Source organism: Chrysoperla carnea, chromosome 2 (genome assembly GCF_905475395.1).
Source record: "Chrysoperla carnea chromosome 2, inChrCarn1.1, whole genome shotgun sequence".
Lineage (NCBI taxonomy): Eukaryota > Metazoa > Arthropoda > Insecta > Neuroptera > Chrysopidae > Chrysoperla > Chrysoperla carnea.
The window spans coordinates 84745448-85033805 of NC_058338.1; the positions used below are offsets into that span (position 1 = coordinate 84745448).

At 29.5% G+C, this 288358-nt stretch overlaps 1 protein-coding gene across 1 annotated transcript; it reads right to left on the reverse strand.

Moving 5' to 3' along the window:
• Positions 1-1986: 1986 nt before the first annotated feature.
• On the reverse strand, positions 1987-164971 carry LOC123293001 (serine/threonine-protein phosphatase rdgC). Its single transcript, XM_044873716.1, has 15 exons — positions 164751-164971; positions 129278-129405; positions 87409-87502; positions 87255-87284; positions 79036-79217; positions 78789-78956; positions 48983-49149; positions 40922-40958; positions 40692-40841; positions 31385-31465; positions 13966-14151; positions 13650-13899; positions 3345-3499; positions 3176-3275; positions 1987-2249 (listed from the first exon to the last, which is right to left on the reverse strand). The coding sequence occupies exons 1-15, from the start codon at positions 164947-164949 to the stop codon at positions 1987-1989; spliced, it is 2190 nt and encodes a 729-aa protein (XP_044729651.1). The 5' UTR covers positions 164950-164971.
• Positions 164972-288358: the final 123387 nt, after the last annotated feature.

Below are 288358 nucleotides of genomic sequence, written 5' to 3' on the forward strand. Positions count from 1 at the left end.
TAGTTCGTTTGATTCGGAATGATATCTAGAAAAACGTGCCAGAAGCATTTTTCAGCGCATAAAAATTTGTAAAAGTTATAAACAATTAAAGATTAAAAAAAATGGTATTTCATTTTTCGCCAATGTTTCATAAAATATTAATATAGAAATTTAAAAAAAAGATTCTTATAGAGGAGAAAATTTCCAATAAAGAACTCCCACACCTAGAAGTCTATCTCCGTTATTTTAATTTAACGCTAAAACAGGTCTTTTTGCGTCATTTTTAGATTATTGTAAAAATTTTAATACTTTGTTTATATTAATTTTTTGTAAACAAGTTGACCAAAAATGCATGATTTTTAATTTTTTATAAATTTTTGGTTAACTTTAAAACATCATTATAAACAAAGTACATATAAACATCTTTTAAACTCTTTTGAAGTAATCGTGTTAATATAGTAGAATAAAATTACGACTTGTGTATGGATTAATAGTTCGGGCAGCGAAACTTTGGGGTTTTTCTTTTCACATCAAAATAAGTATTTTTTGAAATTTTTTACTTTCCCGGAGTGGTGCAACATGTCTAACCAACAAAATGGGGTCAAAAATGGAATTTATCATTTTTATTTATAATCACAAGAGGAGACCTCAGTGCATATCCAAATTTGGCAGGTTTGTAGTCAATTTTAAGAACTACTCCTCATATTTTGAGGGGGGGGCGATTCGTCCCTTCCCCTCCCAGTTATATATATATACATACATATGGTAAAACAGTTCATTTGACTGTAACTTGAAAAATATTTAATTGATTTTAATGAAACTAATACCAATAGTAGGTTTTATTACTTAAATAGTTCGGCCAAAATTCGGCAAATTTAGTGAATTGTTTAAAATGGCTGCCATTTTTCCTACGGGGTTAAATTGTAGCATTGTTTTATAAGGTGTATGGACTGACAGTTTTTTGCTTTGGCTTCAGAAAATTATTTTTAAAAGAGTTCTATATGGTTTAAAGCCAAATTTTAAAGTTTTAATCCACGCGTTATTAGGGGGAAGCGGATGTATGGAATAAATGTATTTTAAAAGAGTTAAAAATGTTAAAGGAATTCAAAACTTAAAATGTTTCTATTAATATAGCCCTTTTTACAACATCCACTCTTCTCCCACTTTCATATTTTTTGCAAATTCACACTCCCTAAAAATATTACCATTTTTTTGAAAAACCAAAACTCCTTCCAAGAAGATAACAAATTTAACGTTAATTATTTAAACATTTTTGCAATTTTTTATGTGCTGAAAATGCTTCTGGCACATTTCGGTAGACATCATTCCGAATCCAACGAGCCATCACACGTATTTTTACGACCATTATTTCTATGTTTCACCAATTTGAACTTGTTAACTAGACTATTTGTAAGGTTGTTTATAATAGGCCTGAATTTCAAATTGTTGAATGTTTTATTTAAATGGAGATAGTTAACAATTTTAAGATTTGAAAAATTCATTTTCACTAGAAAGTACAAAAAGTGGGACACTTTAAAAAAAATTTATTTAAAGCTTTAATTTAAAAAAATTTTATTAGGTAGAAATTCTGATATTCAAGTCACTTTCATATCGAAGTAATCAGACAGTTAGAAACATTCCGTGTTGAAATACTTAATATATAATTAACTCAGATTAAAAATTTTATTACAACTGAAAAATAAAACATTTGGTATTTCAATTTCAATTTCATTTTTTTTTTTAATCGAAAATTATTCTTGATCAATGAAATTATGTAATTATGTAAAATTGGATCGGTAATTGAGATTGATTTATAGTAATTACCGATTCTTTTAAAAAAGAATCAGTACACATTTTCACATTTTTCCACTTTTTATACTTTTTTTCACATCATACAGAACCAAAATATTTCATGAAATTTAATCGTAAACTTATATTTTTAAACTCATTTATTTCACAATATTTTTTTAATCAAATCAGTTTAATAATTATAATGTCTTAATAAATTTATAATTTTTCATTGGAATTTTGTTGATTTGATGCTGTGGAATTATTACCAGTAGTTTTGGATGGTGATTCACTTTCATAATGATGTACTCGCATATCCACAAGACGAAATGTTTCTAAAAATTCATTTAAATCGACTAAACCATCTTTATTCATATCCATTAATCGACATATATCCAATAATGACTCTTCTGAAATTGGATTTGGCATATGTTCACGTAATAATGCGCATGCTTCTGAAAATTCTTCTAGTGATATGTAACCTACAAAAAAAGAAAACAAAAGACAATTAGGTTTTCCTAAAAGTTTAAACCGTAATCTAATTCGAAATAAATTTGTTTTGAATTTTGGAAACATTATTTCTGGCAATCGTACTTTGTTACTCTCTTTACCTCGTTAAGGTAGTACGAGCGACAAGGCAAGTTTAGACTTTTTGAAATTATTTGTACCTTATTTTCAACTTTGATGAATTTTGTTTTAATTTCATGAATGTAGTCGAAAATCGAAAAAGCTAACAAATTAAACAAAATTTTCAATTTTCAATATTTTGATTATTACTTCAGAAATCGAAAAATTTTATTCTTACTTTTTGTCTTATATTGTTAATTTTTAACATAATTCACCAGCAAAATTGAAAAAAAATATTTTTTTCAATTTGTGTCCCCACTACCGTGCTCATACATCCTTAATTAGTCGGGAACACGGAGTTTTTTGTGTTTTCAATAATTTAGTAAAACTTTAACTTTATTTTAAATAGTTTTTTTTTATTTCCACCGACTAGTTTTGGAGAATTCTATGAAAAATCCATCTTTACCATAAAATCAATGTTAAATATGCCTACTTTTGAAGTCATTTATTTATTTAAGTAATCGGGCAACCCCTCCCAAAAGTTCTCAGAATTGATTTAGATCTAGTCCAACTTCATATAAAAAAAATCAAACCGTTTATTCAAAATTGCCCTGGAGCTCGTACATCCTTAAATTGGGAAATTTTTTTATTTTACTTCAAACCAAAAGTCGAAAATCTGAAGAAATAAGAAGCCAAAAATTTTTCCTGATAATAATTGCGAGGGGATCTACATTGAACTTTTTGAAGTGAGTGAAAAATGTTTTTGCTATTGAATTTACGAATAAATTTATTCCCATTTGGGACAAAAAAGATATTTAAAATTCGAATAGATAATACTTACCAGAGTTGTCTTTATCAATTATTCTAAATATTGCTTCAAGGCTGCTCTTATTTCGATACAGTGTTTCAACTACAGTTGTACTAGCGTTCGATTGTGCTTTCTGCGAAAAAAGAAACAAGTTGAGATTAATTTTAATTATTAATGAATTTACAAAAATTATGAAATTTACATTTGGAATATTTTGGACTTGAAATGTGCTATCGTAAATAACTTTTCCACTTTCTGAATCCATTGATACTAGTTTATCGCGTAACATTCTCCATGGTAATCCTAAAGCTGTAGCATTTTCCATACATTTACACCACTCTCCAACAGTAATTAATCCTGTAAATAAAAAAAAAATTATAAATTATTAAGGATTAAATAACATTAATAATAATAAATATTTAATTATTATTAATTATTAATTATTAATTTTTCATATTTTTAATAATTATTAAATTATTTAGATCGTTGGAATAAAAGAAATAAACATCGAATAAAATGTACAAATATTGGGAAAATCACTGATGCAGTCAATGTGACAGTGATAATGAGGCTTATGGAATAATTAGATCATTAATATATATACATTTTATTAATATTGTTATAAATTACTATGGTTTCTTAATATTCATCTATTTATTAAACGTGTGCTGAGACCCAGTTTAAGCCTGTTGTCGTAGTTCTATTTCAAGGCATGAGTTTTTGCATGGCAAATGTTGTTTCCAATATTGGGGGGATTTGGATATATTTTTAAATTTTAGTAGGAGTAATAACAACTGCACACTTCTAGATGAGACTTACTTTAAAATGCTCTTCCATTCTTGCTTAGTTTACCTGTAGTCATAGTTAATCCGGGGTTGCTTTTAAAGATTTTTTTTTTTGGAAACTCTACTTTCATTATTTCCAATTTTACTAGCCCAATTAATCTTTTTGTATTTATTCAGTACGAGGAATGGAAGACAACTTCAGTATCCCAAACATTATTCACTTTGTACGGACATTCAAGAGTGTTAGTTTTGGAGACAGTTCAGGATTCAAAAACAGAAAATTCTTTCCAATCACGGAATTAAAAACTTTTGAGCTTAAGACTAGTTATTAAATAAGGACCGAAAATGTCAAATTTTTAAGTTTTTCATCATATCGCCCAAAAGATAAAAATAATAATAATAAACTAAAATTTTGGTGTTTCCTAAATAAGTTTTTATCACCAAAATTAAAAATATTTCGTTTTTATAGCATCGAATAGCTATGTCTTTTCGTCTTTATTGAGGTCTTTAAATTAAAGTTTTTCCCTATTTAGACTTATATAATCCGTTCCTGCTTCCTGTCTAGATGATAGTTGGCTGCTTATCCTAGAAGGTACATTCTTAATTTGCCCACTGGCATGTTGGAAAAACAAAAATGTTCGATAAAAATAATTGTTGTTGGAGCTATGTCGTTCAATAAAATAGGTGCATATTTTTAATTGTAAAATATATCTATGTATTTTATATCTATACGCACCGTGCATGAGTTTCATTTCAAGGTTTTCATGGTAATGACACACTACTTTATTAATATAAGCCTATGATTTATATTGAAAATTTAATAATATTTTAAAACAATTACACAACAAACTTTAATTTTATGTTCATTTCCATTTAAAAAATATTATTTATGCCATTTCGCCTTTTATTTTCACAATTTCCTGGGCTAATACAGGTAAGGGGCCTGCCTACTTACTTTACTATTGCCATTTTTGTCAAAAAATTGTTTTCTACAGACAATAAAATATTTTATTTATATAATACCTGACCACGCGTTACTGAGCTCAGTTTTGAAATTGAAACACAGCGCCATCTATTGAATACTTATACAAAATAAAAATGAAAATTTTTGAGGGAAATTGTATAGCCCTCACCTCCAGGAATTGAAAATTTATAGAACTTAGAGATGAATTTAACTCTTTCTCTATAAAATATCTTAAATTCGCAGTAAAATAATTAACGGATACTCGTTTTTGACACTATTACAGCAATCTAAAAATGATGCAATTAGACCTATTTTCTGCGTTAAAATAAAATTGTAAATAAGAGAGAGCTCTTTAAGAATCATTTTTCTTTCTGAATATTAATATTTTTATGAAATAATATTCATCTTTAATTGTTTATAACTTTTGCAATTTTTTTTCTGCTGAAAAACGCTTCTAGAACATTTTTCTAGGCATCATTCCGAATCCAACGAGCTATCACACTTATTTTTACGACCAATATTTCTATATTTCACCAATTTGAACTTGTTATCTAGACAACATATTTTCCAACCTTTATGATTGTTTTTTTTATTCTTTTACAATTTTTCTGTACACTATCGTCCATTGTTTTTAATGGAGAGTTTTCTTTGTATCCACGGGACCCAGAACTGTAGCTCAAAAAGCGCTTATGTGGATTCGCATCTAGCTATACCTGTTACATGTAAACATTGACCTTTACTATACCAATTACATGTAAACAATTGAAAAATAGTCATATTTTAAATGAAACACGTGATTTATTGTAAATTTCATAACAGAGGAACGCTGCGATCGATTCTGTTGTCCTCTCCACTAACTTTAAACACAGCGAATAGTATATTCTGCGACTAATGGATTTTTGTAATTTACAACTAGTTACACAAAAAACAAAAAAAAAAACTTAATGACTTGTATATAAAATGATGTGGACATTTACTTCCTTTTTCGTTCATTTTTTTTGTAGGTTTTTATAACCCAGATTTTTCTGTTTTCAAACGTATATAAATTGGAAAATTATGAAACTGGTGTCTGACTATATTCGTTAATTTATTATATGCCATATAATAAATATATAGAACATACATTGTTCATAGTAGTCTTTTGTTTTTTCCCCCATTTTTTTTTTTTCGTTATGCATGATGGTTTTGAAAAACTAACAAATTGTTAATTTAAAATTTTCATTCAAATTTCATATACAAGGTGGTCTAATTAAATTATTCAGGAAGCATCCATAAACCACCTGGTCCGGTCAAGATGGGGTGGGGATTAGCTCAAAAGCTACGCTGAGATATGCGAGAGGAAGGGTGGCAATGAAGACAAACTATGTAATTTCGGTGATATATTTTTTTGTCGTATGTACTTACGATTTGTAGTCATATATTATACCTAAGCCTCGGTATGTAGGAATTTAACCAAAAAAAAAAAAAATTTTTTTAAGTTTGCTTACACAAAATACAAAATGTCTTCCAGACTTGATAAATAAAAAAAACTACTTTCCATTTAAAGGAGGATCAAAATAAAGCAATGAAAAGAAAGATCCAAAGTTTTTGGAATTGATCCACGTAGTTTATGAAAACTCCTTTTGGAAAAATTCAAACTTTCCTTGTGCCGCAAATGTAAAAAGTTTTTTTTTATATATTTATAGTTTTATTTTGATATTGGGAAAATATCTAATGACGTCAAATAATAAAAGATTGATCTTAAAAAACACCGCAGTGGTCTATGGAAGAATGCCTGGACCACCAGGTTAGGTTAGGTTAAGTTAGGTTATATTGGCTGCCCTCGAAGGGCACACTTAGGCTATAGAGCCTATTGTGATATATGTGTTTTACAACTTACACCTTAACAGCTCCTCAATTTCAGAGCCTGAGTGAACCTCCTTCATGCATATACCATGCACTACACCAGCCCATCACAACTATTAATTAAATTAATTTTTCCCTAAGCATACCGCGGACGGAATTGTTACGCCTTAACCAATTGAGCTAATAGGGCGACCTTAGACCACTAAAAGATAGGAAATTTTTTATTAGACTTTTTTTTATATTAGTTCATTTATGCATTTGAATAATATTGTTGTAAATTACTATGGTTTCTTATAATCCATCTTTTTAATGAACGCCTGCCGAAAAACTGTTTAAGCCTTTTATCGTTCTTCTAGTTGGAGGCATCCACTATACTCCGTTTTAGAAAATTAAGTGGATCATTAGTTGGTAATAATAAAATATGAAAAATTAAGTTTTTTCAGATTATTAATTTTATGAAAAAGTCTAGTTTAGATGCATTTTGTATAGAAAATTTAATTTAACATTTCTCGCGAATTTATCTGAAAAATTTTCGAGATTTTTATCGGAAATATAGGACTAACATAGGACAAAATTGGAATTTATCAAAGAAAACTTGGTTGTAGTTTTTATTAGATAAATTTTAATTATATACATCCACAATAAAAACCAAATATTCGTACTGACAACAATTTATATTAGGCACAATTTACAAGTCCGTCACATACGAAATTTGTTAATTATATCAAAAAGTTGTTTGTAATCTATGAATGTACCAGCCATATATATGAACAAAAATATACCGAGTGTAACAAAAAGACTAAATCACAATTATATGTTCCTAGAATGTTCCAATTATAAGTTCAGACGAAAGATGTTGGAGAATAATAGTGAAAAGTTATATCTATTAATCAATGACTTATACTTTTAAGTTGATAAATAAATGTATTAAATCACAAAACAGTATGTAAAGTGTATAAAGTATGCAAGCTCATTACTTAAGGATGTACTAGCGCCACCACAATTTTGGATAAAGGTTTGATTTTTTTTTATATGAAGTTGGACTAAATCTAAATCAATTGTGAAAATTTAAGAGCGGTTGTTCGATTATTTAAATAAATAAATGACTTCCAAAAATTCATTTAAATGAAAGTTAAATCTTAATAAATTATTGAAAAAAAAAATAGATCTAATTGATACCCTATGAGCACGGTAGTGGGGACAAAAACTAAAAAAAAAATATATTTTTTTCAAAATTGATGATGAATTATGTTATAACTTGACAATATAAAACGAAAAGTAAGAATAAAACTTTTCAATATCTGGAGTAATTTTCAAAATATCGAAAATGGAAAATTTTGTTTAATTATTTAGTTTTCGATATTTCGAAAACCGAGGCAAAAATCGAATAATTTTAATCTTATTTTTCGTCAACATTCATGAAGTTTTAACAAAATTCACCTTCAAAGTTGAAAATATGGTACAAATGATTTCAACCACAAGTCTAAACTTGTCTTGGTGCTCGTACTACCTTAATAATAATTTTGAGTAAAGACCAAAATAAAAAAAATTAAAAATGCGAATTTTGTCATGAAAATCTGATGCCAGGTAAAATATTAGGGATTGGCCCTATTTGTCAATTTGTAGTAGGCGAAGTTTAAAGTATCTCAGTATCTTAAAAAATGTGACCCATCTATGTATGACTATAAAAAATTTTAAATCGATATTCCTATAAAAAACGAAAATATGAAGGTGTCTTCATCTTAAATGCGACACACTGTATCACAAAAACGATTCTTACCATTTCCTTCAAAAACAATGTATTGAAACATTATTTTATGACGAATTTTTTGGTACCAAGAAAACTTTTCTTGCCCCAAGAAAAAAAAAACTTATAAATTTAAATTTGACTATAACAAGTGAGCAATTTTACGCGTGGAGATGTTCTTCTATCTCTTAGTGCTATGCGATTATCGCAAGATTTCCCGTTCGAGCTTTGATCTTTTTGGTACACTCGGTATATAAATGAATGGAAGAAGAGAAGTTTTATCATAAATAACGTAACGCACGTCGACATTTTTAATAAAAAGATTTATTTGTTGTAATACAGTTTGGTAATTGCAGTCAGTTAAGGCTTGAGGCTTATCTGTTGTATTAGTATTATCGGTTATAATTGAACAAGTAGAATTGTGTTGTATATAATAATATACAGAATGTTCGATTTACATCTAGGAATATAAATATCACGAGTATGACAGAATACATGCGTTAAGCAATGCATCAAAGTGAGGGTTATTATATACATGTGTTGAAGCTTTGATATGCGCTGATATAGTTGTAAAACGCTTGGAGAGTGGGAGTTTTTTATTTTAATAGATGAACTACAACAGATAAGCCACGATACAAGTCACTTTTGCAAATTCATATAACACCTATAATACCTCTTACTTAGATGCATTGCTTAACGCATGTACTCTGTCATACTCGTGATATTTATATGCCTAGATGTAAATCGAACATTCTGTATACGAAGTATGTTTATTTGTGTATATATTTTGTAAAAGCAAATACAACAGTGTTCCCTTGCACAATTATTTATATATTGTACATATAGTACAGTAAAAGATGTTACGAAAATCGGCTAAAAAAGGAAAATGAAAGAAACCGCTCGCATTTTGCTGAAACCTCATGGAATGTGTTTCTTAGGTGCCAATTATCATTAGTAATGCGTGAGTTATAAACGGGGAGACCGTGGCAGTAAAACAGCACTTACACGAATATCGTATACGAATCAATGCTATTTAACGATAGGTACAATATGGATTAGGCGTGCCAGGGTTCATCCTGGCAGAAATATTTTTTATATTTTTAATAATTACAAGTATTTTGCACTTTCATGGAAATTAATTATTTTATTGGAAATTTGATATATTTTCAAGAAAACTTGGTGCGGGAGCTCTTATCGTAGCAGAAAGGTCTGTCACACCGATTTTTTTTGTGTTTTACTTCGAAATATCTCGGTGTGACAACTCAAAACTTGATAAAAATATCTGTCACACCAGTAGAAAACAAAAAAATCCTGACAAAACATAATTCTGCCAGGATAAACCCTGGCACACCTAGTCCATATTTTACCTATCCTTAAATAAATTAACACGAGTCACGGGCTCCAGGGTTATTAGTGGTGCAAATGTTTCTATTTGTTAATAAACAATAAATTTTTAATTCAACGAAAAGATCAATGTTAAAGTTCACTTAAAAAGATTAGTAATTAGGCAACTTGTATGACGTAAATGTTAAGTATTTGTCAAATAATCGAAAAATATTATACATATATAACGTATACGTAATTCAAGTTGCCTATTTATTAATTTTGTAACTCAACTCTAACATTGTTGGTTTATTGAATGAACAATTTATTGTTTATTAACAAATAGAAACATTTGCATACTTTCCACGAAGTTTTAGCAAATTGCGAGCGGTTTCTTGCATTTTCCTTAATTTGGAAAATTTTTAACTGTACTAATAGTTGGAAATTTAGTACATATACCAAACCAATGTACGCAATGGGATTTAAAATCGAAATGGTATGATTAATTTAACGTGATACCGTGATATGGCGTTACTGATTGATTGTGTTCGTTCTAAATAATTGCTTTCGTAGGTAATTAAATTGTTATTACATGGTAAAATGGTTTGTTACTATTGAAATGCATAATTATCGAATACGATTATTCGATAATTGAGCCGTTGATTTTTTTGTTGAGTAAAAAGTGGAAAGATTTTGTATAAAGTTTAATTACGAAATCACTACATAGTATAAAACAAAGTCGCTTTCTCTGTCCCTATGTCCCTTTGTATGCTTAAATCTTTGAAACTACGCAACGGATTTTGATGCGGTTTTTTTTTTTTTAATAGATAGAGTGATTCAAGAGGAAGGTTTATATGTATAATAACATCCATTAAATAGTGGAGAAGTACTGCTATTTTTGAGGTTTCTAATGTGATGTGTAAAAATAAAATAAATAGTTAAAAATGTAAAAAGTAAATAAGTAAAAATGTAGTGTATGAATTTAGATATTCCAAAGATAGCAGGAAATCTTCATGGTATAGGGAAAGGGGGATTGTTTTACTCCAAATTTAACGCGTGCGGGCCACGGGCAGTAATGAATAAATCAAAACTACTGGATCGATTTTAATCACATAGGCTATATATTTTATACCCGTGCGAAGCCAGAGCGGGCCGCTATGTTTTTATATACAACGTTCACAGTTTTTCTGTAGTGTATTTAGTATCAGCATTGGACCGGTGCGAAGCCGGGGCGGGTCGCTAGTTAATTATAAAGCTAGCATTTTTGCATAGTAATTTGCAAGTTACATACAGTTTTTAAAGAACTTTTAAAACTACTAGTAACAGAAATGATCGAACAAAAATTTCCGTAAAACATCGTCTGATGTTATAACTTCAATTATTAGCAGTAAGCAGAAGACATTTTTATTGATTTTTACTTTATAATAAAGGTTAAATATTCAGGTTAAATTACATTATTAAAAAGATGGAGTTGCCATTGCTTATGGCTGTTCTATACACATTTTTGATTGGCGTGAAACTTTATAGTTTTTTTAAGGATCCTCTTAAATATTCATTAGTGGGAAACAAAATTTACAAAGCAAAACGGTTTTCCAGATAAAAATTGTTAAAATTGCAATTGAATTTCAAGCACTGCGATTATACTCTGTACTCTATCGATTTTAAATTTGGATATGTTATAGTTATTCATATTCTACCAATCTGGGTACTTATTTTTCGAAAATCTTTATTAATTTTCTCAATTTTCATTGTTTACTTCCAAGTACAGTGGAATGAGCAAAAATGGATGTGAAAAAGCAAATTGGGTAAATTAAGAGGATAAGACGATTCGAAAAATAAAGTACCCTGGATAAAAAAAAATTATAAAGTTTTACAACAATCAAAAATGTGTATAAAACAATCTTATAGGCCTCGCGTTGCTAATGAGGTTCCGAAGATGGACTCTGATATTAATATTGATAACTATTTGCGTAAAAATAAAAAACTTAATAGCGAAAGAAATCATCCCATATTTAAAGATTATTCAATTTAAATATTAAATTTGATTTTCAATGTAACGTTATTTTAAATACGAACGGTTTGATTTATAAGCACAAAAACATTTTCAATTCAATTAGAATTTATAATTACATTTAAAATTGTAAATTTGATATAATTTGTTGTGTATTCAAAAGGTATACCGTTAAAGGTATATGCTGTGTTGAATTGTTTTTGCAAATAAAAGCAATGTAGAGTTATTTATATTTTCCCCTAAATTGACTATTTATTTCAAAAGTTGTTTTAAATTTTAGTTTTCTATTTCCAGAGTCACGCATTAATCTATACGCCACAGTATGTTAACCTGATAAATCCGATTTTGGTAATTTTTGGGCCAAAATAATCAGATAATGCTCACAGGTTATTATTTTCAGGGCGAAAAATTTTTAATTTATGTTCACCAAAAGCTCAAAATCTATAGCAACTAATCTAAGCAAAATTAAGCACAACAGGTTAGTACTTCTAACGGGCGATTACTTGGAACTTTTGATATTAAGCATTGTTTCTATTATGCGGTTTTGGGCTAACTAGAGTTTTTTTTTTTAAATAAATAAGTCACAAGTTTTTTTAAATAAACCATTAGTGTATGACAAATTTGACCCGACTCAAACTTTGTAATCAAGAGGTTATTAAACCCGTAAAAACCAACTTGATCCATAAGGTAACCGGGTGATTATCACGTAAAATAAGCTTTCAATGTACCTTTTCAAGAAATAGTAGATTGCCTGGCCAAATCGGTTGCAAAAGTTAGGTGACATAGTGTGAACCCCCTAACATAGTATGAATAAATTTACGGATTATTACGGTTATTAGCGGTATAATCATCTATTACATGAAAAAAAAGTAAGCAGTAGTAGGTAGGTATGAAAAATGATTATTTTAGTGGCTAGGTAAAATGTTAATATATGTTTACGCAAAAAAGGATCAATTTAATTGAAATTACAGTACGTGTAACAAAAAGATTTCGAATATTCGCCGAATACTCGTTATTGACGAAAATAAAAATTATTTTGTGGTTCCGGTCAAAAATTTCTATTTGAAAGCTATTTGATATTATACTTTGGACAATTTTTACCAAACCTCATCGTTTTCGAAATATAAGCTTTTGAAAAAAAACTACGAGTTTTTGAAGAAAATTCCTGAATGACGAAAATAAAAGATAATTTTATGGTTCTGGTTAAACTGTTGGTTCAAAAATCGTATGATATTATATTTTGGACCACTTTAAATACATTTTCAGTTTTGTCATTTTTTCCCTACCTCACCTTTTGCCGAAAATAAAGAATATTTTGTGGTTTTGGTCAAAAATTTGATTTGAAATCCATATGATATGATATTTTATTAAGCATTTTGCCGTATTTTAAGTACTTATAACTTGTAGCAAAAAAATTAAGGTTAAAGTTAAAACAGACAATATTAAATAAATTATATTCGCCATGGGATTCCCATGATGGGAACTGATTCTAGCGCTGTCTAGTGGTAGAAAATAGAAGCTGTCTATGACAAGTCAAATTTATGCATGGCTATGATTGAATTGTTTATTTATATTTTGATAATGAGTGAAATAAAGAAAAATAAATTATTTAAACTATGTGATGTGATTTATTTCTTATTTCTGTTGAAATTTGACTTGTCATAGACAGCTTCTATTTTCTACCACCAGAGAGCGCTAGAATCACTTCCCAAGGCTAATACACACAAACTGAAGTATAAATGAATAAAATTTATAAAGATTTTATAGAAATTAAAAAATAAAACATTTTCAAAAATAAATTTTTAACATGAACAGTAAAAAAAAATCATTACCTGTATTATCAGGATCAAATTTCGTAAATTCGGTCACTAAAGCTGCTTTATTTGCTAAAATTTGTCCACTAAGTTCACGTATCGCGGATGATTCTACTAAACCAATTCTTTGTCGGAACGTTAAACGTTTTGTTTTCGCTGATGTATATTGAACAAAATGTGTTGCTAGTTGTGGTCCCACTAATTTCAAATATGCACCTTTATTTGAGCCCAATTCATAGTAATTTGACGCTGAAAATATTGTGATTACCTAAAATTTTTTTAAAGAAAATATTGTAAAATTAAAGCTTTTTGGTGTTTCAACATTTAAACTTACGGTTCCATTGTGAATAATTTCATAGCCGTCTGGCTTACATTCATGCGATCGTACAAGGTACATTAATTTATTGTTTTTTAGAAAATTTCTGGATACGTCTGGTCCAAAATATGTTCCAGCTCCACGTAACGCATTTGGAACACATCCTTCGCTAGGTTGTGGATCACTCCATAATATATCGAATACCTGAAATAAAAAATATATAACTTGAAATATCTCACATAGATTTACATCTTTTAATATAAATGATTGAACAAGTCTTGTTTGTATCAATTAGAGCGGACGCTGGATTAATTTGAGAGTGTAAAATATGAGGACCACCAAGTAAAAGCTACGCTAGGTTTTTTGGGTCATTTAACGTCAAAAAGGCCATTTTTACATATTTCCGCGGTTTGAAGGAAGCAATATCCGAATCAAACTTTTCAATGTGATGTCTGTGTGTTTTTGTGTGTATGTATGTGCGTATGTTCGTGTGTTTGAACGGATTATTTCGCCTCGATTATCTCGCGAACCAATCATGACATTAACACGTGGCTGGGTTTATTCGACGCGTAATCGCATATTTAAGAACTGAAAGAGTTTTAGCAGAATTAGTTGAGCCGTTTTGTAATGGTAATAAAAAAACTGGAAAAACTGAATAAACAGAATCTGAAAAGTAGATAAAACACATAATTTATCTATGGAGATAATAATCGTTCCAGCATAAGCTGCATTACATACTCGAAGAATAATCTACGAAGGCACCTATTATGTACTGCCAATTTATTTTTTATTTATATACTATCAAAAACTAGTATTTTAGGATTATAATCGCCAAAATCTGAAAAAAACTAAAATTTCCACAGTTTTTACAATTTTTGACAAAGTTGCGTTCGGCGCTCAAGGTCACAAACTTGTTTTATTTAATGGGCCAACATCATAAACAAGTCTTTGAAAAATCAGAACTACCAGATTTGCGCAGACTTTATAAAGTAGAGACCTTATAAGGTATAAAGTTACTGGATCAAAATGGAAATATTATTAACTGCCTTCCATATTAAGCAGCGAGTGGCTTTTCCTGATAATTTGAAGGTACCCTATTGTATGCCTGTATTTTGAAGCTGAACCTTTTAATTGTAAATCATAAAATATGTGAAATCATGTGAATTTGTTCATTTTTCATTAATCACATGTTTTAGCCATACGTTAGCTATGTTATTTTTTTAAATTTGATAGCAATCAATAAACATTTTTTATTATATTTTGAACAGGGAATAGTAGTCTGTCGATAGTGTGTTTTGTGGGAATATTAGACCAGAAATGAGTATTTTTAGGATCATCTAGAAAATGGACGTGAATATATGCTCTTTAATATCCTCTAGTAGCCTAATGTAATAAGGTTTTGAGAGCTATAAAATTATTAATAGGTAGCGACTAGTTGGAAATGTGAGTTTGGGGTGTAAGTAACATAGTAAATGAATAAACTTTTGCAACCCCTAAAATGAACCCCCCTTTCGTAATTTCCAAGGGTCTTGAGTTTAATTGTTGTTTACTATGTTACTTACATCCCAAACTCATATTTCCACCTTGTCGCTACCTGTTAAAAATTTATTAAATTAGGACGAAAAGAAATTTTAATTACACTACACTATAAGTACTTATGTAGATAAATCTTTGATATTTTGGTAATTGAGTATTTATTTCGATATAATCTTGGGGTTTGAGGAGAGAAACTTCAAGAATCTCTCATTAAGACACTCCTCCCACATAAATTTTGGACATAATCTTTCCGGCTTAGTCCGCTCGCAAACATCGGAAAAATATTCCAGCTAATTATTTCAAAGCTAAAGTAAAATATATTTTTATAATAGAGCGGGCGCTGGATGAGGTTGAGTGTGCAAAATATGAGTACCGCATTTTGTCAATGAATTATTGATCAGAAAAGCTTATAGATTAATATTCTGAATCTTGCCAGAAACCCCAATGGTAAAATTTTTGCCAAAATTTTGCCATTGGTAACATTTGTTTTTGTTTTTGGTTTTGTTTTTTTTTTTTTTAACTTTTGTTTGAAATATTTTTCCATAAACATCACTATTTACCCGCGAGGGTGCAAATTAGGCGTAAATTGTATATAGCATGTATTATATGGGAATATCAGTTATGTATGTGTGACATGTATGTATGTGTAATGTGATAGAGTAACAACACTGTCTATGCATGGTATTTCACCAATTAACTCAGTCAATTGTTTGTTTCACTTGTTTTAAATACATTTGTTTATTATTACATATTCTTAAACTGTGAAACATTCATTTTTATTATTACATTTCCAGGTTCTACGATCAAAAAAGGTGTTTTTCATTAAGGTTTACCTCACTTAAACTTCACGATTTTTGTATAATTTCTCAAATCTTATATCAGTTTTTCAAACCAAAGTTAACTTCTGCTAATCGATTATTGTTTAAAAATTGTAATTCTTTAGTCACAATTTTGGAACAACCTGTATACGTTATTCATTTTGTTATGAAAAACTGATGTAAGCTTTGCGAAATTATACGTTCAAATTATTATTTAAGTGAGGTATCCTTAATAAAAAACACGGAAAGTGAAAGGGGGCTGTTATGACTAATTTTCAATTGTTTAATGTAAATGGTATAGTAAATGTTAAATTAAAATTGATGAAAAATAACAATTAATTAAACTTATGGTACGGGAGCCCAAGAAAGGATTTTTGTAGTAACTCGAGTGCGTCAGATTAAGATATGGGGAGTTCCTTGGACCTTCCTTAGTACCTCCAGCAAATATTAGCCCTAAATAAGGGGGCAGATTAGTAAAAACGAAATTGCGATGTTTGAATTAACCCGAGCGTGTCAGATTAAGATATGGAGGGTTAACTACGTGCCAAAAAATGTAAATTCCCATAATCTGACGATTTAAGCGAGACGCAAAGAAATGGGAGGTTTGCAAAGTTTATTACCCGCAGTAACTCGAGCGTGATCAAAATTTTTTCAGACTATTGAAATTTACATTATTTAGCGTGTAATGAATCCACCATATATTAATATGGCGCTCTCGAGTTAATTCACCTATCGCAATTTTGTTTTTACTAATCTAACCGTCTGTCCTACGCGGGTCCTCCCATATTTAAATCTAATATTTGGTGGAGGGACTAAAGAAGGTCCAAGGAACGTCCTATATCGTAATCTGACGCGCTCGAGTTACTACACAAATCCCCTCGTGGGCTCCCCTACTATATAGCATTGGATAAATTATGAAAATAAGAGGTGAAATTGTATAAATAATATGTTTTAAATGTAAATTTACATAATTATATTCGCCATGGAAACTGATTCTAGCGCTTTCTGGTGGTAGAAAATAGAAGCTGTCTATGACAAGTCAAATTTCAACAGAAATAAGAGCACGAACGTGTCATCAGTTTAAATAATTCATTTTTTTTAAATTTCACTCATTATCAAAATATAAATAAGCAATTCAATCATAGCCATGCATAAATTTGACTTGTCATAGACAGCTTCTAATTTCTACCACTAGACAGCGCTAGAATCAGTTCCCATGGCGAATACCTATTTAAATTTGGAAACATTTTATTGTTGTCTAAAAGATGGTATAAGGTCGAACTTCACCCATCTGATAACCAGATGTACCATGTTTTTTATGAAATTTTATTGATTTTTAGTGTAACACTCCTATTTTAGTTTTTCCATCGAAAAGTGTCTATGACTATTTAAATTAAATTAATTTTAATCAATTTTTTCCATGAAAGGATGTTTTAAGGCTGGGACTTCATTTATGGGACTCGATTGTAAACCTTATGCGACTATATTGTAAATTTACATTATTTTATGTATATGTAGGTACAATGTAATGTATACCTAGTCAGAATCCCAATCAATATAAATTGGCTTGTATTTATACGTATTTTTTTTATCGTTTCAGTTTATTTTATAGCTCGTCTCAGTCAATTGGCAAATAAAGACGGTACAATATGTTGAATACAAAAAAATATTTTATAAGTAGGGACCCGTAGGTAATTTTTACCAATTCATAAAATCTTCACGAAATGTATGTGTAAAACCGCTTTCAAAAGTAGTGAATTACAGATTTTTTAAAATTGGAATTATGGAAAACCGACTGCCATTAAAAAATGAGATAAATACTTATGATGACAGCCAAATGGCCGTCTCTGGATTTTCTGCAACAGTTTATTCGTTCGAGGATATTTTCTATGACTTTTCGCAAGCTTCGGGGGTTGTTTCGGCAAAAACTTGGCGTATGTTAAATTTTAGGTGCATATGGCCGCAACTCTTAAGAAAACTCCACAAAAAAACCGATGGTGTATTCTTGGCTGAAAGCACGCTGCGATGATACAAACGCCTTACCCTATGTCTAAACTATGCTTATAGTTTCCTTGAACTTTTTCACAATCATGTAAATTGTTCGCTCAACAATTAAACTGGCCATAATCTTCCCATAAAAGCCCATAGTTATTTCTAACATAGTTGTTATTTCTGTAGAACGAGTGAATAATTTGAACGTTAGTTCAACTATCAACAAACCATTCATTTCGTAAATTGAAGGTTTCAAACTAACATTTAACCTTTAAAACAAGCGAAAGTATTCACATCCATCTAATTTACAGAGTTGCAAACATAAGAAACTTAAATTGGATCATCCTTTACATAGATTTACAAAAAGGAAAGATTAACTTTGAATCTATCAAAGTGACAATTTTATTGAGAAAAGTTTTTGAAAATGGGAAGTATCTTTAATTATTTTTATCTTAAAATAAATTCTGTCTCACAATACAGTAACCTTGTCATTTGAAAGTACGGGGTAGTCTGAATCAAATTCGGTAGTTTCGATTTTTTGCAGACTTGTTTCTGATGTTGGTCTTATGAATAATCCAAGTTTGTGACCTAGAGCGTCGAACGCACTTTTGTCAAAAATCGAAAAATCCGTGAAAATTTTCGATTTTGGTGATTATAACCCTAAAGGACTAGTTTTTTGATGAAACTTTTTCAGAACAATTTTAAAGTAGACTAAATTTGCTACAATATGAGATGAAAATGGACTCTGTAGATACAATACTTTCCGTGATAAAGCCTTTCAAAATTTATCGACGTAGCAGACTTGTTTATGATGTTGTTCCAATGTATAATCAAAGTTTGTGACCTTGAGCGACGAACGCAACTTTGTCAAAGATCGAAAAAAACCGTGAAAGGTTCAATTTTTTCCAGATTTTAGCGATTATAACTCTAAAGGTGTTGTTTTTGAAGTAACTTTTCAAGGTGTTTTTAAAGTTTTCTCATATTGTAGAATTTGCTACAATATGAGACTTCGAGGAATGTTTGAAATATTGCACAAAATTGCGAAGTTAGAATGGTTGATGAATTTTGAATAATTAAATCTCGGAAACTATTGGGTCTACAGAGATTCTAGTCTCATATTCTAGCAAATTTAGTCTACTTTGAAATCACTTAGAAAAGGTACTTCAAAAACTAAATAATCGCCAAAATCTGGAAAAAACTGAAATTTTTACGGGTTTTTTCGATTTTGAAAGTTGCGTTCGTCCCTTGAGGTGACAAACTTGTTTTATTCATTGGGACAACATCATAAACAAGTCTGCTAAAAACCAGAACTACTTGATTTGACGTCAGCTCTGATGTATAAAGTTGCGTCGATAAATTTTGAAAGGCTTTATCTCGGAAATTCATTTTCGTCTCATATTGTAGCAAATTTAGATTACTTTAAAAACGTTCCGAAATGGTTTCGTCAAAAAACTAGTCCTTTAGGGTTATAATCGCCGAAATCGAAAATTTTCACGGATAATTCGATTTTTGACAAAGTTGCGTTCGGCGCTGGAGGTCACAAACTTGGATTATTTATTGGAATAACATCATAAACAAGTCTGTGAAAAATCAGAACTACCGGATTTGATGCAGACTGTAATGTATAAAGTTACTGTAATATCATGTTTTCCTAAAAAAAAAAAACAATTATTTCATTGCCTAAAACTTTTCAAGCTTGTCAAAACCCATAATGATATTATTCGCTTCGTGTGTGAGTTTCGTTTCCATGACAACGATACACTACTTTAATTATAGAATTGTATGGATGCATATATAATTGTGTGGATTGCATTGAAAACTTACATTTAAAATTTAATATTCTTGTTTCACAAATTTAAATAAATAATTATGATAATTTACATTTGAAAAATAATATTTGTACAATTTGATTTCTTATTTTCACAATTTTTAATGCATTAAGTTTAATTAATTAGTGTTTTTCAATCATTTTAATTTGACAGTTTCTATATCATTAACATGTAAAGAATTGCAAATTAGTCATAACAGCCCCCTTTATCTCAAAAAAGCACTGGCATCTCAAAAAGCATATTTTTTCACTTAAAGCGCTGGCATCGATTTTATTATCCCTACCATGACTACGCACACAACGAATACTGTATACCTCCTCATGCAATGTTTTATATGTGACTGTCAGTATATGTTTAGAAATGGAGTAAATAATGGTGGAAGCGCAATTTAATTATATAATACATGAATTCGTAATATGTACGATGCATTTATTTGCACCATCTTCCACCATTTTTATAAAACTAATTTAGGTATATGATAAAATTCAATCTTAAATTTTTTTTAAACGTTGAAACTGTTTAGGGCTTTGTTTTTATACCATGTATATGTGAAATATATCAAGATATACTAAGTTTATTCTCAAGTTTGTAACGCTTAAAAATATTGATACCACGAACAAAATTTGGAATAGGTGTTCATAAAATCATCTAGTTAGTCCATTTGCCCTTCTGTCTGTCGACACGATAACTGAAAAAACGCAAAAAAATATCAAGCATGGATGGACATATGATTCTATGGATTGAATATTTGTTTTACATTGAAAATTTAATAATATTTTCTAACAAATTTAAATAAGTTTGATTATTCCCACGAAGTAAGCGAGAAATTCTGTTTCAGTACGACCTACCAGATTGGTATGAAAATTGGTTTGAAAAAGGTTTACAGAACCCTTTAAACAAAAAAGCGAAGTTTGTGTGTAGAATAAAAATGCGAATTTATCTAAACAAATTCTTTTATTTACATTTCATTGAGTGAGTTTTCAATTTTTTACGACGCAAACAAATTAACATTTTATATGTTTAGTATGTGGTACGTATGTTGTTACGATGTAACCATTCATTAGTGTGAAGTTGTCTTCATATTCAACCTTCTTGCGGTTAGCACTAGCCTTCATTTTATCTATTGGTCTGTTAAACGTCAAAAATGTTAGGGTTTTTGTTTTTTTTTTTAATAATAAATGTAGTGGGGAGAAAATTCGTTAGATGGTTATAAAAATTAAATACGGCTTCCTCTTATGTGGTGGACCGTGATGGAAGACAGAGCACTGACATTCGATGAGGATAACCAACATGGCTTACCAGATCACAATGTGGTTTAGTGGTTTTTAAAAATTAAAAAGAAATAAAAAGTACGATAATTACGAATATACACGATGTCTCGAAGGTACTGTTAACTTTTGATTTTGCTTTGCTTGCATTTTTATCAATCAATCCACGCTATGTCGAGGTAAATTTTAATAATTTTAAATCGATACATACGTATCAATTGGTCCAAGGATGTTGCGTTATGGTTTTTTTTATATTCACGGCGTGAAAGGCGCTTAGATTATTTATAATAGTTATATAAAACGTTTTCAAGAAAAATCTAACACGTGCCTTCTGAAGATGTTTTGTATGCTTATGTCGCGGTTTTTGCAACGACAAACGTGTTAATCGTTTCATGTCTACACATTCTAGATTTTGTTGATAAATTTTGGTCGGTATATACCGTTTTAAGTAAGTTTTAAAATTAATATATGGTTAAGATTGTTTTGTAAGCTCGTGTTAGTAGCGCGGTTTATTATGGCGTTTTCATTTTAAGTATAGGTAAAAACGTATTAAAGTTTCATTACGGTACGCTCTGTTTTCGTTGGTAAAATTTAAGTCGATACATATATACATGTTTTAGTAGATTACTAGGTTTAATTTTAGGGAAGGTTGCGATTAATCTACAGTAGACGGAACGCGTCATGTCGAACGCACTTGTTAAGTTTTTCTTGATAGTTTCCGTAAATTAGTTTAATATTGTTGTTCATTATAACGTCGTTATTCTTATTTAAGTTGGTGTAAAACGTGTCGAACGTTTCACTATTATTCAAGTCTGATTTTGTGATAAAATTTATTTCGGTATGTATATGTATATGTATGAATATGTACTTTATTGCATTTTTGGTAATTTAAGTTCTTGCTAAAAATTGTCAAATACTGTGTTTTTGATATTGTTAATTAAATAGTTATCTACCTTTAGGTTGTTTGAGTAATTCATTACATTTTTTTTTGGTAATTTAAGTTCTTGTTTGAAAAATTGTAAATGCTATATTTTTGATATTGTTAAATAAATTCTTATCTACCATTAGGCTGTTTGTGTAATTGATTACATTTTTGGTAATTAAGTTCTTGTTAAAAAATTGTAAACACTATATATTTGATATTGTTAAATAAATTGTTATTTGCCAAGATTTGTGGTGTTTTACACTAACTGTTTCAGACACTGGTGATATTAAGGTTGATCTATACTGATGCATATTGGGGTTCCTTGACAAGGAATTAGATCAGCGAATAAATCCTCTGGGAATGGTTTTGAGTTCTATTACTCGATACCCTGCTTTGGGCCCACTTAAACACCTGGTACTCGCTTACAGCGTAGCTCTCACTCCGATTAATTAATTAATTAATGATCATTTTCACCGTCTACGTAACTTCGTCAAATATGTTTGTATATCTTACAATATATCATACGTTAACGCACCCCATCTAAATATTTATTGTTACATTTGGTAGTAAGCGGAAATAATATGCATCAGTGGGTGCAACGTTTTCTCGTGTAGATTTTCCTTAATAATTTGCTATATATATGTATATGTATGTTTTGAGTTTATTTTGATTTTACTTAACGCTTTGTTTATTTTTTTTTTATGAGAAAAAATTGCATGGATCGAGAATAGTACATAAAAAATTCGTTAGAAACAAATTGAATCAAGATGCCGGAATCAGCAAATGTTAGTATTGATGGAGAAACACGGAGATCTGTCACAGCTGCAACATTATTATTGGTTACTCAAAAGTTGGATACTCTAGTGGATTGCGTAAACCAGCTGACAGAAAATGTGTCACAACAAACCAGCAATGTTTCTAAGATGAGTATTAAACATAATTGTTCTTCTAACATTGAAAATTCGTTAATTCGTGACTTATCTACTCGCGTGCCGGTATTAAATATTCTTATTTCTACTTCCATAGTAGATTTCTGTATGGAAGTCGAAGATTTAATGACATTAAATGTTCTTAAACAAGATATGATTATAAAGTTTCTTACCTCAAAAATGTCGCCTGACTCTAGACAACTATGGGCTTCATTTATCATACAAGATTTGTCGTGGGTCGTTATTAAGCAGAGACTTTTGGCGTTGTTGTCATCATCTGAGCTTCACCAATTGGTGGACAAAAATATTCGTAGAAAACAGTATGTAAACGAAAAGTTTTTTACTTTCGCTTCCGATATTCGGAGGTATTCAAGGATTCTCTGTCCTAAGCTTAGTCCTGTTGAAGTTATTGAAATCATATTTTCTCATTTGAATCATTCAACCTTTGATCTCTTAAAGCTGTACCCTCAACCCAATAGCTATGATGAGTTAGAGAAACTCTGCGTTAAGGTTGAAGAAATTCAATCACGCGTCAGAGATTTGTCTCAATATTCTGAGCAGCAAAGTTTAAGTCCGTCCGTCTCTAATCCGTTAGGTCACACCCAGTTTGAATCGAATGGTGTGCCAAAGGTCGAAGCTTTATTACGGTCGACTACAGATTCGTCTGCTTTACATGCCCAACCGGCCACGTGTAGTTCTCATGAATGCACTTTTAATGATTTAAATTCATATTCGTCTCCGAACAGAAATTCGGTTCTCGACGTTAACGCCCCTCAGGCTATGTGTAGTTTTCAATGCTGCACCTTAAAGGGACATAATTGCCCAAATAGGGTTCCGAACATGGTTTCGGCCCATGCTTCAAACGCAAATTCGGTCTGTGGATCTGGCAACGGTTATTCTTGCGTTCAAGGTAGCTCACAATTTTCGACTTCAGATATCAATAAATCCAATTCTTATAGTAATCATAATTCTAATAATTCATATCCAAGTAATCGTCGGGTACTCACTTGTAGCTACTGTAAATTTAGAGGTCATCATATTTCAGAATGCCGTAGAAGAAGGTATAATAATTCGCGTTTTTCAAATTCTAGGGTACCTAACCAAAATTCTTCCGTTGCAAATCAGAATCGTGAATCCTTGAATCGCAATGTTTCTTTTGCCAGCTCCAATACACCGAATCCAAAAAACTAATTACTGAACCTCGACATGTTCAAACAAAACTTCCGTTAGTCTACCTCTCATTTTACAATTACCAAATTCTCACGTTGCTCGATTCAGGTAGCACATTAAATTTAATCACTACAAGATGTCTCCAAAAAATTTTTGATCCCCGTAGAATAAAAATTCAAGTAGCTGAAATCGAAGCGTATTTGCCTGGTGCTTTATCTTTAAAGCTGAACAAATTTTGTCTTTTACATTTTAAATTAGGTTCGTATTCATGGACTGCTAAATTCTTTATTACCGAATTTTTACCATACGACGTAATTATTGGGTCCAATACACTGTCTACATGCGGTATCTTGTTAGATTTTTCAATTTCACGGGTCATATTCTCATTTAATCTTGCTGTATCTATTCCTTTCGAAAAACAAAAGTTTCTTCAAAACTCAATCGCGGTCATTACGGAATTTAAGGCTGAATTAAACGAGTTACAAAAGAAGCGGCTTAACAGTATTATTAGTAGTTATCCTATGGTACTTACCAAAACTCCCGGACGAGCTAGAAATTATGAGTACAAAATTATCCTAAAAGATTTTGAACCCGTCAGGAAAGGCCCGTACTATCTCCCTCCGGACAAGCTGCCTTTATTGGAGGAACATATTAATGAATTAGTAGAATCGGGTATATTATTCCCCTGTCAGAGTCCATACGCCTCACCAGTATTTTTCGTAGCTAAGCAGTCGGGTGGTGTTAGGTTATGCGCTGATTATCGTTTTTTAAATACTAAAATTCAGTTTGATCCGTTTAGTGCATGTAAAATGAACACAATCTTTAATAGTCTAGGATCCGCAAAGTACTTTTCTGTATTTGATCTAAATCAATCGTTTTACCAAATTCCGTTAAGCCAGGACTCGCGCCATATTACAGCAATTATTACGCAGGTGGGTCAGTATGCCTTTTCAGTGTTGCCTTTTGGTTTAGTAAATTCCGCTCAAGGTTTAAATAGATATCTAGTCAGAGAGTTCGCTCAGTTTAGAAAAGAACAATTTTTTCTACAATATTATGATGATTTAATCATTTATAGTTCATCCTTGGACCAACATTTATCTCAAATTAATAGAGTTTTGTCAAAATTCAAAGAATTGAACTTAACAGTGAACCCGGACAAAGTTAAACTATGTATGACTCGTTTAAAACTTTTGGGCCATGTCGTTTCAAATCAAGGTCGAGTTCCCGATCCTGATAAATGTGCAGCTATTATAAATTTATCGTTTCCTAGAAAGCTTAAAGATTTACAAAAATTTGTTGGTATGTGTGCCTTCTATTCAAAATTTATCCCAAATTTTAGTACAATAGTCGCACCCTTGAACGCTCTTAAAAAGAAAAACGCAAAATTCATTATAGAGTCGGTACATTATGAATCGTTTGAAAAGTTAAAAAAGGCATTAATTTCCCCCCCATTATTAAGATTTCCGGACTTTAAAAGAAAGTTTATTTTGACCACGGACGCTAGTTCCAAAGGTATTGCTGGCACATTAAGCCAAGATTTTGACGATGGCAGGCATCCCATAGAATTTTTTTCTAGAAGACTCCAAAACGCTGAGTTTAGATATTGTGCTCATGAACTTGAATTGTTGGCAGTCGTAAAATCTTTAGCTCATTTCAAAGATTATCTTTTGGAGAGAGAATTCGTCCTTGAAACTGACGCAAGGTCATTAATTTGGATTTTCAAGCAACCACAGGCTTTCAATAAACTTTCGCGCTGGATTCTCCAGATGTCACGTTTTAACTTTACCCCGGTTCACGTTCGCGGACAGGACAATTTTGTGAGTGACGCTCTGTCACGCTTGTTTGATGTTAATGATAAAAATGTTAAAGAGGAAAGTATTTCAGAATCTGACCCAGTGGCTTTATTAAATACATTAGTTCATTCTACTCCGCAAGGGTATTTATCAGTACGTGAAGCTCAAAGGCTTTCAGAATATTGTAGTTCCGTTTACGCTGACATAAAGTCAGGCAAAAATGTTAAAAACTTCTTTATTCGTGATGGTTTACTTTGTCGTTTCGTCGGAAAAAATCGTAACAAAAGAATCGTGTTACCGAATACCATGTTGAGTTTTGTTCTGGAATATTTTCACTCTACTATGCACCATGGTACGTTAAAAACCTACCGGGACATCGCTAAAAGATTTTGGTCCCCAGAATTGTTTAAAACTGTAAAAGCTTTTGTGAGTGAGTGTAGGGTATGTGCGTCTTCGAAATCGTCGAACTTAAATAGTGCTCCAAATCTGGCCTTAATACCTCCAAACGAAGTGTGGTCTCATTTATATATAGACTATATTGGTCCCCTAATTACATCTACTGATTCTTCCCGTTTTATTTTAGTGGTTGTTGATGGATTTTCCAAGTATGTCGTAGCGAAAGCTACACGAAGATCAACTGCGGATGTTACTACCGCTGTCTTAAGAGAGATTTTCTTACAATATGGTTTTCCTAAATTACTTACATCGGACAACGGATCGGCTTTTAGAGCACAGAAGCTCGCAGATTTTTTAATGGCTCATGGAGTGAAAGCAATTTTTACATCTGGATATAACCCAAAAAGCAATATGAGTGAACGTAATAACCAAAATATTAAAACGAATTTAACAGCCATTATGATGCAGTATGGTTTACAACATAAGATGTGGAGTAATATGCTTCCATATGTCGTATATAATTACAATAGATCGTTTCATCAAACGATTAAATGTACGCCGGCGGTTGTGTTTTTTGGCAGAGAATTGAACACTTCAATGGATCTCGCACTCAATATTGATTTATGTGACGAAAAGCCAGACTTAAGTTTTGTAAGAAAAAACCTTAAAGAGTATTTTGTTAAAAAATCAAAGCCAACTCTCGATTACGCATCCAAGTTTAAAATAAACCAATTAGTTATGTTGAAGAATCATGCCTTAATATCTACAACTGAACGGGATAAGAAATTCATGGATAAATACAGTGGTCCTTATAAAATCGTTAGATTCACAACACCAGTTTCTGTGGAACTTCAAGAAATCGGCTCGGAAAATGTTAAGAAGTCGCACATCCAATATATCAAGCCCTACGGAAGTGGTAGCTAACTAATTAAGTTATTTTACTAAGTAAGCTCCTTCAGAGACATTATCAGTTAATTTTCTTTACCTAATAAGTTTATATATAAATTTTCGTATTTTGATTCACAATGCAAGCAATAGCATATGCGTAAAGAGAAGTATACATATATGTATACAGAAAAAATTTTTGTTCTCCCAAAAATTTTTTTTCCTTAGGCCGCTTGGGATGTTACGATGTAACCATTCATTAGTGTGAAGTTGTCTTCATATTCAACCTTCTTGCGGTTAGCACTAGCCTTCATTTTATCTATTGGTCTGTTAAACGTCAAAAATGTTAGGGTTTTTGTTTTTTTTTTTAATAATAAATGTAGTGGGGAGAAAATTCGTTAGATGGTTATAAAAATTAAATACGGCTTCCTCTTATGTGGTGGACCGTGATGGAAGACAGAGCACTGACATTCGATGAGGATAACCAACATGGCTTACCAGATCACAATGTGGTTTAGTGGTTTTTAAAAATTAAAAAGAAATAAAAAGTACGATAATTACGAATATACACGATGTCTCGAAGGTACTGTTAACTTTTGATTTTGCTTTGCTTGCATTTTTATCAATCAATCCACGCTATGTCGAGGTAAATTTTAATAATTTTAAATCGATACATACGTATCAATTGGTCCAAGGATGTTGCGTTATGGTTTTTTTTATATTCACGGCGTGAAAGGCGCTTAGATTATTTATAATAGTTATATAAAACGTTTTCAAGAAAAATCTAACACGTGCCTTCTGAAGATGTTTTGTATGCTTATGTCGCGGTTTTTGCAACGACAAACGTGTTAATCGTTTCATGTCTACACATTCTAGATTTTGTTGATAAATTTTGGTCGGTATATACCGTTTTAAGTAAGTTTTAAAATTAATATATGGTTAAGATTGTTTTGTAAGCTCGTGTTAGTAGCGCGGTTTATTATGGCGTTTTCATTTTAAGTATAGGTAAAAACGTATTAAAGTTTCATTACGGTACGCTCTGTTTTCGTTGGTAAAATTTAAGTCGATACATATATACATGTTTTAGTAGATTACTAGGTTTAATTTTAGGGAAGGTTGCGATTAATCTACAGTAGACGGAACGCGTCATGTCGAACGCACTTGTTAAGTTTTTCTTGATAGTTTCCGTAAATTAGTTTAATATTGTTGTTCATTATAACGTCGTTATTCTTATTTAAGTTGGTGTAAAACGTGTCGAACGTTTCACTATTATTCAAGTCTGATTTTGTGATAAAATTTATTTCGGTATGTATATGTATATGTATGAATATGTACTTTATTGCATTTTTGGTAATTTAAGTTCTTGCTAAAAATTGTCAAATACTGTGTTTTTGATATTGTTAATTAAATAGTTATCTACCTTTAGGTTGTTTGAGTAATTCATTACATTTTTTTTTGGTAATTTAAGTTCTTGTTTGAAAAATTGTAAATGCTATATTTTTGATATTGTTAAATAAATTCTTATCTACCATTAGGCTGTTTGTGTAATTGATTACATTTTTGGTAATTAAGTTCTTGTTAAAAAATTGTAAACACTATATATTTGATATTGTTAAATAAATTGTTATTTGCCAAGATTTGTGGTGTTTTACACTAACTGTTTCAGACACTGGTGATATTAAGGTTGATCTATACTGATGCATATTGGGGTTCCTTGACAAGGAATTAGATCAGCGAATAAATCCTCTGGGAATGGTTTTGAGTTCTATTACTCGATACCCTGCTTTGGGCCCACTTAAACACCTGGTACTCGCTTACAGCGTAGCTCTCACTCCGATTAATTAATTAATTAATGATCATTTTCACCGTCTACGTAACTTCGTCAAATATGTTTGTATATCTTACAATATATCATACGTTAACGCACCCCATCTAAATATTTATTGTTACAATGTATGTTTGTTTGTGTCTACCATTCGTAATCATTTTGAGTTTGATATGCTTAACAGACTCGTACATTTTAATCGAATAGAATCGAAATACGAATCTCGTTAAGGACTATCAGTTATTTAATTAAAATTCTATTCAGATAGTATGGCAGTACCTAAATCATACTAGTCAAATCAACAATATTTTTTTTTTTCAATCTGTCTACCTGCCAATATATTTAAAAATGTTATGTTCGTTTGGGTATTGCTTATGGACTCAAAATGTTCCGCATCGATTGAGCTCAAACTTTTGCACCAAATACAACCTGATTCGAACATGGTTTTTAACTATATTTAACCCCCGAGAGAGTTAAAGATTGGAGGGGGGTTGGAAGTGAGGATGAAATTTTATATATATAAAACCCCTGTAAATAATTTTGTAGTCAAATACGGAAATAATTACTACTATTAATTACTATTTGTAACTACTTAATAATTACTATTTGTAAAAATATTTACAAAAAACAATTCTAATTATTATTCTCCCAAGCAGTATGTTAGGAAAATCTCTTTGTTAATCGAAAATGTGAAATCATATTTTATCGTTTGAATAAAATATTTGAAACAATAAAGCTATATGAGTAAAGTTCGAAACGGCAGAAATTAGCAAACTATTGAAGATAGAAAATTGCTTAACAGATTTTTAAAGGAAATGCAGTATAAAAGATTTTCTTACAAAATCCTGGCTTGTCATTCGGTAAGGATTATTGTCAGTCATTTAAAATTTGTAAAGTCTTTCGTCGGGGGTTTATCAATTTTTTCATAAAATTTACAAGATGCTCTTCTCATCTATTTAAATGCAATCCCATGGTGGCGGCGGGGGTACAGATAGTTTATTATAATTTGAGGATATTTCCAGCATGATTACACTTTTCTAAGCATTTTCGATAACGCTGAACAAATGTTTAGTATCACCCTCCGAATTTTGCTGCTTTAAACAAGCGAATAAATGAAAACTGATGTCAGAAAATTACTGACTTTAAAATTTGTCATTTTAGAAACATAATTTAAAATTGCTAGACAGTTTTGTCTTTGCTAACACCCTGTTAAATATTGGACCAAATAATTAATTTTAATATGATTTAGTTTTATAGTTGAACTTTTTTTTTTTAATTTGGCCGACTGAAATTCGAATGCTTAACTAACGCCCATCCAGCGACCAACTTACATTAAACTCCCGAAAACGTATCCCGCTCTCATACTATATGAATAACAATTTATAGTTTTGCTATTGTCACACCACATATTCTCGTATTGATAGGGAACATGTTTAGTCAATTGAGAGTAAAATAGAATTATAATTAAGTGTATTAGGGTCGAGTGTTAATTGGAAAACATGTGTTTCGGTATATTATGCTAATTGTGCTTCTCCCAGAACGAAGAATCGTTTTCAATCTTATGAAAACTGTTATCTTGTAGATAATAAATATTTTTATTTTTATAAGCTTTTATTTAAATTACAATGTTTGATGTTTGTTTGTTAATAGAAAATACAAAATGTCTTTCATTTCGCTCTATTCGCGAGAGGATCATAGGTAAGGCTGTAGTAGGCCATAAGGAGAGTGGAAGGGGTTCCAAATCACCGAACAAATATTTTGGTATGAGTAAAATGTGTCCGAGAACTTATTTTGAAAGTTGGTGTCCAATGGTAGGTCTAAAACTAGCTCTAAAAGTAGTTCTCATTTTCATGTGCTCAATCCAGCTCAATTATGATAATTGACCATTTGTTCTGATACATCCTGTAAGTAAATACATTTACAGGAATGGATTTCGAAATTGTGTTAGACGATAAAACCAATTAGAAAAAGGTATAAAAGAAAAAAGTTAAATTGAAATATAACGGTTTTAAGAGGGTATATTACTACTAAACAATAAAAAGGTCAAGTGATTTGATTGCAACTTACATACCTGTTTCCATTCTACTTTATCAATGACATCCGCCCCAGGTGCTGAACTTTCTGTAATTGGTGGCCTTAACAGTGATACATACTGTAACAAAAATTACTTTTATAAAAAAATTGAACGAAAAATGAATATAATTGTTTATTAGATAAAAGTTTTAAATAAAATAGTTAGTTTTTCTTTTAGTAAACAGTTAGTATTTACTCGCATTGAAGTAAATGAGTTTACTTGGTTAATGATGTTCTTATAACAGGGAAAAATTTCTTGAGTCAACGATCTCAGTACTTCACTCACGAGAATAAGTATTTGACAGCTTAAATATGAAAGTATAATAAGTAAATATTTCCTTGAACCAAGAACATATTTATTTACTACCAGCTTAAAAACACATTTTAAAACTTTTCCTGAAAATAAGCCTAGAAATTATTATTAAAGAGTCGAATCTGAACTAAAGCAAATTGAAGTACATCTTTCTCGCACATGCTGGTAAGGTAACAGCTTCTCTCACCTATACAGATAAAAAACAGAAAAGAATTAACGAAATTGAAACAAAAAAGAAATAACAAGATTTTGTTCGTATCGTTAAGATTTCAAAGCGTTACAAATTTGGGACTAAACTTAAAATACTCTGATATATTTCATTTCTACCATATCGAACTGAAGATCTTTTACTACTAATTAACGTTTGAAGTTAAAGTCTTTAGAAAAACGCGCAAAGTACAAAATTTTGAATTTTTTTAATATAAATTTTTTTGGTAGTTTTTGATAAATTTTTAGCAAAAAAGTACTCCTGTGATTTTTTCTCTAGGCGCTTGGTATTCGAAATAGAAATTCTTGAAAAATTAAAATTGCAATATTCGATTTTATGAAAAATGTGTAATTTTTTCAATCTCTGAGATAATTCGCTTTTCTAAAACAGCTCGTGCGCTAATCATTTTTTTTAAAGATTGATACAAGTTCCACGAATAATAAATCGTTGCCAAGACAAGGAAGCTAGGTCTATGAAATTTTCCCGGGTAAGTTTAAAATAGGCTTACAGAGCACTTGTACCTAACTTTTGTTTCTACCACCAATATTTTTTAGCGTTATAGTAGGTCCACACGATACCAACTTCACACAGACTTCTATAGAATTTTGTCTGCGCAACTAATCAGTGCAGACAAAAGTCGGTATGATGGTAAAGTCTGAGTTAAAAAAATCTGAGCACGGAAGTTGGAAGTATTTCCATATTAATGATAAGTCTCGGTTGTTCCTTAAAATTTGTAGAATTTATAGTTCATTTTTTCAGTCACCAGCCGCGCTGTCGTCGGTAAGTAGTATCTGCGAAGTTAGCTGTTTATGAGTACAAGTAGATGAAGTTAGTACCATTCAAATTTATAAAGTAGTATAGATAAATTTATAAAGTAGAATAGATAATTTATAATTTATTCATTAGGAAATAATAATAATAATAATAATTAATAATAATTTCATTATTTCCTTTTTTTCCTTTGAATGATATTATATACACGTATATTAAACGTTGATAGATCATTTGAAATTAGCGCACAACAGCCCGTTTTTAATGAGACAACTTAGCGATCCCAGGGCCTCACTTATTTTGTCCATATTTTGGGGACAATATTTTCTATAGCGATCGTTCTCCTTCTTTATAACCTCCATGGTCTGCACATACATTTCGTCTTCATATTTACATGGACATTTTACTCAGACTTTCAGTCTGTACATCTGCACAAACAATAGTTTGTATCGTGTGGACCCACCATTAGACTGTAGGTATTTAACAAATTATAAACAGGCTATAAAAACTACAGAAATCAAGATAATGGCGTAAATTCTTTCATCTAAAAAATTTGAACAAAAACAAATCAATGGAAAATTAAGCTAATAACAAGCTTTGATTATACCTCTGTTTTTTGGGGAATTATTTTTCTTAATTTGGATTTTTGTTTGTCATATTATACTAATTTGAAATCGATTGGCTGAATGATTGATACACAATATTATTTAATTTATATCTTAACGCAATACTCTTCAATGAACTTTCATCATACCCACGACATAGATGTTAGATGATAGATGTTAGATGAGTAAGCTATTACTTCATAAATGATATCGAATCTGTTCATAAAGAATAAAAAAGGATAATATAATAATTCCACGTGGTATAGCAGCCCTCATAAAAATAAAAAAAAGAGATAATTTGAAAATATTTTATGGGTTCTGTTTTTATGGCTTATTCCATATTAATCAATCTTTGAATAAAAATTTTATGAATACAATGTATTTAAAAAGTAGCATCTGATTTTTAAGAAAAAATAGTTCGATAATAATTTCTCTTCATGCTATGATTGGAATTAAAAGTTTAAAAAATTTGAAATTGATGAATGTCACACGGACTTTCCCGTTAAATATGCGCATTTGTTTAAATATTTACTAACTGTACCGAGCATTCGTTGCAATGCCACATAAAGTAAAAGAGTGTTGGGTTGTATATTCTGTTTAATGAAGTGCTCTTTGATACAAAAGATTTTTTGTTTTTTCGCCTGGTTCGTATACGAACCACTCAGACGTGTTCCCGACGCGTCAGCAAGTCACATGCAAGGTATACTAAGTTTAGTCCCAAGTTTGTAACGCTTAAAAATATCGATGCTACGAACAAAATTTTGGTATAGGTGTTTATAAAATCACCTAATTAGTCCATTTCCTGTTGTCTGTCCGTCCGTCCGTCCGTCTGTGGACACGATAACTCAAAACGAAAAAAGATATCAAGTTGAAAAGTTTACAGCGTACTCAGGACGTAAAAAGTGAGGTCGAGTTCGTAAATGAGCAACATAAGTCAATTGGGTCTTGACCTATGGGTCCGTAGGACCTATCTTGTAAACCGTTAGAGATAGAACAAAAGTTGAAATGTTCCTTAACAAAAAATAAGTAACTTTTGTTTGAAACATTTTTTTGTAAACATCACTGTTTACCCGTGACGGCGCAAATTAGGCGTAAATTGTATAGTATGTATTATATAAATTGTAAATGTATGTGCAATGGGATGTGATGAGTAATCAACAATATGCATGGTATTTCAACAATTAACTCAGTCAATTGTTTGTTTTCACTTGTTACATTTAATTTTTCAATGGTTATGAGAGTTTGGTAATGTGGAGTGTACTCCCGCTCCAGATTGGTATTTAAATTAATTTTTGAGGGTAGAAAATATTGTGATTTTCGACCTTGCTTGATATCAAACCCTGAAAATAGCAAAATATCTTCAAAATCTCAAGAAAACCGCAGTAACTTCGTATTTTTAACTTTCTCTGATAACTTTTCGAAAAATGGTGGTAAATTTTTGCGCGATACATAATCTCAATTTTGAGAAGAACGAACTTTTCTGAAGAAAAGCAAAGTTTAAGCAAATCATCCGATTTAAGAAAAAAGTTAAAATCCAATTTGCCTGAACTGTACGAGCAATTGAAATTTTTCAGAAAAATTATTTTTCTCAAAATTGAGGTTATGTATTGGGCTAAAATTTTCCATCCTTTTTTATGATCATAATTAACGTATTTTTCAAGAATTGCAACTCAATTCCTTCATTTTTCGAAAAGTTATTAGAGAAAGTTGAAAATATAAAGTTACTGCGAATTTCTTGAGATTTTGAGTTCATTTTGGTTTGGTAGCAAGGAAGGTCGCAGAATTTCTTAACAAACGTCGCCAAAGAAAAAAATATAGAGACAATTAGCCAATTCCCAAAATTCATGTTTATTTTAATAATCAGCCTCAAAGTTCGTTATGCCTTAACATCCCGTAATATGATACATTTACCTTAAATATTCTTTTTTTTTTATATACATATAGCAGTTCAAAAGCGACTTGTCAAATATGGGTTCAGTTACTAAATTTTGATCTGGAAATGACCATAAGTCAGATTTCAACATTATTTAACAAAAAATCATTAAGCTACAATTAATTTAATTTATTTATTAATGGGTGTAAAAATATAAATGAAATTTTACACATGTATCAGGCGAACAAAGTATAACGCTTTATTTTACGGCATCCAGTTTAATTACCGTATTCGTCATTTAGTCGTTTGAATGTAGAAAATAATTTTGAATATTAACTTAAAAGTAAGTGTACAATATATAATATAATAATAGGTAGGGAAAAACTGGGCATTATTCACAATTTTAAGCAGTCGATAAAATAATTGCCAGAATAGATATCACAATCCATTTTGCAGCTCAAAATCGAAAAATATATTTCGAGAACGGGTATCAATAATATACGAAGAAATAGAATTAAGATTGTCAAAAATTTGAAAATTTTAAAAATCGTTAGTATACGCTTTAGTGTTATATTCAAATCCATGTTTAATCAAATGATTTTGTTCGAGAACAGCGATTAATATGCATCTCTTTTTATACCATGCATATATGTAATATGCAAGGTATACTAAGTTTAGTCTCAAGTTTGTAACGCTTAAAAATATTGATGCCACGCACAAAGTTTTGCTATAGGTGTTCACAGAATCACCTTATTAGTCCATTTTCGGTTGTCCGTCCGTCCGTCTGTGGACACGATAACTCAAAAACAAAATAAGATATCGAGCTGAAATTTTTACAGCGTACTCAGGTCGTAAAAAGTGAGGTCGAGTTCGTAAATGAGCATCATAGGTCAATTGGGTCTTGGGTCAGTAGGATCCATTTTGTAAACCGTTAGAGATAGAACAAAAGATTAAATGTAAAAAATGTTCCTTATCAAAAAATAAAAAACTTTTGCTTGCAACATTTTTTTCGTAAACATCACTGTTTACCCGTGAGGGCGCCAATTATGCGGAAATTTTATAGTATGTACCATACTTGAATATCAGTTATGTATGTGTCACATATATGTATGTGTTATGTGATAAAGAAATCAACACTGACTATGCATGGTATTCAACAATTAATTCAGCCAATTGTTTGTTTTCACTTGTTCGTGATGAATATGACGCTAATTGTTTGAATTACTATTTTATACATAAAATGCATAGTGCAACAAAAAACACGTGATTTGAAAGATTAACAGTTACTTTATTTTCGGAGAATTATCGTGGGGACATTTCGATTAATACAGGGAAAAACTATCTTTTAACTATATCTACCCTACAATTTTGAGCTGAATTTCCATGTATGATGTAGCTCCGTTCTATGTGTATGTGTTATTTTGATGAGCTAATTGTATCATATGATGATTTAATCTGTAGAATCTTTTATATACATATAATACAAAACTAGAAAGCGTAATGAATTACAAACATAAAATATTAAACTAATTTCGTTTTACACATATGCCATAGGGGATAGATTAAATATATACGTACAGGCTATGTGTAACGTAAATAGGGCCAATATATGTCTACGTATCAATACAGTTCGTGAACAGTGTACAGTTCGTGAGACAGCTACGAACTCATAAAAATACGGAAAATCCCAAATTAATATCGGCAACTATCCTCAGTGCATGGAAGACTTGGCTCTGTACTGCATAGACGAGTTTCATAAAATGGGGAAATATCGATACACATTATATGAACCTCCAAAGTGTGTTAGGTGTGGTATTAACAAACCTTCTTTCAAAAACCATGATTTAATGGCAATAAACCAAGCCCAAGACAAAGAAATGGACTACGAAAAGGAATCAATATGGCTACTAGCTCGTTGCAGAGTTTGATGGGGGACATCATGTTCCAACATCGAATTGGACCAAGTTCTCCGGGTTACTTTAATAGTCAATTTAGATGCTAAAAGGTAAGAGATAGAATAGCGCTTTAAATTAAAAAATTGATCCTCATAAAAAACTAACATTTTTATTTTATGAAACAAAACACACTAGTCATGAGAAAATGCTTTAGTCAAAAGTCTTCAAGGGCAATATAGTATTTTTAGAGTATTTTTTTTTTCGATTAAATGCAATAATGATATAATTTTAAGTCACATTTCCTCCGAAAGCTAACGATTTTCGAAAAAACTTTCTAATTTAAAGTGTTATTCTATCTCTTACGTTTTAGTATCTAAACTGACTATTAAAGAAACCTAGAGAACTGTGTCCAATCTAGTGTCAGAACATGATGTCCCTATAAAACTTTGCAACTTTTGTTAAAGTTAGTTTTGATAGTTAATTACAGAATGAGCTATTTGCCATAATAGATTAAAATGATCCACCCTGTATACGAACTAGGAAAAAAACAGGAGCCTCACAGAAATGAATTACGTACTAAACCAGAACTATTGCTTCGTGAGGAATGGTAGAGCCAGGATATGAAAGAAATTAGCGTGGATAAGAGAAAAGTTTTAAAGAAAAAGTTGTTTTTTATAGGAAGAGGTCTTTAAAAAGCATTTTACTCTTGAAGTTTTTCATGAAGCTAATGGCTTAATGGTCACTGGTAAGTTAATGTCTAAGTCAAGTCTAGAAACTCAGCGTTTAAACGTTTTACCTAAGCCTGTCAGTATCTCTCCTATAGGCCTCCTCCTATAGTCCTTTTCATTTTAAACTTATGAGTCACTTTTGTTTCGGGTTAAATGTTTGATAAAGAATGTGATAAAATAAATAAAACATATTTTCAATCGTAGTCCAACTTACATCCCTGGTAGTCTAAAAAATAGAACTCTTGAAAAACGTTTAGTGGCCGTTCTTTTATTTTTAGAATGGTACCTCAAGACTTTTAAATACTTATTCGAAAATACACATCCTGTTTTTAATGTTTGTTACATTGTTCTTTGTTATGTTCTCGGTTATACAGTTTTTTTTAATGTGAAGAGAGATGGATATGTATGTAAAGTTTTATACTGACGGTGGGGGATGTTAATGATTGGCTTCATTTCGCATATAGATGTTAGTAATTATACTTTTTCGCGTTTTAATCATTTTTTTTTTAGTTTTGAATATTGCTGGTTACCGGAAAAAATAATAGGGAATATTCATGAAATTTAAATTTGGTTCAAATATTTTTTTTCCGTAACTTTATTGGCTGGACATTTCAACTCAACCATTATTTTAGTAATTAATATCTTTTTAATTACTTGAAATTAATTAATAATAGTGCAAATTCAGTGAGAGTAATTCAAAATTTCTAAAACGGAAATTCAAATTATAAAACGGACATAACGTTATTGTATTAACTTGTCAAATTCGTTGTCATACTGTATGGTATTAATTACTTATATTTTGTATGGTATTACATTGAGTTATATTATTCTACGACTTTTTATTAGAAAACTTAATAATAACGAGTGTAAATTCTGTGTTATAAATTCATTTTTTTAAATTGTAAATTATACATTGAACTGTCACCAATTGACAGGTCACATATTAATACGTCATCAACAGAGTGCGCCAAAAGACTGCGTTTAAACATCTCAAAATTATTCTGTATTTTAAATATTTTTTTACACATAATTAATGCATTTTTAAACAGTATTTATATATTTTTACTATGTTATAACGGTGTAAACAATGAATAAAAAAAATACATGAATATTCCTTATTGTTGTTATTTATTACAGAAGCTTACACAAATTTGCTGTCGGTAACACCAGGATATAATTGTGTACGTTGTTTAAATTATTAAAAAAAAAATTGAACCTATGTAGGTAGGTTACCCAAAATTCCTATTTTGAGTTGATGGGCAGGGTACCTACCGCTTAAAAATTCCTCCGCTTTCCAGAGTTTAATATTTCTAGAGTAAAATAGCCGACAAAATTTTGACCAAATATGCCTTGTAGATTTTATTGAGATGTTTAAAGAAAATAATATAATATAAACGTTTTTTTTCGACCGTCTAAGAATAAACCTTTCCGTTTTCTAGAGTTTAATTTTAGAGATAAAACATAAAAATTATGACATTTTATTGATTTATAAAGAATGCCTGTGATACCTTTATCTATCGTAAAGTGTTCATGGATCTTTTGATTAAATGAATTTGAATCAAATTTTTCAATAAACAGTTTTTTGCAGACAAGCCTGTATTATTTTCGTAATTAATTATCTTTCTTCTGATACCAATTTCGATTATTGCTCTATAGCGATCTGTTAACCAATCGAAATTTGTATCAGAAGAAAGATAACTACGAAAAAATAGGCTTACCTGCAAGAAAATGTTCATGGAAAAATTGATTAGAATTAATTTAATTAAAAATAGCCATCAACATTTTTCGATAAAAAAGCTATTATAGGGGTGTTTGTAAATCAATAACATTTCATAAAAATATATCTCATTTGTTTATCTAATAGGTGAAGTTCGACCTATTACCGTCTCCTGTTCTAAGATTAATATGCTCGAAAAGCACATTTATGCCCAGATATTAAGAAAAAGTATTGTTTAAAGAAAAAAATGTATGCGTCAGTCCAAAACTAACAGCGTCAAAAGTGAAACTTTTTATGTAATTCAAAAACTGTCAATGAGTGTACAAAAAATTGCCTGGAAATTATAATAAAAATGATTTATAATAAAAATCAAGAAAAATCTACAGACTATCCCGAATTAATTACTACGGAAGTTTCACTTGTACGTATATGTATATAGTTTTATGTATATGTAAATAATAGTACGTACGAGTGAAACTTCCGTAGTAATTAATTCGGGATAGTCTGTAGATTTTTCTTGATTTTTATTATAAATCATTTTTATTATAATTTCCAGTCAATTTTTTGTACACTCATTGACAGTTTTTGAATTACATAAAAAGTTTCACTTTTGACGCTGTTAGTTTTGGACTGACGCATACATTTTTTGTATCTTCATTGACAATAACTGAGAATAAAAACAATATTAAAAAATTTTTAATATGAAATAATTTAATAGACATATACATATATATATATATATATATATATATATTACATATACATAAACATTCTACATTAAGAAAAGAACTATATAAGTAAAAAAGATAGTAGATACAAACATTTACAATTTATTGTAAAAACATTTAATAAATAAAGATCGACATATAAGATTTAAATGTAAGTAGGTTTGAACTATCCTTGTTTAATAAATAAATGGTATATGTACAGTACTTTATAATGGTATATGTACTTTAATAACATTTAATAAATAAAGATCGACATATAAGATTTAAATGTAGGTAGGTTTGAACTATCCTTGTTTAATAAATAAATGGTATATGTACAGTTATCAAGTCCCACGGCCTCTCTCACTCTGCTGGAGTAAATGGTAATAAGAAAGAGACAAGGAGTTTAACAATGTTGTTAAACTCTACGAGTTAACTCTCATGACAAAAACGTCCCATAAAAAGTTTCACTTTAATAAAAAACATACCTTTCCACGATCCAAACTTTTAATGAGATCAAGATCCGTGGTATCTGAAATACCACCATGCACCACCAGCACTTTATTGTTGACAATTGTTCCTAAGGGTAACCACCTGTAGACTGTTTCTATTAATTTTAACAAACGTTCTGAATTGTGCTGAAAAATAATATGAGAAATTAGAACCACGCCTAATAATAATAAACTTAAAATTTTTAACTTTACAATAAGAAATATACCTTATATTTCTGTTGAACCTCGCGTATAAAACCATATCTGAAATCAAAGGATACAAATTCTTTAAATAAATCAATTTACAATTAAAGAATAATAAAGAAAATTTATTTTATCAAATTTATTTTACATTAGTATTATCTGTTTAAAATATTGAACGTAATATAAACAACTATTTTTCAATTTTTTTGTAAAAATTATTTATTTACGACAATTGTTTCGATATCATAGTTTCTTCTTCATGGCATAGTTATGAAAACCATTCGTTTTTATTTTACACTAGCTGTACCCTGCCACGCCTCGCTGTGGTATATTATGGTTGTATGGAAATTGATGGGAAGTTTTACATCTCGCAATTTTTGTTTTTAAAGTCGCGATACTAGGTTTTTTTGAAATATCTCGTAAACTATTCAGTTTATGGCAGTTCCTAAAAATTGTGTTAGTTAATTTTTCATAAAAAAGTTTCTATACAAAATAACCGTAGAATCAATTCAAGTCAATTCAAGTCAATTCAAGCATAGTTCTCAAGATATTTGGCTGAACAAATTATTTATAAAAATATTAAAAGAACAAAATATTAATTTTTTTAAATTTATTTGTTTATTATACCTTGCATATATGTTTTATGCAAGGTAAACTAAGATTAGTCCCAAGTTTGAAACGCTTAAAAATAATGATGCTATGAACAAAATTTTGGTATAGGTGTTTATAAAATCACCTAATTAGCCCATTTTCGGTTGTCTGTTCGTCTGTCCGTCTGTCTGTCAACACGATAACTCAAAAACGAAAAAAGATATCAAGCTGAAATTTTTACAGCGTATTCAGGAAGTAAAAAGTGAGGTCGAGTTCGAGAAGGGGTCGAGTTCTAAATGAGCAACATAGGTCAATTGGGTCTTGTTAGAGATAGAACAAAAGTTTAAATGACCAACTTTTGTTTGAAACATTTTTCCGTAAACATCACTGTTTACCCGTGAGAGCGCAAACTATGCAGTATGATGTTATGGCTATATCAGTTATATATGTGTGACATGTATGTATGTGTAATGAGTCAGAGTAATCAACACTGTCTATATATGGTATTTCAACAATTAGCTCAGTCAATTGTTTGTTTTCACTTGTTTTTTATTTATTTTTATTTTAAATATTTAATTTATAAAATAATTTTGATACTTTTCGTGTAGTAGAGTAAGCGACTTAGGTACTTATGTTTTCTCAGTTAAATGTTTCGAAACTATTGCTTCTACAGAAATTTGGAATAGAACCTTTTTTTATGTAAAATTAACTCACAAACAAAACTGAATAGTTTTCGAAATATTTGAAAAAACCCCTTGATCGTGACCTTTGACCTTGAATAGACTTTTCATGGGTCATTCCTTACATCTAAATAAGGATAATTCCGATGAAAAAAGTTCACTTGTATTTGTTAAGCAGAAAAATTTGTGATTATAATGAAAAATGTTAAATGAAAATGATATTGTTTTGAATTCAGCATTATAAATTATATATTTAATGTGTGTACGCTAAGTTTTACAATTTAGATGTAATATCGTCTCTTGTTCTGAAAATGAAATGTCACATTAGAAAGGAGGATCCTGGTTGGTTATCCCTTGGGACTTTTTCAATCTTAAATAATTTATATATTAAACAAATACAACTTTAACAGAATATTTATGGGTATAAATAAGAAGTATCAATATGTAGGCGTACAAGTAAGTTAGTGTAGGTATATCCGCTTTATTGTTAAGAAAGTAGGAGGACTTTCAAATCCTTAAAGCTAGCATTGGCATGATGCCAAATTAAAAACAAGATTTTGCTTCTGGCGCTATACCAAAAGTTAAATAATTTTTAAAAAGGATAGTGATAATTTGTTATAATATAAGATGTCAATATACAAAACACTATATGACGTCATTATACGATATTGTTGTTTTTTATATACAGGATATTCGAAAAGTTCTCGACCCCTGTATTTTAGAAAATAATAACTGTATTTTCAAATGTACATTCACAAATTTTATTCGAATAGTTTAATAGCCAATTTTTTTATCATTAAATGAATCATTAGAATGTACGAGCGAAATCCTACAACTTTATGTCATATGTAGAAATTATACGGTTTTCAAAGTCCAAGTTTCGAAAATGGCAATAAGTACAGTTAGTGAATGTAAAATCGGTTTCGACTAACTAACTCTTTTGATAATGCACCGATTTTGATTTAATACGGCTTATTTTGTTAGTAATTGCATTTAGGAAAAGTCCTTAAATTAGTTTGTGATCCTACCTTATTCTTTTTTTCGGGAATTCGACTTTTATGTTCCCGACGTTTTAGGATCACGTAATCATAGAAAATTATAAATGGCGGCCAAAAAATTCAATTTTGAGTCTAAATCCCTATTTCAATCCCCGATAATATAAAACACAGTTAAAATAAATATATTCAGAAAACGATGCTGTTCGGTAGGTTTTTGAGGTCGCTGAATCTGATTCTTGCCATAAAAATGCGAAAATTCAAAATATACTATGCGCCCAGAGAAAAAATCGGAAGAGTACATTTTTTGCTTAAAACTAATAAAAAAATACAAAAAAAATTTTTCTTGTTAAAAAATGTAAATTTTGTATTAAGTCGTAAACCTGTAAAAAAAACCAGTTCCTTTGCTACCATGTTAAAAACATATTACCTTGCAACATAGTAATTTTTTTCAGTGTAACGATATTGCTAACTTTATTTACGATTACAATATAAGAGATATGTGGATTATCCTTTAATGTCGATTGAGAAAATTTATGGCGACTGTAATGTTGATCCTATTTCACTATACGTATATTCAACTATTATCATATCTTTTTAATTTTATCATCGTTCCAGGCATGATATAAAGTTCCACTTACTTATAAGTAATATAGCTTTATGCATAAACTAGGAAGAAAAATATTTCTTAACAAACAATAAAGAATTTTTAATAAGCACGTTGGTCAGTTATTTTACAACCCACACAACGTGCTGGATGTTGCATTATTAATTTATTATCGATTAGTCTGATATCGCAGATTATAGAAATGAAAAAGGTTGTATTATAGTTAGTTATGTTTTTTACAAATCAACATTTATCGTAGCTTTTTTGTGAAAGGTGTAGGATATAGCACGTAAAAAAATCCATGAACCCTAACTTTCTGCCACGTGGTAAATAAGGTCCTGATTCGATGTGCAGCATTTTTTCTTATAGAACATATATATGGCCGAGCTGCCATTTTCGAGATAGAGGAAAGCGGAGAAACAAAAGTAAAAATTGAAAAAAGTTTATGCTTTTTGCCAAATAAGTTCTTTTACGATCGTACAAATATTACGTAATGCTAGCAGACATATCCCCCCTTAACTTCCCGACTAATATCAATCAAACTATATTAAGCTTTTTCGGTCGTTTGGGAGGAGGGAAAGAAGGGAAATATCTATCAGCAGTATGTAACGTTTGTGCGATCTTTAGGGAGTTTATTTGGTGAGAAATGAAATTGTTCTCAATTTTTACTAAATTTTATTTCCCCTATCTCGAATATGGCCGCTCTGTCATATATATGCCCAATGAAAGAAAATGTTGACCACATTGACTGAGCTTATTTATAAAGCGGCAGAAAGTTTGAGTTTAAAAATAATGACTTGAGCAACCTTTGTAAATTGATATAACCCTAATTTTTGTTAGTTTAACGTATTTTATGTTTATCATATACACATTGACATTATCTTCAGCAATTCTTATACCTTTACTAATTGATTGTCTACCTTTTTCTTATTCTGAAATACATTATAATAAAAAAAAGTAGCTCCATAGATACTTCTATCCAAGATCTCATGGCAGTAACAAATACTTAATAAAACATCAAACAATTAAAAATAAGAAATAATAGTTAACAAAACACATTTTTTGAAAGAATCCAATTTTTTCGATAATAATAAATAAAAAATTTCAAGAAATCATCGACATAAAATCTAGCCTGATCGATTCGTTTGGGGCATCGTAGCTCCTAAACCGATGAGAGTATTTTGATTTTGCTTGTTTGTTTGAAAGTTAATTTGATCGAGATTGTTCTTAGGTATGTTTCAAGAAAATCTACTCAACTGTTTGAAGATCATCACCTCTTTTCTAGTGGTTTTGGGTACAGAACCTTTAACTCGTACTTGAAACATGTACAACTAAGAACACACTCGATCAAATTGCTTTTCAAACAAAAAAAATCAAAATAAATTCATTTGTTTAGGAGTTATGATGCCACAGACAAACACAAATACACAACTACACAAACACGTTAAACTGATAGCACCCCTCTATTTGGTCGGGGATGAAAAAACAAACATTACCATAATTGTAGCTGTTTATGTGTTTTTTTTTTTTTTTTTTTGAAAATTCTGATAAAATAGCAATTGTCAAAAATTCATAGGTCTTTTAAGGATGTACGAGCGCCAGAGCAATAGGGAATGTTCATGTATTTCTTTTATATTTTTTTTAATATTATTTTTAATTCATTGTTTACATCGTTATAACAAAGTAAAAAATATAAATACTGCTTAAAAATGCTGTATTTAAGTGTAAAAGAATATTTAAAATACATTATAATTTTGAGATATTTAAACGCAGTTTTTTGGCGCTCTCTGTTGATGACGTATAAATACGTGATCTGTCAATTGGTGACAGTTCAATGTATAATTTACACTTTAAAAAAATGAATTTACACTCGTTATTATTAAGTTTTCTAATAAAAAGCCGTAGAATAGTATAATTTAATGAAATACCAAATAAAATGTAAGTAATTAATATCATACAGTATGTCAACAAATTTGACAAGCCCATACTATAATCTCTTTTTAAATGCCCTCACTGAATTTCTACTTTTATTAAATAATTTTAAGTAATTAAAATGATATTAATTACTAAAATAATGGTTTAGTTGAAATGACCAGACATTAAAGTTACGGAAGAAAAATATTTGCACCAAATTTAAATTTCATGAATATGCCCTATTTTGGATTTACAGGTTTGATTTTTTGTACATTAAGTTGGACTAAGTCTAGCAATTCTAAAAATTTTAGGGGGAGTTGCCCGATTATTTGAATAAATAAATGACTTCAAAAGTAGGCTTATTTAACATTGATCTTATATGGGAAAACAGTAGAAAGATCATATGGTTTCATAGATTTTTCCAATACTAGTCGGTGGAAATTAATTAAAAAACTACTTAAATTAAAGTTAAAACCTTAAAAAATTATTGAAAACAAAAACAACCGTTGTGCTCGGTTAACTAAGGATGTAAGGGCACGGTTGTGGGGACAAAAATTTAAAAAAAATTTTTTTTGTCAATTTTGATGATGAATTATGTTATAACTTGACAATATAAGACGAAAAGTACGAATAAAATTTTTCGATATCTGGAGTAATTTTCAAAAATTGAAGATTTTGTTAAACTATTTAGATTTCGATTTATCACCGATTGGCGCTCGTTTTATGTGGTATTTGTTACTGCTATGGAGCTTGGACTATTATGTTTACATACATACATCGGTATTCCATTACATTATCCTTTTTATATCCATAGTACATTAACGATAATCATCAATCATATATGTACATATATATTCATTTACATATTATTTTTAAGGCCATCATGATGCCATACACATAAAAATTGATGGTATACTTTTCATTTTTATGAATTAAGTCTAAATAAATAAAAATAAATGCAAAAAGTAAATAGCAAAAGAAATAAAAATGTTTCTATTTGTATGTAGGAGGATAATTTCATCAACAGCCAGCCATACCTCCCATAAGTTTTCGTACACTGGACCATAAGTAGGCAGATATACAAGCTGTCCCATCACTCGATGTGCATAGCTTAAGAATGTATTTTTTGGTTAATTTTAAGTCGAAAGTTAACCCTCTAGCTAAGTTGGTTAAAGCGTTACCAATTCCGTACGCGGAAATCCTAAGGTAGCGGGTTCGATTCCACCCTTCATATCCAAAATTCATGTAATTAATAGTTGAGATAGGCTGGTGTAGTGCATGGTACATAATTTCAGGAGAAAGGAGAAATTTTAATAAAAATGAACAGCAACTCTTAAAACTCAAGATTCAAAGAATATAACAAGTGAAACTTACACTTAAAAACGAATCTAAGAACATTCTCCATTAAATTATCTTTTTCCTTAGAGCCTTCTCCAAACTGCACCGATTTTGGGGATCATCGCTTATTTTTGAGTTGTTCCGGGTACGGAACCCTAACCTCACACTTGAAACATAGCTAAAAACACTCCCCATTAAAAGACCTTTTAAAAGAAACAAAAAAATTGAAATCAGTTCATCCGTTTAGGTGCTACGATGTCACAGACAGACAGACACACATAGCGGTCAAAGTTATTAGAACACCCTTTTTTCGGTTCGAGAGCTGAAAAAGACACAAAGGAAGGGAAATACACCATATCTAGTAATTATAGACAGAATTTTCAGCAATTTTTACAGTAGATTTTCGTTTCTAAGCAATTTGATCAATTTTAAGACTAAAGAAGTTCAAAATATAGCAAGTATGTTAGTAACGATTGATTCTACGAAATAAAGAACTTGAAAAAAATCTTTATTGATAAATTTTTTATTACCGCGAGAAGCTAATTTTGGAAACTTCCTGCGGACGCAAAATTTTTTAATCCGCCTCTACTTGGGAAACTGTTATTATGCAACATTCAAAAACTTATAATCAGTTTTATATTGATTTTATTAAAACTAAATAAAATTTAAAAGTATGGTTTGTGGGGTCAATGTAAGTTTTTGTTTACGTGTCATTGATTGATCATTTAAAGAATTTAGTTTTCTATTTTATAAAGTTATCTGAACAATTGTTATAATTCTAATAAATCGGATTTACTTTTTAAACTATCAAGTTGGATGTGCTTGGTTTGTTGATATGTTGATATATTTATCGTTTTTCCTGTTTTATTAGAACAGGCGCTGGATGGGGTCGAGGCGCTGGATGGTGGGTGCAAAAAATGAGTACCGCATTTTATCAATTGATTCTTGACCAGAAAAGCTTATAGATTAATATTGTGAATCTTGCCAGAAACCCTATTGGTCCAATTTTTGTATACCCCTTCCCCTCCAAAGAAACAGTTAAATGGCATTTTTTTGAATCAAGTAAAAGTTACTCTTGATTCTATGGGTTATTTAACATCAAAAAGGATCATTGTGATTTTTTCGTTTTTCTTGGTTTTCGAGATATTAACAGTTTAATGTGTGGAAAATCTCCAAAAAGGCCATTTTAAAAGCTTTCAAGAGAAAAGAGCTCGAGCTGTCGTAGAACACTATGTTATTTTCGTCATAATTTATGTATTTTTAATTTAAAAAAAATTTAACCGACGAGAATGGGTTCTGCTCTGACAACCTTTCCTTCCCATAGCAGCGGGCACCGTAACCATAAGACCACGACCTCATTGGGAATATTATTAATATTTCAAGATGTTAAACTATAATAATAATAATAATGGGGTTTAACCTCCGTTTTTCTGACATATGACTATAACAGAGGCCACCCACACCATTATTTGTTAATCTTTATTTATTTAACTACATCCGTATATATACACTTACATTTTATGATGTGGGTGGAATTGGTTACTTCGTTCTTATCCAAGCGACGACAATGTGATCAATTCTACCGCCCCCATTAATTATAATTGTTCACTCTGCCGCTGCCCGGATTCGAACCCGCAACCTCCCAGTCAGTAGCAAGACAGTAAAGACTAACGCCTTAGACCGCTCGACCACTAATCTGGTTGATATTAAACTATAAAAAAGCGTCGATCGGACGGTGTTGGGCACTTTTTTCGAGCTCCCATCCGCCGAACGCGCAAAAAGGAGCATTATTCCAATAAAATGGCAAAAGTGGGCTAGAAATTTTAGCCGTTGTAGCAGTTTGACCATCCACCAATAAACAATATTGTCGTATATAGCTTATAAACTGACTTTTATTTTCTCGTAGTTGACTTTTAAATGATTTTCTTGACAAAGTTAAATTTTAAAAATTGTACTCACCTGGTATTCATAATGTGATCTTCATGGTTACCACGATTGAGGAAGACACCCCCAGGGAAGACAAGCATACACGCCAATAATAATAGTAAAACTTCTAAACTTTTTTTACCACGATCCACAAAATCACCATTAAATACATAAGGATTTTCTGCAGATGGAAGACCATTCTAGAAAGGAAAAAAATCACAAAATTAAAATCAATTCCACGTGTGACCATAAATAAAATTAACAAAACGAAACGATTTATTTGATTTAGATGTAAATCCATAGTTTATAAAAATCACTGTTTTTTGAGGTAGTACAAGCGCCAAGGCAAGTTAAGACTTGTGGTTGAAATTATTTTTACCTTATTTTCAACTTTGATGATAATTTTATAACTTCAGGAATGTAGACAAAAAATAAGGATAAAATTTTTCGTTATCTGAATTGGTTTTCGAAATATCAAAAGCTAAATAATTAAAAGAAATTTTTAATTTTCGATATTTTGAAAATTACTCCAGACATCGAAAAATTGATTCCTACTTTTTGTTTTATATTATCAAGTTATAACATAATTCCCCATCAAAATTGAAAATAATATTTTTTTTTAAAATTTGGGTCCCCAGTACCGTGCTGCTACTACCTTAATTAGTCGGGTACAACGGATTTTTTGTCAAAATTAGGCTTGCGTAGTTAATAAATGGCCAAATGCACACAAAAATTCGAACCGAAATCAGACTCAGTTTAGTCAATAGAACAAAAGTAGAACAGCCCATAAATAAATAAAACTAGAAAAATTCCAGAAAATCATTTAAACAAAATTGTGGAACAGTGGTGAATAGCGAGATATTAAATTTGATTCCCTTCGCACACCTAAGATATTACATTTCACGATAAAAATGTCAAATAACAAGAAAGATTTTTCGCTTGAGTGAACATTTATAAGGCATGTAAATGTGTTAAATAGTTGTTTTCATCGAACGTGAAAAATATTCGTTATATACAGGGTATCCAAGTAAGCCAGCACCATACGGAAGATTACTTATTTTATGAAAACAATTTTCTTGATAAAAAGTCCTACATGGCCTAGAACGCAATATGAACTAATCAGATATCAATTTTTTGAATTCGTATACGAAGTTTGGTCGTAAAATGAAAATATTACCCAAGAGTAAAGTGCCTATTTTTTACAATTTCGACAATATTTCGTTATTCGTTCGCCATAACTATTGTGCTAATGTTCCTCAATACAGTTCACAGTATAGCATTCATACCGATATTGACATACAGATATCCACAAAAAATTTCTTACCGTGTACCTAGTTTTTTATCAATAATAACTTTTTTTCATAAAACAAATAATAAAAAAGTTTTTCATATGGTGTCGACTTAAGGATGTATGAGCATGACAACAATGTTTGATTTAAAGGCTCAAAATTTGTTTGTAGGTAGTCTTTTACTCAAAGAATATGTGGTTAAAATTTCAGCTTAGGTATCCGTGCAAATTTTTAAGAAAAAAGTCATTAAAAATCGATATAAAGTACATTGGCTCTTATGGAGGAATCTCAAAAAACGACATATTTTGGAAGTTTTTGATAATTTTCATTTGGAATGAATGAAAACAAATTAAAAAAAAACTTTTTAATAGAAAGTAAACATATTAGCAATGAATTAGAGAAGAAAAAAAGTAGGTGTCACCGACCATATAAGGGATGTAAGAGCAGGGTAGATTAAGGGTTGAAATTATTTTTATCTTATTTTCAACTTTGATGATGAATTTTGTTATAACTTCATGAATGTAGACGAAAAATAAGAATAAAATTTTTCGATATGTGTCTTGGTTTTCGAAATATCGAAAGCTAAATAAGTAAACAAAATTTTCAATTTTCGATATTTTGAAAATTAAGCCAGATATCGAAAAATTTTATTCTTACTTTTCGTCTTATATCGTCAAGTAATTATATAAATTTATCATCAAAATTGAAAATATCTATTTTTAAATTTGTGCCCCCACTACCATGCTCATACATCCTTAATTGAACACACTGTATATTGTGTGCATTTTGTTGTCATTCATCAATATGTTTCATGTAGTTAGCACAAAGGTGAAATTCGTCAAACAGCGTAGTGCACAAAATTGAAATGCGTCAAACTCCGTAGTGTCCGTAAAACATAATTAAAATTTATGAAGTTTTCTAAATATAAAAAACGTTTGACGTAAAACAGGACTTTTCTAAGTTCTCATTTATGTGAAGATCTCTATAATTATTAGATAAAAGATATAAATTTTTAAACAATCGATAATTTTTTTTATTGAGGAGGAACAATCCAGTTTTCAAATAAAAGAAATCGCATTGAAATTAAGGGGACATATCCAGTTAGAATTTTCAAAGAATCGCTTTTTTTACATTTCCTGAATGTAGTAGGGTAGATCGGGGCTAGTTGAGCAGCTTTTTTGCTTTCAGAGTTGTAGCTTCTTAACGAGTAATCATATTTATTTGATTCATATATCAACAGATTGTCCATTAATTCCATTAGAAAACGTCTTTAGAAAATTTTCGATATCTCTTATTATTTTCGAGAAAACTAGCTTTAAGTGATGATAGTCGCAGCTGCGTAGCTTACCCCATTATTGGAGTAAGTTGAGCTAGTGTATGGGGCAAGTTGAGCAGGGTTCGAAATAAATAAATTAACCTTAGAAAAGTCCCCGTTTATAAATCAATCATAAATGTATTCGTATATTTGAATTATTTAACGACGACGAATATTTGGTAAATATCCATAAAATATCCCCGCCATTCGTAGTAGATATAATCATTTAAAAAATTTGTTGTTCACCGTCATTTTTTTAATTCTAAAGCTTTGGGAGCATTTTAAAGCTGTTGAGGAGTGTCAATAGTCCTTGTTGTTTTCGGCTTATATTCTCTCATCCTTAAATGAAATATTATTTTAACAAATAGAAAGTAAAATGGCAAAATAAATTGCTCAATTAGTCCCAGTAGCTAATTCCTCAACTAGCCCCAGTAACTAACCCCACTACAATTTTTTTTTACAAAAATGGAGATCTAAAAAAAAACGTTATTCTTAGAGCAACGTAAGTATTAAAATTAAATAGATAATTAAATTAACTTATCATCGCAATTGGCTTGTCCGGCTTGTCCAACGATTATTTGACATTGTTTTAAAAAACAATTCTAAAACTGCTAGTCATTCTATGATGATGTGATGAACTAAGCACACCACTACCTCTCTTTCGTTTATTTGATCTATTGTCGTACGATTCGTAGTATCGGCGGTATTTCAATTGCACAACTAGCCCCGGTCAACCCTACCTATATTTAAGTATATTCTTAGAAAATTTCAAGTTCATCCGAGAAATATTCATGAATATAAACACGTCAAAAAAAAAAAAAAAAAACTGAATTGAGTGTAAAACTTCTTTTGAAACTTTGAACACGTTTTTCTCGAAACAGCATTTTCAAAGTCAGTAAGATTTCTTCAAAATGGTTCGACCGATCGGTTTCGAATTTTTATACAATCTTCTTAAATGTTTTCCCCAGGTATAAATCGAAAGAATAAGATTTCTGAAAATTATTTCCATACTTTAGACCACTTTGAATTTGAAAATTTTATAAAGAATTTGAAATTTTTTTTTCAATTGATACTTGTATTCATTTTGAATAACCCAAACCAGAGATATGGTGCTCACCACCAGACTTCCTTTTTTGGAGGACCTCCAGGAAATCGCCTTCAAGAGCAGTACATTATCAAATTTTTTAAATCGGCCAGCGGGTTCCTAAAATTTAGAAATGTCCTAAATGTATACGTTTTTATATTTATGTAAGATAAATGGTCTTCCCAAAAAAAAACTTGTTTTTTTTCTCTCGCTGCTGCGCTGCTGATATAACCCCTTAATAAAATATTTTAGAATATACCATCTACGCACAACACAAGCACGTGTTTTTCAAAGTGTGGGTCACGCTCCTCTTTGGGATCGCAAAATAATTTTCATTACTTAGAGAGTCGCGCCATGAAAAAGAAAAACACTGCTCTACATTATCAAAAATCTTGTTATCATAGAAGTCGTTGAGTAACATTTGATAATAAGCAACAGTTTTCTAGCACATTGTCTTGTTAGAAAGATAGAAAAGTAAATGAAAAAATTGACGGATTTCATACTTTGTTGCTATCTATAATCACATTGTCATATGTGCTACATTTGGAAGGTATTTCTTAAGTAGATTTTCCAGCTGAATTGTGCAGTATTGTGTAAGGTATTGAAATTGGCATATTGTATGATACATACAAAAAACATGTTTCAGAAAACTTTTGAGAATTATTTGTAGAATACATTTTCGATTGTTTGTATTGTCTTAGAGTCAATACTTCAATTAATTTTGTTTTAGCTTTTAAGATAGGTATTTTTTTTCTCTATATGAAGTTTGCTCATTTTATTTCATACTTTATTACAGTCAAGAGGAATTTCACATTTATTGCAACTCTATATATATTAATTTTGTTTATGAAAACACAAACTATTTGCGGAGTAGTTTAAATTGGCATGCATTTTATACAAAACTTTAACCAGGTCATAATTCTTTTTATACCATGCATATATGAAATATACATAGTATATTAAGTTTTTATGCCATGTATATATGAAATACATAGTATATTAAGTTTCGTCCCAAGTTTGTAACGCTTAAAAATATTGATGCTACGAACAAAATTTTGGTATAGGTGTTCATAGAATCACCTAATTAATCCATTTCCGGTTGTCCGTCCGTCCGTCTGTCCGTCCGTCTGTGGACACGATAACTCAAAAACGAAAAAAGATATCGAGCTGAAATTTTTACAGCGTACTCAGGACGTAAAAAGTGAGGTCAAGTTCGTAAATGAGCATCATAGGTCAATTGGGTCTTGGGTCCGTAGGACCTATCTTGTAAACCGTTAGAGATAGATCAAAAGTTTAAATGTAAAAAATGTTCCTTATCAAAAATTAAACAACTTTTGTTTGAAACATTTTTTCGTAAACATCACTGTTTACCCGTGAGAGCGTTAATTAGGTGCAAATTTTATAGTATGTATTAATATAGGAATATCAGTTGTGTGTGTGTCTATTTAAAAATGAATATCTTTTGTTATTTACGTGACGTCAAAAAAAACAAACAATTGCGCATCAACACTATGTATTATAGTACCTATGTATTAATATGGGATTATCAGTTATATATGTGTGACATGTAAGTTTGTGTAATGTGACAGAGTAATCAACACTGTCTATACATGGTATTTCAACAATTAACTCAGTCAATTGTTTGTTTTCTCTTGTTTTCTTTGCTGTAGAGTAAGACCAGCTAGGCAAAGACTAGCTTGATAGTCGCCTGCTTCGCTGGGTTTAAAAGTAAAGACTGGTAAAGACCACCGCGTTATAGCCTTCACCTCTCTTGCTGTCCCTTATCCTCCTTCCATAACACTCGAAATAGAGGCAGGGGTTGTTTTACACAAGTAAAATACATGTAATACAGTTTGAATTTTTTTTAAATGTAAAATAGTCATAATTCATTGAGTACATCAAAACAGATGGCTATGAATTGCTTTTTTATATTTTAACGTTTACCATTTTTACAGAAATCTTAAATTTATAGTTCAAAATGATGCTTATAGATGGTGCAGTGAAATAAATTTTTTTTTTTTTATTTAAATATCTTTATAAATTATAGCTTATGTGTTACTCTGATGTATGAGCTATATTACTGTCGAGTTTCAATCAAATCCATTCACTAGTTTTTGCTTGAAAGCGTCACAAATAAACAAACAAACAATGTTACTTTCACATTTACAATGTATAGAAATTCTTATAATTGAATTCAGTTTCTTACGTTTTATTTTAGAGCTTTTACCGGAAATATCCATTTTATGTATCTCTGAATACAAATCAGGTCTCTTACTTACGTCACGGTTCACACTAATGCACGTATGCACTTATCTCTCGCGTAACTCGAAAATTTTTAACCATAGAAAATTAAAAGAAGTGTAGTTTTTAATACAAATTTTCATTTTGATTATCTCTGATTCGAATTCATCTAGCTAAAGCAAGCGTTCAAGAAAGTTCACATCAAATTTTTTATACTCAACAAGCAAAAAACTGTTTGTTTAACATCAATATTTTATATTTTGCCTCGTTGATTGAAGTATTTTTATTGTAGCATTTTCTTTATATTTGTTTCAAGTTTATACAAATTTAGCTTCCTTTTGTATACAGTTGTCCAATCAACTATTACAATTCTAACAAATCCGATTTACTTTTCTAAATTATGAAGAATGAGAGTTGAGTTTTGTTGTTATTTATTTATTCTTTTCTTTGTGAGCTTATCATATTGTTATATTTATGAATATATTTTTATTTATGGAAATTTTTATATTCGATTTATTCAAAGCATATAATTTAGTTATAGACCTTCTTTCTATTACTCTTTTTTTGCTGATATAAGAGTTGCATTTTTGATGAAGAGCATATAAAAATAACAAAATTAATCCACGTGAATATATTTTCAATTTGGGGAACAACGGTCTAAATTGACAAAAAAGCTCTTTTCTGATTTATGCGATTGTTTTGGAAATTCAGTTGATTTTTCGTGTTCAATAATGGGGGTGGTGAGGATTACCCAGTCAGCACTACCGTCAACCGTTCGATAATCTTTAATCCCGTGATGAAAAATTTGCTCAATCTGCACATGCGTCAAATATTTCATGCATTAAATATTCTTTAACATACTGAGTACGAATTTGAATTAGTGAATAATTTTAGAAAGAAAATCAAAATAATCATAATCATATTTATTAATTGTGCTGTTAATATTTTGCTTTTTAAAAATGACGATTTTATATAGATAATAAACATACTTATAGGTTATGCATCAGTAAGAATGCTTTCAATAAAAATTGTAATATTAATAATTCATAAAAATAGTTAGGTATAGGCAACAGCGACATCTGCAGTAATAGCCAACAACTCATCTGCATTTATTACAATTTATCATAAAAATTAATTAATAATTATTAATTATTATCACTAAAATTATTACACAGTTAAATATTATGACATTTCAATATTTTTGACAAATAAACTTCAACAGACCTTCAAGAATAGGCCTGAAAATTTCGATTGTAATATTTTTTTGCTTACGTCAGTCTAATGTTGAGAGAAATTCTCACAATAATTGAAGGCCTGCGCATAATTCAGAAAGATAATATTTATTCATACAAAGTAAAACTTACCGTCAATTTTATTACAATATGAACAACTGTTTTCTCTAACGTACCTATATTCAATATTTATTTCATAGTCATAGATGTAATATAATATATCAAAATATTATGAAAATAAATTATATTTAATAGTCCGTAATTTAATATAAAATAATATAATATTTATTATTATTATTTAAAATATTTATATGTTTAAATAAGTTATATCCATTATTTATGTGACTGCAAATTTTTATTATACACATATTATATTATATATAAAAACTGAAAATAATTCCATGTACCTATGTATAGAATGTGTGCATAATTCAAACTTTATTGGATTATAAAGTTTGAATTTATTGGATTATATTTTTAACAATTTCATTTTCAAAGCTGTAGAATAATTTGGCATCTGCATAATTTTCTTTTGTTTCTGTTTCAGAAGAGGTTGAAAAGAAATATTTTTTGACCCCCGAACCGAAAAAATTCGACTCTCTAACCATACGTTATCATACAGCCTATCTGTTTAGTTTAAGGTTTATAAAGTTCATGTTCCAGATATATGCACTGTTTCGAGGTCCGATTTCGGCATGAAAAATTCACTTGTTGCTAAAATATCATGGTCGAAGAAGTCTAGACGAAGAGATTAAGCCTCGAAAAGCTCTCTACCATAATCCCTTGACCAAGGGGAAAGTTTTAAGGAAAGTTGTTTTCTTTCGAAAAAATTCAATACTTCGAAAAATTTTCTAAATTTTTGGCTAAAAATCAAACTGAACATTTGTGAACCTATCACTCAACTTTAAAATCGAAAAAAAAAGAAAGCAATAAACAAATGTAATAAAAGAAACTTAAAAAAAAAAAACCGACTTCAAAAGAAAAACAACTCTGACAGAACAGTTTGTTACATTAGCTTGGCTGACACCGACTCCAAAAATAACAATAATTTTAACTACATTATATATCTTTATTTTTTTACTTTTTAGTGCATATTTGTTTTGGAAAAGTCGGTTTTCTTTTTGTTAAAAGTTTTTTTTTATTTTGTGATTTTTAGTGAATCTGAAGTACACTAACTAATTTATCACTAAAAAAAGAATCATCGAAATTGGTTGGCGTGATATTGGCTTATTCGTTCTCTTGCCGTGCATACTTAATGCAAGTTTAAGACTTTTATAGTTATCTCATGGATGCCGTGGTCAGAACTGGACCAAAATGAAATGGGACCACACGGGAAGCACCAGCTTTCAAATGGATAAAGAATCAAAATCGATTCACCCAGTCAAAAGTTCTGAGGTAACACACATAAAAAAAAACAGTCGAATTGATAACCTCCTCCTTTTTTGTTTGAATTCGGTTAAAAATGAATATTTTCGCTCTTTTTTCAAGTTTTCTCGAAATCAACGCATCCAAATCGGACTTACCAGACGACATTTATATGGATTTTTTGAGATCTAGAACTTTCTTATTTAATTTTTTTACATTGGACGTTAACTTTTTTGTTTATTGTAAGAAAACCGTTTTTCTGACTTTTGTGAATTTTTTCGGTTAACATAGCCATTGATTAGCCCTAACTTGGCTTGTTTTCTTCTATAAAACGTAGTTTTTGTTTTCTGATCAGCAGTTTTGCCATCTGTTTCGCAGATTAATTGGATTAGTAGGTATAGCATACAAACTAGTATTTTCCCAACCAATCAATATATTTTCAATGAAATATGAGTATAATTTTTATGATTTATATAGAGATACTAGCGGACCCGACAGACGTTGTCCTGTACACACGTCTTTTTTTAATGAGCTGAAACAATCTGGACCGCTTTGATGAAAATTATTATTGAAAAGTTATTACTTTGTTAAATAAATAACAGCATCGTAAATGAAAATTTTAACTCATTTTAATGAAAGGTGAAAAAGCTTGCACTCAAAACATTTTATAACATATATATTTATTTTTTTTTAATTTACAAAAACTAAATTTATCGTAATGCCATTGGATGTACAATATTTTTAGTTGACAATCAAAAACTCCTTACAAATAAAAATTAATTAAAAAAACATCTGAATTCACAAAATTATTTAGCGGCCCAAACAGACGTTGTCCTGTGGAAACGTAACTACAATTCATTAATACCTATACTACGTTTAGCCTGTCTGCTACACTCATCCCGCTAAACCCCAATTTAACTCCCATTTATTGGACCGGCCTGAGCTTCGACCTTTGGCCTGGCCTTCGGCAGTGGAGCTCGCTGCGCTCGCATATGGCTCTAATAAATGCCTATTGACAATAAAAAATACATAGTACACATAGTAAGTTGTAATATAATGTGATATGATTTATATGCGCTCCCACCATTTAATGAGATTTAACTTTTTTGGTGTGGAACCCTTAAAAACAGTTGTAGTGGACCGAATGGTAAATCTAAACCATTCTCCAATCCCCTTGAACTCACACAAAAAATTTCATCGAAATCGGTCCAGTCGTCTAGGAGGAGTTCAGTCACATACACACGCACACAAGAAATATATATATTAAGATAGTCTTGTATATATATATTTCAATTTTATATGTATTCTTAAAATTTAAAATTATTTAAAAAAAATTCAACGTGTTTATTTAACTGTTCTATATCATTTTTATTGAAATAATATTTGATGCGGGTTATATTTTTTTTCCCGTGTATTTCTATGTTGATTTTCTATTTGAAGGCAAAATTATTGCTAAAAAAACACAATTTATTGCACTAAAACGTGGACAATAATTATTGAATATATATACATACATATGTACACTTTTTCATTTTCATTTATCTACTTACTAGCTTGGGCTTAAAAGTAAAAACCACCACTTTAAAGCGTCCACTTCTCTTGATCTCACTTATTTCCCTTCCGAGACACTCGAAGAAATTGTTTTACACAGCTAAAATATTTGCACAATTTTCAATTTTTTAAAGTGTAAAATAGTCATTAAAATAGTCCGGAATCAGACAGTACAGAAATCTCTAATTTATAGTTTAAAATGACGATCGTAGATGGGACAGTAAAATGTCAGAAGAAATTTAATTTAAAAAAAAATATATCTTTATAAATTATAGCCCATTTGTTATTCTGATGTATGAGCTATATTGTTGTATAGTTTCATTCAAATCTATTCGCTAGTTTTTGCGTGAAAGCGTAACAAACAAACAAACAAACAAACATCCTTACTTTTACATTTATTACATCTTATGTATATCAAAGAATTTATTAAATTAGTTTTATTTGCAAAATCATTTTCATGAAAATACCCAATTTATGGATAAAAATCATGCATACAGGATTCGATTAATAATTCGATTTACATTAAGAATTTGATTATTAAAAGAGGGTGATTATATTTTGTAAACATGCGGTATTTATTATATCTGAATGATTATTGATAAATTTATCTGTCACCTGAACATTTTTGTAGGTCGATAATCGTTTTGATTGGAATGTTAAACGTCAAAAGTAATCATTTTCAGTTTCATATAAAAAAATTTTTTTATATATAATCCGATTTAGAATGTTGATTTGGATAAAAAATAATTGAAATGCACATATATAGTAAAATTTCGGTACAGTAGAATTCGAATTAAACGTTTACAAGATTGAGTTACACCTTATTAAAAAGGAATTTATATATAAGGAGACAAAAATCAACATTCATTTTTAGTGGAACTATAATATCTTACTATTTTTATATTTTTCAATATTTTAAAATGTTCAGATTTCAAAAGATACTTTTTTTTTTAATATTAGCTGTTTTATAGAGTGATCCTAGCTCGAAAAATAGGTCGGGACTTTGATCCTGATGCCAGTCACATTTATTGTTAAAATACTTCTAAGAAAGATTAAATTTTAATTCTAAAAATTATGAAACAATTTTACTTTGAAAAAGAACAATTTTACAATTTCTTTTTGCTACGCAAATTGGATCTTGACGTTAATTTCTACTATTTATTCTATATAATTTCTTATATCTCTATATAATTTCATAATTTGTAAATTGAAATTAAAATAATTATTAACTGGAGAATAAAAAACTATTAAAAATAGTAATTTAAAAACAAGTGAAAACAAACAATTGACTGAATTAATTGTTGAAATACCATGCATAGTCAGTTTTGATTACTTTATCACATAACACATACATACATGTGACACATACATAACTGATATTCAAGTATGGTACATACTATAAAATTTCCGCCTAATGGCGCTCTCACGGGTAAATAGTGATGTTTACGAAAAAATGTTTCAAGCAAAAGTTGTTAATTTTTTGATAAGGAACATTTTTTACATTTCAACTTTTGTTCTATCTCTAACGGTTTACAAGATGGATCCTACGGACCCAAGACCCAATTGACCCATACACAGACGGACGGACGGACGGACAGGCGGACTACCTGAAATGGACTAATTAGGTGATTCTATGAACATCTATAGCAAAATTTTGTGCGTGGCATCAATATTTTTAAGCGTTACAAACTTGGGACTAAACTTAGTATACCTTGCATATAACATATATGCATGGTATAAAATTTAAACTGAGTTGGGTTTCGAACGCAAGTTTTTTATAGTCCAGAATCCATATCATTGATCTACCAGTTTGAATGAATATTTGAATATTGAATTTTTAGCGTTTAGTTTCAACGGTTTAGCATGACGATCAAGCGAGTTCAGTGCTTTTGTCTAAACAGTTTTCACTTTTAAAATACAAAACTTACACCTGGGGTCAGGTCAGTTCTTTCAGTTTTTTATTAATATAAATGACGGTCAGATTAAAAAAAATTGTTTAAATCGTTATATTGCGAATGTATGTATTTTGTAAGGATTTTAACAATTGGTGTAAAATTAACAAATATATTTATTGCTGCTTTTTTTTCCCCAGATTTCGGGATTCAAATTTCTCTCTTTGAATTTAGAAATGGAATTGATAATCATTGATCAATAATTTGTAATCATTTAAATCTTTTACATCCATTAATTCCATTACATATAATATTATATATTATACAACGTGTTCTTTTATTAACTGCAGAAACCTAACTTCTCAAAATAAGCTTATTAAGAGCAACAAAAAAACTCTTTTCCAAAGGATCTGATAATAATTATAAGTAAACAACTTATCATTGGACCAAATCAAACAAACCACACCCATTGTCACATAGTTTGTTTGTTTAAGTACAATAATTTAATGTTTTTGCAAAATAATATAATCCAATCAAATCATGTTATAATAATATCTTCTGATTATCATTGGCTACTGGTTATCGAATGATAGTCAGTGATTAATCAAATTTATCAATTTTTGTCATACCTGTAGCTCCCAAATTAAGGCTCAGATCCAAATTTGGAAAAGAGTTTTTTTGTTGCTCTTGATAAGCTTATTTTGAGAAGTTAGGTTTCTGCAGTTAATAACAGAACACGTTGTATTATTAGTACCTACTTATTGCAGTGACAAAAATAGGTGATTTTACAACAGATTTTATCTAGTGTCATAATAAAAATGCCATTTAATGAAGTAAGAATACTTTAATACTTCTGTTATATTACTCTATATATAACAAACATTATGGTTGATATTGAGTTGATAGTATATTATCTATTGACAAATAATATAAAATGCAAACAAAAAGTAGGGTTGTCATTAATATTGATGACGGAAGAGAATGAGAGAAGTGGAGAAGATGAATCTTGATTTTCGGGAATTATTCGAAATACAGACGAACGATGTTCAAGAAATAGACAATAAGTATTTAATGCAATTTCATCTCACCGTTAAGCACATACTAACAGTAAGCAAGAAATACGAAAAAGCAAGAAGCAAAACCAATTTATCAAATGACATAGCAGAGAACCTAAGAGAATCTAACGTAAATTTAGCCATGGTTCTTGAATTCATCAGAGACACCTATCACACAACCAAAATATAAATAATATCTAAATGTGCACTGTATACAGGGTGGGCCATTTTAATCTATAATGGCTAATAGCTCGCTTTGCAGTTAACAAATAAAAAAAATTTAAACAACATGTTCTGACATCAAATTGGACCTACTTCTTCGTGTTTCTTTAATAGCCAATTTAGATCCTTAACGGTAAGAGATAGAATAATACTATAAATTAGAAAGTTGATCCTCATAAAAAAAAAAACTATTTTCCATTTTTTCGTATATCGTCAACTTTTGGAGGAATTGCGACTTAAAAATATGTCATTATTGTAGTTAATTGAAAGAAAACGCGCTTACTACGGAAAAATATTTTAGCCAAAAGTTGCCAAGAGCAATAGAGGATATTCGCCTGTGTCCATGACTTTGATCTTCAATTAGCAATAAACTTTAAGCGTATTTTCCTTCGATAAAATGCAATAAATGGCGAAAAAATTTTTGAAGAAAAATTAGTTAGTTATTTTATGAGGATCAACTTCATCATTTACCCCATCAAACTCTACAATTTTTGTGTAAGTTATTTCTTGATTGGTTAGCTACAAAACGAGCTATTAGCCATTATAGATTAAAATGACCCATCCTGTATATGACATCGCTGTCTGTTGAAAATAAAGTATAATTTATATACTTAAAACAAGTGACTGAGTTAATTGTTGAAATAACATGTATGTGTGTTAAGTGTTGATTACTCCGTCACATTAGACATACATATATGTCACACACATATAACTGATATACCCATATAATAATACAATTTGCGCATAATTTGAGCTCTCACGGTTAAACAGTGATGTTTACGAAAAAATGTTTCAAACAAAAGTTGTTAATAAGGAACATTTTTTACGTTTGAACTTTAGTTCTATCTCTAACGGTTTACAAGATGGGTAATACGGACCCAAGACCCAATTGACCTATGTTGCTCATTTACGAACTCGACCTCATTTTTTATGTCCTCAGCACGCTATAATTATAATTTTCAGTTTGATATCTCTTTTCGTTTTTGAATAATCGTGATGACAGACAGACGACAGACGACAGGTGACAGACAACCGGAAATGGACTAATTAGGTGATTTTATGAACACATATACTAAAGTATCGTTTATAGCATCAATATTTTTAAGCGTTACAAACTTGGGACTAAACTTAATATACCTTGGTATATTTCATATACATGGTATAAAAACAGTGGGTATTAAAAAGAAACAACAAATGAGCTGTTTTGAAAAGAAAAATATCATATTTGAGCGTGTAAACATGACACAGTCTGATATGAATATGGATATTTATAATTAGGTGAAAATTGAGGTGCGACAAACCTACTTTACCATTAGAAATTGAATAAGACTAAATGCATAGGTACATACAGTTTACTAATATAACAGGTTCGTTATTTTGCTTTATTCGACTAGAAATAATTAAGTATCATGATACCCATCCTCAATATACTAATGCGAAAAGTCATCTGTATGTCTGTCTGCTTAGATTTTATGGTTAAACAGGCGGGCCGATTTTGATAAAATTTGGTACGAGCATACTTTGAGCTTTGTGGATGAATGGCTATTTTGTTTATTTTTTTTAATTAACTCCCGAACGTTTGAAACGGGATGAAAGGGAAGAAAAAGTTTGTTCTAAAAATCGTATTATTTAAATGATTCCGCAATATAAGAAAGAAAAATGGCTTTCTGTGAAATTTTTTATAACCCACCCTAAAATGTTCTTTCAATCATTCTAATCAAAAGCTCTCACGATCTCAAAAAATTTTAACGAGTAGTTTTCCAGCTACAGGCGATCAAAGCTACAAATATAATATAGTTTTAGTATTTGACTAGAAAAATGACTTTCTGTGAAACATTTCGAACCGCCCGAACGAATAGTTTTCGAGTTACGGGGGCTAAATAACTATAATTTATGTGTAGCTTTGATCACTCGTAGCTTGATAACTACCCGTTAAAATATTTTGTGGCCATGAGATATTTTAATCAGAAGAACCTGAACAACATTTAGGGTGGGTAGGAAAAAGTTTCACAGAAAGCCATTTTCGTATCTAATATTGTGGGGTCCTTTACTCATTGATATTATGGAATTCTTGAAAATAATAAAATTGAAGGGCTGTATGCTTTTTAATTTTTATATTTTTTGAGTGAACGGGGGTATAAATCTAACTACATTTACTACACAACGACCACTGAAGACCGAACAGGACCAAAGACCTCGATGGGAATTAAAAACAGTTTTTGGTTCCAAATTGTTGATTGAGTAAGCGTAAAAGGACTACGGAGTTTTAAGAATCTATTACATATGAAATCGAAAAATCGAGGGCAGAAATTCCTTATATTAGAGGACGGAGAATCTTTACTTTGAAGAAAGTTGAATTCATTCAGCGTTGCAGGCGAGTGAATTCTAGTGTACTTCATGTATGTTCCATTATTATTATAATTTACTGTTTAAAATAAAAAGTGAGTTCAGACTCTGTTCTAATGGTTTTGTATTCAGACCATTGGTTTGTGTTGCAAAAATTTATACTCTCAATCATTAAATCATTTATAGTTTGATTTAAATTTAATGTTGTGCATCAGTTTTTTGTTTTTTGTATTCATTATCTTCCCATCTATAAACTTTATAAAAACAAGTAATTTTTTTAGCAATACAGGTGAACAATTTTTACTGGATGCTAGATATGAACATTTAAAGTTCCTAATTAAACAAAGAGGAAGATACCCACTAGAGACGTGCTACGTGGGTATCGTCATAGAGATTATATATAAAACTTTGTTTTGCTAAAAGGAGATGGACAACCTTTGAATGAAATCTTTTATTGTTTATAACTTCTTCGTTTTCTAATCAATTTTAATTTCACTTTCAAATTAAGTTTTACATTTTTATGTGTAATATGGCCAATTCGACATCAGGGTTATCCTTAATTGTAATACCTTGCGATGTTTGCATACCTTTTTTCTCTCATTATTTATTGGCATTTATTTTGAAGATTTTTGTAGTGAAACTTACTTACACGCATCAATCAAAAAAGAAATAAGAAGAGTGGATCGGTAAAAATATATGACGTCATTATATTAGAATTTTACGAAACTTGAAACGTCGTTGCTTTTTCTTCTTCTTTTATCTTATAATAACAATATTTCAATTCCTTTTCAATTTCATTTTCTTTTCACTGATAGCGCTCGTGTTTAAAAATTTAGCAATAGTTCTATTTGCCGTTCACAGATAGCGGTCGTACTTTAAAATTAACAATAGTTCTATTTCCCATGCACAGATGACATTTTATTGGTATTTTACATAATCAATATTCATAATTTATAAAAATTTTGTGGCAATATAAAGCGAATGAAATTGCACTTCAGTCTTGGGCTCCCGATCCATTTGTTTTTTTTTTAAGATATAGTTAAAAATTTCAGTTCATTTAGAGTTTTTTTGTAAATGCAGTAATGATATATTTTTAAGTCACATTTCCTCCAAAAGTTAACGATTTGAAAAACTGTTTTAAATCAAAAATGCTAGTCCTTTTATGAAGATCAACTTTCTAATTTCAAGTGCTAATCTATCTCTTGCGATTTAGAATCTAAATTGGGTATTAATAAGCAACCCGGAGAACTTAGTCCAATCTGATGCCAGAACATGATGACCCCATCAAACTTTGCAACTATTTTGCAAGTTGTTTTGATTGGTTATATCTACAATATGACGAGATATTAGTCATATAATAGATTAGTCATACGCTGGGAAAAAACAGCCATGGTCTATAAAATGGCTAGACCATAAGAAAGTGGGATATTTGACTTGGACACTTAATCAAACGTTATTGTTAAAAAATTACTATGGTTTCTTATATATTTATTCTACGGCCGACGAAATCCAGTCTAAGCCGGTTACTTATATCATCTTATACCATTTCCAAAGTTAAACTACAAGATATTTTTGGACAGGTTATTGAATCTGACCACTCCTTAAGATCTATTTTTAGATCACTCTATATATTTTATGTATTTGAAAAATTCATTTAAAATCAAAAGCTTTCAGAGACGTATCTACGGAAAAAACATGGATTTTTAATTTTATAATTTTTTGTGTGAATATAAAGATGAAAAAAAAAAAATTACCGAAGAAACTGTTGAAAGCTTTTAAATTAAATTGAAACGTTTTCTCCACACGAAAAACGGGTATAAACACATATAATATTCAGATGTAGGCGTAAAAAACACATGAATACCTTTATGAATTTTTATGGCACATAACGACGTATGTACATGGAAAAACTTAAAGTAAAGAATTTCTTTTAAAAATTGTATGTATTTTTATACCATGTATATGAAGTATATCAAGGTATACTAAGTTTAGTCCCAAGTTTGTAACGCTTAAAAACATTGATGTGACGAACAAAATTTTGGTATAGATCTTCATAAAATCACCTAATTAGTCTATTTCCGGTTGTCTGTCTGTCTGTCGTCTGTAGTCTGCCCGTCTGTCATCACGATAACTCAAAAACCAAAAAAGGTATCAAGTTGAAATTTTACAGCTCTGGACGTTCAAAATCAGGTCGAGTTCGTAAATGAGCAACATAGGTCAATTGGAACCCATCCGTAGGACCCATCTTGTAAATTGTCAGAGATAGAACAAAAGTTTAAATGTTACAAATGTTCCTTATAAAAAAATAAACAATTTTTGTTTGAAACATTTTTTGGTAAACATCACTATTTAGCCACGAGGTCGCAAATTAGATGCAAATTTTATCGTATGTATTATTATATGGAAATATCAGTTATGAATGTGTGTCTATCTAAAAGTGGATATCTTTCTTTACATACGTGTCATCAAAAAACAAACGATTGCGTCATTAACACTGTCTATACATGGTATTTCAATAATTAACTCAGTCAATTGTTTGTTTTCACTTGTTTTTGCAGAAGTTTTCCACTTTAAGAGATAATTCACAATATGAGTTTTTAAATTATAAATCTCTTTTAAAGAAGTTCAATATTCTAAAGGTGAGTTTAAATTGATGTAAAACAACATATATTGGTACACACAATCATGTATTATTTATATTTTGAATGATGCTATAACTTTTAAAATAAACAATATATCGCAAAATTGATCTTTTAGAAAATTTAATTTGCAGTAACTTTAATCTCGTTACTTTTTTCTTAAGAACTAGTAGGGAACAAGATACGGCGAAAAAGCTGAACGCTCACTAAATTGAAGATTCTCAAGAGCATCGCAACTTTTTGAATTTAAATTCGCCAAAGGTTCCCCACCATCTCTCAAAATATTTTCCCAACACAATTTGTTGGAACTATGTTCCTTGTTGCACGTTATGATTTGTTTGCTGGTTGGGAGGTTAAACTACAAAAACTACGACAGACCTCATAATCCAACATGTAGGATACCTAGGAAATTAAAACTTTTTTCATCGATTCAGCTTGCAAAAACATTTTACAATCTGTTAATTTGTATTTTTTGTCCAATTTATGTTTTTTCATTCCAAAAAAAATGCGTTGTGAGTAATCAAAAGTAAAACATAATAGAAATAATTTAAAGTCAGTACAAGGAAATTGTATGTTATGCCATATTAAATATCCTGGTCAATTAAATTGTGGGTAATATACATACATATTGGGTTTACTACTAAATCAGAAGTATGTCTTTTTTAAACTTATATTACAATGAATTCATAAAGTTTACAGTTAAAGTAGCTATAATATTTAATTTTTTAAACAATAAAACAAGTATTTGACTTAAAAATAATACCTACTTTAAATTTTCAGAATTACCAATGCACAAATATGCAAACAGTATCGTGCAAGAAAAAATGAAAAAAAAAACAAGTTAAACCTAAAATTACCAATGCACAGAAATGCAAAAAGTATAATGCAAAAATAAACTAATTACTTTAAACCTGTAAGGTAGCGTACCACAAAACTAATATTTATAATTAGCTAGCAGATACCCGCCCGATTTGCTGAGCCATTTCAACTTTAAAAACAGAGACTACCGCGTTATAATCCTCACTTATCCTCCCTTTTGATCCCAGTTTTATTGAATTTAATTTTTTGGTGCGAAGTCCTAATTTTTGTAAATAAATTTAAGTCTTAAGATACTCGCTGAAAATTTAACTTTCTATGGGTGAAGTAATTGTTGAAATTGATTTTGTTGTTAATTCATAAATGACGAATATTCATACAAACTGTCATCCCTTTTTCACCACCGAAACGAATGAATGTTTCATACAAATTTTCGTTCCCTATTTGACTCCCTTAAAGAATGAATTTTCATAAAAAAGTGACACAGTAAAATTTTGTCCCAAACTATGAGCTCATATAACAATTTTTACATTTCTAACTTCAAAAATGACAAAGTTATTTTTTCTACCCCTTTTTAATACCGTTAGTCGATGAGTTACAATAAAATACGAGTCACGTCTTCCATCAATTCTGTTGAAGAATGTTTATGCAAAATTAAAAGTAGAAGTTTTTCACTTTTTTCATCCTCTTAGGGGTAGAATTTCGGAAATTTCTTTCAGCAGTTTAGTCTGTGCGTTGATCCGTCAGTCAGTCAGTCATTCAGGACAAAGCATTTTATATGTATAGAAGATTACTAATATAGTTTTTGTACGAAAGGAACATAGTTCCTACCGGCTGTTCCACGAAACCTCTCGTTCTTTTTTAATTCTATATCGCTAATTTGATTGGAGTATGTATGCTAGATGTATGTATAGGTAATTCAAAAGCATATAAGTAAAGGTAGCAAGTACCTTCTATCAATAAGTTTAACTTTTAAAGTTTAATTAATAGCATGTAAACTGTAAAATAAAGCCTTTATACTTACTTACGTGTGCATGCATACAGACTGAGAGTGTAATATATTGTCTTGATATATCAATGAAACTTTTGAGAATATAATAAACTTATATAATTGATTGATTAAATTAATAAACGTTATCAGCAATACCTAGTACGAGTTACTCATATAGTACAAGTTTTTTTATATTATTAACCTGTTATATATGAAAAGTTTTCATTCAAAATCAACATGCAACTAAACTTTCATTTTGTGCTGGGTTTTTTAAATTAGTATACATATATATACTAATAAGTGTGGTTTAGTTAATACTTTGAAGAGGCCAAATGTTTTTCGTGTTATTACTTTTTAGTTTGTTTTGTTGTCTGAACAAGTGAAATTTACAAAATTTAAAAATCCCCCGACAAATGCGATTTATTCCTTGTAAACCAATTTTTGGAAACTTAGCCATAAAATATGCTTTATCAAGTCGGTTCGACCGTTTAGGGGCTACGATGCCACTGAGAAACACACAGACGCACAAATAAACACTTTAATCATATAACACTCCTTCTTAAATCAATAGCAAAGTGATGGTCAAGGACATCAGATGAGATGAAAAGGACGCTTAGAGAGCTATCATTTTTTGGGACAAATTTTTGGAAATGTTTTAATTGAAGTTGACATATTTGAGTTGACTTTGTCATTTTGAATTATTGTTTTGAATTACTTTATTATTTTACTTTTCAGAATGAATGGAGCTAGGTTAATTTGACCATTCATTTCCATAGTGATTATTTATTGGTTTAAATAATATGCCATAGCTTTTTAAAATTGGATCGATTTTGAAGATCATCGTCAATTTTTTAGTTTTTTCGGATTACAAACACTAATCTCGCACTTGAAACATAGCTAATAACACTTTCCCTTAAGTTACCTTTTAAAAGAAACCAAAAAAAATTAAAATCGGTTTATTCGTTTAGGCGCTACGATGCCACTGACAGACAAACACACACACATAGCGGTCAAACTTATAGCACCCCTTTTTTTATTTCGGGATTAAAAATCTAATTAATTTTTCGAATGAATGGCATGGTTCTAAGATGTCAGTTAAAATCGATCCGAGATATCAACGTTCGTGTAGGAATTTGATAGATATCAGATCAATTATGCGACTGTTTTTATTTTTTCAGGTCGAAATTACCATAGAAAATGATTTATATCAAATCGGAAACAAAAATTTTGTTTCGGAATTTAAGGAAACTTGGTAGGTATATAGGGTGACGTTGATTCAAAAAAATAAAAAAATCGGATTTATTGAACGGTTGGATGTGCAGCCACTGGGTTAGAGGGGGTGAACCTTAAAGTTACAAAATACGAAGAAAAACAATTTCAAGGTCCCTGTGTGCTAAAAAAAGAATTGTTGACTGAATTTTTGAGAGTTCATTAAAATTTGAATATAGCAATTTTAATAATTTTGTGAGGAAAATTACATTTATTTACAAATATTTCTTCAGTGTCTATAAAACGTCTTTTAATATTCTTGTATTTCAATTACTTCTATTAATACTTTCACACTAGTTTATGGGTCGCGAACTTATTTTTACGCTGCATTTGGGTATAAAGAGTGAAGCTTCATCTTTCATATTATCAGTCATTAAAAATGGCTGAGCATCGTTTGCCAAACAGAATTTTTGACAAGTCCTAGAAGAAAAGAATATAGAATAAAAAACCGAAAAATGTTAATTTTGAAACCTACTTTCCCATGAACTTACCTGGAAATGTATTTTCATCAAACAATATGAAAATTTAAATGTGAAATTGATTGTCAATGAAATTTTGAATATAGTAGAATATAAATTTTTGAAGCAAGTAAGCGGACAAATCATTTTCGTGAATTTCTAGGGGGGAGCAGCTGCCTCTACTTGCCCCCGTTGGCACTGGCCATAGATTTTGGCGATATCTCGAAAAATGATAACCTAATCGTCAATCGAGCTGAATTTCTATATTTTTTGGGTACTTGCATAATTTGAATTATCAAAAGACACGAAACCTTATTGATTTTTATTGAATGTTTTATTTTGTTGATTGCAAATGTTTATTGTCAATATTCGCGGTTAAAGTTATCTTGTGTTTATATAATAGGCTGATAATCAATGTGATAATGTAATTTATCAGAATTTGATTTTTTGCAATAGCATAAACACAATTCATATTTTCCTTAAGTGTTCGTAATTTCTCCACTCTCCCTTAATCAATTGTGAAAAAGTCTTTTAAAATATTTATCTTCATATGTGTATGCAAGCTTATCCTGAAATGCATTTAGTATTGATTTTATAAATAAATAAATTGAAAATACATATCAGAGTGTAGCTTGGTTAAAATAAACATGAGTCTAATCTGTTTGTATAAAGAATGAGGGATAAGTTTTGTAATATACTAAGTAAAATATGTTCTGTTTGACTATAAGATACAAAATACTTATTCCTTTTATCCTTTATAAGTTTTACAAGTTTTCATCAAAATTAAGTACAGTAGAGTTTCGATAGTCAAAAAACAGTTCGTAATCGGAAACGTCCAATAATCGAAACACTTTTTTTCAGACCACATTGTCCACACCGCTCTCTACCAATCACTTAAAATGGTTTGTTTGTTTATATATTACAGGAAAAGTTGATTTTTAGTAAGAGTGGACTCTTCCTAAACTCTTAATAAAAAAACATCGGCAACAGTTGATTGAAAATGAGTAAACACACTTTTCCTAAGAAGACTAAACTATGCCTGCTGGGGTTTAGTAAAATTTCATACACTGGGAAGCTCAAAGTGACATATATTGTGCTGTGATTGTGCGTTTGTATTGAAAATCCAATTAATCTGCGAAACAGTTGACAAAATTGCTATTAGAAAACAAAAAAATACCTTGTTATAGAAGAAAACAAGCCTAGAAAAATAGTGTTTTATGTTTACGGCTAATCAATGGCTAAGTTAACCCAAAAAATTCAAAAAAATTAAATGGGAAAGTTACAGATCTCTAAAAACTTATCTGACGTCTGATTAGGCCGATTTGGATGCGAAGGTGCCGAGAAAACTTGAAAAATGAGCAAAAATAGTTGTTTTTAAATTTGTTTTAAGCCCTTTTTCTTTTTCGATTTTGAAGTTGATATTTGGTGAAGCTATTAGTAATAAGTTCACAAACTTTCAGTTTTTTTAGGCAAAATATTTTGAAAATTTTTGGAAATATCGCATTTTTTCGGCAAAACAACACCTTTCCCGATTGTTGAGACGACAAGCTTTTAGAAGCTATTAATAAACAGACAGTTCGATGACAAATTGGATTTTTTTTTTACTTTTAAAATCTTTTACTTTTTTTTTATGTTTAAAGTTTTATCTTAGAAAACCAAACAAAATTTTGAATTTTTTTAGATTTATAAAATATACTTTGTACATATAATAGGGGCACTCAAGTACCGCACAATTTTTTTTTGGGTTTTCCACAATCAAAAAAAAAAAAGAAAAAAAAAGTGAGCCGTCACGGGACGCCTGGCAGATGTGAAACATCGACATTATTTTGTAAAAGTAATATGCAGAAAAGAACAGATTGTGATAGGAACTAAATATGTCAAAATGATAAAATAAAATATTCCGATTATTTTTCCAGATAACGATGACTATTTATTGAATAAACATTGATTTTCATTTCAAAAATTTACGAATTTATTTCAAATCGTGACTACTTAATTCGTTTAATCAGTAACTTCGGTCATAATTATATTCGATGTTGCCTCTGAGGACGGTATTACTGTGACAATTGGTCGATGGTAACTGAAGTATGTTACAAAAGTATTGGACATAACATTATCAAGATATCTAATAAATACAGCATCTATTGTACACACTACTGCCTGTCTACACACTACTGCATATAGACTGTATATATATACCATCATATAGCGTCGCGACGCGTCGCCACGCCAGAAATCGGTTTTACGTGCGGCTATAGATGTTTCACATCAAAAATGAGTTAAACAACCCCGTCCTATATCAAATTGTTGACGCAACAGCAGCCTTATAATTTTGAGATTAGTTCTTTTAAGCTAATATGACAAATTCATGTTTTCGGAGCTTATTGTTTCCCTTAAAAATTTGAAAATAGGTTTATCGTTGAGAGTGCGTGATTGACAATAACTTCTCAAATTTCGATTCTTGATAAAATAAGGTGCGTAACTGTACACTGGCCTAGACCTTTTATGGGTTACTCAGTATTCGTTTTCTTACGAACGCCATTGTATGCGAATGGGTAAATGTTAAACTAGGTTCATAGGTGTTGACAAGATAAAATTATTCAGGAGGCATTGATAATAGAAAAATAAATGACACTAGTTAAATAGATTTTGATTTTGAAGGTAATTTGATCCAGAGTGTTATAAGCTATGTTTCAAGAAAACCTACTCACTTTTTTGAAAATATTCACTTCTTTTCTAGTTGTTTTTGGGTACGGAACCCTAAATTTGAACTTGAAACATAGTTAAGAACACTCTCGATCTAATTACCTTTCAAACAAACAAAAATCAAAATCGATTCATCCGTTTAGGAGTTACGATGTCATAGACACAGATACACAGATACGCCTAACTAATAACACCCCTTAAGCCGGAAGTTAAACAAATAAATAACACTGCTTTCGACAATTACCTCAACAGAACGATTATGAGTAGGTCGATTTTAGAGTATCTAATAACTTTTGCTCCACCAACAAATAAAAATCTTCTTCAATTTTTTGAGCCGAGGTGAACATGTCTCTCCGGTGGTGACGCCAATGTCTATACATGTCTAGTTGTAGTAGGTTTGTATGTGGTTTCGTACACGAGAAAATTTAAGAACAGCATTATTAACTTTTCCCCCGAGTAACAGCGGAACTCAGCTGGTATAAATATAACCAGAGTGTTATTTGTTCATACACTTACCAAATAAAATGTCAGAACTGCTTTTAACATTTTTTGGTTACAGAATTGGTTTAATATTTTCCCTCTATTAATATACAAATACACAAATCAAATTGTTCACGGTAGGAGTAGACATATTAAATTTAGTTCATTACACCCTGTATTTATGTAAAAAATCAGGAGTATATTAAATTTAGTACAATCTTTGTAATGCTTAGATATATTGACAGTATAAATAAAAATTTCGTGTAGATGTTCATAAAATTGTTTAAAATTTCCGTTTGCTGTCTGTTTGTTTGTCTATACAGTGTGTTCATTTCAAAAGTATCCACCCTTAATAACTCTTGATCTGATGTGATTATTGTTTTGAGTGAAAACATGCCGATTCAGCTATCCAGGAGGAAGTTAAAAAATGGTACCTAGAGAATTTTTAGATACGATTTTTAAACTTCCTCGTCGACGAATATCGACGTATTTTCACTCAAAACAATAATCACATCAGGTCAAAAGTTCTTAAGGGTGGATACTATTGAAATGAACATACTGTATAACTCCGGACGTAAAAAGTAACTTTAAAGTGATCAACGCTGATCACTATTCCGAAGTCAGAATTTCGATCTAATCCTCCTTGAAATATTCTGTAAATATTCAACAAAATGAAGCAAAAACTATACTGGGGGGTTTTTGGGGTCACTGATCACGATTTCGAATTTAGAACAAGGATATACTCCCCCTATGGGAATGAACAATCGATTATTTTGAAATATACCCAAGTGGAGTATCAAATAAAAGAGCATAACAGTGTACATTACAAAACTTCAATCGCAACGCAGATGCATATGCGGGGAGGGTGTAAAAGTGGGGACCAAAGATCGAATATTTTCAAATATATCCAAGTAGGGTATTAAATAAAAGAGCGTGGCGTGTACATTACAAAACTGTAACCACGACGCAATTTGTTAAGAGGGGAGGTGGTGGAAGTGGGAATGAACGATCAAATATTTTCAATTATACCCAACCAAGTCTTCTATCAAGCAAGAGGGCATAATGTGTACATTAAGAACTGTAAGTTACATGAAAATTAGTTCAGCCGTTTAAAAGATGTTTAAACTCTTTTATCGGGAGTTTATCAAATTTCATAAAATTTACTAGAAACTTCTCATATATTTCTATTGATTCAAGAGTATACTTAACAAAAATCCCCGAGTATACTTTTTGGGCCCATCTTGTTGAATTTTTACAGAATATTGCAGTGCTGGGCCAGCCAAGAGCGACTTACTCCAAGAGGGGGATGTATATCCCCATTCTTACTTCCGAATCGTGATCAGTGATCACAAAAACCCCTGAGTATACTTTTTTGATCCATTTTGTGGAATATTTACAGAATATTGAAATTTTGGACCAGCGAGGTGAATTACTCCAAGAGGGGGGGGGGATTATATCGAAATTCTGATTTCGGATTTGGAGTGATCAAAGACTCCAAAAACCCCCGAGTATAAGTTTCTGGCTCATATTTTCAAGGTTTTAAAATTTAAAAAAATCACTTCAGAAATGGATTCTAATGATTGGCCTATTTGGCCCGTAGCAAATACCCAAACTTTCTTTAAGCGGCAAAAAGTTAGATCAAGATTTTGATACATGGACCTGATCATTAAAAAAAAAAAATGGCCCGATAGGTTGAGGTACAAAAAATTCTCTATGAAATGCTAAAATGAGTCGTGTTATTTTAGCATTTCATAGAGAATTTTTTTGTACCTCAACCTAACAGGCCAGTTTTTTTTTTTTGGACAATATTCAGAAGGTTACAGAGGTCAATTTTCGGGGAAAAACTTTAATGATTAAAATTCGTTTCGAAGATTATAGGTTCCAAAAAACGGTAGAAAAAATTTTCCTTAAATATAAGTACTATAAATGTTTTCATATTTTTGAATACTCAATAAGTGTCTAGCATATACTGGGTATTTAAACAATTGGCTCAATTAGTTGTTATTGTTGAATCAACTATAAACTAAAATAACAAAATAATCCGATAACAAAATGAAATTAATAGCCGTTAAACTAATATTCATATCCTAATATATGATATATAATAAATGTAAGCCACTAATCTTTCTAATCTCTTCTGCCTGATACTAACAACCTAATTCTATGAAATTTATTCTAAATGAATAAATTTGCATAAGTATCACTTCAAACAACCATCCATTCATAGATGGGATTCAAACAAGTGCATAATTAAGTGGTTTTATCACCATGTTAGTCAAACAAAATACAATATCAGTTACCTACTTTTTACCCGACTATCAAGGAGTGGCATGTTTTTCGCGCGTATCTTCTATGTATGTATCCACATTTCTTTGTAAATTTCTTTATTATCTTATATCTTCCAAATGGCTAGACGGATTTCAAAAGTAAAGGTTTCGTTATATTCGTCTTTAAAACCCAAGTGTCCTTAGATAGTTATTGAAAAAATAAGGCAAGATGGCGGATTTTTGTCGTGAAATAGTATTACGTAAATAAAAACAAGTGAAAACAAACAATTGACTGAGTTAATTGTTGAAATACCATGTATAGACAGTGTTGATTCACAATCGTTTGTTTTTTTGACGTCACGTAAATAACAAAAGATATTCACTTTTAAATAGACACACACACAACTGATATTCCTATATTAATACATACTATAAAATTTGCACCTAATTAACGCCCTCGTGGGTAAACAGTGATGTTTACAAAAAAATGTTTCAAACAAAAGTTTTTTATTTTTTTAAAAGGAACATTTTTCACATTTAAACTTTTGTTCTATCTCTAACGGTTTACAAGATGGGTCCTACGGGCCCAAGACCCAATTGACCTATGATGCTCATTTACGAACTTGACCTCACTTTTTACGTCCTGAGTACGCTGTAAAAATTTCAGCTCGATATCTTTTTTCATTTTTGAGTTATCGTGTCCACAGACGGACGGACGGACGGACAACCGGAAATGGATTAATTAGGTGATTCTATGAACACCTATACCAAAATTTTTTTCGTAGCATCAATATTTTTAAGCGTTACAAACTTGGGACGAAACTTAATATACTATGTATATTTCATATATACATGGTATAAAACAAGTGAAAATAAACAACTGACTGAGTGAATTGATGAAATACCATGTATAGACATTGTTGATTACTCGTATCACATTACACATACATACATGTCACACATATACAACGGATATTCCCATATAATACATACTATACAATTTGCGCATAATTTGTGCTCTCACGGGTAAACAGTGATTTTTACAAAAAAATGTTTCATAGTTGTTTATTTCTTATAAGGAACATTTTTTACATTTAAAGTTTTAATCTCTAACGGTTTACAAGATGAGTCCTACGGACCCAAGATGCAATTGACCTATATTGCTCATTTACGAACTCGACCTCAATTTTTACGCCCTCAGCACGCTATAAAAAGCTTGATATGTCTTTTCGTTTTTGACTAATCGTGATGGCAGACGGATAGACGACAGACAGACAGTCAAACAACCGGAAATGGACTATGTAGGTGATTTTATGAACACTTATACCAAAATTTTGTTCATAGTATACTTAGTATATATTTCATATACATGGTATAAAAATAAACCAAACGTATAGAGTAGGGTATCAAAATAAAGGAAATTAAACTGAGATAAAACAAGTGAAAACAAACAATTGACTGAGTTAATTGTTGAAATACCATGTATAGACAGTGTTGATGCACAATCGTTTGTTTTTTTGACGTCACGTAAATAACAAAAGATATTCACTTTTAAATAGACACACACACAATTGATATTTCTATATTAATACATACTATAAAATTTGCACCTAATTAACGCCCTCGTGGGTAAACAGTGATGTTTACAAAAAAATGTTTCAAACAAAAGTTTTTTATTTTTTTATAAAGAACATTTTTTATATTTAAACTTTTGTTCTATCTCTAACGGTTTAAAAGATGGATCCTACGGACCCAAGACCTAATTGACCTATGATGCTCATTTACGAACTTGACCTCACTTTTTACGTCCTGAGTACGCTGTAAAAATTTCAGCTCGATATCTTTTTTCGTTTTTGAGTTATCGTGTCCACAGACGGACGGACAACCGGAAATGGATTAATTAGGTGATTCTATGAACACCTATACGAAAATTTTTTTCGTAGCATCAATATTTTTAAGCGTTACAAACTTGGGACGAAACTTAATATACTATGTATATTTCATATATACATGGTATAAAAATATATATCTAAGTTATATGTTTAAATTGAATTAGAAATAATAAACGGGTTTGAATAGTGCTAATATAGTAGAAGTAAAGGATTTTTTGAGTGTTGGGAAACTAAAGAGTTTAAAAGAATATAAATAATAAAAAAATCAAAAATGTCTGCTGTTAAATAAAATCTAAAAAGAAAGAACAAGTTCAATAGTTAACATGGCGACTTTAACAATCGGGACCTAAAATCTGAACTAGCTAAAATCTTCCCAATAATGGGCCACGACGGTTAAAGTCGCTATGTAAACTACTTAACTAGTTTCTTTCTTTATAGATTTTATTTAACGCAGTTGGATTCTTGAGCTGATGCTCAAGAGTAGAGCAAGTGGAGTAGCCGCTCTAGGCGCCAGGTAGCAAGGGGCGCCAAAATGCAAGATGCGAAAAAAATTTCGCATTTTAATTGTTGATTATGGAAATACAAGTTAATTTTTGGAAAAATAGGCACCGAAATAAGATCTCGCTCTACCTTGATTTGGGGGTAGAGTCGGCGATGAAACAACAACCCGACTTTATTGCAAAGATATCCCTTTTTTGTAACATGGTGTATAAATTAATTATCTCTTACCTTATGAAACACAACAAGCAAATCATCCAATTTCCCATGTAGATCACCACAAATCGTTACTTGTTTTGAAATTGCTGTTGATGCTTGATTTAAATTCGGTAAACGTTTTAATTTTGCAATTGCTTCTTTTAATATTCCAGCAACATAACGCGCATGCAGTCGATGTTGCTATATAACATATAAAACAAATAATAATAATTTATAAATTTAAAAATGGCGTTTCATGTTTTTTTTTCAAAATACGTACTTTTCTCTTTCTGAACGTATCAATAAGTGCATCCAAATCAGCACGTTTTAAGGGGAATGTTAGATGAATACCTTTATAATTACTTTTTACAGGTTGTAATGGATCGCTTGCATTTAATCCATCGCCATAGTCATTTGTATCACTGCACTCTGATTCATCTTCAAAGTTCATATTCAATGTGTCTGCAAATAAAACTTAGATGTTAAAACTTAGGTTTAAGAGGTTTAGGTTGCTAAAGGTATTTGTGATAACTTAAAATTTTGGATATCAAAGGTTTTTTTGTTAGTTTAGTTTTTCTGGGACAATGGATATTTCAACATGATCAGTAGTTGTTATGTAGCTATAAATTGTCTAAATCTATAGGTCTGTAGTTATTTGTAACGATATGACACCAAAAGCTGTTTCGCACGAAATATTTCGAATTCGTAAAATAAAGTGTAGAAGCATTGAAAGTCTCTGGCCCTAGGACAATTTTAGATAACAACGAGCCCCAGGACCATTTTGGCTAAAAGACTTGTTTTTTTTTTTATTATGTTGAGCTAAGTTTAAATCAATTCTGAAAATTTTAGAAGGGGGAGGTTTCCCGATTATTTAAATAAATTAAAGACTTCTAAAGTAAGCAAGCAAATTTAACAATGTCTTATGTGAAAACGATAGATGATATGCTTTTATAGATTTCTCCAAAACTAGCGGGAAATTTAAAAAAAAAATATTGAAATTAAAGTTAAAACCTAAATAAAATATTGGAAACAAAAAATTTCCGTTAAGCTCGACTAGTTAAGGATGTATGAGGACAGTAGTGGGGACCCAAATTAAAAAAAATGTATATTTTCAATTTTGATGTTGAATTATATTATAACTTGATAATATAAGACGAAAAATAAAAATAAAATTATTTGATAGCTGGAGTAATTTTCAAAAATTGAAAAATGAAGATTTTGTTTAATTATTTAGCTTTCGATATTTCGGAAACCAACGCAGATAACGAAAAATGTTATTCTTATTTTTCGTCTACATTTATGAAGTTATAACAAAATTCATTATGAAAGTTGAGAATAAGGTACAAACAATTGCAAGCACAAGTTTAAACTTGCCTTGGCGCTCGTACTACCTAAATTGATTTCATAAAACACTTTGTGTGATTTATAATACGCATGAGTATGATATCCCTAGATGTTTTTTGGTTGATGATGCTGAAAAACTATGCCGCAGTCCTATTATCGAGATAATTCTTTGAATAATCCTAATTCATAATTAGATCAGCATATGTTAGTTGCAATTTTATTATGGTATTTATTAATGTGTGTATAGAACATTTTTAGTATACACACATGATATAAAAATGAAGCTACTTTCCTTTGCGTATTTATGTCGAATCTAAACCATGTTTTTAAAAATTCTTTTCAAAATCAAAGTTTAAATCATAAAGTTCTTAAAGTTTAATAACACTTTTTAAATGATTTTTGGGGGTAATACAATGATTGTATGATGAAAAACTATTAAGCACTAAATTTCTATAATGATTTTACAAAGTTGCTGAATGGTAAATTGAAATAAAAAATTATTCCTTAATGAATTTTTCAGTAAATATCAATTTACTAAACTGATAAAATATGTTTTATATGAAAAATAACTATTTAGTTATAAATAGCCACGCGTTGCCATAATTAACCCACCTACAAATCCAACCTTTTTTTCTAGTTTAAAACCTATTTTGGTGTACATTATTTAACATTGTCTGTGTATATTTTTTGTTATAAACATATTTATTTTTATACCATGTATCTATATGAAATATACCAAGGTATACTAAGTTTAGTCCCAAGTTTGTAACGCTTAAATATATTGATGCTATGAACAAAATTTTGGTATAGGTGTTTATAAAACCACCTAATTAGTCCATTCCCGGTCGTCTGTCTGTCTGCCTGTCTGTCGTCTGTCTGTCCGTCTGTCATCACGATTACTCAAAAACGAAAAGAGATATCAAGCTGAAATTTTTATCGCGTGCTTAGGACGTAAAAAGTGAGGTCGAGTTTGTAAATGAGCAACATCGATCAGAGATAGAACAAAAGTTTAAATGTAAAAATTGTTCCTTATAAAAAAATAAACATCTTTTGTTTGAAACATTGTTTCGTAAACATCACTGTTTACCTTTGAGGGGGCAAATTGTATGTATGTGTAATGTAACAGAGTAATCAACACTGTCTATACATGGTATTTGAACAATTAACTCAGTCAATTGTTTGTTTTTACTAGTTTTTTTTTTTTTTTTTTTTAAATTAATTTCCTTTTTCATCAATTATTTAACCTTTTCGTGACCAATAATAATGGGTACACTATACCTGTATATCATTAATACTCTATAGATTTTCTTTTGCTATAGTTCAATGCATCATTGATCATATAGTACAGTTAAAGATGTTACAAATAAAGGAAAATGGAAGAAACCTTTCGTATTTTGCTAAAATCTCATGGAATGTGTTTCTTGGTTGTTAAATACCACTAAAGCATGAGTTAGCGGCGCAAATGTTTCTATTTGTTTATAAATAATAAATTGTTTATTCAATGAAACGATCAATGTTAAAGTTGACTTACAAAATTAATAAATAGGCAATTTGAATTACGTATACGTTATACATGTATAATAGTTTTTGATTTATTTGACAAACACTTAACATTTACGTCATACAAGTTGCCTAATTACTAATTTTTTAAGTGAACTTTAACATTCATCGTTCGTTTGAATTAAAAATTTATTATTTATTAACAAATAGAAACATTTGCGCCACTAGCTCATATGTTTCCAATTATATTTGACAACTAAGAATCACATTCAATGAGGTTTTAGCAAAATGCGAGCAGTTTCTTTCATTTTATGTTATTAGCCGATTTTTGTAACATCATTTACTGTACTAGTATAATAAGGTAAGTTAGTTGTTGGTAATAGCAAAAACCAAAAGAAATAGGTAGACATTTTTCGATCTATAATAAATATATTGACTTCAAAAACTATGTTAATATTTCTTGAAACTTTTGTCACATTCAGACTACTTGCGAAGAAACTATTAGACTATTTAACAACTCCTGAAGAATCTATAAGGCTTGGTGTGTCGTAGAATCGGTAAGATGAGTTCATCATAATATAAAAAATTTTTGTTTATAAGAGACAACCTCTCAAATTTTCTTGGTAGATATTGACAATTATTTTAGGATGGGATAAGGACATTGGCGTTGAGAGAAATAAAATCTAGGGTTGGCATATTTTTGGTAGTTTACAGTAGAATAGTTGTCATTTCATTCAGATATTTTGTTTTTGATAATGCTGTTATGAGGTCCTGATGTCGATTTCAATGTATTTTTCATTAAAATCAGAAAATTTGCGAGAGTAGATGAAAATATTTCATCCACTTCTACTGAAGCTATTAGGCTGAAATTTGAGACAAACGTTCACGTGACAATGCAATTTTATGGTAAGTTTGAACTGATTTTCTCGTCGGTTCTAACGTATTTGTGTACAAACGTTTTTTAGTTTTAAATTAAAATTTTAAATAAGCAAATGAAAATAAACAATTGACTGAGTTAATTGTTGAAATACCCTGTATACAAAGTGTTTAATATCAATTCTTGCATTATTTTTTTTTTTATAAATTAGAATAGTTGAAAAAACTCTTTTGAAAGTATTTTCTAGAATTTTTTTTTGTTTTTCGAGAATGCTTCACAAAATCAGTAGTTGAAGCTACCTGCAAATTGTCATCTCTCTCTATTTTTTATAGTTTTGGAGAAAATGGACAAGAAAGTTTTGTACTAATTTATACCCTCACGGATAAACAGTGACGTCTACGAAAAAATGTTTCAAACAAAAATTATTTATTTTTTGTAAGGAACATTTTTTATATTTAAACTTTTGTTCTATCTCTAATGGTTTACAAGACACAATTGAGCTATGTTGATCATTCGCGAACTTTTACGTCCTGAGCACGCTATAAAATTTTAGCTTGATATCTGATTTCGTTTTTGTTTTGTCGTGTCCACAGACAGACAGACAGGCGGGCGGACAAGCGGAAATGGACTAATTAGGTGATTTTATGAACATCTATAACAAAAATTGGTTCGTAGCATCAATATTTTTAGGCGTTAAAACTTGGGTCTAAACTTAATATACCTCGTTATATATTACATATGTATATACAGGGTATAAAAATATTTTTTTAAGGACAAGCTCTTGTTGTAGTAAAAAGTATAAAATAATCATTGTTTCTCTAAAACATCCTTGGTATTTTAAATTGATATTTTACAAACAATAATGTATGAGTGACGTAAAAGAGCAATTACTTTTTACTTTTTAGTACAATAAAAAGTTTACCCTTGAAACGTGTTTTTATTTAAATTTTTTTTTTTCTTAAGGATGTATGAGCATGGCAACAATAATTTAATGATTTAAAGGATCAAAATTGTTTAATAGGTAGACTTTTAATCAAAGAATATGTTGTTCTAATTTCAGATTAGGTATCCTTGCAAATTTTTAAGAAAAATACCATTGAAAATCGATATAAAATACATTGCTCTTATGGAGAATTATAAAAAAAACGAGATATTTTGAAAGTTTTTGATAATTCACTTGGAACGAATGAAAACAAATTAAAAAAAAAAAATTATTAATAGAAAATAAACATATAAGCAATGACATAGAAAACAAAAAAACCAAGTGTCTCCTCTCATATAGGGGATGTACGAGCAGGGTAGATTTAGGGTTGATATTTTTTAATCTTATTTTCAACTTTGATGGTGAATTTAAGTATATCTTTATGAATGTCGACAAAAAATAAGCATAAAATTTGTCGGTACCTGCCTTGGTTTACCAAATATCGAAAGCTGAATAATTTAAAAAAAATTTCAATTTTCGATATTTTGAAAATACGCCAGAAAAATTGTATTCTTACTTTTCGTCTTATATTAATTTTTTCAATTTGTGCCCCCACTACCTTGCTCATACATCCTTAATTGAATTAAAGACAGTTATTAGTTCTTTGATTTCAATAAATACCAATACCCTGTTAATATGAATTTGATGATATATAAATGTATATATTTTTGATGTTAATGACTTCGATTCATAACTCACTTATTGTGTTATGTTTCGTATACTAACAACAATAAAAAGCAACAGTGTGTGTAAAAGGGCATTGAAGAAATAAATTATTATTTATTACTTCCTGAATAATTTCCATGAAAATTGTATGTTTGGGTGTATTTTATAAAATACAGTAATCATCAATTATGATATTATCTTAAAAATATTATATTTTTATTGAACAAAACCTGATTTTATTGTTGTTTGTTTGTACTTTTAATAATGCTTGTTAGGTAACTACCCACGTAGAACAAAAGAATTTTATTGTGGTTTTCTTCTTGAGAAATATTTTCTTGGTTAATGATGTAGACGTTTATTGTTGACAAATAATTCAAAATGCTAATTAAAGGGTGATCGAAATTGAGTTTCCTAACTTAAAAAAAAACACACACAAAATGTAATATTAGTTATTATTACTTTTTGTTTTTGTTTACTTTAATCATGTATACGATATTTTATTTACATCATGGTCTCTCGATTATAATTGATGATTTTTAATATGATACATGCAGCGAAAACTAAATATTGTATACATGATTAAAGTAGACAAAAACAAAAAGTAATAATAATCAATAAGTGAATAAACAAAGTAAAAATAAAAATTCAATGAGTTGAAACAATTTCATTCTATGTTTAGAATGCGAATGGCCTATAATTGGTAGGGCGCTTGACATGAATTCAAGAAACCCGGGTTCAAGTTCTGGTTCGAGTGTATTTTTTTTCAATTCTCTTTAATTAATATTAGTTATATTCTTATGAATCGACCATCAAGAATACAAAAATGATGTCAGCAAGATGACCGCCTATGGATCTTTTGTAACATTTTATTATTTCGAGATAATTTTCTATGACTTTCTCGTATGGTTTGGAGGGATGCAGGTTTGTTGATATAGACTCTTAAGAGAACCTCATCCCATGTAAAAAAATCCAATGACGTATTTTCGGCAGAACGCGCGCTGCTATGATGTACACGCCTTACTCTATCTCCAACAGTTTTCTTGTTTTGTTACAGTGGCCTCGGAATTTTACCTTGCGATAGGAATTGTTCGCTCACTAGGACGATTTAATTGGCCATAATCTTCCCGTAAAAGTAGAACACAGATCTTTCAAAATTGTTATTTCTGTAGAACAAGTAAAAAATTTTATCGTTGAGCGTTAGTTAAACCGTAAATTAAAATCGTAAATTGAATGCTGCAAACTAACATTTGGCGTTTGAAACAAGTACAAGTATGCACGTCATTCTAATTTACACAGGAAACTGAAATTGGATCACCCTTTATTATTAAAATTTAAATTACATTTATTTATTATTCACTTCAATGTGTTTCAAACTTGTAGGTGGATAATTTGACCATAATGATGCAAGTAATGGCATATAAAATTGGTTTTTATTTTAATTATTCCTGTTAAGAATAGAGAAGAATTTTAAATATTTTCTTGTAATAATACTTCTTCGCTTCTTAAAAATTAAGTTTTTTTCTTCAACGAAAGCTTTTATTTTTTTACTTCCTAATGCCACTTTTTGGTGCAACTTTAGAACGGGTTCTTCAAAATATGAATTACTTTTTCTTTGTGCAAACAAATTAATTTATGCTTTTTTAGAAAGATTTTTTGTTAACGATTAATATTCACATATAAAAATCTATGTTAAAAATACTACCAATCATTTTCACGAAACAAACTAATTTTTTTATGTTAGTACAACGCGATTGTTAATACTACTACGGACGAAATAAGTTCTTTGAGAATTTTTGTAAAGAGCCATAATGAATCCAAAAGTAAAGCTGAGAATAATTCACAGTTTTTCCCTTTTATTTTTGATCGTTGAGAAGATCGAGCAAAAATCATTCAACTCTCAATTGACAACTGACCACTCATGGCGTCTGGTGGTTAAAATACAACTATAATAAAGATGCATGGGATCCTGTAATACATAGGATTTGTTCTTTAAATATACTAGAAAAACTTAATAATTATTAAATTAAAATGGAAAATGTCCGTCTGACTGCTCAAACAAATTCTACAGCTAGATATATCTGTTCCGTGAGGTAAGTATCCTAAAAATTAAGATATTATTTTTCATAGATACCTGAATTTCTACTATTTCAAAGATACCGGTGACAGTCTTGTGCAAATGGAAAACAAATATTTGACAATTTCGAAAAATTAGAAAATTTAAATCATGGAAAGCGTGGAAAGATTTGCTTTGATATTAAAGGATGTGTTTCCCGGAATGAGACCTTGTTTATTGCACTTTAATGAAAGCGATTATTTATTTTCAAGTAAGTAAATACACTCTTACCACACTACCTCCCCCCCCCCCCTTTCTCAAAAAAAGCAGAGCATCTAACAATTTTAAAGTTTAAAATTTGTATAAAACCAATACAAAAAATTTTATTATCATGAGATATACAATTTTTTGTAATTAAAAATTAATCCTTAAAATTGCTGAACGTCTTTTTTAACTAAAAATTTAAAAACAAACTACTTTTAAGTTAAACTGAAAATGAATGATGAAGTTGAAAACATTTTCTAAACACTATTTTATAGATTAAAGGGTAAGCTATTAATAAAGTGGTAAAGCTGCCACAAAATCAAAACTAAATTAGACACGTTGACAAAGAAAAATTAATCGAAGTATCAAAAAAGTTGTGAGGATTATCATATCTCATATAAAACACATATATTGTTTTTAATTGTGCAACGTAAAGTCTGCCATAATTATTAATCCAAGCCTCTGTGTCAGTTGTCAATTGTCAAAAACTTATTTACAGATAATAATCATTCATATACATTTATCCATATATCTCCGGATATTCTCGACTTGACAATTGGATTTCCGCTAGTTAATTTTGGGCTACAAATCTTGCTATATCTATGACATTTTGGTTTTGTTTTGTATCAGCATTATACACCTTTTTGGCCAATGTAGTTCAGGAGAATAAATTTGTTTTTTTGCCTGTACTGGAAGAAAATATTGGATCCAAAACTATTAAAAACTATTAAATTATCACCTTTCACTCTATTAATTTACAAATGGATGTCATAACTCTCTATTCTAAATAACACACTCAAAACGATAAATTACCTCCATGTTGACGGATGTACAGCAAAGAATCTATATTAAAACAATAACAATTCTTTCTTACTTCGAAAATAAATGAAAATTTTAATATATTTTGACAAGTTTGAATTAAATATAAATAATACATAATAACAAATAAAATTGAATAATTCATTACCTAATGATGAGGATTTTGATGTTACTGTTGAATCATATGTCTTATTCCCAGTATGTGGTATATGAGTTAGTAGAGCATTAAAAAAGTTATATAACTGAAACAAAAGAAAATTATATTATTATAGAGAATATTAAAGGAAACTTTTGTGAATTTTATTGTAATTTATTTTTTATATTTGTAGTGTTTTATAGCGATTCTTCAATGTTCTTACTCAGTAATCATTTGTAGTAAATAACATTGTTCTAATGACGAACAAATTGTATTATTTAAACTGTCCGAAGGATTGTAGCAATAATAACTACTTAATGGTAAAAAGGGGGCCCCAATAGCACCTAAACCTACAGTTTTTTCTCCTGTGTCCTGTTAAATTTAGATGCCCCTCAAAAATAGGTTCTTTATATTATTCACAGGCGGAAATAAATTACAAAATGTTTAATCCTCCAATATATGCATTATAATTGAACATAATATCTTCTGCGTAAGCTTTAATAGTAAGGGAGCCACTATAGAATCTTAAACTATAGTTTTGTCGCCTGAGTTCTGTTTATTTTGGATGCCTCTATTGACAGGTTCTTTATAACCAAGAGATTACAGGAAGAAATGAATTATAAACAAGTTTTATTCTCCAATATTTCGTTGCGTAAATAAATTTGCATACAAAATTGAGAAACACATTCAACGCATCAATCTAAAAAAATCGATGTTCGATTTTTAATAGTGAAAATGATTTAATGTATATTACGAAAACAAAGTTTGAATGTTGTGATTATAAAAAAGTGACAATCATACAATATTCAAAGTTTTGTAAACATTTGTTTGTCACGTAAAACATGAAATTATTTAACTAGATTCGACATTCGAAATAAATATCTATCTTTTGTTCGATGTTTGTCTGTTTCTTTTGCTTTGGAACCATTAAAGAAATTGGATTTTTTAATACATGAGTAAGAAAAATAAGAACTTTCTCAGTATAATTTGCTATAAATGTACCGTATATTTCTTGAGCTTACTTGCAGCATGACAAAATTTGTATGTAGGTATAGTCTTTAGATAGTCTAACAACACTAAGTCTGGGTTTTATTGAGTTGGCTGCTTATTTTACGTTTATAATTGCCCCATCAGTTTAAAATTGATGAATTTATGCTTTTTTCGGATTCTAATAAGCATAAATGTATATATAATCGACTCTTCGACACTTTTAATCTTTGCCCGATACTTACAAAAGCGGCGTGTCTATAATTCAACTCTTGAAATTTTTCAAGTTAAGGAATACATAAATACCTATTTTTCAAGTGTCGGATATTATCGAAGAGTCGATTAGCTTTTTATTGGAATATGAAAAAAGATACATTTTTAATTTACCCCACTAATAAATTTGAAACTTGTAAATTAGTTCAAAAAATTTACCCTTCTTTTACAACTACAAAACTCCACCAAACCTTTCAAGTGAAAATAAACAATTACAATTGACTGATCTAATTGTTGAAATACCCTGTATAGATATTGTCGAATACAAGACCTTGTATTGTTTTATAAATAAGATAATTTAATAAAAAACAAAAACATTTGTGTTAAATAAAATGGTGACATTCTGACCGCGTTTTCGAAATTTCGAAAAAAAATCAATTTGTTCCCTTCACATTATCCAACAGGTTTGGTATGAAAGTTGATAATCGATTGGCTAATTATTTGAAACTCCCTACAAATTGCCAACCATCTATCTTGTATTGTTTTGGAGATAATGGAAACCAATGATCTAGCCTAATAAGCGCCCCCATGAGTAGGTAAACAAAGGTATTTAAAAATAGTTTCAAACAAAAGTTGTTTATTTTTTTATAAGGAATATTTTTTAAATTTAAACTTTTGTTCTATTTCTTAAGTTTACAAGATGGGTCCTGCAGATCCAAGACCCAATTGACCTAAGTTGCTCATTTACAAACTCGAACTTCCTTTTATACCTTTTCGTTTTTGAGTTATCGTGATGACGGATGACAGGCGGGCGATCGGAAATGGACAAATTAATTGATTTAATGAATACCTATGTCAAAATTTGGTTCCAATACTTATATTACGGTATGAAATGCATGGCGTTTACTACAATGCTGGTATAGTATAGAGACAGATACATATAGTATCTTCGTTAGCATAAGTAATATTACAGTATTGAATAGGGCTATCCACCAACATAATTTTTGATACCGCTAACCAGTATTGGCTTGACGCCCATACAGTACACATTACTCGGCCGCATTGACTCGGCCGACATAACCATTGCTAATCTTACTATTCCCTCAATACAGTACAGATTATGGCGTTCACACGCTTGATATCCATAAAAAATTTCTTACCGTGTATATTTTATATACAGAATGTTTGATTTACATCTAGGTATTTAAATATCACGAGCATGACAGAGTACATGCGTTAAGCAATGCATCTAAGTAAGAGGTATTATACGTGTTATATGAAATTGCAAAAGTCACTTGTATCGTGGCTTATCTGTTGTAGTTCATTTATTCAACTAAGAAACTCCCACTCTCCAAGCGTCTTACAACTATCTCAACGCATATCGAAGCTTCAACACATCTATATAATACCTCTCACTTAGATGCATTGCTTAACGCATGTGTCATACTCGTGATATTTATATGCTTAGATGTAAATCAAACATTCTGTATACAAAATTATGTTATCAGAAAGAAAGCCCAATAAAAAGAATATGAATGATAAGTACTTATGAAAATAACAATTCCATTAAAAACACAATTATTGTACAGTTAAGTGTTTCAATTTAAATAAACTTAAATAAGCAATAAACATCAATAATAAAGTTCAATTAAAAACTCGGTTACCAAAATATATACCAATAGGTTTAGAGTGAAATGTTACCATAATATAAAACCGTCATACATACCTCAATTAATCCTACTATATGTAATATAAATATCTATATGAAAATACACAGGAAAAGCTTTCCTCATTAAAGTTGATAGATTTTATTTGATAAGGGTTTTATCAATTTTATTTCAATGTCCATCCAATAAGTATAAAAAAAGCTTGATAAAAATTCGTTCCGAGATTTAAAAAAATATTTAACGTAAATGTTTAAAAAAAAAATAATAAAGGCATGTTTTAAAAATGTTTAAATTATTTTTTAACCGACTTCAAACAAAAACGGAGGAGGTTATCAATTCGACTGTATTTTTTTTTTTTTTTTTTTTTTTTATGTTTGTTACCGCATAACTTTTGACTGGGTGAACCGATTTTGGTGATTCTTTATCTGTTTGAAAGCTGGTGCTTCCCGTTTGGTCCCATTTCATTTTGGTCTAGTTCTGACAACGACATTCATGAGAAAATCATAAAAGTCTGAAATTTGCATTAAGTATGCACGACAAGAGGACGAATAACTCAATATCACTTCGATGATTCTTTTTTTAGTGAAAAATTAGTTAGTGTAGTGTACAAATTAGTTCAGATTCACTAAAAATCATAAAATAAAAAAAACTTTTAACAAAAAGAAAACCGACTTCAAAAGAATAATTTTTCCAAAACAAATTAAAATGCACTAAAAAGTAAACAAATAATGATAATATAATGGAGTTAAAATTATTGTTATTTTTGGAGTCGGTGGCAGCCAAGGAAACAAATCCGACAGAACAGTTTGCTACATTAGCTTGGCTGACACCGACTCCAAAAATAACAATAATTTTAACTCCATTATATTATCATTATTTGTTTACTTTTTAGTGCATTTTAATTTGTTTTGGAAAAATTATTCTTTTGAAGTCGGTTTTCTTTTTGTTAAAAGTTTTCATTTTATCCATTTAACCAGTCCATGAAGAATTGAAAATTGTACAATTCTATATTTTATGAAGGTTTGGTAAAATTTTGAAATATCGACTTGATATAAATTAGGTTTTTTGATTTACATGTTTTGAGGCACGGTTAAAATCTCGAATATCTTTGTAAAAAGTTTATTTAAAAATCAATCGATTATTGTTAAATTCAGTGCTAAATATAAATTTGAAATTGCAATCAAATATTTATTAAACGGTGGGATTTATTCACTTAGAGTTTGACCGCAATTTTCATGAAAGACCGGTATCCCAGGATTATATGTTGGCAAAATTTGGAGAAATGTTATCGTATGCAAAATTCGCTCAGGAATTTGGGAAAAATTGTTTTGCATCGATCAGACATCGGCTTTATTTGTTTATTTAACTGTTTATAAAAAAAACTTTCATCCCAGTTTTCGCTTTTAGCTTCGGTTCTAGAAGTCGTAGACTACCTACTCAATTGAAACTCAGTTCTTCCCAATGAACAATAAGCATAGAATTTTCTACGCTTTTTCTACGAAGATAAATTTAATTGTTAATCACAAAAAACTACAAAAAAAACTATTTGTTGACTCCAAATTTATAAAATGAACTTCATCAATCATATATTACAAGTGAAATTTACAAAATTTAAAAAACCCCTGACAAATGCGATTTACTTTTTGTAAACCGATTTTTGAAAACTTAGCAATAAAATTTGCTCAATCAAGTCGGATCTATAAACTTATAACACTCCTTAATTAAATCAATATCAAAGTGATGGTCATCAGATGAGATGAACAGGATGCTTAGAGAGCTATCATTTTTTGGCACAAATTTTTGGTAATATTTTATTTGAAATTGAAATATTTGAGGTGACTTTGTTCGTTTGAATTATTGTTTTGAATTACCTAATTATTTTAACATTTCACTTTTCAAAATCAATTGAGTCAGGTTTATTTGACCATTCATTTTCATAGTAATTATTTATATGTTAAAATTATATGCCACGCCTTTTCCAAACTGAATCGATTTTGCAGATCATCAGACCAATTTTTTAGTTTTTTCGGGTACAAAACTCTAAGTTCGCACATGAAACTAAGAACACTCTCCGTTAAATTACCTTTCAAATGAAACCAAAAAAATTAAAATCGGTTCATCCGTTTAGGCACTACAATGCCACAGACAGACAAACACACACACATAGCACCCCTTTTTTTTACTTCAGGAGCTAAAAACTACGGGAAATAATAATTCTTTTGGATGCCTAACAAAATGACGCAAAATAATAACTACTATTTGTATAATTTTAATTTTATAAAAAATTAATTCAAACCTTTTCTTTTTTTTTTTTTATTATTTATAGAGATGAAATTTTTTAGGAACATTTGAGTGGTCACAAAAATGCATATATAATTCTAAATTTCGATAATTTAAAAAAAAAACTTGAAGATAATATATTTTTTAACCAGCTTAATCGATAAAAACAGTTTAGAAACTTAAAAAAATGGAAGAAAACTATTTTTCCCGATATTTGAGGAAATTGAGCATTTAATAATTTTTTTTCAGATTTTTCCAACTCTTTCGGGCAAAATTTACCTTCTATACAGGATTCTCAGTATGCGTGATAGTTTTGGCTATTTTGATGTGAAATTCCTTCATGCGGAATCACTCGAAAAAGAAATACAGAGAGTGAATCGGTTAAAGAATGTGTCATCGTTTTTCTTGGTAAACTTAAAAATAATCGAGATAGATTATATAATAATTTTTGATAAATTATTTCACATAAACTTTATAAACTTTTTTATCATGTTTAATACGAACCATTTGATTTTGTTAATACAATGTAAAAAATGATTTATATAAAAACCATACATCAAAATGATTAATTAATCAATCTCTACATTGGAACATGTATCACACTTTATCAACAGTATTTTACATTGCAAATTTTAAGGTAGTACCAGCATGAAATCACTTTTCGACAGATTTGGGCGAATTTTTTTTCTCGGGTTTATAATAGCTTTATTTATGAATTCCTAAAATTTCATAATTTTTGACCGTTTAGATCGCGAGATATTTAAAGACAAAGTTCGCGATTTTGAGGTTCATGTCCCATTTAAAGCATGTAAAATGTCCGGTCTCTCCAACAATTTTTATGATATTATTATATATTGAAGAAAAAGTAGAAAAAAATGTTTATACAATACAATTCTAAAAAAAAAAATTAGAAATTAATTTTCACTTTCGAGATATTAATTTTGACGTAAATTGATCGAAATTGGGACGTTGGCATAATTATTTCCCATTTTAAACGGTCAAAATTTCTGAAACTTTGGGAATTAATAGTAAGCATTATTAAATTCTTAAATTTAATTTTTCGTTAAATTCTGTCGAAAAAAAAATTGTACCATTGCTTTAACATAGAAACTGCAAATACCATGCTGGAACATCCTTAACAGTTTAACAAAATGTTTGTTGTTACTTTTAATTTATTATATTTACAAAATAAAATATCTATATATAATATTTAAACTTTAAAAATGATTTTTATGCCATGTATATGCCATGAAATATATCAAGGTAAATTAAGTTTAGTCTCAAGTTTGTAACGCTTCAAATATTGATGCTACTCCTAATTAGCAAATATTCCGGTTGTCTGTCTGTCTGGCCCTCTGTGATCACGATTACTCAAAAATTAAGATATCAAGCTGAAATTTTTAAGGCGTGCTTGGGACGTTAAAAGTGAGGTCCAGTTCGTAAATGAGCAATTGGGTCTTGTATACCGTTATAGATAGAACAAAAGTTTAAATGTTAAAAACGTTTCTTATTAAAAAATAAACAATTTTTATTTGAAACACTTACACACACTCAACCCACCGGGAATACCACCTCATATTCTTCATCAAAAATTGGTGCACCAATAATATTGTTGCGTGATTTAAATCCCCCAAAATTGTGTAATAATTGTGGCACCAGACTACGAGTAAAAGCCATGCAAAGAAACGTTATCGAAGCAACAATTTTTACAGAAAAGTATGAGGGTGAAAATGTATTCATACCGAGAATTCTTCTGATTCCATCGGACTATCATTTTGAATTTAAGCGTTTGCAGTTTCCAGTGAAATGTTGCTTTGCGATGACTATCAATAAAGCACAAGGTCAGAGTTTAAAATTAGCCGGTGTAGACTTTCGAAGTAACTGTTATTCCATTGTCGATTTTATGTGGCATGTTCAAGACTTAGTTCACCTGAGGATCTCATCGTTTTGTAAATGTAAGTAAAGTATTTTACAGGTTATATATATTTTTATCCATTATTATGAGCTTCATGTACATGAAATGTTATTAAATGCTAAAATTAAGAGAAATAAATTAGTGTGATAAAAATATAATTGATTTCAAACTTTAATTTAATAGACTTAAAAAATGAATATAAAAATTTGTTTGTTAAAAATGAATAATTTATATATAAAAAAATCAAAATTTCTCTTTAGTGTTATGGTGGCAATTTTTATGTGGTGTAGGCTTACTGCGGATCCCGTCACAATAAATAACGGGAACGCATCTCAATACACAGGACATTATGGGTGGTGTGGAAATCTGTGTATTCACTGACTGGCACTATATATTTATACCAGGTATATATGAAATATACATATTATACCATGTATATATTAAATATACATAGTATATTAAGTTTAGTCCCAAGTTTGTAACGCTTAAAAATAATGATGCTAGGAAAAAAATTTTGTCATAGGTGTTCATAAAATCACCTAATTAAACCATTTCCGGTTGTCCGTCCGTCCGTCTGTGGACACGATAACTCAAAAATGAAAAAAGATATCGAGCTGAAATTTTTACAGCGTACTCAGGACGTAAAAAGTGAGGTCAAGTTCGTAAATGAGCATCATAGGTCAATTAGGTCTTGGGTCCGTAGGACCCATCTCGTAAACCGTTAGAGATAGAACAAAAGTTTAAATGTAAAAAATGTTCCTTATCAAAAATTAAACAACTTATGTTTGAAACATTTTTTCGTAAACATCACTGTTTACCCGTGAGGGCGCCTATTAATCGGAAATTTTATAATATGTACTATACTTGATTATCAGTTATGTATGTGTCACATGTTTGTATGTGTAATGTGATAAAGAAATCAACACTGACTATGCATGGTATTTCAAAAATTAACTCAGTCAATTGTTTGTTGTCACTTGTCTTATTTAAAATTTGAAAAATTTACAATAAATATCAAATCGATATTAAACATTTCGTTAATAAAAGAAGTAGAGATTCACATCCTAATGGTTGATATACCCATCGAATCGGGCGGGAATTAGCTAGTATAGTATATATATAAAGGTATTGTATACATTTTTAATTTATACGTCACGTATTATATTATGTATGTGTTTGTTTGTTATAGCACATACTTTATCTACCGAGGAAGTGAGAAGAAAGATACTCTTATTACTTTGCATGTAAGAGTTTCTATCTTTCTTTACTTGCATGACCTAAAAAAACAAACGATTGCGTAATTAAGACTGTCTATACATAGTATTTCAACTATTAACTCAGTCTATTGTTTGTTTTCACATGCTTTCTATTTATTTTAAGAATGTTTTTATCGAAAATTATTAAGTTTATTAAATTTTTAAAGACATAATTGTCTATTTAATTAAATATCTGAAATATGTAAATATTAGGAACCATTTGCATGTATAATTTCAATAAAATTTCTTCAATATGTATTTATGATTTTTCATGATTTTCTAATAAACATAAAAAACTTATTATCATTTGTAATATAAATACCATAATGGGAATTTTTTTCAAGTATGTGGTTATGAATGGTACTATTGGTTATGAATCGCAAACATGCGATTTTCTTTTTTTATACCATGTATATATGTAATATGCAAGGTATACTAAGCTTAGTCCCAAGTTTGTAACGCATAAAAAATATTGATGCTACGAACAAAATTTTGGTATTGGTGTCCATAGATTCACCTAATTAGTCCATTTCCGGTTGTCTGTCCTTCTGTCCGTCTGTCTGCTAACACGATAACTCAAAAACGAAATGAGATATTAAGAGGAAATTTTTATAGCGTACTCAGGACGTAAAAAGTGAGGTCGAGTGAGCAACCTAGGTCAACTGGGTCTTGGGTCTGTAGGACCCATCTTGAAACAGTTAGAGATGGAACAAAAGTGTAAATGTATAAAATGTTCTTTATAAAAAACAAAACAACTTTTGTTTGATACATTTTTTCGTAAACATCACTGTTCACCCGTGAGGGCGCAAATTAGGCGTGAATTTTATAGTAGGTATTATATGGGAATATCAGTTATATTAGTTATGTGTGTGTGACATGTATGTATGTGTAATGTGATAGAGTAATCAACACTGTCTATGCATGGTATTTCAACAATTAACTAAGCCAATTGTTTTTTTCACTTGTTATTATTTATTATTTATCATTGCAAAGAAGTCTTTTAAGAGTTGAGTAGAAGTACAAAAAACTTTCGAATTTTTGGTACCCAGTCAATGACGCACACATGTGGGCAAAATCTATAATCGGGACCCTTTTTTTTTATTTTTCGTTAATGCACTTGGTGCCTTCCTTGTTGTGCCCTTCCATAAAAATTTGACTTTTCCTTTTTTTAGTGTTCCTTAATGCACTTTGCCCTGCCGTGTTTTTTACAAATTCGTCTTTTTTCCTCTTGTTTTTAGTCTTCGTAAATACACTTGGACCTCATTGGCATGCTTTAAAGACGCCATTGTTAAAGGTCTTTGAATATCTTACGGGCCAAAAACTTCGTAAAATATTGAAAAATAACCACTTACTTAATCTTGAAAAAAGCTCAGGTTACTAGGAGCAAAGAGAAAGGTGTGATAAGCCCAGAGAAATGTTGGATATTCAAAAGTTAAATATATGTCGATGAATTGTAGGATACTAAAATTTGCATAAAAACAGGCACAGCAGCAGTATAATAGACAAAAATTGTCCGGCTGACATCCCCTTTCACTTCACAGCCAAAAATGTGATCATTTGAATACGCATTTTTGAGGTATACCTATATAAAACATTGAGCAATGCTGAACGCGATATTGGAGAAATCATGAAAATAAAGAAACGGTACATGAATGAATCAAGATCACAGAAATATTTCAAAAAGGCTAATTAACAAGTGAAAAAAAATTGACTGAGAACTGTTGAAATACCATGTATAGACAGTGTTGATTACTCTATCACATTACACATGTAATTTATACATGTCACACATTCATAACTGATAATGCCATATTAATACATACTATAAAATTTGCATCTAATGTGTGCCCTAGTGAGTAAACAGTGATGTTTACAAAAAAGTGTTTCAAACCAATTGACCCAAGAACCAATTGACGTACGTTGCTCATTTACGAACTCGACCTCACTTTTTACGTCCTGAGTGCGCTGTAAAAATTTCAGCTTGATATTTTTTTTGAGTTATCGTGTTCCCAGACGGACGGACGTTAGGACGGTCAAAAGAAAATTGACTAATTAGATGATTCTATGAACACTGATTCTATACCAAATTTTTTTTCGTAGCGTCAATATTTTTAAGCGTTACAAACTTGGACTAAACTGAATATACTATGCATATTTCATATATACATGGTATAAAAATATACTTAGCATTGGAAAAACCACGAATAACGTTAAGCAGCCAATGTATAGCAGTCATAAGTAGTGATCTTTAGAATGATTAGACCAGTAAAAGATTGGGCTATTTAAAAAAAATGGTTTCTTAATATCCAACTATTCAATCAAACCGTGTTGAAACCCAGTTTGAACTTGTTATTGTGGTTCTATTTAACGGCATTACTGATTAAAGCCAAAATGATTATCTCAATAGACACACAGGGGATATTGAGAATTAGAAAAAATTTCTTTCTTTTCAATATCTGATTTTGAGTCAGATTAGATATAGGAGGACATTGTACATATCACATACATGATAATTATATAACACATTTATTTATGTGTCTCGCAATGCATTTATCATCATTTCCATTATGTCATTTAGTATGAGATATTGATATTATACGTAAACCCACGGAAGCCTGAGTGCCTCACTTGTCAATTTATGTCAAAGTGGCGCAACACTAGCTGATTTTTTAAATATGTACTACCAAAAAGTATAAAACCAACTTTTAAAAAGTCACTAGTTCACTTTCAATAAGTGCACTTGTGACTTGTGGCATTATGGAAACGAACCCTTTTGAAATGATATGTCGGTATTTTGTCATTTGCAGATTTCTAATTAATGGTCATAATAAACACTTAATAATTCTTTTAATGGTTAGAAATTAGCAATGTGCAGATGCAAAAGATAAACATCAACAATTAAAGCATGATATTTTTTAAATAATACAAAATAAAATTTTAAACTAACTACATAAGACAATTTATGAACATTATCATATTAAAATTAAATTCGGACATATAATTATTAATAATTCCAGACAGTTTCGGTAGTGTCTAATTAAAGGATAGTCATCACCGACTGACATCTTCAACAAGGTTCGTTTCCATAATGTCACAAGTCACAAGTGCATTTGTTAAAAGTTAAATAGTGACTTTTTAAAAAGTTGCTTTTATGCTTGGGGGTATTACACATTTAAAAAGTAAGCTAGTGTAGCGCCATTTTCTCATAAATTGACAGTGAACCATTCGGGCTTCCGTATAAACCATCAGTTGAGTACACAAACAGTACAAATATACAGATTATGTGATATTTGTCAATGTTTTATTTTATGTACTCCCTGTACAAAATGTTTCAATGAATTCGGCCCAGAATTTTTGCACAGTCGTTTTATGGCGCAAAATAATATAATTCAGAGTTAAGGATGTACGAGCACTAGGGCAATTTTGGATAAAAGGCTTCATTTTTTTTATATAGAGTTGGACTAATTCTAAATCAATTCTGAAAATTTTAGGGTGGGTTGTCCGATTATTTGAATAAATAAGTTACTTCAAAACTAGGCATATTTAACATTGGTCTTATGAGAAGACCAAAGATGGATGGTTTCATAGATTTCTCCAAAACTAAATAAATTAAAAACCTTAATAAATTATTGAAAACTAAAAAAACCCGTTGTGCCCGATTTATTAAGGATGTATATTTTCAATTTTGATGGTGAATTATGTTATAACTTTACACTAAAATACAAAAAGTAAGAATAACATTTATTGATATCTGGAGTATAAAGTAAGACAGATATCGAAAAATTTTCTTCTAATTTTTTGTCCACATTCAAGAAGTTATAACAAAATTCATCATCAAAGTTTAAAATAAGGTACAAATAATTTCAACCACAAGTCTAAACAGTAATATTTTCAAGATGTTTTTCGAAGTTTTGATCTTTGTTTTTATGAAACCCGCACAATTTATTTTAACGTGAATCATTTTGTATATACTTAAATAACAAAAAGGGTAAAACAAATAAAACAAGAGGCTATATGTATACTTGCTACCTGTATGGGTAGACTGAACTCATAATGGAATCCCTAGTGAGTACTAATTTATACTTGAAATGTTTGAATTTCTTCAATGTTTATACCATTTAGTTTTTTCAAAGATTTTCTTTACGTCTTAAGTGTACACACAATGATAGAGTAATTTAAAATTATCGTACATGTTACGCTGGCATGAAAATTTATTTAGACTCGAACTAATTATCAACAAAGTTTATCGTGTATACTTTATGAATTATATCTTTTTTAAAACCCAACTAAAAAGAGGGTTTGTTGTAAGTTTAAAATGTCTGTCTTTGATTTGTCTTGTTAAGGTAATTTGATCGAGAGTGTTTGTTCTAGCTATGTTTCAAGTGCGAATTTAGAGTTCCATACCTAATAACAACTAGAAAAGCGGATATAATCTTCTAAGGGACGAGGAGATTTTCTTGAAATATAAGTATATTATCGATCAAATTACCTTTGAAAAGTCGCTCAGTTGGTTAGGTTAGGTTTAAGTGGCTGCCCTGAGGTGGGACACACTTAGACCATAGGGTTCGTTGTGATACCGAAAAAGGGTAGGCCCATCCCCGACCACTACTCCATGAGCCATTTGGAACTGTTTAAGAACAGCAGGAGAGCTTTGACGTCGACGGACTCCAGGTCGGGGAGGTCGTCATAGAGAGGCTGGCTCAAGTAAGTCCATTTGCTCATGGCAGGAGCTGGGCAGTGACAGAGAAGATGAGACATTGTATCCTCCTCCTCACCACTACCTCAGTTGGTTAAGGCGTTAACAATTCCGTCCGCGGTATGCCTAGAGTAGCGGGTTCGATTCCCGCCGTCGCAACAAAAAAAAAATTAATTTAATTAATAGTTGTGATGGGCTGGTGTAGTGCATGGCATATGCATGAAGGAGGTGCACAAGGCATTCTGAAATTGAGAAGCTGATAAATGAAATTATCAGCGGAAAGGTGGTAAAACACATACGTATCAGAATGGGCTCTATAGCATGTGTGTCCTTCGTGGGCAGCAAATATAACCCAACCTAACCTACCTTTAAAAAAGGTAAAATTGGATTGATCATCCACTTAGGTGCTAAGTTGCCATAGAATCGATCAGACATAATTTTATGTCGGGGGTTTTCATCAAATGTTTAATCTAATATTATTTATTAACAAAGTTTGTCGAGTATATAATTTATGAATTATATCCTTTTATAATTGGTATTTATCCCAAGCGGCGTTTTGATTGATTTGTGGCTTTGAAAATTTGCGTTAATTTAACGTGAAAATTATTCAAACCATATTGCTTATTATTTTCTTCGAAAACTTCTTAAAAAATATTTTCTTTGTATTTTCTAGTTGAGCTATTGCAGTTTTGGAAACATATTATTTTCTTGGCTTAAAATATGCTCGACTTACTCGCTAAGTCTTTCTTTTTACACGTATTATTTGTTAATAAATCTCTAAAAGGAATCTTTGACACGACAGGGACTATCCGGCTAAACCATGTTGCCATCATTTTCGGAATGCTTTAATGACATACTTTTTAATTTGCTCCTGTTATCTCTTAAATCACGATTTATGAATTCTTCAATAGATCTGCGCAATAGATAATTATATTTTATGAAAAAAGTGAAAATATGAGTGTGAAATGTCGTCACCATTGAGTAAAGGAAAATGTGTTCCATTTCGGATCCTGCCGTTTTTGATTTAAACCAAATTACATCAACTAAGATACTCTTACTGTTTAGGAAAGTAAAATTACGATTGATGGTAAATATAAGAAGACAATCAGAGAACATAAAAAAATGAAACCATAAATAAATTTTCGTTTAAGAACAAACATAAATAAATGCTTTCTCTTTTCAGTGTGTTTTCTTAGGTTTTATATGTATTTTATATAATATTTTTTCATAAAAACAAATAAAAAATTTTAACATGAAAACTTTTTGTAAAATTTTTTCTTATTTAGTGAGTTTTACGAAACTTTATCTTCTAAATTAATTTTATTGTTATAAAAAATTTATTTTACAATCATAAATATTATTATATATAGCAGGCACGCAAATGAAAATCATCTAAATTATCATTATAGACGACACTTTGTAAGGGGAGAAATTTCCTTTTAAATTGCAAACAACCTTGTTGAACAATTGAGTGAATATCCTGTATAAACTGTGGTGATTACGTTTCCCTTTTCGTTTTTAGTTATCGTGTCCACAGACGGATTGAGAGACAGACAAACGGAAATGGACGAATTAAGTGATTTTGTAAACATCTATACCAAAATTTTGTTGGTAGCATCAATATTTAGAATAAAAATATTATACGGACTGGCAGAGAAGGGGAAATAAATATTAAAAACGATTAAAAAAGAATAAAAAAAAAAAGAGAGAAGAAATATTTACAAAGAAAACACAAAAAACCTTACTAACTAACAGGACCACGAAGGGAAGCAAAAAAAATTAATGCTAGTACTTACGCTAGCAAAAGCTAAAAAAAATACACGCTAGCACGCTTAGTACACGCTAACGTGTGAATGGCCACCGCGCGTCTCAATTATTATTAAAAGAGAAGGGCGAGGAACAAGGATTACGCGGAGTGATATGCAAGTGAGCTTAAAAGTTTACAAAAAAAACAAGAACAGGCCTTTTATCAAGCGCGACTTCAATCCGTACACTTGAACTAGAATTACTTAGTTAAAACGTTAAAATTGATAACAAAAATTGTGTTTATGAACGGTTCATCAGCTTGGGACTAACTTAGTTTACTTAGTATACACAAGTGGAATTTGCAAATTAATTATACAATATAATAAAATTTTTGTAAAATTTAATTTTAAAAAGTTTTTATTTTTCCAAAAAAATTCTAAATATGGACTTCCACAAATTAAAGCTCACAACAATTAATTACTTAGTATACCTTGATACATTTCATATATACGTGCTATAAACATTTGTGAACGAAAACTCCCTACTTCATTCTAATCTTAATTTCTAAATTAGAAACCGTAGTATTTTGGTTCTGAAATAAAAGGCAGATAAATCATTTTATTATAGAATCGATTGCTGAAAATATGCTTACTAAAACCAATTAAAATATAAACATTTAACAAAAATTTATACTATAACAACTAAAGTTTGTTCATTTTTAAACTTTCTAACTCTCTACTTTATCTAATTTAAATTTCTTAATTAGAAGTCAGAGTATTTTTAGTTCTGAAATAAAAAGCAGATAAAATCATTTTATTACAGAATCGATTCTGAAAATATGCTTACTCAAAAACCAATTATAATATGAACATTAAAAAAAAAATTCTTATCCCAACTTAAGTTTATTGCTATATTTTTAAAAACAGTTTAATTTAATAAATATTTTATGTTTATTGATCCTTAGGGATATTTTAATAAAATTGCAAGTAAAATATTATATACAGGCTGTCAACTTAATACTCTTTTTCGAGTGGTTTAATTCGGTTTACTAATAAATTAATAAAATTAATTTATAAATTACGTATACATTATTTAAAAACTAGATTGATACCCGCCCGCTTAACTGAGCTTAAAAGTAAAAACCACCGCTTTTCAGCCTTCATCCTCACTTGATATACACAGCTTTGAATTTTGTTAAATGTAAAATAGTCATAATTCATTGAGCATATCAGAATAGTTGCCCATGGTTTGTTTGACATTTACTATTTTAAATTTTTACAGAATAATTTAATTTATGGTTCAAAATGATGATCATAGATCTGCTCCATCTATAATCATCATTTTGAACCATAAATTAAAGATTTCTGTAAAATTTAAAAAATGGTAATTTCAAATTAAATTAAATTTTTTTTATTTTTTAAAAATATATCTTTATAAATTATAGTTCATGTGTTATTCTGATATGTCAGCTATATTGCTGTATAGTTTCAATAAAAAGTTAAAGCGTAACAAACAAACAAACAAACAAACATGCTTATTTTCATATTTATAATATAACATTTATAATATAGGGATAGAGATTTACTTTAAAAATACCAATAATTTTCTTAAATGCTTTTTAATGTATCTTGAGTTCTCTGTTACACTCTGTTACACTCTATATATAATTGTATTTTTTAAATATTTAATTAGGAATGGGAATATAAAAATGTATTCTTATGTGTATTTTAAATTAGCCATACACCATTTTAAATATTTCATAAATTATTTTTGTTTGTATATGGTTTACTGTAAATATTTAATTAATGTTTATTAAAAATTATTTTTGTATATAACATAATTTTTATGTAATCAATATTTAAATGTAATTGAAATAGGTACATAAAAATTCATATAACATAATATTTATTAAATTAATTCATTAACTACCAAATAAATTTCAAGTGCCAATATGGAATATCGATTTTGTATATGAAAATGTATATGAAATATATCAAGGTATATTAAGTTTAGTCCCAAGTTTGTAACACTTAGAAATATTGATGGTATGAACAAAATTTTGGTATAGGTGTTCATGAAATCACCTTATTAGTCCATTTTCGGTTGTCTGCCCATCTGTCTGTCTGTCAACACGATAGCTCAAAAACGAAAAAAGATATCAAGCTGAAATTAGCGTGCTTCGTGTGCTTAGGACATAAAAAGTGAGGTCGATTTAGTAAATGACTTTCATAGGTCAATTGGGTCTCGGGTCTGTAGGACCCATTTTGTAAACCGTTAGAGATAGAAAAAAGTTTAAATATAAAAAATGTTCCTTATAAAAAAATAAATAACTTTTGTATGAAACATTTTTTCGTAAAAATCACTTTTTACCCGTAAGAGCGCAAATTATGCTCAAATTATATAGTAGGTATGTAATTATTATATGGGAATATCAGTTAAGTGTGAATGTATGTATCATTCTTTAATATACTTATATGACGTAAAAAAAAAATAAACGATTACGTAATCAACACTGGCTTTACATGGTATTTCAACTTGCGTCAATTGTTTGTTTTTATTTATTTTTAAACTCATTTATGTAAAAAATGGCATAGATTATTTTTTTAATAATTATAGAAACAACTAAAATAAAAAACCAAAAATTTGTTTGTATCTCTTTCTAACACAACAGAATTTCGTCATGGAGTTCTTAGGACAAACATGGTATGTGACGTCAAATACTTTGTTAGATGTCTCTGCTTAATTATTTCTTGGCCGATTTTAATTTTACTTCTTTTTTTTTCATCTTTTTTACAATATTTTGCAACGAAATACGATAAAAATCGATATTCCCAATTGGCTTGGGATTTTCTCTATTTATAGTTTGACAATTGAATTGCCTAACTATAAATACATTTTAACGGTCCTTTCGGAGACAAAACCAAATTTATCTTTTTTTTTTGCTGTTGTATGTCACTAAGCCTGGTTGGTGCCCTGGTTGGTGGTTTGCGATTGCCAAGTTTGCTGAGGTATCGATTGAAACTGCTGCTTTTTTGTATTTTTTGGTCATAATTACTTTAAAAAATGATTCTTATCCAAACTAGAGGCAAAAATTTGTTATAATTTTTTACCTTTTTGAAAAATCGATAAATTATTTTTATATTCTCTCATTGTACAAGCTATCAGAATGTATTTTAAATTATGGTTAGGGGCTACAAGTGAATTGCCAACTGTTTAAAATACTTTTATTTTTGATTTCTTGGTGGGGCAACTTGCCCTACCTTCTGGATGCGAATTTTACCGAAAAAAAAAGATTCAGAACAAGATATAAATTTCTTGCATCTACTTTAATAATTATTGTATAGAACTTTATTTTGAGTCAAAAAAGTGAAAGTCTTGGCCAAAACGCCTTGACGATAAATACTTTGTCTCCCTTTTTTGTGCCAAAAGTTGCATTTCGGGTAAAAAATTCGTGCCATTTTTTGTAATCCGTGACAGAATTAGTGTAGTCTGACATTGAATTAGTATTCAGCGACCAAAAATACCTGTCAGAAAAATACAATCAGCCAAAAGAAGCATTTCAAAAAAATTTGGCATACATATGCCCCCTGCTGGGACCCTATTCCCACCTATGACTCGATTAAATTGGCTGATTGTATCTTGGGGTCTTATAAACACGTTAACAAAAGTTTCATTAAAATCAGTGCTGTTTCGCCACTTTTCCACTGTCGACACTTTTTTCGGACTTATTCATTGTATTATTTTATTTATCTTCAGAAAGAATTTTCAGCTCGTATGAATAATAAATTTAATAAAATTATTGTATTTGTATTGTACACAAAAGTTGATAATAATTATAATATTATAAGTAGAAAGAAATGTTGGATAAAACTATACAGAAAAGAGAAAATATTTTAAATTATTAAAGTTTTTTTTCAATGTATATGTAACAAAAATATTAAGATATTAACCAGAAGTTCTTTTTACATTTTATATTCTTTAATAAAATAACGTGTTGTTTTCTCTGTAAACCAATAGCTTTTTAGTTGCGTACTGACTTGGAATTTTAAATATGTTTAGTCAATCGTGTGGTATTATTCTTATTAAGTTAAAACTTAGTCCAAGAGTCAGGAGCTTTCGGCACTCATTAAAAAAAATAGAAAAAATATTTAGCCAATTCCCGAACCTATTTTGATCACTCACAAAAACTTAAAGTAGTGTAGCAGTGTCAAAGTTCAAAGTTAACTACAATTTTTTAATAGGTTATTAAGACAGCCGGAAGGGCATTTTATCATACGTAAATGTTTTTAACTTCCCAGAGGAAGCTAATGTAATGGGGCCGCAATATCCGAATCAAAGCTTTTCAATGTGATGTCTGTGTGTGTGTGTACGTATGTGCGTGTGTGCGTATATTCGTTCGGATTCTTTCGCCTCGATTATCTCGCGAACCAGTTATGACATTAGCACCTGATGAGCTTATTCGATGCGTAATCGGGTATTTAAGAACTGAAAGTTTCCAGAAGAATTAGTAAAGCCGTTTTTTAATGGTAATAGAAACACTGGAAAAACTGAATAAACAGAATCTGAATAGTGGATAAAACATATCATTTATCTATGGAGATAATGATCGTTCCAGCTTAAGCTGCAGTACATGTTCGCAGAATAATCTATGAAGGCTAACAAGATCTTTTTTTTAAATGTTTTTTCCCACCTCTAGGAAGTTAGTCGTGTGGACCACAGGGGTCGCACCCAAGCGACTTCAGCACCACACCGACTATGTACTGCCAAATTATTGTTTTTTAAACTTATCTTATAAAAAAAAATACGAGCCCTGATATTCAACAATGTTTATACTGGGTATTTCAACAACTGGCTCAGTTAATTGTTTATTAAAAGTTGCTTTTTAAACAAACTCAAATATAGAAAAATATAATAAAATTAAATTAATATTATTATTTACATAAAGGAATATATCATATTAGTATTTTTGATATAGTAAGCGAAATATTTTAAATAAATATCTTTTACATGCTTTTAATTTAAAAAACAATGAAATAATCTTACAGCATTTAATGTTGAAAGATTTAATGTTGAAACTATGGATTAAGGTAGTTTTGATCAAATTTTTTATGGATTCAAGCCTCAAAAATCCTTCCCGTCCCAGCAACAGTCCTTCAAAGGTTACGCCTACATGATATATTAATTTTTGGTTTCGGTTATAATTTTTTGAAAACTATGAATAAAGGTAATTTTGATCATGCTGATGAAAGCTCGAATAGATTCAACCCTCAAAAACCCTTCGCTTTTGAGCTAGAGTATTTTAAAGATTATGCCTACATGAGATATCGATACAAGTATGTAATCCCACTAAATTAACGTTACTGCAAAATTTAACTATCTTGCTTTCTTCTTTTGGCCAAAGGAGTGGTGTAAGCGACTTACTTACATACAAAATGGAAAGTACAAAAATTTCATTCAAATCGAATAAAAGTTGGCCAAAATATTCAAAAAATTGTTTTTTTTCTTCTCCATGAAGTTATTAAAATCCAGAAAAATTGATTTTGCTGTATCACACCCAAATTTTATCCTATTTTAAAAAACCAAGTATGTAATACCAATAATTTTGAGCCATACTTTTCAAACTTCTAGTCAAATTTAATGTTACTGCAATATTTTTCAAAATTTTACTATTATGGTTTCCTCATTTGGTCCAAGTAGTGGTAAAAGCGACTCACAAACACGAAAAATGGAAAGTACGACTCAAAGTTAGTCTGTTTCAAAGAAAATTTCATTCAAATCGAACAAAATTTGGCCAATATATCCCAAAAATTGATATTTTATACTCTATGACGTCATTAAAAAAAAAAAATGGATTTTGTTCTATCACACCCAAACTTTATCCTATTTTAATAAATCAAGTATGTAATTCCAATAATTTTGGGCTAAATTTAACGTTACTGCAATATTTTTTAAATTATTAATCAAAAATGAATAAAAGCTCATACGACTTTCGAGAAAAATACTTTTCCTGAGTGTTTAAGCTAAAATAATTTATATTTGAACTGCTTGAACAACCGTTTGTTCAAGCAGTCAACATTTTTGTGATGGATCCTATTAAATGAATTTCAAAAACAGTTTTAAACAATCTATAAACAAAATCGTTTTTTCTTTCAATGTTTTTCCTTCATCAGTGTCAGTCAGCTCTATAATTGGTAAAAAATATTTCATTCATTTTATCGATACTTTTAATTCTTACCAAATGGACCAACATTCATTGAATGAATGCTGAAAAAACCGTCATAAATCATTTAAATCTCTTAAGTAAAAACTTTTCTCAGAAAGTGTTAGAAATGATTTGGGTAATTTCATATGGTGTTGACGTTTTTACTCATTATTAACATGAAATAATTGGATACATTTTGTTTATTTTGCAATACAAATAACTAATCTACTATTCCATTTATTTATTTCTATAATAGGAAAGGTAATGTGTAGTGCCACGAATACAAATTTCTTCAAAGAACTCTGTAGTTGTTGGATATATCTATAAAATAGCAACTGAAGACAAATTTTACTTTTAATAGAAAGTAAGTTTTACTTTTACTATCTATTAATTTTTATCAACAAGGGAACATGTTTAAACTACGTGGCTTTAATCTAGCCTCGTTGGTATCTGACCCTCCTTTCAGGTAACTAATCTTCGTCTATGAAGATACTGATATGGCAAAAATTGATACATTTGTTCATTCCTCACTATCATTCGCAGCCAGTAGCCAATGATAATCAGAAAATTTCATTTAACAATGTTCAACTAAGAAAGGGACTATTAAAAAGTATAAAATGATTTAATTGAATTATATTATTTTGAAAAAACATTAGATTATTGTACGTAAACAAACAAACCATGCGACAATGGTGTGGTTTGTTTGTTTATGTCCAATGAGAAAATGTTTACTTATAATTATTATTATTTCTCACGATAATAGAATAAAAATATAAAAAATGGGGCAGTTTGACCATATTCAATTGAAATATTTTACACTTTTTTAAAATCTCTTCCATTATTAAGTGAAACTCAATAATATCTACTGATTATCATTGGCTACTGGTTATCGAATGTTAGTGAATGAACAAATGTATATCAATTTTTGTCATACCCGTATCTCCCAAATTAGGCCTCAGATCCAAATATGGAAAATAGATTTTTTGTTGCTTGCTGATGAGCTTATTTTCGGGAGCTAGATTTCTGCAGAGAATAAAAGAACACATTGAATATTAAAATGGTCCAGTATAGAGATATTAATTTTCTTTGGCTAGAGTGAACTGTGAAAATTTTCTTGTTGAAAAGAGTGCCCTCAGTTGCAATCGGTAAGGATGATTCTAGAAACATTCAGGCCTGTTCCATGATACATTATGGTCATGTACCATAGATTACAAATCAGTCTTGTAGTATTTAAATTCTCAAAAGATATACATATTGTGTAGTAATAATAGTCTTATAAACATAAACCATATGTTGTATCTTAAAAAATGAGTTTAAAAAACTCATCCTAGCACTTCACTTTTTCTATATAATAGAACTTTTTAGATGTGGATATGGCATTTCCTTTACTTACTTGTTTTGATAGACAATACGCATAGCTCAACGAATTACATATAAAGGAATTATTGTTTAATGTGTATTGTTTGTTTTATAATAATTGGAATGGCTTATCATATCTCTTTCTTTTGTAAGAATGTATCCGATTTGTCTTGGAAAAATAAACTTGGTTTTTTTTCCATCACTTTACAGCTAATTACATACATTGTTTATTTGTAAGATTTACAAGGTTTAGGTAAAAGTTATAAATACAAAACAAAAAATTTACAAACAAAAAAATATCCGTAAATTGTCCGAAATTCTAACACAAACGATTTCGTACCATGGTTAAAATATAAAACTTGTTATAAAATATTTTTAGAGAGGTTTCTAAAGCGGAGAGGATACTATCATACATTAAAAATCAATTTAAACTTTACCAATTATGTTAAACGGATTTTGTTTTTTTATAAACTTTTTAAGATATGTATATAAGCCAAAAAACAGAATTTTCGTCATTTTTATAAAAACTCAATATATTATTAAATTATTCATATGACAAAGGGTTTGTCTCTTAAAGACCAATATTATTTTTTTATTCTTTTTTAGTTTTTTTAATAATATATCCCACACAAACCACCAATTGTTAACACAACAATAATTGTAAATATAAACTGAAAATTCAATAGTTTAAATAAAATTGAATTGTTGAAAGAAAACTCCCAACAAAAGAAGAATGTAAACATTGATTTTAAGTGAAGCTGAATGTAAGTTAACAATACACCAAATTGCTTTTTCTTTTATTTTGGTAATATTGTTAGCTTTCTGATGGAAAGTTGTGATTTTCACCAAGAAATTGAAAAAAAAAATTTTTAGTGCCTATGTTATTACGCCTGAAGAGAAATGAAATCTCATAGTACCTACGTTTTACGTCTCCCGATTAAAAAGGAATTGTCACAAGTTAACCGTGTCTGTCTTGTATCTAAGTACCTGTCAGTGGCATAGTAGCTTGCACCAATTTCGATTTTTGTTTGTATGAAAGGTAAATTGGTCTAGAGTGTTCCATACCCGATAAAAACTAGAAAAAATATTATGATTTTCCAAACGTAAAGCAGAGTTTCTTCATAGCAAAGATTCTTCTCGATTAAATTATTTGCATCAGGTTTGATTTTGTGGCATCATAGCTCCTAAACAGATGAACCAAATTCGATTTTTTTTTAAAAGGATCGAGTGTGTTCTTAACTATGTTTTAAGTTCAGGTTTAGGGTTCCGTATTCGAAACAACTAGAATACAGGCGATAATCTTCAAACAGTTGAGTAGATTTTCTTGAAACATAGTTAAAAACACTCTTGACCAAATTATTTATAAAAAGAAAAATATATGTTTTGGATCTATACGATGCTCTATAATAATTTGTGTGTTACTACAATTTATCAATTGATTGATTTAATAGACAAGCTATTCGTCGGACAATGAATAGTCATATTTACTTCAGTCTCAGCTGGTTTTTTTCGAACTATCGTTATTACTTTACAAGTGACTTTTGTATTAAAATACTTTAGTTTTGTTTAGGATCTTAGAAAACAAAGTTAATATTTTCAAAACGAGCTTAAGGATATTTAAACTATCATTTTGATTTTATCAATTCCAAGAAAACAGTACCACTCGAGACAATTGAAAAGACAATAGACAACAGAATTTAATAATAATATTCGTATAGACATCCGTTTATTTCTATATGATAAACTTTAACGCGCAGGTGCTGCGAAAACCAAAGAAATTTCGTCTTAGGAATAGTTAAAAATTAAATTGCTTCTAAGAAATTAAAAAATTAATACAGTCAATCATGTGTGTCGATACAATTCCGGCTTCACTCACGATAATGACACATTTCCATTACTTCACTAAATGATTCATTGATTTATTTAGCATGGTATCTTTAAAACCACTCCATCTCGTGGACAATAAGGCAGGTAGCCGTCGGCCTACGTTAGGGAAAAAATAATCTATATAATCTATGATTTTTACCATAACATTCATGAAATTTTTTGTTGAAAACAAAAAATTGCATTATTCTATCATATATAGAAGAAATACAGTAATTGGAGAAAGCATGAATAGAAAAGGGTAGTTTTAGGGGTGTTTTTCGTATACCCCCTTCAAGTTCTGTTTTCGAGACAAAAAGTACTCAATGTCCTATTTCAAGGTGCCATGTAGCTCTAAACTGGAAATCCTCAAAATTGGTTCAGAGGTTTCGGATTACGGGGGGTAAAAGAGTAGATGCCTACTGGGCCCACGAAGACCAAAAAACGGTCTAATTTATAGATTATGTCCACTGGGCCTTTTTTCTCATATTCGCCACTGGTTAGGATTGATAACATAGATTATTGAATAATTTTTTTTGAAAAATTCCATGCTCGGTACAAGCAGAATAGCTGAATTTCCTTGAAAAGGTTATTCACTAATTCAGAATGAAAAGTAAGTTAGAAGAAAAAACGCTGAAATAAGCAAAATTGTGGAGAGAAAAAATTTAGCATATGCTTTCACAATCATTCAAACTATATATTTTATACAATTTCAAATATCTCTAACATCTTTTCTTTTTGTTGTAAAACGGTCTTCATGTTTGTGTTCTAGACACAATTGCAGACAAACAATATTTTTTCGTGGCAATTGGTAAAATAATAATACTAACTATCATCTATATTATCTGTAACTCAAAACTCCTTTCTGAAAAAAGATGACTCCTAAATATAGGTAGATGAAAATAAGGCTAAATAAATATCCCACACGTTGAAAAAATTTTGTTTCGGAATTTAATGAAACTTTGTATACATAATAATTTTGACGCAAAAAATACACAAATTAGATTATTCATTTAACGACTGCGTTAGTTTTCAAGATATTGAATTAAATCCGGAAGTTTTTATTTCGACGATTAGAGGTATCTCAAACAATACTAGTTATTGAATTAAATGTAAAATGAGCTACATGTTTATGTTTTTGGGTCCTACTTACCTTATATTATCTGTAGACACATAGGTATCGATTATAGAAATGATACATGCGGGGTATAATACCTCCGATACCTATACCATTTTCCTCGAAATTTCAAAAACTATTTCTACATTTTTCCAAAGGACCTGATTTTGTCAAAGGACCTGATAGTCTGCTTAATAAAAAAAATTAAAGCTGATTAATATTAACTATTTAAATACAAAAAATTTTGATTGAATATTGCTTAGCATATCAGAAATAAATAAAAAAAAGGTTTCTAGTTTATGTAAATTTTTTTTATTTTAAATGTTTATTATGAAAAAGATTTCCATATAAGCAGAAAATGAACCCCAAATAATTTTAAAGATTTATGAACAGAGGAAATATGTGTAAAAATATACGAAAAAAGATACAGATAATATATTTATGAGCAAAATGTTAAAGAACAATTAAAATCAAATAAATTACTAATTAAGTCAGAATACCAAGCATTTTAAAGGTTCAGTTCGAAAGTTAACGATGATATCAAGTATAATTTTTTAACCGTCGAACCTAAAAAGGAGTGTTATAAGTTTGACCTCTATGTGTGTGTGTCTGTCTGTGGGATCGTAGTACCTAAACGGACGAACCCATTTTGATTTTTTTGGTTCCGTTTGAAAGGTATTTTAATGGGGGAGTGTTCTCAGCTATGTTTCAAGTTTGAGTTCAGGGTTCCGTACCTGATTAAAAAATTGGCGCTCATTCTCAAAATCGATTCAGTTTGGACATGGCTCTAAGGGAAAAGATAATTTTATAGATAATGTTCTAAGATATGTTTCAAGTGCGTTTTAGGGTTCCATAACCGAAAAATTTGTCGGGATATTTTTAAATTTTGTAAATTTAACTTGTTGCTCAATGTATATCTTTCACCAGATAGGTGATGCAAAGAGACTAATTTCTTATGAGTATTGGGAAAAACATTATTGACGTCAAGCAGTTATATATGACAGTTACAAGCTAACTTAAGAACTAGTGACTAGATCATTAAAAGAGAGTGCCATTCTTAGACAGTTCATATTAACAGTATTGTTTTAATTACTATGGTTTAATAACCTTTTATTTATTATAATCCAGTTGTTACCTGTATTCGTTGTTCTATTTAAAGGTAAAAATTGTCGCATGGAAAACACTTTTTCTAATAGTTCAGGAACAAAATATCGCTTTTTATACCATGTATATGAAATATACTAATTATCCCATGTATATGAAATATACTAAGGTATACTAAGTTTAGTCCCAAGTTTTCAACGCTTAAAAATATTGATACTATGAACCAAATTTGGGTATAGGTGCTTATAAAATCACCTAATTAGTCCATTTTCGGTTGTCAGTCTATCTGTCAAAAATGAAAAGAGATATCAAGCTGAAATTTATAGCGTGCTTAGGACATAAAAAGTGAGGTCGAGTTCGTAAATGAGCAACATAGGTGTATTGGGTCTTGGGTCCGTAGGACCCGTCTTTTAAACCGTTAGAGATAGACCAAAAGTTTAATTATAAAAAATGTTCCTTATCAAAAAATAAACAACTTTTGTTTGAAACATTTTTTCTTAAACATCACTGTTTACCCATGAGAGCGCAAATTATGCGCCAATTGTATAATATGTATTACATGGGAATATCAGTTATATATGTGTGACATGTATGTATGTATAATGTGATAGAGTAATCAACACTGTCTATGCATGGTATTTCAACAATTAACTAAGCCAATTGTTTGTTTTCACTTGTTTTTATTATAACACTCGTAATTATTTTGACACAGTATAAGTTTCAGCTCATTTATATAATTCATATCGCATCAGAATAACCTTACCTTTTACACTAATAGTACAAATTACTATAACAGATTAGAAGTAACAAAGTTTATTAAATATGACTTACGCAAATTTTATACGCATGTTTTTTATTAATAAGAATTGAAAAAATTCGGTGATTGTTTCCTTTGGTACCAAATCAATAATAAATATTAACACGAAATCGAAATATTAAAGGTACGTGACTTTGTTTTTTATAGTTAAGGAAGTGTATATGATATTTTTATGAAAAAAATGTATGTAAAGGAAAAATTCGATAGTATCTACAGTCAATTTATACTTTTAATTGTTTCGTTAAATTAAAAAAGATAGTTCTTCAACTGGACTGTGATTTTTTTGAAGAATAATTGTGATTTTTTAGTTTTTAAATTAATATGAATTATTATTAGATAATATTAATAATTTTAATTTGAAAATTTGAAAATTGAAATTATTAACATACTATCTAAAGCCGACCACGTTTTATGTATCATTGTGAGATATTAGTTATCTCTAAATTCAAAATTTGAAAATTGAGATTATTAACATGCTAGCTAAAACCGACCACATTTTATGTAACATTGTCGGATAATAATTATCAGGGGAGTAAATAAAAATAGTCTAGAAACATATTTGACATTTATATGACTTTCATCTCTTTTTTCTTTATTTTTACTTTATTACTTTATTATATTATAAATATAATAAAGTATTGTGATCGAAAAAAAAATCGATATCGGGGTTTCAGGAAATACACGTTTTGAGGGTCCCTGATTCCAAAAAAGTGGTTTTTTAAAAATGTTGCATCCGTCGGTATGTCGGTATGTCGGTATGTCGGTATGTCGGTATGTCTGTATGTCTGTATGTCTGTATGTCTGTATGTCTGTTACCAAGCTGGAGCCTTCAATTTTCAACCGATTTCTCTCAAACTCGGTACATAGGTTCAGTTTGGTCATAATTCCAGACGATTTTTTTATTTTTTCCCCAAGCCTTTTTTTAAGAGTACTTCCTTCTAGGCCAAAACAGGATTTTTGGAGTTTTCTCAAAAACACCTCTAACAATTTCGATTAAACTGGGCACAAGGCAAGACCTTAAGGTGTTCCTAGGATTGGTATAAGCCACATATCCGGGAAAATTCGAGAAGGCCCACACCCTAGGGAAAACCTTTTTTTTTGAGGTTTTCCCAAAAATGGCTCCAACGATTTCGATTAAACTTGACACAAGGCTAGACCTTAAGGTGTTCCTAGGATTGGTATAGGCTACATATCCAGGAAAATTCGAGAAGGCCCACACCTTTGGGAGGACCTTTTTTGGGCTTTTCTCAAAAGTAGCTCCAACGATTTCAATTAAACTTGGCACAAGGCTAAACCATAAGGTGTTCCTATGATTGTTATAAGCCACATATCCGGGAAAATTAGGGAAGGCCACACCCTGGGGAAAACATTTCAAAATACAGGAAAATTGGATTTTCTAGGGAGAGGCTGAGGGGACCGCAGTGAAACTTCGTAACAGCCAAATTAGTGAAGTTAAGAAACTAAAACGTTTCCTTGTTTTTAAATATTCTTACAATAGGCTGCTTTCAATCAAAATATTACAAGAATAATATATCAATTTAAAATTCAATAAAGTCTTGTCCGATGTTTCGGACCGTTTAATATTCCGTCCCGTGAGAACTTTGGGATACAAAGCGGGATGTATAAGCACTTTTGGGTATAAATAAGAATAATTTCAAGTCAATCCGTCGACCACTTTTCGAGGTTTGCAGTCATTATTCAGCAAACAATGGGTATAAAAAACTATTATAAATAACGAAAAGGCAACATCATACAATGTTCTCCATCTCATGCAATAATGCATAGCAACAACATCTTTTAAGATAATGTGTTTCTTTCTTTTAAGTGGCAAACTTATTTTTGGGCAAAATGTCTTCCATTTACCTACGAGGTAACATCTTTTTGAGCAACCTTGTAACAAAAAAAAATTTTATCGATTGTTTTTAAAAAGATTCTTTGAGCTATAAAAGTTAGCTTTCGAAAAATAGGAACGAAACAGAATTGGCAATTTTAGTCATAGAAAATGCACCTAGAAACTAGAATGTTAAGCAAAGTGCCAAGAATATGAAAGTAGAAATTCCGAAATAAGCTATCAATTTTTTAAGAGCTTGTTCATACAGAACCATAAACAACTTATTTAACCATTTTATAACAGATATAAGCTCCTTAACTAGAACACATATACGTAGGGGTGTAAAACTTCTCCATAGATGTGGCAAATACTTTAAATATCATTTTATAGAATTTGGTGCAATGCAGTTTCATAACATAACTATACTACAAACATTTTAATCGATTTAAGAAATTTAACATTATATATCTTTCTACACGTTTTTTGATATCGTTAATTAAAAAGCATCAACTATTAAATCCCCTCTTTTTTAATTTTGTTGAATAAGTGACAAAATAAAGCGTTGTCTATTTTATTTATCTTCTGATTTTATATACGTTTACATTTTTATTACATAGTTATAAAAGAAATTTTAGCTTTTAAACGTAGTGCCAATTCTACTATCGATTTTCCCATTAATTTCCAAAAAAAAAAAACACAGACGTTCGTATCATCAGTATTTCTAAGCGTTACAAACTTGATACTAAAATTAGTATACCTTGATATGTATTTCATATACAGGGACGATTTTTTTAAGTTTACATATGCTTGAAACTATCAAAAAAAGTTTTGTTAAAAATGCTTCAAGAAAAAAATGTTGGGTCTATAGGCGCACATCTTACGCAGACTTAAAACTTGACCCAGGTTTTCAGACTCAATGAAAAGCTCACTCTATTCCATACGTGGTAATAGATAGATGAACACTTTAAATTTGAAAGTTGTTATCGATTAAAAAGGTAACATTTTTTGTTTGAAACATATGTCCGTAAACCGTACAGTCTATCGATATAGAATCTAGGAACTATGCGAAAAAAAAATTTTCATATAAAAGTGGTTTGTTTTTCTATAGAGACCATTTTTGTTCAAATTGAAGGTATTTTGCTGTCAATTACTGTCTACACTATTCGTTTGACAAAAATATTTCAAGCAAAAAATGTTTGCCTTTTTATAAAGAACAACTTTCTAATGTATGTCAGTTATGAATTGGAGTGAAGTTTTAATTGAACCGGAAAATTTAAATCGAATTCAATACCCGTATAAGATGTGTGCATTTGAAATTAACATTTTTCGTTTGAAGCCTTTTCCTGCATTAAATTTCTTTTTCGACTTACACGCATATGTCAAGTTAAACAAGTGAAAACAAACAATTGACTGAGTTAATTGTTGAAATACCATGCATAGTCAGTGTTGATTTCTTTATCACATTACACATACATACATGTGACAGATACATAACTGTTAATCAAGTATAGTACATATTATAAAATTTCCGCCTAATTGGCGCCCTCACGGGAAAAGAGTGATGTTTACGAAAAAATGTTTCAAACAAAAGTTTAATTTTTGATAAGGAACATATTTTACATTTAAACTTTTGTTCTATCTCTAATGGTTTACAAGATGGGTCCTACGGACCCACACCCATTTGACCTATGATGCTCATTTACAAACTTGACCTCACTTTTTACGTCCTGAGTACGCTGTAAAAATTTCAGCTCGATATCTTTTTTCATTTTTGAGTTATCGTGTCCACAGACGGACGGACGGACGGACAACCGGAAATGGACTAATTAGGTGATTTTATGAACACCTATGACAAAATTTTTTTCGTAGCATCATTATTTTTAAGCGTTACAAACTTGGGACTAAGCTTAATATACTATGTATATTTCATATATACATGGTATAAAAAGACACCCTTGTTACAAAGTATAAAACGATATTGAAACTTTAAAATGAAAGATAAAAACTGGAATCTATTAAATACCTAAAGGCTATGATGTTACACCAGGTTAATCTTTGTACAGATTTTATCTCTTATATTATGGTAGTATTTGAAACAGACAGATTTTGTAAAGCAAATTGATTTTGAAATGAAACAAGATTCTCTACCAAAGTATTTTACAAGTTTGTAAATGTCTAGAACTACAATACAATAGTTAGGTACTATTAATTTCTTGATAGGAAATTATAATTTTCATCCTGAATTTAGCAAATAATTTTTTTTATTTTCCCCATTGAAAAAATCATGCGATCCAATTAAAAATACATACATGTGTGATTCATTCAGGAAACAATTTGAAAAATTCACAGATCATCATTCTTCTTAATCGGTTGGTGTTTGAAACAAAGCATAGAAGAATTTCAGGGATGGCGGTTGTAGAAATTTCTCTTTTAATACCATAATAAAAATATTTTTACTATAGATTTTAACATCAGATAATTTTTCTTTTGAATAATAACTAATTTTTGTCTAATAAGTCTTTTTAGCAACGCCAATAACAATTGTATTCTAAAAGTATTTTGATATAAAGTTTTTATTTTCACACCAAAATCCAAAATAATAAATAGCATAACATCTTTATATTTTGAGATGTCTACATAACTTGTCTCTACTATTACGGGTGAACCAAAGTCATGAAACTCGCGTCACCGTCATCGCGTATGTTTATAATTGAATTACTCCTAAACGGATGGGCGGATTTTGAAGAAATATTTTGTGTATGATAAAGTAGTTGCAAGAGTGGCTTAGATTAACACTACAAAATGTTTTTCGATCCACTACAAAATGTTTTTGAGGGTTCCGCATCAAAAAACTAAAACCCACGACATAAATAAATGGTGGAAACGCATATAAATAGTATATTACATTACATATAATTCATAAGTTACTTAGTTTTCATTTCTATCGGAAGAAAAACTGGCCCGCATGTTTTTATTTATAATTCTTTAAATAAGCTAATTACAAGAATTAATAGAGAATATCGATGATTTTTTGAGATGACTAAAACAAGAATTATGCTCATTTTAAACTACTAATTAGACAGAGAGATCGAACATAGTATTTGAAGTCATATATTATGTTTGACATTAGAACTCCAAACTAAATTCTGTTTTGCCAAAAAGAGATACAAACAAATCTTTGATTGCTCTTATCTTGGTTGTTTTTGAATGAGCTTTTATTAAAGCAAAAAAAAAAAAAAAATCGATATTGTCAATTGAAACTTGGGTCAAAAAATCGTTTTCAATAAATAGAAACCTTGCTGGTCTGATCCCTAAAGTCCATATCTATACGGGTTGTTAACAGACGGGTAGTTTTAATTCACATGTGGTTTATCAATGCCAGAACAATCACTTTGTATTTTAATAATGTGGTACAATTAAGCATTGGTCATTGTATTATAATTAGTGTGTTTGTTCCCTGTAATGAATTATGCAAACGATTACGGTTTTGCATATATGCATTGGGGTATTTCGCCTGTCAAGCACGAGAAAACAATTTAAATTCGATGTGGGTATTCAAAGTTAGTGATTAGATGGCAGATAAAAGTATAGAACGTCTCAAGCAAATCACCAGGGACCAATTTCGTAGGAGAAATGTTTTTGACACATGTTTTACATGAACTGTTAGTGAGAAATGTTTTGAAGCCAAGAATAAATTCCCAAAGGTATGGACACAAATTTGTATATGCTGCAGAAGGATTGCCAAATCAGTTGTTTTACAAAACAAGTAAGTTGCAACAAAACTACTACAAATATGCTTAGGCGTAATGCAAAATGGCTTCTCTGCAGTCACATAATAACCGTAAAATGTAGGGTGGCCATCATAAAATTAATAAAAAAAACTTTGAACAAAAAGAAAACCGACTTCAAAATAAAAAATTTTCCAAAACAAATAAATATGCACTTAAAAGTAAAAAAATAACGATAATATAATGTAGTTAAAATTACTGTTATTTTTGGAGTCGGTGTCAGGCAAGAAAACAACTCTGAGTGAACAGTTTGCTACATCAGCTTGGCTGACACCGACTCCAAAAATACCAATAATTTTAACTACATTAAATTATCGTTATTTTTTTACTTTTTAGTGCATATTAATTTGTTTTGGAAAAGTTTTTATTTTAAAGTCGGTTTTCTTTTTGTTTTTTTTTTTTTTGTTGTTGTTGTGATTTTTAGTGAATCTGAAGTACACTAACGACTTTTTCAATAAAAAAAGAATCAACGAAATCGGTTGGCGTGGTATTGAGTTATTCGTCCTCTTGTCGTGCATACTTAATGCAAATTTAAGACTTTTATGGTTTTCTCATGGATGCCGTTGTCAGAACTGGACAAAAATGAAATTGGACATGGACACACGGGAAACACCAGCTTACAAAAAGGTAAAGTATCATCAAAATCGGTACACCCAGTCGAAAGTTCTGAGGTAACACACACACAAAAAAAAAAATACAGTCGAATTGACAACCTCCTCCTTTTTTGGTTGCAGTCGGTTAAAAAAAGTAAATTTCTGTTTCAAGCAAAAAATTGAGCTTAGGACAATAGAATAGTTATTTACGATAATAGTGGGATGATATTTTTTCATAGATTTCTCCAAAACTAGTAGACGGAAATTTTAATAAAAACTATTTAAAGTTAAAACCTTAATAAATTATTGAAAACATAAAAAACCAATTGTGTCCGACTAATTAAAGATGTACGAGCACGGTAGTGGCGATACAAATTTAAAAAAATATAAACTTTCAATTTTGATGGCGAATTAAGAATAAAGGTTTTCCATATTTGCAGTAATTTTCAAAATATCGAAAATTGAAAATTTTGCTTAATTATTTAGCTTTCGATATTTCGAAAACCAATACAAATGTTGAAAATATCTATTCCTATTTTTCGTCAACATTTATGAAGTCATAACAAAATTGAAAAATTCATCATTATAGTTGAAAATAAGGAACACATAATTTCAACCCTAAATCTAAAATGCCTTGGTGCTCGTACTACCTTAAGTTCAATAATTATGAAAAACCAATAATTGTCAATATTGCTGTTTTACATAACGGAACTGTTTTGATATAAAACTAATGGTTATGTAAAAGAGCTGATTCGGCAATCCATCTGCGACATATAATGATCTTAGCACTTTTTATATTTTGCAATCAATTTACTACCAAGATTAAAATATTAATGTAAAATTTCTATTAATAAATGATTTTAGTTCATTATTTATTTAATGTTTTTGACAAACAGTAACACACCCTTGTATATTAAAACTTGGTGTAATTAATGTAGTACTGATATAAAACTTTTTAAAACTTTTATTTGATTAAAATACATTTAACTTTTTAGTTTTATTATATAATCTATTATATAACAATATAAGTAACAACAGCCAAGTGTTCTCTGTGTGTCAGACGATTTTAATTATAATGAAACAGCTTTTTTTTTTTTTTTTTGTTAAATACCTACTTATTATAATTAAAAATCAATTTTGTATTCTCGCTTCTATATTAAATAACTTTCAGAAAACCCGACCACGATGAAAAATTAGCCATGTAGTCGAAAAATTATTACTTACAAATTATTTTTAAGCAAGTTTAAACCTGTACAGATTAACAAAATTTGCTGCAGTTCTACAAAACAAATTTTAAAAGTGAGATAAAATTATTATTGGTAGAACATAAAAGTGATATAAAACTCTTATTATAATCTATTAAATAAACTTTTCCATTACATTTTTTAGTTTTTTATTTTTAACAAGTGAAAACAAACAATTGACTGAGTTAATTGTTGAAATGCCATGTATAGTCAGTGTTGATTTCTTTATCACATAACACATACAAACATGTGACACATACATAACTGATAATCAAGTATAGTACATATTATAAAATTTCCGCCTAATTAGCGCCCTCAAAGGTAAACAATGATGTTTACGAAAAAATGTTTCAAACGAAAGTTGTTTAATTTTTGATAAGGAACATTTTTTATATTTAAGCTTTTGTTCTATCTCTAACGGTTTACAAGATGGGTCCTACGGACCCCAGACCCAATTGACCTATGATGCTCATTTACGAATTTGACCTCACTTTTTACGTCCTGAGTACGCTGTAAAAATTTCAGCTCGATATCTCTTTTTGTTTTTGGGTTATCGTGTCCACAGACGGACGGACGGAAAACCGGAAATGGACTAATTAGGTGACTTTATGAACACCTATGACAAAATTTTTATCCTAGCATCATTATTTTTAAGCGTTACAAACTTGGGACTAAACTTAATATACTATGTATTTTCATATATACATGGTATAAAAAGTAGAAGAAGTGTGATTATAGGGTTAAGACTTATTTTTCTACTATTTACACTGAGAATTACAAAAAGGACTGTACACAATTAGGGTTACGGTGTTCTTAATTTTTTTTATGAAATACATCAAGGTATATTACGGTGTTCTTAATTTTTGTATACCATGAATATGAAATATATCAAGGTATAGTACGATGTTCTTAATTTTTGTATACCATGAATATGAAATATATCAAGGTATACTAAGTTAGTCCCGAGTTTGTAACGCTTAAAAATATTGATGCTATGAACAAAATTTTGGTATGAGTGTTCATAAAATCACCTAATTAGTCCATTTCCGGTTGTCTGTCTGTCTGTCTGTCATCTGTCATGTATCTGAAATCAAGCTGAAATTTTTATAGCGTGCTGAGGGCGTAAAAAGTGAGGTCGAGTTCGTAAATGAGCAACATAGGTCACTTGGGTCTTGGGTACGTAGAGTCCATCTTGTAAACCTTTGTTTTAAACCTTTTTTCGTAAACATCACTGTTTACCTATGAGAGCGCAAATTATGTGCAAATTGAATAGTAAATATTACATGGGCATATAATTTATATGTGTGTGACATGTATGTATGTGTAATGTGACAGAGTAATCAACACTGTCTATACATGATATTTCAACTATTAACTCATTCAATTGTTTGTTTTCACTTGTTTAAAGGAACTGTACAAAAATTGAATCTAGACCGAAGATCGGAATTTTTTTTGTCAAGGTAAGAGTCGTAGCTGTTATCCAATATTAATTGGACTATCGCCACAGTTAGTATTAACGGTACTAACGGTAGTATTCCATTTCTTGAAATCAGTATAAAAGTTCTTGTATCACATTGTAGTAACCTAGCATACAACATAATAGCTGATATCCGCCATTCGCAATTTTATTGTGGTACAACATATTCTAAGCAAAATGACTTCACAATTTTAATGGCATCATATTTACTAAATTAGTAGAAATATTTGTGCTAAGGATGCTAACTTTGGACAAGTCGGTAAGCTCGTAGCTAAAATAGAGTAACTTTTCTTAGAATATTTCCTTTGAGAGAAGAGTATACAAGAAATTTCATTTGGGAAAAGTTTTCTCCGATTCTTACACACCAAAATATTTGCTAGAGTAAAAATAAGATTTGTTCGTTTGTCGATTAGATGATTCTTCGTGGAAATATCTTACGAATAGCTTCGAAATAAAACGTTTTCGTGCAGGATTTTGGGTGATATCTCAAAAGCTATTCATCCAATGGTTAGACAAACCTGACGTTTGAATTTTTTTGTGACGAAATTGCTCTATTAGCCATGTTTAAACAAATTCGGAACAACAATTTTTTTGTGATTTTTTTTTGGTTTTTTTAAAAAGACCTTCTTAACCTCTTTGATTAAAAATCATTTTCTAGAGTAATAACGGCCGAAATCGTAAAACTCGATTTCATTTGATGATTGAAGGTATAGTCTCTGAGATAGCTCTGTAGTAGTTTCATTCGATACTTTCGAATGAATGAGATTTTCGTGTTCAACAAAAAAAAAAACTGAAAAGTTCGACTATGAAAAGTATAAAATTATATAAATAACTCAAAAAATGATTTTGTAAAGTTCATATTGCCTCATCCAAACAATTTTTCGCACCCCCGTGTGGTTTGGTGTGTAACAAATACAAGCGGTATTTAAAATTTTTGAAACACTCACATTTAATTCACTTATGGATTATTATAATATTCATATCTATATTATATGGCATCTTTAATGACAGATATAAAATACACTTTAGTCTATATATTATATTATATCATCTCAGTAATTCATTTGATATAATACAACTACTCGCTATATCTACTCAACTGTTATCCAATATACATGCATTCATGCCTATTACATTATAACCTCTGTATACAAAGCATCTTCCATATGAATGTATCTTGACCTACAAAACTGTACCATGTCGGAAGAATTGTGCAAATGATCCTCAATATTATTCATGAAGATGATAGATCTATTGGTATATAGTGTGTCCCCGGATAGAGGTAACTATACTTGTAAATTTCCTTATTTTGCATTTTAAGAAAAAAAGTCATTCTTTATAAGAAGTTTTGCTTATTCTGAAAAGTATGTAAGTATATTTAAAACTTCCTAATAATGTACAGGGTAGCCAAATATTTGGAATCACTATTTTTATTTTTGGTAAACTACCCTTTTTTTTTATAAGTTGGCGAAATGTTACTAGGAAAAGTTACTCACAATTAAAAATTATGACTCTATACAAAATATCAAGAAGATCCGTGTACTTTAATTATAGCATCATTTTTTATTTGAACTAAAGCTCTAATTATAAAAAAACGTAAGAAAGAAAATAATAATAAATCAATTAACATGTACTATCCGAGAGTGTAATTTTTTGTGGACTAGTTTAGAAAATTAAAAAGAAAATTTATTTTCTCGGATAAACATTCAATAAGATTGGAATTGTCAAAGTTGGAAAGATCTTCTTGATATTTTGAATAGAGTCATAATTGTTAATTTCGAGTTACATTTTTTAATAATATTTTGTCAACTTTTAAAACAAAGGGTAGATTACCCAAAAAGAAAAAATAAAAAATACATACTTTTCAAAATAAGCAAAACTTCTTATAAAGAATGACTTTTTTTCTTAAAATGCAAAATAAGGAAATTTATAAGTATAGTTACCTCTATCCGGGGACACAGAAATCAAATACATAGCGAACCAGCTTGGGGTATATGCCAACAGCACCGGTGAGACTAAGCCACTATTATACTCATAATTGAGATTCTGAATCAGTATTGAAACCTCGGCAATATCAGTGTTTAAGCAGGAACATACCGGGTAGATCATTTCGATCTATTATGGCTAATAGCTCGCTTGTAGTTAACCAATCAAAAAATAATTGAAACGAAAGTTGCAGAGTTCGATGGGGGACATGATGTTCTGACATCAGATTGGATCTATTTCTCCGGGTTGCTTTAATAATCAATTAAGATCCTAAAAGGCAAGGGATAGAATAAAACTTTAAATTAGAAAGTTGATCCTCATAAAATAACTAACATTTTTTATTTAAAACATTATTTCGAAAATCGTTAGCTTTCGGAGGAAATGACTTAAAAATATCTCATTATTGAATTTAATCGAAAGAAAACACGCTAACTACAGTAAAATGCTTTGCCAAAAGTTGTCCAATCTGATGTGAAAACAAGATGTCTCTCAGCAATTGCTGTTTAAGTAATTTTTTGATTGGTTAACTACAAAATGAGCTATTAGCGATAATAGATTAAAATGATCCACTCCTTATAAAAAGCAGCAAGCATACCAGCGAGTTTTACTACAGCCTTTGAAATGTGGAAAGAAACTGGTTTATGATGACGTGTCAAAGTAGTTTAGTGCTTACAAGATCCAATACAATACGCTTAGATTGCTTGAAAAATTCCCACAACTCAGAAAACATTTTTTTTTCTCACAAAACCAGTGTACATTGAGTAAATTATGCTACAGACGAACAAAAAACAAATTGGAAAATGAAAAGTACTGGCTCGACTAACGATTGAAATAATGAATCAAGATCCCCAAACGAATTTTTGCATTAATCAAAATTCATGTGATTAGAAAGTCTAAATAGTATCTCCAAAATGCGTATTTTGCAATATTATATGAAATATGATAAGAAATCAGTTGGCGCTGTGAAGCCAAAATTGGTTCCTAGGATATCAATACTGATAAAGCTTGAGATGATGAATGAGTATTGACAACTCGATAATTATAACGTGTTAGCTGAGGAACAGTTGTTGACGTAAATCCCTACATCCAGAAAAATTCACAGGCTTGAGGGGCTTGTAACAGAGTTGAAAGTCGCCAGTTTAATCTTCCTTCTAAAACGCGTAAGATCTAAGAATAGGATCTAAAATATCTTTGTGAGCAATGAAAATGCATCAATTTTGTGTTTTTCTAAAATAATTTTGGGAAAAGGAGATGATTGTTTTTTAAATATCTATGAGCAGATAATTCGAGGCTCCCTGTTAGTAATCTGATCAGTAATATAGGATGCTTTATTTTCTTGTCTCACTTTTAACAGTTTTTAGTTAGAAAAAGAAAAGTATGGTTATATAAATTAACAATCTTACAAAACTGAAATTTTCATTCTAACAGCATTATTACCTGTATATGGAAGTAATATGATGTTCGTATACACTATTTGTGATATATTATGCGAGTGTTGAATTTATGCTATAATACACTCATAACAAGTGTTGTTTGTTTACCACATATTATGATCATAGTTAAATATGTATTATAATATGTATAATCATAATTGTACATGACTGTCTAAAAGTTATTGCACAAATAATAATCCACGAAAATTTGATGAAAATCCAGTTCGAAATAGTTTTCAATGCTGTTTATATGCCATATAACGAATATCCTATAATTTTGAGTTTATCACGTCTACTAAAATTTATCATATTAAAAGCAGAAGTTTCGGATTAAAACAACTGGGATAATTTGCTATAAAATAAAAGAAAAGGCTCCGACAATGACAGAAACATTATCCACATGTGCATTAAGGAGGCTCAATTTGAAATATTTTATATTAAGCAACACTAGATGCTTTTAGCTTGAGACTCTTATAAAGGATTATATACGGCTTGGCCAATCCGAATAATTTTTTGATATGCTTGTAATAATACCACGAAGGTTTAGCAACCATAATATAAGAATTGTTAAATTCAAAGTGTGGGATGCTTTGTCTAAATTCATTCCTTAAGTTGACTGATTAGACAGACACCGACCACCCACGCTTTGAATTTTACATTACAACTAGCGGCCCCGACGGACGTTGTCCCGTAAAAACGTAACTCCAATTCATGAATACCTATACTACGTTTAGCCTGTCCGCTAAACCCATCCCGCTAAACCCCAATTTAACTCCTATTTATTGGAGTGGCCTGACCTTCGACCTTTGGCCTGACCTTTGATAGTAGAGCTCGCTGCGCTCGCATATGGCTCTAATAAATGCCTATTGACAATACCTGAATATTATTAAAAATACATAGTACACATAGTATACATAATGTGATATGATTTATATGCGCTCCCACCATTTAATGAAATTTCATTTTTTTGGTACGGAGCCCTCAAAAACAGTTGTACTGGACCGAATGGTAAATCTAAACCATTCTCCAATCCCCTTGAACTCACACAAAAAATTTCATCGAAATCGATCCAGCCGTCTAGGAGGAGTTCAGTCACATACACACGCACACAAGAAATATATATATTAAGATTAAAATTATTATCCACTTTTTAGTGCATTGTAGCTTGTTCGTTTTAGTTTTTAAACTATAATTTTTTTATCTCATATTTTACTCGCTTAGTTCATAATTGTATACTCTTTGGGTAATAAAGTAGAGAATAAAACATATATCGACGTGGAGGAAAGGGGGCTACCACGTGACCACATTTCCTCGTTGAGGTTACTATTAATGTTTCAAGATAATACTATCAAAGTAATAGGGATGAGTTAATTTCCTGGGTAATGCATTCCAATCGAAAAAAAGTAAGATAAAATTGACTTAAAAAGTTTAAAAAATTTTTTTTACAGAAATTATAATTATTGAAAACATATAAATAAAAGTTACAAAAAATGTGTATTGAATTTAAATATCAAAAATAAAAGAAATTTATTTTTACTTCTCTTGATAATTCCTTTAACTTTGGTGAATAATTGGTGACAGCCCTTCTCATGAATTCTTTCAGATGCTAGTTAGTTAACACTGATCGGTGTTTGGATTTCTCGAATTTTAAATTGGCAAAAAACGATTCATATAAGTACGCTGTTCCAAACATTGAAATAATTCGACTAGCAGCCTTTTTTAATTCAAGATACTTCAACTCCGGTACAAATTTCCAAAATTCAGTAATCGGCGTCGGCTTATATTTTAATTGTACCACTTTGTTGCAATATTGCAAGGCATGTTTAAAAGTTCAAAATTTACTTTATCGTGTTTGGGGAATATAAGACAGCCCACTTTCACTTAGTGTATGTAATAGGCTGGTATTACCTTTAATATCTAGGTCAACTGTGATTCGATAAAACTATTTACTTTGTATTAATATTATATTAATTTATTTGGTTAATTATTTCTCAAAGTAGGCCTCAGATCGAAAATCGGTACATAACTTTTCCTTTCGTCTTTATGAGCTTATTCTGTAGGCCAACGATCTGCAGTCAATAACAGAACGCCCTGTATAAATTTTGATCGAAGGTACAATAGTCTCCCATACTAGGAGAATATGTCTGTCTACGTTTTATGTGAAACAATAAATTTAAATAAAATACTTTCTATAATATAAAGGATGGGGATACTACTACATACTATAAACTGTTCAATAATAATAATAATAAATTTGATATTAAATTTATTATCAACAAGCTACTGCTTTAGCAGTACACCACTTACCTTCACTTGATCTTGTTCACCAGCATACTCAATACTTTGGAATATGGTCCATGTATACCTTCGACGTACTTCCATACGTGCTAGATATCGTCGATACCAACGTTGTATCAATATAGCTGCTTTCATTGCTGAAAACAAAGAGGAAAATTATTTTACCATGAGAAAATAAACAATTGGATGAATTAATTGCTGAAATACCCTGTGCAGAAAGTGTTGAATGTCAGTGGTTTCATTATTCTTAATAAATCAGAAAAGTTTCAAAATTCAACACAATTAAACCACCGCAAATTTTTTTTTGGCTTTTCGAGAATCTTACAAAAGACCATTAGTTGCAGCAGCTAGCAGTCTTTATCAACTTTATATCTTTTATGGTTTTGGAGAAAATGGACATCCTACAAGATGGATCCTACGGACGCAAGACTCAATTGACCTTTGTTGCGCATCTAATTTGTCTTGGCCATGCTGTAAAAATTTTAGCTTCATATCTCTTTTCGTTCTTGAGTAATTGTGCTGACAATCGGTCAGACAGACGGGCATACGGACAAACAGAAATTCACTAATTAGGTGCTTTTATGGATCATAAATATTTCTAAGAATTATAAACTTGGGACTTAATTAATATACCTCGATATATATTTCATATAAACTCAGGGTATAAAAATATTATTTGTCGAAAAATTTTTTTACATATTTTTACGAAAGTACAATTTTGATTAAATTACGTTTTAGTACCATTTGTTTCAGTCATAACGCCGAACATTTTTTAAACTACGCCAAACTAGAAATTTCTTTCTCATAAAAAAATGCGAAAATTAGGCTTATTTTGCCATTTAAAGACAAGTTTCTCAAATATAAAAATATTTTAGAAAAAAACTACAAAAATCGGATTCATTTAACAATATTAGGCGTAAATAACGATATCGGAAAAAATCTTCTATATAAAGCATTTATTTCGCAGCTGTTAAAAAAAATATTTTTTGGGTTTTAGTTACCACAAATTATCGTTAGATACAAAAAAGTATTTGATTTTACGATGAAATGGCTAGTTTCTATTATATCCATAAACAGGCCATTATTATGCAGCCACTTTGCCACTACGAAGAGGTCAGAGGTTAAAACAAAGATTTACCCAATAAAAAACTATTTCATATATTTTTTACTATAAATCATAAATAAAAACATTTGTCGCAGTTAAATTGTATAGTTTTTCCCTTAAGAGTGAAATGCATAAAACAAAGTAAACTTTGTCCGCCCAGAGCCCGCCACGGTATTTTAAATATTTTAGTTAAATTTATTACCCTTTCTTCTGAAAAGTATTTTTTTATTTTTGAGGAGAAATAATTTATAATATCATCAAGTAGCCAATAATGTATATATATTCATTACAGATACAATCTCCTTTCTTCTATTAACTAAACACATATTCACTTAGTCATTTCACTTTAGAACAACAAACCCTACATATATACTGTCCCTCTCATTTACTTATAAACATACATTATATATCTCACTCATTACAAAATCATATAAAAAAATAAAATAACATAATATATCTAAACATTATTTTTTTGAGATTTGTATTTTTTAACTATTGAAAGAAATTAATATGTACATTGTACACTTCATTTCACATGTGTAGGTGGAGGTACAAATATCATACAACATTATTTTATAACACACATAAAAATATGCATTGCGCTTTGTATATGCATACAATATTGTGTGTATCCTTTTGTTATAAAATTAAAAGCATTTTTCCCACTTATAATGAAAAGTAAAGAAAAATTTTGAAATTTTCTTTCACCAATTTGATAGGAATTCTTCCATTTAATTAAATATGAATTTTTTCGCATTTAATTATATATGGCTTTTAAAAATGAAAATTGGGGAAATTAATGAAAATTTTGAAAAATCAAGCTACACAAAACAGATAGATTTGAAAGTAGTACAACATATCCAAATTTCAAATTAAAATAATATTTGGTTCAAGAGATTGGTAGGAAAAACGATCGAATGCTTTTATCAAATACAATTTATTTTCCATTATAAATAACCAAATCGCAGACTGCTTGTTTGGTAATATTTAATTGCCCTTGTATTTAATAATAGAAGAGATCTGCATCAACATGAAATGGTTTTTAGTAAAATAATTTCTATACAATTCTTGATTTTATAAGCTTACCTTATTTTAGATATTAATTATAATTTTAAAATTCATGTTAGTATTTATTTCATATAAGTTACATTTTTCTTACCAATGTAAAATTTGTAAATGAGCTCATACTGTCCTAAACTATTAAAAAAGCTTTCTATGATGACTGTTCTATTTTCGTGAAGCGACCCTCATAATTTTTGAATTATAAATGTGGTTTCATAATTTTATAGAAAACTAACCCATAAAAGCAAGTTTTTAATATACGCCTTTGCTTTATCAATTTCTTAGTAAAAGTCAATTTTCCATTTTCACATGTAAGTTAAAAAATACACATTAGACCAATAAACACAATAAAATTAAAAAAAAAATCCATTATGGGTATAACATTTTCCATTTTTTCGAGTTTTCCCAAAATTTTGCATTGATGTTATTTGGAAAAACATTATAAGCAAGAGGTTTAGGAGATGCCCAATTTGTCCGTATTACTCTATAATTTTAGAAACTGAAAAAATTTATTACCTTGAATTGGACTGAACTAAGTGGCTACTACATTTTCAGTCGAGCTAATAAATTATATTATATAAAATTTGTTTTAAAAAATTGATTTAAAAACATACCAAAAGTTTTCAGTGATCGAAACTAAACGTCTATTTATAAAAAAAATATTATTAAATTATGATTAAAATAATTAGGTTATTAGAATGGCAGTATAATGTACATACCTTCTAGATAAAAATCCACGTCAAAATAAAACACTTTAAAATAAATTTACACAAAGCTACAAATACTTCTTTAACTCTTTAACAAACTGAAAATTCTTGTCACTAAAAAATGAAAATATCACTTAAAACTCAGTGGTACTAGGAAAAGATAAAACAAACCATATTCTATATAGACAGGCATACAAGTTTAAACAGACCTAACTAAACGAGGAGAAATTGAATACACATACACACACGTTTTATTGCTTATATTGTAGATAGGAAGGAGAATTGTAAAAATATATAAAATTGAAAGTATTTTTCCTACCAATAATGAAAAGTAAAGGAAAATTTTGAAATTTTTGCAAATGAATACTTTGCAAATGCTATTTGCTATGTTAAGGCTATCTTGAATTTTTTTGAATTTAATTATATATTCGTTTTGAAAATGAAAATTGGGGAAATTAATGAAAATTTTGAAAAATCAAGCTAGACATAACAGGTAGATTTGAAAGTAGTACAACATATCCAAATTTCAAATTGAAATAATATTTGGTTCAACAGATTGGTAGGAAAAACGATTCAAAATTTAATACATTGATAAAAAATATGTACAGAACACCCTTAATCCGGTAGTTTCATTTGATAATTGACTTGAAAATCTAATCTTTCTCAAATGAGAAGAGAAATTAAATTGTCTTTGAAGATGAGAAAAGTTACATTTACGGAAGTGAATAATTAAAATATTAATAAATTTCCTCTTTTAATATCTTCAATATTAAAAAATCGTTTTTAATAAAAATAAAAAGATTAAAATAAAAACAGACAATGCCATTAGTTAGAGAAATTTTTAATGACTTGTATTTTATCAGTAAATTATGATCTATATAATAATTTTTCTATTTAATTATTTTCATTCTTCAAGTTTATGACACATAATAAAAATATATAACCTGTAACTCTTGTTGTAACTTCTTGAAGTAAAAAAAAAGTTACACCATAAAATCCATAAAATGCAAAATATACATACAGTGTACGAAAAGGTCAAATGTCCATCTAACCATTCTAACGTCACATGAATGAACCCACATAAATACCGAAGAAATATGAGTTTAATCATCATTTATATTTTCAAAACAGGAAAAACAGAACAAAAAAATTATATGAATCATATAAAAAATAAATAAATAAATAAGTATTTGAATAACAAACAATTCTTTGAAATTCTTTGAATGGCAAAACCGTAGCAAAATATGTTTTACTGTTTACTAAACTTGCAATCAGATTGATATTTGGTTACTGATTCTTGCTAGTAGTTTTTAGAAGCTGTTGACAATGTCGTGTTCACTTCTGTGAAAATTTAGGAGTTTTGTCAAATTTTTAAATGTGTGGCAAGTTTAAAATTTCTGTATATTCATTGTATGGCAAATACCACGCCTGGCTCTAGACCTATTATTGGTATCATTGAAGGTTTTTTTTGACATAAAGCAGGCATAGGCAAACGTGGTCACTCAGACTTTTGTATCTAAAAGACGAGTAAGACAGTGACAACCTAACCAGTGACAACCAACAATACGAGTAAGACAGAGAGACATTACTATCAGAGAAACTGAGATAGGTAGAAGAGTGGTAAGAACGTTTGATAAAGAAAAAGATTCGTTGGATAAAGAAACACATAATAAAGTTTATGGCACACAATAAAGTTATAGCAATGGTGACTTCGACTTAAAATAACTCGCCCATGCCTGACATAAAGGTAAAAAGTTGTATATAAATTGGATTTAGTTTATAGGAAGAAAAAGATGAATGATTATTTTATACAACTGCGTACGGAAGGGGAGTATTTTTTTTCTATGTATTTTACCTCCATTGTAAAATGCACCTGAATGTCATTTTTTGAAAGAGGAAAGCAGCATTTTTAATATTGATAATAAATCCGGAAGTTATGATTTTTTGTAGACTGCTTTATGATATTATTCACATGAATAATCCAAGTTTGTGACGTAGAGCGCTGAACGAAACTTCATTCAGAACGACAGAATATTGCTAAAAATTGTGAACTTCGAAAAAATGATAAACTTTGAAAGGCTTTATCTCGGAAACTATTGGGTCTACAGTCACAGTTTAAAGTCTCAAATTTAGTCTATTTAAAAAAAAACCTTGAAAGGTATTATCGACAACTAATCTTGAAAAAAGCAGAAGTTTTCATTGAAATTTTTATGTATTTATTGAGCCAACAACATAAACAAGTCTGCGAAAAATCAAAACTGCCGGATTTGACGCAGACTGTAATGCATAAAGTTACTGGACTGTATTATTGAATAACAAGCACAATGAAGGACTAGTAATAAAATTGTATTTAATAATTTTTTTGTCAAGTTATCGTATATCAACTTATAAAAACTTATAAAGACTTGTTGTTAATTAATTATTATTATGAAAATATATATTATAAATAAAATATGTACGTTTGCATTAAAACATGGCTTACATCGAGATAAAAAATTATTTGATGGATACATAGATATCTTTTTAATTTTGCTGGTAAACTACCAAAGATAAGAATAATACTGTTTTGATTACGGTACATTGTTTTTGATTATAAAATTTAATTTTTACATTTTACGTCAAAATCCATCTATGAACTGTAATCAGAAGTTATTTAACAAAGGAGAGACTTGAGTATGGGTTTCTTCTAGCCCTCTAGGAGGTAGGTATCTTTTTTCTAGCCCCCCCCCCCCCCTTATTCACAAAACTTATTGTGTCGTCTATTGCTTTTCGTTGTTTTTAGTATGCTTCTCACAATGTTTATAAGGATATTGGTGAGGCTTTTAGACATTTACAACATTTTTTATTGTTCTAATAATTTTTAAACTTTTAAACTGACTTTAAAAAACCGAGAAATTAAAATGTACACTTTGTGTTGTAATGTAATGTGTTGTATTGTTTACTTCTATTATGACGGTTCTGTCAATTAATATTAGGGAAGAACTATCAAAAATTACCGGCAGGAAAAGTACGCCTGATGCAAGCAAGCTATTCAAAAACCATTTGATACTAATAGAAACTATAAAAGTAGAAAAAAAACTGTTTGAATATTTTTCGTGTTTTATCGAATCTTTTGTAGTGTGGTTAATGATAATATACAGGGTGGCTTTTTTATGTTGACATATGTATGAAAGTCGAAAAACAAATTTAATCGAGTAAAATGCTTCAAACGAATAATGTTCATTTCAAAGGCACACATCTTATACGGGTATTGAATTCAATCTGAAGTTTTCCGGTTCAATTAAAATTTCTCTCTAATTTATAACTGGCAAACATTAGACTTAGAATACTTTAACTTAAGAGTTTTTCTTTATATAAAAGCCAAAATTACAGTACAGTACCTAGGTTAGGTTATATTGGCTGTCTACGAAGGACACACTTAGGCAATAGAGCCCATTGTGATACCATATATGTGATTGACCACCTTTCCGCTGATAATTTCATCTATCAACTCCTCAATTTCAGAGGCTGAGTGCACCTCCTTCATGCATATACTATGCACTAAACCAGCCCATCACAACTATTAATTATATTAATTTTGTTGCGACGGCGGGAATCGAACCCGCTATCCTTAGCATACCGCGGACGGAATTGGTTACGCTTAAATCAACTGTGCTAATAGGGCGACTAGACAGTACCTAATTGATACCAAAAATACCTTATAAGACTCTTCAAGAAACGTTTTTGCCTAAGCTGTACTGTTTGCAGAGAAATGTATCGAACAAGAAATGTTATCTTTTTCATCGATAACAACTTTCTAATTCACAGTGTTAATCTAGCTTTTACCAGGTAGTAAGCTTTTCATTGAGCCTGAAGACCTGTGTCAACATTTCTTGCTTGATACATTTTTATCAATAAAACTTCGAGTATTAAACATATGCCAACTTAAAAAAGGCAGCCTGTATATAAATTTTTCCTTTCCATAAAATTTATTTAATACTTACATTCAAATAAATTCTACACAATATGAAAGACAAAAACCATTGTAAAACTTATGTAGGAAACAGATAAATTGTAATATAATGTATTATACGAGTATCTGTTTTACATTGCAATGTTTAGAAACATTGTATAATGTATATATTGTTCGTACAAAGAGAAATAGTTAAGATACATTTTTAATAGATCCTCAGTTTTTTCAATGATAAAACCACGGTCTCGTAAACAGAATGTACAAGGTATCGTACAATAAACTCTTTTTTACCAGTGTCCGTCGAACAAAATAACATTTCTATTCGGCATTCATCCATTTTTTAACTTCCCATCACCATTCAGTATCTCGTTGGAATAACAAAACGGATATTCATCAATCTTAAGCTTGCCCGAATAAACATAAGTTTAATGAGCATCGTGAAAGAGAAGCTAAGCACAATTAAGCCATACAAGAATTTCTAGCCATATGTACTTATCAATCTGAATAATAACATTACACTGAACAATGAGTAAAAGCTTTAACTACAGTTGATTAGTTTGAATAAATACATTATGTGTTTTAATCTACACGAGCAAGTAGCTATTTTCTATGCGAATTATAGCACAGTCTATACTCTACTATTTTAAACAATGGTTTAACATTTTATTAGCTAACGTCATGGTCTTGATCATGTGTAGCAATTGAATTTGTAAAAGTTGTGCTGTGACTTTACTCGAGTGTTTAGGATATATTTTCTCGATTTCCACTTTATAACATGTTTAAGTGAGGTAGAAAGTTAGTCTTCTTGATGACCTATGAATTTAAAACACTAGCATCTGCGTATACACTGTTAAAATGAGTACTTATGTAAATCACTGAACTTACATAGTGCTTTGTCAATTGACAATAACATTGCTAATCATATTCTTCCTCATCAGAAAAACCTAACGTTATACACGTTTTTTTTTTTAAATTACAACAATATGCAAAAGCAACCGCATTTTTCGTCAAAAGTCACAGTATTTACAAACTGCATTACAATATATTCAATATTGCTAAGCGTTACAAACTTGATTCTTAGTTTACTCGTATGTATTTTATATATAGGATATAAAAATGACGTAACAAGCGCGATATATTACGAGAAATATTAAACTATTTTTCCCTTTTACAAATAGCCTTGAATTTTTGGTTGTCATGGAGATATTTTGTGTCTAAGAGTATATTGGACTAGCCCACGTCAAGCTCACTTCTTTGCCCCTAAAATGAGCCTTAATATAATCCAAAAAAACCATGAATAACAAAGTAACATGCTTTCAGATGTCTTGTGTTTTCTATATAATTTTTAAGAATTACTAAGGAAATGGTCGAAGTGCAAGTGCAATGGCAAGATAAAAATTCTTACTAAGTGTTATTCATTTCATTGCGTGCCCACCATTAATTGGTCTATGTTTCCTGATTTTCTTAAAAGTAGCAATAAATTCAAAGATTTTGAGATAAGCCTGCTTGCAGATTTTCTTAATTTTTTGTAGATTTTTGAGCTTATAAAGAGCGAATTATTCGTGCAATAAAGAGACATTCAGCTTCTTCATTCTTATGTTAGACTAGCAGCGAAACCCGGCATTGGCCGGGCAAAATACATCGCCGTGTATTGATCTAAAATGCAGGTTTGATCTAAAACAATTTAGATCTTTTGGAATCATTTACAAATATTTTTGAAGATATAATTATATTTACCTAGCTTGATACCCAAGCGCTTTGCTAGATTTTAAAGTAAAGACTGGCAAAGACCACTGCGTTATAGCCTTCACCTCTCTTGCTCTCACTTATTATCCTTCCAAAACTTCCATAATAATATGTAGTTTAATAAAATAGTCATAATTCATTGAGTTTATCAGAAAAAATGGCCATGAATTTTTTACATTTATTACTTGTGAATTTCAGATTAAATTAAATTTATTTTTTAAATATATCTTTATAAATTATAGCTCATGAGTTATTCTGATGTATGAGATATATTTTTGTTTAGTTTCATTCAAATCCATTCATTAGTTTTTGCGTGAAAGCGTAACAAACAAAGAAACATCCTTACTTTCACATTTATAATATATAGGGATGAGATTTGCTGCTTCCGGATCATTTTGTCTTTCGAAAGGTAATGCTAAAAAATCAGTGTAAGAAAGAAATTAAAGTGAAGACTAATAAGCATAACTTTTAGATTGATGTCTATGTGTACGCATATGCGAGCGATTGTTTTCGTTAACGATTTCTTTGAATGAAGATAAAGATCGTTGCGCCAATCGTTGCATAATAATATCAAGATGTGCTGAAAGATGACAAAATTGGCACATAGAAATTGGAGGAAAGGCGTTAAGGGGATTTTCGAATAATAAGGAAAGTGGTAGAAAATCGCTTAAGCAATAATTTATCTGATTATTGTTCTATAAAACAAATATTTACAGAAATGGTAATATTAAATTTTAATAATTAGTATCAAATTACTTTTGCAAGAGCTGGATGTTGATAGGACTCGCATACAAAGCACGTACTTAGTTTTTAAGGTGCACATCTTAGTTATAAAAATAGAATTAATATTCATATTGAATATCTGTAAAGTTGACAGTTGCATTGCAAAATAACAACTATATGAGCCCCGTGAAACAGAACCTAAGCACAGTTGAGTCACATAACAATTTCTAGCCATGAAGTTATCAATAACAATAAATGTTGATGAGTTCTTAGTCTATTCGTTGTGTGCGTAGTCATGGTAGGGACAATAAAATCGATGTCAGCGCTTCCAGTGAAAAATTTTGGCGATATAGGAGACTGTTATGACTAATTTGCAGTTCTTTACATGTTAATGATATAGAAAATGTTATTTAGATTAAAATTATTGAAAAATACTATTTAATTAAACTTAATGCATTAAAAATTGTGAAAATAAGATATCAAATTGCACAAATATTAATTTTCAAATGTAAATTATCATAATTATTTATTTAAATTTGTGATACAATAATATTAAATTTTCAATTTAAGTCATAAATGCAATCCATACAATTATATATGCATCCATACTATTCGATAATTAAAGTAGTGTATCGTTACCATGGAAACGCCTCCAATAAAACTCACGCACGGTGCGAATGCGTGTACACACGTAAAAGAATGTAGACGTGTGCGAGAAAAAATGAATATCCCGAATTTCAGCATAAAAATCTATTTTAGTATTTGTTTAACATTTCATAAACTTGAGCCTATAATATAAATGTATCTGAACAACAATTGCATTGAATGAATATGAAATGCAATATTTGTATTATTTAAGTTATTTCATGAGTAAAAGCTTTAACTACGGTTGATTAGTTTGAATTAACAAAGTATATATATCTACATGAACAACTGGCAACTTTCTACGTGATTCATAACACAGTTATACACTAATACCTAAATATACTCGGATATTTTTCAAATATAAATATTAGATGGAATAAAAAAAATTTTTTTCTTAAAATCGAATAATGCATTTTTTATTTTAAATAATTAATGCATAAAAAATTGTGAAAATAAGAAATCAAATTGGACAGATACTATTTTTAAAATGTAAATTATCATAATTATTTATTTAAATTTGTAAGACAATAATATTAAATTTTCAATTTAAGTCATAAATGCAATCCATACAATTATATATGCATCCATACTATTCGATAATTAAAGTAGTGTATCGTTTCCATGGAAACGCCCCCAATAAAACTCACACACGGTGCGAATATGCCTGCAAATATCGTGTATTTTCTATATAATTTGTAAAAATGGTGGAAATGCAAGTAAGTTATGCAATATAACAGTTCTTACTATGTGTTAATCATTTCATTGCGCGCCCACCATTATTATTTAAGAGATGTATGTTGCCTTGTTTTTTTTATTATTTATTTTTTTAAACTTGAAATGTATTTAAATATTTTGAGATAGATAGTAAGACAAAGGATTTTAATATTAGACTAATAATTAATTAATCCTGTAATTTGAAAGTATGATTAATTTATACTAATTGTAAGAAAATGTAACTATTATATAAAATTAACAAACAATTCAATTAATAAATGAATAGATCCTTCTTCGATATAATTATCAAAATAATATATAATTCTCTGCAAACTATTATTATTATATTATTGTACTTTAAATTACTTTTAACAAAAAACAATGAATAACAACAACGCTTTTAATATTCCTGCCATATGTAGTGTAATAATATTTTACGCCAATCAAATTCTACAATTAAAATCGCAAAATTTTCGAATCTTTTTTGTAGTTCACTTCAAAAGCTATTCACTTTTGACAATGGTTGCTACTATTACTTTAAAGTTATATTAAATTCGAAACAATTGAAGCCAACCCACAGCTCCGTATGTCTTATAGTTTTTGAGATATGATGCTGTAAAAATTTTCATTGTGTTCAGAATCGTTAAAATTTTGAGTTTTGATTATGTTAAACCGTTTTGCAAAAACAAAAAAAGTTGTGCTACCTGCGTAATATATGAAAAACTGAAAAATGAGCGAAAAATTTTGCAGTTTCCATGGATTACGCAAGCACCACATCTGTTTTTGCTTGCAAAACGTATTTTCACACTAAGGGGTCCAAAATTTCTTCTAAGGGGTTCAAAATCATACAAAAAAGCAGCTTTACATCGCGTTTTGAGATTTTAGTTGTTTCTTTTTTTGTAAAATTTTACTGGCGTATTTAGAGTTATATAAAATTTGAAAATAATTGTGTTACTTTATAAGTTATGCTACTACAGCTTCTCGCATATTGAATTGAAACTACTGAATTATAATTTTTGATCAAATAAAAAGAATAACGAGAGAGGTTGGGCACGTCCATAATATTTTACAAGCTTTGTATGATGCCTCGAGTTAAATGTTAGCATTGAATTTGTGGCCGACTTGTTATTTTTATGCACTTCCATGAAATGGGCATCAAATGAAAGAATTCGTTGAGAAAAAACGGAGCGTGACCTGATTTTCTCGCCAATTCCATTATATTTGATAAACATAACTTTTTTAGTTTTAAAAATTTAAATAAAAAATACTTTTTAAAGGGTTCCAAAAATTCATCATAACTATTTATTTCTAGTTTTTATTTCAGTTTAAAATGTCAAGGAAGACTATGAGCGCATCTAGCTTTTACAAATGCTAATTTTTGGCCTTGCCCATTAAAAAGTATTTTTATACCCTTTATATAAAATGTATTTCAAGGTATACAAATTTTAGTTCCAAGTTTGTAAGGCTTAGAAATATTGATGGTACGAACAAAATTTTGGAATATCTGCATAGAATCACGCAATAATTTCAATTGTCCGCTCGTCCGACCATCTGACCATATGTTCGCCCGTTTTCACAATAATTCAAAAACGAAAGAATTTAGAATTTTTCCTTGCAACTGTAGGACACAGCCTGTAAACCATTAAAAATAGAACAAAAGTTTATCGCCCATAGCTCATTTACTCTTCGTCAATTACTCTTTCTAAATATCTCGGTTAAAAACCGTATTTGGTACAATACAAATAAACTATTTCATATACACCTGGTGGTGAAAATATTATTTTATTTACAATTATTTCACTTACAACATACAATTAAATGACTTTAGTTTAATTTTATACAACGATAGCCAACATAAATAGGGGCGTTTAAAACAAAAGTACCGTCGCGATCAGAAATTTTGTGTAATGTTTCTCAATTTCAACGAGTAGTGAAAACCCAAGAGATTTAAAAAAAAAGTTTAATGCAAACATTTTCATGAAATTTTTTTTTATTTGATACAATTTCTGCCCAATTTTTATTTTTTAAAACTGGAAATAATGATCAAATATTTGAAAAGTTTACACCATTTTTGATCAAGAGTGTACACTCACTACACTAATAGTAAGAAGAATAATTTAATTTAATTTAATTAAAGAATTTCAATAGAAATTTTCACAGAACAAGTTGGATGTCTAAAACAGAAACACATTATACAAAATTATGTAACCAAATAATTGTTGTTAAGTTTATGTTTAAAGAAATTAAAAAATTATTAAGTTGCGTTGCTGAAACGAAATATTACCACACCCTATGAGGCTCGTATAACTTTTTATTATGCTGGGAAGTTATTCGCACTAGATCCTACCCACGGCTTGTGCAATGCTTAAAATTGTAAATCCCGAGTAAGTCATTAAAGTATAATTAATTAGATAGAGAGTTGATTGATTGATTGGCATTTTAAGTGGAAGTGAGATTTAAGTTAAATTTGGTTAAAAGAAATTTAGTAGTGTATATATTCTGTTTTTTTGGGTTTTCATGTTTGTGAATCTGCATTTAAAAATTTTTTTAATGTGTCTTTGTGATTAAATTATTGAAAAATATCTAATTTGACTATTTCTAACCTCTAATTGTGTGATGGTGCTATTTCTTTTTTTATATGTGTGCTCTTTGTGCTAATAATTAATATTTAATCAATTCAACATAAAATATTTTTCTTACAATATCAAACAATATTCTATATATAATCTACAAAGCTTAAAATTGATTAATATTCTTTTTTTTGCGGTTACCCAAGTAATTAAGGCATTATAATTTTAAAAGAATATTATCTCTAATAATTCTTACTAAAACCAACCATATCGGTAGCGAAGTCAGTTAAGGCGCTGGCTCAGAAACTGTCCATAGTAAAGTGCACCAGTTCAAGTCTAACTCCAGTTCCAGAGCTTGCAATAAAGGTATATTTGAAAGATATTGCCGAGAAAGAGAGTTTGAATTTTTATGCTACATTAAATCATTATATACATGGTGCTAGATATTTGTATGATTGTGATAGGAATGAGAGATATCTGTTTGAAAATTTTCGCATGAATGGTTTCAAATGGTATAGTATGAAAATTGATGGCGTGAGAATATGTGTATTGTGTGATCGAAATGAAAGCATAAAGCATTTGATAGAAGACTGTCCGGGAACCTCTGATGCTGAAAGAGATGCTGTGAACAGCTTGCAGCTTAACAGTGCCCAAGACATCTTAGGTATATCTTATTAGGTTTATTAATACCGCCGGTCGTAAAATATTTAAAATTTATATATGAGCAAAGAAAATTATATTTGAATTAAATCCGCCCATGTTTCCTTAATAGAATACTCTGTTTTTTCTTTTTTCTATAACATATAATTTTGGTTTTAGAATCTATTTATTTATTTTTTTATCTATTCATTTAATTCTGTTTTTGTTATATTGTATCTTAGTATTGCCTTTATTTAAATGTAATATAATTGATTTATGTCAATAAATATTAAATAATAATAATAATGAGGCTCGTATATTCTTTTAGACTCATCATCGTTATCTTTTTAGTCTCATCAAAGTCAAGCTGAAGTTTCACGAGGATCTTAAGAGATGGGTGATTTTTCAGGATGGGAGTCCAGTGTTCTGCCACTTAGCTACTGGGCAGCTGTATATATGTAATATTTTATACACTTGTAGTATGGCATGAATGATGTTATTAGTGTCCGAATGAAGGTAAATTTTTGGCCGAAGCCGATTAATTGGCTATCGCCACAACTTTCGACCGATCTCTTAAAGTTGATCTCTAGAAGTTGATCTAGAGTTTATGATCTCTAGAAGTTGATCTTAAGATTAAAAAAATTACCTTTCAAAAATTTATTTCAAAATAATAAACATTTGGAACACGAAACAGTCACACTAAGCAAAGTAGTTTATGCGCGTACGAACTTATCTTTAGGCATTTGTTCGTAACAGTTCGTTCAATCCCGACGTTTTCTAAGAACCTTCGACTTCGGCCGAAATTCAGGCCGAAGCCGATGGTTTGGCCGAAGGTGGTTTTTTTGGCCGAAGCCGAAGCTTCGGTCGGACACTAGTTGTTATGTTATTGAAATGTAACTCTCTGTCTTTCTATCTTCACTAATTTATATCTCCCTCTCAACTTGATCACACTTTTCGTAACAAGCTTGATCACACATTTTCGTAACATTCCGATCATACATTCTCCAGTTGACTCCCCAAGTCAAGCGTGTTTAAGGCAATTTTTTTGTTTCTGGTAGATGCTGATTCAACAGCTGTAAATACATCTGCACCAAAATATCACTTTTCAAAAATGTAAAAAATTGCACCAAGACTGACTTTTTACGACTTCCAGGTTACATTTCATTGAACCCAAGAACGGTGATCATAATTATACTTTATGTTTAAATTTCAAAAAATTAGCTTTCCGAAGAAACCAATATCATACTGATATTATTTATATGGACTTAATTTCGTTTAAGTTTTTTACTTTGAAAAACGTTGTTATGCTTTTAAAATTCGTCTATAATCAACCTTCGATTATAATATTACAGTAACTTTATACATTACAGTCTGCATCAGATACGGTAGTTCTGATTATTCTCAGACTTGTTTATGATGTTATTCGAATGAATAATCCAAGTTTGTGACCTCGAGCGCCGAACGCGGTAGTTTTTGAAGTACCATTTCATAATTAACCCTAAAAGGCTAGTTTTTTAATGAAACCTTTTCATAACGTTTTTAAAGGAGACTAAATTTGCTACAATATTAGATTAGAATCGTCTCTGTAGACCCAATAGTTTCCGAGATATAACTATTAAAATTTCATCATTTATTCTAACTTCCCAATTTTATGCAATATTTCAGACATCCCTCGAACTACTCTAGCTGGAGCTAGTACCATTTACCTTTAACGGAGTGTGCTAGTGTTGTTCTGGATCAAAATTATTTCAAAACGACATAATATTGTAAAAAATTGCGAAGTTCGAAAAATGATAAACTTTGAAAGGATTTATCTCGGAAACTATTGGGTCTACAGCGAAAAATTTAGTCTACTTCAAAAACTAACTCTTTAGGATTATAATATCCAAAATCTGAAAGTAACTGAAATTTTTCGATTTTTGACAAAGTTGCGTTCGTCGCTCAAGGTCACAAACTTGGATTATACGTTGGGCCTACATCATTAACGAGTCTGCTAAAAATCAGAACAACCGGATTTGACGTTAGAACCAATGTATAAAGTTACGTCGATAAATTTTGAAAGGCTTTATCTCAGAAAGTTTGGGATCTACGGAGACTATTTTAGTCTCATATTGTAGAAAATTTAGTCTATTTTAAAAACCTTCTGAAAAGGTTTCATCAGAATGTAAGCTAATAAATTAAATTCATTAAAAGCACATAAAACTTTTTCGATTAAGTATCTTTGTATATAATTTATTATTTTTAATTTTGGTAACGCACAAGATGGACAATTGTTTCTATAGCTGTATATCCTTAACGTGTTAATAACATAAACCCTAAATTTAATCCCTAAATAGACAAATATATGGGTGTTTGGCATTAAATATTTGATTATAAGTTTTTCGAATTTAATTTATACATATTTTGCATTGAATAATTCTACTTTATACGTTTGTAGGGTTAATTAATTAAAATATTTTATCCTTTTTAAATGTTCTGAAAAAATAAATTATTTTATTTCTATTTACTGCGTTATTACAGTTTAGAGTAACTCGCCCGTTTTAAAATTAACTTTCGAAATTGTTCAGCTCTCGTACCATAATGATTGTGATGAAACATGCTACGTGTTAAGATTTATCCTAAATGGAAATGTTCCATAGTCGTCCTCGCCCGATCGAGCTATTTAGCTGCTTTGGGGAAAAAATAATATTTGATGTCGTTTACAATCATACGATATACATGAGAGTGCTTTTTTACTTGACATATGCTTGATTACTTGACATATGCTTGAAATTTGATAAATAAATGTAATCGAGAAAAATACGTATTTTTGTAAACCGAATAGTTTAGACAGAAATTGATAGCAAAAATCTTGTTTTTTGTGCGTTCAATCAATTTAACTACAAGTGAAATTTACAAAGTTTAAAAAACCGCCGACAAATGCGATTTATTCCTTGTAAATCGACCGTTTAGGGGCTACAATGCCACTGAGAAACAGACAGACGCACAAATAAACACTTTAACACTCCTTCTTATAACACTCCTTATTAAATCAATATCAAAGTGATGGTCAAGGACATCAGATGAGATGAAAAGGATACTTAGAGAGCCATCATTTATTGGGACAAATTTTTGGAAATATTTTAATTGAAATTGAAATACTTGAGTTGACTTTGTTCTTTTGAATTATTGTTTTAAATTACCTAATTATTTTACTATTTCACTTTTCGAAATGAATGAACCAGGTTTATTTGACTATTAATTTCCATAGTAATTATTTATATGTCATGCCTTTCCAAACTTTGCTCGCACTTGAAAACTCTCCGTTAAATTACCTTTCAAATGAAACCAAAATAATTAAAATCGGTTCAGACAAACACACAGACACAGACACATAGCGGCCAAACTTATAACACCCCTTGTTTTTAGTTCGGGGGTTAGAAATGGTTTTTATAGAAAAAAGAACCACTTCTATTGGATTTATTGGAATTTTTTTTCGAAAAGTGCTTAGATTTCGCAGAATCAATTGTACGAAATAACAAATTTGATACAAAAAAGCAATTTTGGGTAAAACTTTTGAGTCCGTTTTTGCCTAAACTGTAGATAACTTTTTACGGAAAAATGTTTCAATTAAAAATTAATCAAAAATAATTTTCTAATTTAAAATGCTCATCAATCGATTGTCAGTTATGGAGTAGAGTGAGCTTGAAAACCTAGGTCTGCGCATTTTTATCGATCTAAGTTATTATTCGAGTTTCAAGCATATGCCAACTTAAAAAAGCACTCTGTTTACATAGATTTCAGTGGTGTTTTTCAGCCTTTTATTTAATTTATAAATTATAATGAAGTTTTCCCCGATTATCAAAATTAATGTATATCATATTTTAAGGATTTGCCGGTCCAAGTGGTTGCCCGGCTCGCACCCTCCCTGAATCGGGGTCTGACAATCGTTATGTTGAGTCCACATTCGAAGTTACAAAAGTATGGTAATGAATACCTAGATACTGTGGTATATCATTGAATTTGGTATGATCCATTCGATGAAATACTCGCATTAGTTTGTTAATAATAGCCTATTCTCTATTTACACGAATCGTATTAATTACTTGTTAGTTTATTTTCGTAAATAAATTAACAATAATTCTCAAATCATTCTATTTATTAACACTACACGTAGAGTTGAATCAGACAGTTTATTCGTAACTTTCTAATAGATTTCTAGTTGTAAATATACGTTAATAAACTTAAGCCAATTATGAATTAGTGTTGATTTAATTAAATTGTGGTACTAATACACTATGTGTACAAAATGTCACAAGAGTTATGCAATAGCCTTTTATCCAAGCCATAAAAATAATCGTTGAAAATTGCAGAAAGTTTTCGGAGGAAAAATAAACTGACTGGGAGCATTTTTTTATACATTATTTTTCGGTGTAATTTTTTCCAAGGATCTGTAGTTCTGATAATGGGGAAAGATTAAAGAACGTAAAGCATATGGTGTTATAACGGCAATGAAATCGACTGTTGACTTTTACATTCATGTTACATCAATTTTTAATAAGTTATCAACTATAGCATTGGATTTTCCAAAAGATATTCTATCTAGCGTTATCTACTCCATCTGTTTAAAATTACATCAATACTTACACATCAGAACTTTTTAGACATTTATGTGATATCATCATTCTATAATAAAAACTTTCAAGGTTTGTTATTTTTTGTTTCCAAGAAATCCAAATTGTATTGTGTTTTTTTTAGTTTTCTAAATGTTTGTCAAAAAGGTCCAAAAATCAAAAAAGGGCACTCTAAACTGTAAATAAAAAAAACTTTTGACTTGATACCGACTCCAAAAATGACAATAATTTTAACTACGTTATATTATTGTTTGTACTTTTTAGTGCATATTAACTTGTTTTGGAAAAGTTTATCTTTTGAAGTCGTTTTTCTTTTTGTTAAAAGTTTTTTTTTATTTTGTGATTTTTGTGAATTTGAACTAATTTGTCACTAAAAAATGAATCATCGAAAACGGTTAGCGTGGTATTGACTTAATCGTCCTCTTGTCGTGCATAAATAATGTAAATTTAAGACTTTAATTATTTTCTCATAGATACCGTTGTCAGAACTGGACCAAAATGAAATGGGGCCACGGAAAGCACCAACTTTCAAATAGATAAAGAATCATCAAAATCGGTCTACCTAGTCGAAAGTACTGAGGTAACAAACATAAAAAAAACAGTCGAATTGAAAACCACCTTCTTTTTTGTTTGAAGTCGGTTAAAAATTTAAAAAAATAATTATTTATCATAAATTAATAAGCAACTTTTGTGATTTTGATTCTATGGTATTAAAATTACATTTTCATTAAAAAAAACCTACTACTTGACCTAAAATCAAATAAATTCATGTAAAAAACAGCTATTTTTTCAAAGCTTGACATTTGTGACATTATGAGATGGTTTTCGAGGTAATTTTATCCAAGTATCTGTAGTACTGATACTGTGGTAAGATTAAAGTATAAAGTTGACTTATCATACACGTTATATCCACGTGTTTGTATTATGTATAGCACACTAGAACATCACTATATAGTATAAAATAAAGTCGCTTCCAGTTGTCTGCCTGTCCCTTTGTGTGTTTAGATCTTTAAAACTAGAAACGGATTTGGATGCGGTTTTTTTTTTTTAAATAAATAGAGTGATTCAAGAGGAACGTTTATTTGTATAATACATGCTTAATATGGTAGAGAAACACTAATAATTTTGGAGATCTCTAATGTGATGTCGTAAATAAACATATTTTTGTATATAAGACATTCTGTTGTAAATTTAGTATCAGCATTGCACCCGTGCGAAGCCGGGGCGGGGCGGGTCGCTAAATCAATATAAACTGGAGTGATTACATACGGAATGATAATATTATGTTTTGGCAAATAGCCGAAAAAATGTTGTTTATGGGCATTCATCAATTTGTAAAGACAACCAATAATTTTTTAAACGTAACTCTTATCAGAGTCTTTTAAATTCCCGTTCTCCTTAAAATGGGTTCCGCATCAAAATTTTCACTTTCATCAAAACTCATCATACAAGTAGTATAATGCAAGTTGTTACATTACAACTCTTACATTACAAAAGAAAACGTGTCATACGTGAAGTTTGTGTCTGAGTTTATCTTAGACCATTAAGTACATGGGCTGAGTGTTAAATGATTTAAAGTGAGCCAATATCTCAGGTAATTGTTTGGGTCATTTTCATCATGGTGTGGAAATGTAAAAACCAAGTGTTATTGTCATCATTGCCATTGTAGATTCGAAAATGTTCAGTGAAATCACGATGTTTTCTGTAAAAAATTTTGTGATATGAAACTTTGACATTCGATGTATGTTTTTTTGATAAATGTCCCTATATTCAATGTATATATGTTTTTGATAAATGTACTTATACTGTATTCTTTTGATAAATGTCCTTGTCGACTCAAGCAATTATCTTAGATGTTGGTACACCTCTCACTGTACGGAAAGATAGGTGATGCTCAGTCTATGTACTTAATGGTCTAAAGAGTTTACATACTCATCTTTCGTAATCTATGAGACCAAATGTAAGCTCAACTTTCGAATCGGCGAGTGTATCTATAATAATAATAATAATGGGCGATAGGCGAGTGTATCTATAATAATAATAATAATGGGGTTTAACCTCCGTTTCTCAGACCACGTCTATAACACAGGCTACCCACACCATTATTTTATTATTTTTAATCGTTATTAATTTCTTAATCTAAATTCGAATATACAATTAATTTTATGATGTGGGTGGAGTCGGTTACTTTGTTCTTATCCAAGCGACGACAGTCCGATTAATTTACCGCCCAATCTTTGTAGTAACTCTGCCGCTGCCTGGATTCGAACCCGCAAACTCCCAGCTAGAAGTCACAGCAAGTTAAGATAACTTACAAGCTCGGCTATTAGAAAAATTGTTATTTGTCGTTGCACAGAAAACCGTATAAATAAAAAAATGAAAACTTACTCTGACTCACACACTACACAATACTATTTGTAATATATTGAGTTAATATTGAATTACATAAAATATATGGATAGCCCACGTAATTGGAAATACTAACTCCAGATGGAATTAACAGAGAACGGCGAACCAAAGTGAACATATACACAAGAAGAGAAATATACACAAGAAAAGTTTGTTTTATTACTATTATAAAAATATAAATAGATATATAACAAGTGAAAACAAACAATTGACTGAGTTAATTGTTGAAATACCATGCATAGACAGTGTTGATGATGCAATCGTTTGTTTTTTGACGTCACGTAAATAGAAAAAGATATCCACTTTTAAATAGCCACACACACAAAACTGATATTCTCATATTAATACATATTATAAAATTCTGTAAAATTTGCATCTAATTAACGCCCTCGTGGGTAAACAGTGATGTTTACAAAAAAATGTTTATTTTTTTATAAGGAACATTTTTACATTTAAACTTTTGTTCTATCTCTAACGGTTTACAAGATGGGTCCTACGGACCCAAGACCCAGTTGACCTATATTGCTCATTTACGAACTTGACCTCACAATATTTTTAAGCGTTACAAACTTGGGGCTAAACTTAATATACTATGTATATTTCATATATACATGGTATAAAAACTATTGTGTACACCTGGAGAGTTATTGTGTAATTTTCTTGCTTGTTTTGTTTTATAACTACCAGACAAAATAAAAAATAAAAACAAAAAAAATATATTTTTCTTCTACAAGTTACTCCATCGTCGTCAAAAATATAATTTATACATACAAAAAAGTGTTACAACATCGGTAAATTAGAGTACCGTTTCACATTTACATTCTTTTTTCATAGGTTCCTATATTGCATTTATATGCTAATCACCGATGTTGAATGGATTTATAATAAAAACAACTTGACGGATTTTGACTAAATTTAATTCAATTTGTTCATCGTTTTTTTAAGCAATACAAACATTTCCAGAAATTGTATTCTATTTCCAGAACCTATTTTCATTTCCAGAACTTGTAACTATTCCGGTACCTGTCAATCTTTTTACAAACCTAATGGAAAACCATAGAAAGCTATAGATAGGATAGAAGGAACATGATACTAAAGGCCAGATGCCTCCCGAGTATCATTCTTAGAGTGATTCGACGTGGAATACAAATGGTACTTAGATGAAGTACATAAACAAAACTTAAGGTAGTACCTACACGAAAGTGATATTCCAAGAATTTCTCAAAACTCAGAATATAAAATATTTAATTCATAATACACTTGCTGTTAAAATTAGAAGATGATTTACCATGTCATACATGAGATATTAGCAATTAAAAGTGACGCAATTTGTACGTGTACATGGGAGAAGTGTATAAAAATACACAAATTTACAAATATTATATTTATTTACCAATGAATGACGTCCACCATCTCTATGAAAAACTAATATAATGTAGAATACTATATTTAGAAAATATATAAATAAAAATAAAAATTATTTACCATATAGTTTCGATAAAAAACTTAAATAAATAACTCGTTTTAGCGATGATTTTTGTGGAAAAGATATGAAGACTAATGTTAAAGGCATATGTCATAGTGTGTGTGCTTATATGTATACTAGAAACAGTAGTGAGGAACTACAGTCTTTTGAAAATAATATATGGTATATGTATAATAGTCATAGCACAGTTAATGCACTGAATGATAGTATTAGTCCAAAACTTTTTGACTGGACGGTCGCGGAGGAACTACCTTAATGATTTTCTTAGTTGAATAGATAAGTGATTCAATTTAAATGAAATTTCAACTATTTATTATCAATTCAGCTGACAAGTCAAATATATGAGGAATAAAAATGTTCATCAATGAAGTATTTAAAAAATAAATATACATAAATCTATTCGTAATACAATTTGCGTCGCCTCATATTAACTGCCTATCTAAGGCTCAAAGCAACACTTCGTCTAAAATATGCGGAAGAATGTTTAATCAATACTTTTTTTACTACAGTCACAAAACTTAATTCACCTCTATTATATAATTTATTTTTTACAACTTATAAATTTATTTTACAGACATATTGTCTGGTTTCGAGGTCTGAAATCAACAAATTTATAACCGAAACAGAGGTACGACATTCATATGTTCCAGATATGAAATCTTGAAACAAGGCATATCCCGCATATATACGATTTCTCCATTCACCTTTAGCTTTACTTATCTATTCAATTCTCTTTATGGATATTTAATACACCCAGAGTGGTCCAGTTGTCCTTGAATACATCCAGACAACAAAACCAGGACCGTTCCGCCATCAATAAGTATTGTTATTAGAAGGGCAAATTTGATTTTACTATACACATTTCAATTTCCTGAGTAGGTAGATGGGATATATTTGAAGTTAAAGAAATTGGATCCGGGAATTCTAGACAATCGGGTGGTGTTATTAGGAAAAAATTTTTGTCCATAATATGCGATATTTCTATATAATTAAGCAAGTGAAGACAAACAATTGATAGAGTTAATTGTTGAAATACCATGTATGGACAGTGAGACACATCCACTCTTAGATAGCCATACACATGTAACTTATATTCCTATATAATACATACTAAAAAACTTGCATCTAATTTGCGCCCTCGGTAAACAGTGACGTTTACGAAAAAATGTTTGAAGCAAATTGTTTTATAAGGAACATTTTTTACATTTAAACTTTTGTTCTATCTCGAACGGTTTACAAAATGAGTCCTGCGGACCCAAAACCTATCTTGTTCATTTTCGAACTCAACCATACTTTTATCGTCCTAAGGACGATAAAATCATATCAAGATATCAAGATAATAAGACATCAAGTTGAAAAATTTCAACTTGATATCTCTTTTCGTTTTTGAGTTATGACAGACAGGCAGACGGACAGATAGACGGACAGATAGACGGACAGACAACCGAAAACGGACTAATTAGGTAATTTTATGAACACCTATACCAAAATTTTGTTGGTGACATGAATATTCAAGCGTTACAAACTTGGGACTAAACTTAATATACCTTGTATATATTTCATATACATGGTATAAAAATTAAAGTATAATTAATGTATAAAACAAGAAATACTTCCGATTAAACATACAATATATTAAATTTTTCGGTACCATCAAGTTAATAAGAAAATATTAAGATATTTTCATTACAAATGAGTAACAATATTTCATTTTATTTTTGGATTTATCATTTTTATATAATTTTTTATAATATATTATGAACTGTTTGCAATTATTGTATCCAGGCTAAAACATTTAGAACATTTATTATATTTAAACATGAAAGCTTCGGATTATATCCATCAAATCAAAATATTGGAAAAGAGAAGAAGGTAAAATTATTACATTACTACCCCTTCCAATTTTTTTTTTTAATTCTTCAAGAGGCTTTACGGAAACTTAATTTACCGATCAACCAAGATAGTTTCCTTTTTACTTTTTCCTGCAAAATGTTTCTTTAATAATCGCTTTCCGAGTTTAAACATACAGATATCTTCCTCCTTAAATTTTCTAACCATAATTATTTGATACGCCTTGGAATTTTCTTATATCCTTATCTATAATATAATAATGAACCGCTGAATGTGCTGCTTGGCGCAAATCTCGAGGGCAGCTGAACCGATTTCGCTAATTATTTTTTATATTCCTTGAAGTACGAGGATAGTTTTTACGAAGAAAAAAATTTTAAAAATTGCCTGAAAAAGTCTAAAAACAACACTTTTCTATATTCCCATACAGAAGATTCGTAATAATAATTTAAAGTCAATTTGAACTTTTAAACCATACCATAAAATTTAAGTGTTAGTAGAGAGGTTCCGGGAAAGCAAAGCAATTGAGTGACGTTATAATCGTATAAAAAAAAGAATTGAATGTTGGGCGGTACGAAGTTCGCCGGGTCAGCTAGTCATTAAATAATATTTAAGCGGCTTTTTGACTTGATTATTGATTATTTATAAAAGCGTATCGTTCGGTCAGTATTGCTCTCAATATTTAACCTTGAGAGTTTGAGACACTTTCAGTTTTCAGCAAAAGTAAGTTTTCATTTTGTTCTGGGCCTGGTAAATTTTAATCGAGCCATCACCTTAAAATTAATGAAAATCAACTTTTTTTCTTATTCTTAAAGGAAGATAACTGACTTGCTGTCAAATTTTCTTCAATACATAATAAAGTGGCGGGTTCATAGCCTGAATTTTCCAAAAAAGTTTTGGGCTAAAGTATTGTTGGCTTGTTGCAAATAATTAGTTAAAACAAGTAAAAAAAAACAATTGACTAAATTAATTGGTGAAAAACCATGTATAGATAGTTTTGATTACTTTATCACATTACACATATACCTATACACGTCACACATACATACATAACTGATAATCCCATATTAATACATACTATAAAATTTGAATCTAATGTGTGTCCATGTGAGGAAACAAAAAATGTGATGTTTACAAAAAATGTTTCAAACAAAAGTTGTTTATTTTTTTATAAGAAACATTTTTTACCTTTAAACTTTTGTTCTATCTCTAACGGTTTACAAGATTGGTCCTACGGACCCAAGACCAAATTGACCTATGTTGCTCAGTTACGAACTCGCTCTCACTTTTTACATCCCAAGCACGTTATACTAATTTCAGCTTGATATCTTTTTTCGTTTTTGAGTTATCGTGTTGACAGACACGAAAATGGACTAATTAGATGATTCTATGAACACCTATACCAAAATTTTTTTCGTAGCATCAATAATTTTAAGCGTTACAATCTTGGGACTAAACTTAATATACTGTGTATATTTCATATACACATGGTATTAAAACTGATAGTTTTATGCAATTCTTTTTAATTGAAAAAAAAATAAATAATTGTTTTTTTAAACAAGGTTTTTAGCTAAACATAATTAATTTAATTTTAATGAGTTTACAATACCTTCATTTATTTACAAAATATAAGCTCATTCAAAATCGTTGATTTTTATTTTGTTTTAAAAATAAATTTTCGATCAATTAACAACTTAATTCAGCTTTTTGTTTACTTTCAATTGAATAGTCAAAGATATTATCATATAGCACAGCAGTGCGAATCGTAGATTAGTTTAAAATGGAAAATCGAAAATTGAAAGTGTAATGTATGATGATGTATATGTGAATGTATATGTGAAATGTGTATGCTTTTGCTGTGACTATATATACAGGACGTCAAATAGCCCTTTTTCACACCCTTATATCTCAGAAACTACTTGAGCTATAATGTTGCGCTTTTCAACTTAAGGAGATATATACCTTGGGACGCCGTAAATCAAAGCTCACGTTCACGGCTCTCATCGTTTCCGAGCAATAACGCGTCAAAAAACGGCCACGCCCCGAAATTTTGTTACTGACTGACATAAATTCACAGCAAAACTGAGAAATGATAGAAAGATGCGGTTTTCATTAAATTAAATTAGAGAAAAATCATACCCCAGAAAAACTTCCAAATATCAAAATTTTTAACGGGAAATGGGAAATTTCGCTAATTTAAGGTGCATTTTTTCCCTATTTAAAAATACATGGGAAAATATGAACCAATCAGAAGGCTAGTTTTTTTTCCTATACAATTTGTATGGTAAAACTTAAATACGCTTAAAAATTTGTTATTTATATAATTTTAATTAAATATTGATTAAATTTGAATAAATATTATATAAATATTCAAAAATTAATTGTGTATTTCAATATTTCCAACTTAAAATATTATAAAAATTAAATAAAATATATCTTATTACTAAGACCCTATGAAATTCAAAGTACCATGTAGAAAACATATTAAAATTATTATGTTACATTAATTAGGAAAATTTTAATTTGCTTTTATAGCGAAAACTGTAAGAGATAGAACAAAAGTTTAAATGCAAAAAATGTTCCTTGCATAAAATTAAACAATTCTGTATGAAAAATTTTGTTGTAAAGGTAATTGTTTTCCCGTGAAAAGCAAATAAAGTAAAAAATTAAATTGCAATTTTCGAAAAAACGGTAAGAGATAGAACAAAAGTTTTAATGTAAAAAATGTTCCTTACATAAAAATAAACAACTTTTGTTTGAAACATTTTTTCGAAAAAACAATCATTTTCCCTCGAGAAAGTAAATAACCACTCCTGTTTTTTTTGTTAATGCAAAATCCAACTATTTTTGTCCTTAAATTTAAAAAAAGTATAAATATAATTTCACAAGAAGTTTTAAACCATTTTGCTTGTATGTCTTGTAGTGTTCACTAGTAATTGTTGCAATGACAACGAATTTTATTTTCTTAAAAACAATGGTATTGTTATGTTCAACAATAAATAATCTTGCAACCCAATTTTGAAGCCGACACCCTCAATCGATTACGTTGAAATTTTGTAAGCACGCTGACTTTGAATTTTTATGGTTGACTTGATCGAATTTTCTCGTTGCTTCCGCCATATTTTGTTAAATAGGGGGGGGGGGGAAATCTTATTACTCAATTTTAAATCTTCAACCGATTGAGTTGAAATTTTGTATACACGTTTAGATTTGATAACAAAACATGGTAAGGTTAGTGGCGTTATTATTTTTCCATCACTTCCACTATAATTGATTTATCTATAAATGATTCAACTATACCGATTCTAAGGGACTTCTAAATTATAGAAAGATGCGATTTTGGACATTCGACAGAGACTTGCTTGAATTGAGGGTCAACCCATGCGCAGTACTATTACATGTAATCCTCGTGTGCGCACTAGCAATTTTTAAGGCCTACATGTGCGCAGTAACAAAATATAAATTTAGCGTATGCGCAGTTGCAAGATTCAGGATAAATGCATTCGCACAACTATAATTATTGATTAATCTGTGGGCACTTCCCGGATATAATACCCAAATATGCGCACTAACAAAATATAAAGTCCCTGTATGCGCAGTTGTAATATTCAGGATCAACCCATGCGCAGTACTATTACATCTAATCCACATGTGCGCACTAGCAATATATAAGGCCTACATATGCGCAGTAGCAAAATATTAACTAAGCTAATGCCAGTTCTAAGATTCAGGTAAAATGCATGCGCAGAACTATCATTTGTGATTAATTTATGCGCATTTTCAATATTTAAGGACCAAATATGCCCATTTACAAAATATAGGGTTCCCGTTTGCGCAGTTGTAATATTTAGAATCAACCCATGCGCAGTACTATTTCATGTAATCCACATGCGTGTACTAGCCATATTTAAGGCCTACATGTGCGCAGTAACAAAATATAAATTCAGCGTATGCGCAGTTGCAAGATTCAGGATAAATGCATGCGCACAACTTAAATTATTGATTAATCTGTGCGTACTTCCCGGATATAATACCCAAATATGCGCACTAACAAAATATAAAGTCCCTGTATACGCAGTTGTAATATTCAGGATCAACCCATGCGCAGTACTATTACATCTAATCCACATGTGCGCACTAGCAATATATAAGGCCTACATATGCGCAGTAGCAAAATATTAACTAAGCTAATGCGCAGTTCTAAGATTCAGGTAAAATGCATGCGCAGAACTATAATTTGAGATTAATTTATGCGCATTTTCAATATTTAAGGACCAAATATGGCCATTTACAAAATATTTGGTCCCTGTTTGCGCAGTTGTAATATTTAGAATCAACCCATGCGCAGTAATATTTCATGTAATCCACATGCGTGCACTAGCAATATATTAGGCCTACATACGCGCAGTAACAAAATATAAATTCAGCGTATGCGTAGTTGTAAGATTTAGGATAAATGCATGGGCCGAACTATAATTTGTGATTAATCTGTACGTACTTCCAATATATAAGACCCAAATATGCACACTTACAAAATTTAAGGTCAATGTGTGCGCAGTTGTTATATTCCAGATTATCCCATGCGCAGAACAATTATATGGGATCAAAGTGTGCGCAATACCAATATATAAGACCCAAATATGCGCACTTACAAAATATAAGGCCCCTGTATGAGCCGTTGTAATATTCAGGATCAATCCATGTGCAGAACTATTATATGAAATCAAGCTGTGCGTATTACCCATAAATAAGGCCTAAATATTTGCAGTTACATAATATCTGTCTGCCCGTCTGCACATCTGTCTGCCAACACGATAACTCAAAAACGAAAAGAGATATTAAGATGAAATTTTTATAGCGTACTCAGGACGTAAAAAGTGAGGTCAAGTTTGTAAATGATCATTATACGTCAATTGATTCCTGGGTCTGTGGAACCCATCTTGTAAACCGTTAGAGACATAACAAAAATTTTAATGTAAAAAATATTCCTTATAAAGAAATAACCAACTTTTGCATAAAACATTTTTTCGAAAACATGACTGTTTACCCATGAGGACGCAAATTAGGCGTAAATTATATAGAATGTATTATATAATAATCAATATCAGTTATATGAAAATGAAATTTTCCTTATAATATTTATAAATAACACAATTTTGATGACATCTTGTTCGGCATATTTCTTGACGTACGAGGCTCAGTATTCAACAGTTATTCAATGTATGCATAATGGTGAGTTAAAATTGTTACAAACACTTTCAACTTAAATACTATTGCCTGGCAAAAAGAAGTGATATCCCACCAAAAACATAAATGTGTAAAAAGGCGTAGATGAATTCCAATAAACTCAATTACGTCAGCCCAAAAAAGTTGTGAAATCCCGTAGAGAAAAAAATTCTTCGAAAAAAAATTATAAAAATGGCACAAATTTATTGCGTAACTTTTCCGTAAAGAAACATTAAAGTATTACATTAGCAACTTTTCGGTGACTTCATACCTACACGCACCTGTATAGGAGAACAAAAGATAATCGTTAACCCCCTACTATCTCCCTCCTCCCCTCTAATGTTATGACGTAATAATTTTTTCACAACTTTTATGAAACATCAAAATTTAAATTTAAACAATCAAAGTATTCTTTAGATTAAAGTCAAGCACCTACTTAACAAAGGCCTAATTTTTTTTACTAAAGTAAGAAAATTATTGGTTTAAATTTCTTGTCAAGTTTCTCCTTAGTACGTATTTATTTAATATTTTACTTCGCAAGTTTTTTATTTTTAGATTCGTTTTTATATTCCGAAAACTTGCGAAGTAAAATATTAAATAAATACGTACTAAGGAGAAACTTGACAAGAAATTTAAACCAATAATTTTCTTACTTTAGTAAAAAAAATTAGGCCTTTGTTAAGTAGGTGCTTGACTTTAATCTAAAGAATACTTTGATTGTTTAAATTTAAATTTTGATGTTTCATAAAAGTTGTGAAAAAATTATTACGTCATAACATTAGAGGGGAGGAGGGAGATAGTAGGGGGTTAACGATTATCTTTTGTTCTCCTATACAGGTGCGTGTAGGTATGAAGTCACCGAAAAGTTGCTAATGTAATACTTTAATGTTTCTTTACGGAAAAGTTACGCAATAAATTTGTGCCATTTTTATAATTTTTTTTCGAAGAATTTTTTTCTCTACGGGATTTCACAACTTTTTTGGGCTGACGTAATTGAGTTTATTGGAATTCATCTACGCCTTTTTACACATTTATGTTTTTGGTGGGATTATATTTACTACATTGTTTTATTGATGTATCAGCAGTATTTACTTTAATATGAATAGATTATGTTTGTTTATTGATTTCAGACAAGATAGCATCACAGTATGATGCCATCAATTTAAATTGTGTAGAAGGCACTTTATGACATCATATTATGATATCATCTTGGATAGCATCAATAAACAAACAGAACTATAGTATATTATGCGGTTATTTTGATTTTATAAAGTTTTAATAATATTAACTTACTATGGTTTCTCAATTTTATAATTATTTCTGTCGAGAAAAGAAAATTATTTCAAGGATATTTGTTATTGAAGTTTATAGGGCAATGTATTTTCTGTAAATAATTAGGTATTATTAGATAAAGGTCTTTTGTTAAAAAATAATAAAAGCGAATAAACTTAAATTTATTAAATATTTAAACGAAAAAACTATGGTTATTTAAATATTGCAGATGCGGTTAACTAGAAAATTGGTTTTAAAAATAAGTATAATGACTAGAGATACTTTGGGAGTGTCATCAACGTTTAAATAAGCTAATGACCTGAAAAATACTAACAAATATTTATCTATGATTTTTTATATAATATTCTATTTTTTGTATGATCTATTATATACAATACATACGTTAAGCAGTTCATCTAAGTGAGAAGTATTATACACACGTGTTGAAGCTTCGATATGCGTTGAGATAGTTGTAAGACGCTTGGAGAGTGGGAGTTTCTTAGTTGAATAGATGAACTACAGCAGAAAAACCACGATACAAGTCACTTTTGCAATTTCATTTAACACCTATAATTTTTCTTACTTAGATGCATTGCTGAACGCATGTACTCTGTCATAATCGTAATATTTATATGCCTAGATATAAATCGAACATTCTGTATATTTCTTGTGTGTAGATGTTAGTCATAGAACTCCTCCTAAACAGATAAATCGATTTTGATAAAATTTTGTGTCTGTTCAAGTGGATCAGATGTTGGTATGGATTCTCAAATCGGTCCACTACAACTATTTTTGATGATTTCGCACCAAAAAAGGATTAAATTTAAACAAATGGTCGGAGCGCATATAAATAATATAGTTCTTTATTATTACAGCTTACAATGTACTATGTGTTTTTAAGTATTGAGGTATTATTTATAATTATTCAGGTATTGTGAATAGGTATTTATTAGAGTTATATTCCGGGCGAGCTCCATTGCTGAAGGCGCCAGCCAAGTCGAAGGGTTTTCTGTCCAATAGACAGGAGTGATATTTGGGTATAAAGGGATGAATTTAGCGGTATGAGAAGAGGTTTAGCAGGCCTGACGGGATGGGCTAGGGGGTGTTATTTTGGGCTTAGCGGGCAGGCTAAGCTTGGTATACGTAATTATGAATTGGAACTACGTTTCAACAAAACAATAAGTATGTGAAAATGTATTTGTAAGAAAATTATGCCATTTTTATAATGATATAGAAATATTAGTTTATTGTACCATATTATAGCGTGCCAAATTCTAATCAAATTCTTACAACTGCGTGTTTGATGTGTGTTTCACTAAAAACTTGTTAGAGGTAAGTAAAATTATTAGTAGTATCAGTTTATTAGTTTGATTTATCAGTGAAAATGAGTTTTTTTTTTTTGTTTTTGTAATTTATTAAATTTGTAATTTGGTTGTTGTGTAATCAGAGATTTATCTTCTTTCTTATCGGCTTTAATTACAGCAGAAGATAAAAATAATTATGTTGGAGTATGGAATGTTTCTAGCTAAGTAGATTTTTGCAACAAGTTTTTTGTTATTACTTTTTGTTTGCATTTGGTGATTTAGCGGAATTTTTCACTTTTGTCACGTTCAGAGGCCTTTTATTTAAACGGAAACAAATTTCGCAAAAATTTAAAAGTTTTAGATATAATTATAGGTTAAGAGAAAGCCTCGGTGATACTGAGTCGTGTAAAAAACCGTACATGCAGCTATAGTGTCCAATTGAGTTCTTCGAATTTTGACGCTTGAATCGAAAAATCACGGAGCCTAGAAAAAAATCCGACACGTAGAGCTTTCTAGCCTAGTATTTAAATGCTAACATAACAATGGGAGAGCCAAGCCAAAAAAAAATTCTCTGAATTTACTAAAGCTGATCATTTGAGGATTGGCTATAGTATTTGTGTACATACACATACTGCGGTCAGTCAAGCGGACGGTAGAAAAAGGGTCAAATATATGCTATCAAAACGGTTAAGATTGCCGTGGTATTTAAATGAATCTTATATATTTAAACGAGCAATTCTTGTATATATATATCAACGATCTTGGAAATGGCTCCAACGATTTTTATGAAAATAAGTATGCAGGGGTTTTTTGGGGCGAAAAGTCGATCTAGCAAGGTTTCATTTTTAAAAAACGTCGTTTTATCCGTCTTTTCATGAAAAACTGAAACCAGCAATGCAAATTATAACTCTTCCTGACATCTATTGGTGTATATCGTAGTTAATGAAATACAATGCAAATTATAATTCTTCCTGACATCTATTGGTGTATATCGTAGTTAATGAAATAAAATACATTACCGGGACATTCAAATTGGTATTTGTGTGGAGAAATTTAAAACGGTCTTCTATTAGTGATAAAATTTGTGTCTTTTTAAGAATACCGAGCAAAGCTCGGTCATCCAGATATTTTACTAAAACTGAAAATTGTTATACAAATTGTATATTTCTTATAAAAAACAGATATGACAGTCAGTCAGTTAAATGTGAGAACTAGAGACATATAAGAATAGACCATGCTAGTACATGCATAGACGTACGTTTTGTCTCTTTTTTGGACGTGACTTACTGGCGCACTTGTCCACTTACAGTAAGCACTTGTCCAAGACTGTTAGTGTGCAAACGCAACTAAAAGAAACAAAACTTCTAGGGCTGGTCTGTCAGCCCTAATGAATGTACAGTAAATAAATAAGGTGGAACTAATTTTAAAAACTTGAAAATTATTAAGAGGTACTTAATTGTACTAACGATATTATGGAACATCTCTCACCAGAATTTTTTTGTTATAACTGAAAACGCAATGAACAATAATTCAAAAAGTTAACTTATATCCACCAATGGTTAAAAATATATTTATGGTTTCTGCAACGAACCACGACTTTGTAGTTCGAAAACATACAAAATATTTCTATAATGAATACTGTTACATTCTATACCAATGTTGAAACTTTTTATTACTCTGAATAGTTTCTAAATAAAAGTTTATAACGAATGAGTTATTACTAACGTCGTGCGTTTAAACAAAAGAATCTGCCCTATAATTTTCTCTTTTTTTTTCTATAAACACAAGCAAACCTCAACACCCAAACGTAATCATTTGTTTAGAATTTGTTTGTGCGCTGTACTGGTTATTTTATAAATGGTTGGAGAAGTGCACTTTAGTTTCGAACGCTTCGAACTAATGTATATATGTCTGCAAGTTGTATTATAAACAACAGTCGTGCTGTTTTGAATTAAAGCTGTTTAGATTTTATTGTGCACATACGTTGTTGGTTTAATGTAATACCGTAAAGGTTCATTTAAACTTTAAAAGTTTTAGTGAGAGAGTAGGTACTGTTTATGACTTACATGCATGCGATTTTAAATTTTGTTTCATATCGAATGAACAAACAATTTATTATATGGAATACATAGTACACTATTATATGGAATACATAGTACACTTAGTATATGAATTGATAATCGAGATAAAATCGTGATCAAACATAGGAGCAAGAACATATATATTAAGGACGTAAAACAAGACTAGAGAGGATAGCAGACTGTCAAAAATAGAGACTGTCTAGGCGAGTCAGTCATTGCGTACTTTGTACTGCGCATCAGGCTGTCTATTATTTTCATTTTTTTAATCAATGGAACTTAGACAGCCTGATGGGCAGTACAAAGAACGCAACGACCGATGACGAGACCCCACGCAGATAGGTGCCTTAAATTCAGCAACGGACCTTATACCTCGGCATAGGACTTTCATGTCCTCAATATATATTCTCGCATTGGAGATTCTACTTACGCTAAAAGAACTTATCCGACTCCACCGAAGAAGCCCGATTCGGTTCAGTCAGTTTCAGCATATACATTGGCAATTGGGAAGTATTGTTTATGTTTTTTATCAGTAGACGATGATTTTTCACGATTCTAATGATTGAAGAAAAAAAAAGTTTTTGTTTTAAAAAGTAGTGATGTGCGGGGCCAAGAACAAGACCAAGATCATGGTTATATCTGGGATCATAATCGTTTGACCGGTAGTCACAAAAAAGCATCCTGTGGTTTCGAAGCATACGATCGTAAAAATCAATTAATGATCAATGATTGTTATGCCAGAAAAAGTGTTTTTTTCCCCAACATTCGATTTGAATGTTGCAACTGTACGATTTTTCGTTACCATGTTTGATTGCCATGCCGGTTTTCCACTAAACGGGCAAACAAAAACAAAACTGAAACTCGAGTCGAAAAAAACAAAACTTCTACTTTTTACAAACTTTTTGGAGACTGACAACGTATTAGCTAATGGCTATTGCAGTTTCAGTTTTGTTTTTGTTTTTGTTCCAGTTTCAGTTTTGTTTTTGTTTGTCCGTTTAGTGGAAAACCGCCATTTGTTTATCTAACTCTTAAGTTTGTGTAACTTGACTTTTGTGAAAAATGAATGTTGCGTTTTTCAAGTAAACTAAACATTTTTTTCGTTTCTTGCATATTTTTGGGGATGGAGATACAAATTGTATAGTTTAGAAGACTTTTAAATTTTTGGCGATTTTTAAATCGGAGGTTAGTAAACACTCATCATGAACTATCATAGTGGTACGTCATTCTAAACATTTTTTTATTTCGAATGGCTCTGACTGCGGTACCTCCAAGTCTCTATTTGTTTTAATTTTAGCAAGCAGAATCCTTAAGGAATCTACCACAGCTCATTAAGTGGGGTGTGTTTTTTATTGTGCAATACAAGCAAAAAAATATTTTACTTACTTAATTCCACTTTAGACATACTTAAATGATCATTCTTGAACCCCTTAAATAAATTTCTTGGTGATATTAATGACAAGAAATTACGATGTTGCTGTTGTCCCGATTGCAGTTTTTTGCCTGTCGAGGGTACAATTTCACCTAATGATGAACGCCCACTTGATGATTCTTCCTCATAACTTAAACTTTTACTACGTTGCATACAACCACAACTTCGAGAGCCCACACATCCCATCATAATGTATTTTTTTTCACTTATTTTTGTATAAGAACACAATTTACACTAAATATATAAACTTAATTTGAAGTTGTATAGATTCGAACTTATTTTTTACATGGCATTCACGTTTAGTTGAAAAGCGATGGCATTGTTTGATAAAATCTGTAACAAAGAAAACATTATAAATTTCAAAAAATTAAATTAATTCTACTACTATTATAATCGTGTAAGTTTGTGAGTATAGATGTTTGAAAAGTTTACACGCAAAAACTACTTGGCAGATTTTGATGAAAGTTCGCAGTACTATAGCTTATACATACGAATTGGTTATAGGATATAATATATCTTGATACGATAACGGTGGTCAAAGTTATAACGATAAAACCATATTCTTTTGCAAAAAGTTATACATATTTTAAAATCATTATACTTATACATTCTACAACAATCATATATATATACTCTTCTATGGCCAGCCGAGATAGAAGCCCGGCGAATTTCGAACGGAGCAGACAATTGTTTCTCTTTCGCACATAGGTTGTCGCGCATCCTTTTCCGGATCTTTTGACAGTTCTCGTGTGTGTTATTTTACCAGCGCATTCATATAAATGTGACTATCTATATACAAACATTTATTTTAATTAACCGCGCGCGCATATGAGGTAATAGCTACCAATTTGCATTTCACTCTTCCCATGAATGTTCCTCTTACGGACTCAAATAGACGGCTAGACATATAGGAGTATAACATGTATGATAACGACTAAAGATAAAAATTAATTGCGAGTTCCGTCGCCGAAGGTCAAAGGCAGACTGAAGCCCGCCTAATTATTCAAACGATTGAAGTAAAATTGGTGTGTAAGGGACAAGCACAGTTTTGGAGGAGAGATAAGTGAGAGAAATGCAGGTAAAGGCTATAATGCGAAATTTTTTTTTTAGAAGGAAAAACTACAGTCATGATAATTGTGTTGTGTTGAATTTTGATTTTGGTATAAGTCTTACAAATCGAGACAAATATGTGAAATAAACAATTACTACTTTTACAAATCTTTTCATAAACTAAATTTCCGAACTTCGTTAGCTAATAGGGTAATGGGTATAGAAGAAGAAACAACTCAACTTTTTTTTTCACAAAACCAAAAACTTTTTCCAAGTATGTAAAATAAATTTTTTATTATGTACTTAAACCTTTTCAAATAACAATAATATTATTTAGATAATTTTAACAACAAAATAAAAAGTTCGTATTTAACATCAGAAAAGTTTATATTTGGTCTTTCATTAAGAATGATACATTTTAAAATTTGAAGAAAAAAATCAAATCGACGTATTAATGACGTTGTCTTGCTATAATACCATTAGTCAAAAAGTTTTAGATAATATGTGCGGTAAGATTATGTAAGTTTGTAAAGAATTAAGGTACAATTTTTATCTATAAAGTACCACTTAACGATTTCTTATACCATGTGTGTTTGTACCATATAGGCATATACATATCTGTAGTATGACAGAATACATCCGTTTAGTAATGCATCTAAGCGAGAGGTATTATATACATGTATTGTAAGACTACAGATACGATACGACAGATCTTCTGTTGTATGCATGCAGAGAGTGGGAGTTTTGATGAACTTACTAGTTATCTGTAACTAAAAAACTCCCATTCTCCAAGCGTCTTCCAACTAATGTTCAATACATGTATATAATACCTATCGCTTAGATGCATTACTAAACGGATGTATTCTGTCATACTACAGATATGTATATGCCTAGATGGTACAAACACACATGGTATAATATACAGTGTACGTACAATGGTTGTTTAAAATTCTGCTAATAAAGTTATATCTCTTCAACCACAATATTCTAACTATAGTTGTTTCTGTTCAACAATAAAATGTTTTAGATTTGTTTAATTATATCTCCGCAATGAAACGATCAATAATTTTGTTTTTGCTTTTATTACCCTTAACAAGTACCTATGTAAATTATACATGTTACATTCAATTTTGCAACGATAAAAAAATAAATACAAAGAAAATCCTTCGAACGTCAAAGTTACAAACTCAATGTTTAAGTTATGGGCAAAGTATCAGTAATAAGTAAATTTTTTGTATACTTTTTGAGAATATTAATGTTAATACTAGCTTGATACCCACCCGTTTCACTGGGATTAAAAGTTAAAAAAACACCGCTTAATAGCATCCACCTCTCTTGATGTGAACAGTTTTCAATTTTGTTAAATGTAAAATAGTCATAATTCATTGAATATATCAGAAAAGTTGGCCATGAATTGATATTTACTATTATAAAGTTTTACAGAATACTTCATCATCATTTTGAACCATAAATTAAAGATTTCTGTAGAAATTTAAAATAGTAAACGTCAGATAAATTTTTTTATATATATTTTTGTAAATTATAGCTCATGTGTTAATCGGAAATATGAGCTATATTGCTGTACAGTTTCATTTAAAACCATTTGCTAGTTTTAGCGTGAAAGCGTAACAAACAAACAAACAAACATGCTTACTTTCGCATTTTTTAATATATATAGATCGAGATAGAGACTAGTGCCATTAAAATTTGAAGTTGACTGACCTAACTCGAGATAAACTTGATTAAAGTCATTAACTTAATTAAAGTCATAAACACGGATTATTAATACTGTCAAAAATTAAAAAAAAAAAAAAAAAAAAAAAAAATAAAAATGTATTGATGTAGGTACCTAAAAAGTTAAAGATCTAAAAATTATAATTCAACTCATAATTCAAGCCATAGATTAAATTCAATTCATATTTAAGCCATAATTAAGGAAAATCTTCGACAGTCAAATTCAGGCCTACCAGAAAACTGTGGTCGATATTTGAACGATATATAGTGTACAAACTGGACGCCGTACAATTGCAAAAGAAGGAAGGAACGCCAGATTAAACGATGGAGGAGGGACCTACCCAGGAGGAATGTGGAAAAGCCTCGCCACTGATCGTAACAAGTACCCTGCAGTGTGCTCAATAGTCAATAGGCTTAATTATTATTATTATTATTATAGTGTACAACATAACTTTAATTTTTTTTTATTCAAATTTATAAACTATCTCTCTTAATGAAAGACATCTCTCACTCCAATATAACTTCAAACTTATTTTGGAGAAACATATGATTATTATTACAAGAATAATTTCTTTCAAGAGTTTTTCAAAAATAATAATAATGACAACTAATGACATCGTTATTTAACTTTTTATTTGTATTTTTTATGGAAATGATTTTGATAAAATTGAATAAATTTTATATAATTGGTTTTAAATCCTAATTAGTATTAGTCCTTTTGTTATCCTAAATAATTGTTTTTTTACCAATTTTAACGCAACGTATGTTTTATAAGGTTGAATAAAGTTTGAAGAATTTATAAAGAATGACCACAGTCCTACCCCCTACCCCAATCCCAACTTTTCCCCTTCCCCAAACGTGAAGGTGTCTCATTTTAATGTAAGAAGTGCATTTTTAGAAACCTCCACCCACACTAAATACTCTTACGTTATACACGCAATGCGATGTCACGGGGTGGGGAGAGGTTCCGTTGAAAATTATTGTTTTGATTTGCAGTTTCCACACTTTCATTACTAATTTTTTTACTTGCGTTTATATATAACTTTGTAAGGGACTATAGAACACAAAATTGGCTTAAGTAACGAGATATAAGCGAAAAACTGTAAGAAGTCCGAAAATTTGTTGTTTTTGCCCCTCCCCCTCAAGTTAGCACAGGTTCCTCGAGGTTGAAAACTTATTATAGACATCCTAGAGAACTCCCAAATAGCCTGTATTAGAATTGATTGATATCTCAATCACTTAAATCGGTGCAACCGTTTTGATTTTATAAATGTTTTAAATTATGCAGACGCCATTTTGGAAAATGTCCGCCATCTTGAATTCCAGTGAATGAAATTTGTGTTTCCTCGGATGAAATCATTCATATTGGTCCCTTGTATCACTGAGTAAAATGGCTTGCTTTCTGCATAAAATGCAGCTTCCGATGAAAATATCACAGTAAGCCCTAAAACTATATTGTGTAAACAATACTTATGTAACTTTTTTTGTATATTAATTGCAATATAATAGCAGTTGTAAAAATGTAATTTCCAGTAATGTTCTGATATTTTCATCCAAAATATTCATATTTTTTCATGTTTCTTTCGGAGTAAACGCACATTTTATACAGTTTCCAGTATTTATTTATGAAAGTATTTTCACAAAATATAATTTTCAAAACATTGCTGAGTGCTGCAGCTTAAACTAAACGGTTTAATAATTATCTTTTTGCCTTATTTCACCCAAATTTACTTTCCTTGCACCTTAAAAACTGAATGTCGTTAAATTCTATCTCATCCGTATTTTAAAATATAACCATGAATGAAGTTTTGCAATCTTGTTATATACAGAAAATGGTACTCCACTACTTTTCATATTTTCGTACTATTTCGAAAATTGAATTAAAATTCTATGCGCTTTAGTTACGCCCTTACTGACGGGTGTACATTCTTATTATTTTCTTGAAAATACATTTATTAAGTTTTTCAAGCCCATATGTAAAAGATATAATCCAATTTCTTAAATTTATGAAAAGTGTCTTTTTTTTTCCAATTTCCCAAAATTGTAGTAAATATTGAATATGCATGATACAAAATGTATCAATAAATAACTTATCTTTTATAGAATGATAGAATAGGTAAAAACAAGAGCATTTTTATAGTAAATTTCATTATCTGAACCAAGAAACTCTTTTCATTATAAAACAAAAATATAATATATAAATACTGAAAAAACGCTGTATATAAAACTCTATCACTAAGATCGTATTTCTCCCGCATTTAATGTCTTTTATTAAAATTGGAGTCTTCTTTTTTAGGCTTTTCAACACATCAAATACAAGAGTGTCCCTAAAAAGTCTTTACAACACTCTACTACAGATAACTTAGCTTAAAATAAGTCGATCAAGCTTACTAGATAACATAAGAACGGATAGCGTTTTTGTGAATATCAAGTTTCTTTGGCCTTCAATCGTGTTAACATGTTGTATTAAAGTTGTAGAGGGTAAAATTTTCTACAGATTTTGGCTAAGCTTTTTTTTTTTGTACATTAAACCGTTTTTAAAATACAGAGCGCAGAAGATGGTGCGCTCAGCTTAACGTACTTCAGTGCTAGGTCACTATTTATAAATATAAGGTATTAAATATATATTAAAGTAGCATTTAATTAATAATTATGGAAATAAACCGCATAATAGACTGGGATTCACGATTGACCCTCTCTATTATTCGTTTTTTCACTTAATTCATTAAATGCTACTTAAATAATTATTTAATACCTTATATTTATAAATATTGACCCAGCACTGAAGTATGTACGTTAAGCTGAGCGTAACCCTTCTGTGCCCTCTACTTAAAAAAACGGTTCAACATACAAAAAAACGTTACCGACAAAATTTGTTGCAAATTTCATCCTCTACAACTTTTATAATGAGTATTAATACGATTGAAGTAAAGAGAAACGTGATATTCATAAAAAACTGATTTTCGAGACCTAGGCTCTTGAATGTCTAAGGACGCGCATGCGTGACCATATGTGACTTTTTAGGCAACATTTACGATATCAAAATAAAGGTTTGCATAAAAATTCAGCTTATTCCCTTAGATTCCAAGGTTTACCACTTATTTTGACTTAGATGATCGGGTTAAAACATCGATTATTCTCATGGTTTACTTAAAATTTGCAATTTTAATCTTTGGTAGCAGCAAAATTGAAACAAAAATTTGCCTTCAATACGGTGCATTAGTCGGTATTTTCGGAGAAAATATAACTAAAAAAGATAAACACACTCAGACTAACACATCACAAACACAATAAAGATACAATACTGGTAAATTAGATTTACTCTTTGCTACTGGTACTTTCCACAAGCGAATATAATCAAATTTAATATCTTAAGAAAATTAATCTTCTATTTTTCTTATAAGAAAAATCAACATTACATTTCGTTTTATAATACAGTATGATTTACGCAAACGAAAATAAAATGGAACTATTCTATGTACCTAGAAACACCTGATTCGGCGTCACAGAAAAGGATCTTGAATGTCACTCGTGTGATAGTTGTGGTGCTATAATTTTCCGATGCAAAATGAAATTAAATTTTAAATGAAAAATTTCAAACCACGACTCTTCAGCAAAGGAAACGATTCGGTATTTGGGAATGACTTAGAAGAATTACATAATCTTCCATGGTGTATCGAGATCTTACTCGAAAATATTTAACATCTGTCGTAGTATATTCTTTCAAAAATTTTCCATGCTCAGTACTAGGGACTGTAAAACCATCACATAGGGCTAAATATTTGTGTTTTCAATTCTTTCACTCTCCATAATTCAACCAATCACTTAGAACTATTCGTATTCTTGAACTGCGGTGTGAATAGGAGCTATGACTTAAGTGGCCATTTTAGAAAATAAAAAAGCTAATAAAAAAGGTGAAAAAATTAGTTACGGATCGTGGAAGTAGGAGACACATTATAAGACCATTTTACGCAACATTTTTAGAGAATGTGCTAGAGAATGCTATGTTAATTTGTTGATTCAGATTTTATCATCGTAGCTCCTAAAAGGATGAACAGATTTTTATTTTTTGTTTATTTGAATGGTAATTTAATCGAGCGTATTCTTAGCTATGTTTCAACCCTCAGAGAGTTTAGGGTTCCGCATCCTAGAACAACTGAAAAAGATTTGAAGATCTTCAAATTACATTTGAAGATAGCTCCTTTAGCTCCTGATTTCGTGTCGCGGAATTCTGAAAATTTTTAATTTTGTGTCTCATTTGACCCAAATTTTAACAAAAATGTCTTGAATTTTTTTTTATAAGGACTGTTTAATATTAAATGCCGAAAATTAATAAATAATGTGTATTAGAATGTAGTCTAATGCCTTATGTGATTGCGTTCTAATGTCGCATGAATTTTTTGTCTTGGTTTTCCAGAAAAAACTTACGGGTGAAATTTGTAGATTCTGGTTACATGTGAAGTAAACAATTTTAAAGGCAACAAACCTACTGTTAATGATTTTGCTTTAAAACACTTTTAAGGGTGTATGAGTGACATTACACTTTTTGATAAAAGCTTTTTTTTATTTTTGAAGGTGGACTGGAAATCAATTCTGAAAATTTCAGGGGGAGCTGCCCGATTATTTATATAAATAAATTAAAAATTGGGCATATTTAACACTGATCTTATGGGAGATGGATGATATGTTTTCATAGATATAAAAAAAAACTATTTAAAATAAAATTAAAATCTTTATAAATTATTGAAAACAAAAAAAATCCGTTGTGCCCGACTAATTAGGAAGGTATAAGCGCGGTAGAGGGGAAACAAATTTAAAAAATATATATTTCAAAAAAATATGTATTCAATTTTGATGGTGAATTATGTTATAACTTGACAATATAAGACAAAAAGTAGGAATACAATTTTCGATATCTAGAGTAATTTTCAAAATATCGAAAATTTTGTTAATTACTTAGTTTTCCATATTTTGAAAACCAAGGCAGATATCGAAAAATTGTATTCTTAATTTTCGTGAAGTTCATTCATGAAGTTATAAAAATCAAAGTTGAAAAAAAGGTACAAATAATGTCAACCACAAGTCTAAACTTGCCTTGGCACTCGTACTAACTTAAAAGAATAGGATTTAATTTTTTCGAAGAACATATCCCACCTTAATTTAAACCTAAAAACACTTATTTGATATTACCAATAAACGAAAAAAAAAAAAATTTGAACTGAAAGTCAAATCCCCACAAAATTCTAGTTTGAGGCAGAAGTTCGTATGTTACTCGTGACTTATCCAGTACAAACTTAATGCAATAATATAGTTTATATCTTCATATATCTTCATATATCTATATTTTTTTTCTTCGTATACGAATATAACAGAAAATGTTTTCGTTCAGTTAAATGAGATTTAATCGTAAAAAATTCAAGTGGTTTTTCTTTTCGTATTTTTTACATCAATTTTTACCTTGTTTGCACAACTACATGTATTTACGAAAGATTTAGACGAAACATCTTTATTTTCGCATATTATGTTTATATATATATATATATATATATATATATTATTATTTTTACATAGGAGAATAAAGCAATTTCTTCTACGAGAGTGATAAAAAATAATAGTTATATGTTATGGAAAAAAGTCTTTTAGAAAACTGTACTTTTTATCTCTTAGATAATTAAATCTATTTCATCTATGAATTTATAAATTATGGAAATTTAGTATAGACCAACCGAATTGCATTTTTTTAAGGAAAAAATTAGTTGCAGGATCGGACCCATTTTTTTGTGTAGGACTAAATGTGTATAACTGAGGAAAAATATTTAAAACAGCTGAATTTGGCCGGAATGGGGTGCGCCGGGGGTGGAAATAGGGAGCAAGTGGTTTTTAGCGATTTATGGCTAAAGTATTAATTATACAGAAAAAAGTTAAATAGAAAAGTTCTTGGCAATAAAAAAATACATAACTTTTGTGCTTACCATTTTTTCACATAACCTCAAATTTAACGAGTAAAATGTAAAAAACTAATTTTTTTGTTTTTAGCGTTTCTTTTTTAGAAAAAAAAATCGGAAAAACTGGATATGTTGAGGAAACGTTCTGTGTTTTATTACCAACAAATTGTTTTTTGATTTTTAAAAAAAAGTTAAATAGTATTTGAGATATTCAACTTTTTGACAAAAACCACCCCTTTATTCAGCTGGATGAACAATCTATTTTTTTTCATCGTACAGTGTTGACCATGTTCTCATTTTCTTTGTTAAGATGTATATTTTCGTTTAAAAAAGTAAAAACATATCATTGCAATGAAAAAACATTGTTGAAATCGCCAAAAACTAAAAATTCAATTTTTTCATCTATACATTTTTTCAATGTCTATGATAATTATACAATTAAAAATTAAAAACGTTATAATTAATATTTTTGCTATCTGACATTTTATATATAAATATTAAAAAAATTTTCATTATCATTGCTGGGAATATTAGCTTTTTAAAAATAATTTAAAGAAAAAAAGTAAAAATTTTAGAATTTGGAACAGTTTTATATTTTTAATATTATACAAACTTAAACTTAAACTCCTCAAATTATTTTCTCGTCGTTAATTTTCTTCGTTCACTTCGGGTTCTTTTTCTTTCTCTTCCTGGTCGATTATTGACGCAGGTTCTATAGCAATTCCTTGTTCTTCATCTTGATCAGAATCGTCATTACGGTCATAAAATACCACCTCAGCATTAGTGCAGTTTTCTAAATCGTAACAGTACATAAATTAGTACATTTTAAGGCATGTTTTCTGCAACTACATTTGGAGGTTGTACATCCTTTTTCACACTTGCAAGAAATTCTGTCCAATAGATTTTCCAATTTTTGAAATAACATGCATAGTCAGTGTTGATTTCATTATATATAACACATACATACCTGATATTCAAGTATAGAACATACTATAAAATTTTCGCCTAATTTGCGCCCTCACGGGTAAACAGTGACGTTTACGAAAAAATGTTTCAACTAAAAGTTGTTTATTTTTTTATAAGGAACATTTTTTATATTTAAACTTTTGTTCTATCTCTAACGGTTTACAAGATGGGTCCTACGGACCGAAGACCCAATTGGCCTATGATGCTCATTTACGAACTCGACCTCACTTTTGACGTCCTAAGTACGCTGTAAAAATTTAAGCTCGATATCTTTTTCGTTTTTGAGTTTTCGTGTCCACAGACGGACGGACGGACGGAAATGCTGACTAATTAGGTCATTCTATGAACACCTATACCAAAATTTTGTGGGTAGCATCAATATTTTTAAGCGTTACAAACTTGGGACTAAACTTAGTATACCTTGCATATTACATATATGCATGGTATAAAAATCGAAAACATTAATTATGAACGCGGTTTTAATTTTTAATTGTATAATTATCATAGACATTGAAAAAATGTATAGATGAAAAAATTGAATTTTTAGTTTTTGGCGATTTCAACAATGTTTTTTCATTGCAATGATATGTTTTTACTTTTTTAAACGAAAATATACATCTTAACAAAGAAAATGAGAACATGGTCAACACTGTACGATGAAAAAAAATAGATTGTTCATCCAGCTGAATAAAGGGGTGGTTTTTGCCAAAAAGTTGAATATCTCAAATACTATTTAACTTTTTTTTAAAAATCAAAAAACAATTTGTTGGTAATAAAACACAGAACGTTTCCTCAACATATCCAGTTTTTCCGATTTTTTTTTCTAAAAAAGAAACGCTAAAAACAAAAAAATTAGTTTTTTATATTTTACTCGTTAAATTTGAGGTTATGTGAAAAAATGGTAAGCACAAAAGTTATGTAATTTTTTATTACCAAGAACTTTTCTATTTAACTTTTTTCTGTATAATTAATACTTTAGCCACAAATCGCTAAAAACCACTTGCTCCCTATTTCCACCCCCGGCGCACCCCATTCCGGCCAAATTCAGCTGTTTTAAATATTTTTCCTCAGTTATACACATTTAGTCCTACACAAAAAAATGGGTCCGATCCTGCAACTAATTTTTTCCAAAAATTATTAAAATCAGATGTATTTAGCCTGGATTAGTAACAAAATGTTTAAATTATTGTTATATTTCAAGACATTTTCGCCTAGTTTCTACTGTGCTATGTACTTGCAAAAATTATATCCCTTCCCTATATATTATAAATTTGAAAGTAAGGATGTTTGTTTGTTTGTTTGTTACGCTTTTACGAAAAAACTAGCAAATTGTTTTTTAATGAAACTGTACAGCAATATAGCTCATACATCATAATAACACATAAGCTATAAATTATAAAGATAAAGATCTAAAAAAAAAATTAAAAAATTCATTTTAATCTGACATTTACTATTTTAAATTTTTACAGAAATCTTTAATTTATGGATCAAAATGATGATTATAGATGAAGCAGATATATTAACATTATTTTGAACAATAAATTAAAGGTTTCTTAAAATTTAAAACAGTTAATGTCATATTCACGGCCACCTTTTCTGATATACTTAATGAATTATGACTATTTTACAATTGAAAAAATTGAAGGCTGTGTATATCTTTTAGCTGCGTAAAACAATCCCTTCAAGTGTTATGGAAGGGGGATAAGTGAGATCAAGCGGGGGGAGGCTATAAAGCGGTGGTTTTTATCTTTAATCCCAGTGAAGCGGGCGGGTATTAAGCTAGTTATATATAATAATGAGATAATCTTGGCGCTCAAGAATCAAGCTCTGACTGATAACATATTATTTTTGCAAAACCTTTTAGAAAATTGGTCTTTTAGTGTTTCTCTTATTAGTTATGATTCATGAGTTGAATTTTCTCTAATTCACCCGATGCGAATACACGAAAGTAAATACCATCTTGAAGACCAAATCGATACATTTTAAATAAAATGTCTTTTAATGTATCGTGTGAATTTATTCGAACGTATCGAAATATGTTGAAGTACTGAAACTTAAGAAATTAGATTAGCCAGAAAAATCAAATACCTACCCAATCTGATTATCCTGAGTAAAATAAAATGTAAAAAAAAAAAAACTAATCGAATATCCGGCAAAATACGGCATAAAAATTGTTTGAAAGACCTTGACTGTTGATATGGATGAACAAAGTTAGAAATGTTTAGAGACATAATATCCAAAATACAGCTCGCCGTTTCCATGAGCCTTACAAAAAAGGGTTCTGGATAAGATAGTGACAAATATTCTTTACTCATTTTTTCGCTTTTGCCTTGGAGGGGGCTAGTATTTCTCCGCTCCAGAAAATGAAGAAACTTTGTCAGTCACTTTTTTTCTTTACTATTACAGAACAATTAAAGATCAGATTGAATCTTTTGAGAATGAACGTAAGTTCGAAAAATTTTGAGATAAAATAAAAAACTTGTAGTCATACACTAATAATAAAATTATTTTTTATTATTTTAATTATTTATTATAATTAAAGATCACTCCTAATTTACAGAAAATTCCCACATTTCAAGAAAATCTGGCCGTTATTTCAATCTTTGGAAAGGTACTTGTAGCACTTGTTAGGCCTACAGTTTCTCAATGCAAGATAATATAACAGAATTCATTGATTAAGCACGACAGAGCCTACAAATTCGTATTTCAAAAAATGGAAAACTAAATATTCGAAATTTAAGCCAGGCATAAACACGTTTTAGTTAAAAATTTATATACTTTTCTGTCGCTTCTCAGACAGAAGCGAGAACTTGACTTGATCTTTTACAATCTATTCGGAAAAGCAGAACTCTTTTTTAACAAGCTTTCTTTATTTATTTAATTTTTTTAGCTTCATACATATGTTAGTATGACAGTATGTTAATATATAACGGAAACTTTGAACATGATATTGATCCCCTACAAAACGTCAGATTAATTCGAAATTTGGCATAATTATCAAAGATCGATGACAATAATGTAATTTTAAATTTAAAAAAAAATCATTGTATCGTTTTTAAGATATTTTATAATAACTTTTATTAACCATATCTGTCTATAAAATATTTAAAATAGTTGAAATTTAGCATCCCACTCTTGTTTACGGAAAAATTTTTTTTTTAGTTAAGTTTTTCTATTTAATTTACCTTCCTTTTAGTTCAGCTAGTTACAAAAAAAAAGTGTTTTGTAGTTTTTATACCATGTATGTATATGAAATATATCATAGTATATTCAGTTTACTATCCGTCTGTCTGTCAACACGATAACTCAAAACGAAAAGAGATATCAAGCTGAAATTTTTATAGCGTGCTCAGGACGTAAAAAGTGAGATCGAGTTCGTAAATGAGCAACATGGGTCAGTTAAGTCTTGGGTCCGTAGGACCAATCTTGTAAATCGTTAGAGATAGAATAAAAATTCAAAGTAAAAAATGTTCCTTATAAAAAAATAAACAACTTTTGTTTAAAATTTTTTTTCGTAAACATCAGTGTTTTCCCGTGAGGGTGCAAATTGTATAGTATGTATTATATGGGAATATCAGTAATGTATGTGTGGCATGTATGTATATGTAATGTGACAGAGTAATCAACACTGTCTATACATGGTATTTCAAAAATTAACTCAGTCAATTGATTGTTTCACTTGTTTAAACTATTTGTAGTATTCATTATATTAAAAGTTTTTTCGTGATTTTTTTTAGAAGGGTCGGTTTTTTTATGACGGTCCATCTTGTATTACGCGTTTTACGTGAGTAAAAGTCCATGTTATATTACGCATGAAAAACGGTGTATTTTAATATTGTGTTATCCTAACTGAAGACACTTTTGTTAAGACAACGAGACAATAAACGACATTCATATCATTTTATGGTTTACGATAAAATACATAAATATAACAAACGGGCAGTACTGTGGCTTAATAATAAAAAGAAAAAAACATCACAAACCGTTATATATAATGAAAAATATGTCACTCTCTTGAGTTATTTTACTTCTTCTGTCTCCTCCTATAGATTATATTGAGTGTTGTTATTTAAAAGTTTCTCATCTTTGAGTTATGGAAAAACTCTTTTGTTAACCGACTTCAAACAAAAAAGGAGGATTTTATCAATTCGACTGTATTTTTTTTAATGTTTGTTACCTCAGAACTTTCGACTGGGTGAATCGATTTTGATTCGATTTGAAAGCTGGTGCTTCCCGTATATTCCCATTTCAATTTGGTATGATAATGACATCCATGAAAAAACCATATACGTCTTAAATTTGCGTTAAGTATGTGTGGGACAGATGGACGAATAACTCAATATCACACCAACCGATATTGATGATTCTTTTTTTTTGGTGACAAATTAGTTAGTGTACTTCAGATTCACTAAAAATAAAATAATAAAAAAACCTTTAAAAAAATAATCGATTTCAAAAAAAAAACTATTTCAAAACAAATTAATATGCACTAAAAAGTAAAAAAAAATTATTGCGTATTCTTCTGAATAACAAACAATAATCAAAATATTTTTTAAAGTTCTCATTAGTAAAATGGAATAAAAAATATTAGACTACTTAAAAGCCAATTAAATTATTTCGATAATATAATTTAGATACAATTTTTGCTAATTTTGGGTGTCAGCCAAGTTACTGTATCAAACTGTTCTGTCACATTTGTTTCCTTGGCTGACAACGACTCCAAAATAGCAATAATTGTACCTACATTATATTATTGTTATTTTTTTACTTCTTAGTGCATATAAATTTGTTTTAATATAGTTTTTTTTTGTGTTTGAAGTCGGTTTTTTTTGTGAACCGATTTTACAGCAGACAGTTGCTTTGAGATTAGTTTGTTTTGCCATAATGCATGGACTCACGCAACGCTTGCAAATAGCTGAAATTATTTTATCTAAAAATTGGTTCGCCACGTAATAGAAATGATATTCAAACATTAAAAGCATAAAATTTTCTTTCCCAAAAGGTCAATTTCATTGTTATTTAAAATATTTTTCTTTGTTTTATTATAACATGTATATATGAAATAGATCAAGGTATACTAAGTTTAGTCCCAAGTTTCTAACGCCTAAACATATTGATGCTAAAAATATAATTTTGAATAGCTATTCATAAAATCACCTAATTGGTCCATTTCCGGCTGTCTGTCCGTTTGTCCGTTCGTCTGTCTGTCTGCCTACATGATGACTCAAAGGCGAAAAAATATATCAAGCTGAAACTTTTACAGCGTGCTCACGACGTAAAAAGTGATTTCGTAAACGAGCAACATCAGTCAATTGGGCCTTGGGTCCATAGGACCAATCTTGTAAGCCGTTAGACATAGAACAAAAGATTAAATGCAAAAAATGTTCCTTATAAAAAAATATATTTTGTTTGAACCAATTTTCGTAAACATCACTGTTTAACCGTAAGGACGCAAATTAGGTATTATATTTTTATACTGTATGTATTTTATTTTTAGTATACCTACATGTTCATTGAAGAAGTGAGAACAAAGATACTGTTTTAATTTGTGTGTAAGAGTGGCTATCTTTACTTAAATGACTTTAAAAACAAATGGTTGCCTAATTAACACTGGCTATACATGGTATTTCAACAATTAACCCAGTCAATTGTTTGTGAACCGAAAAAAAGTATCCTTTATATGAAACCAAAATACGCATTAACTCTTGCGGTTTCTGAATAAATAAAATAAAAAGTGAAGTTGATTTTTTTTACGTTCTTTCATGTAGGTGTTTTTTAAGTATTGTTAAAGCGCTATTTCAAATAATAATATAACGAGAAAAATCCTATCCTATTTGTAACTTGAAAGACAGAGGTCATAGGTCATCGTATAAAAATTCACATCAACGATATTCTTTTTATCTTGTTGATCCTCATTATAATAACGCAATGTTTACGGGAGCTACACAAAAAATTGGATCATGTAATGCGGTAACAGTAACTTTTGGTAACCTAATCTCTTTAGGTATACTAGAAAATTTACCCTAAAAAAACTAAATTTAAGATAGTATGGATATGTGGTTTTTTGCACCAGGAAAAAATAAAAATAAAAATAAACATCAAAACAACCAGAAATGCAAAAAATGCATAAACTATATCTATCGTTGCAATAACAAACGTTTTCGAGATCTATTATAAAGAGTATTATGTAACATATGACTGAACCGTAACTCGAAAAAAAAAATATCCGCACTATAAGCACCTCCATCCTTTGCGAATAGTCATGAGTGACAGATACAAATAACTATTTTCTATCTTTTATTAAAATAACAAAATAATATTTAAAACAATGCTGAGACGCTCCAAATAATATTTTAAATTGTGTGCCTTCAGCTTTTATAAATATTAATGTATGATTGTCACATGGATATAATTATTTTCCAAATTTAATACCACGTATATATGAAATATATCAAGTTTAGTCCCAAGTTTGTAACACTTAAAAATAATGATGTTACGAACACAATCTATGAACTTTGATATAGGTGTTCATAAAATCACCTAAATAGTCCATTATCGGTTGTCTTACTGTCCATCTGACAGCACTATAACTCAAAAACAAAAAGATATATCAAGCTGAAACTTTTATAGCGTGCTCAGTACGTAAAGAGTGAGGTCCAGTTCGTAAATGAGCAACCTAGATGAAGTTCTTGGGTCCATAGGACCTACCTTGTAAACCCTTAGAGATAGAACAAAAGTTTAAATGTAAAAAATGTTCCTTATTAAAAAAAAACATAAAAACATTATATAATACTAGCTTACTACCCGCCCGCTTCACTGAGCTTATAAGTAAAAAAACCACCGCATGGTAGCCTCTTCATCTCTTGATATCGTTATTTATTTTTTTTTTAAATATCTATTTTTTTATAATTTATAGCTCATGTGTTTTTCTGATATATGAGCTATATTGCTGAACAGTTTCATTAAAAACCATTCGCTAGTTTTGGCGTGAAAGCGTAACAAACAAACAAACAAACATCTTTAATAATATATAGGGATAAATTTCACTTCTATAATATATAGGGATGTGTATACAGGTACCTATTGTTTATTTATATTTTAAATTTATACGTTACATATATTATGTATGTGTTTGTTTGTTTATTTTTCTTTACTTACATGACGTAAAAAAAACGAATGCGTAATCAACACTGTCTATACATTGTATTTCAACAATTAATTCAGTCAATTGTTTGTTTTCACTTGTTATTAATATAATAAAAGCTACCCTTTAAAAAGTAATTTTTTTTAGATACTAATGCGGTTTTTTAACATAATTAATAGTTTTTTACGATACTAGTGGGATAACAGCATTATTAACGTACGCGTGTGAAAGTACGTTAATCACACGTTTATCGTACAAAACTTTATCTTCGCCTCTAAAATATGAAATTTAACTATAATTATTATTTAATATTTGTCTTGAGAAAAATAGAACATTATAAAAGTTACGTTAGTAGTTGTTTCTTAGTTTACATTTTGACAGTAATTTGGAGTGTGGTTACCACACTAGGACAGCAATGAACTAGTTTCCCCACGCATACTGAGTGAGAATAATAGTTCTTACCTCCCGTGCGTAGATAAAATTAATTCATTAAATTCCTATGTAATGTGATAAAAGTTTTTTTTTTATAATTATACTTAATGGTCTTTGAAATGCATTCTAATGATAGTATTTACTTTTTAAAATCTTAATTTATAAAATGTTACACCTAATAAAATGCTCTACGAAATTAATTAACTATTTTCTATTAAAATGATCTTCCTAATTATTACACATAAATGAAAGGAATTTGTTTTTCATTCTAATAGAAAATGATAAATGCTACATCTAACATGTATTTATCTTATTCTATATTTACATGTAACTTAATTAATTAGATAAATTATAAAAGCATTTATAATTTAATTTGAAAATAGTGTGTCTATTTACTTTACGGAATGTACTGGTTGATTGGAACAAAAATGACACTATGGTAGATAGATTATTGAAGCATTTAGGTAGGTTGATGGCTAGATCTTGCCTAAGGAGTCAAAAAAAAAAAAAGGAATTAAAAAATCATAATTTTTTGTTTTGCCATAAATTAGGGTGAAGGAGATACAATTTTTGTGTATCCTTTAATAATAATGTAAGTAATGTTAACTTTGAAATTTTTATTACCTAGACACTATATTTATATGTCAAATCGTTACAGTCCTTACTAATGTTATAAAAGCGAAAATAACTCTGTCTGTGCGTTACGCAATCACGCCTAAACTAATGAACCAATTTAAATGAAATTGGTAAAGAGTTAGTTCAGAGTTTGCGAAAGGACACAGGCTTACTTAATACTTATAATTTTTAAGGCTCCGTAAATAAGGGCTGCGAAGGATTGAAATATTCTGTTTAAGAATGTTTATGCAAAATTTAAAGTATATTGGACCTAGGATTCACGTTATCCCATACAAACTTTGCCGCCATTTTTCACCTACCCCTATTTAAATCTAATCTAAAGCCTAAAAATCAGTTTCAAGAAAATTTGCGTCTAATATTCCAACCCCCTACAGCCCTTCGCAATAAAAGTAGCCTTTGTCCTTTGTCAGACTTTAGACTATCTTTGTACAAAATATCATTTAAATCGGTTGATTAGTGTAGGCGTGGTAGCGTTACAAACAGAAAAACAGACAGGCAGACTTATTTTCGCATTTAATAGTAAGGACTAGTTAAGATTTGTTTATTACATAATATATTGCTAAATGTACCTATAGGCAATTACATTATTTAATAAAAACTCCAAACCTAACATTATTTAAATTATCATTACGACATGTCCATAAATTGTATCTTCTTCACCCAAATTTATGAAATGCCAAAACAAAAATATGATTCTTTTTTCACTCTTTAGGCAAGACCTAGTCATCCGTCCACATCAATTTTCACTTCTTAGGTGACGTAAATTATACTGGAAAAGGGGTGGGCATATTAAATATTACGAACAAATATTCACTTCCACCCTCACATCTTCCATCCCCGCATCAGTGATTTTACTCGCCAATGCCGAAAAAAGTTCCCCCCACACCCTCTTTAAATAATGAGAACAACATTGAAAGACTATAGATCACGAGCAGAACACGTCTCTATCTTTTCATCCATTATTTATATTTAGTCTTTCTTGGACAACTTCATCTGAAACATTCTTTATTTAATGAGTAATTGGTAGATACATGTATTAAAACAATTTGTAACGTTGTAACGTAAATTGAAACAATTTATAATAAAATTATGTTACACGTAACATGTTCTTATTTAAGAGAAAAATAAGCTGTAACTAAATATTCGTTCTTGAGCCCATAATGAAGTTTTATATTGATTTTTTTTATCTTACATTAGGGGGATTGATATATGTAAGTTTAGCAATAAAGAAAGAGATTAAATCGTGGTTCGAGTGTCCAATTTATGGAAATCTTCGATAAATTCTCAATTTTAGGGTTCCGTATCCCAAGGACACCCAACGGAACCATAGAACTAAAGAATTCACTTTTCACCTATCTGTCTGTTGAAAGCTGTATCTCACAAACCGCAATAGTTAGACTGCTAAAATTTACACAGATTGTGTATTTCATTTGCTGCTATATTTAAAAAAATCGATCATATTGGTATTGCACATGCGAGTTTAGTCTTCAGTTTTGTAATATATTGTACGATAGTACGGTTCCCTTTGTGGACGAGTTCGCCTCACCAGTTTTTTCTTCATTACAAATCAAATGGTATATAGGAAGTATCATAGAAATTTCGCTTTCATTATGAGCTCACGGAGTATATATTTTTGTGTCAGCTTCTATTTTGTGTTATATGTCTAACTGACTTGTTAAATATATTTTCTAACTTAACTGTTTAATTTAACAAATGATTTATTATTTAATTTGCGTATTTAAAACATTTTAATTTGATGTTGATAAGTTATTACGGGCGTTTCTTGTGCGTTTAGATAAGTCAAAATTTGTTTTGTAATAGTATATAATATGTATTATTGACTCTGTGCGTGAGTCATACTCAATCGTATTTTTCAATTATTTACATGTAGTAAATGGCAAAGTTGTCGAAAAATAACCAATAATTAATCTTGCCGCATTAGAAATTGTGGAAATAAGAAACGTAATTTTATAAATATAAAATAACATCATAACTTATGTAAATTTGAGATTCGTTTAAGAAAAGTTACAAAAAAAAATTAAAGTTTCAATGTAAACCATATATACAAAAGTAAAGTAATCCATACAATTTTATTAAATAAGTATTGTATCGTAAACATGGAAAAGCCAGAAATAAAACTCATGCACCTTGCCAATAATATCTTTAAAACTAGCACATTTAACTAAAGCTTTATTACACATCTACGCTTTAGGTGTTTTTACTTAGGAACTTGTAACGACATAGTGATTCTTAATTCTTATTGATCTTATACAAGATCAATTAGATCCACGAGTACTATCTCACATATATTACTATGGTTTCGCAAACAACCAATTACCCTCAGAAAGGAGCTTTTAAAATAAGAATCAGATTCCTTTCATTTCTGTCTACGATTCATGTTTATTTGAGGGAACAAGATCATCATTCGATGTCTCTTTTTGAGATTAGCATTTTGATGATCAATCCTCAAGTTTTCTTTATTTATGAGATAAGAACGAAAAAAAATTTCTTTTAGTGGTTAGACAATTAATTTTATTTTCTAATAGGTAATTTGCTTATTACAGAATTTTAACTTTACTTATATTAATAGAGACAAGTGAAAACAAATAATTGACTGAGTTAATTGTTGAAATACCATGCCTTGACAGTGTTGATTACCCTACCATATAACACATACATACGTGTCACACATACATAACTGATATTCCCATAGAATACATACTATGCAATTTACGCCCTCACGGGTAAACAGTGATGTTTACGAAAAAATGTTTCAAACGAAAGTTAGCTATTTTTTTATAAGGAATATTTTTTACATTTAAACTTTTGTTCTACCTCTAACGGTTTACAAGACCCAGTTGACTTTGCTCATTTACGAACTCGACCTCACTTTTTACGTCCTGAGTACGCTATAAATATTTCAGATTGATTTCATATATTCAGATGGACAGCCGGACAGACGGACATACAACCGGAAATGGACTAATTAGCTGATTCTTTGAACACCTATACCAAAATTTTGTTCATAGTATCAATATTTCAAGCGGGACTAAACTTAGTATGCCTTGCATATTACATATATGCATGGTATAAAAATATATAATTTAAAAGAAAAACTTCAAAGGACTTTTATTTAAAAGAATGTAATGCATTATGTGTTTATTTTTGCTGCATATGACTTTTAAAATCTATTCTACATTTCGATAACCCGGGGCGTCACGATTTGGCAATAGTGAACTATTTAAATTTCAATATCTTTAGCCGTTTTTAAAACGGTCAATTTTATATATATTTCTTTTAATGATTGAATAATTAACGGAAGATATATATGAAATTGATCGTTTTAAAAACGGCTAAAGATATCGAAATTGTTTACGCTACATTTTTTTTAGAAAACTTTTGTTAGAAAAAAATTTTTTTTTATAAAATCAATTAATTTCAAGATATTGTTAATTAGCGTATAAATAAATATTTGGCCATTTTTCTCGATTTTTGGGAAAATGGGAGTAGATTTTTGATTCTACATTTTTTGAAACTCTTTTGTTTGAAACTATTTTTCATAAAGTTGATGGTCTCCAAGATATTGGCAAAAAGTCTTATGTATACATAGCGTAAATTAACGCAATACTAGCACTGTTTAGACTGCGCGTTAGTAGGATTTAAATTAGATGCCGAAAACATCCTTTTTTTTTAAGATATTTTTTGCCTTTGAATAAATTCACGTCAAACATTATTTTAAGCGGACCATATGTAACCGAGACACGATGATGCACACATAATTTTGTTTTTAATTTTTCGTTTTATATTCTAAAAACTTTTATACTTTTCACCCACTTTCTTCCAAAGAATATGAAAGAAAATGAAGGACCTTATTGTTGGAAAGTATCTATAGTCAATTTGATTAAAAGTTAATAACAATGAAGACAATTTGTATTGCTGCTATCTACTATATAGGTACTAAACTAAAATGATGTAACACAACTTCATATATTTTCATTTCATGGTACAATAAATCTTTCGAATAAATAATATGTCAATATATCAATTTGACATTATGTATGTATTCGAATTAACTAAGTAATTTCCAACGTGACTTTATGGACTTTATATCTATATATATATAGCTTTATCGAAATTGCATTTTCAACCAATAAATCCAGCTATCAAATTGACAATCTGTAAAAGCTCGTTAATTATATATTTGGCATTGAAGTTTCTTCTAATAACTTTGAGAAATGATCTTCCATACTTGATTTTTTAACAAGTAGGTATTCTTTTTTGTAACCAATAGTTAGAAGCCATTATTTAGAATTAAAGAGAATTAAAACAAGTGAAAACAAACAATTGACTGAGTTAATTGTTGAAATACTATGTATAGACAGTGTTGATTACTCTGTCACATAACACATACATATATGATATTCCCATATAATACTACAATTTACGCATAATATGCGCTCTCACGGATAAACAGTGATGTTTAAGAAAAAATGTTTCAAACAAAAGTTGTTTATTTTTTTATAAGAAACATTTTTTACATTTAATTTTTGTTCTATCTCTAACGGTTTACAAGATGGGGCCTACGGACTCAAGACCCAATTGCCTTTGTTGCTCATTTACCAACTCGACTCGATTTTTTACGTTCTCAGCACACTATAAATTTCAGCTTGATATCTCTTTTCGTTTTTGAGTAATCGTGATGACAGAAGGACAGACGACAGATGACAGACTAAAGACGACCGACAGACAAACCGGAAATGGACTAATAAGGTGATTTTATGAAAACCTATACCAAAATTTTGTTCATGGCATCAATATTTTTAAGCGTTACAAACTTGGAACTAAACTTAGTATACCTTGATATATTTCATATACATGATATAAAAACGCACATATACCAGGAATCGTACCGAAGTCTCTTGGAACCATACCATCGTTTTATCCAATTGGATCATGTGCTTAAGGCATAATGTACAAATTTGTCAAGTCAACGAATTTATTATTTTATTTGTTTGTCAACATTAACTTATTTATAAATTAATTTTGTTTATGTACAAAATTTTTTATACAATTTAAACATTAAAGTCTTTCGATTATTATTAATGTTTATAATATAATGTCACACACTATAAAGACAAAATTACTTGTCGAGTAAATCTTTAGGATGTACGAGCGTCAAGGCAATGTTGGATAAAAGGTTTCATTTTTTTTTATATGTAGTTGGAGTAAGTCTAAATTGATCTTAAAATTTTAGGGGGAGTTGCCCGAATATTATAATAAGTAAATGACTCAAAAGTAGGCATATTTAACATTGGTCCTTATGGGAAAACGGTAGATGGATGATATGTTTTCATAGATTTCTCCAAAACTAGTCCGTAGAAATAAAAAATAAAAAACTATTTAAATTAAAAGTAAAAATCTTTAATAAATATTAAAAAAAAAAAATTTAACTTGATATCTCTTGCGTTTTTGAGTTATCGTGATGACAGATGGACAGACCGACGGACAACCGGAAATGGACTAAATAGATGATTTTATGAACACCTATACCAAAATTTCGTTTGCAGCATCAATTTGGGACTAAACTTAGTATACCGTGATATATTACATATATACATGGCATATAAACCATTGTGCCCGACTAATGAAGGATGTATGATCATAGAAATGGGGGAAAAAATTTAAAAAACATATATATTCAATTTTGATGGTGAATTATGTTATAACTTAACAATATAAGACGAAAAGTAAGAATACAATTTTTCGATACCTGTAATAATTTTCAAAATATCCAGAATTGTTATATTATTTACCTTTTGATATTTCGAAAGCCAAGGCAGATATCGAAAAATGTTATTCTTATTTTGCATCTACATTCATTAAGTTATAACAAAATTCATCATCAAAGTTGAAAATAAGATACAAAAAATTAAAGAGAATTGAAAGAAATACACATATACCATGAATCTAGCCCGGATATCTTGGATTAATGCCAAGTGTTTTAATCCACTGGACCATATATGTTCTTGGCATTTACGTTAATTTAATTTAATGTAATAAATAGTAGGCCCTCAATATGGAAGCCTGAATGGCTCACTGTAAATTTTTGAGAAAGTGGCGCTACACTAGCTTATTTTTGAATGTGTACCCACAAGTATAAAACCAACTTTTAAAAAGTCACTAGTTCACTTTCAACAAGTGCACTTGTGACATGTGGCATTATGGGAACGAACCCTTTTGAAGATGTCTGTATTTTGTCATGTGCAGATTCCTAATTACAACGTCATAATAAGCTCTTAATAATACTTTTAAAGGTTAGAAATTAGAAATGTGCAGATGCAAAAGAAAAGCATCAACAATTAAAGCATTCTATTTTTTAAATAATACCTAAGAAAATTTTGAACTAACTACATAAGACAAATTATAAACATTATCATATTATAATTAAATTCGGACATATAATTATTAATAATTCCAGACAGTTTCGGTAGTGTCTAATTAAAAGACACATCACCGACTGACATCTTCAAAAAGGATCGTTTCCAAAATGCCACCACTCACAAGTGCACTTGTTGAAAGTGAACTAGTTGGTAGTACACATTTAAAAAATAAGCTAGTGTAGCACCACTTTCTCATAAATTGACAGTGAGCCATTTAGACTTCCGTACCTCAAGACATGAACAAATATACGAAAGTAAATAAATAATAGCAGGAATATATTAAAATTATATTGCTACTAATTAAATATACCCTTACAAGTGTTTTCTAAATATTTTATTAATTAGCTTATCGATAAATATTTGTGTTGTTAGGTACATTATTGTAAGGTAACACACCAAAGGTCACTAACTGCCTAACGAATAATTTCCTTGAGGCGTATTAATTAGAAACAAAGTCTTCTCATTTGAATTTTTTATTCTATCAAATACAAGAAAATAATTTTTTACTAAAAGTGGATAAGTCGCTATTGATTGTAAAGTGATTTCACTCGTTTGTTATGTTCTTTACAGTGGGCTACTCGTGCAAGAGCATTGCTTAGAAGCTTTTAACGACCTGGTGATTCTTATTTCTTTTTGATATTATGCAAGATCCATTTGAACAACAACAAATCATATAGTTTTCTATGTATCTCGAAAACGGTTCTTTCTTTATGACAAATTTGTTGATAACAAGAATACGGTTCTGGTCCGTCCTGTTAAAATCAATTTATAAATATGTAAGTAAATATGTGTGTGTAAAATTATTACCTCAGACAATAGAGAAATTTTTTCTGCATTAAATTACAGGAGTTATTTTATTATTTAAATAGATTCAGTATCACGTACTGAATGTAAATGCACAAAATCCTTACAAAAATACTCGGGGAAGTGCCTCCATTTTAAGGAAAACCTGCCTGGATTCGAACCCCTAACCTAAGTCAAAAAAGACGAAAGGTCAGAGTCTAACGCCTTAGACCGCTTGGCCATTTTGTATACTGTAGTCACAAATAGCGCACGAATATAAGACCATGATTTTATTCACTATAACAATCAAACTACCTTAAGCCCTTGATCTATTTTCATAGGTCTTAATATTTTCTAGTAACTTTTTAGCTTTATGTTAAATGCAATTTACACAAGTTGAGATGTGAAGAACAATCCAAAAATATATCGGATTTTTTTAAGACGAGGTTCTGAACCCTAACGTGAATGCAATGTACCGTGGCGTAGGCTAATTATTTTTCATAGAGAAATAATTGATGCAAGTACCGATCAGAGTACCAATCAATTTTCCGGTCTAGAAACTTGTCTATTAGACACCTACAACTTTTAGTTTACATTATAAAACTTAAATTCAAACTATACATCAAACTCAACTGAAGTTTTCTCAAGATATAGTTTTTTAACTACCAGTATTGACGGACGATATGCGATGATGATACTTTCATAATATCAAACTATAAAAAAGTATCGTTTATTTTATTTATCTTTGCCTTGTCTTAAAAATTTAATGGAGCATTTAAAATGTTAAGAAAAAAACACTAAAGAAAAATATCTAATATACAAGCTTCTGTTATGTTAATAACAAACAAAGCTGTTTTCCCAGAAGATGTTAGAACTGTATGAATTATTATCATCAGTATCAGACTAATGTAGAGATAATACTTAAAAGAAATTGCAATGGGGTTTATGACATAAAAATTGTTTTAGATAAGACACTATCTACTGCAATGTAATATGTGACTGAGATATGCAATAGACAAACTTTTCTAGACAAATGTTCTTTACCTAAGATATCAACATCTACACTTCTCTAATTTTTATTTGTATCAAAACTTTGGTTAATAAGCGATGTACCGATGTTTTTAAATGGTAACCCAATTTCAGTGCTCTATGTTTGCGATTCTGAAAATTAGAAATGGTCCGCTCAAAGTAATGTTTTTACGTGAATTTATTCAAAGGCAACAAATAAACAAAAAAAGGAAGGTTTCGGGATCTAATTTAAAACCCTACTAACGCAAAATCAAAAGTGCTAGAGTTGCATTAATCAACGCTATGTATACATTAACAAACGATTTTTGGCCAATATCTTTATGAAACCAAGACCATCAACGTTATGAAAAATAGTTTCAAACAAAAATTATCGGAAATTGTTTCCATAAAAAAATGAAGAATTCAAAATTTTGATATCTTCAGCCATTTTCCCAAAATTGGGAAAAACGGCCAAATATATATATTTATATGCTAATTAACAATATCTTAAAACTAATAGATTGTATAAACAAAATTTTCAAACAAATCCGTTTTCAAAACGATCAATTTCATATACATTTTTCGTTAATTATTCAATCATTAAGAGAAATATATATAAAATTGATCGTTTTGAAAACGGCTAACGGGCTAAAGATATCTACATTCTTCACTCTACATTTTTTTAGGAAAACAATTTTCCAACAACTTTTGTTTGAAAAATTTATTTTAAAAATCAATTAGTTTCAAGATATTGTTAATTAGCATATAAATATATATATTTGGTCGTTTTTCCCGATTCTCGGGAAAATGGCTGAGCATGTCAAAATTTTTGATTCAACATTTTTTAAAGGGAAAAAAATTTCCGACAATTTTTGATTGAAACTATTTTTCATAAAGCTAGGGGTTTTCGATATATTGGCCAAAAATCTTCTTTTTTTTATGTAAACAGAACGTTAATTAACGCAGCCCTAGCACTTCTGAGAAAACTTCTGTTTTTTTTTTTTTTTTGCTTTTGAATAAATTCTTAAAATCGGTTATTTTCAGTTACTTTGAACGGCCCAAAAGTTGTGAATAATTTCACTTGTTTCAAACGTCAAATGTTTGTTTAAAACATTCCATTTACGATATGAATCCTTTAACTAACTAATTGTTCAGCTTAGCAATTTAAACATCGTAAGTGAATGAAATTCGCATCATTGTGCAAAATAACCAGTAAATTGAGATGGGTAGATTAAGGCGTATATATCATTGTTGCTTGCGATCAGCCAAGGATAAGCCATTGGATTTCCTTTTGAGGGGTTTTCTTACGAGTGACGTCTCATCAACCAACCCGCAACGTTGAAGCACCTAAAAGCTTAAATTCGCCAAGTTATAGCTTGAAATAACCCCCTCAAATTTGCGAAAAGTCATAGCCAGACAACATTTTTCATTTTATATGGCGTATATACTTAAAATTACTAAACTAACTTTGGTTTTTTAAATTTAAGTTAGGAAACACAGTTTGGATCATCTTGTATATTTTAGAAAAAAAGGGAAAGTGACTAACCCAAACGCATTGAACAGGAACTAATTAAAAGTATTGAACAGGAATAAAATCTGGAATTGTTCTTTGAAATTCAATCAGAACTCCACCCAGCTGAATACCGGTCTGTTAAGTGATTCTAAATACAGCAATTGCGTAATTCCTTTTTTTGTACCATGTATTCATGAAATATATTAAGGTATACTAAATTTAGCACCAACTGTGCAACGTTTAAAAATATTGATGCTGCGAACAAAATTTTGATATAGGTTCATCACCTAAAGAGTTCATTTCTGGTTGTCCGGCTGTCGGCCAGTCATAGAGTATGTAAACTCCCAAAATTTAAATAACTCCTTAGAGACTATATTGTGAAACTTAGGTGTATAGAGAGATAGCCATGGCCCTATCTGATTCTTTTCTGTTTGACTTATCTGATACCAAATTTCATCGGACTTCCTTCTTGAAACTCTTGATTATTGGCAAAGCTTTGGTAAACAATCTCTTCTTGGATTTAAGGTAAATTTAATTTTTTTGAAAGTGAAATAGGTTCATCGTTACCTATTTGCTCAGGTTTCCCCGTGCAGCCTTGCCGAAAAAATTTCCCCGGAGTTATATAAATTTAACGAGTTTATATATCTCCCTAGTTGGGGTTCCAAAGTCACGTCTTGGTGATAACATTGACTGATAATAAATTATGTCGGTAAAATCGGTGGAAACACAACCATCTCGGACGATCTCGCGAGTTTTGCCTGTGGCGACACAACATCTCGCGAGTTTTGCCTGTGCGAAGACCATACTCTAATCAAAGTACTTACATTTCTTTCTTTGGAGTTTTAAGTATTGTATTATGGATAAAAATTTTTATTACAATGTATAAATGATAATATCTCAATTATGGGAAAATGTCCACTGTAATGTATGTTATCTGTCATTCGATAATACAAGATATCATTTATTTTTAAAGAGCATAGAGCTTTTTTTAAAACATTTTTAATGATAAATTTTATACTCTTATTATAACATATGTATCTATACGATCCACAAAACAATAAAAATTTTACCCAATAGACATAATCGTTAAGTAAATATACAGACATATTGATAATAAAAGTTTAACCGAATAAATAAAGATGAATGTTTTAACGTTTAAAAACACAAACTGAGTAAAGATAGTTCGGTTTTATGACACAGATTATGATTTTAATATTAAAAATTGTAATAAAAAATAACAGAGATGAGTGTAGATAGTTAAGAAAATTTGTTTTTATAATTCGAGCAGGTTTATTGTAGCGTGATTAGAGGGATAATAGTTTTGAAAGAGTAAAAATCTGTTAATATCGTACTACTCATTGTATATGCACACAGACAGATATATAAACGGCTACGTTCTGCTATAAATATAGGTTTTTGTATGTACTTTCGGATAGTGCTAACTGTTTTTTTTCTTCAAAAATCGATTACGAGACGAAACATTACAAACAAAACCGCAAAAAACTCAATCCAGAATTGCATCATTATAAGGTACAAAAATTGGAAATTTTCAATGATGCAAATCTGAATTTTTTCGACCCTTTAATGGTTTTTGTTTTGTTATCTCATAATCAGGTTTAACAAAAAAAAAAAAAAAAACTTTCGCATTATCCGAAAGTACAAGAAAACACCTGCAATTTAAAAAATAAAATTAAATTACGAAGGTTTGCCTGAACTGTACGGCCTGTCAAATTCGTTTTTCTGAAAATTGATATCGTGTATTGGTAAAATTGCCACTTAATTCCCTTTTCGAAAAGTTATCAAAGAAAGTTGAAAATTAAGGTTATTGCGGTTTTCTTGAGATTTTTAGGTCTTGCTATATTCAAGGTTCGATATCAAGCAAGGTCGATGCAGAAATTTTTAACAAACAATGCGTTTTTTATTTATCTCAATCCGATCAACAGAAGCAGAGATATTCAAGAAATCGTTACCAAAGAAAACAATGTGTGGATTAGTTATTGAAATAAATACCACGATATTAGAAATAAAATTTTTTTTCGAGTATCGTGGTGTTTATTTCAATAACTATACCTCAACTCAAAGTCTACATAAATTCATCCTTATAATTTGTGGATTGTTCTGGAACCGGAAAACTCTTTTTCCTTACAACGAGAAGTCTATTTAAAAAAAATTTGCCTTATCCAAAATTTTACCGAAATTATTATCAAAATTTCGGTATATTTACCCAAATATAAGGATATATATTTTCTTAATATTTATGTGAAACCAAGTCGCCCTATTTGCTCTGTTGGTTAAGGCGTAACCAATTCCGTGCGCGGTATGTTCAGGGTAGCGGGTTCAATTCTCGCCGTCGCAACATAATAAATTTAATTAATAGTTGTGATGGGCTGGTGTAGTGAATGGCATATGAAGGAGGTGCACTCAGCCTCTGAAATTGAAGAGCTGATAAATGAAATTATCAGCGGAAAGGTGGTAAAATACGTATATGGTATCACAATGGGCTCTATATCCAAAGTGTGCCCTTCGTGAACAGCCAATGTAGCCTAACCTAACCTATGTGACACCAAAATATCAACCCTACCAGACCAAATACTCCAGTCCCTTCTTAAGTGAATTTTTTACGTTTATACTTAGTTCACAGCCCTTCCATCAATTTTTTTTTAATTTGATTGTGCTATAAAATAAATGATATGAAAATTTTGTATTACCATCAAAATTTACCCAAAAATCAATTGCAGTCAATGGACCGGAAGTGCGACATAGAAATATTTCAAGAAAAAAATACAAAAATATTCTAAAAGAATGTTAAATGTATATTTATATTGAGTTTTTCAGGAGTAAATTTTCACATATGATGACAATGACAATTTTTGTAACTGAATCAACATTGTATTCAAAAGTTTTTCCATTAAAAATTATTTTACCTTCAATCATATTTTCAATATACAATTTTTGACATACGAAAAATATCTTCTTGAAAATGTGTTACAAAATATTTCAAAAAACGAATATAGTTTTTATCTCTATTAAAATATGTATCCCGGAAATTATTACATAATCAATACTATTTCCCAAGGAGCATTTCTTTTCATAAAAATCTATTAAGGGAACTTTATATTATATAGTTTACTTTATGGTTTATACAGTGTGGTTAACAAAACTTTTAATTAATTTCTCTTACATAAAAAAAAAAAAAAAAAAAATATTGAAATTGAAATGATCTCAGTTTATAGATCGATTTAATAATCCATTGCAATTTGTGGCCGTTTTCTATGAACTGTTTTTTTCTATCAAAGCCCTGTTGTTTTTAGATATTTTGGTTAATTCTAGTAAAGCAACAAATACAAATTTTTGATTGGATTTTAACTCCAATTTCAACCCCGAACTGAAAAAAGGGGTGCTATAAAAGTTTGACCGCAAATGTGTGTGTGTCTGTTGGTTTGTCTGTTTGTGGCATTCGATTGTAAGGTAATTTAGGTTTAAAGCCTTAGCTTTCCGTACTCGAAAAAACTAAAAAATAAGGGATGATCTTCAAAATCGATTCAGTTTGAAAAAGGCATCACACAAATAATTACTATGGAAATGGATGGTCAAATAAACCTGGTTCAGTTCATTTCGGAAAGTGAAATGGTAAAATAATTAGGTAATTTAAAACAATAATGCAGCCAAAAAATTTCAACTTCAATGAAAATATTTCCAAAAATTTGTTTAAAAAAATGTTGGCTCTCTAAGTATCCTTTACATCTCATCTGATGTCCTTGACCATCATTTTGATTTTGATTTAAGAAGTGTTATAAGTTCAAAGTGTTTATCTGTGCGTTTGTGTGTTTCTTAGTGGCATGGTAGCCCCTAAACGGTCGAACCGACTTGATTGAGAACATTTTATAGCAAAGTTTCAAAAAATCGGTTGACAAGGAATAAATCGCATTTGTCGGAGGTTTTTTAAATTTTGTAAATTTCACTTGTGTTTTCTTGAAAGGCGGATTTTTTTTTTTAATTTTTCAATGTTCTTTTGTTCGGAGACTTAGGAAGTTATCGTTTTATACATAGTCAAAAACCTAGATCTAAAGTTTTTATTATCCAAATAATCCCTCAAAAGATTACTACAAATTATTATATTATTTTTTCGGTTGAAAGGAGGATATTTTTGACTCAAATTAAAATACTAAAATATTATCCTTATGTGAAAACCAATCAAAAATGGTTAGTAAAAGAAAATAAATGGATTTAAAGAGACAAGATATACAGTGTGTCGGATTTAAGATACAGATACAATCATATTTTCATTATTTATAGGAATATCGATTTAAAATTTTGCACAAAAATACAAGGTGATGGGTCGCATTTTAAAAAATACTTAACCAAAATTTTCGATATTTTTCCCTCAGTCAGAGATGGGTATTATTTTGGTCTATACTTTGGTTAATTATTTTGGTCTATTCGCAAAATAATTACACGTTTTTTGTAATATTTCAGTACATTATTAAATTATCAATTTGTCCAGTTTTAACATTTCATAGAGGGTGGAAATATAAATAAATTTTTTATTCTTTTTCCACAATACATATATTTACAAGTCATAAAAACCACAGATAAGATAGTCATTATATAGGCATAGAAAATAATAAATAAATAATAATAAAAAATATAAATAAATAAATAAATAATACAAAAAAATGTAAAACAATGTAAAACAATATTCATGTTCGACGATAAATAATGATTTATTCCAGATGTTTCAATAGTTAAGTAAAATAAGCCTCCAATCAGCCTCAAAGAGATGTTGGATTTGTCAGTGTTTAAAAATAGCTTCCGATTAGACAGAAAAAATTTTGTACAATGGATTTGTCAATTTCTAAAAAATAATAAAATTTTCTACAAAGTTTTCCTGGAAATTTTTTTTGTATGTTGAACCGTTTTTAAATAGAGAGCGCAGAAGGTGTTGCGCTCAGCTCAACGTACTTCAGTGCTGGGTCACTATTTATAAATATAAGTTATTAAATAATTATTTAAGTAGTATTTAATGAATAATTATGGGAAAAAACCGCAAAATAAATTGCGATTCACGATAAACCGCATAATAGACAGGGTCAGTCCTGAATCCCAGTCTATTATGCGATTTTTTCCATAATTTTTCATTAAATACCACTTAAATAATTATTTAATACCTTATATTTATAAATAGTGACCCTGCACGGAAGTACGTTAAGGTGAGCGCCCTCTATTTATAAAACGGTTCAACATACAAAAAAGTTTCAAGAAAAATTTGCATTTTTGTAGTCTTTACAACTTTTATAATAAATTTTAATACGATGGAAGGCAAAAGAAACGAGGTATTAAAAAAAAAACTGAATTTTCGAGACCTTTCATCTTGAATATCTGACGACGCGAAGCGTGATTATATGTGACTTTTGAGTAACATTTGTACTATCAAAATAAAGGTTTGTTCAAAAATTTAGCTTATTCCGTTAGATTCCGAGGTTGATCACTTATTTTGACTAAGATGATCGGGTTCTAACTACAACAATAATATAGTAACAATAATAACAAAACGCTCTTGCATATTTACAACAAAGCATCTTGAATGTCGTAATAAGAAGCATCCAAAAGAATGACTCTAATTATATCGATGATACTTCTATTTTCATTTTTTGGCTCATTTATTAATGAATCTATATCATTGCGTAACTTCAAGTATAATTTGATTACCAAATTCCTTGTGCTGTTACTTACGCATGCGTAATTGCAATGCAAACTCTTATAAGGCACTTTAAAGAAGAAAATATGAGGGTGTCTTTATCTTAAATGCGACACACTGTATATACTTACAATAATACAAACCTACAGAAATGTATAATAATATAAGAAGAAATTCTTTAAGATAATACTTTTACCTTTCATAATATGTGCCACATTAGGGAAACAATTTCCATTTGGCACATGTCATTTATTTTTCTTATTTTCTTTGTTAAAATTGTGTTTTATTCTTGTTTTATTGCTGGATTTGTTTACGTTCGTATTGTAATTTTTTTAAATAAGGATATAAAATTTTCATGTTCCTCGATGGTGCAATATAACATTAACAAGTTCTTGAAAATGAATAAAAAAAATAATTATCCGAAACATACAGTTTTTGTTTGAATTAAGGAAAAATATGCTAGTTGAATAAATCTACCGGATTTTGATAAAGAATTCGATAAATTTTTGCAAATGGCTTTTTTTTAAATAGGTTTCTTTTGTTGTAAAAAAAATACAGAAAAGGAGTTTCCTGGTTCCGGAACGATTCGCGCGAAGTTTTGCACCCGGTTTTATCTCAAAATTGATTTCTTTGGTGACGTTTTCTTGAATATCTCTATAATTTTAACAGCTCGGAGTATTATTTTTTTAATGGCAGGGTTTTTTTGTACTTTTGGATAGTGCGGACGATTTTTTTTGCAAAACCTGATTATGAGCCGAAACATGCAAAAATGTTGCCCTGTCGCCTTATTAGCTCATTTTGTTAAGGCATAACCAATTCCGAACGCGGTATGCTTAGGGTAGCGGGTTCGATTCACGCCGTCGCAACAAAATTAATTTAATTTATGGTTGTGACGGGCTGGTGTAGTGCATGGTATATGTATGAAGGAGGTGCACTCAGCCTCTCAAATTGAGGAGCTGATAAATTAAATAATCAACGGAAAGGTGGTAAAACACATACATGGTATCACAATGGGCTCTATAGCCTACGTGTGTCCTTCGTGGACAGCCAATATACCCTAACCTAACCTAAACATGCAAAAAACTCGAAAAAATCCAGATTAGGAAAGTAATGTGTTAAAAATTTCAATTTTTAAGGTGTTGGGCCCAGGCATATACTCTCTCACTTCCAGGTCTTTTGAAAGTGAAGTTAATGGCTTTAAACATTTTCTTAGATAAAAGAATTGTTGGGCACAACTTTTCAAAACTCTAGCTCTGAAGAAGAAAAAATACTCGAGGAAAAGAGAGTAAAAATATTATTTTTATGAATTTATCCAGTTATTAAAATATTTGTTCTACATTTTTCGAACACTCTGTATATTAAAAAATTGAACTTATGATGAGAATATTCTCTATCGACATGTGATGACAAGAAATGTGCATGTAGGCGGTTGAGATTACATGTCACCAACCACTCACTATGGTACAAGGGCTGGCAACATTTTCGAGAGTATATTTTGAGACGACTTAATTTCGCCGAATTAATTTTAATACCATGCATAAATGTTATATGGAAGGGTTACTAAGTTTAGTCCCATGTTTGTAACGCTTTGTCCGTCCGTCCGTCTGTGGACACGATAACTCAAAAACGAAAAAAGATATCAAGCTGAAATTTACAGCGTACTCAGGACGTAAAAAGTGAGATCAAGATCGTATGTGAGCAACATAGGTCAATTGGGTCTTGGGTTCGTAGAACCAATCTTGTAAACCGTTAGAGATAGAACAAGAATTTAAATATAAAAAAAAGGTTCCTTATCAAAACAAACAAAATAAACAACTTTTGTTTGAAACATTTTCTCGTAAACATCACTGTGTACCCGGCACAAATTAGGCGTAAACTGTCTAGTATGTATTATATGGGAATATCAGTTATGTATGTGTAACATGTATGTATGTGTAATGTGATAGAGTAATCAACACTGTCTTTGCATGGTATTTTAACAATAACTCAGTCAATTGTTTGTTTTCACTTTTTTAAGTATCTAGCTAGTGATGAAGAACGTTTTACAAGGAAAATGTTGCGTTAGTTAGCGCAGAATGAGCGCTAGTGAAGCAACCTAATTTAACTAGCAAATTAAAATTACATTATTTAATTTAAACTAAATTATATTAAAATTAAAACCTTACTAAAACGATTTGAATAAGTTTTCTATAATTGTTAGAAATATACCTGCTCGGTCTAACCAACGGCAAAACCGTCTAGCAAATTTATATTATGTTTTAAATTGAGATTTCAGTTAATGCAACGGCTTCCGAGAGCCGGATGTACTACATACCAACGATTCCAGCTCCTATACCATCTACTCATAGACTCATAGTAGTAGGTTCACAATTTTAATAGAACTAAATCGATAATCTTACACCAACAACAATGTATAAAACTATCATAATATTTTTCATAGTCAAATGTGAAATTATTATTATTTTCTGAACTGAAAATTTTATTGACAGGTTACTTGGTTTTAGATTGTCATCATGGATGAATATTATGTTTTAATTTATATAGATCATTGAACCAGTTTATTTTAATGATTTCTTATCATAACAAAACAAATTCTATCCCGCAGCTTTACTGACATAAATAAAATAAATAATTTAAAAATGAAAGACGCGACTGCGTAAAATAAAATCTGATAAGAAAGAAACAAGTCCAGTAGTTTACATAGCGACTTTAACAGTCGGGGTCCATTATTGGAAAGATTTGAATCCGTGTAGATTTTAATGGACCCCGATTGTTTAAAGTGCTATATAAACTACTGTACTTGTTTCTTTCTTTTCTTCCTTTTTGTAATTAATTATTTTATTTTTACTTTTTAGTGTCCCAGCACTAAAAAAACCCTCTTATTATAATATAAAAAACTTTAAAGCCAATTTATTATCCCTAATAAAATTTAAACATATATAACGTATATAATGTGTCCCCGGATAGAGGTAACTATACTTGTAAATTTTCTTATTTTTCATTTTAAGAAAAAAATTCATTCTTTATAAAAAATAGTAAAAGGCATGTATAAAACTTCTAAATAATGTACAGGGTACCAAAAAATTGAAGTCACTATTTTTCTTTTTGGTAAACTACTTCCTTTTTATAAGTTGACAAAATGTTATTCAGAAAACTTGCTTGCATCAATTATGACTCGATACAAAATATCAAGAATATCCGTGTACTTTAATTAAGTTGTAATTACAAAAAAACGTAACAAAAAAATGATAATAAATCAATTAACATGTACTATTCGAGAGTATATTTTTTTGGACTAGTTTAGAAAATTAAAAGGAAATTGATTTTCTCGGATAAACATTCGCTAAGAAAGGGATTGTCAAAGTTGGAAAGATCTTCTTGAAATTTTGTATAGAGTCATAATATTTATAAAAAATGATTTTTTCTCTTAAAATGCAAAATAAGAAAATTTACAAGTAGAGTTACCTCGATCCGGGGACACACTATATATATTTTTAAAATACCCTTTAAATTTCCTTTATTTTGATACCCTACTCGATAGGATTTGTTAAATTTTTTTATTAACATATTACTATTTCACCTTCAAAATCTGCCATTTTCTTTGTTGTTCAAACACCTACTTAAGAACACTGCTTGGAAGATATGCGGTAATAAAGAAATTTACAAATATACATACATACAAGATACGCGCAAAAAACATAACCAATCCTAGACAGTTGTGTAAAAAGTATTATATTGGATTTAATTATCAGACATCTGGCTTCATTATGAAAACAAGCACAAAATATTCGCATTATTGTGAAATTCATTAATTAGGTCTATCAATCAAGTTGGCTTGAAACTGAAAAAAAAAACGGTAGAGGTCCTTGGAATGAGTAAACCGTTAGAAAGTGGGCTATTTTGTATTTGACAATTCATTCATTCATTTGAATAGTATTGTTCTAAATTACTTTGCCTACATATGAAGACACCTATTTATTAAACGCCTACTAAAACCGCCTAGTTTGAGTCTCTTATTCTGCCTATCAAATACACAATGAATCAAAACGATTATCCTAATTTCAAAAGGATAAGAGTTACACGTTGATTTCCTTGTGGAGTATTGTCGAGGGAAGAGAATAGCAAATTTCAATGAATTACGACTGGGAGCTGCAACGATGAATTACGACATAGAGCTGCAAGATTTTTGCTTGTTCCTTAAAATACTTAACCTTATGACACTTGATTGTCCTTGGATTCTGCGCTTGTTTCGACTCTAAAATCTTACTATTCTTTTTACTCTAAAGCTTGAAAAGAGAGTTTTAGCAAAATTCCGTGTAATGACTATTCATTAATAAATCAATTTGACAAGTAGTAAATATCAAATAATCATCGCACACAAAAAGAAAAAAGAAATTTATTTATTTTTTTGATCAGATATGATACAATAATAAAACAAAGATAAAAGGCAATCATTTATTTAGTAGTCAGTTTGAATTACAAACTCAATACATTATCTTTTACAAACTTATGCCTACGTATTATTAATAAATAAAAAGCACAATAAAGCTCTTTATTTAATAATACACAGATAATAGGTATTACAATCATAACACCTACACACAAAACATAGTTGGTAAAGTTTTGTACCTTTGAGCTAATGTACTTTTGATCATACTTCAATTTTTCAAAAATATCTGCTTTTTATGAGACAGTAACTATAATGAAGATAGACTTTACTTTTTGAAAGACAAGCATTCGAGAAAATCATTGTCTATGTGGTTTTATTTGCAAGTAAAACAGAAACAAAGTTATTAGTAGTAGTTTAAAAAGTAAAAAGGAGCGAGAGGTGAGACAACCGGTAGGAACTGTTTTTTTTGTTATAATTTATGTATTTTAAGTTTTAAAGAAAAACGTAGATGCATTTTATTTTGACGACCTTCCACATGAGGAGTGGCTATATAACTAAAAGGCCACGACCTCATTGAGAAAACAATATTTCAAAATAATAAACTATAAAAAGTGGCAGGATACTTATTTTGTCTAGACCCCATCCGCCGAATAAGAAATATAATATTATTTGTCTATTTTTTTGTTTATTTATTCACAAGGTGGCTATTGTGATTTGTGTTTTACACATTCTATCGAAATCACCACTTATAGTAGTGAGTAATTTTTATGCAAAATTTCAGTTATAAACATGAGGAGATAAGATTTAAATAGACGCACAATCATCTACCTTGGAACTGCGCACCGTACTGTGAAATTGTTCAACAGAGTACTAATATACATGTGTTAATTATTTTTTTCAATTTAATTCGTTAGTATTCTTACTTATGTGTAGTACAAGTGAACAAAACAAAGTCTTACTGACTCTGAGTCAATCAAAAACCAGTTGAAGCTGTTCTTGAATGAACAGTGTGAAGGATGTCTAGAAGAGAAACTTCTAGACATCCATTGAAGAGTTTTCAGTATTTTCAACACATACATTCTATGATGTTATCCTCTAGAGTGCAATGTTTCATGTTGAAAATATATTATACTAGCCTGATACCCGCCCGTTTCATTGATGTGTACAGTTTTCAAATTTGTTAAATGCAAAATAGTCATAATTCATTGAGTATATCAGAAAAGTGGGCCATGAATGGTTGGACATTTACTATTTTAAATTTTTACATAAAATTTTAATTTATGTTTCAAAATGATGATTATAGAAGGAGCAGATCTACAATCATCCTTATGAACCATAAATTACAGATTTCTACGTTATTCTGAAGTTTGAGCTATATTGATGTACAGTTTCATTTAAAAACCATTCTCTAGTTTGAGCGTGAAAGCGTAACAAACAAACAAACAAACATCCTTACTTTGGCATTTATAATATGGAGATAGAGATGTTGAAAATATCGCTTTCATATAATACAATCGGCAGTGGTGATCCCAAATACATTAAGGTTGGTCCATAGTACAATATAATCCTATACCATAGATTTAAAAAAAAATTTGTTGAAGTAATACTGTACGTTGTGATCGTGGGTACGAGCCTTTCGCCTAGATGGAGCTTACATTATTTATTTTCATTTATTATTATGTTTTTATATTATTTGGTTGAATACATTTCATGTAAAAACATCCACAGTAGTGGAGTTTATGAGGTTTGTTAGGGGTAATAATGATATACATAATAAACTCCAACCGTGGATGTTGTTTTTTCTCTTGAAATGTATTCATTCAAAAACATAACAAATGAAGCAAGGTATGTTTACATAGTATTTATTCAATCTTCTATATATTATAAATGTGAAAGTAAGGATGTTTGTTTGTTTGTTTGTTACTCTTGCACGCTAAAACTAGCAAATAGTTTTTAAAGAAACTGTACAGCAATATAGCTCATACATCAGAATAACACATAAGCTATAATTTATAAAATATATATTAAAAAAAAAAACATAAATTAAATAAAAAATTAAATTTAATCTGAAACTTACTATTTGAAATTTTTACAGAAATCTTAAATTTCTGGTTCAAATTGAATATTAAAGATGGAGCAGATCTATTATCATGATTTTGAACCATAAATTAAATATTTGTGTAAAAATTTAAAATAGTAAATGTCAAACCATGGCCACCTTTCATGATGTACTTAATGAATTATGACTATTTTATAATTTAAAAAATTGAAAATTGTCCATATCTTTTAGCTGCGTCCCTTCAAGTGTTATGGAAGGGTTCTAAGTGAGATCGAGAGAGGTGGAGGGTAGTAAGCGTTGGTTTGAACTTTTAGGCCCAGTGAAGCGGGCGGGTATTAATCTAGTAGTATTCTACATAGGAAAAATGTACAAAAAAAAAGTCCTAAGGAAACAGGAGGCTTTCTAATATAAGTAGTGCGTCTTTTATACAATTTTATTAATTTTTTAATAAATGCATCTTGAACACTTTATTTATTTGTTAATATTTTTTTTTGTAAATAACAGATTTTCTTGTTTTAAAATTTTAATATCCAGATTTCTACAAAAATTTTAAACTTATTCCTTAAGTTGTCTTTTCAATGTTTTAATCGACCCAGTCCTTCCACATTTATATCCATCGTTATACGTTAGGAAAAACATTCAGGATGATTTTGATAACGGCTGTCAAACTTCTTTACTGTCTAAGTAGCAAGGCAAATTTTAAAGTAAAATTTAAAGTGAGCAATATGTATAAACAATATAAATAAAATTAAATATCACAGGTCATGATACCCTTGGAAAAGCTTAACAAAGTAAAAAGTAAAATTTTTATATTTTTTAAAAAACTGTATTACGAAAATAAAATCTTACAAAATGCAAATAAAATCGCATGCGATGCGTAAAGCTGCTTTTTCGGTATGTTATTTGTACCATTTAGTGAATATAAAAATATTTTTTCTCCAATTACCTACGCACAACTTTTTTTTCCTTGCAAAACATAGTTTCACACCACCCTAAGTGGTTCAAATAACATACCAGCTGGAAGCAGCTTTACATTACCTTCCAGCCGCTATTTGTATTAGTTTTCAAAAATTTTCGAAATATTTGCAAAAAATTTTTAGAAGCTTCACTTTGCGTTTTGCGATTTTAATGAAGAATTTGATTAGCGAATATCATATTATGAATATATCCGAGTGTGCTATTTTCATAAATATTGTAAAAGAAGTAAGCTTCTCTAGTTGCATACTTTTTTGTACATTTCTAATGTAATGGGACCGATTTTGAAAATCTGTAGTTTTACACATTTCCGCGGTTTCAACACCGCAATATCCGAATCTAACCTCTTCAATGTGATGTCTGTGTGTGTGTGTACGTATGTGTGTATGTTTCGAATGTTCGTTCGGATTCTTTCGCCTCGAATATCTCGCGAACCAGTTATGACATTAACACGTTACTGGGATTATTCAGAATAATTAGTTGGCCCTTTTTTAATGGTAAAAACTGAAAAAAACTGAATAAACAGGATCTGAAAAGTGGATAAAACACATAATTTATCTATGGAGGTAATGATCGTTCCAGCATAAGCTGCTGTACATGTTCGAAGAATAATCTATGAAGACTAACAAGACCCTTTTTTGCTTTTCCCTCTCGTGTGGGAAGCTAGTCGTGTGGATTACAGGGGTCGCACTCACACGACTTCAGTACCACACCGACTATGTACTGTCAATTTATTTTTTTAATTTTTTTCCAAAAAATGTTTATGTTACCCGGAGTAGGTACACAATTTTTAACTTTTAGAATGACCAGAAGAGAATAAATAATAAATTATAGTTCCAAAATCACGATTTATTTCATTCAGAAGAAGATAATAATTACAATTGTAAAATTCAAAGCGTGGGTTGGTCTATTTCTGTCAAATCAGCTAAATGTTGCTTTGAATTTTGCTTCACAATTAAAATATTAATCCACTTTTTAGTGGAATAAAGCGTAATTTCTTAGTTTTTTAAAGTATAGACACTTTAAGAGATGGCTACCATTTTTAGATTTTTCTCCCTTTTCAGTTGGCAAGCAGTAGGATAATAAAATAGACCAAAATGTTATAGACAATTTTTTATGTAACGGTACTCGACAACGTGTTATTCTGAACGTGTTAGTCAATAATTTAAAATTTATGCAATTAGTTCAATATAATAAATTCAATAAATAAATAAATAGAGCGCACATGACAACAACGACATGATTAAACAAAGTAGTAAATAATTAATAATAAAAAAATATAAATAAAACAAAAGCTAAAGCGAAATATTTATGAGCAAATAAAACTCGTGCTTCATGTTTAAAAGTTTATGTTTATTTATCATTGAAATAAATATTAATTAAACATGAAATAATCTAGTAATATGATTGGCTTTGAATTCAAGTGAATAAACCGATATAAGTATGCTAATTATAATATATTCAAAATAATATAATGAATTAAAAATATTTCCTTTTGCATTGAAAACCATCCCTATACCTATATATTATAAATGCGAAAGTGAGCATGTTTGTTTCTTTGTTTGTTTGTTACGCTTTCACGCTAAAACTAGCGAATGGTTTTTAACGAAACTGTACAGCAATGTAGCTCATACTTCAGAATAACATATGAGCTATAATTATATAAAAATATAATATTAAAAAAAAAAAATTTTAAATAAATTTAATTGACATTACCATAAATTACAGATTTCTGTAAAAATAGTCAATATAAAATATTTCACGGCCATCTTTTCCGATATACTCAATGAATAATTACGACGATTATACATTCAAAAAAATAGAAAACCATACATATATTTTAGCTGTATGAACCAATCCTTGCCATTATTTCGTTATAGAAAGGGGATAAGTGAGAGCAATCTTTATCAGTCTTTACTTTTAAACCCACAGAAGCGGGTGAGTATCACTCTAGTAAAATATAAATGACTCTTAAGAATGTTATCATGAGGGAGTCACAATAGGAGAGTCAAAATTAAGCTTTTATTTATATAGAATAAAGAACGGGACAAGAATAAGATTTAAATGAAGGACTCGGTCTTCTACACTATAACGAATCTAACTTAGAGGGAGAAGTGGGTTGTGAGCAGGTATGGGCAAATTTTATTCGAATAATAAATAGCGAAAAAGTAACGATTCGTGAATATTCTTATTGGAATAAATTATTCTTGGAATAATTTATTCGCGAACAATTTATTCATTGAATGAATTGCAACGAACAGTTATTGATTGGGATACTTTTTTCTCGAAAATTAATTACGAAATATAAATGAAAGACGTGGATCGTGGATTTATCGGAATTTATTTGTTAATAAAAAAATCGTAAATTTAAAGATTCATATACCCTTAAAATAAAATATTCTGATATCGGTATATCCATTATAAATAAAATAAATTTACTGACCAGGTTTACATATCATACAAATGCTGAAAGATTGTCGTTTATTATCAGATGTTGATATAAATAATATGACCTACGTAATAAACCTTATAAAATAACAAAAAGGTTATTAAATACATACATACATTTTAATATTTATATGCAAATTACATGAAACTATCCAGTCACAGATTGTAGTTTATTACATAAATAGATAGGTAACTCTACTACACATGAAATGTTGTCCAAAAAGCCCCCTGTAATGAACTGGCACTTACCGTAAATTATTAATTTTTTTAAATTGGGCAGGAATTAGGTACTATTTGAATTATTTGGAATCTATTCAGTTTATCATTTTTTTTATTTATTTATTTGTCTTTCAATAAAATAAAGTGAAGTTTTTTTTAAATAAATTAACAAGTATTAATAAAATAAAAATTTATTGCAATATTTGAAACAAAATAACATTAATCAAGATGGTGCACCCGCACATAAGGCCATAACCGTTAGGGAACAGCTACATCGAATTATTCCAAACCGTGGTTTGGTACTAAAGGGCCGTTAGATTTGACCCCATTAGACGTTTTTATGGGGATACTTAGGAAATCTTATGTATCACGATCCACATATTGATATCCAAGTCTTAAAAAACAAAATTCAGGTGCCAAGCAATAATTTAACAAAACCCCAAATAAGTAAGAGTTACAACATTCAGAGAGTTTTTCCGAGACATTTGGAGTCATGCCCGTAATTTCAAATTTTAACTTGCTCTAACTTTTTTTTCTAAATAAATTAAGTACCATTCAAAAGAAGATAAGAACAAACTGGAAAAAATTTTCAGAAAATATGTATTCCGAATCTCCCTTTCCCACCCCGAAAATCATATTTCATACGATGTCAAACAACTGAAATTTACCAAAAACTTTGAACACACTGTAAATTAAATAGATCGTTGTTTAAAAATAAAAATTATTTTTTTATGAGCACCAACTCTCATTTAAAGTGTTATTCTATTTTTTACCATTAAAGATCTAAATGAATTAATTATTTAAGCAACCCAGAGAACTTTTACTTCAGTTATTTTTTGAGTGGTTAACTACAAAACGAGCTCTTATTCATAATATATTAAACTGGTACACCCTGTATATATAAGAAAGCTGTATATATAAGAAAACAGTACAACCACCGCTAACTAGCATTAAACAATTTTCGAAATTATAAAAATATTAAATTACAAACATGATTAAATAAGTATATTTAGTTTTCCATTCCTATAATTTATCGCCCAAAACCTAATAAATTGTGATTTAGAAAATAATAACCATAAAATTTTTGTATACATATAAAAAAATTTCCTAAATCCTATATATTATTAGTATTTCGCGTTAAGTGAATATTAAATTACTTAAAGATACTATAAAGAAGAACCTATACGTTTTATATCATTCTATCATTCTATTTAGTGATCAAATAACGAATATGCACACTGTTAAAAAAAATCTATCGAAATTTTACAAAAAAATAAATAATATCGAAAAATCATTAGTTATTTTTAAAGCTTTGCGCCCCACCAAAGATCTTTCACCTTGGGCTGGAAGATTGAAAATAGATTATGTAAATATTTATGTGTTCAAAAACATGATATGCAAAAAATCTCATATCAATGTACAGATCTGAATTTAGGCACTTGGCATTTCTAGCCTCACATCTCAAACTCATTTTGAAATTTTAGCAAATTAAAAAAAAATATATATATATAATTACAAAATATATAATTTAATCGAGTTTAATTATTTTAATAAACATCTGGAACCTTAATCAGTCTGAGCTTCCAAGACGGGGAAGGCGCCTTCTAGGCGGAAATCGTACGGTGTGAATACCAAAATATCTCTTATAATAGGGAGCGTCTAATAGAGCTCTGATCGTCACGAGTTTACAAATAGTCATGTATATCATAAGAAAAAAATATTTTCTACTTTTTAAGGATGTATGAGCATGACAATAATGTTTGATTTAAAGGCTCAAAATTTAGAGAGTAAGAATAAAGAATATGTGGTTCAAATTTCAGCATAGGTATTCATGCAAATTTTTAAGAAAAAAGTCATTGAAAATTGATATAAAATATATTGGGTCTTATGGAGGAATCTCAAAAACGACATATTTTGAAAGTTTTTGATAATTTTCACTTGGAATGAATGAAAACAAATGAAAAAATAAAAACAATTTTTAATAGAAAGTAAACATGTAAGCAATGGCATAGAAAAGAAAAACATCAAGAGTCTCCGTCCATATAAGGGATGTAAGAGCACGGTAGATTTAGGGTTGAAATTATTTTTATCTTATTTTCAACTTTGATAATGAATTTTGTTATAACTTCATGAATGTAGACGAAAAGTAACAAAAATTTTTTCCGATATTTTTGTTTTTCTTACTTTTCGTCTTACATCGTTATAATATAATTTATCATCAAAATTGAAAATATATATATTTTAAATTTGTGCCACCCTACCGTACTAATACATCCTCAATATAACAAAAACTTAAAACAGTATATTTTTTAACAGTGTAAGCTATAGGTTTATAGGTACACGAATCGAAAAAACGTAAATTACAACACACAATATTCGTTACTTAAAAAATAAAACAAAATAAAATAAAATAAATTTTGTTTAGTCTTTGAAATGGAAAATAATGGCATTATTTAATATTTGGAATTATATCTCTTTTGTACTACTATTATTGTATGATATAAAATGTTAATGTAAATTGTAGACGAATAAACATTTGATTATAGAGTAAAAGCGGGTTTACAATAATAAATCAAATCGTATTACCTTCTTTCTTTAAATAAATAAAAAAATATTTCAATACAGATTGATGACTTTGTGTTAAAGTTCAAATATTTTAAGGGAAAACTACATTTTTCAAATTTTTTTCGAAATAATATACTTATATAAAATAAAAATATATTTTTTCTGTTTCATCAAAAACGAAAAAGAATGCTGAATTGCTGACGATTGTGAAAAAAAAAGGTTGAACAGTCAGAGATAAAAGGTTGCAACTAGATTGCAACGACATATTTTTTGGCTCTTAACTATTTTTTTGTTCGGCGCAACGTTTTCGTTAAAAAGTCGAAAAATCCCAAAACAATGCAAATTAACGCTAAAAATCATAAATTTTAACAATGAAGGTTTTAAAATTTTTCACCATCGTATTCGGTGCATTCTCATATTTCTCTTTTTTCATGAAACAGGAAAATTTTTTTATTTTTTATACGTAAATTATAAACACTAAAAAAAAATTGCTTGAACATACTATGTTGAATAGCTTATTTTTTTAAATCTTCACTTAAATTCCCTAATCGGAAAGTAAGAATAAAAATAATTACATTTAAAAATACTGAGAAAAGCTATTGATGAGTTTTTTAATTTTCCTTTTGTGTACTTTAATTAAGTATTCTTGATCATGACAAAGTTTTTATCCGTCGTACAGATTCTACTGATTTTAAATAAATCATGCAACATTAATTTACTGAATTTTATAAGCTTAGAATAGGCTACTAAATTATGATTTCAAGTGGATATCTTGACCTATTTTGCAGTAGCAATTTGATATAGCAGATGGTGTTTGACTTATTTATTGGTTTATTCTGGGCACAATGCCATTTTGTACAAATTATTAGAGCAAAGTTCAATACACAAGTAGAATATTTGTTTGAGCTTTCTAGAAAACGTTTTCGTATTAATTATTATTGGGAAAAAATCATATTGCAGTACATATGCTATAATTTTATATACAAGGTGAGTCATTTTAATCTTAACAGTAAAAACTGTCGTAGGATATACCAGAAAAGTAAAACTAATTCAGATTAAAATTGTTGAATTTGAAGAAGGACATCTTATTGTGCCTTAAATTTGATGTTTTTGGACTAAATTTCTAAAAACTTGGATAATGTAAGTTCTTGAAGAGAGGTGTAAAATCTCAATGGCCACAAAACTAAAATTTAATTTTCAGAAGAATTTACATAGAAATTGAGACAAATCTACAATGTTTATATGAGTAGCAAAAATAAACTATTTGTTCTAGTTTTATTAACCATATAGGACCCAAAAAAGGTCCAATCGTGATTCAAGCCTGGGTGGAGGTTTAAGAAGGATTGAAAAACAAAAACTTGATATGATCGCATTAGTCGTGGCTTGGGTAAGAACTGGGTGACCATTATATTTGGTTGAAATTTTGGACAGTTGAAATTTCAAGGCTGTATTCCCCATCGCTGTCCAAAATTCGATTACATCGTCAAGCTTAGTATTTACTACTTGATTCACTAAAAATTTCCCAAATTTTTAGAATACTTGACCGAGAATCAATAATAATAACTTAAATTCGTAAAGGAGCTGCGTTAGCTAAGCGAATTCCTTCCAAGGGTTGAAAAAATAACACTTTTTTCTTTAAATCGAATATTGCATTTTCAATTTTCCAAGAATTTTTATTTCGAAAACTAAGCGTCTAGAGAAAAAATTCACAAAAGAACTTTCTTGCTTAAAACAGATAAAAAAATACAAAAATATTTTTTCAAAAATTCAAAATTTTGAACTTTGCTCACCTCCTACTCCTTGTTTATGTGTCGATTTTTCGCAGTAACGAACTTGACCTTTCAAATAGCAAAACATTTCTTGATACCAATTTTTATTCAAAGCGGACTTAAATTGCGACCGCAATCAGCCACCATCAGTACAAAAGCAATAGCTCTATTGTCTTCGGAAATTCGCTAATAATATTCAGCAATGTATTTATTCTTAATGTTTTAAATAAATCAGTTCCAATTCGTACACATCTCTATTTCTATATATTATAAATGCAAAAGTAGGCATGTTTGTTTGTTTGAAATTTTTTTGATCAAAAAGAGTTTTTAATGAAACTCTACAGCAACATAGCTGATATATCAGAATAACACATGAACTATAATTTATAAAGATATGTTAAAAAAAAAAATTAATAAATTCAATTTGACATTTGAAATTACCATAAATTAAAAGATTTCTGTAAAAATAGTTAATATACAATATTTCAAGGCCATCTTCTCTGATATACTCAATAAATAATTACTATTATACCTTTAAAATAATTATATATTTTACCTGTGTAAAACAATCCCCACCATTATTTTGAGTGTTATAGAAAAGGGATAAGCGGGAGTAGTCTTTATCAATCTTTACTTTTAAACCCAGCGAATCGGGTGGGTATCACTCTAGTAATAATAAATGTTAGAAAAGCAAGAAAACAAATGAATATTTGTCCTTTGATCACAAATAATTTCAATATTAAATAAAAATTTTTCAAACAACAAACATTAAAAGAAATTTCATTGTCATCATTACTTGAAAGTAAAAAACAAAAAAAATTATCATCTTTTACCCCAAACACAGGCACAATGTAGGAGGTTTGGTTTTATTTGCAAACATACCTAGTGACTGCTTGTATAACAAGCAAAGGATAAATGGTTTTTGATGTCATAAATAAAGTTTTCTTGTCACGTATGTTGTATTTGATTGACACTTTAAATTTATCTTACTCGTATAGTGTAACGAGAGAGTAAGTCAATAATGTATGTACGTTGTGTTATTCTGAATGCTATTTTATGATGGACTTCAACTTAACTTTAAAGTTGTAAATTAACAGGGGTATTGAAGAAGTTTTTTTATTATATACTGTTTTAATTTTTATTGCAAACTTTAATTATACTCCAGGAGCCAAATCTGCATGTTGTGCATCAAGACTCGCTCCCAGAACTCCAATCAGGAGGGAGGCATTATCCTCCAAAAAGAATAATTCCAGACATAATTTTTTGGCATTTTTGTCTCGCAAAATATGGACAAAGAAGTAACATTGAATTAAATCTGATTGATCCGATCTTTCTTTTGAGTAAGCTTTGGGGCCGTTTGTTAATTCTTTCTGTATACTTAGTTTTAACTTCACTTGTAACTAACAAGCAATGTCATAAAATCTTAGACGTCAATTTTATCTTACTTCAAATTGTGCGATATATATAAAAAGAACTCCTATTTCTGCTGGTCATCGAATCACGCGTGAAAAGATGGAAAAATTTCGCTAATTATTCTTGTGTTATGTTAATTCTTGTTAGAAGAAGGTCGGTTTGGAAGACAAAATAAGGAAGTTGAGCGGAGCATTAGAAATTTGAATAAAAAAATATTAAATGCAATATATGGTGGAAACGCATATAAATAATATTACCTTACTATATACTTATGCCTTCATTTGCGCTCCCATCATATTTACCTAAAATTGTGAACAGGTATTTGAATAATATGGAAATAATATTTATTATTATCCACATATTTATTGTGAATAGGTATTTATAAGAGCCAAATGCGAGCGGAGCGAGTTCCACTGCCGATGGCTTGTCCAAGAGATAGGAGTAAAGTTGGTGTTTAGCGCTCTTGCTCGCGGGAGAATTTAAGGAAATTAGCGGGTGGGCTAAGCATAGTAGAGCGATTAATGAATTAGAGCTGCAGGTTAATTAATAATTGCTGATCAATAGTTACAATTAAATAAACTGTAGATAAAATTTAATAATTTTTTTCCAGTATCCCGACGAGGGTCACCAGTATTATTAATTTGATAATATTATCTGTGTTGTGAATATATCTCTCGTTTTCATGTGAAAGGTTTCCTGTCCGAAACACATCCTCGTTAGTAACATTATTTTTTTTTCTTAAATAGATATCCTTTATTATCTTTATCTTATATCTTTATTTTATATAATATCCTTTTTATATTATTTATCTTTATCTTAGAGTGATTGAAAATTGTCAAAATCATTGAACGTACGATTTACCGTATTATTCAAGGATTCCCCGAGAGTACGTGAAAAATATCCTTCATTATTTGACATTTTTATACCATGCATATATGAAATATACATAGTATATTAAGTTTAGTCCCAAGTTTGTAACGCTTAAAAATAATGATGCTAGGAAAAAAATTTTGTCATAGGTGTTCATAGAATCACCTAATTAGTACATTTCCGGTTGTCCGTCCGTCCGTCCGTCCGCTATGGACACGATAACTCAAAAACGAAAAAAGATATCGAGCTGAAATTTTTACAGCGTACTCAGGACGTAAAAAGTGAGGTCAAGTTCGTAAATGAGCATCATAGGTCAATTGGGTCTTGGGTCCGTAGGACCCATCTTATAAACCATTAGAGATAGAACAAAAGTTTAAATGTAAAAAATGTTCCTTATCAAAAATTAAACAACTTTTGTTTGAAACATTTTTTCGTAAACATCACTGTTTACCCGTGAGGGCGCCAATTAGGCGGAAATTTTATAATATGTGTACAAACTATACACTAAATGTCGGTCGGTAATGCAGAAACCTATAAAGTCATTTACATATGTACTATACTTCATTAGTTATGTATGTGTCACATGTTTGTATGTGTAATGTGATAAAGAAATCAACACGGACTATGCATGGTATTTCAACAATTAACTCAGTCAATTGTTTGTTTTCACTTGTTTAAATTATATTTTAGAGAGTTTGCTTGGCTAAAAATTAGTTTAAATAAATAAAAATATTTTATGTAAGTGCATCAAAAAACATTTTATGTGAGTAAGAATTATACGTTTATTCTACATTTTTCACTAATCTATTATTTCTAATCCTTATAAATCCGAATTAACGAAAATAATTTTTTATATTGTTATCCACAAATCTGTATGAGGAACATTTTATAATCCATCAGATTAAGTTCATTTACAAGAATCTTTTTTAATAATCAGAAAAAAATATGAATGATAATAAGATAATTAGTTATTAATTTTACCAAAACGAGAACTTTGTAAAATATACTTTGCTTGGGAAATAATGAATTATATAAAACTATTATAAAATACGAATTTCAACATTTGTCAAGTAAATTAGTATTGGATAACTATATAAGAGTTCGAGCCCTAGGAGCGGCAAGTTAATTAGTTATAATTAATGGAACGCATCCTTGTCATTGCAAACTAAGGTCTGAAATATCACTACATATTATAAAACAAAGTCGCTTTTTCTGTCCCTATGTCCCTATGTGCGCTTAAATGTTTGAAACTACGCAACGGATTTTGATGCGGTTTTTTTTAATAGATAGAGTGATTCAAGAGGAAGGTTTTTACATGGAATCCATCCATATTATAGTAGAGTAAGGGGTTGAAATAGGGGTTGAAAGGGATATGCTTCAAAAACTAAAAAAGTTGTGCATCGATTAAGCTCAAACATTGACACGATATACAACCAGCTTCAAAGATCTATTGTTTTTATCTACTTTTAACCTTCGGAGGGTAGAAAGGTGTAGCGAGAAAGTGGGAAGGAATTATCGAATATTTACAAATATACCAAGTGGGGTATCAAATAAAAGAGCATGACGTGTTCATTACAAAACTGTTATCCCACGCAAGGAAATGTGGAGGGAGGGGTGCAAGTGGGGATGTTGCCCAGCAAAGCGGGTAGTTCACAGCTAGTTGCAAATAAATTGCGAAGTTAGAACAAAATGATGAATTTTGAACAGTATTTTATCGAAAACTATTGGGTCTTTAGTGACGATTCTAGTTTCATATTGTAGCAAATTTAGTCTACTTTAAAAACCCCTTTAGGGTAATAATTGCCAAAATCAGAAAAAAACGCCTTTTTCAAACGAAATTTTCACGCCTTTTTTAATTTTTGACAAAGTTGCGTTCGTCGCTCGAGGTCACAAACTTGGATTATTCATTGGGACAACATCAAAAACAATTCTGATAAAAATCAAAACTACCGGATTTGACGTTAGCTCTGATGTATAAACTTACGTCGACAAATTTTGAAAGGTTTTATCTCGGAAAGTATTGAGTCTACAGAGTACATTTTCGTCGCATATTGTAGCAAATTTAGTCTACCTTAAAAGCGTTTTGAAAAGATTTTATCAAAAAAATATCATTTAGAGTTATAACGGCAAAATTCCGAAATTTTCACGGATTTTTCGATTTTTGACAAAGTTGCGTTCGGCTCTTGAGGTCACAAACTTGGATTATTCATTGGAATAACATCATAAACAAGTCTGCAAAAACTACCGGAAATCAGAACTACCGGATTTGATGCATACTGTAATGTATAAAGTTACTGCAATAATACGGATGTAGTTTAAATAAATAAAGATTGATGACACTGTTAGCGCTAAGATAAGAAAGAAAAATAAAGGTTAAAAAATAATGATGTGGGTGGTCCCTGTCATAGACATATATGTCTGAGGAACGGAGGTTAAGCCCCATTATTATTATTGGATAACAACTTTAACAGATCGTGTAGTTCAATATAGCCTCGTATATTTCTAGATAATGTTAGGTTATTTTCGAAATTCATCAACGATGGTTATTGAAGTTAATCGTAATAAAATTTATCATTTTTGCGTACATTGTATTTTCATAAGTTTCTTTGAATAAAGAAAATGAATTTTATTATTTTTATATACAATCTTGAAGCTATTTACCAAGTGAGGTGAGGATTGGTTACTTTTCTTGAAATCAGGATTAATAAATAAACTATTTGCAGTTTGTTTTATCGGAAAATAAACGATTGGTAATCGACTTCACAATGCTTTCTGTTTTTTTATTGCTATGTGTTATTATTTGCATAGTAAAGGGACGAAGTGAATATTACAAATTAGGTACTATAAAATAAAAATTTGTCTTCATGGAATTCATAAATATTTCCATATCTCATTTATCCGTTTACGTCTTCTAAATGTATGACCAGAGCTCTTTGATTTTCAATAACATAAGCTCTGATTCTCTATAAGTTTATTGCTTAACGTTGTAATTTAGGTATTTAGGTATTTGTAAATAAATATTTCCAATTGAACAATTCGCACTTTTCGAATCAAGTCTTAGGCAACACTTGTTTATTTTTCAACAATAAATAATTTACAGAGTTGTTGTAATTTACAGTTACAGAGTTTGAATACTTGGGGGTCTTAATTACCGCCAATGCTGACGATGAAATGAAAATTCATAACAGGATTCAAAAAGGTAGCAAGGTCGTCAGTACATTGAGGAGCATCTTGGTATCCCAAATAGTATCAAGAGCAGTAAATGCCCGTTTTTACAAGACAATAATTAGACCAACGGTACTCTATAGTTCGGAAACGTGGGTTATGAACAAGGCAGCTGCTGATAAATTACTTATTTGGGAGAGGAAAGTTCTAAAGAAAATTTATGGAGGTGTGAAAGATGAGTGTGGACTTTGGAGAAGAAGAACCAATGAGGAAGTTAATGCAATGTATAGGGAACTGATTATTATAAATGTTATCAAGGCGCAGCGCGTTGGATGGTTAGGGCACACTTTTCGGATGCCAGAAAAAAAAATTCCCAACAAAGATTATTTCCGAAGGAGAGGGTAGAAAACGGAAAAGAGGGAGGCCGAAAAAGAGTTGGATGGAAGCCACAATAGAAGATCTTCATCGGATTGACATTAAGAACTGAAAAAAAGCAGCCATTGTAGAGGAAAAAATGGAAAATATTCAATTTTCTACACCAACTTTTCTTAGATTATAAAATTCAAAAGAAGCTGAAACATCTTCAAAAATATGCATACAAAATTATTTAAATAGTTACTGTTTCTAGCATTAATGTTCTTGTGGACCTTAACTTTTTAATTTCGATGACAATTAATAAATTTCTACCTACGAATATGATGACGTTGGCATGAATAGCTATAACCGCATAACAAACACAAAAAATAGCCAAACGTCATCCCGAAACAAAAAGAGATATCAAGCGGAAATTTTTAAAGCATGCATTGGACGTAAAAAATGAGTTTGAGTTCGTAAGTGAACTACATTGGCTATAATAGGGTCCTGTAAACCGTTAGACATAGAATAAAAGTTTAAATAAAAAAAAAATTCCATATGAACAAAAAAATTGCTCCATATAAAAAAAATAAATTAGTCGTCTACAAAACTATGAAGGATAATCATTAGAAAACTTGCAGATAGCTTCAATTAGTAATATTGTGGTAGATTCTCAAAAAAACGAAAATAATTTCGAAATTTTCGAAAAACAAAACAATTATTGGTTTATAAAAATTTCTAATTTATTAAAAACAAGTGAAAACAAACAAATGACTGAGTTAATTGTTGAAATATCATGCATAGTCAGTGTTGATTTCTTTATCCCATAACACATACATACATGTGACACATACATAACTGATATTCAAGTAAAGTACATACCATAAAATTTCCGCCTATTTGGCGTCCTTACGGGTAAACAGTGATGTTTACGAAAAAATGTTTCAAACAAAACTTGTTTATTTTTTTATAAGGGACATTTTTTACATTTAAACTTTTGTTCTATCTCTAACGTTTTACAAGAACCAATTGACCTGTGATGCTCATTTACGTACTTGACCTCACTTTTTACGTCTTGAGTACGCTGTAAAAAAGCTCGATATCTTTTTTTCGTTTTTGAGTTATCGTGTCCACAGACGGACGGACAACCGGAAATGGACAAATTTTATGCGTAGCCAAAAAAATATCAATATTTTTAAGCGTTACAAACTTGGGACTAAACTTAGTATACCTTGAATATTACATATATGCATGGTATAAAAAGCAAACAATTTTTATACAGAGTATTTCTACAATTAGCAGAGTCCATAGCTGGTTTTCACTTGTTTATAAAACAGTTCATTCACACATTAGAAGAGTATTGTTGTAAAATACGATGGTTTCTTAATATCTATCCATTTATTCAGCGCCTGCTGAAAGCGACTTTAAGCCTGTTCACTAAGTTCTATTCCAATGCAAAGTTTTTTGCATGGCAAAATAATTTTCCCCATACAAAACTCTACCTGATATAGTAGTACGACCAGAAGAAAAAATTATGATATTGTGAAATTTCAGTCAGCTTTCATTCAAGACGAAATCATGACATAATGAAATCAGACAACTTGTTCTTGCACGACTTGCAAATAGATTATCGTTTTTAATAGAAACAGAGACAGGTTTACCGACCACAGGTATTTTCAGACTTTTTAAATATTTACGAATTTCTCTTTAGTTTTGACTACTTTTAAAGTAAGTACATATCCTTATATTTGTGAATGGGTAAACTTACTTCCTTCAACCGGATGACAGAATTGCACATAGAGACATGTAGTTATAATTCTATGGAGACAAGAACTAGGTCGCTGTAATTTACATCGAAGAACATTTTCAATTTACATAATAGTTTCCGTGTTAATCTGCTTTTTTTTTTGTTTTAAATAAATTTAAAAAAATATATGTAAATGTTTTTAATTCTTGAAATACTTTAAGCTTTATACCATCTTAAGCCGGTTTTTATTTCTTTGTAAATCCTATTTTTTTGTATGAACACTCAAAGTAACAATTAGGTTTTTGTTTCCAATGGAAAGAAAATGGAACTAGAAATATGTAGAGACTTACAGTGTCTCCAAAAACATAAAAATCAAATCTTGTGTCAAAAATAACGATTTACTGAAAAATTAAAATCTTTTGAGATTGATATCAAAAATTCATAAGCGAACTACATCTTTATTAAATATTACATTTTCTCGAAAATATCACGTTTTCTTGAAACCTTGAAACATCGCAGCATGTTTCTGACATAGCAGTAAGCATACTGACATAATCCCGAGGAAGCAAAGTAAATGTTTGTTGAGATCTTAAGCACGAAGTAAGCTATTGAAACAGGGGAACTGGCAAAACGTACTTCAAACAAAAGTAGCTATAACTGAATTAAAAAATCCATGGTTGGAATTATCTTCAACCAGATAAATGAAGACAAAACTATGTAGGAAGAAGGGGGCTAAGGGGTGAAATCTAAAATTCTCTAGGTGCCATTTTTGAACTTACTCCCCTCCCTCTCCCCGATATCTAGACTAAATTTAATGATCACATCAAGTCAAGTACTGTTATTCTGGTGGATATTTTAGAAATGAAAATACTGTATATCAATATATTAATCACAAATTGGCACTATGGATTACAAAAACGCAGGATTTGTAAGCTTCTCTTATAAATAAAGAACTTTAGTCACTATAATTGATCGATTCCCGAGACTCATTGCCGCAACCTTTCAGTTTTAAGAATCCTCACTTGTGCCATGTGTCAGCATAAACTTTTTATTATTGTTAACCCCACAATACAACTACAGAGAGCTATATCTTCAATTATTAAAAGCGCAAAAATGTTTTGTGTGGTAGCGAGGGTAAATTTGGAACCAAAATTTATTACACACTTAAATTTGTATTAGCAATACTAAAATTTTTGAATAATAAAACATTAAACTACTTTACTCATCAATATCTGTACTTTATTGTGAAAATTCAGTGATACCCATAGTTTCTTAACTATTGTGTCTTGGGCAAAAGTATGTAAGGCACTCTCAAATTAAAATTGTCCAAGGAATACGCTCTGTAGCTATGTCCATCGCGTCACGGAACAGTCTGTACGTTGAATTAGAGGTTATGTACTTATGCTATGAGTACAATTTATTTTTATACTTTCAGTGGAAGGAAATAACTATATACACACTTTCTCAACTGTATGTATACAATTGAGACGGGAGATTCATGAGAAAAATCTGTGCGTGAATGTATTAATACTAACAAGTGAAAACAAACAATTGACAACATGTGTAGACAGTGTTGATTTCTCTGTCACATTACATTTACATACATGCCATACACATATAACTGATATTCCCATATAGTATATACTATACAATTTGCGCATAATTTGCGCTCTCAGGGGTAAGTAAGTAAGTCAGGTAACAGTGTTGTTTACGCAAAAATGTTTCAAACAAAAGTTTTTTATTTTTTATAAATAACATTTCTTACATTTAAACTTTTGTTCTATCTCTAACGGTTTACAAGATTAGTACTACGAACCCAAGACCCAATTGACTTATGTTGCTCATTTACAAACTCGACGTCACTTTTTACGTCCTAAGCACGCTATAAAAATTTCAGTTTGATATCTCTTTTAGTTTTTGAGCTATCGTTATAACAGACGGACAGACGACAGACGACAGAAGACAGACGACAGACAGACAGGCGGGCAGCCGGAAATGAACTAATTAGGTGATTTTAGGGACACCTATACTAAAATTTTGTAGTATCGCATATACATCGTTGTTCATAGTATAAGCGGAACAATAATTTTGACTGGTATTAAGAGTCTGATGCAGTCATCTCGTAAGCATTTTTTCCCGATTATCTCCTAGCCCATATGCAACGTTCTTCAGTATTTTTATTCTTTTTTTTTCTGGGATTTAAAAAGATAAAAAATAATAATTTAAATCTCTTTATGGTATTTGTTAAATCTGCAACAACAGATAATATTTTCTTGTAGGCTGTTTTATAAAAGTAAAAAGCTTTCGTATAATTCATTTTGTTGAATTACAATACTTAGACAGACATGCTTTATTGGATAAATGAATACTGTTATACATTATATACAGACAATTTGTATAAACTAAAAGGTTTTTAGAAATAATATAAAGAATCATTTTCATCTCTCACAGTGAAAGAAAAACCAAATATTTTATCCAAACTGCAGAATTTTTGTCAAGTCACACATGAAACATTTCATTAGGATATAATGCTCTCAGAGCCGGTCTGAGTATTTTTCTAGATAATGTAACGACATTGCAATTGCGTTTCTATCGAATGTATTCGATAGATGCGACTTTGCTTTGTAGACAAATATTACCTAAGCAACGCCTGTTCTTTGTACTCCACAAAATTGAGGAATAAATTCTAAAACATAGCTCTTTGGTTTTATTTCGTATTTTAGCTTGCAGCATTTTCAGATGTAAGAGATTGCTCTTACAAAGGTGCATCGTTCGGGAAACGAACCCAGGCCGCTCGCGTGGCAGGCGAGCATTCTATCACTGAACCAAGCAGTCGAGCACTTAACACTTAATTGGGGAATTTGAAATTGATCCAACGATAGAAGGAGGCGGAGAAATGCTCTCAGAATCAATTTCTCCGATTTCAAATAATTTAAACGATTTACGAACTAAATTACATGATAAGAAAATTAATTCTACAATGGAGAAAGATAGATCGACTTTTATAACTGCAGTGAAAAAGTACATATTGACTATTTGTCCGTATTCTCTAGACGAGGTGTTGCTATAAGCCTTAGACGAGATTTTTTTTTTTTTTTTATTTGTTAGCTATTATACAAACACTCTGTTATTAGGTGACTTACAAATTGCTTTGCAAATTGTATTACGGATAGATTTTTTTTTTATTTTCTTTTTTTATTTAAGTACTTTATTGTAAGGATTTATATTCCTTAAATATTTGACTTCTCAGTTGAATTGATAATACATGAGAACTTTAAAATTTAAATTATATTGGTTTCATTTCAAAAGAAATGAATTTTTTTTATTTTTTTATATTATAACAGGTCTATTTAACTGAGAAAATATTTTAGTTTGACCCACGTAATTTACAGTTTATTTAATTATGTACTTCATCTAAGTACCACTTGTATTAACCGAATCAAACTTTGAGTGATACTCGGGAGGCATTTGATCTTTTAGTATTAAATGCCGGCTATCCTACCTATGGTTTTCTATGGTTTTCCATTAGGTTTGCACGAGGTTAATGCCGGGATTGTTCCTAACAAAGTCAGCCATAGCTGCATACCTTCCCCTTCCTTTCTTTCCCTATCCCTTTTTAATGACATGTTCTGTACAATATTGTATTGTTTAAAAAAAAGAATAAATAAATGGAATTGAATTTACAAAATTGAAGTCCTTCTTACCATATACCTATCTTAGAAAGTGATATCGAAAAAACTACCATAAATACCAGTTTTGGAACTTTTAAATTTTTCCTCCTAATTTACAAACTTTTTTAAGATTTTGATTTTGTTTTTATCTCACGCGACACTTTACTGATTTTTAGCGAAACTAATGCTCACTATAAGCAAAACCTTAAAACTGTATTGGAGATTCTCAATAAAGCCAAAATTTAAAAAAATTCATCGAAATCTATTTTTAACGTTTCAAAATTAAATTATTTGAATTATCAAATTGATTCTGAGGGAATTTCAAATTCCTCAATTCCGGACACCCTTTCCGGGAAGATTAATCTATTCAATCAGTTTATTCCGAATTGCTGGAAAATATTGGCTCCATTGAATCAACTTCTCAGATACAGTCAAAGTTCAGCGAAGTGTTTTTCCTGGAATGCACGACAATTTTCGGCTTTTAATTTTATTAAACAAAAGTTATTAAATGCGCCGAAATTAGCGCATCCAGTTTCGAATGTTGAAACTTGCTTAGTAACAAATTCCTCACCTACAGGACTGAATTTATTGAATCACCATATTTTTAACAAACCAATTTCTAACATTTTCTATTGTCGAGACTTGTACTTCACTGAAAGACCACAGTTTTTTTGTGTGGCTTTCTCGAACTACGAATAAACACACAAATTAAAATCAAAATTGTTGTTTTCAATCAGAAAAAAGTATCTGGAAATCAAATTTCATTTTTTTCTTAGTTCGTTTCCAAACACTTTTTAGTCTCTGGCCCGGGAAGGTAATGTAACGACATGCAATTGCGTTTCTATCGAATGTATGTACATTCGATAGATGCGACTTTGCTTTGTAGACACATATTACCTAAGCAACGCCTGTTCTTTGTACTCCACATGATTGCGTAATAAATTCTCAAACCTAGATCTTTGGTTTAATTTGGTATTTTAGCTTGCAGCATTTTCAGATGTAAGAGCAAACTCTTATAATACCTTCTTTTCACGAAATTTTAGATTTTTGATTATTCAAAATCAAGACTTAAAATTTATTGCAGGCTACAGAGAATTTTTTCTGCATTAAATAACAAGAGTTATATTTTTATTTAAATTCGGTATAAGATACTAAATGTAAATGCACAAAATCCTTACAAAAAAAGAGTGCGGAAGTGCCATTATTTTGAGAAAAACTGTTTCAGCCTATATCTCCGTAATCGTGCACTTAAACAGACCAAAAATGTTAATAACCTTTAGTGTAGATCATTAAATTTCCTATCTTTTTTCTCGATTTTTTTTTTATTGTAAAAATATTTCAACGGCTAGTAACTGGTTTTGCATGTTAGAAGGCAAAGCACCCTGTATATACACACTACTGGTTTGTTTGTTTACGTCCAATGATATAATGTTAAATCAGAATTGTTATTGTTTTCTCACAAAAATATAATAAAAATATAAAAAATGGGATATTTTGATCAGAAAAATTAAATAATATTATATATTTTTCCCTTCCATTATTAAGTGAAATTTACTAATATCTACTGATTATTATTGGCTTTTGATTATCGAATGATAGTCAGGAAATGAACAAATTTATCAATATTTGCCATGCCCGTATCTCCCAAATTAAACCTCAGATCCAAATTTGGAAAAGTTTTTTTGTTGCTCGTGGTGAGCTTATTTTGGTAAGCCGGGTTTCTGCAGTAAATAACAGAACACGGTGTATACTACTGTGTTATCCCATGCAGTCCTTTTTCACAATTTTCGCGATCCATAGTCCCTTACATATTTTCATATTTGTATAACTTCGTGATTCATCTTCATTTTCGAATATGATTTCGAATAATGTATTTGGTTTAATATTACTTCTGTAGTTTCAATAAAATAAAAATAATTATACTTTATTTTTGAAAATATCATTTTGAAAAACGCTTCAAGGTGAACTTTATACGTGATAACGTTAGATATGTGGTTTAATTTTGCTCACGTCAATCGTGTTTTTTATATCATTTTCATGTTATTAAAGTTTGTTTCAATGCGTGTTATTGACAATGAAATAAAAAAACCTAATTATATGGGGGCTTTGTTGTTGATGATAATTATCTGATTTTAATCATAATTGTGGTAGCAAAATATTCCATTCAATGAAATTTCCGTCTCGTAATCGTTATTGTAGTCAGAGAATGAATGCAATCACTCTAATAGGTATAAAACCATTATACTCTTTTTGGAATTATTGCAACACACAACGAAAGTCAAAAACTTGTGTAAAAGGTGTTATTGAGAAACCTGCGCTTTTTAAATTCTAGGCCCGGCAAATTTTCAGTTGCACTTCCATAAAATTGATTCCTTCTTATTCTTATAAAGAGATAATAATTTCTCCAAAACTGTCGACTCTTCTCCAACCTCAACAAACAGGCGGCGTGGCTGTAGCCTGACAATTTAAAAATTTCAATTGTCAAAGATGGCACAGTTGGAGAGTGTACTAGTAAAGATTTTTAAATAGCCTATTCACTTTTTTATTCGTGAAGTGAGAAATCGTCATCTGAAGTGATAAAAAAAAATTCGATCCCCTATTAGCTTTAAATAAATTTTCGATGAATACAGTAAAGAATAAGTAGAGTCGAAAGCCTCTGGCCTGACTAATAATAGTGGCGGGTGGAATACCCCACACATCGTGTAGATCAAAAGGCCTCCGTATACACGATTTATTGTTCACTGCAAAGCATAAATTTGTTTTTATACCATGTATATATGAAATATACATAGTATATTAAGTTTAGTCCCAAGTTTGTAACGCCTAAAAATATTGATGCTACGAAAAAAAATTTGGTATAGGTGTTCAAAGAATCATCTAATTAGTCCAGTTCCGGTTGTCCGCCCGTCCGTTCGTCCGTCTGTCACCTCGCTAACTCAAAAACGAAAATTGATATCAAGCTGAAATTTTTACAGTGTGCTCAGGACATAAAAAGTGAGGTCGAGTTCGTAAATGGGCAACATTGGTCAAACAAGTCTTGAAACGAGAGGGTCCTTAGGACCCATTTTGAAAGTGTTAGAGATAAAAAAAAGTTTAAATATAAAAAAATGTTCCTTATAAAAAAATTAAACAACTTTTGTTTGAAACATTTTGTCGTAAAGATTAGTGTTTAACAGTGCGAGCGCAAATTAGGTAAATTAGTACGTATTTTATGGGAATATCAGTTATGTATGTGTGACATGTATTTATGTGTAATGTGTCAGAGTAATCAACACTGTCTATACATGGTGTTTTAACAATTAAATCAATCAATTGTTTGTTTTCTCTTGTCTAATTTCTCTTCGAATTTTGAAATACAGTTTAATGCAACTCTGCTTTCATTGTATATATAACGTATTTCACAATTTCAATAAAATGACATAACATATCAACTATTTTATTTACGTGAGCTTAATACTAGAATAATATAAAAATGCACAATGAATAAAAGGTGTATAAAAATATTTTCTCTGGGGGTATCAAACATACATTCTACATATTTTAACATTTGTATATATTTTTATAAAATAATATGATGAGTAATATCTATACAATAATCGAATTCATGTTACATTATTTTATAATATTCACTATAATTGCATACAGAAATTTTGTATAATATGCAGTTAAATAAAAATGCAACGAAAAATACGCTATAAAAACACAACGTTACTCCTATTTCTAGACCAATAGAATTCAACCGTATGTCCTATTTGCACGCCTAGTGGTTAAATTTCAAAATATCCTTTCTTACTAATACAGTTTTCGCGCCAGGTGCAGTGTTCACAACCTGAAGTGAGCAACTTATTTCGTACCAGTAGCATAAAATTATCATACATAAAGACGTGGCTAGACAAATAATTAAACGGCAGTTACATAGCTGTTTTATGGCTGAATATATTTAGGCCTCTAGTTGAACAGCTCCGGATAGTAAAAATGCTAGGTCTATTGAACAACTAATTAAGCTAGTTGGCTGGGACATGTAAATAGAACTTGTACACTGTCAGTTTTAAACTGTTCACTTATTATATTCATTATAACCCTTGTTTCCAATTTTCGTACAATGATAAAATATACTGCGCAAAAGAATATTTATTTGCAAATTTAAATTATACATAGTATATTTATTTTTAATCAATTTACTGTTCCTATTGTATAGATACAAGATACAATATGTTTCCCGTTTTTGATTTATAAAACAAAATTCATAACTTACTGCTTGTGAGAAGAATAATTAGAATTCTCTTTTAAAATATCTATAAGCCACAAAATAATTTACATAGGGCTTCCATATACAAACTATCATTCCCTTTTTCTCCACATTTGGATGGGAGGTAGAAGGTTGTAACATACTTAATCTATTCTTATACCAATATATACAATGTACACAAAAAATTTCGTTAAAATCGGCCAAGCCGTTTCGGAAGAGTTTAAACACAAATACCGTGATATTTTTATATATTAGATCATTAAAATTTCATAAATTAAAAATTGAAATTATTGACATACTAGCTTATCCTGGAGGCGTTCTGGTGTAACTTTGTCTGATATTAATTATTATGGGAGTAAATAAAAATAGTATAGAAACACATTTGAGTTTTGTATGACTTTCATCCCGTGAGAACTTCAGTAGCAAAGTAGGTATAAACACTATTGGATATAAATGCAATTTGTTACTCTAAGTTAATCCATCGGCTATTTTTCCAGTTTTTCGGTCATAAACATACGGAAGTGAAATTTTAATACATAAAACATATGTATAATCCAGACCCTTATTTTGGCTTCCTTGTGAGCTCACGGTCTAAACTTATTAATGACACACCTATCAATGTATCTAACATACATAAGATTGTTAATTACTTTGTTATCTGTATAATTACAAATTAATTTGCGTTAAAAGCATTTAATTCTATAATATTTCTCTTTTATATACTTAATTAGATAAATGTAATGTTCAATTATATAATTTAAACTAGTAGAAGTTATAACAGCTTCGCTCCTGTAGAATATATTGCCGTATATAAAAATGAAACGATTTACTCTCGGTATACTAAATGAAACTTATTTCTGTGAAGGACCCCGCAATATTAGATAGGAAAATGGCTTCCTGTGAAACTTTTTCTAACTCACCATAAAATGTTCTTTGTATCATTCTGATCAAAAGGTCTTGCGGTCACTAAATTTTTTACGGGTAGTTTTCGAGCTACTGGGTATATAAGTATAATATATGTAGCTTGAATTGTCCGTAGCTCAAAAACTACCGGTTTCAAAATTTTGTGGCCGTGTGAACATTTTGGAATCCACACAAACACATTGCTTCTCCAAATTATATTTAGATGCTCTTATCACATGAAAATTTTAAAATATCTTGAAAGCCGCGATTTTTAAAATCGTACCCATTACAATAACTAAAAAGGGAAATTAAAAAAATTTTCCATATGGTGCCGACTTAATCGGGCACACTGTACATATAATAGCAGCTCAAACTAAACACTCATTTTGAGCTATGTGTTAATTTTTTTCAAATTTTACTCTTCCAAATAACATAAAAATTATTTCAAAAAACATAAAAATGATATCGCATACAGTTGTTAAATTTAAGTTTATGGTTTTAGAAAAAAAAAAACCGTTCATATATCCATAGATAGACATTTACTTGCTTATCCTACACGAAAACACTGTATACCTTTTTAACCACGGACTAAATAGAGGAGGTTACAATTTTAACGTGTCTGTGTATCCGAATGCCTGCCTGTGACACCGTAGCTCCGAAACAAAACAACTTAGATTTTTTTTAAAGGTTATTTCATCGAGAGCTTTCTTTGCTTAATTTCAAGTGCGAGTTAAGGGTTTCACGCCCGAAACAACATCACTTTCGATCAAATTAACTTTTAAACAACAATACCGCGAACGAATCAATCAGACTTGATTTGATTATCAAGACTTTCAATAAATTTTAATCATATAATTAAACAATTAATAAAGAAAAATGGTTCGAAAAAAGACGCAGGACGCTTTGTATGCCATTGATTTTCTTAAAATGGAAACATAATTGCGGATAACCATCCTTTATATATCACTTATAATTTTACATAGAATCAGTCCCGCTTGCTTTATCCGTGAATGACAAAAATTTCCTAAGCCTTCCCTTTTAATACATAATCATTAAACAAATACGATAAAAACGTTTAATAGGCAAACATTTTTTATCAATCATCGGGTGGAACACGAATAATTAAATACAAAGTTTACTGCATTTTGTTAAAGCAAATTGGAACATTTTATAATATTTGTGTTATGTACATATCTACCCGGTTACTGCCTGCATAATTTATTTGCTCATGCAAATTTAATAACTAGGTATAATATTGAATAAATTTTATCACTATTGCAGTATATAACAAATTTACTATAAATTATTTTAAATATAGATAAATTCAATTTTATAATAATTTTACAATGTATTCAAAAAATTTATTTTCCTGAAATTATTGAGATAAGAGAAGTATGTAATTTGGAAAATCACAGCAGCTTGAAACGTATTTTCAACCTTTTTAACACGGTAAATGATCATCGTATGTACATGGTATATTTCCGAAATATATCCATATTTCGCTTTCATACAAAAAATTAATCTGAAAGTGTTAGATCACACAAATAGAGCACAATTTTTGGTGTAATTCTGGAGTAGGTTAGTTTGCAATGAATAATCAAAAAAATTTTTTTAACTTGAATCTAAAAAACTTAAATCATATGTCAGGTGTCAAATTGATTATTGGAGACCGACACGGTATTCTTAAATCCAAACATATTTTTTTTAAATGGCATGAAATTTTCTTTGCAATGAACCCAATATCCTTTGGTTCGTATCATTGGGATTGCTATTATTTCTATGAAATTTATTTTTATGTTCATGTTATGGATGTCTTTCCACTGGATGAAAGTAAATTGTGCACTTTTTACACAAAGATAATAAAAGCAAGTAAAGATTTCTTAAGTAAACGATTAATTCATTAAAATAAGTATTTGACTTCTTAAAAATTAAATTATAGCAAGAAAATAATACCTAAAAATCAAAGGAATTACTGTTATGCCATGTTAAGAACAAATTTTCCTGCTAGAACCTTTCTTCAGTGTATTCAATTATATCTTACTAGCTTGATACCCGCCCGCTTCACTGGGCTTAAAAGTAAAGATCACCGCTTTATAGCCCTCACCTCTGTTGATCTCTCTTATTACCTTTCCATAACACTTGCTTAACAAAGCTAAAATATTTGCACAATTTTGTAAAATAGTCATAATTCATTGGGTATCTCAGAAAAGAAAGCCATGAATTGTTTGACATTTACTATTATACATTTTTACAGAAATCTTTAATTTATGGTTTAAAATGATTATTATAGATGGAGCAGTAAAATGTCGGAATAAATTTAAGCTTTTAATTTTTTTTTAATATATCTTTATAAATTATAGCTCATGTTTTATTCTGATGTATGAGCTATATTGCTGTACATTTTCATTTAAATCCACTCCCTAGTTTTTGCGTGAAAGCGTAACAAACAAACAAACAAACAAACAAACAAACATCGTTACTTTCACATTTATAATATATAGGGATTTAAACATTTTCTCAATAAATTTCACGGTAAATTATATATTTTCGTGCAAAAGAAACCTGAATATTTTGAAAAACTAATTTTTAGTTTTTTTTTTTCACTCAATCTAATCGATAACTGGTAGTATAATTCAAAAAAAGTTGGTAGGGTCCTACTTTCCTGTAAGACTGTCAACAAATGTTAACATTTGATCGGAACTTCACTATACGACAGATAAAGACTGAAACAATTATAAAAAAGTAATTTTTCCTTGTAATCGAATATTTTTTAATTAACATTGGTGGCGAAAGGACCTCCTTAAAAAACCGATATTTTTTTTGCAACGCGACTATAGTATTAAATATTGATTGCGGTTTTTAATATAAAAAATAAAATTTCAAAATATATATTTTAAAATTATGTATTCAATAAAATAATAAAAATACTGTTGAAGAACAAGTCAAGTTCGTCTGCTTAATCAGACTTACAGATCTGAACTTTTAATGCCTGAATAACAAAACCAATGTTTATACATACTAAACTAAAATCTTTCAACCAAAAAAAGGATATTCAAATTTATTTCAAATCAGAGAAACTTACTCCCATAAACTAACAAGTATTCTTCAAAATGTGGTTAAAAAACTAGTGTGAAAAACTCAAATAACCTTCATGAGCATGTACAGATTAAATCAATTTTTCTATTGCTCCAATATTGCAAAAAAATTCTCTTCGTTTAGTGTTATGAACAAAATTGTTTGCACAAAAAATTATCCAATTTTTTGCGCTTAATTTGTTCACTTAAGGTGCATTTTCATTGATACTGAATATTAATGCTAAGTTACGTCAAATTGAGACTAATTAAATGGCAGCTTTGATCACCCGTAGCTCGAAAAATACTCGTTAAAAGTTTTGTGCCCGTAAGAGTTTTTGATCAGAATGTTTCAAAGAATATTTTAGGGTGGGTTAGAAAAAGTTTCACGGAAAGCCATTTTCCTATCTAATATTGCGGGGCTCTTTTAAATTGCACCCCCCTCTGGTAAGTTGAAAATGCAAGATATTTTATAATCTAATGAATTTTTTTATACAGTTTTGCAACCAACTCGACACTCGTTTAAATTCTATGAAGTTAGAAGAGTTTTTATGGACGTTCTTATGTATAAGACAAAGAAAGAGTCTTCAGGAAATGTATTGTGTGTGATGCGTGCAGAATCATACGATTTATCTTCGTCAAAGTGCCTAATCAAACACACAATACGCACAATACATTATCTGGCGTCTCTTTCTTTGTCTTATACGTAAGAACGACCATAAAAACTCTTCACACTTCATTTATTTTATATGGCTAACGAAATGATTGCCAAACTGTATATGAAGGAAGCTAAGAAGTACAGCCCACTAGCAAAATTGGCTACGCTTGCCTCTAAGAAGAATATAAAATATCATTAAACGTATACATATGAAAGTAAAAATATGTATGGGATTTGAGTAAGAAGATTGAATACTTTGTAACGTGAAAGATTGGATTTGTGTGGATATATACATGGATTACTGCATTACTCTTTTACACTTTACCTACCTATACATACGGTTAAAGTAAGGTATTTGTAAATAGTCTATCGTAGTCGTATCATACATTGGAATAGCTTTTAGGGTTTTGTATTTCATATACATGATTAGGTGTGTAATTGCATTCGCTGTTCGAACAGAAATGTATAACATGACGTTTATTCTTGTGTTTATAATTTTATTTGCTCTGCTTATTGATTTAGTATTGATTTCACCACAATTATTTTACGTTATTCGCTCATTATTCTAATTAATGAAAATGAATTATTATACTTGAACGTTAATTTTAAAATTGTTAATTAATCTGGTTTAACTTACAATTCAGACCTGAAAACCAAAAAAAGTATCCCGAACCTACACTTTGTTTAAACATATTTATTATTAATGGCTTTGTATTTTTTTCAATATGGGCCATTTTAATCTACACATCTAAATATCTCGTTTTATAGTTAACTAGTTAAAAAAATAACTTAAACTAAAGTTGCAGAGTTTGATAGGGAACATCCTATTCTAACATCAGATTGGACCACAACTAATAATTAAATTAATTTGGTTGCGCCTTAACCAACTGAGCTAATACGGCGACGAAGAAAAACACAAACTATACGGAAAAATGCTGAAGCCAAAAGTTGTCTAAGGCAATACAGGACATTTGCCTGTATCCCACACTTTGGCCTACAATTATCAATAAATTTTAAACGTAATTTCATTCGATTAAATGCAATAATGACATATTTTAAGTCCCATTTCCTTCTGAAAGCAAATGTTTTTCAAAAAAAATTTTTATACAAAAATTGTTAGTTTTTTATAAAAATCAACTTTCTAATTTAAAGTGTTATTTCTAAATTGGCTACTAAAGCAACCCGTAGGTCCCATTTGATGTCAGAACATGATGCCGCCTATGCAACTTTTGTCTAAGTTATTTTATAGGTTGTTAACTACGAAGCGAGATATCTAGGTGTGTAGATTAAAATGGACACCCTGTATATACATCACTCTTCTCGAAACCTTTTATGTATTCGTTTTGTTAACACTTAATATATTTCTAGGTTTATAAATATTTCTTCTTATATTTGAGCACAGTGTACATTTCAATGGTCCATAAAGAAACCTTACGTATATATCACGAAGGACATCGGTAGTATTAAGTAGTGTTTGTGTCTGCTGTGTATTGAATGAATATTTCATCCCTACTTCAATTTAATATATAATTTTTATATTTAAATTTATCAAAAAGAAAAATCATAAAAATGAAAAACCCTACTCAATATATTCAATTTTATGATCCTATAATAAATATTATAATCATAGTGGTTATAACAGTTGAGAATAATTTATATATGTTAGTAAACTTTCTTAGAAATTCATGTACTTATGATTTAACTACCTATAGTTATTTACGATACTAGTGGGATAAGAGCATTATTAACGTACGCCTGAAAAATTTGCACAGCGAATACATAGCACGCCTTGGGTAATCGCAGAAGTGCGTTAATAATGCGTTATCACACGTGTATCGTACAATACATTATTAACGCCTCTAGAATAGGTGAAATAAACGATTATTATCATTTAAAATTGATCATTAACAGAGATGAATCTTTATAAAAACTGTTCGACTGCATCGTTTAATGCTTACTTAAAGAAGTTAAAAACAAAAATTTTTGGTATCTTGCCGCAGGGGGTTTGTGCCACTCCTTCTTTGGGTTGGGCAAGTTCATTTTAAAAATGACAACGAGAATCGATAAAAGAATGAATTCTAAGCACAAAAAGTCATGAAGTATATTTCGAAAAGTCAATACTTTCCGAGTTCTTGGCGATTGAAATTCAGTATCTCTAACGGTTTACAAGATGGGTCCGTAGGACCTTTGTTGACCTTTGTTTCTCATTTACGAACTCGACCTCACTTTTTTCGTTCTAAGCACGCTGTAAAAATTTCAGCTTGATATCTCTTTTCGTTTTTGAGTAATCGTGATGATAGACGGACAGACGACAGACAGAAAACCGGAAATGGACTTATAAAGTGATTTTATGAACACCTATACCAAAATTTTGTTCATAGCATCAATATTTTTAAGCGTTACAAACTTGGGACTAAACTTAATATACTATGATATATTCATATACATGGTATAAAAATTAAAAAAAGGAACTATAGCAACTTGTAATTAGTTTACATTTTGACACTAATTTGGAATGTGATAATGAATTCATTACGATATGATACTAGTGCGGTAATGAATTCATTACCACAATAGTGCGGTAATGAACTATTTTTCCCACGCATATTGAGTGAGAAAAGTACTTCTTATCTCGCAGGCGTAGATAATATTTTTAAATATTAAATTTTATGTAAATATCATTTTAAATTCTTCGTTTAACTTCATTGAGAAAAGTTTTAGATAGAATAATTTACCTTTTTCAAAAACCACAATGGATTTGTTTGTTACCATGATGTCATATGCCATATCATACTAAACACCGATCTTCTCTTCGGTAGTTAATAGTAATAAACAAAACTAACTTTGTGTCAACACTGCTGTGTAGTCAGGCCAACCAAATTAGACAACCAAAGCAGACCCTTTTTAAAAAAATCAAAATAATAAAAAAAATTTTTTTTTTTTGGCGCTTAAAATTATTTCCTGTCGATAGTGTAGATTAAATTTAAATTGAGCACCCCTAGCGAAATGAAATGATTAAATGCATATAATTTTGTATCATCGTGTTTTGAAATTATGGGCTTTTAATTTTTTATGTAAAAAAATATTTTTTTTTTAAATTTATATACAAGTACGAAATTAATCCTTACACATTTTTAGAATTAAAACTAATAATTTTTTCAATTAAAATTTATTTTAATTAAAATTTAATTTCTGAAAATATATCATATTTATACAACACTGGTTCATATTAATTATCCCTTTCTCTCAACCATACCTACCTTATTTAATAAATTGAAAAAATCAAAGTTTAAAAACTTGAAATAAACATAGCCAATAGCACTAAACCCGATTAAGAGTTCATCGAGAACGAAAAGGGCGTTCTAACGGGAAAACTTCGTTTTCTTAGGAAATTATTTAAATATTGTATATGCATATAAATTTATAAAATTGGAATTGCGTTAAGCTGTTAAAAGACTAATTTTTTGGAAAACTAATATTCATTAGTTAAAAGCATGGCAAATATTTTCCTAGTAGGAAACTTATAACAAGCGGCACTCGTTTTTCTATAAAATACATTTAAAGTGATTAAATTGCATGCATTTGTGTGTTATTTCTGCTGTAAGTAGTTTTGTCTAAATCTTTAGACATCAATATTTCAAAATCTATGATATATATTAAACTAGAGTGATACCCACCCGCTTCGCTGGATTTAAAAGTAAAGATTGATAAAGATTGCTCACGCTTATCCCCTTTCTATAACACTCGAAATAATGGTTGTATTACACAGGTAAAATATATGTATGGTTTTCTATTTTTTTTAATGTATACTAGTCGTAATTATTCATTGAGTATATCGAAAAAGATGGCCGTGAAATATTTTATTTTGGCTATTTTTTACAGAAATCTGTAATTTATGGTAATGTCAAATGGCTACTTTTACAGTAATCAGGATTCTTTGGAAATGTCAAATGACTACTATTACAGAAATCTGTCAAATTAAATTAATTTTTAATTTTTTTTTTAAATATATCTTTTTATATCTTTTTAAATTATATCTCATGTGTTATTCTGAAGTATGAGCTATATAGCTGTACAGTTTCATTACAAACCATTCGCTAGTTTTAGCGTGAAAGCGTAACAAAGAAACAAAGAAACAAACAAACAAACAAACATGCTTACTTTCGCATTTATAATATATAGAGATTTATTTTACTTTTTACTGTCGTCTGATTTTCACAAAATCTAACAGAATTTATAAATAAAATTCGGTACAGAAATCTTAAGAATGATCATACATCCACTTTTTGAGGAACTGCCTTAATGTATATTGAGCTAAATTGTATCTTTCTTTTTCACCCCTTGATCGGTTTTTTTATCAGAGATAAGACTTTTTTAATGATCAAAAATATTTTATTTATAACATCGAAATAATAATAAAAGCGTAGACAACTAAAATAAAAGTTTTCTACAAAATAAAATGTCACAATTTAACATGCATCACAAAATAATAAAACCAACCTACGTCATTAATGTCAAACCTTATAAATGAAGTTAAAAATAAAATAATTAATTAGTGTTTTTTGAAGAAAATTTTTAATTGACATTTATTATAATTAAGAGAAAATGCAAAACAATAGACATGAACTCATTTTTTTCTTATATGTACACACAAAGAAAAACTAAAATTTATACATAACAATTATACTTTTCATATTTTGTCACAAAGCGTGATTTAGTTTTACCACATCTCCACAAAGTTCTATCATAAAGAATTCATTATGATCGGAAAGTATCATGTTCAAAAGTCAGATTTATCGAGATAAGTGTTTCAAATTAAAAAGAACATAAAATTGAATTGGCAATCGTATTTGAAAATTTATTTAGTTTAAGACGGCTGGATTTCAGATACTTCTTTTCTTATCGGATTTAAGTACCTGGATGACCGAGCTTTTCTCGGTTTTTTTTTTGAGTTAAAAAGACACAAATTTAAAAAGGTTTCACACAAATACCAATTTGAATGTCCCGGTAATGCACTTTAATTCATTAACAACGAAATACGTACAATCACACCAGCTATATCAACCAAAACTGACATCGCACATTATACAATACATACGAAACGAGCCACGTATAATGTATATACTGGCCAGTAGACGTCAAGAGGAGTCATATTTTGCAGTTTATGTTTCAGTTTTTATTGAAATCTTAAAAACACGGATAAAACGTCGTTTTCTAAAAATTAATCGATTTGATTGACAATTCCGGCAGAGTAGCTCAGATAATAATATTTTATATATTTAAACGAGCAATTGTATATTTATATATATATGTATATACTAGCTGTTACCCGCCCGCTTTGCTGGGCAACATCCCCACTTGCACCCCTCCCTCCACATTTCCTTGCGTTGGATAACAGTTTTGTAATGTACACGTCATGCTCTTTTATTTGATACCCCACTTAGGTATATTTGTAAATATTCGATATTTCCTTCCCACTTTCTCGCTACACCTTTCTACCCTCCGAAGGTTAAAAAAATTTCTAAATGTAATTTAAAACATTCTGACCAAGTTTTGAACTATTAAAAGCCATAATTGAAAAATATGAATTTTTTATTCATGAACACCCCCGCAACCCCCCTTGTGGGTGGAATTTCGTAAAATCCGTTCTTAGCTGACCTCTACTTGGCAAAAGGAATATTCCTGTCAAATTTCAAGTCTCTAGGTCTTATAGCTCCAGAGATATCGTGATGAGTGACTATCTATCTATCTATCTATCTATCTATATCTATAGAAAGTCTCCTATATATTTATAGATATATATATATATATATAAAGTAAAAAAAAAAGGATAAAAAGAATTTTTTTCATTTTGACGATATTTTGTGATTTTTTCCTGATGATAGCGACATCTTTACGAATTAAGAAATTTTTTTTCAGATCACTACAAGGGCTGGAATCGTGTCAGACACGACGTGCTAGGTTTTTTTGCAGCCCCCACTTCGCCGTCCTGTAATTCGAAGAATTTTAATTTTTTTTAAACAATTTTTTATTATATTTTTAAAATTTTAATAAATATCATCTAAAAAAATTGCTACAATTTTTTTTTCATTTTTATATAATGTTAGTATGAAAAATGCCTACGATTTAGGCTTCTAGACCAAAATATCCCCTTAAAATAATTTCAAAAACAGCAAATTTTCCTCTCGACAAAGTAGATACCCTCATGCATTGTTTACCATTATCGTACGTTAATTACTGAATTCCAAGCCATCCATATATGATTTCAAGATGTACATGTGAATGAAATCTCATCAGCACATTAAAATAGGTATAACATTAATTTAACCAAAATATGGGATTCTAACAGTAAAGTAGAATTAGAAAACAAGGACTATTTTACCACTTAATAATACCGTATAATTTACATATTAAACAATGGGACACAAGATAAGATGATAGTTGACTACGGTATTGGGTACAGAATGTTCAAGGCTTGCCGAATAGGTATCTAAAAGACGTTTGAAACAAGTGAAATTTACAAAATTTAAAACACTTCCGGCAAATTTTTCCTAAGAACACTCTCCATTAAATTACCTTATTTATTAAAGCCTTTTCCAAACTGAACCGATGTTGAAGTTCGTAAACTATTTTTTAGTTTTTTCGGACTCGAACTCGCATTTAAAGAACACTCTCCTTTACCCTTCTTATTACATTTCAAACGAAACAAAAAAATCAAAATCGGTTCATCCGTTTTGGCACTCAAACTTATTTTATAGTCAAGATTCTATAAGCAGATCCAAGTCTACGTAGCCACATAAGTAAGGGCAGCAACCAGTGCTGTCTAAGCAGTACAAGTAATTAAATGGATAATCGAAGACGATTTTTACTCTAATAAATGCGAAAAATGGGTCAGTAGATCATCAGTTAGATTGACCTTGGAGAGCCGAAGAGTTTCTGATATTAGTAGACAATGTTTTTTGAGCAAATATTAAGAGGGTGTAGAAATAGACATTAAGCAAATAATCAGCTTTCTTAATAACTGAAAATTTTCGACAGCAAAGTTTTAGTATTCATATTGAAAGTCTCTCTAAAAACAGTTCATGTTCTTAAGCACATTAACCTCTTTAAAAAAAATAAAAAAACACGCTTTTTAACTAGATGAACTAAAAAAAAATAAAATAAAAATATAGTGATTACGAAAAAAATCATTTTACGGAAAAAAGCATCTCGTGCTTTTAAAGACATTTTATAATGACTTTACTTTTATCAATATCTTATGCTTTTTTACGATAAAATGAATTTTTACTTAATCAGTCTATTTTTTTCTTCAACTTATAGAAATTATTTTCTACTTTTTAGTTCAGCTAGTTACAAAAGCGTGTTTTTTTTAGTTTCTTCAACTAATATTCAATTGCTAATTTTTATTCGTTCCGCCAGCTACAAAAGCATGTAAAAAATACAAAAATAGTATTTTTTGTTAATATTATGGAATGTTATATGCGCTTCCATTTTCAAAGATTTACTTAATCGTTAATCCTGAAAATCATGACATTTTCATTGATAATTGATAAATGTGCAAAAATTCAATTCAATTCGGGCAAGTAAGAGAAAATCGCTGCAAAATTTAGTTACATAGATACGTAGATACATAGATGTATACCAAGCTAATGAAAGCTTACTTACGCACTTCTAAGTAATAAAAAATACTGTCAAATAATTAATTAAATGTCAATCTTTTCGAGTTGCACATATATTGCAGTCACCTCCTGTAAATTATTTGATATTATCACCACTTGAAAATACTCAACCCTATAGTATTATTACCACACATATACACTACTTAATAACATCATCAGATTACTTTATCTTTGGAATAACCATCGTCAACGTTATTGCTTTAAAGTAGGTTAAAATTTATTTTACGAAACAAGAATGCTTCACACACACAGCATGGTAAGAAAAATCGTGTCATATTCTCAGAAAAAGCCATATTAGAACTAAATAAGCATGTTGACTAATTTTTTTTATCACTTCAGGTGACGAATTCTCACTCCACGGACAGAAAAGCGAAGTTGGTTTTTGAAAATCTTCAGAAGTACGCAAAATATGATCGCTTAACATTCCTAATTAAACAAAGAGAATGATATAGATTAGTGACCCCAGTATCCGATATTACCATAGAGGCACTTATAAAATACATATAAAACTTTCAAATTTTGCCATGGTTGGCAAATTCGAAATCAGGCAACTAGCGTATTTTCAAAATAATTCAAAAAATTGTTCTTGATTATTTAAATTACTAAGTGTATAAGTGGTTTTTTGGGAAATGCAGCAAAGAAAAATGAAAGTAAAACGATGTTGATGTTGATTTTAAAGTAAGTCTCAATAATTAATCTCAAACGTGTATCCATTTAGGGTATTTCCAAAAAAATGAAAATAATCCAAAATATTTGTAATTTTATTTTTCAGTTAATCAAACTTTTATACGTCTTTTGGGAAAAATTCATATTCACTCTCTGTACGATTTATGAGAAATGTGCCCTTTTTGGGTAAAAACAACTTGCTTTGATAGTTAATTTATCCTAAACCGTTCAGAGAATCGATAAGAATTTTTCACAAAAGACGTATAAAAGGATGATTAATTGAGGAATTTTAAATTTTTTTATTATTTTCATTTAAACTCATTAAGATATTTTGATACCCTTAATTCAAAATGATCCAAAAAATTGTATTTATCAATTAATCATCTATACGTCTTTTGTGAAAAAGTCATATCGATTACGATTACATCTCTGTACGGTTTAGGAGAAATTAACTATCAGTGTTTTTACCAAAATTTTTTTCATTTTTATCGACAGTTCTTAATTTTGTTATGATTTTAAAGCTTTCTTATATAAATGGTAAAACATTTTTAAAAGTACTTACTGACTATAAAACCAACATTTATTACATCTTCGTCATATACCACCATGTAAAAAGAGCTGTTTTGAATAATTAATTTATCGTAAATCATACAGAGAATCGACTTGAAATTTATACAGAAGATGTATTAAATACTTATTAACTGACACACAAAATTTTTTGATCACTTTCGTTTTAGTTTCGAAACATCTTAAAAGAAATGCTCCCAAAGATATTTTTACCATTTTAAAGTTTGTTTTCATTATCTATTTGACTCTCAATTTTGAGTCAATCCCGATAGCTAAGGTATGAGAACTGCATATTCCCAAAATACACTATTACAAACAAAGTTTTCTTCACTCGCAATTGAAACAACACAATTTTTATGGTAAGGTTTTTTTTATTGAAACAACACAACTTTTAGGTATGTATTTTTGGAGACATTCTACATACTTATATTTTAATATTATATGGTTGGGAGTTATTTTCGCATCAAAGCATATTTTGCATATGAATAGAACGAGGTAAATTCGTAGTTGACATAAAGTAGTTTTACAGAACGAACATACTTGCGAGATTATCTATATTACATATACAATTTTACGCATTTCTATATTATTTGAAGTGTGTAGTTATTAACACGTTTTTGGTTTTTCGTTGAACGCGAAACAAAAGATAAAATTTCATTTTACTCTTATTACTTACTAGGTTTCTTGTAACGTAGTTTAAATAAAGCAAAAAATAACAATAAAATTCTTCTTCTCGTTCTTTAAAAAATTTTCCAGATATTTTCGATTTGTTTGTTGGGTTTTTTCTCAAATTCTGGAGTTAATTTGCTTGAAGTCGTTCTATTAGCTCAGTTGGTTAAGGCGTAACCAATTCCGTCCGCGGTATGCTAAGGGTAGCGGGTTCGATTCCCGCCGTCGCAACAAAATTAATTTAATTAATAGTTGTGACGGGCTGGTGTAGTGCATGGTATACATGAAGGAGGTGCACTCAGCCTCTGAAATTGAGATGAATGAAATTATCAGCGGAAAGGCGGTAAAACACATATATGGTATCACAATGTGCTCTGTATAATTGATTCTAAGTCCCAAAGTAAAAAAATAATACAAGTAGTAAACCCTTATTAATGCCCTGATCTGCTTTTACATATTTTGTCAGGTCTTTACAGAATTACAGACGTGAAAAGCAACTTTAAATTCGTAAACAAGTAATGCAGATCAATGGGGTCATCAAATCGTAGGACCCATCATTGAAACGTGCAAGAGAGAAAAAAGTTTAAAGACAAAAAATATTCCTTGGAAAAAAATAACTTTTGATTGAAACATATTTTTTTCGAAAGAGCGCAAGTAGGAGCATAATTTTAAATTCATTTTCTCCAAAACAATAAAAGGTAGAAAGTGAGTTTATTGTTCTGATTTCATATCAAGACTATCGGATAATATTAAAGGGGTTAAGTAGACAAATCTTTATTTAATATTCGAAATCGATATTAAACTATTATTAATAAAAAAATAATAGTTTAAAAAAACTAAAGAACACGTTTTTATTACAAGTTGAACTAAACAGTAGAAAATAATTTCTTTAAATTTAAAAAAATCATTTTATCGTAAAAAAGCGTCAGGTGCAAAATTTCATTTATTGTAAATATTTTATAGACAGACATTGGTGAGAGTAAAGTTATTTTAAAATATCTTAAAAAGCATCCCACGTTTTTTTACCATAAAATGTTTTTTTTTTTTTGAATTTAAAGGAATTATTTTCTACCTTTTAGTTCAGTTTCTTACAAAAGCCTGTTTTTTAGTTTTTTTAAACTATTATTTATTTTGTGTTTTTTAGTTTTTTAAACTATTATTTATCAAAAATTTTGTATAAAATATGGTGGGAACGCAAATAAATACATATGTTTGCATATATGGAAATCTTTAATCCTTAAAATCTTTATCAAGAAAATCAAATAAACATATTTCTTTATTGTATTGTCATCGATCCTTAATAAGTATGCCAAATTTCGAGTTAATCAGACGATTTAAATGGGGTCGAAATCATGTTCTAAGTTTCTGTTATATACTAACATACGTATAAAGCTAAAAGCGTGTTAAAAATGCAGAGTCTGATATTCAATCTATATCTATACAACAGAGTAAATCAACAATTAATTCAATTTTTTATTTTTCCTTGTTTACGTGAAATTTTATGTTATGTTACCAAACCTGTGTTTTATTTAATATCTCAACAATCATCTAAGGTAATAATTGAGCCATCCATACCTAAAACAAAATAAAATAAAATAAATTCTTTTTAATTTGATGATGTCAATAACATAAATACAAAAATGGCGCACAGAGGAAGGATAAAAAGAAGAAAAAGTCTCAAAAGTATGTATTACAAAGAGAATTATTTTTAAACGCATAAAAGAAGGAAATTTTCTTGTGAAGCACAAACTAACTTTTTATTAAACTGTTATTCATAGTAAAAATTATTTAAAGTCAGCCATTTGAGTGTTTGCAGCGTTTGTAAAGATTGCGGGTATGTTTAAAGCACAGTTTATAAGATTTTTTATTTAATCGACACAGATAATAAAGCATTTATTTGTATTCACTACTTCCTTTATTCGAAATTGTATAACGAAACGTTTCATTCAAATGAAAGGTGAACTCGATTATGGCGATTTTTACTATTTATATCCCATCCTATTGGAAAAAAAATTTCAATCTAGTATTTTCCCATTTCCCTTAACAAAACAAAATTTAATCGGTAATACATTTTTTTATCAAAATTTATATCTATACATATTTATATCGGAAAATTCATCAAATAATATTGTTTTAATATGCTTTTTTAATTGCATAACTTTATATCAAAAATAACAAACATTGAATTTTAATTAGATGCTTTATATAAGTATACATTTTACAATATTTTTACAGAGTGGAGCAGAGATATGATTTTGAAATGCCTGAAAATAATCCCATCAATATTTCCATATTATTTTTTGTCACCTTAACTTAGTTTAAAAAAGTAAAAATAAAAAAAGTAAGTGTATGTTAAGTAAATTAAATCATTTAGTCAATTCAGTTTAAGGTAGTATAGCAGTATCGCGACGGGACCAGTTTAGTAAAATCAGCAATCATTTTTAAATTATTTTTTTAAAACAAATTAATAAAATTTTATTGATCATATTTAAAACGTATAAACAATAATTAAAAATTATAAAAACACTAAATGATCCGGTGAACTTGGTTTCACCTACAATTTATTTAATTGTAACTATTGATCAGCGATTATTAATCTTAATTAACCTGCACTTCTAATTCATTAATAGTTGCACTATACTTAGCCCAATCCTAATAAGTCTGTTAAGCCCATCCGCAAGGCCAGCTGCTAAACATAAATTTTACTACTATTTCTTGGAACAGCCTTCGGTCTTCACAAATAGCTCTAATAAATACCAATTTACAATACATGAATAATAATAAATACTACCTCCATACTATTCAAATACTTGTTCACAATTCTAGATAAATATGGTGGAAGCGCAGATAAATCAATAAGTGCATAGTAATGTAAAATGCATTATTTATTTGTGTTTCCACCATTTATTTCATTTCATATTTAGCGTATTTTTTCTAATGTTCCGTTCAATTTTTTCTTTCATAAAATCCTTCTCCAAACAATAATTAGCACATCGAGAAAAAAATTTGCGAAACTGTTCCATTCGTTCTCAATTATTAGCGTGGCCAGTAGCAAATAGGGTTCATTTATACATATATAGATTTAACAAACTCAGTTGACTAAAATTTAATTATCAAATTCTATGATCACGTATAGTTTTAATTCATAAACACAACCTCAAAATTTTTTATTTTTTTACAGAAGGCAACGTAATTTTAATTGATAAATTATTTTGACTATGAATAAAATAAAAATTCGCCGATTGCCTTATAATTTGGGAATATGAATGAAGATTCTTTTTGCATCGTTTTAAAAATCGTACATTTATTTCTCTGTCTTACCCTGTAGTAGTTATTTTTGTTGTGTTAACTATGTAGGTAATCGGTTTGTCCGAATTATATTACATATTATATACCCATGTCTAGTTGAATAAATATAGAATTCGGCAAACAATTTTATTGTCATTTAATAAAAAACACTTTTAACAAAAAGAAAACCGACTTCAAGAGAAAAACTTTTCCAAAACAAACTAAAATGCTCTAAAAAGTAAAAAATAACGATAATATAATGTAGTTAAAATTATTTTTATTTTTGGAGTCGATGTCAGCCAAGGAAACTGCTCTGACAGAACAGTTTGCTACATTAGCTTGACTAACACCCATTCCAAAAATAACAATAATTTTTATTATCGTTATTTTTCTACTTTTTAGTTCATATTAATTTGTTTTGGAAAAGTTTTTTTTTTTGAAGTCGGTTTTCTTTTTGTAATGTTTTTTTTTTTTTACTTTATGATTTTTAGTGAATCTGAAGTACACTAAAAAAAAGGATCATCAAAATCGGTTGGCGTGATATTGAGTTATTCCTCCTCTTGTCGTGCATACTTAATGCAAATTTAAGACTTTTATGGTTTTCTCATAGATGCCGTTTGTGGAACGAGACCAAAATGAATTGAGACTACACGGGAAGCAAATAGCTAAAGAATCATCAAAATCGGTTCACCCAGTCGAAAGTTCTGAGGTAACACACATTAAAACAATACAGTCGAATTGATAACCCCCTCCTTTTTTTGTTTGAAGTCGGTTAAAAATACCATAACATACATTAATGTAGTTTGATATTATTAATTTCATATGTTACTTATATTTCAAACATGTAATTTTTATTTTAAATACTTATTCAAAAAATTTAATTACAAAAATATTTTTTGTTATTTTAAACATCAAAAAATCTATTTTACCTGCTTGATCGGCCTAATTGATCTACTTTTGCCTTTTGAATGAAAAGATCAAATTTAAAAATAAATGAATGAATTTAAATTTTATGAATCGCTAATATATGACAATTTGTAAAAGCTCCTCCAGCTTTTATTATAATAGTCTTTTAGTAAGTGTGGAGCCTAAGTGGCCAATCGGTTTAAGGCGACACTTAAGGCGGTCTCAGGCGACCGTTTGTCTACTTAGACATGGGTTGCGGGTTCGAATTCAGGCAGTAACAGTGCGAACAATTATAACTAATTGGGGCAGTAGAATTTATCACATTGTTGTCGTTTGGATAAGAACGTAGTAACCGATTCCACCCACATCATAAATGTAATTGTATATATGGATGTAGTTAAATAAATAAAGATTAACAAATAATGATGTGGTTGACCTCTGTCATAGGCGTAAGTGTTAAAAATTGGTCACCAAAGTTTGAATCGTTACATCGGAAGTGACATACATGCCATGTTGACCGGTTCAAGACCGATTATTGAAGTTAAAGCAACATTGGGCCCAGTTAGTACTTATATGTGGGATCTCTTGACAAAATTGGTGCTGTTGCCTTTTTATTATTTTTAATAGTTTTTCATACCCATTGCATAGCTTATAATAATATAAGAATTTAGCCTCCGTATGTTTAAGACCGCAAAGTTTAAGACTCGAAGAGCAATCGATGGATTGACTTGAAATTTTGACAGGTCGTTGCGTTTATACCCAAAATTGTTTACACATACTTTGCATACCGCATTTTTGACGGGACGAATACTCCAAAATAACTTTAAAAGCGGTGAACATTATATAAACGTCAAGTGTGCTTCTACACTATTTTTATATATCCAGACAAAGCCACACCGAAACATGGTCGAGTTTAGCTAGAATATTAATAATTTCCATTTTTAATTTATGAAAATTTAATTCTTCATAAGATAATATAACTCTATTTTCACTTCTGTTGGCGGTCTTCATTCACCATTTTTTAATTATAAAGTAAAATAATTATTAAAAGAGCTCGTATAAATATTGAATTACATTTATTTTATTCGAATATAAAAAGAATTAAATTTCTTTTGAATTATTTAATAAGTATGCAAAATAATTGGGAACAAAATCTCATTTGCATTAATATAGTATAGTTTATACGCGATAGGAGAAAAAAGGCCAGTTTATGAAAGGCATTTTAGAGCATAAATTTCTGCTGAATATTCCTTTTTTCGTGTTCATGATCTAGGTAGCAGTTTTTTATCCGAACACAAATACCCACCCTATATGAAATGTATCAAATTTCGTCAAATATCATCACAGAAAGTTTAATAAGGCATTAATTCTTAACTACTTAAAATTTTAATTAAAATTTATAGATTATTTCGAAAACAAAATAATAATTAACATTTTATTATTAAAATACCTACATACAAAGAACATTCTCACAAAGTGGTCCATATTTATTTTATCAACATAAAAAAACTCTGAACGGACTAATAAAAATGAACCTAAGTCGGTCACTTTTTGTCATCAGTAAGCAGAGATCTAAAGAGATATAAAACAAGTGAAAACAAACAATTGACTGCATTAACTGTTGAAATATCATGTATAGACACTGTTGATTACTCTGTCACATCACACATACATACATGTCACACACATATAACTGATATTCCCATATAATACACACTATACAATTTGCATATAATTTGCGCTCTCACGGGTAAACAGTGATGTTTACGAAAAAATGTTTCATACAAAAGTTGTTTATTTTTTTATAAGGAACATTTTTACTTTTGTTCTATCTCTAATAGTTATCAAGATAGATCCTACGGACCCAAGACCCAATTGACCTATGTTGCTCATTTACGAACTCGACCTCACTTTTGACGTTCTCAGCACGCTTTAAAAATTTAAGCTTAATATCTCTTTTCGTGATGACAGACAAACAGACGGCAGACGACAGACAGACAACCGGAAATGGGCTAATTAGGTGATTTCATGAACACCTATACCAAAATTTTGTTCATAGCATCAATATTTTTAAGCGTTACAAACTTGGAACTAAACTTAGTATACCTTGGTATATTTCATATACATGGTATAAAAGAGGTCAAACATGGGCCAAAGCAAAAAACATGGAATAAAATCAAGTGCCTGTTTTATAATATAGTATTTATCCAACCTAAACATGAAATATAAAATGTTTTGCTTCCATTGGCGTATATTTTGGTGGTTTTTCCTTTACTAAATATTCCACATTACGCACACCAGTAGATTGATTTTGTATGGGTTATTTTGCCAAATCAACTAATTTGGACATACCAAAATTTAGAAAATTCACGTACTCTACTTTCAAATGAAGTATTATAATAATAATAATAATAATGGAGTTTAGCCTCCGTTTTTCAGATATTTATGTATAACAGAGACCATACCTATCATCATCTTTAATATTTATGTTATTTTAAACTACATCCGTATATGCAATTAACTTTATGATGTGGGTGGAGTCGGTTACATCGTTCATGCCAAACCGCCCCATTAATTTTAATTATAATTGATCAGAATGTCGCTACCTGGATTCGAACCCACAGTCCCCTAGTCAGTAGCCAAACGACTAAAACCAATTACGCTTTAACTTGCATGGCCACTGAGCCGGTTTAATTCAAGTACTCTTCTTTCAAATCAATTACCAAATGATTTCTAACTGAGACTTAAGGTCTCTGTAGCGTCAAAATAGAGCCATTTAGTTAAATCGGCTTATTTTGAAGTCTACGGATTTATAGTAGAACGTTGTATAGGCTTTTCCGAACATTCTGTACATTTCGCTCAAAAGCACCCACAGTGAAGGCATTTTCTAATAAAATGAAAAAGAATTTGACTGTATTTTATATTCTGTCACATAAAAAAATATATGTGCCTGTGTTTTGATTGCATTTTTTTTAGTGTCTGAAACAACAAGTTTATAGGTTAGAGGCGACAAATGACTTTGTATATAAAAAGTAGTAAAAAGAAAAATCAGCATCACAGAATATTTCCTACCATAGAAAATAATTTTTTATCATTCTGTAGCTTTAAACAGTAATAATAAAATGTACCCTGAAACTCACCTACTTTAATAAGAATACAATATATGAACAAACGCATGAATATGTATGAATTGTGTAGGGTAAGACTTTAAGAGTCAAATGTACCTTGAATCATTCGCAGTTTTACGACAAATATTGTATTAATGTAATAGCTTTTGTATTGAAATGAGGATATTTTATCAGAACTCAGACGGGCTGGAAACTGACTGCAATGAAATTTTGTTTTCCAATAAACCACAAATAAAATTTATAATCTATTTACAAGCTGATCATTACATATTATTTGATAAATTATTGATAAATGGTAGTCTAAAAGTAACTGGGTAGTCTAAATTGGAACTACAGAAAAGGGGTCCACTTTCTGCTTTAATAAGTACGAATTACTGGCGGAATTTATCTGATTTGAATATTTTGACTCGCCTTTAAAAGTGATAAGTACAAGTGCCGTCAGATAGTTTAAATTAGAACTATAGAAAACGAGTACGCTCTCTATTTTGCAACTCCTAGTTATCAATACTAAACGTAACACGTCGGTTTTTGATAATACCATATTCCAATACAGCAAATTTTTACAGTGAGTTTGTGTTTTTAAGCAATTTGATCAATCGGAGCACTGAAGTAATTCAAAATCTAGCAAATATGTTAGTCCGATGTATTCTGTCGTTTTGGAAAATTGCTTTTTTTTGCTTTTTTGATAAATGTATACATCTAATGTGCGTTCTTATTTAACAACGAAAGCTCAAATCGGAGAACTGCCTCAACATGATTTTACAGGTTCTAAGAAATAAAGAACTTGAAACTTAGGAACAAAAAAAATTCTTTATTATATATTTTTATTATGGCGACGCTGAATTTTAAACCTATGGGCGCAAAATTTTTTAATCCGCCTCCGAGCTTTAAACATTACATTAAATTTTTAGGAGAAAAAGTATTATTGACAATTTTTATTGTGATATTTATAACAACGGTTTAGAAAAACATAGATATAAATGAAAATGTAAATGTTGTCGAGGTACTAAAGCTCTCCCTATATCTTTTCAGCAACAACTACTGAACTTATTAAGTCTTAATTCATTAATTTATTCAAAGAAGTGAGAAAATCTTGTTATTATTAATTATACAGTTCAATTTTCATTCTAGAAAATAATTTTCTCATGAAAAAAAACTTTTGCACTAATAAAAAAACCGAAAAATCCAAAATCTGTGCCAATAATTTATTTAAAAACCTTGTTCAATCGAATTATCATTCCGCTGCCGGGAATATTATATCTGTATGTTTAGATTTTCAAACTAAAATCAGATTTTTCTAGATTCATAGTAAGTATGAACAAAAGATTAAAATAGTTATTTAATAAGTATGATAAATAAAATGTATAAGATTTGTCTTAATTCGTTTCAATTTTTGTAGGTGTACATTTTCGGTATATATCATAGTTTTTAGCCGACTTTAAACAAAAACGGAGGTGGTTATCAATTCGACTGTATTTTTTTTTAATGTGTTTTTAATGTTTTTTTTTAATTTTGATGACTCTTTATCTGTTTGAAAGCTGGTGCTTCCCGTGTGGTCCCATTTGATTTTGGTCTAGTTCTGACAACGGCATCCATGAGAAAACCATAAAAGTCTTTAAATTTGCAGCAAGTATGCACGACAAGAGGACGAATAACTCAATATCAAGCCAACCGATTTCGATGATTCTTTTTTAGTGATAAATTAGTTAGTGTACTTCAGATTCAATAAAAATCACAAAATAATTTTTACTTCATTATATTATCGTTTTTTTTTTTACTTTTCAGTGCATATTAATTTATTTTGGAAAAAAAGTTTTTCTTTTGAAATCGGTTTTCTTTTTGTTAAAAGTTTTTTTTTTTATCTATAGAGAAAATTATTATATGTATAGAAGAAATACACTATTCGCTTTACACAAAGCTATTTATTTCATCAAAAATGTCATCATAAGGAAGAATCTGAGAACATTAACCCAAAAAAAAAACCAAACTTGTTGATAATTTTGATTAAAAAGTGAAATCTATATATAAAAATGAATCGCTGAATGTGTTGCTAAGCGCAAATCTCGAGAGCAGCTGAAATGATTTCGCTAATTCTTTTTTTATATTATTCCTTGAAGTACGAGGATGGTTCTTGCGGGGAGGAAAATCAAAATTGCTTGAAAAAGTAAAAAAACTATTTTCTAAATTCCCATACAGAAGATTCGTAATCTTAATAATTTTGTAGACAAATATAGATCAACGTATGCATGTTTGTCATGTTACTATAGTTTTTTTTTTAATTCATGTGGTTTATAGTATTTTACAGAAAATTTTAATTTTTCTTCTCACCAGTAGTACGTTTTCAATCATTATTTAATATTTAATGGCCTGAAACGTTATTTTATCGTTGTACAAAATATTTGAAACGATGATTATACTGTTGTATATTTATGGTTTTATTTTTTAAAGTATATAATAAATTTATTGTGTAACAATATCAAATATCTTAGAAAGAATATTTTACGGAACTACTCATAGCGTAACGTTTCTAAATATTTACTAAGGTTTTTCTTTACTCTCGTGAGTACTATGTGTTCCTATTCATATTTTAAGTGTTGAAATTGAAATACAATTTCTGTTCATAAAAATACACACAATCCAAAAAAAAATCAATCAGTCCAGTTTTTAACCCAGAGAGGGAGACTGTATAAGGTCGATTTTCACCCATCTGACACCCCAATGAGACTATTTTTAATGAAATTAATTTTAACCAATTTTTTCCATGAAGGGCGGTTTTTTACAGACAAGTTTCTGGCTATTTTTAATGAAATTAATTTTAACCAATTTTTTCCATAAAGGGTTTTTTACAGGCAAGCCTAAATCAATATTTTCGTAATTAAATTATCTTTTTTCTGATGAAATGATGATATTGGCTTGCGTTCATGAGCAAAAATTGATTAAAATTAATTAAAAATAGCCAAAAAAAGTCAAAAGTTAATTAAAAATTGTATCGTCTCATCTGATTATTAGACGGATGAAGATCAACTATACACCGTCTCTGTAATTGAAGGTATTTTTTTTAAAATTTATCCCGTAAGGGGTTCAAAATAAGGTTGAAAGTTTGCATGAAACTTTATAAATTTAGAATTGCAAAAAAATGATACAGGTATGAGCTCATGGTTCAAAAGTAAATTTACTGTATTACTTAGTATTTTCAAAAAATTCATTGTTCAAGTGGCTGAAATAGGGAAGAAAGTTTATATTAAACTCTGTTATTTTTTAAGGTAGGCTTGTACAAATTGATATATATGTGCTCATGGTTTGAGAAAGAGGTATACTATCACACTTATATTTCATTCCTTAAAGGAGCACAGCGAAATACATCACCGAGAGCTCGCTTATTTTCCAACGGGATGGAAGTAAAGCTGACCTTTAGAGGGTACTCTACTGAGGATATTGACCTCAGATTATATAGGGGATAAGTGAGATAAAAGTTGAATCTGTAAATGAATCAATGATTCACTAAATGAATCATTATCACAAGCAATTGAGGGAAAAGTATATACTGTAGGACTTTTATATTTGATTTTTCAAAGGAGCACAGCGAACTTCATGGACGAATACCACGTTGTTTTCCAAGGGGATGTAAGTAAAGTTGGTTCTCTATCACGAATCATTATCAGGAGCGAAGCCGTGGGCAAAAGCTAGTAATAATTAAAAGTCAATTGGAACTTTAATACCATACCATAAAGTTTAAGTGTTAGTAGAGAGGTTCCGGGAAAGCAAAACAATTGAGTGACGTTAGTATCGTATAAATATTAATGTCTATACTTATTAATATTTATACTTTTGTAACATTACTCAAAAACAAATTGTCTGTGGTAAAATGTCAATTGTAATGTAAACGTCTCTTCTACAAATTTCTATAAAATTAAAAAAGTGTTGTGTGTTTGTGGGTTACTAACTATGCCTCCAATAAGGTAGCAGAATAAGTATTTAAAAAAAAAAAAATCCCTTCAAACACGTTTGTCACGTTTGTGGATATGTTCGGCATATCTCAGAAAATCCAACTTAACCAACTGTGAAACGTCTCTGGGGAAAAACTCCTACCCAGTGTAATAATTTATTTATCATAATGTGCTAAAATATGATTAAATATTATTTATTGAATAAATTATTTCTATGAAATGCATTTACAAATCAACAAAATTATTCTATTTTATTGAATAAATTATATTTTAATACAATATGTAATTACTTAATAATTATTAATGTAGTTTATTGACAGGGTTAATAAAACAAAAAGTTAAATTGAATTTATTATGATAGGCATAGACTATTTTCTCTTTATATCAATTAATTTATAAAATATGACCTTTTCATAAATGAATTTATATAAAGAGAATAAAATACCTACATGCGACTCGTTAAAATCCTTTCAAAATTGCGATTCTCGAGTTATGAACTTCGTGATGTTCAAATTTTAAGCCCAAGGAACTGACAACGTCATATCTTGAAAAACACACGTTGAACGTTCTAACTAATGCTATTTTCATAATATTTGGGTCAAAATTATCTCAGAAAATGATTTTTACAACAATTGGAAATAAAACTAAATTTTCTTTTTTTTACATTTTTCCCAAGGGGGAATTACATTTTTCCCCTTAAGAAATTCGTAAAAATCCGATGGAAACTATTTTGCTCCAAATTTCTTGAAAACATCGTTTTATACTTATTTTAACATGGCGAAAACAATGCGACCCGTTTAAGTCCGTTCGGACTGACACCAACATGTCTTGAAAAAGGCTGATAAAACGTTAATACTATTGCGATTTTCGTAATTTTTCCGTCAAAGTTACCTCAGAAAATTTTTTTACTACAATTGGAAACAAAACAAAATTTTAATTTTTTTTACAATTTTCTTAAAAGGTACCTCTTATGAAAATCGTATAAATTCGATGAAACCTATTTTTAACCCAAGAACTACAAAAAGTGGTTTTATAAGTTTCACCGCTATGTGTGCGTGTCTGTGTGTTTGTCTGTCTCTGACATCGGAGCGCCTAAACGGATGAACCAATTTTATTTTTTTTGGTTTCATCTGAAAGGTAATTTAACAGAGAGTGTTTTTAGCTCTGTTTCAAGTGCGATATGATAGCTCTATTCAAAAAATGATAGCTCTCTAAGTATGCTTTTCATCTCATCTGATGTCCTTGGCCATCACTTTGATATTGATTAAAGAAGGAGTGTTATAAGTTTAAAGTGTTTATCTGTGCGTCCGTGTCTTTCTCAGAGACATCGTAGCCCTTAAACGGTCAAACCGACTTGATTGAGAACATTTTATAGCTAAGTTTCCAAGAATTGGTTTACAAAAATAAGTCGCATTTGTCGGGGGTTTTTTAAATTTTGTAAATTTCACTTGTGCTCTTAGTTTTTTGAAAACATTAAATTTCATTTGTTGCTAAAATAATTGTAGGTACTTATTTGATATTTAACATTTCTAATGGTTCAGTTATAGAATCTTGTTCAGATGTATCAATTGTTTTGACAGTCCTTAATAACTAAGTAGATAAATGTTTTAAGATACCTAGATTTATTGTGCATTAACAAACATATACCTTTTGTGAATCTAACATGTCGCACAAATGACAAAATCCATGCATTAGTAGAATATTCTAACAAGGTATTGAAATTTATTTCATGGCATTTATTTAAAATTCTAACAAAATGTCACTTACATACACGATTGTTAAAGTTTTGATTTTCTAACCATGATAATAAATTTTAACCATGCACTAAGCAAAAGTAAACACGAGACACTTTTAGTTTCGTTAAAAGACACAGTATTTGCAGGCATGTACGAGAAAATGTTTCAATCAAAAGTTGTTTATTTTTTTATAAGGAACATTTTTTATATTTAAACTTTTGTTCTCTCCAACGGTTTACAAGTTGGGTCCTACGGGCTCAAGACACAATTGACCGATATTGCTCATTTACGAGCTCGAATGCACTTTTAACGCCCTGAGCAGGGGCGTAGCTATCGCCGTATCAGCCGTATAAATGATACGCGGCCCCCGGCTTACAGAGGCCTCTAACGTGTGTAAGCAAAACTTAGTAGAATGTTATCCACAAAGTCACTTAAGGGTCCTTTCATTAATTACGTAAGTATGAAAAAAACCGGAGAAACTACTACCTTTTGCAATCGAAGTGATAAAAACGCTTCTGGAAAACAGTCGGCTAAATGCAGTAAAGACATCTCAGTTAATCTTTATGAACAATTAATTGCTCTGAAAATATGCTTAAAATCTGAAATTCAAAAAATTCATTCTATAAAGGATCTCATGGATATATTGCTGATAAAATTTAACAGTTACAACCGCTACAGCTGAAAGAATTTCTTCAAAATTAGAACTGATAAAAAATTACCTAAGGATTTAGATGGGACAGGAACGGCTATCAGACTTGCCACAGTGTCTATAGAGGAAAAAATTTTAGAAAAACTGAAATTGTCTTCAGCCATAGATGATTTAATAAATCAATTTGCCGAAAAAAAGGCAAGAAAAGTGTATATTTAATTTGGATTGTTTGGCTAGCTCAATTTCTAAGAGGAAGGAAATTTAATGCAAGCATTTTTGTTTCATTTATGAGCTGAATCTTTACTCTTCATTTGGGCCCCCCAACTAAATTTGATACAGGGCCTCTCCAAGGCTAGCTACGCTACTGGTCCTGAGTATGCTATTCAACTTGATATCTCTTTTCATTTTTGAATGATCGTATTCACAAACATTTGTACTAGAAAAATCCTTCTCTTTTGATTTTCTCAATTTTAAGCGGTCAGACCATTTTAAAATAAAGATTTCAAAGAATAAAATGAGTATGTTCAGAGTATGAAAATCGAAAAAAAAAAATTAAGAAAATTTTCGCTAATTTTTATTAATTTGGAGGAAAGTTGTAAATATTTCGAGAAAAAAAAATTTTTCACTTGCCAAAAAAAACATATTTCGTATGAACCAAGGCATACTTTCATCAAGTTTCATGAAAATTAATTTTTTTTAGTGAGAATTCAAATATTTCGAAAAATCCCTGAAAATATGCAACCTCCGAAAAAAGAAAAAAAATTAAAGATAAGCAAATTGTTTAGAAAAACGATCTATACAAAATGTGTTGTATTTTGGACTCAAATTGAGTAAAATGGAACTTAAGAGTAGTGAATACTTTTGAATGTATAATCTATGAAACGCACATCAAATTTATGGGGAGAAATCGAATTTTCTAAAGAGTATAACAGTTTAAATCAAAGAGCTACGGCACGATCTGCAGCACACACTTTTTCCTTTTACAAACAGCCTTCGATATCCGATGAGACTTCAAATCTATTGGAGTTCCCATATTTAATCTTAAAACGAGCGCTAATAAAATCATAAAACTACCAAGAATCACAATGTTATATGCTTGTAAATATTGTGTCGCGTATTTATTTTTACATAGTGTAAATCAGCGCTAACAAATAGAAATGTTTATCTTCATTATCTTGTGAATCTTTAAGGTGAACGACATTTCTAACAAATCAATATTGTTATTCATATATCTGTGTATAGGTATTTATCATCAATATATATTATGTTTACTTAAATACACTCTTAACCCTTCATTTGCATAATACATGGTTTTGCTTTCATAATTTTCAATTTTACTCTTGAAAAAACGTAAAAGAAAACTTTAACGTTAATATATATACGTACGAGTATACTGCAGTCAGTATTTCATTACATTTTTTAGCGGATGAAAAACCTTTTCATAATGTTTGATTGAATTTAACTACGGTATGCATCTGTAGATATAAACCCTTGATAGTTTTTTTATATTTTGAACTTCTTTTGAAACAAGTGAAAAAAAACAATTAACTGAGTTAATTGTTGAAATATCATGTATAAACAGTTTTAATTACTCTGTCACATTTCACATGCATATATGTTAAGGGCGTTCTATTATTAACTGCCAATCGTGGGCCTACAGAATAAGCTCATAAAATCGTAGGAAAAAGTAATTTACCAATTTTGGATCTGAGCCCTAGTTTGGGCGCTACAGGTATGACAAAATTGATAAATTGGTAAATTCACTATCATTCGATAACCAGTAGCCAATCATAATCAGTAGATATTGATAAATTTCATTTAATAATATTTAACTAAAGAAGTAGACCAACTGAATTGAATTTTGTTAAGGAAAAAATTAGTTGCAGGATTGGACCCGTTGTTTTGTGTAGGGCATAATATGTATAGCTCAGGAAGCAAACTTAAAATAGCTGAATTTTGCCGGAAAGGGGTGCGCCGGGGTTTAAAAGGGGTAACAAATGGTTTTTGGCGATAAGTTATAACATAAATCACCATCAAAATTGAAAAAATATTTTTCTTAAATTTGTGTTTCCACTACCGTACTCATACATCCTTAATTAGTCGGGCACAACGGTTTTTTCTTTGTTTTCAGTAATTTATTCAGGTTTTTAACTTAAATAGTTTTTTTTTAAATATCCACAGACTAGTTTTGGAGAAATCTATGAAAACATATCATCCAACTATCCGTTTTCTCATAGGACCAATGTTAATGCCTACTTTTGAAGTCAGTTATTTATTTAAATAAAATTTTCAGAATTGATTAAGACTTCTTCCAATTTAATATAAAAAAAATCAAGCCTCTTATCTAAAATTGTTCTGGCGCTCGTACATCCTTAATGGTACATTCATTCCGATTTCCACTTTATGATATGTATTTTTAAAAAGAATTTTGAATAAAGTTCGGCATATTTGAGATTTAATGTTATAAATAATTTCTATAGACATTTTTTATCAACTTTTTCAAAAATCAGGAAATCAATATATCGACCTCCTGTGTAAGTACTAATGCGAGGGTTGAATATGCTTCGTATTGTAAAATTATTAATACTATGTAGTCCTGTCCAATATTAGTTCAATAAAGCGTAATAATAAAACACTCGCCACTGAGTTTGTAATAATAATTAGTAATTTACATTTAGAAATCAATTTTTCACTGTGTGACATTTAATGACCTGGTTTTGGAATATTCACCCAATAATTTAACGTTTTATCATTATCGTCATTTTTTTAATACAATTATTCAATCTAAATAATTATGTACATACTTAAAAAAACAAAAAAAAAAACTTTTAACAAAAAGAAAACCGACTACAAAAGAAAAACTTTTCCGAAATAAATTAATATGCACTAAGAAGTAAAAAAATAACGATAATATAATGTAGTTAAAATTATTGTTATTTTTGGAGTCGGTATCAGCCAAGGAAACAACACTAACAAAACAGTTTGCTACATTAGCTTGGCTGACAACGACTCTAAAAATAACAATAATTTTAACTACATTATATTATCGTTATTTTTTTACTTTTAAGTGCATATTATTTTGTTTTGGAAAAGTTTTTCTTTTGAAGTAGGTTTTCTTTTTGTTTTGTTTTTTTGTGATTTTTAATGAATCTGAAGTACACTAATTTTTCACTAAAAAAGGAATCATCGAAATCGGTTGGCGTGATATTGAGTTGTCCGTCCTCTTGTCGCGCATACTTAATGCAAATTTAAGACTTTTTTGGTTTTCTCATGGCTGCCGTTGTCAGAACTGGACCAAAATTAAATGGGACCACACGGCACCAGCTTTCAAATAGATAAAGAATCATCATAATCGGTCCACCCAGTCGAAAGTTCTGAGGTAACACACATAAAAAAAAACGGTCGAATTGATAACCTCCTCCTTTTTTGTTTGAAGTCTGTTAAAAATGAATTAAATATTCGTAACATTTTCGAAGATCGTTTCATTCCAATATAAATCCTGTATATATACATTTAATAGTTGGAGTAAGATATTTTTGTTTTATCCCAAATTAAGAATGAATACTAAAATTTTCGATTTATCAGCCCCAATTCTGTAGATATTGAAAATCACCGATATCAAAATTAAAGTGGTAAATGTGTTCAATTTTGTAAAAAAATGAGATGGTAATCACATATCAGTGAGTAAACGGTTGGGCAAAGGTCATAACTTTCATTCAATAAATATTTTGTATTGGAGGCAACTTCAATAAAATATTTACCAGCAGTCTAGAAGTGATAATGTATTAATAATTCAACTACAATGAGTTTAAAACCGCAACCAGATTCATACTAAATGAATCATCTTACAATGGAAAACAATTTATTATACATGGTATTCAAAAAGTATGGAACATCCTGGATATGTCGCCGAGTCAGTGAGAAAAAACTACCATATCTGACGTATCTTTTTGCGGGAAATAAATAATGGTAACCTTGGATTTGACCTTGAACCAAACTTTAAAGGTAAAAGCTAAAATAGGGAACCAAAAATCGATTTTTCAAATGGTTACCCTTATTTTTTATTTACCCCAAATTAACTGGGGGTTTCCATACTTTTGGCGCACAACATATTTTGTTTGTGTGGCGTTATTGAGGAATATTGTGGGAGTAGCTCTGAGCGTACTGTATATAAATTTTAATTACAATTATTATAATAATTATAAATGTTATTAAAATCGAATTATGAAAAACAATAACACACAAATCATACAATGTGTTTCGTTTAAAAAGTCTATATTTGAGACATTATTTTTGGTTGGGAAAATCTCTGAAAATATTCATGTGGTTAATATGGCAGTCATAAGGGGTCAACATAAGCATAATTTTAACAATTTTTGAAAACTTCTTGTCAAAAAATTTTTTGGCCGTGAGAGCTTTTGATTAGCATGATCCAAAGAACATTTTTGGGTGAGTTAGAAAAAGTATCACAGAAAGCTATTTACCTATCTAATATTGCGGAATCCCTTGCATTTTGTTGGTAATTTAACTTACCAGTGAATTATTATCACGAAATTTAATTTTCGTTAGTAAAGAAAGATAAGTTGTAGCTTTCCATTTTTTTTTGGTTTTTTTTTTATCACTTTGAACGGTATAGCTTCTAAAATATGATACATTGTTCGTAAAAAAAATTACTTTAGAGTTCAAAAAGAAAATGAATAAAATATTGAATAATAAATCATTTTTTCAACCATGAAACACACCATAAATCATACAAATACACAAGTCGAACATTTTAAAATTCAAATTTATTGATTTATATTATTTTAAGAGTATGGTTGATTTAGTATAAACAGTAGTATAAACAACAGTTAATTTCATTTTTTAAATGTTTTCCATTAAGAGTGTTCGAGAGCAGTAAACAGTAAATATAAAAAAGGTTGTATGTCAGTTAAATTATACGTTTTTTTAATGATTATTTAATGTCATTTTGTTCGGTATATAATGCAAACCAAACATAAGCACCGTATTAATATACGCAAAATACAATTCTTCAATAACTTGATCGGAAAACTCGGATTCGACATCATCAATGTCATTGTTTGTGCTTATTTGTAATGGTAGTGTATCAGACCTCACGTGTCACCGGCGCGCGTTTGTGATTATTTAGTCCACCAATGAACAGCCATCTCATTTGACGATATGAACAAATAGAAAACCGCAAACAGTAAGAAACCATTCGCAAACTACTCCTTGCTAAATTTCGCGATTTTTTATAACAATTCCCTCGTCCTGCTGCGTCACATTATTTGCAACCCCTTCCCCTCCCCTGATAAATATAACATCACGAAAGATAGAACCTCTTCCCCCTTTTATAACTAGTTCGTTCGATTGATAAACAAACAAATATTGATATTTTAAAATATTTATTATTTCAAAAACTATCTAAAAGTGTGACTGCGAACGTCGCGTTTCTTTAGACTCCGGATCCCTTTTTGTCACATCTTGTCAAATTAAACATTATAACATCCCCCTTTTCTTCTAGTATTAGAACGTATTTTATGAACTAATTATCTGAAACTGAACTCTAATTTTAATAAATGCCTTTAGTTTCAACAATGAATGTTTTTACTCGGGAGTCATAACAGCTTCGATTTTGATTTTTTCAAAATGATTCTTTTTGTATATTATTTAAAATCAGAAACATTTTAGAGGGGGGAAATAATCTGGAAGGGGAATGGGCAATGTCGCGACTGATGTAGCGATTCTCATTCTAAATTGGTAATGATAGAGAGTTTGTAATTTCGAGAGGATATTGATGTGATGCTATAGATATCATTTAAGAAAGAATTTTTCGAAATGCATCCCCTAAAAGGGTGAAATAGGGGATGCAAATTTGTATAAAAATATATACAAATCGTCATTTTCGAGTCAAGACTACGTAACCGATATTAAAAATTTTTTCATCTATAGAATGATAATTGAAGGCTATAACGAGGATAACTGCTAGTTATTTATAATGTTTAAACAATATATGTTCAACTTATATAAAAAAATCATTTTAAAATGTATCAAAAAATGTATTTTAAATTAATAACAATAAAAATGAATTTTAACTTTTGTTTCGGAACACTAATTTTTTGAAAATAAAATACAGCCCATATTAATTGGTTATAATGTAGCAATCAATAGGTGAAAAAATTATTAAAATCGGTGAAGAAAATGACGGTTTGTATATATTTTTATACAAGTTCTCATCCCCTATTTCACCCTTTTACGGGATGCATTTCGAAAAATCCTTTCTTAAATGACATCTACAGTATAAAATCAATACTCATCAGTCGCGACATTCCCTATTCCCCCTCCAGATTATTTCCCCCTTCTGAAATGTTTCTGATTTTAAATAATATACAAAAAGAATCATTTAAAAAATAATAATAATAGTCGGAGCTGTTATTGAGGACTTCCTAGGAATGGCTATTTTATGTATTCCTTTATCCGACTACTTGTTTGCATGCATTGTTTAACATGTTAACCGATGGTGTTCCCAATATCAATTACATCAAGCTATCCAGTGAAGGTTCGGTTACCTTTAGGCTGATATTATATATTCAAAATAGCATAAAATATTTGTAAATAAATTGTATATTACTCGGCTTCGCCGAAAAAAGAATTTGATGACACATCAAACACCACTCAGTTGTAGTTAAAAGGACATTCTTAATGGGAACCCTTATAAATTATAAATTAATAATAAAATTGAAAATTATAAAATATATACACACACTTTTTGTGTGTATATAATATTATTTATATTATTTATTGAATAATATTTGTTTATTTAATTATGTTTATTAATTTATTTGAGTGTGTAGCATTTGTCGTTAATAATGTTATTATTAGTATGAAGGTTTGAGTCTAGGACTAGACGTAGTATTAGACAGTCATTTCAAAATGAAATTGAAATTCAAGAGGCTGGTACCACACGACTAGCATAAAAATAATAATAATTGAATAAAAAAGCGAAAGGTGTCGTGGGCATCCGGTAGGAACTATGTTCCTTTCGTTATAAATTATATATTACTGAATATAAGCAGAAGGAATGGTAATAAAAATGTATGTAATAATTTCTTGTTAATAATATTTCGTTTATCAAATTGTGAAAATAGACATTTATTACTAATTATTATTATAAAACAAGTGAAAACAAACAATTGACTGGGTTAACTGTTGAAATACCATATATGAGTTATTACATACTATACAATTTGCACCTAATTCGTACCCTCACGGATAAACAAATTCGTACCCTCACGGATAAACAGTGATGTTTAAAGAACATTTTGACATTTAATCTTTTGTTCTATCTCTAACGGTTTAAAAGATGGGTCCTACGAACCCAAGATCCAATTGACCTATGTTGCTCGTTTACGAAATCGACCTTACTTTTTACGCTCTGAGTACGCTGTAAAACTTTCAGCTTCATATATTTTTTCGTTTTTGAGTTATCGTGTTGTCAGACAGATGGGCGGACAGACAACCGGAAATGTTGAAACTGTACAGCATTATAGCTGATATATCAGAATAACACATGAACTATAATTTATAAAGATATATTTAAAAAAAAAATAAAATAATTAAATCTAATTGATATTTACCATATTTAAATTAAAGAATTCTGTAAAAATTTAAAATAGTAAATGTCAAACAAATCATGGCCAACTATTCTGATGTGCTCAATGACTATTTTAGATTTAACAAAATTGAAAACTATGTATAACAAGAGAGAGTGGAGGCTATAAAGCGTTGGTTTTGACTTTTAAGCCCAATAAAGCGGGCAGATGTGTCTATCTTGTATTACATATATGCATGGTATTAATATATATTATAAAATATGTTTATTTAAATTATACACATGCAGTGTATATAGATGTAAAATCATTTCATAGATGGGTAAAATGGTAAATTTCTTTTAATTTGACTCGATTCATTATTACTCCTTTTAATAACTGACAATAATGATAATTGTACAAAAACTAATCGATTGAGCCCAAAAAAGTTATCGTCATGAAAAACATTTATCACAGATTCTGTTTATGGAACAAAAAAAAAAAAAAAAATTTATCTTACAGCCTTTACAAAAAGAAAACATAGCAAACTTTGGTTTTTGACGCCTTTTCGATATATATAGAGCATTTTTTTACATTTACGTCATACAAATTGCCCAGTTTACGATATTTTTAGAGCATTTTCTTACATTTACGTCTTATAAATTGCCTAGTTGACTAGTCACGTGACAGCCGAACCACTTTAAGGACATATTCTTAATGGGCTTACCTTTAAAAATTTGAAAAAACAAATCGAATTCTTCAAATTTCTAGACCAGAATACTGCCTTAATGAATATTCTGCACAGTTAAAAATTTTCCAGGCTTCCTGAAAGAGAAATGCTTAACTACGAGTCGTTCTAAAATAACTGTCAAATATTACATGTGACCCTAGTTACTTTTTTAATTTTACACAGTTGTAATACGAATAAAATAATGATGACTGTTGTGCTGTGAGTGAATAAATGTTATAATGTTCTGGTGATCATTCGTGTCTCGTGGACATCATAACAGAACGTCGACAAACACAAATTAAGCGACGAAAATATTAAAAATGAAATACATACAATTTACCAAATGATTCATTCAAACAAAGGCAATCACTAATTATTTTCACATGTATATTAAGGTATTTCGATACTAAAACATGAAAATAATCCAAAAAGTTTGAAATTTTATTGATCAATTAATCATCGTTTAATACGATTTATACGATACGGTATTTTGGTATGATTTTAAATCTTAAAATTTGAGGAATATTGATAAAAATTTTTGATGTAAATGGTAAAACATGTTTATAAGCAATTATTGGCTAAAAAACCAACATTTATTCAACGACTTCTTCATATATCACCCTATAATCGACTTGAAATTAATACAGAAGGCGCATTAAATACTCATTAATTGACACACAAAATTTCAATTTCATGTAATTTTACAATTGAAAATAGTTTTAGAAAATTCAAATACTAGTGACGTCAATTTATCGTTCAAACAATCATAAATCGTTTTTTTTTTTTTTTTTTTTTAAAAGTATAACTATTTTTAGCATGCGTTTATTAGTAGCATCATACGTATGTTAGTATGTTAGTATGTAACGGAAACTTTGAACCTCTGCAAAACGTCGGATTAAGTTTGGCATACTTATCAAGGATCGATAACAATAGAATAGTTTAAAAAGTTTATTTGATTATCCTGATCAGAATTTTCAGTATTAAGGATTATTAACGATTTCTATATCTAAAACATATACATTTACAAGCGCTTCCACCATATTAAAAATGAATTTTTGATAAATAAATAATATCTAAAAAACTAAAAACCACAAAATAAATAATAGTTTAAAAAAACTAAAAAACACCTTTTTATACATAGCTGAACTAAAAAGGTAGAAAATAACATTTTCTCGTAAAAAGCGTGGGGTGCTTTTTAAGATATTTTATAATGACTTTACTTTTACCAATATCTGTCTATAAAATATTTCCAATAATTGAAATTTAGTACCCCATGCTTTTTTGCGATATAATGATTTTTTTAAATTACTTTCTACCTTTTAGTTCAGCTAATTACAAAAGAATGTTTTTTAGTTGTTTTAAACTATTATTTTTTTATATAATTAATAAAATGATATTAGTAATATTAAAAAAATTACCCAAATATACTTTAGATGAATTATTCTTTCACTTATAAATGAATTTGTAGCAAAAAAAATAAAGTAATGTCACTTCTGTATTTGAGGGTTTTTATACTATATTAATATCAGTTAAATTTATCAATTCGATATACAAAACACTTCCCATTAATAACATATCAAAAATCCAGATTTTTATCAATGAATTTGCCTTAATATCCGATCTATCATAAAAAATTAAAATGACACATTATACGAAATTAATTTGAGTCTCTACTTAATTTACTAACCAACTAGTGACATTGTAACTAAAACATACAAAACTAAATCATTAACACATATTTTACAATTTCCTTTAAGAAGAGAGTATGTCATACCGTAAATTTATGATGAACACTACTGAAAACAAACAATTACTGAGTTAATTGTCGAAATACCATGTATAGACAGTTCTGATTACGCAATCGTTGGTTTTTTATAACATGTGAGTAAAGAAGTTACTCTTAGATAGCCACAGTTGTGTATATATAACACGACTGTGGTGTCACACACATTACTGGGTGTCACACAGGTAAACATTGATGTTAACAAAAAATATTTTCCTTGACCTATTTAGCTCATTTACGAACTCAATCTGACTTTTTACGTCCTAAGCGCGCTATAATAACTTTAGCATGATATCTCTTTTCATTTTTTTTTTTACAGACGGGCACATAGAGATTCAGACGGACAACCAAAAATGGATTTTATGCACACCTATACCAAAATTTTGTCCGTAGCATCAATATTTTTCAGCTTTACAAACTTGGAACTAAACTAAATATACCGTGATATATTTCATATAAACATGGTATATCAAGTAATTTTTTAATTAAGCATGTTATACAGTAACTCACTTTCAAGGAGGGTAAAAGTCCGAGTATATAAGACAGTAATTAGACCAACGGTTTTGTACGGAGCAGAGACATGGGTTGTGAATAAAAAAATTGAAAATAAGCTATTGATTTGGGAACGAAAAATTCTACGAAGAATCTTTGGAGGCCAAAAAGACGAAAATGGACAATGGAAAAGAAGAACAAATGAGAACATATACGAAATGTATAGTGAACCAAATATAGTAAAAATTGCCAAAGCACGCAGGATCCGATGGTTGGGGCATGTCCATAGGATGTCAAAGGAAAGGATTCCGAATAAACTACTCACTCAAGGAGTTGGTGGTAAGCGGAGAACGGGACGGCCGAAGAAACGGTGGTTAGAGTCCACCATAGAAGATCTCCGGCAGATAGGAGTACAGAACTGGAAGAACGATGCTTTGAACAGGAAAAAGTGGAAGCAAATTGTCAAAAAGACAGAAGCCATGAGCCCTTGAGGCTTGAAGTGCTAATATATATATATACAGTAACTCAATGGCCTACAAAGAGACTTTTCAACGACATAAAGTTGTCAAAAAGAATAATAACCCCATTTTGTTAACTGCAAGAGATAGAACAAATGTTTAAGCATAAAAAACTTTCTCTAGAAAAAAATAAACAACTTTTGTTTAAAATATTTTTTCGTAAATATCATTTTTTCAAGTGAGGAAGCAAATTACGGCGAAATTTTGGTTTTCATTTTCTCCAAAACTATTATTAGGTAGCGACAAATAGTAAGTAGAATGGATAATATGAGATATATGACTGCAGTTTTCAAAATGTCCGGAGAAAGACATATAAAATAAAAATCGACATATTTTTATTCATATAGTAACTTTTTTCATAAAACAAATAACAATGAAAACAGAAAGAGAGGTGTCGTGGGACACCCGGTAGGAACTGCATTCCTTAATTTTTTAATTTTTTTGTTTACAAGATATTTTTCTGAAAATTTAAGGAATTTATTTTAGAAATCACACACTTGTTTGATTCTTTCAAGAATTTAATTTTATGACTACTATTAGTTTTTACTGTATGAATTTTGTAATATTAGCTAAGACATACCTGACATATCTGATTTGCTAGTTAACCCAATATGTGCGTACATTACGTTTGGTTTGATCAGAATATTTATTACGGCAAAACATAAAAATTTCATTGTACTTACTTTAAATTATCTCCGTTAGCCTTAACTCAACTGATAACTTTCACACCTCAATTTTTTTTTAAATGAGAAAACAAAAATTTTGACCAAAAATACAAATTGACAGTTATAGAAAATATTTTTGCATTTTCTCAAAATTCATGGCAAGCTGAATCGATTGAAAAAGATTTTAGTTTCCTATATTATCTACATGCTGGTTTTTGGCGTCCTTTTTCTTGTAGCACTTTTTTTGGTTTTACTTTCCAACCAACAAATCAGAACGATAACGTGCGAAAAGGAATACAGTTCCAAAAAAGTTTCCCATATAGAGCCGACTTATTTGGTCACACTGTAGATAGCAAATTGTATCTCCACCTCCACCTTTATGTGATATGGGTCAAGTAGTTCTCTTTAGTCTATGATGGATCGTATAATTTTTTTTTAATGTAAATTATTCCTATTCGACCTTTTGACTGCCTTTAAATCATTCAGTGGTATTTATACAACAAGTTTAATATGTATGTATATAGATATAGGTACATATAATATAATTGTATGTTCGTTGCGAATGCCAAAGCATATACGCTTATTCTCGTTTCACGTTGTGACAAAAATAAAAGAACAAAATTTTGACAAAAATAGAACATAAGGCGATAAGTGTACTGAGCCTATCGCGTCATTATCTATCTTTGTATATTTATTATAATTATAATACATAAAGATTATTACAATATTTATTTATTTATTTTATTTTTTTCAGATTGTCTCTTGTGTGTGTACATATTTTTTATGTTATGTAGTAAAAAAAAATAGTCTCGAAACATATTTAACATTTATATGACTTTCATTCTTTTTTTCAGTTATTTTTTTTTTATTCGAGAACTTCGGGAAACAAAGTTTTTGCTTTTGGGTTGGGCCGCTCAAAGTAACTGAAAATAAGTGATATATGAATTTAATCAAAGGCCAAAAAAAAAAAAAAAACTTAAAAAAAGGAAGGTTTTGGCATCTGGTTTAAGACCCTCCTAACGCGCAATCTCAGAAGTGCTAGGGTTACGTTAATTTGTATACATAAAAAAACGATTTTTGGTCAATATCTCGGAAACCATCAATTTTATGAAAAATAGATATATATGTTAATTAAAAAATGTAGAGTGAACAATTTTGATATCTTCATATCTTCAGCCGTTTTCAAAACGATCAATTTTATATATATTTCTCTTAATGATTGAATAATTAACGAAAAACATATATGAAATTGTTCGTTTTGAAAACGGCTAGGGATATCGAAATTGTTCACTCTACATTTTTTTAGAAAAAACATTTTCCAACAACTTTGAAATTTTTTTTATACAATCAATTAGTTTTCAGATATTGGTAATTAGCATATAAATATATATTTGGCCGTTTTTCCCGATTTTTGGACAAACAAATTTCCGACAATTTTCGTTTGAAACTATTTTTCATTAAGTTCATGGTCCTTGAGATATTGACCAAAAATCGTTTTATGTATACATAGCGTTAATTAACGCAACCCTAGTACTTTTGAGACTACACGTTAGTAGGGTTTTAATATATGCCGAAACTTTCGTTTTTTTAGTTTTTGTTTTTGCCTTTGAATAAATTCACGTAAAAACATTATTTTGAGCGGACCAGTATAAATGCAACGACCTTTCACCTGTTTTGCGGCCATAAACATACGGAGGCTTTGTTCTTAAATAAGTACAAGATTATTCAATTGGTATAAAAAACTTATCAATATTTAAAAAATTTAATTTAAAAATCTCGACTGTTAAATAAAAACTGAAAAGAATGAAACAAGTCCATAAGTTTGCAAAGCGGCTTAACAGCCCGTTATTGGGAAAATTTCAGCCGATATATATTTTTAAATGAATCCCGCCTGTTAAGTCGATATCTAGTTTCTTTCTTTTCAGTTTTGTTTTAACGCAATCGGTTTTTTTTTTACTTTTTAAATTAATTTTTTTATTTAACACTTTTTAGTTAGGACTTTTAAATACTTATTCAATGATACCTTACTTAAAATATTTCGTCGGCCCTCATTTTCAGTTTCATTTCACACCAGCCGATTTTAAATTCTCACGTCTATCGATATGTCTATTTAATAGCTATTCAATGATATCCCACTTAACGTGGTTCGTCGAATTTTATTTATTTTTTCTACAAGATTGCGTCTGGTGATTTCCATATTAAATTTTCATTACTACCATCTTATTATCTTCAGTCGCACTCGCAAGATTAAGATAAATTGATTGACTTTATAATCATTAAGATCGGCCCACACGTTTGATTTCTAGTGTACCACAAAGGAACGCACATATATACATACATACATGCATACATATATAGACTGATAAATAATTTACCACTTCTTTGCATAGCGTAATCGGGTAAGAAGACAACAGCACCAATGTTTTTCAAATTTAATGTCAAAAGTTATCTATGAACAGTAATCAGAGGCTCTCAAAGATCAGAATCACAAATTAGTAGAATTTAAACAAATGTATTGACACATAGAGCAAGCAAGCACCGTAGCCACAAAACCACGACCTAATTGAGATTATAATTAATATTTCCACACTATAAAAAATTTCAATTATTAAAATGAAGCATAAGTTTATAAGCTTAAGTTTGTCAAGATACGCTTTTGAACCATAATAAATTAAAAAAAAAAAAAACTATCACTAGAATCTTGTATTGATCAGAATTTATCTCATGCTAAATTTTAGTTTTATTACGGAATAAATTATAGTACAAATGTTATAAATTATTTATTTACATAAATGTATAACAAACAGCATCATGATGTCAGCCTGCCTACTAGCTTCATCTGCTTAAAAAGTTTTTCCGCTATTATTTGATAAAATGTATTCATAAATAAAAGAAGAATGTTTTTATTATCATATAATACATTAAAATTCGGCTATGTCAGCATGTTGACTACTATCTTGTTAAGTCAAATTATCGTATTTAATGACAAAAGCCAATGTGTTCGAAATAAATGTACAAAATGTTTACTGTTTATTTATAAACATCGAAAAATTAAAAAGTCAAAATGTTTTTTTGAAACTATGTCCGTTATCGCACTGTATTTGTTTACTGGTTGGGAGTTAAAACCAAAAAACTGCAAGACAGCAAAAACCGACATCTAGGTTACTTAGGAAACTAAAACTTTTTCAATCGATTCAGGTGGCCATGAATTTTGAGAAAATGCAAAAATATTTTTATAACTTTCAATTTGTATTTTTTGTCAAATTTTATGTTTTTTTAATCTTTAAAAAAATTGATTTGTGAAATTTATCAGAAGTTAAAGAAAACAAAAATAATTTATAGTAAGTGCAATGCATTTTTTATGTTATGTCATAATAAATATCTTAATCAAACAAATCGTAATGTACTCACATTTTGGGTTGACTACTTAATCAGAAGTATGTCTTTTTTAAACTAATACTACAGTTATTTCATACAGTAAAAACTAAAAGTAGCTATAAAATTAAATTCTTTAAGGAATCAAAATTTGGCTTCTAAAATTAATACCTTAAATTTTCAGAAAAATATCTTGTAAGTAAAAAACGAAAGCGCTACATTTATACTGTACCAAAGAACGAAAGGAATATAGTTCCTACCGGGTGTCCCAAAACACCTCTCGATCTTTTTTTATCTGTAAACATCAAATATAAGAGGCAATACGCATGAAAAATAAAAAAGAAAATTTCATAAAATGCAAAGACATAAAGTCAGCTATTAGACTCGGTAATATTTGTCATTGAGCATGCATAATTTTCGCATGGAAAATTTTTGCGGTCAAATTTTAATACCATTTGAACAAATTAATTATCAGCCAATGTCAGACAATATCGTATTTAAAAAATTCTCGTGAATCCTCTGTATAGTCAAGATTCCAATTAAAATTAATTTTACATGTAAAATTATTCACAATTTGTAATGAAAACATTTCTACAGCCCTTTATTCAAATGTATTTTGTTCACGAATTATGTTATTTATTTGGTAAAACAAACAAACAAAAAATATTTCTTTCATATAGAAAACAAAAAAGTTTTCTGGTTTTAGACCTGTAAAAATTTGTTTAGTCAAATATTGAAATGCTTTTCAATACAACTAAAAAAAACTTTTAACAGAAACAAAACCGACTTCAAAAGAAAAACTTTTCCAAAACAAATTAATATGCACTAAAAAGTAAAAAAATTACGATAATAAAATGTAGTTAAAATTATTGTAATTTTTGGAGTCGGTGTCAGCTAAGCTAATTTAGCAAAGTGTTCTCTCAGAGTTGTTTACTTGACTGACACCGACTCCAAAAATAACAATAATTTTAACTACATTATATTATCGTTATTTTTTTACTTTTAGTGCATATTAATTTGTTTTGGAAAAGTTATTCTTTTGAAGTCGGTTTTGTTTTTGTTAAAAGTTTTTAGTGAATATTAAGTACACTAACTAATTTGTCACTAAAAAAGAATCATCGAAATCGATTACCGTGATATTGAGTTATTCGTCCTCTTTTCGTGCATACTTAATGCAAATTTAGGGCTTTTATGGTTTTCTCATGGATGTCATTGTCAGAACTGGACCCAAATGAAACACCACATGGGAAGCACCAGCTTTTAAATCGATAAAGAATCATCAAAATGGGTTCACCCAGTCGAAAGTTCTCAGGTAACACACATAAAAAAATATTTTTTAAAAAATACAGTCGAATTGATAAACTCCTCCTTTTTGTTTGAAGTCGGTTAATAATTAATTTGACTACGAAAATTTGGACTCAATTCCCTCAAATGAAAATGATAACATAGAAATTGAGAGTACAAATATGGGAACGATATTTAGAGATTAGAGTAGAACACGAGGTCATAGTTAAAAATCTAAACCAAGTTTCTCCTCTGGCTTTGTTTCTCTTAAAGATATTGTAACGGGCACATCTTTCTGTTAACTGTTAATTATCCAAGTAGTTAATAGTGTGTAAGGCCTGCCATTTTATGACATGTCATATATTGATGAAGGCTGTGCCGTTGTATAACAACATAATTTGTATAAATTATATCATTCCGATTAATAAATGAATACTTCGAAGACAAATTTATTATTTCGGCGTTTTATACAGAATGTTTGATTTACATCTAGGCATATAAATATCACGAGTATGACAGAGTACATGCGTTAAGCAATGCATCGAAATAAGAGGTATTATAGGTGTTATATGATATTGCAAACGTGACTTGTATCGTGGCTTATCTGTTGTAGTTCAGCTATTCATCTATGAAACTCCCACTCTCCAAGCGTCTTACAACTATCTCAACCATATCGATGCTTCAACACATGTATTTAATACCTCTCACTTAGATGCATTACGTAACGCATTTATTCTGTCATACTCATGATAGTTATATGCCTAGATGTAAATCGAACTTTCTGTATAGTTTTATTTGAGAAAAAGATACTTGCATCATATAACCAACAAATTGATCTTAGGTATACTCAATGTCAAAAAAAATGCTCGTTTTAAAACATTCTAAGTGTTTCTATTATAACATAACATATGATGAGTACGCTTATTTTGAATTAAAACTTATTAGCTCACTTTCGTGTAAGAAATCTGAGTCTATTAACGAAAAAGTTTTATTAGATATTGTTAATATTTTTCTTAATATTTTGGCTGAATAAGTCAAAGTACCACATACCGAAAACTCGATGATAGTTATAATAGGGTAAAGCGTTGTATATGCCTTCATTTCTTTTATAGCAGAAACTATCAAACATTAAACTTTATGGGAAATAACATAGCTAGCATAGCAATTGAGAATAAATTTTAACAATATCTCATTTACTTACATAATTTTGGTAACTTTCTAGAAAACGATCATCGTCTATTATATAGAAAAACGTTTAGAATTGTTAATTTATACAGATTAAAAAGAAAACATTAATTTTAAAATTTATTTACCAACTCTATTTTGTAAACCAATCAGTAGACATTCCTTTTTAATTATATTTAATTATATGTTCTAGTAAAATATTTTCACCCTTCCCACCATTTCATATTTAAATCAGTAGAGGTCAGCTTAATATTTTAGAATCGCGAATAAATATGTAAATTTTTCTAAATGCATCTTTTAAATTGAATATATTGCATAATATCCAAAAGCTCTATAAAACTTTAAAATAAATCAATAAAATAGTTGTCAAGGATTTTTCATCTCACGAATAGAGAACATTCTGTTAACCTTTTAGTAGGTGGCATATAATGAAGACTATGCGACGATAAAATAAAGTTGTGACTATAAACTATTTGTTCGTTATCAATATTGCTTTTAGAATATACAGTGGAATCTGAAAATATATTTATTATACGTAAAAAACGAAATCGACTATTATTTGAATTTCATAACCAAAATATCAAGTCATAAATATCATACATGTATATTAAAATAGCCAACACTATAATGGAGATATCATAAAATCCAATGACGAACCATAAAACAAAACAACTGAAAACAAACAATTGACTGAGCTAATTGTTGAAATACCATGTATAGGCAGTGTTGATTACTCTATCACATTACACATATACCTATACATGTCATACATACATAACTGATAATCCCATATTAATACGTACTATAAAATTTGCATCTAATGTATGTCCTCGTTGCATCTAACAGTGATGTTTACAAAAAAATGTTTCAAACAAAAGTTATTTATTTTTACCATTTAAACTTTTGTTCTATCTCTAACGGTTTACAAGATGGGTTCTACGGACCCAAAACCCAATTGACCTATGTTGCTCATTTATGAACTCGGCCTCACTTTTTACGTCTTGAGAGTGCTGTAAGAACTTCAGCTTGATATCTTTTTTCGTTTTTGAGTTATCGTGCTCACAGATGGATGGACGGACGTACAACCGAAAATGTACTAATTAGATGATTCTATGAACACTTTTACCGAAATTTTGTTCGTAGCATCAATATTTTTAAGCGTTACAAACTTGAGACTAAACTTAATATACTATGTATATTTCATATATACATGGTATAAGCAGATACACTCTTCTCTCACAGAAAAGTCGAACTTTCTTCATTAGTTATATACAAACAACTATTTTTATGTATTGTTAATCAATTTAATAGCTTTCTAGTTCAAACAGTCATTGTGTTAGAAAGGATATTAAAATTTCGGAGAAAAGTATTTATGATAAATTTTCATTATCGGACCATGAGAAAAAGCAGATTTTTATTCAAGTTTCTCTGCAAACAAAGGACTAAAACATTAATTTCGTAGCTACATTATACGATATATTATACAGCCTGGTCCAATTTATTACAGTAGTACTTCAACAAATGATAGATAACGTCAATATAATAGTACAGTCAAAGATGTTACAAAAATCGGCTAATAAAGGAAAATGAAAGGAACCGCTCGCATTTTGCCAAGCCTCATGAAATGGATTTCTTAGGTGTCAAATATCATTAACGCATGAGTTAGTGGCGCAAATATTTCTATTGGTTAATAAACAAGATATTTTTAATTCAATAAAACGATCAATGTTTAAGTTCACTTTAAAAATTAGTAATTAGGTAACTTGTATCACGTAAATGTTAAGTGTTTGTCAAATATTCGAAAACTATTATACATGTATAACGTAGTCGTAATTCTATTTGCCTATTTATTAATTTTATAAGTAAATTTTAACATTAGGTAACCCTTCCATTGAATTAACAATTTATTGTTTATTAACAAATAGAAACATTTGCGCGACTAACTCATGTGTTATCAATGATATTTGACACATATGAAACCCATTCCATGAGGTTTTTAGCAAAATGTCAATTTCTTCATAGGCTAATAGCTCGAAAAGCACCCTTTTCTAGATACAAGGTGTTCAAACGTCTTGGTAATACCCAAACGCCTGCTTAGAAAAATTGGAAATTTTACAGCATGAACTAAGAATCCTTCATGATTTACGATTTCACGATTAAGACCTCTGATTACATGCTTTTAAGATGAAGACGATATGATTTCATGATTTAAAACCTATGATGGATAAATTAAGTCAACAGCGGTTCTTTTGGAACGGGATGATGTATCATCACACCCAAACAAAATCTTTAGTGCCACTGACTTCTTTGCTAATACAAAAACATCATGCAATTCCCTAATGCTGCATTGAGTTCTAAATTTCAACAGTATGTGTCTACAAAGCGACGTTTTAACGTCTATATTAAGAAATTATCATTATTTTATACTTATCTACCATTTTATGTAGCCCTTCTTTTGTAATAATTTAGTCCAACCTGTATAATAAACTTTTTATTTCTTATTTATTTCAACTTTCAGGATAAAAGATATAATTTAGTTTTAATTAACAATAATTTAATATTAACTTTTGGTATTATAAATAAAATAATTTTTATGTTTATAATAATAAAATAAAACCACATACATAAAATATAACATTGCTTACATAAAATTTATGTAAAATCCCCAACAATTTATAAACTTATATAATAAATTATATAGAGTTTGTCTGAAAATATGTTTTAATACACCACGTATATTCGAAGTGGATAATGTTTTGACTTTGAAATATATAAGTAAAAGAATACGAAAAAACTTAATGCTGGTTCTAATTACACTTCTATTAACCAACACATTATATCCTGAAATTTAGAAATATTGCCCGAATCGTTTGAAAATATTTAATTTTTATTTTGTGATTTTTAGTGAATCTGAAGTACACTAACTAATTTGTCACCAAAAAAATAATCATTAAAATCGGTTGACGTGATATTGAGTTATTCGTCCATCTGTCTCGCACATACTTAATGCAAATTTAAGACTTATATGGTTTTCCCATAGATGCCAATATGCCATTGTCAGAACTGGACCAAATTGAAATGGGACCTCACGGAAAACACCATCTTTCAAATCTCTCTACGGTTTAGAAGAAATTAACTATCAAAGTCAGTGTTTTTACCCAAAAAGAGTTTTCATTTTTAATCACAGTTCTTAATTTTGGTATGCTTTCAAAGTTTAAAAGTTGAGGAATATTGATAAAAGTTGTTTTTGTAAATGGTAACATTTATTGACTAAATACCAACATTTATTACGACTTCTTCATATACCACCATTTTAAAAGGGTTGTTTTTAATAATTAATTTATCGTTAACCGTACAGAGAATCGACTTGAAATTTATACAGAATGCGTATAAAATATTCATTAATTGACACACAAAATTTCAGTTTTTTGAGTAATTTGATTGACTTTTGGTTGGTATCGAAACGCTTTAAGTACATTTATCAAAAAGCGTCTCGATGTCTCTATAATTGGGACCTTTTATGAAATTCATTTTAAAATTTCTCAAGCAATATCCATTTTTCGACGATTCCTCAGTATTTCTAAAAAGTTTGTCTTATTTTCCGTGGTTTCGTTTCGCCTATACATTTCTTTTTAGAAATGATCAAATTCATACAATTATTTTAAATTTTAAATAATATAGATTAACCACAAAAAAACTATGCCCAATTTATTGAAAATGTTTGAAGCAATATAACTGCTATTTTTAACTGCATTATAAAAATTTTGGAAGAACTCAATGTTTGCAGCTTTTAGAGCTTATATCCCTCGCAATATTTACCTAAGTAAAAAGAGAAAGACATTTTATAAAATCATTTTTTAAAGAACTATTCGCACCGTGCGTTAGTTTTATTGGAGGCGTTCCCATGGTAATGATACACTACTTTAATTATAGAATTGTATGGATGCAGATATAATTGTATGGATTGCATTTATGACTTACATTGAAAATTTAATATTATTGTATCACAAATTTAAATAAATAATTATGATGATTTACATTTGAAAAATATAATATTTGTGCAATTTGATTTCTTATTTTCACAATTTTTCATGCATTAAGTTTAATTAGTTTTTTTCAATAATTTTAATTTGACATTTTCATCATAAGATTAACATGTAAAGAATTGCAAATTAGGCATAACAGCCTCCTTTATCGCCAAAATTCTTTTACTCTAAGCACTGGCATCGATTTTATTGTCTCTACCATGACTACGCACAAAACGAATACAAAAAACAAAATTAGAAATATTTCGTTTTTTTTTTTCAATTTGGTAACGGATCCCTAAATATCTACGATAATAGATAGTGTAAGAGTAAACTGGGTGTAAAATAACTTGTATTTGTAAAAGAAAGGAGACAAAATACTTAACATATAGAGTACAAATATTATTTTAGCTATCAACTGCTGTGAGAGGACCAACCAAGCATATAACAAATATTTATCACTTAACTACTAATTACTAGTTCGATCTAGATTCTAGATTATATTTACTATAGCACACAGAAAGTAATTACTTGATATATTTCACGAAACGTTTCACAATATTCGTATGGATAATATTAAAATAAAAATTTTAAGATCCCACTAAGCTCCTAAACGGATGAACCAATTTTGATTTATTTTTTGTTAGTTTGAAAGATATTTTTATCGAGTGTGTTCTTAGCTATGTTTTAAGCAAAACTGCTGAGCCGTTTGAAGATCGCCTTTTTTCTAGTTATTTCGGATATGGAATACTAAACTTGAAATATAGCTAAGAACAATTTCGATAAAATTATCTTTCAAGGTTAGGTTAGGTTAGGTTATATTGGCTGTCCACGAAGGACACACTTAGGCTATAGAGCCCATGGTGATACCAGATATGTGCTTTACCACCTTTTCCGCTTATAATTTCATTTATCAGCTCCTCAATTTCAGAGGCTGAGTGCACCTCCTTCATGCATATACCAGCCCATCACAACTATTAATTAAATTAATTTTTGTTGCGACGGCGGGAATCGAGCCCGCTACATTATCTTTCAAACAAATAAAAAATAAATCAAAATCGATTCATCCATTTAGGAGCTATGATGCCACAAAATCAAGTCTGATCGATTCGTTTATGGATATCGTAGCTCCTAAACGGGCGAATCGATTTTGATTTTTTTTAAAAGGTAGTTTATCGAGAGTTTTTTTAGGTATGTTTCAAGGTAATTTGCTCACCGGTTAAAAGGTCAACAACCCTTTTCTAATTGTTATTGGGAACGAAACTTGCATTTGAAACCTAGTTAAGAACACTTTCGATCAAATAACTTTCCAAACAAACAAAAAATCAAAATCGGTTTATCTGTTTAGACTGCATAGACAAAATCTGTTCGGCACTCGAAGTCTCAAAGTTGGATTATTCATTGGACCAACATCATAAACAATTCTGCAAAAAATCTACTGGTTTGGCAGAACTATCTCGTATTTCAGACAAGGTTAATTATTAGAAGACAAATTAATTTTTATATTCTACCTTTCATGAACACTCGTTATAAACAATAATAAATTTAATATATCTACCTAAAATTGCTTTTTCTAACAGTCCTCGAAACCATACATCTGTTACATAACAGCATAATTTTTCCTCAACATCAGCATATATACTGTTTCATATGACACTTTTATATTCAGACAAATTAAAATATGTTTATTAAAAAACATTACTTTCAAAAAAAAAATTACAAAAAATTAACATAGCAAGTTGAGAAATATTTCATCATATGCTACCAACCACACTTTATGATAAAATTTATTTTTTTTTCTTTTAGCGAATTGCCGAAGGAAATGAAGCTGTTGTTTTTGTACTGATGATGGAATTTTGAAAAAATTTCTTCAAATGTTCTTCAATCCTACCTAATAGATGTCAAAATTGACCATCGTTAAAGTTTATGTATACGCTTATATGTCTGTAAACTCTCTAGCGGTCGCAATTTAAATCCGATTTGAATAAAATTTAGTATCAAGAAGCGTTTTGGTATTTAAAAGGTCAGATTTTTTAATGAGAAAAATCGACAGATAAACAAAGGATGTAAAGATGTGTAAAGTACAAAATTTTGAATTTTTTCAAACAGTTTTAAGAAAAAAAGTACTATTATGTTTTGTTGTCTAAACGCTTAGGTTTTGAAATAAAAATTCTTGGAAAACTAAAAATGCAATATTCGATTTTAAGAAAAATGTGTTATTTTTTCCATGTCTGAGGGATTTTGCTTAGCTAAAGCAGCTCCTACGCTACGAACTTTTTATTTATTACATACATATGCATTACTATAGTACTTTAAACGTTAAATAACAAATATCCCCACGATTAAAGTGAGAAAAATCATTGTCAAAGGGAAGGAAAAAAATTTTTTTTCTACCTTGCTTCAAAGATATAATACATGTATTTGTATATTATATAAAGTATTCTTTTTTAATTAATTAAGCCGTAGAGATTAAACATACTGTAGCTGTTCTTTTCAAAATAAAATGCTCGAGTCATTTCGTATTTTGAAGTTTTTTTTGTCCGCTGTTTATGCTAAGGTGGTACGAGCGCCAAGACAATTTTAGATTTAGGGTTGCAATTATTTGTTCCTTATTTTGAACTCTAATGATGAATTTTGTTTTAACTTCATGAATGTAGACGAAAAATTAGGATACAATTTTTCGAAATCTACCTTGGTTTTCGAAATATCGGAAGCTAAATAATTAAACAGCAGTTTCAATTTTCGATATTTTGAAAATTATTTCAGATATCGAAAAATTTATTCTTACTTTTCGAATTATATTGTCAAGTTATAACATAATTCAAAATCAAAATTGAAAAAATATTTTTTTTTTAAATTTATGCCCCCACTACCATGCTTATACATCCTTTATTCGGTTTTTTTTTCTTGTCAATAATTTATTAAGGTTTTAACTTTAATTTAAATAGTTTTTTATTTTCCATCGACTAGTTTTGGAGAAATCTATGAAAACATATCATTTATCTACCGTTTTACCATAAAACCAATGTTTTATATGTCTACTTTTCAGAGATGTCATCTTTAAGTCATTTATTTATTTAAATAATCGATTTATCGATTAAATAATTGATTTCGACTAATTTCAACTTCAACTTCATAAAAAAAAGGTTTTTATTCAAAATTGCCGTGATGCTCGTACATACTTTAAAAAAAGCTATGGAAAACATAATACGTTTAAACAAGGAGTTGGAATAAGGTGGAAAAAAATATAGATAGGTTTGAAGAGTCATTTCGAAAAATCAATAATTTAATTTAATTTAATTTAATTTAATTTAATTTATTAACTAGAAAAAAAGACTAATTGATTATAATAAACAAATTGATATTGATTAGATAAATTGCATTTCATTTTTCATCCCCTTCGACATTTGAAAATGTTTTACTTTTTGTTTCTACATAGATATGCCTTTAAACATAAACGGTTGGGAAAAAAAACACCATCTAAGTACGAACGTTGAAGCACAAAATTTGAAAATCTCGATTTGATTTGATTTCAAAATTGACTTTTTATCAAGCCGCCTGTAGTAGGCTTAACGTAATCAAATTTGTGAAATGAAAAAATGAACTGTCTATACTCAAATAATTATACGAATTTTTATTGTTAAGATTTTTTTTACTACATACTAATACAATATAATTCACAATACTTTTGTGATAGATGATAAAACTTGACTGTAGATAATTTAAAGAGTCTGTATTGTAATCTGACCGTATCGCACATTGTGCGCTTGTTTACATAGTTACAATCAATTGTTACCGTACAGTCTAGCAAATTCTAGAATTGTCACGTATGTTCTATTGCATATATTTTACTTGTGTATGTTTTCTATCTTTGTTTACGTAATATAAAACGATATTGTTACTGTTGTAACTTTACCTATATCGCGTTTTCCGGACCTACCATTTCTCCATCATAAATGATTTGAGCAATCACTGTTTGAAAGCCATTGTCCCGAACTTTGAAGGTTTTTGTCCACTTTAGTGATAGAAATAACAAGTAGACAAATACCGAAGCAAGACTATATTGAGTAACCATAAAAAACTTAACCCGACAATAGATCCCAATGGTAATGTTAAACATAATATATAATGTAAAAAGAAAAGTTATTTTTTTGTCACATGTATACAATTCTTATCATCTTTGTATAATGAAAAACGAGAATAACTAAATTTTATATCGGCAAAAGAAAATATATGTCTTATCAAATGAAATGTTTATAGTTTTTCATATATATACGAAAAACAATGTCATGCTCCATTTTAAGTGCAAAAACCTTTTTGTATGTTATTTATCACAAAAGAAATATTGTTTGGATTTTCATACTATCGCATGAATTTTCTCAATATAATGAATCTTATATATTATACTGGTAACTATAACAAACAAGATAATAAAATCTTAGGAGTCAAATTTAATCTACTTCTAATTGCCCGATTAACTTGAAAATTTGCAAACATATCAAAATCATAATATTGATATTATAATAATTATTTTGAAATATTAATAGTAATCTCATCAACTCGGTGTTGTAGTATAGAATGACCGCTCCTCATGTGGAAGGTCGTGTTAATAGATTCTACTTTCGTACAGTACACAATCAATAACTTAGCAAGGCTATAAACTAAGAAAATAATTTATTGTTTTAAAACTAAAAAACTCGCTTCATAACACTAAAAAATGTATAATTAGTTTGAATTTTATAATAATTGATATTTCTAAAATCAGCTAATTCATAGAATGAATTTAGAGAACAACCCATGTTTTGAACTTTACATTACAATTAATTACCCACTTTTTAGAGAAATAAAGCGGGCTTTTTTAGTTTTTTAAACTATGATTTATTTTTATATAAGAAATAAACGTCAAGATATTTGAAATTTAGTCCCAAGTTCGTAACGCTTAAAAATTTTAATGATGCGAACAAATGTTTGGTATAGGTGTTCATGAAATCACTTAAATAGTCCATTTTCGTTTGACCATCCGTTTCCTTGCCTGCCTGTCTGCCTGGAAACACGATAACTCAAAAACGAAAAAAGATATCCAGCTGGACCAGTTCGTAATTGTGCAAATAAGTCAATTAGGTCTTGGGTCTGTAGGATCCATCTTGTAAATCGTAACAGATGGAACAAAAGTATAAATGTAAAAATGTTTCTATAAGAAAATAATTTACTTTTGTTTGAAACATTTTTTCGTATATATCATTGTTTTCTCGAGAGGGTGAAAATTGGGAAAACAAATAAGGGCTGAAAATTTGGAAATAGCTTCAACTAGTAAGTCTTGTGATCGATTTTTGAAAAACAAAATAATATTTTTTCTAGAAATGTTTTGAGAAACTTCTTATTCATAAAATACTACATATTTCCATTCCTTACAACTTACATTTGCATTTTTCGACACATATATTTATAGCCACGGATAATATAACCAAATATTTATAACATATTGGAAACTTCGTACTATTATTATGAATTTAGTTAATAATATGTTTCAGCTGTGGAAATTCTCGAATATGCTACTTTTTCATTCATGAAACCCAAACAATTTTTTAATAATTAGTACAAGATCCGAATTAAGGTCGACCTTCACCCACCTGTTTACCGAAAAATATGCTTGTCGTGGGTTGCTCTAAAAAAATATAGTCAAGACAGCTTTTAATAAAAATATCAAAACTTGGAAAGCTTGTAAATTTTTTGACTGATATTTTGTGGACAATCATATAGCACCATATCTATACAATATAAAAATATGTTGGTTTGTGTACGCTTCAAAAACTCAAAAAGTTCTGCATCGATTCAGCTCAAATTCTTACACGATATACAACCCGCTTAGAGGATGGTTTTTATCTTTTTTTACCTTCGACGCAAGTGGGTTATGAAGGGGGAAGTGGGGATGAACAATCAATTATTTTCAAATATACCCAAGTAAGGTATCGAATAAAAGAGCATGACGTGTACATTACCTACATAACTATAACCCCCGACGCAAGGGGATATTGGAGTGGAATGGAAGTGGGAATAAACAATCTGAACTCTTTAATCGGGAGGCTGGTAGACTTCTCATCTATTTTCATGAAATCATAATGTGCCACAGTGAAGCGTCAAAGGGTACAGCTAATTTGCAATAAAATTATCTTTAGATATGCGAGTCGATGAATTAAAAGATTTACGTAATTACTATTCACAACCTGTATAAATTCGATAATAGTGAACTAAAAGAGGCAGACAACAAAGCTGCTGCATATGGCTTCATGGCTTTTACTTTCGAGTTGATCAAAATTCGTTAAATATGCAAGTCAGTGAAAAATTTTAAAAAATTTTACTTTTGATATTTTCACTAAAAGTAGCCTTGACCACATTTTTTTAGGCAATGCAGGGATATTTGTTAACATTTCATATTTCATAAAAAATAACTTTTATTCGGTAAACAGAAGGGTGAAGGTTGATCCTAATTGGGATATTAGACTTAATGGTAAACAAATATTTCGGCTAATAATCATTGAAACATGTCAATAATCCATAAAAACAATCATTAATACTCCTGCGGACACTAATACAGATGCAATTAACGTTTTATATAACAGGCGATTTGATTGATTTTGTATAACGGAATCTGTAAAAGTTTCTCTATTTTGATCGTTTATATACAGAGCTCTTCAGTAAGATAATAATTCACTTATATTTATTGGACTATCTTTGTTTAACGATAGTAAAATACATATAAGTGGCAGTGGCGTAGCTGTCTCAAAACTAGTTGTGAGGCCCAAATGATGGGTAAAAATTTCTCACAAAAGAAACCAAAATGCTTTCAATAAATTAAAACAAATATTTATTGATTATAACTTCCTCTTAGAAATAAAACTAGCCAAACAATTCAAATTAAATATACACTTTTCTTGCCTTTTTTTTCGGCAAATTGATTTATTAAATCATCTATGGCTGAAGACAATTTCAGTTTTTCTAAAATTTCTGCTTCTATAGACAATAGTGACAAGTCTGATAGCATTTTTCTAATTTTTGGTTACGTACGTTAAGGACCACTGTAGCCCGGAGGCCCCGTATCATTGATACGGCGGTATCTACGCCCCTGATAAGTGGGTAACATGTTACTAAACAATAATAGATTTATACTTTTTATAAATTGATTGAACTTAATAAACTGGAATAATTTTAACAAAATAGGATTATCTGGTTGGTTATTGATATAACGTCGGTATTACGATTGTATATCTATCGTATTGTACTAACCATGTTAGAAGATATTTTTAAACACGATATACTTAGGTAGAAAAATATATTTTTTTTAAATGTATATTCAATTCTATAATTAGATCAAAAATTGAATACGTTGGCGTTCATATAACTTATGTTGTTAATACAACAATAAACACTGTTTCTACTCTTAAAATGCAGCAGGTATTTTTTTCTCGGATTTATTAAATTTTTTATACGCTTTGAATAAATTAAATTATATGCATATAAAGTATATAAAACTTTAATCGCTCTGATTAAATTTTATCTCTTATTATTTTGAACGTAATTCTGTTTAAATTTTATCTCTCATTTATTGGATACTAGCAGTTACCAATTACCTCAATTTTAAATACATTCAAGTTAGGATTGTCATCTCTAATATTTGATCGGGAGACTACGCGATATCGGCATAAATTCGCTCGAGTTCAGTAAAAAAAAGCAGTCGGTGTCAGCCAAGGAAACAACTCTGGCAGAACAGTTTGCTACATTAGCTTCCAAAAATAACAATAATTTTAACTACAATATATTATCATATTTTTTTATTTTTAGTGAATATTAATTTATTTTGGAAAAGCTTTTTTTTTGAAGTCGGTTTTCTTTTTGTTAAAAGATTTGTTTATTTTGTTATTTTTAGTGAATCTGAAGTACACTAACTAATTTGTCACTAATAAAGGTATCATCGAAATCGGTTCGTGTTATATTGAGTTATTCGTCCTCTTGTCGTGAGGACGAATAAACCTTTATGGGTTTCTCTTGGATGCCGTTGCCAGAACTGGATTAAAATGAAATGGAACCACACGGAAATCACCAGCTTTCAAACAGGTAAAGAATCATCAAAATCGGGTCACCGAATCGAAAGTTCTGAGGTAACACACATAAAAAAAAATACAGTCAAATTGATAACCTCCTCCTTTTTTGTTTGAAGTCGGCTAAAAAGTGATAAAAAAAACTCAAAAAAATTTTTTCACACATTACGCAGGTAGCACAACTTTTTTCTTGCAAAATGTAGTTTCATACTCTCCTAATAAGTCAAAATAATATACGAAAAGAGCAGCTTTACATCGCCTTCCGGCCGCCATTTTTTAGCTAGTTTTCGAATATAGTATTAAGTATTTTCTAGAAAGCTTTACTTTTTTATAAGGAACAATTTGTATATTTAAACTTTTGTTCTATCTTTAACGGTTGAATATTCAAAATTTCGACTTTTCTGAAAACTATGTACATTTTTCAAGCATCATATTTCAAAAACTATTAGACATACGGAGCTGTGGGTTTGAATTGTCCAAATTTAATATACTTTAAAAATGATAGTAACAAATAACAATTAATGTCAAAAGCTCACAGTTTTTTCATTGAACTGCAAAAACTGAAAAATCCCAAAAAGAAAATTTTCAAAAAAGCCCGAAAAGCAGTTTTTCACTGATTACGCAGGTAATACCCAATATTCAATTAATAAAAATATAACTCAGATGATATTACATGTTGTGTATTTAAAAAAAAATTAAAAGTGGGAAAGTCAATTTGTATCATCCGTTACATGATCGAAAACTTATTATATTCAAGATAAACAATGTGAGAAAATAAGGCACGCAAATATATTGCTATCCTACTGTCTAATATAGGAAAATCTTCCCCCTATTAACTTCATTTTGATATTAAAATTTTTATTATTTACAATTATTCATGTAAGCTGGAGATATAACTTATCTCAAAGAGAAAATATGTTTCAACACGATATATTCTGCAACAATAGAGAGCTACACGTAAAAATGCACATACAACTGTAGAAAATATATCAAAACTTATAATGGCGTTTATGTCTATTGTCATTTATTTCTAACTTATCAACAGTTCATGATACCTTTACAGGGTAAAAAGTAGATCCTTGGATACAATTTTCCTTGAATCATTCTATTCTTCCTCAATAAATAAAACAATCGATAATATAGCAACTACCTATATATGAATACAAAGTTTACTTATTAGCAGGCAAGCAACCGAGAAAATAACTGCTCCACGTGCTTTTGTTTTAAAGTAAAATAGATATACAAAGTGTTCTCTTAGTGACTGCAGATCTATTGCCCTCTGAAAAAACTGAAAAAAAAGAACAACAAAAAACAAGTTCTTTACCAAATTTTGATATGAGGCCTAATTTACTAGATAATTATCCTACTCTTTTTATAATCAATCAATAAAAAATACATTCCTCAAAATCAAAGTCATCCAATGAAACACTACTTAAACAGAGGATGTGTTTTATCACAGTGGAAGGCTTGTCTAAATACAAAATTATTGCAAAAAAAATCTATTTGGCTACTTATATTATTATAAAAACTAACCCGTAAAAACCAACTACTATTACACTCCCTTTATTTGTAAATTAAGTGTTGTACGCAACCTATCATGCGAATATCACATACCTTAAGCATGTATTTGACGAAACGGATCATAGTCCGTTTCATTCCGAAAATCTTCAGAATTGATATAGACTTAGACCAACTTCATATGAAAAAAATCAAGCATTTATTTAAAATTGCCTTAGTGCTGCAATTTTATTTCTTTTTAATACATATTAAATTTGGTCAATTAAATATTATATTGTGTTATTTTAATATATTATACAATATTTTTCATTAATTGTAAAAATTTTGATCTCTGGTACTACACTTTCCCCTATTACGTTTATATTACGTTATATACCCAAGATGATAGCACCTAGCTGTTACTAATAGGTGTATAAAATTCCATATAAAATAATTGATGTTGAAATATACACACACCTTTCAATTAAATTATTAATCAAGTTAATTATTTTTAATTAATAATATAATTATATTACCGAACCTTGGTCACACACAAAATTATCTTACATTAATTATTACATTAAATTTGATATTTTAATTATTAAAAATGTTCGAGCTAATTTGGTTTTAATTGTTTTTAACCGACTTTAAATAAAAAAAAGAGTTATGTTTTTGCCATGTATGTACGCGATTTTCCCTGAATGGTCGATTATAACGATACAATGGCGAGGGTTATGTGTTTGACCCATATGTATGTTCATCTGTTCGGTCTTAGCTTCTAAACTACTTATCATAATTTGATAAATGACGTATCCGTTAAAAGCGTCTTGATCGCCCGATGGTTATGGGCTATGTGGTGTCACATTAAATTGAATGTGGCGCCCTCTAGAATACATAAAGCTATGATATCACTTTTCAAATGAATATATGTTGTTATACTTTCTCACGAAATTATAACCCCAAAATGGTTTAAATAAAATAAAATTCGAAAACTAAAACCCCGACAATTACAGAATCGCGCTCTTAAAAGTATGAAAAAAAGAAAATATTTTTATCTGTAATTGTTATGATAAGTAAAATCGTCATTACAGTCGGAGGGCCTCTTTTCGGTCCTGTGGAAAACTGTTTAATCTTAGAGGTCACTGATTTAACTTTATGACGACGACTAAGGTCTTAGACCGCTCGATCACTGAGCTGGTTTATCTTCAGATAT

Excerpts from the sequence above, each read along its gene's own strand:
- LOC123293001 (XM_044873716.1), bottom strand. The coding sequence starts at position 164,949 with ATGCAACGTAGTAAAAGTTTAAGTTATGAGGAAGAATCATCAAGTGGG. Across the intron at positions 78,957-79,035 it reads ATACGTTCAGAAAGAGAAAA|CAACATCGACTGCATGCGCG; the intron begins GTACGTATTTTG and ends TATGTTATATAG. Across the intron at positions 3,276-3,344 it reads AAGTCCAAAATATTCCAAAT|AAAGCACAATCGAACGCTAG; the intron begins GTAAATTTCATA and ends CTTTTTTCGCAG.